General features: G+C 37.9%; 6 protein-coding genes and 1 pseudogene across 10 annotated transcripts; 4 read left to right on the top strand and 3 right to left on the bottom strand.

The window, feature by feature from the left end:
• Positions 1-28,504: 28,504 nt before the first annotated feature.
• Positions 28,505-92,812, top strand: LOC149830425 (brefeldin A-inhibited guanine nucleotide-exchange protein 1-like). Its single transcript, XM_090016509.1, has 11 exons — positions 28,505-29,749; positions 59,979-60,296; positions 60,425-60,761; positions 60,892-61,314; positions 61,434-61,723; positions 61,806-62,079; positions 78,983-79,488; positions 79,576-79,897; positions 80,402-80,753; positions 80,884-81,554; positions 92,194-92,812. Exons 1-11 carry the CDS (start codon positions 28,776-28,778, stop codon positions 92,800-92,802), a joined length of 5,076 nt encoding a protein of 1,691 aa, XP_089872635.1. The 5' UTR covers positions 28,505-28,775; the 3' UTR covers positions 92,803-92,812.
• Positions 92,813-95,237: 2,425 nt separating this feature from the next.
• LOC149830424 (uncharacterized) lies at positions 95,238-110,676 on the bottom strand. Its single transcript, XM_090016508.1, has 8 exons — positions 110,077-110,676; positions 109,788-109,911; positions 105,908-106,037; positions 105,762-105,804; positions 105,407-105,644; positions 105,165-105,285; positions 104,962-105,060; positions 95,238-95,697 (listed from the first exon to the last, which is right to left on the bottom strand). Exons 1-6 carry the CDS (start codon positions 110,302-110,304, stop codon positions 105,197-105,199), a joined length of 852 nt encoding a protein of 283 aa, XP_089872634.1. The 5' UTR covers positions 110,305-110,676; the 3' UTR covers positions 95,238-95,697; positions 104,962-105,060; positions 105,165-105,196.
• Positions 110,677-124,081: 13,405 nt separating this feature from the next.
• LOC149830423 (SNARE-interacting protein KEULE-like) lies at positions 124,082-226,639 on the top strand. 2 transcript variants are annotated; one of them, XM_090016506.1, is made up of 22 exons: positions 124,082-124,312; positions 136,008-136,327; positions 146,147-146,205; positions 149,484-149,565; positions 153,064-153,142; positions 169,753-169,803; positions 169,887-169,983; positions 170,219-170,251; positions 171,018-171,146; positions 178,010-178,204; positions 178,323-178,406; positions 178,512-178,607; positions 178,682-178,758; positions 181,408-181,504; positions 222,227-222,352; positions 222,460-222,555; positions 224,053-224,169; positions 224,585-224,659; positions 225,078-225,295; positions 225,516-225,606; positions 225,727-225,816; positions 226,179-226,639. In XM_090016506.1, exons 2-22 carry the CDS (start codon positions 136,264-136,266, stop codon positions 226,230-226,232), a joined length of 2,010 nt encoding a protein of 669 aa, XP_089872632.1. In that variant the 5' UTR covers positions 124,082-124,312; positions 136,008-136,263; the 3' UTR covers positions 226,233-226,639. The 2 variants fall into 2 exon arrangements, with proteins under 2 accessions (XP_089872632.1, XP_089872633.1); XM_090016507.1 differs by lacking the exons at positions 124,082-124,312; positions 149,484-149,565 and having other exon boundaries at positions 136,283-136,327.
• Positions 226,640-232,684: 6,045 nt separating this feature from the next.
• Positions 232,685-238,879, top strand: LOC149830422 (uncharacterized). The gene is made up of 5 exons (XM_090015458.1): positions 232,685-232,764; positions 233,911-233,987; positions 236,404-237,249; positions 237,350-237,614; positions 237,889-238,879. The coding sequence occupies exons 1-5, from the start codon at positions 232,685-232,687 to the stop codon at positions 238,877-238,879; spliced, it is 2,259 nt and encodes a 752-aa protein (XP_089871584.1).
• A 3,846-nt stretch (positions 238,880-242,725) lies between these two features.
• Positions 242,726-248,212, bottom strand: LOC149830421 (SWI/SNF complex subunit SWI3B-like). 3 transcript variants are annotated; one of them, XM_090015807.1, is made up of 6 exons: positions 247,976-248,212; positions 247,392-247,888; positions 243,990-244,394; positions 243,603-243,723; positions 243,246-243,394; positions 242,726-243,150 (listed from the first exon to the last, which is right to left on the bottom strand). In XM_090015807.1, exons 1-6 carry the CDS (start codon positions 248,157-248,159, stop codon positions 242,956-242,958), a joined length of 1,551 nt encoding a protein of 516 aa, XP_089871933.1. In that variant the 5' UTR covers positions 248,160-248,212; the 3' UTR covers positions 242,726-242,955. The 3 variants fall into 3 exon arrangements, with proteins under 3 accessions (XP_089871933.1, XP_089871934.1, XP_089871935.1); XM_090015808.1 differs by having other exon boundaries at positions 243,246-243,382; XM_090015809.1 differs by having other exon boundaries at positions 243,246-243,376.
• A 1,399-nt stretch (positions 248,213-249,611) lies between these two features.
• LOC149830420 (uncharacterized) lies at positions 249,612-259,082 on the bottom strand. The gene is made up of 5 exons (XM_090016500.1): positions 258,852-259,082; positions 258,089-258,431; positions 252,835-253,103; positions 250,712-250,908; positions 249,612-250,190 (listed from the first exon to the last, which is right to left on the bottom strand). The coding sequence occupies exons 1-5, from the start codon at positions 259,039-259,041 to the stop codon at positions 249,714-249,716; spliced, it is 1,476 nt and encodes a 491-aa protein (XP_089872626.1). The 5' UTR covers positions 259,042-259,082; the 3' UTR covers positions 249,612-249,713.
• A 15,288-nt stretch (positions 259,083-274,370) lies between these two features.
• LOC149830419 (expansin-A20 pseudogene) lies at positions 274,371-276,746 on the top strand (annotated as a pseudogene). The gene is made up of 3 exons (XR_016433545.1): positions 274,371-274,509; positions 274,765-275,083; positions 275,717-276,746. The product of XR_016433545.1 is annotated as an expansin-A20 pseudogene (transcript).
• The last annotated feature ends 11,612 nt before the right edge of the window (positions 276,747-288,358 follow it).

The raw sequence follows: 288,358 nt of genomic DNA, 5'->3' as shown, positions 1-288,358 counted from the left end.
GATGTCTCTTGGCAGCCCAACATTCCGTACCATATAGTAAAGCGGGTCTAATAGTCGTCCTATAAAACTTTCCCTTCAACCGCAATGGCATTCTACGATCGCACAGCACTCCAGTAGCACTTTTCCATTTCATCCACCCAACCTTTATCCTATGATTTACATCTCCATCAATTTCTCCATACTTTTGAATGATGGATCCCAAATATTTGAAATAATCATTCACCGGTATATTTATATGTATGATACACTAATATATTCATACATATAAATATAAATAAATGAATGAATATATATATATATATATATATATGTGTGTGTGTGTGTGAACATGTAATAAATAAATACATAAGCATATAAAGATAAATATATTCATTATATACATAAATTTGCATAATATTTACACAATATATATATATATATATATATATATATATATATATATATATATAAACATAGATACATCAATACCTTAAATTATAAATATATAAATAAAAGTCTAAATATATACATATTTAATATATGTTTTATTAAAAGATTTATTAATATGTATTTTTTAAAGCAAATGAGTATTAGTGATGGCTGATGTCGTCGCTGCTACTCAACCTTTTTTTTGGAGAGAGAATGGCCTTTAGTGATGGCCATAGCCGTCACTACAGGTCTTTTCTTGTGACAGCTATAGCTGTCACTATAAGTCCTCTCTTGCAACACACAAAGCAGTTGCTAGATCTTTTAGTCACCCTATCTCTTGTGACGGTCACTGGAACTACTAGTGATGGTCTCTGGCCTTTAGCGACGGAACTGACCGCTGCTAAATATCTAATTTGCTATTGTATTGCCTCATTATTTTGAGCCCCCACTCGTAATCGAGCTGAAAGAATCAAGCTTGAAGTGTTTAAACTTTGCTCATTCTTGTGGCATGCCAAGCCTAGTTCGAGCTCGTGATGAGTCCGAGTTCAACAAGCCAAGTTCGAGCTGGCTTGTTTATAAAAAATACATTGTTTTAGGGCTGGGAGAAATAGGATTACAAAAAAACAAGCTCTTTACGGGCGGAACATGAGCTGAGCTATGAGCCGCTGGGCTTGTTTCTCAGCCCTATCCATGAACCAGTGAAGACTGATATGGCCGACCTGACTCAAACCCGAATTATTGGGTATGAGCATAAAAAGTGTTGATCCGAATAATATTTGAGTTGACTCGAAGCCGAACTGAGCAATATGTGAGCCGGGTTTGGGTTATGATTTTTTATTGGATACCTGCCCCTACTTTTTTGCAATGTGCAGGACCAGACCTGAGTGTTTTATATGTATTTTAAGTTTTACTCCTGAAATTATACAGATCCGGGTTTGGGGTTTCATTTTCTTGACTCGAGAAAACCCAAACCTGACACTTTGTTGTTTAGGTGGGTTCAGGTACACTTTGATGGGTTGGGTACCCAACCCGTTGACCGCCCTAACTATGACAGACAGGAAACCGAGCCAGGTTAGGGTATTTATGAACCCGGTCCAAAACCAAGTTGCAGCCCTGTTGCGTTCAGGTAACTACATGGCCGTGGGTAGACACTTCAAACTTGTGCATTTGTGAACGATGGTAAGTGGGCAAGAACCAACTCTGAGTCAGTGCCTTCTCAAGCTCCATGTGGGGTTGTTCGTTTTTGTCTTAAGAAAACCCTATCCGCATAGGCTTGGTCCGAGAGAGATATGGGTCACGTATGGAAAGTTAGGACTAGGCCCTAACCTATGAGAGACTATGAACTGGGTCAAGATAAGGGTGTAAATGGGTCGGGTTTGACCGGGACCCAACCTGTACCAAACCATATAGGGTCAGGGTTTGATGAAAAATAAGAAGGCCTGATTAGAATCCGGGTCGGACCCGAAGGGTTTGATTAATATATGGAGCCGGGTATGGTTTGTACCAGACCCGGTCCCAATCCAAGTTCTTATTAAGATCCACAATTTTTCAATGTAAAAATGACAAAAAAATTATAGGACCAGGTTTGGTTCAAGTAATGCTTATAGGACCAGGGTATGGTTTCTCTTATGGTGGGTCTGATTAGACCTGGGGTCTAGATCTGGTATCATAATCTCAAATCAGGTTTAGGTCTGGTTTCACCTGGGTCCGAACCAAACCCGAGCCATTGATACCCCTAGGTCTATATATGGTCAAACGCCTTAAGGGTGACCTAGGACAAGAGTGCATCTCAGTCCCCTCCTATCTCCAAAACTATCTTAAACAACTTGTAAATAAGCAATGGTAAACACACCCATAAGCTTAGATTAAGCAAAAAAAACCCTGCATCTGTGTGTTTTTAAAAGTGCTGATGACTTTTAGGACATAAAAGTGTTATTCAAGGCACTGAGTTATTGAGTTAAATCACCTTTTCATAACTTTTTAGAAAAAAAAAATTATAAAATGGACCTTACGGATATGAAGAACAAGGTTCGTTTAGCAGAAAAAGAGTTGTGAATCATGTGATTTTGAGATGTAAGCAGGTTTTTTAAGAGCTTCAAAATCAACCGCCTACAATGCACTAAAATTTTATGATTCTAAAAATTAATATTTTAAAGTCAAACTAGTACAATAAAAGGTTTGATCCTTGGCTTATAAAAGAAGGTTTTGATCCTTGGCAAACAAACCATGCTGAGAACATTTATGTGGTCAGATTGAGTCGATAAATCTTAAACATATGATTTTCAGCTCAACAATTACATGTGTTATAGCACCTAATATTAACCAACGTGTGTGTGCACACGAGCCAAGCTCGAGCTGAGCTTGGCATGTTCAAGCTCGGGTCGCTCAAGTGAACTGGTACAAGCTTGGCTCGAGCCTTAACCGGGCTGAATCAAGCTGGGATCACTCAGTGTTTGGCACTTCTGAGTACAACGGACCAAGCCTGGGCTCGGCTCAGCCTCATCAAAGAGAGAGAGAGAGAGAGAGAGAGAGAGAGAGGTGGTGGCGAATGGTGATCCTTAATGAAAGGGATGCTGGTGGCAATCCTCGGCGAAAGAGTTTGTATGTGTGAGAGACCAAAGAGGGGAGAGAGAGTGGTGGCAATCCTCGAAGGAAGGCACAATACTGTTGTGGTGGTGATCCTCGGTGGCACGGGTCAGATGCCCTAGCCCCTAGCATGATATAGAGATGAGAGAGATATGGAGAGAGAGAGAGAGATGGGGTGTGGGTGTGGGGGTCAAGATGGGGCAGGAGGGTCGAGACGAGGCAAAAGGTTTGCAGGGGTCAAGACAAGGTGCGAGGCTCGAGGATGGGTGAGGGCTCAAGGAAGAGGGCGATATTGTTTTTTACTATATATATATAAGTTGAGCCTTATCAAGCCTACCAAACCTTATCGAGCTCGGTAGGCCAATCAAGCTTGGCTTGTTTGCTTGGCCAAGCCCTAGAGCTCAATTGAAGCTCGACTCATTTATGGGATGAGCTAAGCTCGAGCCTAGCTTTACGGATCAAGCATAGCCTTGCATTCCTATGTGTGTGTGTGTGTGAGGGAGGGGGAGGGTGCACTTAACTGTCATATATTGTCTAGTGTTGTGTTCTAGTGGGCACGGGGTGAGTTTGGGTTTGAACCTAGGTGTGAGTTAGGTTGGGTAGGTCAACATGTACTGGTTTTAGAATGATTTTGTTTAGGAGATCGACTAGTTTTCATAGAAAAATCAGTATGCCCAAATGGGTGCACTAAAATCATGAGACTCTATGGAGGTCTTTTAGAGATGTCTAAAAAGACTATGTCTATTGGGGCAGGGTCAAAATCATTTTGAGCTAAAAGAACTGGTCTAGGGAACAAGGGGTCGGAATAGAGACAGGCCTCAAACAAGTTTTGTTTAGGACAGACAGGTTTTAGGAAAAAGATAAATTCTCTTAAATGGCTGATTTTTTAGGTGGGGCTTCTAGACTGATGGATGCAAACTTTGTGAAAATTGCAGAGTCTAACTCATTTTGGTTTGGGAGAAATGAGCTCAGGAATAGGTGAGACGGAACAGGGGACATGATTAGACTAAGTTTTGGGTACGAGAGAGTTCATAGAAAATTAATATCTCTCTACTATGATTTGATAAAATTATGATTTTTTAGGGGTAGTCTTAGGACAAGTCAGAAAAGTTATAGTTAAAATCTTAGTCAAAATGAGTTCAAGGTAGGGAGATATGAAGTCTACCAGTCGGGTCAAAATTCTACAATTTACAGTAAGGTTGAATCTAGGCTAGTTGTTGAGTCTAACACTTTGAGGAGTGGGCTAAGATAGGTTTTAGGCTTAGGACAAGGCTGGGATGACTCATCGAAGTTGGTCTAGGTGTGAACCACTTGGCTAGGGGTTGGAACACATCAGATCATTGGGCTCGCTCGAAAGGATGCAAGATTGCCGGTTGTCTTGTTTGCACCACATGAGCAATGGACTAAGCTGCAGCCTAGTCCTAGATTGGTCAACCTACAAGAGGTCAAGGCCGATTCTTGGCAAAAAAGCCTTGAGCAGAAGAGTGGCGCCTAGGAGCCAAGGAAAAAGGTGGAAAAGGAGAAAGAGTGGGACACGCCCAAAGAGAGAAGGAATTTTATTTTTTTTATTTCATGTTTTCAACTACAACAAGTGAGTCCCTTTTATAGCCCAAGAGGAGCTTATATATAATTACAGAAATTAAAAGTAAATACCCACCACTCTAAGCACTAAGTAGCCACTAGTGAGAATCACTAATTCTAAGAGACTCTTGAGTTCTAAGGCCATACAGAATGGCAGCCCAAGGGTCACACCATTTTTAAGAGTCTTCAAGGACTCGTGGGTGGGGCCATTTTGGTGGGGGCCACTAGCTACTAGGGGTGGCAATTTCTGACACGACCCGCCAACCCGCCTCTTAGGCGGGTTCGGGTTGGGCTTAAGCCAACCTGTTTAATAAACGGGTTGACCCGCGTAACCCGTTTATTAAACAGGTCGGGTTCGGGTTGGGGGTATGCCAACCCGCCAACCCGGCTGACCCGTTTAATAAACGGGTTAGGCGGGTGGGTCAACCCGCCAACCCGTCTGCCTGACCCGCCAACCCGACCCGTCAACCCGACCCGCCAACCTGCCTACCTGCCAACCCGATCCGTCAACCCACCAACCCGACTTGCCAACCTGACCCGTGAACCTGAAAACCCATTTACCCGACCCAACCCATTTATTAAATGGGTTGGCGGGTCGGGTCGGGTTACCCGTTTATTAAACGGGTCGGGTTCGTGTTTGCCACAGCCGACCCGTTTAATAAACTGGTCGGGTTCGGGTTGAGGTATGCTGACACGCCAACCCGACCCGATTGCCACCCCTACTAGCTACTAGTGGCTTCTAGAGGGAACACCTCATGTAGGTCTCACTTGGATGATGAGGTGGATACATGGCTGAGGTGGATTGGATCTTAGCTTGGTGGATCCAATCCACTTAGGTTCGCTTCCTGAAATGGATTACAATTGGGGTGAATTTAGATATGAGTCCAGATCATGAGAAGTTTGAGTACAGTTCCAAAATAAAATCACATGTGGATCAGGTTCTAAGTCCATAGAAATTAGGACTGCATCATCTAGTGACCTATTTATACATATTGCACTGCACAGCAAAGATGTCAAATATATAGACCCAAGGGGTTTGCTGTAGTGGGATGAGGCCTAGGCTGTTTGACGGGCAGCCTAGGTTCAAATCCCATGGGTGTCACCCACTTGCATAAGTCCATGCATGGCAACTCCCTGGAGTCAAGGGGTTAGCCCTCAAAGTTTTATGCTGACAGGAGAGCGACCATAAGTACAACAGCCCTCAAAGTTTTATGGTTTCTTCAAGTAAAAACAAAAGATGGCAAATATGTATACATCATAATGAATAGAAATTATTAATTTTTTTCATAATTTTTGGTTTTTTTGGCAGATCAAACCTAATAAATATGATTTATAAGGTTTGTTTAATAGAAAATGGGTTTTGGATGGTGTGGTCACGATGTATAAGCAGGTCTTTTGGCAACATGAATCAATAGCCCACAATGTCGGACATTTTCATGACTCAAAAGGACATGTTTTTACATGAAAAACCAAGTTCCAATATGTGCTCCCTAGCAAACAGGCCACATTGAATGCATCCATTGTGCAGTGTCGAACTGAGTCAATCTGTGACAACTAACGATCAAGTTACTGTGACATTAGTGTGTGTGTGTTTGTGTGTGTGCGTGAGAGAGAGAGAGAGAGAGCACATATGGTGGTACACATTCTTCTATGGATCAAGCCACTGAATAGTATATCTAATCATGTAGAAGAAGGTCTATTTACTATGTTGGAAAGTTTTATCATATTTAATACACCACAAGTAGTCAATTTTGAGATAAAAAATCAACGGGTCACAATTCATAAAAATAAGGGTGATTTAAAAATAATATAAAACATTGTATTTGAGTTAACTTTAACACATGAAAATAATAAATAGTACATGATAAACATGATCTAAATGTTAGATTTTGTTTTTGGAGCTTAGATCTATATAACTCAAGTGTATGGAGGACCACCATAGATGCGCCTATATATATATATATATATATATATATATATATATATATATATATATATATATATATATATATATATATATATATATATATATATATATATATATATATATATACACACACTTATGGTGGTATACATTTGATTTTCATAAATCTAAGTTTTAAATGCAAAATCTAATCTTTATAGTTTATAACTTTTATAGACATAATGAGTTGGAAGAACTGGACTAGTGCTGGATCCAACTCCAATAATTAAGCTTAATTGACTCCAACTCATATCAAGTTTCTACAGTATCCAAGGCCCTTATTGTTTTCCAATTGGGGGCAAAAATCCGGGAAAAGTGTAGGGAGTTGAAACTTGGAAAAGAAAAACTCTCTTCTTTTTTTTTTTTACTTTTATGCCCAAAAAAGTGGTAGACTAATGAATTGGACCTCGAAGTTTCCAGGCTGGTGCACATTGTGCGCACCTCACTTACCCCACAATTAATTTAAACAAAAAATAATCCAAAGATAATGGGTTTTTTTCTTTCTAAGGAAAAAGTCTTAACCTAGGAAAATATATAGAAATAATGCAAAGGAAAAAGTTGGTTCATGGCTTTGTTTTTCAATGTCTGTGGTTTGTTTGGTTGTGAGGAACCAAAAAGGCTTTGACCTTCCAACTCTTTCCTCCTCTTTTCATGTGATCCTCCCCTTTGTTTAAATTTTCCAACCCCCTTTTCCTCTCTACTTTCCTATTCATCTTCATTTTTGAGGTCAAGCTGGCACAGGCACGATACCGGTGTGCATTAATGGATTTAACAACTCCAAACCCTTTAATTAGTTATGTCCTTATGTTTCTCAACCTGTCGCCAAAAATATGGGCAATGTTGATGCCTTCTTTTTTTGCAAAAAATTGCATAATGGAGAAGTTTTTGGGCAAGGGCACATATTGTATGGCTCATAGCAAGCTAGTAGAGGTTGCCGGTATGAATGGCAGTGGACCCGGGCGGGGCGGGGGACAAGGTCTCCACCCCCTCCCTATCTCGAAATCCCCGCCTCCATCTCCACACGGGTTTTGATTTTAACCTCTATCCCCATCTTTGTCCCTGTTTCACACCCCCGTTTCATGTCCTCCATCCACGGTCCAAACGGGGTGAGGTGGGGCCCCGTTTCCCCCCGGTCCACTGCCATCCCTAGTAGCTGGCCTAGCCTGGCCTGACCCAACATGGGTCTGTATTTTTTTACCATACCCAAACCCGAACCAAAATAGGTCTACTAGATACCTGACCCAATTATACTGAACCCAATACCTACCCAAACCCCGTTAACCTATACAGATCCACAACTTGCAACCGTAATCGGACCTGAACCCAGAGACGAATTACATTGGGTCGGGTTTGGGTCAAAATTTTATACTCCATTCGGAGTTAGGTCTAATAAGACACGACCCAAACCAGAACCTTGTTACACCCCTAACGGAGACCTAGGGTCACATTTAAAAAGCATAAAGGAAAGCAAGAAACAACAATGAAAAGTGAACGTGTAGGGGACACAAAAGTGTAGCTAAATCTTTTTTTCCTTTAAAATGAAATTTAAAGTTTTTATAAAAAATATTATAGATTCTATAATGAAAACATCCATTAAAAAAACAATTGTTTTAACATTAAAAAGATATTTCCTATATCAAGGAAGTTGATTTATATCAAGAGATGCAAGTTCCTCATCAAGCTTCAAAAGCATGAAAAAAGCATGTAATTTTACAATTCCGAAGCCAACATTAGAGCATGCTACTAAAGTTTCGAGAAGCTTCTAATAACTATGGTATAACCAATGTCTTCAGCCATTTACCTCACATATATCTCAAGAATGGCTCTCATTTGACAACATGCAGCAGCTGCCAAAAAAGAAAAAAAAAAGACAAATAAATTAATTTAAAACTTATCTATGATTCCGGTTAATCAGCCGATACCGATTCTCAAGTGAATCGTTCTGAATCGGCTAAAAATAATTAAGAAATATTCCCTGTCAATGGAACATGACACGTTAAAACCATCAAAATAATATTAAATTTTAATTTTAATTTTAATTTTAAGCATTTGTTACATTTATTACAAAAATAGCTGATTCAGGATAGTATCGTATCAATTTTCTGCCGATCTCACCGATACTGACAACATTAATGTTATGAATAGGGTGGGAGTTAACTTCCATATTAAATACAGTTTTTACTTGGTGGATAAAAAAAATTTAATGACTTGCAAATTATTGATTATGTAGTATCAAAATCTCATATTGTATGGACCCACAAGGTTGGTAGTGGGATGGGGGATAAGATTGGATTGCGCACCCACCAAGGACCCAGTAGGACACGGACCTCGCCTGTTCTGATCGATATTTGGTCGTTCTCAATCTTGCCATCGCCTACCAAGACAACTCAAAGTGGTTGGACTGTGCATGAGCTTACACACTGTTCTAACCACTACACCTTTGGTTGGGTTGCCCACCAATCAAAAGTTTTTTATTTTATTTTTCAAGGAACCAATGAAATCCAAGCCATATGTATCTTTTCTACCCTTTGTTATTTTCTTCATGCCGTACAAATGGCTATGGTACAATATTTTGTCCTCTCTTTCTATATAGAGAGACTTTTGGTGTCATGATTCCACACATTCAATATGTATATATATATATTATGAAAAGGTATCATCGGAACCCCTTCTCGTCTGACATTCATCGGAAGCGCAATGATTTTTTCTGCTTTTGGAGGCTTCAGCGGCGCGTGCCTGATGATTTTTTTCTGTTTATGGAGGCTTTAGCGGCGGTCATGACCCCTTCTCCTCTTGGACTGTCGCTAAAGCCTCCAAAAAGCAGAATAAAATGTGTGGTGTTGATCATGCTGCGACCAACAACACCCGTTGCGTACAATTATCGTCACACTTCGTGTGTTTGAGGATACCCCGTTTCATATTATTCTTATTTTTTATGCTTAGGCCATGGAAAACACCTTCATCACTAACTGCACATTGTTAGGCCTCCGATCAGAAAAAACTTTGAGATTCCCCTCTATTCAGAGAGTACACTTAGCTTCGACCTTGACGCAAGGGGCACACCCAATAAGTGTCCAATTGTGGTTGGACCATGTCAGGTGACAAACCATGATGGATAGCCGGAGGGGTTAGGATCAGGTGATATTGAAAATCAGTGTTAAAAACAACAAAATCCATGAAATTATGGAGATTATGAGATGGGCATCTGTACATCATGAAAACTATCAAGCAGAAGGCCTCTCTCTCTCTCTCTCTCTCTCTCTCTCTCTCTCTCTCTCTCTCTCTCTCTCTCTCTCTCTCTCCACAAACAATAAATCCATATACATTTACAAAAACCAATATTTTTTTCACACCTCTTAAGGTCCTTAACTGTACATATTTCATATTTCATAGATGGACACACCTTCAAGAATATATAAGAGAAAACACATACCACTTCCGTGGATTCCACAAACGCCTCTCCTTGATTGCCATGAATCTCACCAGTTCTATTGTGCCAATCTCGCCGGCTTATCAGACTCGTCTTGCAACGATGACCTCTTGATGAACTCCAAGCAATCGGCAATGGCTTCTGTGTAGAACGCGTTCGATTCCCACCTTCTTAGACACCTTTGCCTGGCATGAACATCTTCTTTCGGTTCCTTCTTCAGTGACTCCATAGCTCGCTCCCACATGGACTTCATCTTCTTCAAAATTCTCAAGAAATCCATGAATTTTACGTGCACCCGGTGCACCGGAAGCCGGCCGGGGTTTAATCGGAAACCCTTTATCCGGGGCCTTCTCCCGTGAATCCTTATCATACCCGTATGTTCAAATGAAGTTGGTGATCTTAGACTTTTGTAGGTCACTCTTTTTAGGAGAGAAGGTGCTAAGAAAGAGAGACTTTTGTATTTGGGTTGCTCTCTCCTTAGAGGGGTGGAGGCAATAGAGAGTTGAGTTTTGAGTGCTTGACAACGCCCTTTGTTCCCTTATCATGGCCACTATTTATAAGAGAAGACGTCAGAGGTTGAAAATAAAATAATAATAATAATAATAATAAAAGTTTGAAGAAGGTGTAAGTATGAAGACCAATGTTGTCAATATCGTATCAGACCTTGGATAGTTTTGAAAAAGATTCGAGTGAATTGGGAGCTGAATTAACCAACAAGCGATACTTGTCACAAAAAATATCAAATTAATATTTTGAAATATTAAAAAGTAGTTTTAGTCATTTTTTAAACTTTAAAAAAAAACTTTTAGCCATTTTTTTAAACTTTTAAAAGAATAAGCCGAATTAGCACTGTACCGTATCAATTTATAGCCAATACGATAAGAATCGGCCGATTCGCACTGATACTGACAACATTGATGGAGACTGCATCAGATGATCTGCCAAATCACCGTAGATGAAAATGCGTGACAAATATGGCCTTTTTGCCAAAAAAAAAAGCCAAAAAATACGATATTTTACAAGCCGCTAAAAACGCAAATATCAGCAGAAATTGTTTTGAGAAATCTTTATTTTTCCTTTGTAAAAGTTAATTATTTTTCAATTAATTTTTTTGGCAATGTTTTGTGATAAAACTGCAAGAAAAAGAAAGAATTTCAATTTCTCATGACAAAATTGTTGGCGAAGTTTTCCTGTTTGAAATCTCTCTCTCTCTCTCTCTCTCTCTCTCTCTCTCTCTCTCTCTCTCTCTCTCTCTCTCTCTCTCTCTTTTTGGGCCTGTTGTTGCAGTTCAAAGTTTACTGTTAATTTTGGTGTTTTTGGTTAATTATAGGCATGGCCACTTATTCAGGAAGAAGCATAATAGTGACTTCAATGCTTTGTGGGACCCACCTTGCGGACCCTCATTTATCAATTGTTGGTGGTGGACCCAGTAATGGCCGTGTTCTATGGTTTCATCCTATGTCACATGGACACGTCAAAAATGACTCTTGTACGAGTAGTTCAGGTATGATTCGGCAGCATGTTGAGATGGATATGTCGTTTTTGTATATTTTTCATTACAGAGCAATATAGGATCAGATCGGGGCGGAGCCACATTCTGGGTGGGGTGGGCACGTGCCCACGCACCCTGACCCAGAAAAAAACCCCAAGGGGTAAACCTGGACCGTGACCCGGACTGCAGGCAGTGGCCTCCCTTACCTGGACTACCTGTGGGTAGTGATCGAGGTCAGGGTGGGCACCACTCTTGCCCAACCCCCGAACCAAGTGGTGAGTGCATACCCGCTCCACTCTCGCTCTATATATTCCTTTGATTTTGGTTAGACAAATAAGTTGTTTTTTTGTTTTCAGTTAGCATAAATTTATGATTTTTTTTAGAAATTAAGTTATTGATTTGGACTTTTTCAAATGACATAAATATTTAATTAAGGATTTAAGTTTTTTCTGTGTTCTTTTCCTTAGGATTTATCTTATAATAGCATGAATGTTCTAATTTTAGGGGTTTTATTTGTTTTTTTATCATAATATATGATAGGTTTTTTATTTTTGATTTAGTTTATTTTTAAATAACATAATTGTTTAATTAGATTTTTGAGGTTTTTTTGTATGTTTGTTAATTACGATTAGGCATGTAATGAGTGTTTGATTTTAGTTAGAATATTAGTGGGTTTTTTTAAATGAATGTAAATCCATGGTAAATGATGCAAACATTTAATTGCAAATTTTGAGTTTTTTTGTGTCATTTTTTATTTTTATATATCATTAAGCAATATTTCATTAATGAATGCTTGATTTTTGTTATTACTTTTCAAACCCCTAAATCTTTTATTTTCGTTAGAATTTAAGTTTTTTATTTGGTTTCTTAAATGCCACGGATATTTAATTAGGCATTTTTATTTTTTTTCAATCAACATTAAACATGATTCCATGAATGCATGATTTTGGTTAGAATTTTAGAGGTTTTGTATCTCTTCTTCAATTAACATATCTATGAATCATGTTGTTAGAATTTACCATTTTGATTTTTTTACTGCCCAACCTACTTTAGATTCCTCAAACTATATTAGGCTCCATGTACTAATTGAACTTTTGAGTCCGGACCCGGGCCTTAATTGGGTCTTCTTATTTATCACCATACCCGAATCCTATAAGGTTTGGTACTGGTCGGGTCTGAGTAAATCCAACCCGTTGACATCCCTATGGGGCAACAACTTAAAGGGAAATTTTACAACTCATAAAGTTGATGGCATCGTTCGGGATATTTGGATGTACAAGAAAACAAAGTCATCATGTCCCATTACAAATGGAGGGAGGATCAGGAGCAATCACACTCAATGTTGTTGGTATCGGATCATGTATCGTTTGGTCATAGATTCAGGTGAATCAGCCAATAGTGAATCGTTCTGAATTGGCCAAAAAATATTACATGTTAGTGTCAATCAGAACATGACATGTGTTAAAAACATTAAAATAATATTACAAAATTAATTTTAAGCTAAATTTACATTTATTAAAAATAACCGATTCAAGTCATTATCGGATTGATATTCTTGTGATAAGATAAGTATCGGCCGATTCAGGCTGATACGCACTGATACTGACAACACTGAATCACACTTTTGGTGTGCAGCTTCATCTTTGAGATACCACCTCTCAGCTGTGGGACCCAACAGCAGATGGCAGGTGATGAGGTGCAGCAGCACACTTAAGTGTGCAATCACATTGCAGCTGATCTCAATTCCTATAAATGAAAGTCCTTAATTATGATCGTGTGGATTAGATGAGTTATTTTTTTAATGACAGGGAAATTAAACTACTTTACTTACTCCAGAGCCCATTGGTGTAACAACCACAGGTCTCTTGCACACCATTGACTGCCCACAGTCTCAGTCTTGCAATAAAAGGTGTGTTTGATTGCTTGTCCAAGATTGAACAAAACAGCAGTACATAACAGACCGAATACCAGAGAATAAACTCTTATGGATTTCGCCGATGATGCTTACAAGTTGCCCTATCAGATGAGCAGAGCTTTTGAGGGCAAGTGTTCTAAGTTATCAACGCGCGCGCACACACACACACACAGAGTGAGAGAGTCCATCACACTTCCATGTTCAAAACATCATGGACAAAATTCATGGTTAAGCAGGGGAAATCTCACAACCAAAGGAGACATATAGCCATTGGCAAGCATGGTGCATCATGTCCATTTCACTTGTGAAGGTGGTACAAGTTTCAGTAGTCAAATTATGCATTTTCTGGAGACTCCCCAACTGTTAACAACAGCCACACAAGGGAAACTTAAGCACTGTAGTGAATCTAGATGACCTGGACATGCCAACCATCTTATTGATTAATTAGGTTCATGTCTATTTTCAATCCTCAATTTTTTTTCTCTTGTGCAGACCTAGGGACAACACCCTACATGGTTTTTCTTCTGTTTGTCTTATCATTATCATGTAAGAGTTAAGCAAACCCCTCATCAACTAAAATTAAGAGTATCTCATAAGATAAAAGGTGTGTTTTTTATTCGATGGTTATGATCTAATGAATGAAATATACAATGGGCTGAGACAGTGACTAGAAAACCGCATGCACATGCTTAATATTGTTAGCAAAATCTAGAGAAATCTAGGGACGATCTATTTTTTCATTTTTTAGACCAAAAAATTATAACCAAGGACCTGGTTGCAGGCTTGTCCTATTTACGATCGCCATCCTGGTGCCATAAAACTGTGGGTACCCTCATCGACTATTAGTGTACGTTTTGTTCGATCACATGAGATTCACTTCCTAATACATTTTATAAAGTGAATCTCATTTGGAAAGTACTCAAAAAGCAATCAAACACAAAACTTTTGTAGCAGAGAACCAACAGTGAGATTTATAAAGTGAATGAGGTCTCATGAGATTTTGAAAATACCTATCACCTAACCAACAGTGAGATTTGAGATTTATAAAGTGAATCCCATTTGTGTGAGATTCACTTTTTCACAGAGGTCTCATGAGATTTTGAAAATAAATCTCTTTTAAACAAGAATTTCACTTTTTGAAAACCAAACTTACCCTTAAAGAGCCTCCTGCTTCACCTTGTAGGAGGGAATTGCCAGTAAACTTGGAACCACTGAGCTACTAATAAAGTCATGGAACCATTGAGCTAAGAATCATTGGTTTAAGTTTTATCGACTCATTCGGAATACAAAGATATGTTCAGAATGGATTGTCTACGAAAAACAGACCTTGGATTGTACGTTTCTAATATAAGAACATGATTTTTTTAACCATGAAATTTTGTTTTTTTTTTATGACGAGCCAAGAACTAGGTCACTTAATAGGCACCCTGTTAGGTGTAAGAAGGGAGGGGAGAGAGAATTCAAAAGAAGAAACATGGGCGGTTTTAGAGAATGTTTGGTTTTGATGACGTGGAATAGTCCCATATTGATTGTGTTTGAGTGTGTTGTGGGCTTTATAACCCACATGTAAACTCTTACATTTGTTCATGAGAATGAGAACAGGAGGTTGGGATGACTTTCACACACACACACGCATGCGCGCCCGCCTGTCAAGCCGGGTTCGGGTAATTGGCCCTTTAGGGCCATATCCAATCAAGATCAAAGTATCTTTTTGCTCAAAGTTTATGTGGATATTTGGATTCTTTAACGGGTTATGAGAAAGATTCTGTTAACAGATCTCGACTCTTCGATTTTCGTTAACGGGTCACGTCTCCTCGGATTCTGTAACGGGTTCCTTCCACTTTTTGTAACCGTTCGTGGGTTATAAAAGCGTGGTTAGGGTTGGGGTTACGACAGATCCTAGATGCACTGATTTTGAAGAAGAGCTCTGTGGTTTTCTTTTTCCTGTTGCTTTCTCTCTCTCTCGAGTTTTCCTGAAGGGATTTTTCTGCAACTTCGGTTCGTGAAGGTTGTTTTCGAAAGACGATCCGTCGGAGTGCATCAGTCTGATCGTCGAGGCTATTGTATCCTGGGGAAGGACGTCGGACCATGTTTGCACTGTATGTGGGGGCGAATCTTCTCTAAGGGGAGTACTTTTGTACGCCTTAGCCTTTTACATAATCTAAAAATGTCTTTAGTGTTTATATTATGTTTCTTGCATCTGTTTGTCTATTTGCTTGTGTCTGGATTTTGGTGTTATGCGAAACCTGACATGCCTGCTCCTTGTTTCTGTTTCAAATTGCTGAACATCATGATTTGTATTCTGCTGCATATTATGATTAATATCATGTTTTATATCATGATGATGATTGTGAAACTGTGTGATCCGAAAATCGATCCATCACACCCCTGCATGGTAAGCCTTGGGTAGGGTTGCTGACGCAGATTTGCTTTTGGTCTAAAATGACACTTTTAATCATAGTTGCCAAAGACGGGTACAAGTATGAGATACTTGTACAGGTTCACGAGAGCTGAAAAAGTTTTTGGTAGGGATGGCAGCTGACGGGAAAATGGGTTTCCGCCCTGTCTGAACCGAAGATAGAGGATATGAAACAGGGATGTAGGCGGGGATGAAGGTTAAAATCAAAACTCAGGGATGGAGGTGAGGATGAACTTATGCTTTCCCCCGCTCCACCCCACTCCATCTTCGATCTCCGTTAGTAAAATTACTAAAATGCTTTTAAGGATGGCAATGGACCGGAGAGAAACATGGTCCTGCCCCGCCTTGTCCTGTTTGGACTGGGGATGGAGGACATGAAACGGGGATGGAGGTTAAAATGAAAACCCATGCAAGGATGGAGGGCAAAATTTTGAGACGGGGTAGGGGTGGAGACCTTGTCCCCCGCCCCGGTCCACTGCCATCCCTAGTTTTTGGTATGTTTTTATTTGAAACCCATATTGATACTATTCCAAAAATAATAATATTATGGGTTTCTAACATACATTAATACAATCTCTAAAAGAAAAAGTTGATACGAAGTATATATTTTTACAAAGATACCTATAAATTAAAATAGTTAGACATAATATATAAATCAATTCATTATTGTATAAATAATTATTTTATGAACTGTAATATTAAAATTCTTAATAAAATAATGTCTCTATAAAATGAAATTGTTGCTTGTATGCAAAAATTCTAATAGAAATGAACTTATTACTCATTTATGATGTTATAGAAACGAGTTTTTATGTAAATTGGTACTTGTTTATAAATTAATTGAGATCAGTTTATTAAACATTTGATACAATTTTTATGGTTTCAGAAACAGAGTTTCATACCAGTATCTGGTACTGGTATACATGATACCCTAGATGTACCGAGTACTAATGCAACTATGCCATTAAACCTTTTTTCTTTCTTTGAATTGTCGAATATCACTTTTATAGCTCATTATTTTTGGTGAAAAGATCAGGTGCAAAATGATTGCACAAAAATTTGTGAATTAAGTACCTGATCACCCTCCATCTTGGGGATAGGGCCTGTCAGGTGTGGGTCTCAAGACCTGATGGACGGCGATCCGGTGCTTAATGCACAATTTTTGTGCAATCATATTGCACCTTATCCAGACTCTTGTTTTTTTTGTGGCTAAAGTTGAGGGGAAATAAGTAATTATTTTATAGGGTAAAAAAAGTAATATGTGAACTACCTTTTTGTTAATTCTAAATAAGCCTCAACGGTGCACAATTATCCGCTAGAGGTGAGAATTGATCCGTGTCAGATCATGCCTGACCTGATTCTGAATTTACATTATGTATAACAGACCAGGGTCTGAATCTAGATCCAAGTAAGATAATGTTTTGTATCCGAATCTTTTATATATGAAATCAAAACCTTCACATGTAAAAACACGAATATTGGGTCAGATTAGATACGAATTTGAACACAGATTCAATTTAAAATACTGATCCGAATCTTACCAGAGTCCGAAAGTAATACAAATAGGCATACCCGAATCCAATCCAATACACTTTTAAATCATATTTTAAGAATTCAAAGTAATAAATAGTCCCTTCTGTTTCCTAATCCATCCTAAACAGTTTCAAAGGGTACAGTTTTGCGTGTTTGCTTATTTTAAACTTACATAAGCATGGGCTCTGTAGCTTGCTTAGCAAAAAAATATATATTAGATTAAGCAATTTTCATGTTTAGCTATACTTTTAAAGCGATAAAAAACCAATGGCTCATATTGCACTAAAAACTTGATGAAATAAAATTCCAATTTTCTTGTCCAATTGATTCAATTCAAAGCACAATTTTATTAAATAAAACACATCTACAGGTTTGGGTTAAGTTAAAAATCACCTGCAACTATATTTTCAAAAGTATTTAGAACGCTTAAGACATAAAACTATTTAGGAACTACTAATTTTCCTAATTGGATGTTGGATAAAAGAAGTGAGATTTGGATGGTGAAAAGCTCATACCAAATCCTATCTTTTACATGTAATTATATTCTATATCGGATTTGATAACCAAAAAAGCAAAAATCACATTTGCATCTGTTTATAGCTATTTATTTTTATGTTTGTATCATGGAAGATGGGGACTGGTGCCAGTGGAACACGTTGAACACATGATTATTCATACCTAACATTGTGGTGTATCTTCAGCAGGCTGTGTAAGGAATTCTTGTGCAAATACATCTATGATTGTCCCATGAATTTTGCCTCAGTGGTACCCTACTTTAAAAAGTGTAAGCTTCCAAAAAGGTGGATTGGCTGATGCAGTAGTTCACAGCTTGCTGTTTATCTGAGTACAGAAATTTGCTGATTTATTGTATGAAAAGATCAGATATAGTGTAGGCTGATTTATTATTTACCAAATTCTTTGCTTTTTTTTTACCCTCTTCAATTTTCATTAACAGAAAAAGTTGTTATCAATGACAGAAAATTTCTTAAAGTAATAACAAAAATATTATTTTAAAATTTCATTAAAGTAGCTCTTGAAATTCTTTTTACATGGAATCGATGTGTGAGTAGAAACTTGGTCTAACATGATGGCCACCTAGTTGTACTAGTTGTAGATTTACATGGTGAAATTACGTTGGCCCTTTGTAGATGTCAATTTGTTTATTGAGCTGATTCATGGAGATGACCAGAGCCTAAATACGTCGAGTGGTTAAGCTAAACGTTACTGCTATAATAAAGATTTTCAATATCATATCTGATAACATTAAAATTGCCCTTGATGATAATTATCTCATAACTTGAGCCAAGTTAATAGTTATCATCTGGTGAATATTTTTGTTTCTTAGCATTTTCAATTGGGACATCTCCATTCCCTGGGCTATTCTTTATTATTATTATTTTTCTTTTTCTTTTTATTTTTCTTTTTTAGAATATGGGGATGGGTGCATTAAATGATCGAGGCAGGTTGGGGCTAGGGTGATGTACCAAGCCTGACCTGAAAACCCCCAAAATGGAGGTTTAGGCCAGGGTGGCCAGTGCCCACCCCACCCTGGCACAAAAGTGTGCCACCTCCCCATGCCGGAAGTGCCCAAAACTGTGCCTTAGGGAGAGACACTTGAAAAACAAGTGATTTTCTTTTTTCGGATTGAGAGAAAAAAATTATTATTGTTTTCTCATCTTTGCAACAAAGTGACACCTATAAGGAAAAAAGCAAACCAAATATTTTTCTCATAATATTTTTCAATGGAGATGGAATGGTAAAAGATTTCCCAGCTTTTGCTGGCTTCAGTAGCAATAAGTGTCCAAGCCAGAATGGCTGACTGTAAAAAAAAGGGTGGCTGACTGTAAAAAAAGGGGTTCCCTTTATAATAGCTTAGAATCACAATTTGGAGAAAAGTAGAAAAACCTTCAATAAAGTTTAAAATGATAATGACCGTAAGTTTCAAAGATAAAAACATCACCACTTCAAATGTCTCAAATGCTAGGACTTCTAAGTGTGTAAACTAAAGTACAACCACCAAATGTCTTGTTATTTTTCATGTAAATGTTTTTAGAGGTCTATTAATGCTGAAAGAAAAACGTCACAATTGATTAATTAAATATATATCTTTGGGATATTATTGCTTATGTTTTTATAAAACTTGTTTTTCAATAAAAAAAATGTTTGCATTTACTTCAAATGTTTATTTAAAGAAAAATGACCATATTGTAGTGATAATTTTGTCCGATTCTCTAAAAACCCTACAAATTCTCTCGATGTTCAAAACTGCAAATATTCGACATCGTTAGGACCCTTTTATCCTTCACAACTGCGAATTGAAGGCTTATTACGATAAAATTGTACCATCCGTCGGCTAGGTCCAACTCTCACTTAGATTTAAAATTGTAAATTTTTTTATGTGGACCTTACAAACTCTTATAAATTTATTTGAGAGTTTTTGGTGAAACTAAAACCATCAAAATAGCAAATATCCTACATTTTTTCATATACGTCAATATTTCACATAAATATATTTACTAAACTCTACTTAAACTTAAACCACCAAAATTGCATATATCATATATTTTTGCATATAATTCATGGTTTTGCATAAATATATTTGCGACAATCCTACAAGTTTGTAAAAATTCTTTTGTTTCGCAAATGAATTGGGTTGCGATTTTAATTGTTTCAACGACTATGCGAAATAATAGGTTTTTTACTAAAGAGTTGGTCTTTTGCAAATCAGTAGGATTTTGGCAAATATATATATATATATATATATATATATATATATATATATATATATATATATATATATGCAAATTTGTAAATTATATGTGAAAAAAGTATGATATATGTAATTTTAGTAGTTTCAGTTTAAGTGGTCATATGTTTAAACAAATTTATGAAATATTTGCAATTTTAGTGATTTTGGTTTTTTAAGTGAAGTTTTGCATATAACAACCCAAATAACATTAAATGTAAGCAAATAAACATTCAAATCATTTAAACATTCAACAATTTTTTTAGTTTAAACATTAAATTCATTTAATGACATTCAAATGACTTTATATAAAAAATCATTCATAGAAACATTAAATCAATAACATTATATACAAATCAATAACATTCAAATGAATTTATATATAAATTTATTTATAGAAACATTCAAATGATATTATATACAAATCAATGACATTCAAATGACTTTATATAATAATTCATTCATAGAAACATTTAAATGGCATTATATACAAATCAATAAGTTACAATGTTGATCTTTAAATACATACAAAAAATATAAAATAATCAAAGGAATTTTTACAATTGAGGATGTGATTGTCGTGATTGTAGTTCCTCGATGACCTTATTTGTGTTCTCCAAAAGGTTTGCTTGAATATGAATCATATCTTCTTTAGTATGTATCATATTCTTCAGCATGCAGATTTATTTAAGTGCAAGAGAGTCAACTCTCTCTCCGATCCACTTATGATATTTTTGTGCTTCTCTCCAACTTTCTTCTCTTGAAAAACTATCTTTGCTATTGAAAAACATGCAACTTGTTGGGTGGCTACAAAATCATCATTGATTAGTTTAATGTTACTATTATCTATAAATGCAATTGACTAGTTTGTCATGTGTGAAACATGTAAAAATTTATTGAAATTGACTGATTTCATTGATTTTATATATATATATTGTTATTATCCATGAATGCAATTGAAATTGAAATTGCTACTATACATACATTTAATAATTAAAATTTATTGATTTTAGTAAAATTAATTTGGATTACAGGATTCTGAGCCAACTGATTTAAAGGAGCCAACATCATGCATGCATCAACCAATTAAATTATGATATAGTAGCAATTTCAATTTCAATTGCATTCATGTATAGTAGCAATATATATCCTAATTTAATTAAGAAAATTAGTCAAATTCAATGAATGTCTACATGTTTTACACATACATTGCAAACTAATCAATTGTATTCATTGATATTAGCAACATTAAACTAATCAGTAATTGAATGTATATATAGTAGCAATCTCAATTTCAATTGCATTCATTGATAGTAGCAATACAGATATACATACATATATATATATATATATATCTTAATTTAATCAATAAAATCAGTCAATTTTAATGAATTTCTACATGCTTCACACATACATGACAAACTAATCAATTGTGTTCATGGATAGTAGAAACATCAAACAAATTAATGATTGATTGTATATATCTATAATAGCAATTTCAATTGCATTCATGGATAGTAGCAATACCTATCCACAAGCACCAGACCTTCTTTCTCGATGTGACCTCCTCGTTGGAGCTTACACTTTCTCCTTTGCATGGATAACAACATTGAACTCCTGAATGATGTTTGCATCCGATCCAACTATATGATCCGCACTTACATCTAATTCCTGAGGAGGGACCCTATTAACCTTAGCCCTTGGTCAGGTACCTCCTCCACCCTCTCATTGTTGCCACTACAAGTGGCCACATCTTTAACTTTATTTATCTAGGCATTGAGGTCAGCAACAACCTCAAAGCAAGCCAATAAATCACCCTCCCCCTCCTTAGATGCGCCTGGGATAGGATACAAGATTGTGCCAATAAACTGCTCAACTTTTTCTTCATATTCTGCTCTAGATACAAGCTACTTTAAAAATTATAGTTTTTTACTATACAACAATTCAAGTTTTTCTTTCAGCTCACTGTTTGTGCGCAATTGTATGTGAATATCTATAGTGCATTTTTTTTATAAAAAATTCCACACCTACATTTTTAGCTTTGGATGTAACTCCCTCTCTACCCACTTTTGCACACTAAGTCGTGCTTTTAAATTATCAGGATGACCCAGTTCATAGTTTTTTGTTGGTTTTTATTGTTTTCGCAAAATAATTCACGATTTTGCATAAATATATTTGCAATAATCTTATTGGTTTGTGGAAATCCTTTTGTTTTATAAATGAATTGGTATTTGTGGTTTTAGTTGTTTCAATAGTTATGTGAAATAATAGGATTTTTGTGAAACAATTGGATTTTTGCAAATCAGTAGGATTTTCTCAAATATATTTATATGGATTTGTCAATTACATGCAAAAAAGTATAATATATGTGATTCTAATAGTTTTTGTTTAAGTGGACATATTTTTAATCGAATTTATGAAATATTTGTGATTTTAGTAGTTTCAATTTTTTAAGTGGAGTTTCGCATATAACAACTCAATTAACAATGAATATAAGCAAATAGACATTCAAATCATTTAAACATTCAACATTACTTTTAGTTTCAACATTTAAATCATTTAATAACATTCAAATGACTTTATATAAAATTTCATTCATAAAAATATTCAATCAATAACATTATATACAAATCAATGACATTCAAATGACTTTATATAAAAATTCATTCATAGAAACATTCAAATGACATTATATACAAATCGATGAGTTACAATGTTGATCTTCGAATACATACAAAAAAATAAAAAACAATCAAATGAATTTCTATAGTTGACGATGTTGTGATTGTCGTAATCGTAGCTCCTCGATGACCTTATTTGTGTTCTCCAGAAGGCTAGTTTGAGTATGTATCATATCTTTTTTAGTATGTATCATATTCTTCAGCATGCAGATTTCTTCAAGTGCACGAGCCAATCCTCTCTCTGATCTACTTATGGTCTTTTTGTGTTTCTCTCTAACTTTCTCCTCTCCCTAAAAGGCCCTCTTTGCTATTAAAGAACATGCAATTTGTCGGGCGGTTGCAAAATCATCATTGGTGGTATGTTCCATAGACGACAAGCCGATGTCTTCATCATACTCGTGCTAGTCTTGAAGTTCGACGATGAATATCGTAGGACAATCCTTCATCTAATCCTTCATGGCATGCAATAGAAATTTGTTAACTGCGCGAAGGCGATTAATTGGTTGCTAAACAAACACAAACTATCGAATAACTCGGTTGGCTATTTGGCATTCAACTTCATTGTACAACCAAATATCCTTTCTTACAATGTCCTTCTCCCCTACAACCACAACAACATTCTCGTCCTCCTCCAACACACCTTCATAGGGGCACCAATTTACCTATATTTCTTTTATAATTAAGCTTACAGACGTGCATTTATTAAAAAAACATACAAAATATCAACAATAGTACTTATGTTTGCCCTAGTCGACATGCAAAGCGATGCAATACATTCGGCACGTGACATGCGAGGACCCATTAATCTTCAATCATGACCCTCTTTGTTGCATGACCGTCTCTACATTCTGACACGTAGAAATTCATAAGCAATGTCATGCATTTGGGGCCTTTTAATGAATATGTGTTCTCATATCCAAACCTACATAACAATGATGAACACGGATTAATACACAATAAGTAAGTATATGAATAACTACAAAATCAAAAGTTTAGGTATAATGAATGAATAAATACCTCCAACAACACCAACATCCTGACAAGGTTTTTTCTTCTGCATATTGTGCTACTCAAACTTGCATACATGTGTGTAAGTGTGGTTGATCATCATGTGTATTGATCGACACGATCTAAGTCTTTCAATAGTTCGATGTACGATGCATTGACCGACTTCTCAACAGTGTCGATGAATAAGCTTGAGCCAAAGAAGTATAGCAAGAATGCTTTCACCATCTTGCTCACCCTACTACTGCCCTTCCCTCCAATACACGGTAGTTTCGCCTTCATTTTTCTCGCCTTACTAGGGTTATAGTAGCTTGTAAGCCATGAAAACTTGATCTTATTGTTTTTTAATGCAGCATCATTTTCTTGCAAATAAATATCACACAATTACTTAAAATCTCTCCACCGATGTTCACTAATAGGCTTTCCATGATATTTTGGTCTGGTGATTCATGTCGCATCCTTCAACATGATGGTCATCTCAAGATCTTTGAATTGGAATGTGTTGGTTGTCAAATTTCAAAGCTGCACAACGACCTCTAAGAAGGGGTGATTGATATTCTATGGTGTGATCTTCAAGAATTTACAAAAATCCATCTGTTCAAACAAATCATTTACTTCATTCATTAGTGTTAAAAATAATTAGTATGATTGGTTATAGTAGAACAGGTGCATGCATGATGCCGACTCTTTTGAATCAATTGGTTGAGAATCATGCAATCTAAATTAATTTTACTAAAATTAGTAATTTTAATTATTAAATGTATATATATATATATATAATAGCAATTCCAATTTCAATTGCATTCATGGATAGTAGCAATATATACAGATATATATCATAATTTAATTAATGAAATCAATCAATTTTAATGAATTTCTATATGTTTTATACATACATGACAAACTAATCAATTGCATTCATACATAGTAGTAGCATTAAACTAATCAATGATTGAATGTATATATAGTAGCAATCTCAATTTCAATTGCATTCGTTGATAGTAGCAATATATATATATATATATATATATATATATATATATATATATATATATATATATATCCCAATTTAATCAATAAAATCAATCAATTTCAATAAATCTCTACATGTTTCACACCTACACGACAAACTAATCAATTGAATTCATGGATAATAGCAACATTAAACTAATCAATGATTGAATTTATATATGTATAATTTCAATTTCAATTTCAATTGCATTAATGGATAGTAGCAATACCTATTCATGATTAGAAATACTTATTCATGAGCATTAGACCTTCTTCCCTGTTGCGATCTTTTCTTTGGAGTTTGCACTTTCTCCTTCGCATGGAGAGCAACATCAGACACCTGAACGATGTTAGCATCTGATCCAATCACATGATCCTCACTTAAATCTAGTTCCTAAGGAGGGTCCATATTAACCTCAACCCCTTTGTCAGGTACCTCCTCCGTCCTCTCATCGTTGCCACTACAGGTGACCACTTCTCCAGCTTCGTTTATCTGGGCATTGGGGTTAGCAACAACCTTAGTCCCAGCCAATAGATTACCCACCCTCTCCCCTCCCTCTTATTAGATGCTTCTGTGATAGGAGACAAGATTGTGCCTACAAACTGCTCAACTTTTTCTGCATAGTCTGCCTTAGATACGAGCCACTTAAAGATTTGTAATTGTTTACTGTACAACAATCCAAGTTTTTCCTTTCAGCTCATTGTTTGAGTGCCATTATATGTGATTATCGAGGGTGTATTTTTTATAAAAAAATGTTAGACACCCATATTTTTGGCTTTGCATGTGACTCTCTCTAGCTACTTTTGCACACTAAACTGTGCTTTCATATTATCAGGATGGCCTAGTTCACAATTCTTCATTGGCTTTTGCTATTGTGCTACAACAATAGAAAATGATGTGGGTGTGAACCCCTTCGTTGTCTTATTATTATTGACTATATTGTATTACTAAACAAATTCAAAATTTTCTACAATAACAAGACAAAAAATATTGAACAAGCATTACAAAAAACAAACAAACTATTTGCTTTTAAAAAAACATTTAAAAAAAGAAACATGGTGCTTACTGAAAATATTGAAAAAGCATTTCACTTAAAAAACAACAAAAGGGAACACTAATTGATTCAATAGTTAAACAAAAGAAAACTGTGTTTGATTCAATCGTTAAATAAAAGAGAACAATGTGCTTACTGAAAAAATATGTCGATGATGGTTTAACAATGATGAAGTACCTCCTATGAATAGTTGTAAAAAATAATTAACGAAAATAGTTGATGGAAGAGAAAGATGTTGGGGACCACTGGCTGAGAACAAAAGACAAAAAAAAAACCTAGATTATTCGAAAATAATCAGGTTGGAGACCATAGCGGGTTTATATATGATTCGAGAAAATATTTCATAAAAAATAAAAAATATCACATATTTTTCATAATTATGTAAATATTTAAGTATGATATTTGTGATAAAGGGCAATTCACAAATTACTTTATGCGAGATCGTGCAATATATGTGAATAAGATATTTGTGAATTTAATGGTATGTGGTAAGTGGAGTTTTGAAGATAAATTTATGTGATTTTTAGAAATATATGTGGGGAAGTAGGATATTTGCAAATTTAGTCGTAAGTTTCGCAAATAAATTCATGTGATTTTAGAAAGTATATGCAAAACAATTAGATATTTGAGAATTTAGTGATAAGTGAAGTTTTACACATGAATTTATGTAATTTTGTAAAAGATATTTGAAAGCGTACGAGATTTGTGATTTTTGTGGTTTCAGTTTCACTGAAAATTCGTAAATAAATTTATGTGAGTTCGTGAGGTCTGTATAAAAAACCTGTGATTCTGGATTTAAGTGAGAGTTGGACCTAGTCAACGGGCAATATAATTTTATCACAATAAGGCTTAAATTCACTCTTGTGAAGGGTAAAAGGGTTCTAACGATGTCGGATATTTGAGATTTTGGATATCAGAAGAATATAAAAAATTGTATGTTTTAGAGAATCAAAGTGAATCAAATTATTCATATAGTATGATCATTTTCTGTTTATTTAAAGAAGTGAAAAAATTTTGCTAACAAATTTCTTTAAATTATCATTAAACTAGCTGCCTCCTACACCTCTTGTATTTGCTCACATAAGAAACAGGTAGAGTTGGAAAACTGAAAAGTAGGCCTAGGAAAAGAGATGAGCTGCTAGTTGATGGGATAATGTTTGGCTGATGTTTTTTTTATTGTTTTTTCATGGTTTCGACCCCATAAATTGTGCTGAACATGGTTCATTTACTAAAAATCCATACCAGGATCATGGGTTTTGGATGAAGAAAATGATATTTGAAGCCCTTGAAAATTTACAAAGATTTTGGACCATTGATTTTTTGAACCATATAAAAAACCCACCCGTGTCAGAATCAAATACTTTGTCAGAATCAAATACTTTAAGAGTTAATTTCTATAAAATCAAGTACATAGATCACATTTGTACATCAAAAATTAAAAACAAAATGAAAACAAACCCAAAAAACCTATTTAGCATGTTTAATTTAGAACATATGGATTACCCTATATATGTATGTAGAGAAATGGTAGTAGCTGCATATTACCTTCTGAGCCAGATAGTGGTGCACCACATGCGATCTCACGGTCGCATGTTAAATAGTCATAAAAATGACATTTAGCGTGGTTGTGATTGCCGCTAAAGCTCTTTTGGGCAGGGAAAAAATGTAGAGCAAACAGGCGTTGGCTCAGGTGTCGTTGAGAAGGTGGTAGGCAGCTACCGCTTTACATATATAAGGAAACTTAAATATGTTTACCAACCAAATATGTTTGCTGGTATGATTTGACATTTTCATAAGTTTTTTTGTAAATCTAACCCTGCACATGCATTGGACGTGAACTATTTGCTAGGAATTGACTGTTGGATCATGGTAATCTGATCAAGAAATGTAATATTTTATGCTTGAATATTTATGAAAATTCTAAGGCTTTTTATTTTCAACCATTAAAAGATCCTTCTTATACATCCTAATTGGATGATCCAATATAAAACCAAACGTGCAGATATGGTGAAATTTAAAAAAAAATAAAAAGAAAAAATCTTGATTCAGTAAACATATTTCAGTTACCATATATATATATATATATATATTGAAAAATGGCTCTGTTGTAAACTCATTTGGTGCTAGACCGCGTGCTAAATGGGTTTTTCGAGCTTCTCCCATGCTATTTATGCATTTCCAGCCCCATAAATGTGTTGGGCATGGTTGATTTATTAAGAATCCCCACCTGGATCATATGTTTTCAATAAAAAAAATGATGTTTGGAGCCTAAAAAATTTACAAAGATTTTGGATGGTTGATTTTTCAAACTTTATAAAACCCACCCATGTGTTGGAATTTCATGAGCTGATCCCTATAAAATCAAGTACATAAATCACATCTGTATGGTCAGAATTTAGAAATAAAATGACAAAGCTCAAAAAATTCATTTAGCATGCTGTTTAACTCAAATGGGTTTAGCAAGGACCTCTCTCTCTCTCTCTCTCTCTCTCTCTCTCTCTCTCTCTATATATATATATATATATATATATATATATATATATATATATATATATATATATGACACAGAATAGGTTCCAAGACTTGTTTTTGAAATACATTCTTTGTCAAGCTACCAATTTTGTATACTACCACATTGTAACCCAGTGTTATAAATTATAATTAATGCCAACGGAAAATAAATTAAGAAAAAAAAACTGTAAAAAACAAAAGAAAAGAAAAGAAGAACACGAAGAATAGAAATCGATCCTTCGCTGCATACAATCTGACGTAGAACCGCCAACGCCAGCCAGAGAGATCTGAATTTTCATTCTCTCTCTTTCTCTCTCTGCTTAAGAAGCCAATCCCACAAAGATCAATTAGTTCCTTCCATCGATGGCTGCCAGATCTCTCACTGGTTGAGATCTCGCATCCTCTCTCTGGGATCACTCAGAGAGAGAGAGAGAGAGAGATGGCGTCGTCGTCGTCGTCGTCTCAAGGGCTTGGGGGGCCGTCGAAGGCGGGGCGGGTGTTGGGTTCGTCGCTGGACAAGATCATCAAGAACGTGGCGTGGCGGAAGCAGTCGCAGCTGGTCCAGGCCTGCAAGTCCTCCCTCGACCGCCTCCAGAACCTCGCCGCCTCCCCGGACTTCCCCGACTCCTCCATCCCGGGCTTCCCCCCAACCGACGCCGACCTCTTCCTCTCCGCCCTCTCCCTCGCCCTCGACTCTGCCGCTTCCAAGGTCATCGAGCCCGCCCTCGACTGCGTCCTTCGCCTCGTCTCCACCGCCCTCCTCCGCTGCCACGCCGACCAGATCGACGACGATCCCGCCTCCCCCGCCCCCGCCCTCCTCCTCAATTCTGTCTGCAGGTGCACCGCCGTCGCCGACAACGCCGTCGAGCTCGCCGTGCTCCGAACCCTCCTCGCCTCCGTCAGATCGAGCTCTCTGGGGTTCCACGGCGATGCGTTGATTCACATCGTGAAGACGTTCTACAATGTCTACCTCGGCAGCACCAGCAACGAGAACAGGATCTGCGCCAAGGCGGCCTTGGTGCAGACGGTGGCCATCGTGTTCGCCCGCGCGGAGGCAGACCGCGTGGACGTGGGCGTCGATCCGGTGTCGGTGCCGGCGATGCTGGAGATGTCGGACAAGAATCTGAACGAATCGGGGCTGGTTCAATCCGTTCAGGGCTTCCTGAGTGATGTGTTGGAGGGATGGGAGTCCGATAGCGGCAATTCGACGAGGAGGGACGAAACGGGGGAGGGGGAAAGCAGGATCAGGGAGGACGCCTTTAATCTCTTCAAGAACCTGTGCAAGTTCTCGATGAAATTCTCGACCCAGGAGAGCCCGGAGGACGTGCTTCTCCTGAGGGGGAAGGTATTGTCTCTCGAGCTGATAAAGGTTGTAATTGAGAATGCTGGACCGGTTCTGCGGGCAAACGAGAGGTCGGTTGTTGATGCATACTTGTTTCCCTTTCCTTGATCGATGAATTCTCGTGATTGCTTTCAATTATCGTCTTTCTAGGTAGCTTCATTTTATGTGGGATCTTGTTAAATTATCAAAGTATGAGTTTTGTTTCTTTCATCCTACATCAATTTATGTGTGAAACTTGTTTTCCTGGTAGTAGATCGTTACTCAGGAATGCAAAATTAGTTCAAAATTAGCATGAAATGAAATTTATATTGTTTCTTTCTCACTTTTCTTCCCTGAATTCTTGGAGTATTTTTGAGATCCTCTAGCTATACTCCCTTATGCTAAGCATGAAGTGCTTTATAGGATTATTGTGATGCTGGTAATACTGGAATTTTCTTCACACATCTTGAACATTTGTTTCATAAATCAGTGCTTAAGAGTCTGGATGTAGTTCGGTATTGGAAACTTATAAGCATTTAACTGATGCAAACTTGTTCCCTGCACAGGGGAACGTGGAATTCAAAAGTTTCTTACTTGATATGAGATGCCTCATACAGTAATCTCCTGAATCCAAACTGTTGATGTGATTACTGTTAAAAAGTGTGTATATATATATTTATATAATATATTTTTTCTTTATTTATTTTTCATTTTAGTATCTAGTTCCATTTGAATTAGACTTAAAGTAGTCGACATATTGTTGACTAGTTTTAGAGCCATTGGAACTAGTCCAATGGCTACAAATAGAGCCGTTGGACTAGCTTCAACGACTCTCTTGTGCTTCTCTTAGCTCTATTCCAAGAGCTCATTCATGTGTATAAATAGGGGTCATCCGCCTCCAATTGTATTAATGCTTTTTAAGCATTACATATTTTCAGAGCTTGGAAGCTCTTGGAGTTTTTTGAAAGTTGCTGCCTCGTTTTCCATGCCTTTGAAGCAAGAAGAAGACTCTTCTTCCATTCGTGATTCAAGTGTTCTTATGCTTGCATAGCTGGAGAAAAGAGTGGTTCGTTGGCTCGTGTGATCATTGACTCCTCTCAAAAATCGTGAAACCGTGATTGTGCTATTGTTCTTTCTCTCTCATTTCTTTTTTTTCCTCTGTCTCTCACCTTATTTTTTCTCTTTTTTCACCCTTGTAAGAATGAATAACAATGATAAAGTCACCATCATGCCTATAAAATTAAATGATACCAATTATATAATATGAGCTTCAATTATGAAGCATCACATTTGGAAAAAGGGGTTGTGGGGGTTAGTAGATAGTTCTAATTCGGAATCAAAACTAATCCTCACCAAAATAAAAAATGAGAAAGAAGTATCTCTCACGGAAGGAGAAAAGACTAAGGCCTTCTTCACATATGAGAAAAAATGGAAAGAATGGATAATGGGGCATACCAAGATCATGTCTTGGCTAATTAATAGTGTAGATATAAAAAAATGCTCAAGTCTTGTAAAATCTGAGCATGCCGATAAAGCTTGAGAATATCTTAAACATATGTATTCCCTTAAAGATATTGAACATCTGTGCAATTTGCAAGACAAGGTACGAACTATGACCCAAGGCGACAAGAGTATTAGAGAATGCTATAACAAGTTGTCCGAACTTTGAGAAGAGTTGGCTCTTCTTGAGCTAAAATGGCATTGCTCCGAAGATATTGAGCTTCACCAAAAGTAACTTGATATGGAGCACTTTTACCAATTTGTGAATAGTTTGAGGCTAGAATTCGAAACCACCAAATCAACTCTTCTACATAGAGGAAAAGTTTTCTCTATTGTTGATACTATTGAGGAATTAACTACGAAGGAGAATAGGCTAAAGAAGAAACATAATTAAAAAAATGAAGATGATTCCATTTTAGCTGTATCTAGACAGGGGAATTACATGCATACCTATAGACCACCTCATTTTGGAAGACAAGACAATGATTATGACAAAAAGAAAGTCATTTGCCACCATTGTCATGAACCAGGACATTATAGGCCTCAATGCTCTAAATTAAGAAGGGATGAAAAAAAAGTGGCTTTGGTTGGCTCATCACAAGAGTCAAAAGATCTAGGCAATCAAGATGCTCTTGTATCTATGGCACAACTAATGAAAATACTTCAACCTCTTCTCAAAGGAGCATCTTCATCAATTATAGCCTCAACCGAAGCCGCAATTTCATCATTCTCCGATCTCAGTAAATCTCCTTGGCTTCTTGACTCTGGTGCTTCTTTTCGTATAACCCCAAATAGTGATATTTTGACCAAATGTCATAATAACTCAAGTGCGCTAAATGTTTTCACAACTGATGGTACATCTGTTGAAATAAAAAGAATATGTAATTTCGAAAATTTTCAAAACATCAAAAAAAATCTTATTCCAAAAGTTAGATATATTTTCAAGTTAAATTTAAATCTTTTATCTATTTCTCAAATATCTGATCATGAATGTAATATCTCTTTCTCTTTTGATGGTTGTTGGGTATATGATCATCAGTCAAGGAAGTTGATTGGGGAAGGCCATAGAGAAGGAAGTCTCTACTATATTGATTTTTTGGAATTACCCAATGATACTTTTTTTTTGATAGAGAAAGCTGGGGTTAGGCTCGGCGTCGATGGCTCCCTTAGGCTCCTCCACTCGGCCCACTCCACCGCGGCAGTCGGCACCACCACCAGTTTCGTTGTGTATCCGGCATCCCTACCTGCAGTCAGAACCACGGCAGGCTTCCGCCACTCCACCACCACCGAGGGTTCCTGATCAGCCAACCACTATCTTGTGAGGCCATTCCACACTCCTTCCTTACCTTTCTCACGAGTGGAACCAGGGGGGGTTGAGATTTTCGTGAATCGGCATTCGTAGGCGTAGTGGATTTGGGGATTTCATGGATTTCTAAAAGGCTCAGGGATTCTCATTCAATTTTTTGGTGTAAATCAAGGGGGGTCGCCTGAACCAGAGCAGGGCGCAATCTGAAACCCTCGACTACAAGATACTCTCTCTCTCTCTCTTTGGGTCGCCAGAACCTGGGTCGCCGACTAACAGTGAAGCAAAACCCTCGACTAACGGTTACTCTCTCTCTCTCTTTTTGGGGTCGCCTAAACCAAAGCAGGGACACAATCTGAAACCCTCGACTACCAGATACTCTCTCTCTCTCTCTTTGGGTCGCCGGAACCTGGGTCGTCGGAGGCAGACGAAGCTCGTCGGTGCCTTCCCCGAACCCTCAAACCCGATTAACTGCTCTCTCTCTCTCTCTCTCTCTCTCTCTCTCCCTCCCACAGGAAGCTCGTCGGAACCTGGGTCGTCAGTTGTAGACGAAGCTCCCACCGCACATCTCTCTCTCTCTCTCAGCGGCACGGAGGGGGTTTTCACGCTTTGGGAGATCCGACACGGGCGACGGAGGAAGCCCTCATCGATGAACGACGATTCAAGGTATTTTTTTACGTACTTCCGCCAAATTCTCCTTTTGTTGGCATTTTCATGTCGTTTTTTTTCAAAAAAAAAAAACTTGTTTTTTATACATTGTTAGGCCGTGTTTTTTTTATTTTGTGCATAACTATTTAGTTATACACTGTCTGTCCCAAGCCCGGATAACGGAGGAGGGTTGCGGTAGGCCAGTGACAGCCAACGTAAAAACTTAGTCACACCCTATGAATATGAACCAATATGCGAATTTCATTGGGGTGTTCCCTACTAAGTGACGCTCTGTACTCTATAGGCTCGGAGGCAGTGATAAGTGGGCAAGGGTAGCTAGGACATTGCTCAGAAGCGATGCGTCAAACCGACGCCCGGGGGTGGGGTCAAATAGGCAAGGGTTCCTGCACTTTGTTGGACGGGTGAGGGTAAAAAAGATAGTTCAAGACCATACAATTAGGTTAGCCACTTGGAACATAGGGTCTTTAACTGGTAAGTTGGTAGAGTTAGCAGATGTTATGTGTAGGAGAAAGATTGATATTTTATGTTTACAAGAGACCAAATGGGTAGGTGAGAAAGCAAAAGTGATACAACCTTGGGGATATAAGATTTGGTATACAGGAATACATAGGAATATGAATGGAGTTGGGATTGTTATTAGTCGTGAGTTTATAGATAATGTAGTTGAGGTCTGTAGGAAAGGGGATAGGATTATACTTATTAGATTAGTAGTAGGTATGGATATTATTAATTTTATTAGTGTTTATGCACCTCAAGTCGATTTAGACGATTCCATTGAGCCTCAATTTTGAGAAGATTTAGACGAAGTAGTACAAGGGATATCTCATAGAGAAAAGATTTTCATCAGCGGAGACCTTAATGGACATGTAGGCATTAGTAGAGATGGATTTGAGAGTATCCATGGAGGTTATGGTATAGGAGAAAGAAACGAAAGTGGAGAAAGGATTTTAGATTTTGGTTTGTCCTATGATTTGATCTTAGCCAACACGTAGTTTAGGAAGAGGGAGTCTCACTTAGTAACATTTAAAAGTGGGGTTAATGAGAGTCAGATAGATTTTTTCCTACTCAGAAAGAGAGATAGGGGTTGTTGCATCGATTGTAAGGTTATACCGGGAGAAAGTATAGCTACACTGTTAAAATACATGTATTATATATATATATATATATGTTTGTATATATATGTAGGGTATTTTAGTCATTTCACAAGTACTCGATAGGGGTACTTGTTTCTTTTCATTTATTTTTTGTAAATTCTTTTTTTCATTTTTATTTTTTTCTTTTTGTATTTTTTGCTCACTTAAAAGGGGCCCCACCATGGAGTCGATGGGGCCCCCAACGGTCATATTTGTGACCGTTGGGGGCTCCCAACAACTCCATGGGGAGCCCCTAGGTGGCTCTTCTTTTAAGGCCATAAGGTCACCCCTCCTCTCCTTCTTTTGTGTATAAATAGGGGTGAACCCCTCTTGTATTTTTTACTCTTGAGAGCTCTCTCTCTTTTCAATAAGAGACATTTATATTTTTATGTTGTGTTGTCTCTTGTGGGTTTGGGTGTTAGCCCTTTTGTTTGTTCATTAGTGGATATTGTAAGTGCTTAACGCACTCTTTGTTTTTCCGCATATTTCATTACATGGTATCAGAGCCTTGTGTATGCTCTTCTTAATATAGCTAGTTGTGTAGCTATATTTTTTTCTTGTTGTATCTCTCTTCGTTTGTCCTCTTGTGGGTGATTAAAATGGAAGGAGAACAAAATATTGATCTCTCATTCAAGCTCAATGGCTCCAACTACATGATGTGGGCTGCCGCCATGGAGAACAACCTCAAAGGTAAAAAACTTTGGGGATACGTTATGGGCACCATTCCAGAACCACAACTCCAACTAACTAAGATGTGAAATGAAATGGGGATCTTCGAAACACGAGCTTTGATTAACAAGAGCAAGTGTCAAGAATGACACTAAAGCATAACCCTTAAAAAGGGTATAACTGGAAACAAAATAAAAATAAAAATGTATTCTTTATTGATATGAAAAACCAATTGCTTAAGAAGCATTGGAGTGAAATACAAGAGGGGCTGCACCCCTTTATATACACAGCTGAAAGAGGACTCAATAGAGCTGTTGGGCACAGTCCAACAACTCTATTTAGAGCTGTTGGAATGTGTCAGTCCAACAGCTCTATTAAGAGCTGTTGGACTGTGTCAGTCCAACAGCTCTATTGCTAGTCAAGTCTGGACAGGACTTGACTAGCAACAGTCATTTTAGTTCAAACTGAACTAGATGACATAAAGACAAAAAATAAAAATAAAGGAAAAAAATACAGAAAAGAAAGAAATTAAAAATGTATTTATAAATATATATAATAATATAATATTATTATATATACATATATGTACAGTTTTACATTTTAACACTCCCCCTCAAACTTCCGGTACAATGAGCGAAAGTTTGTCTAAGAGAAAGTGAAATCGGGGAGCAGCGAAAGGCTTTGTAAAGAGGTCTGCTAACTGATATTCTGAAGTGACATATGGCAGATCAATTATCCCGTGTAGATATTCCTCTCTGACGTAGTGACAATCCATTTCGATGTGTTTGGTGCGTTCGTGGAATGTTCTGTTACTGGCAATGTAGATCGCACTTTTGTTGTCACAACACATTTGTGAAGCCTTTGTTGCTTCAACTCCCATGTCAGCAAGCAGTCGTCGGAGCCAAACTACTTCCATGGTCGTGGTTGCCATGGCTCTGTATTCAGCTTCGGTGGATGAGAGAGATACCTTCTGCTGCTTTTTACACCTCCACGAGATTAATGATTCCCCTAAAAAGACACAAAAGCCAGTGGTTGAGTGTCTGTTATTGGGATCACCTCCCCAATCAGCATCAGTATATGCAATTAAATCAAGAGAAGAGGAGGAAGATAAGAAAAGTCCTCGTGAAAGAGAGGACTTGATGTATCTGATAATACGCATGACTGCTCCCATATGAACAGAAGTAGGAGCATGTTGAAATTGACTTGCTGTATGAACAGCATGTGCTATATCTGGTCTGGTAATGGATAGATAGGAAAGTGCCCCGACAAGCTGTCTGTAAGGAGTAGGGTCTGCAAGAAGTTCTCCATCATCAATCTTCATTTTAACATTAACAACTTCTGGAGTGTCAACTTTCTTATCATCAGTAATACCAGACCTGAAAACAATATCAAAAGCAAATTTAGTCTGAGATAATAAATATCCTCTAGGAGAATAAGCAACTTCAATGCCTAAAAAATATCTCAACAAGCCCAAATCAGTCATTTCAAAATGAGATTTAAGAAGTGTTTTGATTGTTTCAACTCCCTGTTTATCGCTTCCGGTGATGATCATATCATCCACATAGAGAAGAAGCACAATGATCCCTACATCAGAATTCTTAATAAACAAAGCAGTGTCAGTTAAACAGAATTGAAAACCAATATCAATCATAACACGACTAAACCTATCATACCAAGCTTTTGGTGCTTGTTTAAGTCCATAAAGAGCTTTTTCTAAGCGAAGGACTTTACCCTTAGGAATACTTAGACCAGGAGGGGGTTCCATATATACTTCTTCAACTAGCTTTCCATTTAAAAAAGCATTTTTGACATCCATTTGAAAAATAGACCATTTTTTGATAGAAGCTAAGGCAATTAAGGTTCGGACAGTAGTCATACGAGCCACCGGAGCAAAGGTTTCTTCATAATCAATCCCATATTCTTGGGCATAACCTTTGGCTACTAAACGGGCTTTATATCTTTCAAGAGTACCATCACTCTTGGTTTTAATTTTATAAACCCATCGACATCCTATAGTTTTCTTCCCTGGAGGAAGATCTTGAATATTCCATGTAGAAGCCTTTTCAAGTGCATCTAATTCAACTTTCATGGCTTCTATCCATTTGATATCATTTTTTGCTTGAAAATATGTGGATGGTTCTTCATATGAGTGAATTAATGCAATAACTGCCCTATATGTGGGTGAGAAAGACTCGTATGATACAAACTTTTCTGGAGGCCTCGAGATTCAGGATGATTGTCTAGTTGGAATGTTAGAATATTTCTCAAGTGCACATGGAGTATTAGACTCTTGTCGCCTGGAATATTGAATACTAGTATCTCTATGAACTTCTTCATTTTCAACATTAAGATCAATAATTCTTGGATCATCATCAAAGTTACAATCAAGGTCATATTCATCAGATGTTGATGTTAGATCTAGCAAAAAGGAGTACTCAGTGAAGTCTTTTAATTTTCTAAAATCAAAGAAGCTCTCCTTTTCAAGAAAGGAAACATTTCTAGACACATATAGTTTATTATTTTTGAAGTCAAAACATCTATAACCTTTCTGGTTTTCAGCATATCCTAAAAAGGCACAGGGAATCGCACGAGGGGAAAGTTTATCATTTTTGTCAGTAAATATGAAACATTTGCACCCAAATATTCTTAATCTAGAGTAGTCTGGAGAAATGTTCATAAGTTTTTCAATGGGAGTGATATTTTGTAACGAAGAAGATGGCATCCTATTAATGAGATAGGTGGCAGTTAAGGCAGCTTCTGCCCAAAAGTCTTTAGGGACTTGATTTGCTATTAATAAAGTTCTAGTGGTTTCTATAATATGGCGATGTTTTCGTTCTGCCAGTCCATTTTGTTGAGGTGTATAAGGACAAGATCTTTGATGTGTGATGCCATGCAATTTAAGATAATTTTGAAAATCTGTGGATAAAAACTCTCTCCCTGAATCTATGCGAAAAATAGTAATATCATTTTGAAATTTGTTTTTAACCATATTATGAAAAGTTTGAAAGTATGAAAATACTTCAGACTTATGTTTGAGAAAGTACATCCACGTATGTCGGGAGAAATCATCGACAAAAATAACATAGTAAACAAATCCTCCTTTAGAAATTACTGGTGCAGGACCCCAAACATCCGAGTGTATTAATTCAAGTGGTCTTGAAGAGAAAAAGGTTCTGTTCTGAAATGGTAATCTTTTCATTTTTCCGAGAATACAATCTTTACAATCAAATGATTCAGAGTTACAAAATTTCCCTAGATTTGGAAAATGTTGGATTTTGGCTATATGTGGGTGACCAAGTCTCTTATGCCACAGTTCCAACTCTATTTTTTGAATATTATAACAAAAAACTTTCTTCGGCATTTCCAAAAAATTCATGTAATAGAGTCCTCCTTCTCTATGGCCTTCCCCAATCAGCTTGCCTGACTGGCGATCCTGTACCCAACAACCATGAGAAGAAAAAGAAATATTACACCCATAATCAGAAATTTGAGATACAGATAAAAGATTTAAATTTAATTTGGGAACATGTCTAATTTCTGGAATAAAAAATTTTTTTGTTTTATAAATTTTTTCAAAATCTCCTATTCCTTCTATTTCAAGAGAAGTCCCATCAGCAGTAAAGACCTTTGACACACTTGTTTTATTTTTAACACATTTGGATAGACTTTGATTATTTGGGGTCATATGAAAAGATGCACCAGAGTCAAGAAGCCAAGAAATTTTACCTAAATCAGAAAAAGATGAGGCTGCTGCGCCGGTTGAAGCTTCAGATGAGGAAGAGGCACCTTTGATGAGAGGCTGAAGGATCTCCATTAGTTGGGCCAGGGAAACTGGTGCATCCTGATCTTTAGGCTCCGATCCAGCAATTGCAGCTCTTTTTTCTCTCAACTCCTTAAGTTTGGGACATTATGGCCTGTAGTGTCCCGGTTCATGACAATGATGACAAATAACTTTCTTCTTATCATAGTCACCATTTTGTCGGTTAAAGTGAGGAGGCCTATATGATCGAACATGATTCCCTGGTCTAGACACGGCTAAAACGGAATCATCTTCAATTTTTAAAGAACCTTTCCGGAGACGATTTTCTTCCATTGTTAACTCTTCAATAGTTTCAACAATAGAAGGAATTTTTCCTCGGTGAAGTAGGGCCGATTTAGTGGTTTCAAATTCCGGCCTTAATCCAGTGATAAACTGGTAAAAATGTTCAACATCGAGTTGTTTCTGACGAAGCTCGATGTCTTCGACACAATGCCACTTTGGTTCTAAAAGGGAAAGTTCTTCCCAAAGTTCGGACAACCCATTGTAATATTCACGAATAGTTTTGTCTCCTTGTGTCATCATTCGAACTTTTTCTTGGAGGTTGCACACGTGTGCAATATCTTTAAGGGAATACATATTCTTAAGGTATTCCCATGCCTTATCGGCATGATCAAATTTGGCAAGACTTGAGCATTTTTTAATGTCAACGCTATTGATAAGCCATGACATTATCTTCGCATGAGATATTCTCCATTCTTTCAATTTCTTCTCGTATGAGGCAATAGCCTTGATTTTTTCTTCTTCCGATAGAGGGACGTCTTTATCTCCCTCCTTTTTAGTAAGAGATAGCTTAGGTTCCGAATCGGAACCATCCACAATCCCCCATAAGCCTTTTCCCCATATATGGTGCTTCATGATTGAAGCCCATGTTACATAGTTCGTATCGCTTAGTTTCATAGGCATGATGGTGACTTTATCATTGTCATCCATCGATTACAAGGAGAGAAAGAATAGGGATAGAAGAGAAACAAGAAGGAAAATGAGAAAGAAAGAAAAAAAAAAAAACAATACAACAAGATGTGAAATCTTCTCCAATGAAGTGATAAAACACTTCTCTTCAAGTGGCGAACACTTTTGCAAACGGGCACGGAAACCGAGGCAGCTTTTCCTCAAGATTTAGTACTTCCGCGGCTTTGATACCATGAAATGAAATGGGGATCTTCGAAACACGAGCTTTGATTAACAAGAGCAAGTGTCAAGAATGACACTAAAGCATAACCCTTAAAAAGGGTATAACTAGAAACAAAATAAAAATAAAAATGTATTCTTTATTGATATGAAAAACCAATTGCTTAAGAAGCATTAGAGTGAAATACAAGAGGGGCTGCACCCCTTTATATACACAGCTGAAAGAGGACTCAATAGAGCTGTTGGGCACAGTCCAACAGCTCTATTAAGAGCTGTTGGACTGTGTCAGTCCAACAGCTCTATTGCTAGTCAAGTCTGGACAGGACTTGACTAGCAACAGTCATTTTAGTTCAAACTGAACTAGATGACATAAAGACAAAAAATAAAAATAAAGGAAAAAAAATACAGAAAAGAAAGAAATTAAAAATGTATTTATATATATATAATAATATAATATTATTATATATACATATATGTACAGTTTTACATTTTAACAAGATGGATGGTGATCAAGAAAAAGCTTTTGAAGGAAATGCCCGCATGAAGGCCATTGAAGATCACCAATTTAAAGTGGAAGATTGGGAAAGTAAGCATGCCATGATTCTTGCTTGGTTCATGAACAATGTGGAGCTCAAGATTTGCGCCAACATTGCTAAGTTTCAGATGGCTAATGAAGCATGGTTCTTCATGAAAGGTATGTTTACTCAAAAAGACCTTGCTCGTCAATTCTTTCTTCAAGAAAAAATCCGGACTATCAAGCAAGGGGAAATGAGTGTAAGGGATTGCTTTCGCACTCTTGGACCCTTATGGGATGAACTATCTTTACTAGAACCAAAATGGGTTTCTAGTATGGATGTGGAATTAAGGAGAGAACAAATGGAAAAAGAGCACTTTTTCCAATTTTTACATGGGCTTAGGCCCGAATATGAACAAGTTAAATCTTCCCTTCTTCATAGATCTAAGCCTCTTCCCTTGGAAGATGCCATAGCCGAAATATGCCAAGAAGAAACTCGCCTTGGCATGATTAAAAGGGGAGATGATGTTTTGGCCGTATCAAAAGCCGATAACCATATGAAAGCTTACAAACCTCCACATTTTGGAAGGCAAAATAATTATAATGGCAACTATAGAAAAGTCATTTGCCATGATTGCCAAGAACCGGGTCATATAAGACCTAATTGCCCTAAGTTGAATGAAGCACCTAAAAATAAGGTTGTTTCTGTTGAAGAAGTTACTCAAAAGAAAGAGGAAACCATCAAAGGGAAAAAATCTTTTTCTCTTGCTCAACTATCGGAAGCACTACAAACTCTACTCAAGATACCATCAACCTCGTGTGCCGCCATAGCTTCTTCCTCTCCTCCAGGTATGTCTTGTTGGATCCTTGACTCTGGAGCTTCCTTTCATATGACCCCACTTGAAAATGAGCTTTCCGATTTGTGTAAAAACTATAAAAACTCTTATGTTTCAACTGCCGATGGTACATCTTTACAAGTAAAAAGTTTTGAAACTTTAAATTTTTTCAAAGATTTCTTTGTGCCAAACGTAAGAGTTAGTACCTCAACTTAATTTAAATCTCCTCTCTGTTGCTCAAATATGTGATCATGGATGTGAAATCTCCTTCTCAACTAAGGATTGCTCTATACAGGATCTCCGGTTCAGGAAGCAGATTAGGCAAGGCCATAGGAGGGGAGATCTCTATTATATGAGCAACTTGAAACTCCCTACTAACTCTTTTTGTAACCATGTCCAAGATAAAAATATTGAAATTTGGCATCAAAGACTTGGACATCCAAGTTTCTAAAAAATGTACTCCTTTCCATTTGAAAAGAAATTTTGTAATGAGAAACATTTTGTTTGCAAGAGTTGTATTTTTGGCAAAATGAAATCCACTTTTTTTCTAAACCGAACCTTTGTGTCCAAAAGACCTTTTGAGTTAGTCCATTCGGACGTTTGGGGTCCTTCCCCGGTCATGTCTAAAGGAGGGTACTCCTATTACGTTACTTTCATTGATGATTACACTAGGTATGTGTGGATCTACTTTCTCAATTTAAAATCCGAAGTCTTTGACTTCTTCAAAAAATTTCATATGATAGTTAAAAATCAATTATCAAGTAATATCTCTACTCTTAGATCCGATTCGAGGGGAGAATATTTATCAAATGAATTTCAAAATTATTTAGAAGTGAATGAAATTTGTCATCAAAGATCGTGTCCTAGGACTCCCCAACAAAACGGCTTGGCCGAAAGAAAGCATAGACACATCATGGAAACCACTAGTACACTCTTTATTTCCAAAGAAATTCCAAAGAGTTTTTGGGCCGAAGCGGCCTTAACCTCAACTTACTTAATAAATAGAATGATATATTCATCCTTACAAAATACATCTCCATATGAAAAACTATTTGAAAGAACATCTGATTTCAATAGATTAAGAATTTTTTGGTGTAAATGTTTTGTCCTTACACATAAAAGGGACAAATTATCTCCTAAAGCTATTGAATGTGTTTTCTTGGGATATGGAGAAAATCAAAAGGGTTTTAGATGTTTTAACTTGAAAAATAACAAACTCTATGTATCCAAAGATGTAACCTTTTTGGAAAATGAAAATGGTTTTGTGAAAACTAAAGATATTGACGAAAGTGAATTTGCTTTTTTATTTGATCTTCTATCTCAAGAAGATGAGACTCCTCAAGAAGAGGAAATCTCTAATGAGTCTTTGAATGACTTAGAGGATATTCCTCTTGACAATGTTGTAGATGAAAGTGATAGACCAATCCAAACCTATGTTAGGCGTGGTCAACAAGCTCAAATGAGCGCCTTAGAAAAATACTCTCAAGGATCCAATATAGAAGAAACCTCTTTAAGGAGATCCGGTCGAATCTCCAATCCTCCTAATAGGTTTATTTCCTATGAGTCCCTAACTCCAAGGTATAGAGCATGTCTAATTGTGTTGCACTCATTTCATGAACCTTCACACTATAATGAGGCAAAAAACATTCCCCAATGGGTTGAAGCCATGAACTTAGAGCTTAGTGCCCTTGAAAAGGCAAAAACTTGGGAAATAACTTCGTTACCCACTGAAAAGAAATCGATTGGATGTAGATGGGTCTTCAAAATTAAAACTAAAAGTGATGGTTCATTAGAACGTTATAAAGCCCGGTTAGTAGCTAAAGGATATGCTCAAGAATATGATATAGATTATGAAGAAACCTTCGCACCTGTTGCTAGGATGACTAGTGTTAGGACTCTTATCGCCATTGCGTCAGTCAAAAAATGACCTATCTATCAACTAAATGTTAAGAATGCTTTCCTAAATGGCGAATTAAATGAAGAAGTTTACATGGATCCCCCACCAGGAGTATGTATTGGTAAAAATAAAATTCTCAAACTTAAAAAGGCATTATATGGTTTAAAACAAGCCTCAAAGGCTTGGCATGATAGATTTAGTAATGTAATGACGAGTTTGAATTTTCGTTCATGTTATACTGACACTGCTTTGTTTGTGAAAAGTGCAGGGTCTTCAGTAGTTATTTTACTACTTTATGTTGATGATATGATCATCACTGGAAGTGGTGAGCAAGGAATTTATGATATTAAGAAAGTTTTAAAAGAACATTTTGACATGTCTGACCTTGGTTTCTTAAGATATTTTTTAGGGATTGAAGTGGCGTACTCTCCTCGAGGGTACATTCTCTCTCAGATGAAACTGGCTGCTGACATTTGTTCCAAATCTGGTATCTCCGATGATAAGAAGACAAAAACCCCTGAAGTCATCAATGCAAAATTAAGGTTGGAAGATGAAACACCTCTCGAGGATCCTACTCCCTACCGGCAACTTGTTGGGTCTCTAACCTACTTATCCATCACTCGGTCAGACATAGCTCATGCCGTCCACTCTGTCAGTCAGTTTCAACATGCATCTACAACCGTGCACATGAGTGCAGTCTTAAGGATCGTCAGATATATCAAAAACACCATAACTAAGGGAGTTTTTCTTTCCTCCTCCTCATCACTTGATTTAATTGCTTATACTGATGCTGATTGGGGAGGAAATCCCAATGACCGAGTCTCAACTATGGGATTTTGTGTTTTCTTAGGTGACTCTATGATTTCTTGGAGATGCAAGAAGCAACACAAAGTATCCTTGTCCTCAACGGAAATGGAATATCGTGTTATGGCCACTACAACCATGGAACTTGTATGGCTAAGAAGTCTCCTCAGTGATATGGGCATTGTCATCTCAACTCCTTCGAAGATGTGTTGTGACAACAAAAGCGCAATTTATATTGCAAGCAATCACACCTTCCATGAGTGTACTAAGCATATTGAGATGGACTGCCATTACGTACGTGAATGAATACCTAAGAGGAACCATAGCACTACCTTACGTCACATCTGAGTACCAGTTGACGGACTTCTTCACTAAGGCCCTTGCTGCTCCTCGTTTTTTGTTTCTCCTTAACAAGCTTTCGGTTATATCCCCATAAAGCTTGGGGGAGGGTGTTAAAATACATGTATTTCATATATATATATATATATATGTTTTTATATATATATGTATTGTCTAGGGGTATTTTAGTCATTTCACAAGTACCCGATAGGGGTACTTGTTTCTTTTCATTTATTTTTTGTAAATTCTTTTTTCATTTTCATTTTTTTCTTTTTGTATTTTTTGCTCACTTAAAAGGGGCCCCACCATGGAGTCAATGGGCCCCCCAACGGTCACATTTGTGACCATTGGGGGCTCCCAACGACTCCATGGGGAGCCCCTAGGTGGCTCTTCTTTTAAGGCCATAAGGCCACCCCTCCTCTCCTTCTTTTGTGTATAAATAGGGGTGAACCCCTCTTGTATTTTTTACTCTTGAGAGCTCTCTTTCTTTTCAATAAGAGACATTTATATTTTTATGTTGTGTTGTATCTTGTGGGTTTGGGTGTTAGCCCTTTTGTTTGTTCATTAGTGGATATTATAAGTGCTTAACGCACTCTTTGTTTTTTCGCATATTTCATTACATACACAACATAGAGTCTTAATTTTAGATCTTAAAATTAGAAAATGCCACAAAAGGGATAGACATAGGATAAATCATAGAATTAAGTGGTGGGCACTGAAAGGAGCTAAACAAGGAATGTTTGTAGAACAGGTAGCTAAGGAAGCTAATTGGTGTCTCGAGGAGGATGCATAATCAAATGTAAAATAAGATAGCGGGTTGCATGCAAAAAGTGGCGAAGGAGGTTTTGGGTGAGTCTAAAGGCGGTGCACCGCTAGGTAAGGATACATCATGGTGGAACGAAGATGTCAAATTAGCTATTAAGGTTAAAAGAGAGTGTTATAGAAATCTAAGAGTCGTGATAATGAGAATTTGGAGAAGTATATGGTAACAAAGAATGAAGCTAAAAAGTAGTTCGAAATGCGAGAGATAAGGTATATAAGGAGGTCTATGACGAGTTGGATACCAAGGAGGGCGAAAATGATATTTATAGGCTTGCAAAGATGAGAGATATGAAATCAAGGGATCTGGGTATGGTTAGATGTATCAAAGATGAAACGCAAAGGGTTTTAGTTAAAGATGAGGAGATTAAGGAGAGATGGAAAGATTATTTTGATAAGCTATTTAATGGAAGGCATGCCCAGGATCTTGGAGACTTCTCCATTCCTTTTCATGAGATGAATCGTGACTTCATGCGCAAGATTCAAAAGAAAGAAATTACAGAGGCTTTGAAGAAAATGCAATCCAGAAAGACAGTTGGCTCGGATGGTATACCTATTGAGGCTTGAAAATGCTTGGGGGAGAAAGGTTTAGTATGGTTGGCAAATCTTTTTAACAAGATTTGGCGGACAAATAAGATGCCTAATGAGTGGAGGAAGAGTACTTTGGTGCTTCTCTATAAGAATAAGGGTGATATACAAGATTGCACAAACTATCGTGGTATAAAACTCATGAGTCATGCTATGAAACTTTGGGAGAGGGTGATTGAGTATAGGTTGAGGAAGGTTGCCATGATATCGGAGAATCAATTTGGTTTTATGCCTGAAAGATCAACTATGGAAGCTATACATCTCCTTAGACAACTTATTGAGAGATATAGAGAGGGGAACAAAGATTTGCATATGGTTTTTATTGATTTGGAGAAGGCATACGATAGAGTACCTAGGGATGTTCTCTGGTGGACAATGATGAAGAAAGGTATCTCTCTCAAGTACATTAGTATAATTAAAGATATGTACGAAGGAGTAGTAACCAATGTCCGCACTTGTGGAGGAGTGACAAACAATTTTCCTATAACGGTTGGGTTACATCAAGGATCTGTATTAAGCCCTTTCCTTTTTGCTATAGTGATAGATGAACTTACGAGATAAATTCAAGAAAATGTGTCGTGGTGTATGTTGTTTGCTGATGATATTGTTTTGATTAATGAGTCTAGAGTTGGGGTTAATGCTAAGTTAGAATTATGGAGACAGACTTTGGAAGCAAGAGGTTTTACGTTGAGTAAGAGTAAGACAGAATATATGGAATGTCGGTTTAGTAAGCAATGAAGTAGTGATGCGAGTGTAGTGAAGCTTGGTGAGCAACAAATAGCGGTGGATGACTGTTTCAAATATTTGGGATCTATCATTCAAAAGAATAGAGAAATTGATGGAGATGTAAATCATAGGATGAAGGTTGGGTGGATGAAATAGAAAAGTGCAACCGGAGTGTTGTGCGATCGTAGAATGCCATTGCGGTTGAAGGGAAAGTTTTATAGGACGACAATTAGACCCGCTTTACTATATGGTACGGAATGTTGGGCTGCCAAGAGACATCATTTTCAAAAAATGAGTGTAACTGAGATGCGTATGTTTCGATGGATGTGTGGAAATACACTAAAAGATAAGATTCAGAACGAGAAAATACGTAAGAAGGTAGGCATTGCATCTATTGAAAATAAGATGAGTGAGAATCATTTACGATGGTTTTGGCATATTCGGCGAAGGCCTAATGATGCTTCGGTTAGAAGGATGGAGAAATGGGAAAATCTATTAGCTAAAAGAGGTCGGGGTAGGCCTAAGAAGACTTGGATGGAGATAATAAGAAAGGATATGAATGCTTTGAACCTTGTAATAAAATGGTGGTCTTCAACAAATGCACAAATAACTCACAAACAAGTGTCTATTGGAGACACTACAAGCATGACCCTTGAAAGGGTATAAAGGGAAGAACACTTGAAAAATAAATAATACTTTATTCATGAACAAAATGCTTAAGAAGCATAGTTCTTTACATTGAAGGGGTTCACCCCTATATATACAAAAAAATGGGAGAGAGAGGAGAGCTCATTTTGAGCTCTCCAAAAAGAGACATTGGATTCCAACGTCTCTTAATATAGCTGTTGGACTATAGTCCAACAACATTTATTATTATAGCTGTTGGACTATAGTCCAACAGCATTTATTATAGCTGTTGGACTACAGTCCAACAGCTACTTGCACAGTCAAGTTCCAACAGGAACTTGACTGGATCAAAATATCTAGTTTCTATTGAACAAGATGCTAAAAAAGAAAATAAAAAAATAGAAAAATAAAATAATAAAAGAAAATATAATAATATTAAATTATATATATATATATATATTGCAGTTTACATTTTAACACTCCCCTTCAAACTTACGGTACAATGAGCGAAAGTTTGTCTAAGAGAAAGTGAAATCTGGGAGCAGCGAGAGGCTTGGTGAAGAAGTCTGCTAATTGATATTCTGATGTAACATATGGCAGATCAATGGTTCCATGTAAGTATTCCTCTCTGACATAGTGACAGTCCATCTCAATGTGTTTAGTGCGCTCATGGAATGTCCGGTTGCTTGCAATGTAGATCGCACTTTTGTTGTCACAACACATCTTTGAAGCTTGCGTTGCTTTAGCTCCCATATCCGCTAGCAATCGTCTGAGCCAAACAACCTCCATAGTGGTGGTTGCCATGGCTCTGTATTCAGCTTCGGTGGAGGAAAGAGAGACTTTCTGCTGCTTCTTGCACCTCCACGAAATTAAGGTTTCACCTAAGAACACACAAAAACCAGTAGTTGAGTGTCTATTATTGGGATCACCTCCCCAGTCAGCATCAGTATATGCAATTAAATTTAATGAAGATGAAACAGACAAGAAGAGTCCTCGTGAAAGAGAGGATTTTAAGTATCTAATAATACGCAAAATCGCTCCCATGTGCACGGAGGTGGGAGCATGCTGAAACTGACTGACTGTATGAACCGCATGAGTTATATCTGGCCTAGTAATGGAAAGATAAGAAAGAGCTCCAACAAGTTGTCTATAAGGAGTAGGATCATCAAGAAGTTCTCCATCATCAATTTTCATTTTAACATTGACAACTTCTGGAGTGTCTACTTTCTTATCATCTGTAATTCCAGACCTGGAAATGATATCAAGAGCAAATTTAGATTGAGATATCAAATACCCCCGAGGGGAATAAGCAACTTCAATGCCTAAAAAATATCTTAATAAACCTAAGTCAGTCATTTCAAAGTGAGTTTTAAGAAGAGATTTGATATTTGCAACTCCCTGTTTGTCGCCTCCGGTGATGATCATATCGTCCACATAGAGAAGAAGAATAATGATGCCTGCATCAGATTTCTTAACAAACAAAGCAGTGTCAATTAAACAAGGTTGAAAACCAATATCAAGCATAACATGACTAAATCGGTCATACAAGGCTTTTGGAGCCTGTTTAAGACCATAAAGAGCTTTTTCTAGACGAAGAGCTTTACCCTTAAGGATACTAATACCAGGTGGGGCTTCCATGTATACTTCTTCAACGAGATTTTCATTCAGGAAAGCATTTTTGACATCTAATTGAAAGATAGGCCATGTTCTAATGGAGGCCAAGGCTATTAAAGTTCTAACAGTGGTCATACGGGCCACAGGAGCAAATGTTTCTTCATAATCGATGCCATACTCTTGGGCATATCCTTTTGCTACTAAACGGGCCTTATATCTTTCCAGGGTCCCATCACTTTTGGTTTTGACTTTGTATACCCACCTACAACCTATAGGTTTCTTACCTGGAGGAATATCTTGTATCGTCCAAGTATTGGCCTTTTCTAGTGCATCCAATTCTATTTTCATGGCTTCTATCCATTCTATATGATTTTTTGCTTGAGAATAGGATGATGGTTCAACATATGATTGTATTAATGTAATGGCGGCCCTATACGTGGGTGAAAAAGATTCATAAGACACAAATTTTTCTGGAGGTTTAGAGATTCTAGACGTTCTTCTAGGTGAGACTTCAGAGTATTTTTGTAATGCACATGGAAGATTTTGCTCTCTACGTCTTGAATATTGTAGACTAACATCCCTATGGATTTGCTCTTCATTATCATCATTTTCAACAACAATAGGACTTTGATCATTGTCAAGGTCACATCCAACATTACATTCATTGGATTTTGAAGTTGGATCAATTAAAAACGAGTATTCAGTGACATCCTTGGATTTTTCAAATTCAAAGAAGCTTTCTTTTTCCAAAAAAGATACATTTCTTGACACATATAATTTGTCATTTTGAAAATCGAAACACCTGTAGCCTTTTTGATTATCAGCATATCCTAAAAAGGCACATGGGATTGCACGAGGAGAGAGTTTGTCATTTCTGTTGGTGAAAACAAAACATTTACATGCAAAGACTCTTAATCTAGAATAATCTGGAGTTAAATTAACAAGCTTTTCTATTGGAGTTGTATTCTTTAATGAGGAAGATGACATCCTATTAATGAAGTAGGTGGCAGTTAGGACCGCTTCAGCCCAAAAACTTTTTGGAACTTGATTTGCAATTAGCAATGTCCTAGTAGTTTCCATAATGTGCCGATGTTTGCGTTCGACTAGGCCATTCTGTTGTGGAGTGTGTGGACATGATCTTTGATGTGTAATACCATGTAAATTGAGATAGTCTTTGAATTCGTTGGACATAAATTCTCCCCTTGAATCAGTGCGAAAAACAGAAATATCATTTTGAAACTTATTTTTAACCATTTTATGAAATATTTGGAAGTTAGCAAAGACATCAGATTTATGTTTAAGAAAATAAATCCAAGTATGTCTAGAAAAGTCATCAACAAAAATGACATAATATGTATAACCACCTTTGGAAATAACTGGTGCGGGGCCCCAAACATCCGAATGTATTAACTCAAGTGGTCGTGAGGAAACAAAAGTTCTACTAAGAAATGGTAACCTTTTCATTTTGCCAAAAATGCAGTCTTTACAAGAAAAATTTTCAGAATTACAAAATTTTTCCAAACTTGGAAAATATTGAATTTTAGACATATGAGGATGGCCAAGCCTTTTGTGCCATAAATCCAATTCTAATTTCTGAATATTATAACAAAATGCATTCTTGGGTAATTCCAAAAAGTCCATGTAATAAAGTCCTCCTTCTCTATGGCCTTCCCCAATCAACTTCCCTGACTGGCGATCCTGTACCCAACAACCATGAGAAGAGAAGGAGATATTACATCCATAATCAGATATTTGCAAGACAGATAAGAGATTCAAATTAAGTTTAGGGATATATCTAACTTCTGGGATAAAAAATCTTTTGGATTTTTGAAGATTTTCAAAACATCCTATTCCTTTTACTTCGAGAGATGTGCCATCGGCTGTAAAAACCTTTGACACTTGAGTTATTTTTAAGACATTCGGATAGACTATTAACATTTGGGGTCATATGAAAAGAAGCACCAGAATCTAAAAGCCAAGGAAAGTTACCTGGACCGGAGAAAGATGCAACTGCCGCTCCAGTTGAGGCTTCGGTTGAGGAGGATACCCCTTTGAGAAGAGGTTGAAGGATTTCCATCAGTTGAGCCATAGACACAGGTGCATCTTGATCTTTTGACTCAGATTCAACAGATGCAACTCTTTTTTCTTCTCTTCTTTTTAACTTTGGACATTGAGGCCTATAGTGCCTCGGTTCATGACAATGATGACAAATAACTTTTCTTTTATCAAAGTCGCCGTTTTGCCTTCCAAAATGAGGCGGCTTGTAAGTACGAGTATGATTCTCCGGTTTAGATACAGCTAAAACGGAGTCATCATCAACTTTTGGAGTACTTTTTCTAAGTCTATTTTCCTCCATAGTGAGCTCTTCTATAGTATCAACAATAGAAGGAATTTTTCCACGATATAAAAGGGCTGATTTGGTGGATTCAAACTCCGGCCTTAGACCATTCACAAATTGATAGAAATGTTCCATATCGAGTTGCTTTTGGCGAAGCTCGATGTCTTCGGCACAATGCCATTTGGGCTCAAGAAGAGCCAACTCTTCCCAAAGTTCGGACAACTCATTATAATATTCTCGAATAGTTTTATCTTTTTGAGTCATTGTCCGAACTTTATCTTGTAAATTGCATACATGTGCAATATCTTTAAGGGAATACATGTTTTTGAGGTATTCCCAAGCCTTATCGGCATGCTCAAACTTAGCTAGACTAGAGCATTTTTTAATGTCAATGCTATTGATGAGCCATGACATAATTTTTGCATGCCCTATCCTCCATTCTTTTCATTTCTTTTCATAAGTGGCTAACGCCTTACTCTTCTCTTCTTCTGTTAGAGGAACCTCTTTATCACCCTCTTTCTTGGTAAGAGATAGTTTAGGTTCCAAATCGGAACCATCCACTATACCCCATAAACCTTTTCCCCAAATGTGGTGCTTCATAATCGAAGCCCACATTACATAGTTAGTATCATTTAGCTTCATAGGAATGATGGTGATCTTATCATTGTCATCCATCTTTTACAAGGGTAAGAGAGGAATAAATAGGAGGAGAGAGAGAGAAAAATAAAAAGAAAAGAAAAATAGTAGACAAAGGAATAAGAGAGGATACAAAACCAAATTTTTTGTAGCACAAGTTCGCCTTTCTTCAAACAAATCTTCTTGAGCCAAGAACAAGGTGATGAAACACCTTTTGTAAATGTGGCACGGAAATCGAGGCGGAAGCACTTCAAGATCTAAGGATTTCGTAGCTCTGATACCATGTAATAAAATGGTGGTCTTCAACAAATGCACAAATAACTCACAAACAAGTGTCTATTGGAGACACTACAAGCATGACCCTTGAAAGGGTATAAAGGGAAGAACACTTGAAAAATAAATAATACTTTATTCATGAACAAAATGCTTAAGAAGCATAGTTCTTTACATTGAAGGGGTTCACCCCTATATATACAAAAAAATGGGAGAGAGAGGAGAGCTCATTTTGAGCTCTCCAAAAAGAGACGTTGGATTCCAACGTCTCTTAATATAGCTGTTGGACTACAGTCCAACAACATTTATTATTATAGCTGTTGGACTATAGTCCAACAGCATTTATTATAGCTGATGGACTACAGTCCAACAGCTACTTGCACAGTCAAGTTCCAACAGGAACTTGACTGGATCAAAATATCTAGTTTCTATTGAACTAGATGCTAAAAAAGAAAATAAAAAAATAGAAAAATAAAATAATAAAAGAAAATATAATAATATTAAATAATATATATATATATATATTGCAGTTTACATTTTAACAAACCTCACCGAGGACATGACATTGGATAGAAATGATTGGAGGAAAAGGATTCATGTGGAGGACCCAAAATGATTTTCTTTTTGGTTCATATCGCCGACCCCAATTGTTTGGGATGAAGGCGTTGTTGTTGTTGTTGACCCAATGATACTTTTTATTATAATGTTCAGAAATTGGATTTGGATTTGTGGCACAAAGGATTTGGTGATCCTCGTATATCCAAAATCCAATATTTTTCAAGTTTAGAAAAATTTTGTAATTCTGAAAATTTTGCTTGTAAAGATTGTATTTTTGGTAAAATGAAGAGATTACCATTTCATGACAAAACTTTTGTTTCCTGTAGGTCACTTGAGTTAATACATTTTGACGTTTGGGGTCCTGTGCCAGTAATATCAAAAGGTGGATACACATATTATGTGATTTTTGTTGATGATGATTTCTCTAGGTATACTTGGATTTACTTAAATATAAATATAAAGTTTTCTTACACTTTAAAGCATTTCACAAAATGGTCAAAAACAAATTTCAAAATGATATTTTCATTTTTCATACCGATTCTGGGAGAAAATTTTTATCAAAAGAATTTAAGGATTATCTCAATTTACATGGCATCACACACCAAAGATCTCGTCCTTACACACCACAACAAAATGGTTTGGCCGAACGAAAATACAAACACATTATAGAAACTACTAAGACCTTATTAATAGCAAACCAAGTTCCAAAAGAATTTTGGACTAAATCAGCCTTAACTGTCATCCATCTTATTAATAGAATGTCATCTTCATTAAAAAACATAACTCCAATAAAAAAACTTGTTAAATTATCTCCTGATTACTCCAAATTAAGAGTTTTTGGATGCAAATGTTTGTTTTTCACTAACAGAAATGATAAACTTTCTCTCTGTGCTATCCATTTGCCTTTTTAGGATATACAAATAATAAAAAGGGATATAAATGTTTTGACCCTCAAAATAAAAAATGTATGTTTCAAGAAATGTGTCATTTTTGGAAAAGAAAAGTTTTTTTTATTTTAAAAATGTTAAGAAAGTAACTGAGTATTCCTTTCTATTAGATTTAACTTCGAAGCATGATACTTGTGATTATGAATGTAACCCAAATGATGGTCAAGATATGGCAGATTCAGAACAAAACCTTGACAATGTATTTGTTGAAGAGCAAACCCAGAAGGACACCAATTATTTACAATACTGCAGGCGTAAGGATCCCAATCTTTTATGTGCACTAGAAAAATATTATGAAGCGCAAATCTGAAAGTCATCTAGAATTTCTAAACCTTTCCCTAAATTTGTATCCTACAAATATTTTTTTCAAAACTATAGGGCATTCATTGCATTAATACACTTATACATAGAACCTTCAATCTATGCTCAAGCCAAAGAACATTCTGAATGGGTAGAAGCCATGAGAGTATAATTAAAAGCCTTAGAAAAAGCTAACACTTGGGTTGTTCAAATCATTCTACATGGAAAGAAACCCATAGGATATAGGTGGTATACAAGGTTAAAACCAAGACTGGTGAATCTTTTGAAAGATATAAAGCCAGATTAGTTGTCAAGGGATACTCTCAAGAGTATGGCATAGATTAGAAAAAAACTTTTGCTCCAGTTGTCAGGATGACAATAGTTAGGACTTTAGTAGCTTTAGCCTCTATTAGAAAATGACCTATATTTCAAATTGATGTCAAAAATGATTTTCTTAATAAAAACCTAGTTGAGGAAATCTATATAAAAGCAGCACTTGGTATAAGTATTCCTAAGAGTAAAACTCTTTGTTTAAATAAAGCTCTTTATGGTCTTAAACAGGCATAAAAAGCCTGGTATGACAGATTTAGTCATGTTATGATCGATATTGGATTCAAATCTTGTTTGACTGACAATGTTTTGTTTGTTAAGATTTTTGAAGCATGTATTATTATTTTCTTTCTTTATATAGATTACATGATCATTACTGGAGGAGACAAATAGGGAGTTAAAAACATTAAAAGGATTTTTAAAAATCATTTTGAAATGACTGATCTGGGTTTATTGAGATATTTTTTAGGAATTGAAGTTGCTTATTCCCCTAGAGGGTGTCTGTTATCTCAATCTAAATTTGCTTGTGATATTGTTTCTAGGACTGGAATCACAAATGATGAGAGAGTTGATACTTCTGAGGTTGTCACCACCAAAATGCGAATTGATGATGGAGAACCTTTTGAAAATCTCACTCCTTATAGACAACTTATTGGAGCACTTTCCTACCTCTCAATCACTCGACCTGATATAACACACAGTGTACACATAGTTAGTTAATTTCAGCATGCTCTCACTTCTGTTCACTTGGGCGAAATTTTGCGTAATATTAGATACATTAAATCTTCTATTTCTCGAGGCCTTTTCTTGTTTGCTTCATCTTTATTAGATTTAATTGCTTATATTGATCTTGACTGGGGAGTTGATCCAAATAACAAATACTCAACCATTGCTTGTTGTGTTTTCTTAGGAGGTAGTCTGGCTCAAAAGACTGTTGGCTGATATGAGAGTTGAAGTGACAAAAGTATCATGCATGTGCTATGACAACACGATTGCGATATACATAGCCAACAACTGGACATTTCATGAACGCACTAAACATATTAAAAAGGATTGTCATTACGTGAAAGAGGAGTATTTACATGAGACTATTGATCTGCCTTATGTTACGATTTTTCACCAAACCTCCCGCCACTCCTAGATTTCATTTCCTCTTAGACAAACTTTCGGTCATTGTACCGTAAGTTTGAGGGAGAGTGTTAAAAGGTGTATATATATAAATATGTATATGATATATATATATATATATATATATATATATATATATAAATATGTATATGATATATATATTATGTGTACATATCAATGTATATACACGTAATATATTTTTTCTTTATTAATTTTTCATTTATTTAATTTTCTTTTTAGTATTTAGTTTCATTTGAATTAGACTTAAACTAGTCAACATATTGTTGACTAGTTTGAGAGCCGTTGGAGCTAGTCCAACGGCCACAAATAGAGCCGTTGGACTAGCTCCAACAACTCTCTTGTGCTTCTCTTATCTCTATTCCGAGAGCTCATTCATGTGTATATTGTATTAATGCTTTTTAAGCATTTTATGTGAAGTTAAATAAAGATTATTAATTTTATTCTTGTGCCTTCTTATTTGTGCCCTTTTGTAGGTTTTGATTAATTTGTCTTTTGTGGACACTTGTTGTCAACATTTGTGTTCTTGTTGAAGTCTGGTATTTCATTACAGTTACTAACTTACTACCAGCTGTTAGGAGATAATTGTGGATATGCTAGCAAATTAGTTAAATGTTTCAATTGTACCTTGTCAATTGGCTCAATTTTGTAGGAGTTCAATATATAAAGTTATGACACTAAGTTCCTCTGAATGCGGAAAGAATATTTTCAGAATGGTACGAAAGAGGGAATTGGAGTATGTTGCGAACATGTTTATTGAGTGAGAAGAACTTTTGATATCAGACCCATTTTTAAGTTATTCCTAAATGTGCTGAAGTTGCCTGGAAATTTACAATATGTAAATTCATAACTGGTAGTTCTGATGCCTAGAGCACTTTCAGTCTCGAATCAATGCACATGTTTAGTCCTTCATCAAGGTTCTTTTGGATTGCATGTATAGGAGGATAACAAGTTGAAGCACATGGTCCTTTTTGTAGGGGAAGAGCAATTTATTGCAGTGGATGGAGAAAGCTGTGATGCTCTTAGTTCCTTTTATGGTCAATTTCTATCTCCTTGGAGTTGGGTCAGCCCATATGATAGGATATTCATAAAAGAAAAACAGAAGCGTGAATGCACACATAGGAGATTATAATGAAACATAACGAGAATAAAATATAAAACAAAATAGCAAATGAGAATGACAAATGATAAAATCCATTGTGAAAGACTTGCAAAGACTTTTTTTTTTAATTCTTTTTAGTACATAGCCTTCTTTCTAGTCCTATTTTTTTTCTGACCTTGAAAGGGTCATCATCATCATCATAAGACCTTCTATGTTGTCTTGTCTAAGGTTCCTAGTTCTCAATCATTCTTGTTTGAGGCCAAAACCTCAGTCATGCCACAATCTTTCATGCCTTACCATCTCCTTGAAGTCTTTGATGATCTACTTCTTGCTATTAAATCTTTTGAACACATATCAGATCACCCTTTCATATAAATATTGTTCTGGGTCCCCATACAATATGCCTAACCATCACCAAGATACTCCTCAGTTTGCTCTTCTATTGATACAGGCTTCCCCTACCATGCTCATTATCTCCATCTTTTCTTGCTGCTTTTAGAATATGTCTTAGCATATGCATCTAATCTATATGCATTCTCTCTTTTTATAAATTCTTCATTGCATCTACGCTATATGCATTCTCTCTTTTTTATTGATTGTTCATTGCATCAAAGTGCAGGTATTACCATCATGAAATTGTGCATCGTTTATAAATGTAGCTATTTAGCATATACATGCCAGTAGCTTGGTTCTAATTCATTCATCTTGTCCTTATCAAACACAAGATTTTGTTGTGTAATTAATTAAGTTGATTGTAGATAGAAAAGGAGAATTCAATTCCTTGCAAACCAAATGAGCCACCTCTATTTTGAGTCATTCCCAGAACAAGGTGCAATTAGGATTAAGTGCCACCCACAATTGGAAAATCCAAACAAAATGCTGTGATTCAGTGGAGTTGGATTCCAGTGTTAAATTTATGTATATTATATGTATGCTAGAATGTATTTTAGGGTTTTTTTGTATTATTTTTCTTTTTCTTTTAATTTTATTTTTCATATTTTAAATGCCCTTGTGAAGGGCATTCTTGTCTTTTTAGCTAGCCTGACGGCTAACTAGCCATTTGGACTAGACCAACAGCTAGTGTTCTCTCTCTTTGGTTGTATATATATAAGGGTTTAAACCCTTTGTTTCTTTATGCTTCTCTTGAGCATTTGTGGATAAATAAAATAATTGGATAAATAAAATAATTAGTTTTTATATTGTTTCCTTTGCTCATTAGTGGCTTGTGTTTGTGAATGCTCTTGAGGTCTTATATTGCTCTTGGTGGCTTATATGTATTGCCCTTAGTGACCTTGTGATTGTGCACATCTTTGTTATTGTATTGGCCTTAATGGCTTTTGTATTGTGCACTTGTCTTTATTGTTTCATAATTTCATTACATCCAGTTCCATAAAGTTCCTTGAAACTAATCATGCACATGACTTCCTTTCATGCCACCACACTCTATTAAAAATGTGATACTGATTATCTACGTCACATAGTGATGCACTCTCATGGTATGAGTTTGCAGTATTTGCGAACTGCAAGACTTATTCCTACAAAGCTGTCAATTTATTAAATTGAACCTGCTCCTAAATGTTTCAAGGTGCACCATTGTTTTCTCAAATTCAATCTCTTTATGCTTAACATTAAAAATCATCTTTTTTCCTCTAAATTCAAATTTTGTTCTCCAAGATTTGCTATGCCCTTTTTCTCAGTCTCGTTCCTAGTCTTATTTCTTCTTGAGGTTGAATCATATATGTGTTTTTGTTAGAATGAAAGCTAACAATCAAGAATAGTATCACCCTTAGTTGTCATAGGCGCTAGGCGGAGCCTAGGTGGTAAGCCCCTAAAAAGGCCTAGACGTGCCTAGGTGGTACCCCAAATAATTTTTTTTAAAAAAACATCCAAAATATGTAAACAAACTACTAAAATTAATAAGAAACATGTATACAACATAAAATCAATCAACAATAAGCAATAGACCAATAATAACATGTCGTCGAACACTGCAAAGCAATTATATTACATAACCTGCTAAAAAAATTAAGAATAAATTAACAATTGAATAAACAAACCATACAACTAGCAATGCGAATGAACAAAATGCAAAAAATAAAATCATGCATACAAAAAAATTAACAACAACAATAGACATAATACAAGCAATAGACAAATAAGAAAAAATGAATAATTAAATAAACAAACCATGATGCAACTGATAACTTGCTCAAAAAAATTAAGAATAAATGAGCAATTGAATAACCAAACCATACAACTAACAATGTGAATAAAGTTCAATAAAGAATATATAAAAAATAAAATCATGTATACAAAAAAATTAACAAGAAGAAACCATGCAACTGATAACTTGCTCAATGCAAATAAAAGGCAAGTAGGCAACTACATAATTTAAACACAATTAAAGCCTTAACAATATTAAATTCACATCCAAGTCATACTAAAATGTCATAAGTCATAACTAAACTACTAAGAGTTCATGATAACTAAAAAGCTTGCTTCTAGAGCCTATTTGTCAAATATCAGGACAATATTTTCTCAATTTTGCATCCAACTGTTATTCGATGATCTCTTCATTTTTTTGGTAAGTGGGTCATCACCATCATCATCTTCAGAATCTGGAACAATGGTTGAAAGTTCTTCTTTGCATTGTTGCAATATTTTTCTTCTTCAAATTGCTTCTAGTTCAACAATAACATTAGCATGAAAAGTGGGACGAATGGATGAAGAATCACATGGACGTACATTTGGTGAGGGATGAAAGCCCCTTTTTGTTCCTCCCTCTTGGCCCAACCCACCTCCTCTTTATTTTTTTTATAATCAATCATCTTTTTTAGTTTTTAAAGAAAATTTCATTCCCCCCTCCTTTCTTTTCAAAAATTGCAGTCAACACCCTTAGAATACTTTTTTTTTTAAAATTTTGGTATGGACCTTAATGTAGATCCACACTTGATCCAGACCCAAATTCTCTCTATATATATATAATTATATATGTAGCCATGTCCCCATACCCTCATTTTTTGAAATTGCTGTGTCGTACCCTCCGTACCCGTGCCTATGTGACATAGTTTAATACCCACCAATTGCTGAGTTGAATATTATTTGTAAAATTGGGTTAACCTAAATGCCTTAATATGGATTGCATTTTCATTTTAACATGCTTTTTAGCTTCAGCCGATTGCATTGGTGGATTTAACACTACACCAGTGGTAGATTTATATTTTATTTGAACATAGTGGTTAAATAAACTAAATATCTTAATAAAAAGGATAGCATTTTTTTAATCTGCTTTTTAAAATTTTCCTACTTGCGTTGGTCATTCCTTTTGCTTTTGCTATTCTACTGGTAATTCAAGTAGGCTACGTTGTCTGAAAGCAATGCATAAAGGGGTACTCTTTTCTTATTTTTGTGGTCTTCTTATTGATAGCCATGCTGTGGCATAGCCCTAGGTGAATCAACTTGTATCTTGTGAAAAATTTTGTTGTCCCATTCACCTGTTTCTCTCCAATCTCTTGTTTCATACTCTTGTATAGGACTTGATTTCCATTATTCATGTTCTGCTCACATAAGATTTTACAAGGGCTCCTTTCTAGCTGCATAGTAGCTGTTTATTTTTTTGTGTTTATTACTTTTTCATTTCTAATTGTGTTGCACCTTGTAGAGATGTGTATAGATGCTTATGCTTGTTTAAATCTTTGAATGCAGGTTTCTTGATGCTACCAGACAATATCTCTGCTTATCCTTGTTAAAGAATAGTGCCTTGTCAGTGATGAGTGTTTTCCAACTCTTATGCTCTATTTTCATGAGTTCATTATCAAGGTTAAGGTCTGGATTGAAGGCTGAAATTGGCATTTTTTTTCCGATGCTTGTCCTCCGAGTTCTAGAAAATGTGCTTCAACCAAGTTTCCTGCAGAAAATGACCGTTCTAAACTTGTTGGAAAAGATGTGTGAAGATCCACAGATAGTCATTGACATCTTTGTGAACTATGACTGTGATGTTGAGTCACCAAATATTTTTGAAAGGTTTGTTCATGCTCAATATGCTGAGACTACATCTTTTCTCTGCAATTATCTTCAGAAAATTGTTATTTCTTTAGTACTGGACTAGGTAAATGATTTAAAATGCATTTAATTCCTTCAGATGTTCACAGGATCGTCAATGGCCTATTAAAAACTGCATTGGGTGTGCCTCCTGGTTCAGTGACGACCTTGTCTCCAGCTCAGGACATTTCCTTCAGGCATGAATCTGTCAGATGTTTGGTTGCTATTGTTAAATCAATGGGGATGTGGATGGATCAACAGCTACTTATTGTTGATACGCGCCCATCAAAAGATTCTGAATTAGATAGCTTGGGTGTTGAAAATCATGCTGCACTAAATGGTGAAGAAGGATCTGCAATAGACTATGAGCTACATTCTGAAGCATATGCTGAATTATCTGAAGCTGCAACACTTGAGCAGCGACGTGCATATAAGATAGAACTGCAGGTAAGATTATCCAATTATTGTGATTGTCAGTAAACTTCTATGGAGTTTGTCGTTTTCATATGGTAAAAAGTAAAAAGACCATTGTGCAGGGATTATGATTGATCCTTGTGTCTGATCTTGTCAAATGCAGAAGGGCATTTCACTATTTAATCGAAAACCAAGCAAGGGTATTGAATTCCTAATAAATAAAAAAAAAATTGGCGGGTCTCCAGAAGCAGTGGTTTCTTTTCTGAAGAATACCGCTGGCTTGAATGGGACAATGATAGGAGACTATCTGGGGGAGAGGGAAGAGTTTGCTTTGAAAGTTATGCATGCGTATGTGGACTCCATGAATTTTGAGGGAATGGATTTTGGTGAAGCAATTAGATATTTTCTTCAAGGCTTCCGTTTGCCAGGAGAAGCTCAGAAGATTGATCGTATAATGGAAAAATTTGCAGAGCACTATTGCAAATGCTACCCAAATTCCTTTAGCAGTGCTGATACTGCTTATGTTCTTGCCTACTCTGTGATAATGCTCAACACCGATGCACACAATAACATGGTTAAAGATAAGGTTGCTTTGATAACTTTGTTCCCTTCTTTTATTTTAAATCTTCCATTAGTGTCTTAGTGAGAAACTGATGCATACTTCTTGTAAATAATCTCTGATAAGATATTTTGTGCTCTTTGTAGATGTCAAAGTCGGATTTTCTTTGCAATAATAGAGGAATTGATAATGGCAAGGACTTACCAGATGATTATCTGGGATCCTTGTATGATCAAATTGTGAAAAATGAAATAAAGATGAATGCTGAATCCTCAGCTCCACAAAAACAAGCAAACAGCATCAATAAGCTACTTGGCCTAGATAGTATACTTAATTTAGTCACTTGGAAGCAGCCAGAAGAAAAAGCATTAGGTGCAAGTGATGTCCTTTTGAGGCACATCCAGGAGAAATTCAAAGCTAAGACAAACAAATCAGAGTAAGCTAATGTGCTTCATCCTTGCAATCCATTCGTCAGCACATCTCTTCTTATGAACAGTTTATTTTCTTTGATATCACAGGTCTATTTTTTACATGATCACTGATGTGGCAATTCTACGATTCATGGTGGAGGTCTGCTGGGCACCAATGCTTGCTGCGTTTAGCGTAAACCTTGACCAGAGTGATGAAAAGGTTATCACATTTCAGTGCTTGCAAGGCTTCCGTCAAGCAGTACATGTCACTTCAGTTATGTATATGCAGACTCAAAGAGATGCTTTTGTGACATCTGTTGCGAAGTTTACTTTTCTTCATTGTGCCGCTGACATGAAGCAGAAAAATGTTGAAGCTGTCAAGGTAACTATGTGTAAAGTTTAACTAATGTTGATGGTGTTACGCTCCAAAATTTCAAACTTGCGACCCTTTTAGAAAACAGGCAAGAGACTAGAAGAAAATCTCTTTCCTTTCAGAGTTTGTTTATGTAATCAACGGAAGATAATTCTTTTGTTGAATTTAGAAAGGCAAGCTGACAACTTTGAGCACGTTAGCTAAAAGAATCAAAACTCACTACACATGATACTTGGAAAAGTCACTTTCATTTAAGAAGTTCCCAAATAGTACAAAATTCGGATATCCCAAGGAAAATCCGTTACAAAACCCCAAAACATCCAGGACGCGAGCTAAGAGCAGAAAAAAGAAGCCTTGAAGCCATCTTGCAATCGCGTCATCGCCCGTGGTGTACCTAATCATCACCTGTACCAATAGAATGAGTTAGTTTCACAAAAAACTAGTAGGTGCACAAGAGAGACTATAGGAAACTGGATTAAGAGCATTTAATTCAGCATGCTAAGCTGTTTAAAGCAGATATGCAGTTAAACAGGTAAGCAGTTCAAAGCAAGTAAGCAGTGCAACTGTCAAACGCAGCATGACGATTCATTTGATCGTAAGCTGTGAACTATCACGCAACAAGCAAGTCTCATGACCCATCAACTAGTGTGAACAGACTTTATGTTTCGATATTACTGGCCTGCGTGTACACGCAGACAAATCGTATAAACAACTGAGACTAGTTCGGGCGTCTTTTATTCTATTATTTTCAATAACCCGAATAGCTAGTTGAGTCCACTCCTAAGGGGACAACTTTACCCAAGAGAGGATTCCCCAAAGGCAGGTACTTGGCAACAGATTCATCCAACTTCTGCAAAAGTCCATGGGATCTACCATCTAGGATAATGTCTGGTAGTCCATTCTCCTAACTCCAATGATTAGGGAGGCCGGATCTTTGCCCGTGGGGTGGTTGTTAACAAACTGTCCATTGGAGTTTTGTACTGATCCATCTTCTCCCTTAACAGACTACAAGAAGCGAATGAGTGCGTCAAGGGTAAATTAACTGACGACTCATTCTATATGCTTTGGTCTTTTGACCAAATGAGCGATCCCATTTTTGTGTGTTTACAACATTGTGCATTTAGCACTGTTCGAAGTCACACGACCGTCTCATCCGATCATCGCAGTACTAGCATGTAGTGCCCGACTACAAGTACTCTAGGATGAAAGGAGTATAGTTCCTCAATAGGAGCTTCAACAAAAGTGTTTTATAAAGATGTAATGTTTCTCAAACTTTACTTTTGACATTCTTTATCTTTTGAAACAACCAACAACTTGTACCAACATTTAGCATGCGATTTTCAAAAATCTCATTCGCTATCGTGGTATCTACATGCTTCGCATGACTCGATACCGGCCTCGATAGACGGGATACGGGTTTCTCAACAGAACCCCCACTAAGAAGTTCGCTCAAGCCCCAATTCGGGGTTACCTGAGATATGTCGAATAGACAAATAAAACCAGCCAATCACATCTTCCAAAATACTTCGATTTGGGCAGTCTTGATGCTTTTGCGCAGCTCCTTAAATTCTCAAGTCTACTTTGCAAGACTGCTAACTCGAAAAGCTTGGATCCCTGCTAGGGATCCCTCTCCTTAGACGATGATGTATCATTACGCTCCAGACTCACTCTTGTCGCAAGAGGAAGAGTGGTAAATGCTTCTTGCATCCTCCACAAGGATGCCTTTAATAGAACATGTAATGAGCGAAAACTTGAGCGTCATCTGCAATGGCAAGGCAATAACGAAACATTTGCAAAAGCAGGAGCCTGGGCGCAAAGCGCGACGACGAAGTAAAGCCATGAAAGAAAGTAAAGGACAAGTATTGCGAAACCGCGTCCTTGAGTTAAATGCGTACTCGTATAAATATATATATGCATATATATTTATTTAATTGTCCTTTTTAGTTAATTGAACTCAATTCAATTGTCCAAGTCCTTCGTGCAATCTTCTCCTACCTTGGGGAGTTGCGAGCTTGTTGGCGTCTGCGGGTGTAAGCGATTAACGGGTCGGGTCGCGAGACGCGAGCGAGATCCGTCGTACGAGCTGCAAAAGCAAGACGTCAATATACTATCTCAATCAGAAAGGTAGAGACGACAAGGACGTTGTCGTTGCCCTATCGTGAAAGAAGCAGAGAGCGTGCCCCTGCGAACCTATTGAACGCGAAAGAAGCAGGGGCAGGTACTGCGAGCCCCTGCTGACTTGCTGTCAACAACCACAGGGAGGTAGGGGGCTGCACCTCTGCCTGATGAAGGCAACGAGGGAGGTCGGGGCTTCACTTTGCCTGTCGGAAGAGCTAAGAGGCAGGAGTGAGGCCCTTGCCCGCTAGACATAAATGGGGAGGCAGGAGGCTTCACCCCTGCTTGTCGAATATGGCCCCTGCTTGTCGAACACGCAAATAGGCAGGGGGCAAATCCCCTGCCTGACGCCAGCGAAGAGGGAGCAGGGAGGGGGCTCGACCCCTCCCCTGAACAACGGCGGTGCAGGGAGGGGGGCTCGACCCCTCCCCTGCCGAAAAAAAGGGAGCAGGGAGGGGCTCGACCCCCTCCCCTGCTGTAAAAGGGAGCAGGGAGGGGCTTGACTGTTAAAATACATTTATATATTCAATCATACCCGATAGGGGTATTTTAGTTATTTCACATGTACCCAATAGGGGTACTTGTTTTTCTCCTCTTTTTATTTTTTGCATCTATTTTTTTATTTTCTTCCTTTTTACCCACTTAAGGGGGCCCCACCATTGAGTCGTTGGGGCCCCCAACGGTCACATTTGTGACCGTTGGGGGCTCTCAGCGACTCCATGGGAGCCCCCTTTGTGGCTCTTCTTTTGAGGCCATTTGGCCTCTCCCTTCTCTCATTTTATTTGTATAAATAGGGGTGAACCCCTTTATATATTTTCATTCTTGAGAGCTCCCTCTTTCTCAATAAAGAGGCATTTATATTTTATGTTGTGTTGTCCCTTTGTGAACTTGGCTATTATCTCTTTTGTTTGTCCGTTGGTGGACATTGTAAGTGCTTATAGCACTATTTGTACTTCCGCATATCTCATTACATGGTATCAGAGCCTTGTGTGCAGTGTTATTAAAAACGTGCCTCAAGGCGCAAAAAGCGCGCCTCGCCTCAAGGCAAGGGGCTTTATGCCTTGAGGCGCACATATAAAGCGCAAAAGGTTCAAGGTGTGCGCCTCATACGCCTTGAGGCGCACGCCTCGAGGCGAAATGTGCCTCAATGAGAGGCGTATGCGCCTCGTTTTGTTGATCAAATGGGGGTCAAAGCCCCCATTTGACCAAAACTTAATGTTATTAAATCAGCCCCTCGACCCTAAATAGGGTCGGGAGCCCTAATTTTTCATTTCGTCTCTCTCTCACCTCTCGCAGTCTCTCTTTCACGTCTCGGTCTCTCTCTCGTCTCTCACAGTTCCTCTCTCGTCTCTCGCTCATCTCTCTCTCGTAGTCCCTCACTCATCTCTCTCTCACAGTCCCTCACTCGTCTCCCACTTCTCGTCTCGGTCTCTCCCACCTCTCTTCGTCTCAGACTCTTTTGAGTATGTGCTTTTCGAGAGAGATCCTGACAACATGAGAACTGTTGTATCTACCTCAAACCACGCTAGCCCTTGGATTGATCCTGGAGTGTTAAAGCTCACCCACAGGATTGGGAGAGGTCCTCTTGGTGATGTCTGGATAGCAACACTTCATCAGTCTACAGAAGATTATGATAAGTATCATGAAGTGGCTGTGAAAATGTTGAATTCCATTAAAGAAGATCAAATGCAGGCTTTCATGCTTAGATTTGAAGACGTGTTCTCGAAATGCCAAGCACTAAAAGATGTTTGTTTTCTCTATGGTATCTCTGTCAAAAGTGGAAAGGTGAGTTTTGCTTGATGGAGTGCTAGTTCAGATAATTCCACAAATTGCAACGTTATCACTTTTTTCTACCACAAGTTTGACAAATTGGTGTTTGATATAAATACCTGTATGAGCAGATTTGCATTATTATGAAGTTTTATGATGGTTCACTAGCAGACAAAATGGCTCAATTTGAAGGGGACAAGCTTTCCGTGGCAGATGTCTTGAGGTGATAAGTTTTCTGAGTGCATGCAACTTATTTCTCGCAAGTAAAGAAGCATACTTGATGCTAATAGAACTTAAATTAGGAATAAAAACTATGACTATGCTTTTACTTTTTCACTTTCTATTTTGATGTGATTGCAGTGAAAAATTTATCGTTTACATGTGACTGTTTATATTGGCTAGAATTTAAACAAAAAAATTTGGGTGCATAAAGATCGAAATTCTTGATCAATGGAGGAACAATATCAGCATTTTTGTTTAATAAGATACCAAAGTGGATGATTGACTCACTCCATACTAGGAATAATCACAGGAAATTCTTTGATAACACCGATTCCTATTTTTATTTATTTGTATTTTTAAATATTTTTTATAATTTTTTAAAAGTTTTCAAAAAAAAATTGAGGCTTACGCTTTACGCCTCGAGTTTTATGCCTCGCCTCACCTCGGTTTTTGGTCGAGCGCCTCGCTACGCTTCAACGCTTTTCACAACACTACTTGTGTCTGCTCTTGGTTTTTTATATAACTAGTTGACTAGTTATATTTTTTATTTTGTATCTCTCTTTCTTGGTTTATCTTCTTGAGAGAGGTTTAAATGGAAGGAGAACAAAAGATTGATCTCTCTTTCAAACTTAATGGTTCCAACTACATGATGTGGGCCGTCACCATGAAGAACAACCTCAAGGGTAAAAAGCTTTGGGGATACGTTATGGGCACCATTCCGGAACTGCAACTCCAACTCACCAAGATGGATGGTGATCAAGAAAAAGCTTTTGAAGGAAATGCCCGCATGAAGGCCATTGAAGATCACCAATCTAAAGTGGAAGATTGGGAAAGCAAGCATGCAAAGATTCTTGCTTGGTTTATGAACAATGTGAAGCTTAAAATTTGCGCCAACATCGCTAAATTTCGGATGGCTAATGAAGCATGGTTCTTGATGAAAGGTATGTATACTCAAAAAGACCTTGCTCGTCAATTCTTTCTCCAAGAAAAAATCCGGACTGTTAAGCAAGGAGAAATGAGTGTAAGAGATTACTTTAGCACTCTTGGACCCTTATAGGATGAGCTATCTTTACTAGAACCAAAGTGGGTTTCTAGTGTAGATGTGGAATTAAGAAGAGAACAAATAGAAAAAGAACACTTTTTCCAATTTCTACATGGGCTTAGGCCCGAATATGAACAAGTTAGATCTTCCCTTCTTCATAGATCTAAGCTTTTTCCTTTGAAAGATGTCATAGTCGAAATATGCCAAGAAGAAACTCGTCTTGGCATGATTAAGGGAGGAGATGAAGTTTTGGCCGTGTCTAAACCCGACAATCATGTGAAAACCTATAAGCCTCTACACTTTGGGAGGCAAAATAACTATAATGGCAACTATAAAAAAGTCATTTGCTATCATTGCCAAGAACTGGGTCATATAAGACCTAATTGCCCTAAGCTAAATGAAGCACCAAAGAATAAGGTTGCCTCCGTTGAAGAAATTACTCAAAATATGGAGAAAACTATCAAAGGGAAGGAATCCTTCTCTCTTGCTCAACTATCAAAAGCACTTCAAATTCTACTCAAATCGCCATCAACCTCGGGTGCCGCCATAGCTTCTTCTTCTCTTCAAGGTATGTCTTCTTGGATTCTTGATTCTGAAGCTTCATTTCATATGACCTCTCTTGAAAATGGGCTTTCTGATTTGTGTAATAACTCTTATGTTTCAACCGCCGATGGTACATCTTTACAAGTAAAAAGTTTTGGAACTTTAAATTTTTTCAAAGATTTCTTTGTGCCAAACGTAAGAGTTGTACCTCAACTTAATTTAAATCTCCTCTCTGTTGCTCAAATATGTGATCATGGATGTGAAATCTCCTTCTCAACTAAGGATTGCTCTATACAGGATCTCCGGTTCAGGAAGCAGATTAGGCAAGGCCATAGGAGGGGAGATCTCTATTATATGAGCAACTTGAAACTTCCCACTAACTATTTTTATAATCATGTTCAAGATAAAAATATTGAAACTTGTCATCAAAGACTTGGACATCCAAGTTTCTCAAAAATGTACTCCTTTCCTTTTGGAAAGAAATTTTTTAATGAGAAACATTTTGTTTGCAAGAATTGTATTTTTGGAAAAATGAAATCCACTTGTTTTCCAAATCGAACTTTTGTGTCCAAAAGACCTTTTGAGTTAGTCCGTTCGGACGTTTGGGGCCCTTTTTCGGTTATATCGAAAGGAGGATACTCCTATTATGTTACTTTCATTGATGACTACACTAGATATGTATGGATCTATTTTCTCAAATTAAAATCCGAAGTCTTTGATTTTTTCAAGAAATTTCATATGATAGTCAAAAATCAATTTTCAAGTAATATCTCTACTCTTAGATTTGATTCGGGTGGACGGTATCTATTAAATGAATTTCAAAATTATTTGAAAACAAATGGAATTTGTCATCAAAGATCATGTCCTAGGACTCCTCAACAAAATGGTCTAGCTGAAAGAAAGCATATACACATTTTAGAAACCAGTAGGACACTTCTTATTTCCAAAGAAATTCCAAAAAGTTTTTGGGCCGAAGCCGCTTTAACTTCAACTTACTTGATAAATAGAATGATATCTTTATCCTTACAAAATACATCTCCATATGAAAAACTATTTGAAAGAACACCCGATTTTAATAGATTAAGAATTTTTGGGTGTAAATGTTTTGTCCTTAGACATAAAAGAGACAAATTATCTCTTAAAGCTATTGAATGTGTTTTCTTAGGATATGGAAAAAATCAAAAAGGTTTTAGATGTTTTGACCTTAAAAATAACAAACTCTATGTATCCAAAGATGTAACCTTTTTAGAAAATGAAAATGGTTTTGAAAAAATTAAAGATATTGACGAAAGCGAATATGCTTTCTTATTTGATCTTCTCTCTCAAGAAGATGGGACTCCTCAAGAAGAGAAAATCTCTAATGATTTGTTGAATGATCTAGAGGATATTCCTCTTAACAATGTTGAAAATGAAAATGATAGAACCATCCAAACCTATGTTAGGCGCGTGGTCAACAAGCTCCAATGAGTGCCTTAGAAAAATACTCTCAAGGTTCCAATATAGAATAAACCTCTTTAAGGAGATCCGACTGAATCTCCAATCCTCCTAATAGGTTTGTTACCTATGAGTCTCTAACCCCAAGGTATAGAGCGTGTCTAATTGCGTTACACTCTTTTCATGAACCTTCACATTATCATGAAGCCAAAAACATTCCCCAATGAGTTGAAGCCATGAACTTAGAACTTTAGTGCCCTTAAAAAGGTAAAAACTTGAGAAATATCTTTATTACCCACTGGAAAGAGATCTATTGGATGTAGATGGGTCTTCAAAATTAAAACTAAAAGTGATGGATCATTAGAACGCTATAAAGCCCGGTTGGTAGCAAAAGGATACGCTCAAGAATACAGTATAGACTATGAAGAAACCTTCGCGCCCATAGCTAGAATGACTAGTGTTAGGACTCTTATTGCGGTTGCGTCAGTTAAAAAATGACTTATTTATCAATTAGATGTTAATGCATTCTTAAATGGTGAATTAAATGAAGAAGTTTACATGGATCCTCCACCACAAGTATGTATTGGTGAAAATAAGATTCTCAAACTTAAAAAGGCATTATATGGTTTAAAGCAAGCTCCAAAGGCTTGGCATGATAGATTTAGCAATATAATGATAAGTTTGAATTTTCGTTCATGCTATACTGACACTGCTTTGTTTGTGAAAAGTGCAGGGTCTTCAGTAGTTATTCTACTACTTTATGTTAATGATATGATCATCACTGGAAGTGATGAGCAAGGAATCAATGATATTAAGAAAGTTTTAAAAGAAAACTTTGACATGTCTGACCTTGGTTTCTTAAGATATTTTTTAGGAATTGAAGTAACGTACTCTCCTCGAGGGTACATTCTCTCTCAGATGAAACTTGTTGCTGACATTTGTTCTAAGTCTGATATCTCCGATGATAAAAAGACAGAAACCCCTGCAGTTATCAATGCAAAGTTAAGGTTGGAAAATGGAACACTCCTCGAGGATCCTACTTCCTACCACCAACTTGTTGGGTCTCTGACCTACTTATCCATCACTCGGCCAGACATAGCTCATGTCGTCCACTCAGTCAGTCAGTTTCAACATGCACCTACAACTGTGCACATGAGTGCAGTCTTAAGAATAGTCAGATACATGAAAAACACCATAACTAAGGGAGTTTTTATTTCCTCTTCTTCATCACTTGATTTAATTGCTTATACTGATGCTGATTGAGGAGAAAATCCCAATGATAGAGTCTCAACTACTGGTTTTTGTGTTTTCTTAGGTGACTCTATGATTTCTTGGAGATGCAAGAAGCAGCACAAAGTATCATTGTCCTCAACATAAGCAGAATATTGTGCTATGGTCACTACAACCATGGAGCTTGTGTGGCTAAGAAGTCTCCTCAGTGATATGGGCATAGTCATTTCTACTCCTTCGAAGATGTGTTGTGACAACAAAAGTGCAATCTATATCGCAAACAATCACACCTTCCATGAGCGTACTAAACACATCGAGATGGACTGCCACTACGTTCGTGATGAATACCTAAGAGGAACCATAGCACTGCCTTACGTTACTTCCGAGTACCAGTTGGCAGACTTCTTCACTAAAGCCCTTGCAGCTCCTCGCTTTATGTTTCTTCTCAGCAAGCTTTCGGTTATATCCCCGTAAAGTTTGAGGAAAGGTGTTAAAATACATGTAATCTATATATATATATATATATATATATATATATATATATATATATTCAATCATACCCGATAGGGGTATTTTAGTCATTTCACATCTACCCAATAGGCGTACTTGTTTTTCTCCTCTTTTTATTTTTTGCATTTATTTTTTTATTTTCTTTTTTATTTTCTTCCTTTTTACCCACTTAAGGGGGCCACACCATTGAGTCGTTGGGGGTTCCCAACGACTCCATGGGAGCCTCCTTTGTGTCTCTTCTTTTAAGGCCATTTGGCCTCCCCCTTCTCTCATTTTATTTGTATAAATAAGGGTGAACCCCTTTGTATATTTTCATTCTTGAGAGCTCCCTCTCTTTCAATAAAGAGGCATTTATATTTTGTGTTGTGTTGTCCCTTTGTGGACTTGGCTATTATCTCTTTTGTTTGTCCATTGGTGGACATTGTAAGTGCTTATAGCACTATTTGTACTTCCGCATATCTCATTACATTGACCCCTCCCCTGCCGTAACAGGAACCAGGGAGGGGCTCGACCCCCTCCTCTGCCAAAAGGAGACGTAGGGAGGGGGACCGACCCCTCCCCTGCAAACAGAGGCATCGGGAGGGGGTTGGGCCCCTCCCTCGCAAAAGTGTTCGCCACTTGAAGAGAAGTGTTTTATCACTTCATTGGGGAAGATTTCACATCTTGTTGTATTGTTTTTTCTTCTTTCTTTTTCATTTTCCTTCTTGTTTATCTTCCATCCCTATTCTTTCTCTCCTTGTAATCGATGGATGACAATGATAAAGTCACCATCATGCCTATGAAACTAAGCGATACGAACTATGTAACATGGGCTTCAATCATGAAGCACCATATATGGGGAAAAGGCTTATGGGGGATTGTGGATGGTTCCGATTCGGAACCTAAGCTATCTCTTACTAAAAAGGAGGGAGATAAAGAGGTCCCTCTATCGAAAGAAGAGAAAATCAAGGCTATTGCCTCATACGAGAAGAAATGGAAAGAATGGAGAATATCTCATGTGAAGATAATGTCATGGCTTATCAATAGCATTGACATTAAAAAATGCTCAAGTCTTGCCAAATTTGATCATGCTGATAAGGCATGGGAATACCTTAAGAATATGTATTCCCTTAAAGATATTGCACACGTGTGCAACCTCCAAGAAAAAGTTTGAATGATGACACAAGGAGACAAAACTATTCGTGAATATTACAATGGGTTGTCCGAACTTTGGGAAGAACTTTCCCTTTTAGAACCAAAGTGGCATTGTGCTGAAGACATCGAGCTTCGTCAGAAACAACTCGATGTTGAACATTTTTACCAGTTTATCACTGGATTAAGGCCGGAATTTGAAACTACTAAATCGACCCTACTTCACTGGGGAAAAATTCCTTCTATTGTTGAAACTATTGAAGAGTTAACAATGAAAGAAAATCGTCTCCGGAAAGGTTCTTTAAAAATTGAAGATGATTCTGTTTTAGCCGTGTCTAGACCAGGGAATCATGTTCGATCATATAGGCCTCCTCACTTTAACCGACAAAATGGTGACTATGATAAAAGAAAGTTATTTGTCATCACTGTCATGAACCGGGACACTACAGACCACAATGTTTCAAACTTAAGGAGCTGAGAGAAAAAAGAGTTGCAATTGCTGGATCAGAGCCTAAAGATCAGGATGCACCAGTTTCCCTGGCCCAACTAATGGAGATTCTTTAGCCTCTCATCAAAGGTGTCTTTTCCTCATCTGAAGCTTCAATCGGCGCAGCAACCTCATCTTTTTCTTATCCAGGTAAAATTTTTTGGCTCCTTGACTCTGGTGCATTTTTTCATATGACCCCAAATAATCAAAGTCTATCCAAATGTGTAAAAAATAAAACAAGTATGTCAAAGGTATTTACTGTTGATGGGACTTTTCTTGAAATAGAAGGAATAGAAAATTTTGAAATAATTTATAAAACAAAGAAATTTTCTATTCCAGAAATTAGACATGTTCTCAAATTGAATTTAAATCTTGTATCTGTATCTCAAATTTTTTATTATGGGTGTAATATTTCCTTGTCTTCTCATGGTTGTTGGGTACAAGATCGCCAGTCAGGCAAACTGATTGGGGAAGGCCATAGAGAAGAACTCTATTACATGGATTTTTTGGAAATACCGAAGAAAGCTTTTTGTTATAATATTCAAAAAATAGAGTTGGAACTGTGTCATAAGAGACTTGGTCACCCACATATAGCCAAAATCCAACATTTTTCAAATCTAGGAAAATTTTGTAACTCTGAATCATTTGATTGTAAAGATTGTATTCTCGGTAAAATGAAAAGATTACCATTTCAGAACAGAACCTTTTTCTCTTCAAGACCACTTGAATTAATACACTCGGATGTTTGGGGTCCTGCACCAGTAATTTCTAAAGGAGGATTTGTTTACTATGTTAGTTTTGTTGATGATTTCTCCCGACATACGTGGATTTACTTTCTCAAACACAAGTCTGAAGTATTTTCATACTTTCAAACTTTTCATAATATGGTTAAAAACAAGTTTCAAAATGATATTACTATTTTTCGCACATATTCAGGGGGAGAGTTTTTATCCACATATTTTCAAAATTATCTTAAATTGCATGGCATCACACATCAAAGATCTTATCCTTATACACCTTAACAAAATGGACTGGCAGAACGAAAACATTGCCATATTATAGAAACCACTAGGACGTTATTAATAGCAAATCAAGTCCCGAAAGACTTTTGGGCAAAAGTTGCATTAACTGCCACCTATCTCGTTAATAGGATGCCATCTTCTTCGTTACAAAATATCACTCCCATTGAAAAACTTATGAACATTTCTCCAGACTACTCTACACTAAGAATATTTGGGTGCAAATGTTTCATATTTACTGACAAAAATGATAAACTTTTTCCTCGTGCGATTCCCTGTGCTTTTTTAGGATATGCTAAAAAACAGAAAGGTTATAGATGTTTTGACTTCAAAAATAATAGACTATATGTGTCTAGAAATGTTTCCTTTCTTGAAAAGGAGAGCTTCTTTGATTTTAGAAAATTAAAAGATGTCACTAAGTACTCCTTTTTGCTAGATCTAACATCAACATCTAATGAATATGACCTTGACTGTACCTTTGATGATGATCAAAGAATTATTGATCTTAATGTTGAAAATAAAGAAGTTCGTAGAGATACTAGTATTCAATATTTCAGGCGACAAGAGTCTAATCCTCCATGTGCACTTGAAAAATATTCTAACATTCCAACTAGACAATCATCCCGAGTCTCGAGGCCTCCAGGAAAGTTTGTATCATACGAGTCTTTCTCACCCACATATAGGGCAGTTATTGCATTAATTCACTCATATGAAGAACCATCCATATATTTTCAAGCAAAAAATGATATCAAATGGATAGAAGCCATGAAAGCTGAATTAGATGCACTTGAAAAGGCTTCTACATGGAATATTCAAGATCTTCCTCTAGGGAATAAAACTATAGGATGTCGATGGGTTTATAAAATTAAAACCAAGAGTGATAGTACTCTTGAAAGATATAAAGTCCGTTTAGTAGCCAAAGGTTATGCCCAAGAATATGGGATTGATTACGAAGAAACCTTTGCTCCGGTGGTTCGTATGACAACTGTCTGAACCTTAATTGCCTTAGCTTCTATCAAAAAATGGTTTGTTTTTCAAATGAATGTCAAAAATATTTTTTTAAATGGAAAGCTAATTGAAGAAGTATACATGGAACCCCCTCTTGGTCTAAGTATTCCTAAGGGTAAAGTCCTTCGCTTAGAAAAAACTCTTTATGGACTTAAACAAGCACCAAAAGATTGGTATGATAGGTTTAGTCGTGTTATGATTGATATTGGTTTTCAATTCTGTTTAACTGACATTACTTTGTTTATTAAGAATTCTGATGCAGGGATCGTTGTGCTTCTTCTCTATGTGGATGATATGATCATCACCGGAAGCGATAAACAGGGAGTTGAAACAATCAAAACACTTCTTAAATCTCATTTTGAAATGACTGATTTGGGCTTGTTGAGATATTTTTTAGGCATTGAAGTTGCTTATTCTCCTAGAGGATATTTATTATCTTAGACTAAATTTGCTTTTGATATTGTTTTCAGGTCTGGTATTACTGATAATAAGAAAGTTGACACTCCAGAAGTTGTTAATATTAAAATGAAGATTGACGATAGAGAACTTCTTGCAGACCCTACTTCTTATAGACAGCTTGTCGGAGCACTTTCCTATCTATCCATTACCAGACCAGATATAGCACATGTTGTTCACACAGCAAGTCAATTTCAACATGCTCCTACTTTTGTTCATACGGAAGCAGTCATGCGTATTATCAAATAGATCAATTCCTCTCTTTCACGAGGACTTTTCTTATCTTTCTCATTTTCTCTTGATTTAATTACATATACTGATGTTGATTGGGGAGGTGATCCCAATAACAGACACTCAACCACTGGCTTTTGTGTCCTTTTAGGGGAATCATTGATCTCGTGGAGGCGTAAAAAGCAGCATAAGGTATCTCTTTCATCCACCGAAGCTGAATACCGAGCCATGGCAACCACGACCATAGAAGTAGTTTGGCTCCGACGACTGCTTATTGACATGGGAGCTGAAGCAACAAAGGCTTCACAAATGTGTTGCGACAACAAAAGTGTGATCTACATTGTCAGTAACAGAACATTCCACGAACGCACCGAACACATCGAAATGGATTGTCACTACGTTAAAGAGGAATATCTACACGGGATAATTGATCTGCCATATGTCACTTTAGAATATCAGTTAACAGACTTCTTTACAAAGCCTCTCGTTGCTCCCTGATTTCACTTTCTCTTAGACAAACTTTCACTCATTATACAGTAAGTTTGAGGGGGAGTGTTAAAATGTAAAATTGTACGTATATATATATAATAATATTATTATATTATTATATATATATAAATATATTTTTCATTTCTTTCTTTTCTATAATTTGGACAATGATGAAGAAAGGTGTTTCTCTCAAGTACATTAAAATAATTAAAGATATGTATGAAGGAGTAGTAACCAATGTCCGCACTTGTGGAGGGGTGACAATCAATTTTCCTATAACGGTTGGGTTACATCAAGGATCTGCTTTATGCCCTTTCCTATTTGCAATAGTGATGGATGAGCTTACGAGATCAATTCAAGAAAACGTGTCGTGGTGTATGTTGTTTGATGATGATATTGTTTTGATTGATGAGTCTAGAACTGGGGTTAATGCTAAGTTAGAATTATGGAGACAGACATTGGAAGCAAGAGGTTTTAAGTTGAGTAAGATTAAGATAAAATACATGGAATGTCGGTTTAGTAAGCAACGAAGTAGTGATGGGAGTGTAGTGAAGCTTGGTGAGCAAGAAATACCGGTGGATGATTGTTTCAAATATTTGGGATTTATCATTCAAAAGTATGGAGAAATTGATGGAGATGTAAATCATAGGATAAAGGTTGGGTGGATGAAATGGAAAAGTGCAACTGGAGTGTTGTGCGATCGTAGAATGCCATTGCGGTTGAAGGGAAAGTTTTATAGGACGACTATTAGGCCTGCTTTACTATATGGTACGGAATGTTGGGCTGCCAAGAGACATCATATTCAAAAAATGAGTGTTGCTGAGATGGATGTGTGGAAATACAATAAAAGATAAGATTCAGAACGAGGAGATACGTAAGAAGGTAGGCGTTGCACCCATTGAAAATAAGATGAGAGAGAATCGTTTACGGTGGTTTGGACATATTCGGCGAAGGCCTAATGATGCTCCAGTTAGAAGGATGGAGAAATGGGAAAATATATTAATTAATAGAGGTCGGGGTAGGCCTAGGAAGACATGGATGGAGGTGATAGGAATGGATATGAATGCTTTGAACCTCACCAAGGACATGACATTGGATAGAAATGATTGGAGGAGAAGGATTCATGTGGAAGACCCATAATGATTTTCTTTTTTGGTTCATATCGCCGACCCCAATTATTTTGGAATGAAGGCGTAGTAGTAGTTGTTGTTGTTGTTGTTGTTGTTTCTTTTCTATAATTTTTTTCTTTTATTTTTATTTTTTGTCTCTATGTCATCTAGTTCAATTTGAACAAGAATGACTGTTGCTAGTCAAGTCCTGTCCAGACTTGACTAGCAATAGAGCTGTTGGACTGACACAGTCCAACAGCTCTATTGAGTCCTCTTTCAGCTGTGTATATAAAGGGGTGCAGCCCCTCTTGTATTTCATTCCAATGCTTCTTAAGCAATTGGTTTTTTATATCAATAAAGAATACATTTTTATTTTTATTTTGTTTCCAGTTATACCCTTTTTAAGGGTTATGCTTTAGTGTCATTCTTAACACTTGCCCTTGTGAATCTAAGCTCATGTTTCAAAGATCCCCATTTCATTTCAGTGGTGTCTTGGATGATGATGAGGATTGGAGGCAACTGGAGGCTAAGTGGATGATGACAATGATTATGTTGGCCCAAAGATGAATGTGAATGAAGGAAGAAAATAAGACAACTCAGAAGAAGAAGATCCATCATTTGAGTATCGTTTTCGTTATGATTGATAGATTAGGATGGTTCTTCTTTTGTTTTGTTATGTAATATATAACTTTGATATCAAACATTCATGCTTGTGACTTGTGACTTTTGTTAAATGTTTGTTAGGAGTGTTATCAGTATCATATCCAATGTTTTACTAGTGCATGTTTATGTTAAGTTACTCCTAATGCATATATTCTTTTCTATTACATTCTATAATTTTTCTGATTTTTTTGAAATTTTTGGAGATTTTTCTCTATTTTTGTAAATTTCATATTTTTTGTGGTTTTTAATTCAAGTTTTTTCTTGTATCGTATGATATGATACAGTACGATATACCCATATCTGAGGCTCATGCGATACGGGTTCCAATACACTATTTACAACATTGCTCACAATTGTTGGACACGTGACACTGTGTCCATTTTTTCTTGGACACTTCTATGTTAAAAAATGAAGTGTCTAGGAATGCTGGTGTTGGTGTCCAAGTGTCGGACACTGACACGTTGGCCCTCTAGAAGTGTCAAGGTAACATAGCCTATGACTCATCAAGGTCAACAGAATCTTGATATAATCCTGGTCAACGTATTCAGTTGAGCAGGTTAGATTCCAATTTGAGATTCCTATGGCGATTCACTATATTGGCATGCTGTAATGGGCTAAGCTATGCCCTACATAACACGGGTACTAAGGTGGTGATGAATAGCTGGTCTGAGGGGATAATCCACCAATTTGGGACTGAGGCATCAGGAATCATATACAAACTTGTCCAAGATTTGCCACGTCGTCTATTACACTTTTAAATCCCTTTACAAGGTGTCATATAATGTTTTGTATTTACGAAGTCACAGTTTGCCCCTACCGATTGGATTTCTTGATTTCCCTCAGGTTTTAAAACTGCTGGATAATTTTTTGTGTTGGTTTCATATAAACCCCTTAAGTTTTAACTTGCATTGAAAAACTTAAATGGGAAGATGAATGAGGTTTAGTTGTCTATTTTAGTATCATTTTTATCCTCGAAGGTATTTTAGTTATTTTATTGTGATTGGAAGGGTATTAAGTTATTTGAAAAAATAGGTCAGAATCTGTTGAAACCATACTGGGGCATGTGACATTTCTTCATGCTGAGGGGTGTTTAAGAAATTGGCCTAAAGGTAGGACGAAGTTTAAAGTCTCTTCATTTTTTTAATGGCATCACTATCAAGAAATGACTGATATGGATTCGAACTTTTATTGCTAACTGCTGAAGAATTACGGTTTTTTGTGGTTTTTGACAATAAAAACAGATAAGAATTTAAGGGAATAACTGTCTTGACAAATAAAACAAGTTCTCCTTTTAACATTATGACAATAGACTTGTAATCTTTGAATCTTTCATCAGACAAAGGCACGACTGGTTTTCCCTTTCTAGTTAATCATGTTTGCATGCGGAAATAGCTCTTCCATTTATTCTAGCTAGCAATTTTTTTTTCTTTTTTCTTTTGTTTTGCACATGCAGGCTATCATATCCATTGCAATTGAAGATGGAAACTACTTGCAAGAAGCCTGGGAGCACATCTTAACATGTCTTTCCCGATTTGAGAATCTACTGCTACTTGGAGAGGGTGCTCCACCTGATTCTTTGTTCCTTGCAGTACCTCAGGTAGAAGCAGAAGAAAAAGCACCCAAGTCTCCAGCACATCAATTGCTAAAGAAAAAAGGTGCTGCTCTGCAGCATCCAGCTATCATGGCTGTTCTTCGAGGGGGAACATATGATAGCATTGCCCCTGTAGTCAATGTCTCAGGTCCTATAACTCCAGACCAAATAAATAACTTAATTTTCAATTTGAACATGCTTGACCAGATTGGAAATTATGAATTGAATCACATATTTGTGCATAGTCAAAGGTTGAACAGTGAGGCCATTGTTGCTTTTGTGAAGGCTTTATGCAAAGTTTCTATGACAGAGTTGCAGTCTCCATCAGATCCTCGGGTCTTTAGCCTTATGAAAATTGTCGAAATTGCGTAAGATTTTTATCTCATGTTTCTGGATAAATTATCAGAAATGATAGTGTGGAAGTTTTCATTTTGTTGAGCTTGCTTCTTGTGCAGGCATTACAACATGAATCGCATTAGATTGGTCTGGTCTCGTATATGGCATGTTCTATCTGATTTTTTTGTGTCGGTTGGGCTATCAGAGAACCTCTCAGTTTCCATTTTTGTCATGGATTCCTTGAGGCAGCTGGCTATGAAGTTTCTGGAACGTGAAGAGTTGGCACATTACAATTTTCAGAGTGAATTTTTGAAGCCTTTTGTTATCGTTATGCAGAAGAGCAACTCTGCAGAAATTAGGGAATTGATCGTTCGATGTGTCTCTCAAATGGTCCTTGTTCGTGTCAGTAATGTGAAGTCTGGCTGGAAAAGTGTTTTTAAGGTAAGAACCATAAGATGCAGTTCGATGTAGTTTGGTGGTATTTCCAAAGTATCAAGATTCTTTATGCATCAGTCTAAAAAATTTTGCCTATTTTTACGGAATCTTCTGAAATTTGTCCTACATTTCCAATTTTCTACAATATAAATACAAATATATTTCTTGTTTTCTGCTCTTTGATAGCTTCTCTAACTTTTCTAATTTTACTTTTGGAAAAGCATTCCTTTGCAATTCCGAGTTTTTTTCATAAATGCCAAGATTTTCGCAGGAAAGCAATTATTTTTTAAGTCTCTTGAGAAGACTTACAAGAAATTGCTGATACAAATATCGTTCCTATGACTCGAACTTAGTTGTTTAAATCCCTTCAGTGTTTTCAAGTTTTCAACTGCTGCTTCTGATGAACTTAGTTGATTTAAAATGTGTTTTTACTCTTTAGTCCTTCATACTCACACCATTTTATTAATAAGCAAATCTTAAGACAGTTGAGTGAAACCCTTCTGTTTGCAGGTTTTCACTACTGCTGCTTCTGATGAACGTAAGAATATTGTCTTACTGGCTTTTGAGACCATAGAAAAAATTGTTCGAGATTATTTCCCCTACATAACAGAGACAGAGACAACAACTTTCACTGACTGTGTTAGATGCCTTATTGCCTTTACAACAAGCAAATTCAACAATGACGTTGGCTTCAATGCCATAGCATTTCTTCGGTTCTGTGCTGTCAAACTGGCAGAGGGAGGACTTATATGTTATGAGGGGAGCAAGGAAACTTCTGATCCAATGAATGGAGATGTTTCTGATAGGCTCACATTTAATGATAAACATGAACATGTGTACTACTGGGTTCCTTTACTGACTGGTAATTGCTTGCCTTCCTATGAGTAAGCCAATATTTTTTCAACAAATGAACTTTCTTTTTAATGATTTGATGGCCTCTGCTATTATAGAGTATATTTGAGGTGTTTAACTGAAAAAAACAATCTTTTCAGGTCTTTCAAAACTTACTTCTGATCCTAGACCAGCCATAAGGAAAAGCGCATTGGAGGTGCTCTTTAATACATTGCGGGATCATGGACATCTTTTTTCACTCTCCTTCTGGATCAGAGTATACAAGTCGGTTGTTTTCCCAATCTTTTATAATGTGGAGTATACAAAGGGAGTTTCATTAGATGGACAGTCAGCAGATTATAAAGAGGAACAAGTTGTTGAAAATGGTTGGAGTTCTGAAACTTGTGCACTGGCAGCACAATATCTTGTTGACTTATTTTCGGGTTTCTTTGTCATAGTGCGCTCACAGCTCAGAAATGTTGTGTCTATTGTAGTTAGTTTCATTAGAAATCCTAATTTTGCTAGTATTGGTGTATCTGCATTCCTGCGCCTAACCAGTACCGTGGGGAACATGGTCTCAGAAAGTGAATGGCAGGAGATACTATTGTCCTTAAAAGAAGCAGCTGCTTTGACACAGCCTAGCTTTTCACTCATCGTGAAGACAATGGATGGCATTGAGATACCTGACAGTGTGGAAGTCTATCCTGAAAATAAATTGTTTCCTGAGCAGGAGTTCCCTGTTGATGAACCAGAGGATGATAGTCTACAGGTGGCCTCATATTGTGTCTCAAGAATGAAGGGTCATATAGCTGTACAACTTCTCATAATTCAGGTACTTTGTGTATATCTACTTTTTTTATTTCCTATTTTTGTTATGCTTTTATTTGATATTCTTTAAAACCAGCACACATTAAGGAGTCACATAACCCCCATGTCTGTCTGGTTGTATCCAGAAAAGTCACAGTAGGGCTAGACTTTTGCTCCCAAGCATAGTTACAGACATCGGTGATATTTCCAAAAGGTCACGATATTATCATTGTATTTTCGGCAAACGATATCACAGGTAAAATATTGCAATATTTTTGAAAAAATTACCAATTTGATAATATCGCAATATTATCAATTATTCTTAGTGTTTTAATTTATTTTTTACATCTTAAATGTGTTTTTCTTCTTTTTTATTTTTTACTTATTTCTTTTATTATCTAATCATGATACGTTCTTACCTATTTTTGTTATTTTTATATATTTTTTAAGCCTCGAGGTTTTTTTCGAGATTTATCATGAAACCTATAATATCGCAAGAAATAGCGTCACCGAGATATAGCCGATACCGATATTTGTGACTATGCTTCCAACATGAAAGGTACAAAAATCAAGGATCTTGAAGTATGTTTATTTAAATATTTACATGACAATGAAAGCCTAGGACTGAACCCCATCTTTACATATCAGGTTTGAAAGTCACCTTGGTGTGCCCTGAAAAGTAGATAGAAGGGAAGCTTATGGGATCTAAGAGCTTCAAACTCCTGATTTTTTTAGATCATTGGCAAGAACTTGAATGATAATTCTATTCTCATGTTGAATATCTTTGGATTATTTGAGCTTTCTTTCCTGGTACTGGGATGAAGATCAGTCTTGCACTTACCAATAGGGCTGCACAACGAGCCGAGCTAGCTCGAGCTCGGCTCAGGCTTGACTCTTTTAAACCCGAATACTCGACATACCGAAGACCATCCACCATGTGCTTTAGAAAGATATTCTCAAAATCAAGATATAGATTCCTTTAGTGTTAGAAAATTCATGAGAATTTCAAAAGCTCCTAATAAATTTATATCCTATGATTTTTTTAAACCTAAATATAGAGCTTGTCTAATGGTTATACATGATGCTAAAAACCATCAATAATGGATTAAGGCAATGAATGATGAATTAGAAGCTTTAGAAAATGCAAAAACTTGGAAAATTCAAACATTACCTAAAAGAAAGAAAACTATAGGATAGAGATGGGTCTATAAAATAAAAACTAAAACGGATCGGACATTGGAAATATATAAAGCTAGGTTAGTAGCCAAAGGATATGGTCAAGAATACGGAATAGACTATAACGAGACATTTGCTTCAGTCGCTTGAATAACCACTATTAGAACCCTTATTTCTATTGTATTAATTAAAAAATGGTCAATCTTTTAAATGGATGTAAAAAATGTCTTCTTGAATGGTAATCTCAATAAGAAAGTTTACATAGATCCCTAACCAGGTTTAAGTTTAGCACATGAAAATTCTTCAATTACGAAAAACATTCTATGGTCTAAAGCAAGCCCCCAAGGCTTGGTATGATCGATTTTGTAGTCAGATGATACAACTTCACTTTAAATCTTGTTATACTGACATTGCATTGTTTGTTAAGTGAGTTAGTCACATCAAAGTTGTGTTCAAAGATAACTTTGATATGATAAATCTTTGTTTTTTACAGTATTTTTTTGCAATAGAAGTGACTTACCTCGTGATTATTTGTTGTCGCAAACTAAGTATGCAACAGAGATCTTTAAACGGAAAGGACTTTGAGATTAAAAATGAATTGATACTTCAGAGGCCATAAATGCAAAGATAAAGAAAGATGATGGAGAACCTCAGAAGGATCTAACTTCATATAGACAAATGATTGGAGTTTTGTCTTATCTCTCTATTACTCGTCTTGATATTTCTCATGCTATTTATTCTGTTAGTCAATTTGAGCATGCTCCAACTATAGTACATATGAGTGTTGTAATGAGAATTATTAGATATATCAGAAATTCTATTAATTATGGGTTATTTTTTTCATCCTCTTTCTCGTTAGAATTTATTGCATATTCTGATTCTGACTGGGGAGGGGATGTAAATGATAAACGTTCAGCCACTGGTTCATGTGTTTTTGTAGGTGATTATCTAATTTCATGGAGATGTAAGAAGCAGCAGAAAGTGTCCCTCGCTTCTACTAAAGCAGAGTACCGTGCCATAACTATAACTACGTCTGAGTTAATATGGTTGAGACAGTTATTAGAAGATTTGGGAGTTCACATTGTAAAACCCTCAAGATTATGTTGTGACAACAAGAGCGTAATATACATTGCAAACAATCATACATTCCATGAAAGGACCCAACACATTGAAATTGATTGCTACTACGTTCGTGAAGAATTTTTGAAGAAGACCATCACGTTGTCTTCTGTTCCATCAGAGAATCAACAGACGGATTTTTTTCACTAAAATGCTCTCATCACATAGATTTCACTTCCTACTTGGCAAACTCTCGGTTGTTGAGGAAGGGTGTTAAGATAAGCTTCTAATATATATATATATATATATATATATATATATATATATATATATATATATATATATATATATATATATATAACCGGAATACCCATCAAGGGTATTCTAGTCATTTTACCTTGTAATAGTAGTCAGCCCATTAGAGGCTGACTTTTTATTATTATTTTTTTACCTTTTTGTAATGTTTACTTTTTGTAAACTTTGATTGGGACACCTCCAACAACTAGCTGTTGGAGCTGCTCCCAACGGTGTTATAAATAGGGCTTCAAGCCCTTGTAAACCTCAATGCCTTTTGAGCATTTTATGTAAATACAAAAACCTTTATTTGACCCTTACGTCGGTGGTGTTGATTGTGTTAAAATTTGATGTATATTTATATATATATATATATATATATAGATTACGACACATATACATATATATATATAATATATATATGTCTATGTGTCTATCTATATATATAAATATATATATATATATATATTTATATATATATATTTTTTTATTTTGTAAAACCCGATAGGGGTATTTCTGTCATTTCACCTGTACACGCATATCATTGATATGCTTTCTTTTCTTTCTTTTTCCTTTATTCTTTTTCCTTTTTTTGCTTTTTCAGTTTCCCTTTTTTATTCATTTGAGAGGGGTCCACATAGAGTCGTTGGACCCCTCCAACGGTCATAAATATGACCGTTGGAGGGGCTCCAACGACTCTATGGGAGCCCCTCCTTGGGTCCCTTGCTGTGTATAAATAAGGGGCACAGCCCCATGTATTTCTTAAGCTTCTTGTGAAGCATTCTATGAAGTGAAATATATTTTTTTACCTCTTTTTGTGCTTGACCACTTTTGTGGTTTATTTTGCCCTTTTGTGGCCTCTTGTGTATGTGCGTGCTTCCGTGCTTTCGCTTGGAGACTTTGTCCTTTTCATTTGGCACTTCATTACATGGTATCAAAGCCGTGGTTAAGAAGGCTTCATCGGATCCTCCCTTGACAAGTAATACCTCTCCTCTCTCTTGTCTTATAAATTCTTTTTCTATAAATGGCCAACAAAGATGCAAAAATCGATCTCTCATTCAAATTGGATGGGACCAATTACCGCATGTGGGCGGCCGCTATGGAGAATAATCTCAAAGGTAAAAAGCTTTGGGGTTACGTATGTGGAACCATTCCGGAACCACAATTGAAGTTAACTAAATTTGAAGGAAGTGAGGAAAAAACTTTAAATGAAGAAGAAAAGGAAAAGGCTATTCTTGATTATTCTTCTAAAATGGAAGATTGGGAAAGTGAACATGCTAAAATCTTAGCATGGTTCATGAATAATGTCGAATTGAAGATTTGTGCAAACCTTGCAAAATTCAAAAAGGCTAATGAAGCATGTTTTTTTATGAAAGGCATGTACACCCAAAGAGACCTTGCTAGGCATTTTTTTCTACAAGAGAAGGTAAGAGCTGCCAAGCAAGGTGATATGAGCATTAGGGACTACTATAGTGCCCTATCCTCTTTGTGGGATGAACTTGTCCTTCTCGAACCGCAATGGGAAGGAAGTGCTATTGCTATGAGACAAGAGCAAATGGAAAAAGAGAGGTTCTTTCAATTTATTCATGGGCTTTGTCCCGAATTTGAACAACTTAGAGGATCTCTACTTCATAGGGCCTCTACCCCTCTAAGCGATATTTTGGCCGATTTATGTCAAGAAGAAACCCGTTTGGCCTTGAAAAGAGATGTTGATGAAGTGCATGCCGTGTCTAGACCCGGCAACAATGTAAGATCATATAAACCACCACATTTTTGGAAGAATAATGGTGGTGGAGGAAGAAAAAACATTTGTCATAATTGTAATGAACCGGGCCATATTCGTCCCGATTGCCCTAGATTCAAAAAGAAGGTGGCTTACGTGGGGGAAACTCCTCCAATCATCAATGAAGATTCAAAGAAAGATGGTGACATAAAGGAGTCCATCGCTCATCTAAACGAAACTCTTCAACAATTTATAAAGATGAACGCCTCTACATCATCCTCTTCACCTTCCACTTCCGGTGCCGCCATCTCCTCTTTTCCAGGTATGACCTCTTGGATTCTTGACTCGGGTGCCTCTTTCCATATGACTCAAAATGCATCACTTTTATCAAAACCAAGTCTCAATAAATTTAAATCATATGTATCCACCGCCGATGGAACATCTTTAAATATTGAAGGCATTAGAAACCTTGAGAAAACTTATGACCAAAACAAAGAATTTTTTGTTCCCAAAATCCGAATTATTCCAAAACTTAATCTAAATCTTTTTTTCGTCTCTCAAATTACCGATTTTGAATGTAATGTCTCGTTTTCACCAACCCATTGCTATGTGCAGGATCTCCGGTCCAGGAAGCGGATTGGGCAAGGCCATAGAAGAGGGGACCTTTACTATATGGATTTTTTGTCTTTGCCATCCAAATCATTTTGTAATCATGTTCAATCCAAAGATATTGAGACTTGGCATAAGAGACTTGGACACCCTAGTATTTTCAAGTTGTACCTTTTTCCGTTTTTGGAAAAAATTTATAATACAAATACATTTACATGCAATGATTGTATTCTTGGGAAAATTCACTCTCTTCCATATTCTCATAGCAATTTTGTGTCAAAAAGGGCTTTTGAACTTGTGCATTCCGATGTATGGGGACCGGCACCCGTTATGTCCAAAGGGGGCTTCTCTTACTATGTTTCTTTTATTGATGATTTTACTAGATACACATGGGTTTACATTATCAAGAATAAATCCGATGTCTTCACTAATTTTAAAGAGTTTCACGCTCTTGTTCAAAATCAATTCCAACACAATATAGCCACCTTTAGATCCGACTCAGGAGGAGAGTACATGTCTAAAGATTTTCAAAATTATTTTAAAACAAATGGAATTTTGCACCAACGATCTTGTCCTAAAACTCCGCAACAAAATGGTCTTGCGGAAAGGAAACATAGACATTTAATCGAAACCACAAGAACTCTTCTTGTGTCTAAAAATGTTCCTAAAAACTTTTGGGCCGAAGTTCTTCTTACCGCAACATATCTTGTGAATCGTATGCCTCTTCTTCTTTAAAAAATGTTTCGCCCTTTGAAAAATTATTTAAAATTACTCCAGATTTTAATAGACTAAGAATCTTTGGATGCAAATGTTTTGTACTTAGTCTAGGACAAGATAAGTTGTCACCTAAAGCTATTGAATGTGTGTTCATTGGCTATGGTGAGAATCAAAAAGGCTATAGATGCTATGATATTCGAAACAATAAATTATATGTGTCGAGAAATGTAAACTTTATTGAAGAACAAAATGGTTTCGATATCCACACATCTAAGGAAGACATCGATTATTCTTTTCTATTCGACTTAGCTCCTAGGATTGAGTCCCCTGAGGCAATTACTTGTGATACTAGTTGTGACGGAATTTTACATTATAATGATACACCACAACATGATAATACTTCCCAAAATGAAAACTTTAATGATATAAATGTATATACCCGGCGGATAGGAAATGAACATCAACCTGCTATTGACAGATACTCTCAAGACTTCTCTTTAGAAGAATCTATTGATAACAATCCACCTAGGAGATCTTCTCGTACTAGTAGGCCACCACAAACATTTGTGTCTTATGAATCTTTTTCTCCGAATTATAGGGTCTGTCTTATGTTAATACATTCGTATCATGAGCCTACCTCATTCAAGGAAGCTAAAGATCACCCACATTGGATTTAAGCTATGAAAATCGAATTAGAGGCTCTTAACAAGGCCCAAACCTGGAGCATTATTCCTCAAACTTTAGGAAAAAAAGCAATTGGGTGTAGATGGGTATATAAAGTCAAAACCAAATGTGATGGGTCCCTTGAAAGATACAAAGCTCGTTTAGTTGCAAAAGGCTACGCTCAAGAATATGGGATTGATTATGAAGAAACCTTTGCTCCTGTAGCCAGAATGACTAGTGTACGAACCCTAATTGCTTTAGCATCCATCAAACAATGGCCGATATATCAACTTGATGTTAAAAATGCGTTTTTAAATGGAACTCTGTGTGAAGAAGTTCTTATGGACCGTCCGTCGGGTCTTGAAATTGGGAAAGGTAATATTCTAAAATTAAACAAAGCTCTCTATGGTTTAAAACAAGCACCAAAAGCTTGGTATGATCTTTTTAGCAAAGTAGTTCTTGATAATGGTTTCTCCTCATGTTACACAGATACTGCTTTGTTTGTTAAATCTTCTAATGAATACATAACCATTTTGTTATTATATGTTGATGACATGATTATCACAGGTAATGATAAGAAAGGTATTGATCTTATTAAAAATATTCTTAAGAAAAATTTTGATATGTCTGATCTGGGTTTTCTAAGGTATTTCTTAGGAATTGAAGTTGCATACTCCCCCAAGGGGTATGTCCTATCTCAGATGAAGCTTGCCTTTGACATTATTGCTAGGTCTGGGCTGACAGATGACAAAAGGGTGGAGACTCCAGAAGTGATCAATGCCAAGATGAGAGCCAATGATGGCACTCCTTTAGCAGACCCCACGCCTTATCGTCAATTGATTAGATCCTTAACATATTTATCTATCACCAGGCCTGACATTTCACATGCAGTTCATAGTGCAAGCCAATTTCAGACTGCTCCTACCACTACTCACATGGCAGCAGTAATGAGGATTATCAGATACTTGAAAAATTTCATAACTAAGGGAGTATTCTTATCCTCTTCTTCACCTCTTACTTTACTTGCGTATACTGACTCTGATTGGGGGGGTAACCCCGATGATCGTATTTCTACCACAGGTTATTGTGTGTTTCTTGGGGAGTCGCTTATCTCCTGGAGGTGTAAGAAACAGCGTAAAGTTTCTCTCTCGTCTACCGAAGCAGAATATCGTGCGATGGCCACTACCACAACTGAGATTATATGGTTAAGAAGCTTACTTAAAGATATGGGTGTCTCATTCTCAACTCCTTCAAAACTGTGTTGTGACAACAAGAGCTTCATTTATATTGCTAGCAATCACACTTTTCATGAACGAACGAAGCATATTGAGATGGACTGTCATTATGTTCGAGATGAGTTCTTACGAGGCACCATTCAACTCCCATATGTTCCTACCGAATATCAGTTGGCGGACTTCTTCACCAAAGCTTTGCCTTCGCCTCGCTTCTACTTCCTCCTTAGCAAACTCTCGGTGATTCCACCACGTGTTTGAGGGGGGGTGTTAAAATTTGATGTATATATATATATATATATATATATATATATATATATATATATATATATAGATAGATTACGACACATATACATATATATAATATATATATGTCTATGTGTCTATCTATATATATAAATATATATATATATATATATATTTATTTTGTAAAACCCGATAGGGGTATTTCTGTCATTTCACCTGTACACGCATATCATTGATATGCTTTCTTTTCTTTCTTTTCCCTTTATTCTTTTTCCTTTTTTTGCTTTTTCAGTTTTCCTTTTTTATTCATTTGAGAGGGGTCCACATAGAGTCGTTGGACCCCTCCAACGGTCATAAATATGACCGTTGGAGGGGCTCCAACGACTCTATGGGAGCCCCTCCTTGGGTCCCTTGCTGTGTATAAATAAGGGGCACAGCCCCATGTATTTCTTAAGCTTCTTGTGAAGCATTCTATGAAGTGAAATATATTTTTTTACCTTTTTTTGTGCTTGACCACTTTTGTGGTTTATTTTGCCCTTTTGTGGCCTCTTGTGTATGTGCGTGCTTCCGTGCTTTCGCTTGGAGACTTTGTCCTTTTCATTTGGCACTTCATTACAGATTGATCAATCAAGTATTCTTGGTTGGTTGTGTTCTTGTAAGTCCATAAGAGACACTTATTTGTTTTTGTTTTCATTTCATTACAGATTTGAGCTGAGCTTTTTGAGCATGTGCACCCCTACCTACCAATTCCTTGGTTCAATTTACTGGTTCAATGTATACTCCTTGACTTTCTGACCCAGATTGCAACTCCAAAATGCCTGTAACCTGAACATAACCTAGATCCTTCTTCTTTTTTTGATATTTAAATGCAGAAACCACTCCCAAGAACGGAGACCTAGCTGGTGGTGGCTTTGCTTGTCGTACTTACGGTCGTCCTGGCAGCGTAAAACTTTGTGGGCTTATCCCTCACCCCCAGGGAGTCATGTACTCCCCTCAAGCCAATTTTGATTTAAATCAGTTCTGCTTTGTCATTAATGTGCAATTGAAAGTGATATGTCTCAAAAATTGCAAATTGTTAGGTTTGGGTTATTTTTGTATACTACATGCTAGGACAAGAAAGAACACAATTCCTTCCTAAATTTGGGCATAAGCATTTCCCACAGTGAATCTCCAGTATGTGCAGAAATATTTTTCAATGTACTATGATTCATTTTGCATGTTTGACCCATTTAAGATAATTATGGTTTGACTATCCCCCTCAAGTGTAACTAGGGGTTCTAGTTCACTAAGTGTGATATGACCAGGTGCATTGTTAAAAGTTCTACAATCCTGGTTCATAGGGCCAACACCCTTAATCAATGTTGTTCGTATACGATACGTATCGTTACTTTTTAGAAAATCGATACAATACACTTGTATTGCAATACGAGTGTGTATCGTATCTGTATCGTACAGTAATGTATTGTACTGTATCATATGGTACGGGGTGTATAATACTATACACCTTCAACGCACTTTAAAAAAACCTGAATCATAATTTTTTCTTTTTAGGGTTTAAATACCTCTTGAGGGCCGATTCCCTCATTTGTGTATCTACGCATCTTAGGAGCCGTGAGAGCTATTTAGGGGCCGATCTGTGCACAAGGGAAAGAGATTTTGTGATTTCATCCAGAGTGCATTTTCACGATTTTTCCACTAAAGGAAGTGGGTTAAGGTAAAAAAAACTTATTATTTGCTTATTGAGTTTTTTGGGGGGAGATGGCAACAAATGATCCGTCATGGAAATGAGGCACTCTAGTAATAAGTGAAAACCCATTTTATGGTTGCATTTTTTGCATTTCATCATTATTTCATGTGTTATGATTTCTTAGAATTTTTTATTTTATTTTTTCAAAATTTATAATTTTTTACGATATGTATCTTATTTTGTGCCCGACCGATATGGGTTAGGATATGACACTTACAACCTTGCCCTAATTGCTTTCTTGGTGTACAGCTTTGTATCATAGATGACATACCTTCTGATTTCCATTTCTTCTTCACAGACGGACCTGGCTAATCTCTTGTCAGGACTGCTCACACACATGCACATCATTATTTATTTGTTTGTGCATGCAGGTGAGGGTGTGTATGTGGAGAGAGAGAGAGAGAGAGGCCTCCTGCAGATATGCACGCTAAAATTTCATATACCATGGTTCATTTATTTTTTAACATACTATAAATGTAAATATTAAACTATACTTTAGAGAAGGATAAAAATGAATGATTTAGATGCACCAAATATGTAACTTTAAAAAGAGAAAGGCTTTTGACATCCAAATTATTAGATGGAAAATATTACCAAATGGACCGTCGTATATGTATCTGCATGGTCTGATCTACTGAAAATGCTTGAATAGGGGATATTCTATTTGTTGATACTTTATAGACATACACTAGATTTTTCTATATACATGTCTGTGTTTGTTGTCTGTATTGGTTAAACCTTATCTAATGAAATGTTATTCATGATGAATCTTAACTTCATATATGTTTGTGCACATGGTCATTGGTTTCTGTATCAACAAATATCAGCATAGCAGTTTTTTAGAACCTGAAAAAGGTTGCTTATCTCAAAATCTCTGCAGAATCCCAGCAGACACGAAGAAACAGAAAATTTGGAAATATCGTCAAAGTTAAAAAAAAAATAGAAAAGAAAAACTTGCACAAATATGGTAACAAACTGCTGTCTTTGTTTCACATCTTTATCTGCTCTCCAGCTTTCCATCTCCCTAGGATAAATAAATCCTTCTCTTCTTTATTGAGCAGAACAAACCAACAGAATTGAACAAAATATGCCAGGTGAATATCTTTGTTCTGGATCTGTTGTTTTGCTTATAATCATGTTATTTCTTTCTTCCAGTTTTTGATGTTATGCTTATAATCATGTTATTTCTTTCTTTCAGGCTTTGATGGAACTGTACAAGGTGCATGGACGTTCTATTACGGCTTCAAATATTCTGATCCTCTTGGAGATATTTTCTTATGTTTGCCAGCATGCTCATGAAATGAATTCCCATATCGTCCTACAGGAGAAATTGCACAAAGTATGTTTGATCTTAGAGGTCCCTGATCCACCCTCTCTTCACCTTGAGAATGATTCATACCAAAACTATCTCAAGTTTCTGCAGACCCTAATAACCGACAACCCGTCTCTATCAGAAGAAAGAGGCATAGAACTGCAGCTCATTTCAGCATGTGAGAAGATAATGGAGATATACCTCGATTGTGCAGGCTGCGAAATCAATCAGAAACTTACAAGAGACCAGCTGAAACTAAACTGGGTGATTCCATTAGGCACAGCAAAGAAGGAAGAAATGGCTGCTCGCACATCTTTAGTTGTGTCAACTCTGCAAGTGTTGTGTAATTTAGAGAAGGATACTTTCAAGAAATACATCTCACGGTTTCTCCCGCTATTAGTAAATTTAATTCGCTGTGAGCACAGCTCAGGTGAAGTGCAGCGTGTATTGAGGGATTTGTTCCAATTTTGTATAGGCCCAATAATAATATTGTGATTTTTTGCTCTCTCTCTCTCTCTCTCTCTCTCTCTCTCTCTCTCTCTCTCTCTGCACATTTAATTAGGCTTGGAATTTGTAGGTTTAAGCTGGCTGAATATGTGACCCCATCACAGGTGGGTGCCCCTTGTTGAAAGGTTGAATCTGGGCGCACTCTCGGGTGAGCAGGGGCGACCTCAAAGGTTGGTTAGGTGATCGGGCCCAAGTACTTGGACCACACAAAACACAGAAAATCAGTAATGTGTAGTGAATTTCTGTGTAAAACACGAGCACAGAAAATCGCTACATGTGCAGTGATTTAGTGTAAAACACAGAAAATCGCTGTATGCGTAGCGATTTTCTGTGGCCCGAAAGTACTCAGGCACGCTCATTAGATTTTCTCTGAATGTGCAGTGAGTGATGCTGGTTCGCTTCTCGATCAATGAGGTTTTTTCCACAATCAAAACCTAATTCACTTGAAAGAAACTGTAGTTTCTCGCCTATTTCACTTCACTAAAAAAAAAAAGAATATGTGACCTAAGACCATATATACTCGGGTCAGAATCCAGGAATCTTATCTTGAGACCCATTTTGCGTGGGTCAAATACGGCATAGGGTCAAGCATGACCTGACCCATTAACCGTTTGCATCTGTATAAGCATATTGCATCATATAAAAAAATTCACCATCTTAGTGTCAATTAGTAAATCCGCAAACTATAAAAATTTTAAAGACGAGCCAATATCACAATTTAACAAGATTCCCCTACAAAAAATCAGTGTTATTCTGCATTACCATCTTTTTCTTTCCTTTTAATGAAGCTTTTAATTATGCATTAGCCTTTGCACGTGAAAAATAGCCTTTACTCTATTCCCTTGCAAAATACAGAGATGAAATGTTATTGTTTTCAACTTTCAAGTGATGAAATTTTAAAATTTATTAGGTATTTTAGTTAGGTTTTTTATATTAAGCATTTAAAATAATAAAAAATTATTATCAAAATGAAAATGCATTTCCAACATAAAAATTTAATTGTTGCAAACTTTCCTGAAAAACAGGTTATAACCGCAACTTATAGCAAAAAACTGTGATAATTTAACTATTTTATTCTTTTATAAAAAACAGCTATATTTTCACTGAACCACTTTTGTTTCAACTTTAATGAATAATGTATCGTTGTTGTTACTGTTACTGTTACTGTTTTGGGATGAAGGCGCTGTTGTTGTTTGTATTGTTACTGTTACTACTACTACTACTAGTAGTAGTAGTAGTAGAAGTAGAACTTCTTGATCCAGCTGTAGTTGATGCTGGCATGTCAGGTTGTCACCGACCTATTTCATCCCTAAGAATGCCTGGATCAGACTTTAGTTGGACCCATGTCAGGTGTGGACCTGGACCAAATATTGGACCACCCTTGCAATGTTCAATCAGACTTGGTTTAAGTTGGTACAGGGCTGGATTCAATTAGAATAGGTAGAACAAACTGAACTAATCAACCCCAATAAAACACACCCACACAATTTTCTCAAACCAAAAAGGTAAAAACTTATTTAAGCAGGAAAAAAAACTTGATATCACCAGCTAAAATGGTGGTTTCTCAAACTTTTTTTTTAATACCAGTTTAAGACGAGTAGTAGTAGCAGCAGCCGTAGACAACGGTCATAAGGTGACAAGAGAATCTGTATGTCATTTCTCCATCATTTCATCATTTTGTGCATTTCGGTTTCTATGCAAGCTCATGAATCTTCCAACGAGCCAAAACAAGTAGAATATATTACAACAAAAACGTACATAACGTGAAAATCACAAGAAATTCAAAACATCACGTTTTTAAATATGTAACAAATTTATTTATCATGTTTTTTATATATTTTTACATGTTTTTCATTTTTTTATGTATTGATCAAGATTGGGTCAAATCTGGACTTAAGATGCAGATTGGTATTCAAGCAATTAAACCAGTCAATGACTGTCCATGAATCATCTAAGAAACTAGATAGGGCTGGTAAATGAGCCGAATGAACAATGATCAGCTGTCTTGTGTCAAGCTGAGCCAAGCTCGAGCCAATGGTGAGCCAGAGTTAAACTTGATGAGCTCAAGTTGGCTTGTCAACCAAAAAAATACATTTTTTAAATTTAAAAATGATAGAAATTAGACTCTAAACCTACTGAGTCAAACTCAAACTGCTTAATTTACAAAATAAATAAATTGTTTTAAGCAATAGGATTTGAACCCTAAACTCATCGCTTGCAAACCAAACACTTTAGCCATCTAAACTCTATGCTGAGCCTATTTTCACAAGTTCAAATGAGCTCTTATGAGCCAAACATGAGCACCCCTCATCTTTGTTTCCCAGCCCTGTAGTTGGAGAACCAAGAAATGCTACAATTGCACATTTTGACCCAGTAGATTCCCAAAACGGCAAGCGAATCTACACCATGCACCACTACTTTACTTATTAGAACAGTTGGATTTAACATTAATGACAACAAAATTACCCCACACAACAAACCAAAAGGTGACGGACAATTATTAGACTACACTTCTATCAACAATTACCTACCATGAGATGAATATACAGCAGCATCTCACGGCAATGACAGAGAAACCTGCTGAGAAACTCCACTGACTGTACAAACAATCTAGAGTTACAAGATAAAAATAAGGTTTATTTTCTGTATATATGACTGTAGTTATGGTATTCCTTTAAGATGACCAACTTGAAATTGACAGAGGCCACCCCCTTCAACTCGACACTGGATCTAGAGCACCGTGGGTCAGGATTACAGACACTAACAGCATGCTAACATGTTTGATTCTGTGCATTGACTCAGCCCCGACAATCAAAGTGAATGTGACAGACAGCAGCCAAACTGGACTCTTAATCTCCTGGTGACCTGACAACTATGGATGACCTGCAGTGAAAATTGAAAACAAATGTAAATTTTCAGTTACTGAGAGTAGCTAACATGACATATTGACTTTCTACATTTCTTGGCCTACGTGATATTGTATATGAAAAAACCTAGACCTTAAGTCTACTTAAAATTTGCCACCTCCCTGAAATAATACCTGCATTTTATGAAATTCCTTGGGGACAAAAAGCTGTCATGATTTGCAGAATAGATAGCAGCAGCCAAAGAACATCATGGAATTGTGAATTGAGAGAGAGGGCTTTTAGAAAAAAAGAAGTTGATAGAAGCATAGTGACAAAAGTCAGAATGGCGATTTGTAAGCTCAAGAGGTATTTAGAATAGGCAAAAAATAACAAGTTTAAAATTCAAAATAAGAATAAAAACAAAAACTATGTAAAAAATCAAACAAGTTTTTTGAGACTTTGCTAATAAAACAGATATAACATGATAGAATCACTATATATTCAATTAAATATTAAAAGCACCATGTTTTTTTAAATAGGATAAAATCACCATATTTTAAAAATATCATGATTTAATCAGCATTTTTAACTTCTGCCAAAATAATGTTTTTATCATGAAATTGTTACAAATATTGTAATGTATGTCACTATGAATATAAGATGAATGAAACATAAAGGACATCTGATCTCCAAGGCTAAAATATAGTAGACTGGAAGAAGCATACTTGAAGCTTGGAGGAATGTGAATCCTGACATTTAACATATGAGGTCCAATTTGTTAAAGAGAGCAGAACAAACCAACTTTTCCCTCCTTGTGCATTCGCTACAATGCAAACCAAAATTATCTAGTTGAATGGTGTCTGTTTAGGGAGCTAACCCCAGCTCCAAGCAAGGGGTGTTTCAACATTGATTTGTTGCAGCCTATTATGGTTCTCGGCTCACTGTGCCATCCTAGGATAATAGCAAGTTCTAGCACCAAGAAAAATCTTCTCACTAGACATCGCTTATCATAACTTTGAGAACTCCAGGCAAAACTTATAAGCTAATAAGGAATATGTAAAATACATTGTCCAACACAACATAATTACCAACATCTTCATCTCATCGCTTTTGCTGATTTCACTTCAAATCTGACAAAAAGTTCCAAATTTTGGACATCATTGGCACAAAAGCCCTTTATCATCTTTTACCTCCAATTAATCATTCAAAAATGCTAATCCATTTGATATAATGGAATGGAATGCAAAATCCATCAGTTTCATGCACAAGTCAATGAGGGACTTGAAAAGCAACACCACCAGCATTCTTGGGTTTATCCATATGCATCAGAAAGTAGGGCATGAAGTGCTTTCTCTTTCTCAGCTTCTTTTATTTGTTTGGTTTTCCCCCCAACTAAACAGTTTCCATATACAATTTACAATAGGAACCATAACCCCCACATAACCAACCCATCTAACTCGAGTCAGGGCTCAAAATCCATTCCTAGTATTTCGCTAGTCAAAAAACAATTGCCTGGACCAGTATGGGCTAGATTCTTTTTATGGTGACTGGAAGTTAAGAACATGCCAGATATCATGTGCCATCAATCTTATAATCAAAATTCAAACAATGATTTCAAAAACAAAGACAAAAATTTCAATGCAAGCTGAGACAAGTGAAAAGAACATATAGAAACATGAGGTTGAACCAAAGGGCTTCCACATGGAAAAAAGTACACTTGAAAAGTTTCTTAGAAGTTATCTTTTACCTGAAAACAATGAAATAGGTGAGAGACATTAACAAAAATATCTCCAGATATCATGCCACTAGCAAATGCTCAGTAAAACTATATAATGAAAAGGTAAGAGAAGAGCATGGCTTCACCCTACAGGTGCTCTATAAAGAACATAGGATAAAATAGAAAAACCACTAACCAATTGCTCTAACTAGATTGAATGTCAAAGCTACTCTTGGACAAAATTTATTAACCTGATTCTTAGACTCACAGGTTTTAAATGAGAGCAAATCATGAGGATACTACTAGCATGAAAATTTATATGATGTGACACCAAACAACAATCTTCAGAAAACTGCATACCTGCTATTTGATACAAACAACAAACAACAACAACAACAACTACACCTTCATCGCAAAACAATTGGGGTCGGCGATATGAACCAAAAAATAAAATCATTCTGGGTCTTCCGCATGAAACCTTCTCCTCCAATCATTTCTATCCAATGCCATGTCCTCGGTGAGGTTCAAAGCATTCATTGTTAAATTATGTATATATATAATATATATATTATATACGTATTCCTTTTTTCTTCTTTTCTCTCCAAATACCCAATAGGGGTATTTTGGTAAATCTCCATGTAAACTCCCCCATCTTCTTTTTCTTTTTCTTTTTACTTTTCTTTTTTCTTTTTTATTTTACTTTTTGTAAGACCACAAGGGGCCCCACCCTTCTTGTCGTTGGGGCCCCAACGGTCATATTTATGACCGTTGGGGCTCCCAACGACTAGAAAGGAGCCCCCTTGTGGTCCCTTCCTCTAGGCCTCCTCCTCTATAAATAGAGGAGGCTTTCCCTTGTAATGGTATTGGGTTTTTTACCCTCTTCTCTCTTTCTTCAACAATATCCAACTTATGACTTTAAGTCATTTTTCCTTTAGTGTGTTCTTTTGTATACACTTTTAGTGTTTGTGTTCTTGGCCCTTGTGATCACTCTCAAGGAGTGGCTTGCGTTATTGGTGCTTCCGCCCCTTTTCATTTCATGGTATCAGAGCAAGGTTGGCGATCGGGCTTCTCTTTTTTATCTTGGGATGTGTGCCTCTCAAGCTTTTGAAGAAAGGAATAACTATTCGGTACCTATGAAACGTGATTCTAAAGTTGAGCTTTCTTTTAAGCTCAATGGATCCAATTACCTCATGTGGGCATCCGCTATGGAAAATCATCTAAGAGGTAAGAAACTTTGGGGTTTTGTCATGGGAACTACTCCCGAACCCTCTCTTGTTCTCACTAAAATTGAAAATGGGGTTGAAAAAGCTTTAGATGGCGATGAGCGCATCAAAGCTATCAATGATCATCAATCCAAAATTGAGGATTGGGAAAGTAACCATGCTAAAATTTTGGCATGGTTTAAGAATAATGTGGACCTCAAAAATTGTGCCAACATTGCTAAATTTAGAAGAGCCAATGAGGCATGGTTCTTTCTTAAGGGTATGTATACCCAAAAGGATCTTGCTAGACAATTTTTTTGTCAAGAAAAAATTCGTTCCTCTAGACAAGCGGATATGAGTGTCCTTAACTATTTTAGCTCTTTAACCCCTCTTTGGGATGAGCTTGCTCTTCTTGAGCCCAAATGGGTGGCTCCGGAAGATATTGAGTTAAGAAGAGAACAAATTGAAAAGGAGCATTTCTTCCAATTTCTCTATGGTCTTCGACCGGAATTTGAACAAGTTAGGGCATCCCTTCTCCATAGAAGTAAAGTCTTACCCATTGAGGATGCCCTTGCCGAAGTTTGCCAAGAGGAAACTCGACTTGGCCTAAGTATTAAAAGTGATGAAGTTTTGGCCGTTACTAGGCCCGGATCAAATGTAAAAGCAAATAGACCTCCCCACTTTAACAAAAATAATAGAAAGGGAGTGATTTGTCACTATTGTAATGAACCAGGACACATTAGACCGGTTTGCCCAAAGCTTAAGGGAAAAGTGGCCGCGGTTGGAGAAAATTTTTCAAAGAAGGAAGAAGAAAGTGCCAAAGAAGGAGATATCAAAGAAACTCTTAATCATATCTCCGAAGTTCTCCAACATCTTCTCAAGTCTTTTTCGTCTTCAACATTCGGAGTCGCGATCTCCTACTCATCATCACCTCCAGGTATGTGGATACTAGACTTCAGTGCTTCTTTTCATATGACATCTAATAAAACCTCTCTTTCTAATGTTTTTTTCGAACTCATATCTTCTTATGTTTCAACGGCCGATGGGACGTCTTTAAAAATTGAAAGTATTGGAACACTTGATTTTAAAAATTCTCAAAACTTTTTCGTTCCTAAAATGAGTCGTTCCAAAAATCAATCTAAATCTTTTTTCCGTTTCCCAAATCACCGATCATGGATGCTAAGTCTCCTTCTCACCTAAAGATTGCACCGTGCAGGATCTTCAGTCAGGGAAGTTGATTGGGCAAGGCCATAGAAGGGGTGATCTTTATTTCATGGACTTTTTGACTCTTCCATCAAACTCATTTTGCAATCTTATAAATGACAAAAGTATTGAAATTTGGCATGAGAGACTTGGTCATCCAAATTTTGTAAAGATGTCGTTTTTTCCTTTTTTGAACAATACTTGTAAAGATCAACACATGACTTGTAAAGATTGCATTTTTGGGAAGTCTAAAGTTATTCCATTTCCTCAAAGAAATTATTTTACCACTCGACCCTTTGAACTTGTGCATTCCGATGTATGGGGACCTTCCCCTATTTTATCCAAAGGAGGATTTTCGTACTATGTGGTCTTTATTGATGACTTCACTCGATTTACATGGGTTTACTTCTTAAGTCGCAAATCCGAAGTTTTCTCCTTTTTTAAAGAATTCCATGGAATGGTTAAAAATCAATTTTTAGGAAATCTATCAATTCTTAGATCTGATTCGGGAGGCGAATACATGTCCAATGAATTTCAAACATATTTGAAAGAAAATGGAATTTGCCATCAACGTTTTTGCCCAAACACTCCGCAACAAAATGGTCTTGCGGAAAGAAAGCATAGACACATAATAGAAACCACAAGAACTTTATTAATTTCAAAGAATATTCCAAAATCCTTTTAAGCCGAAGTGGTTCTAACCTCCACATATCTTATCAATAGAATCCCTTCATCTTCTTTGAGAAATCTTTCTCCATTTGAAAAACTTACCAATATGTCTCCCGATTACAAAAGACTAAGAATTTTCGGATGTAAATGCTTTGTTCTAACTCATAAAAATGATAAACTATCTCCTAGGGCAATTGAATGTATTTTCTTAGGATATGGCGAAAAACAAAAAGGTTATCAATGTTTTGACATACTCAAAAACAAACTTTATATCTCAAAAGATGTCATATTCTTAGAAGAAGAAAGTGGTTTTTGGCATAATCCAAATGAAGATATTGATTATTCCTTTTTATTTGACTTGTTACCTCAAGAAAACATCATAGATAGTCATGTTGAATCTAGTGAATCTCTCGTAGAGGATCATTTAGAACCTTCAAATGATGACCAAAGTTTAGAAGAAAATGTACCAAGACAAACACAAGTCTATTCTAGAAAGAAATGAAAGTAATCCACCTTGTGCCCTTGAAAGATTTTCTCAAAATGAGTCGATTGAAGAATCCTCCCTAAGAAGATCAAACCGTATTTCTAAAATACCAAATAGATTTGTATCTTATGATTCTTTTTCTCCAAATTTTTGGGCATGTCTTCTAGCTCTTCACTCATTTCATGAACCATCTCATTTTAATGATGCTAAACAATATGCTCATTGGAATGAAGCAATGGAACTGGAACTTAATGCACTTAAAAAGGCACAAACTTAGGAGATCATTGATCCACCCAATGACAAGAAACCCATTGGATGTAGATGGGTTTTCAAAGTAAAAACTAAGAGTGATGGCTCATTAGAAAGATATAAGGTTAGGCTTGTGGCCAAAGGATATGCCCAAGAGTATGGGGTAGATTATGATGAAACGTTTGCCCCAGTTGCTCGAATGACTAGTGTTCGAGCTCTTATTGCAATAGCCTCTATTAAAAAATGGCTAATTTTTCAACTTGATGTCAAAAATGCCTTTTTAAATGAAAATTTAAATGAAGAAGTCTATATGGAACCACCTCCGGGTATGAATTTAAATGGTACAACAACAACAACAACTACGCCTTCATCCCAAAACAATTGGGGTCGGCGATATGAACCAAAAAAGAAAATCATTCTGGGTCTTCCACATGAATCCTTCTCTTCCAATCATTTTTATCCAATGCCATGTCCTCGGTGAGGTTCAAAGCATTCATATCCTTTCATATCACCTCCATCCATGTCTTCCTAGGCCTACCCCGACCTCTTTTAACTAATATATTTTCCCATTTCTCTATCCTTCTAACTGGAGCATCATTAGGCCTTCGCCGAATATGTCCAAACTACCGTAAACGATTCTCTCTCATCTTATTTTCAATGGGTGCAACTCCTACCTTCTTACGTATCTCATCGTTTTGAATCTTATCTTTTATTGTATTTCCACACATCCATCTCAGCATACGCAGCTCAGCTACACTCATTTTTTGAATATGATGTCTCTTGGCAGCCCAACATTCTGTACCATATAGTAAAGCGGGCCTAATAGTCGTCCTATAAAACTTTCCCTTCAACCGCAATGGCATTCTACGATCGCACAATACTCCAGTTGCACTTTTCCATTTCATCCGCCCAACCATTATCCTATGATTTACATCTCCATCAATTTCTCCATAATTTTGAATGATAGATCTCAAATATTTGAAACAATCATCCACCGGTATTTCTTGCTCACCAAGCTTCACTACACTCCCATCACTACTTCGTTGCTTACTAAACCGACATTCCATGTATTTTATCTTAATCTTACTCATCTTAAAACCTCTTGCTTCCAATGTCTGTCTCCATAATTCTAACTTAGCATTAACCCCAGCTCTAGACTGATCAATCAAAACAATATCATCAGCAATCAACATACACCACGGCACATTTTCTTGAATTGATCTTGTAAGCTCATCCATCACTATAGCAAATAGGAAATGGCTTAAAGCAGATCCTTGATGTAACCCAACCGTTATAGGAAAATTGGTTGTCATCCCTCCACAAGTGCGGACATTGGTTACTACTCCTTCATACATATCCTTAATTATACTAATGTACTTGAGAGAAACACCTTTCTTCATCATTGTCCACCAGAGAACGTCCCTAGGTACTCTATCGTATGCTTTCTCCAAATCAATAAAAACCATATGCAAATCTTTGTTCCTCTCTCTATTTCTCTCAATAAGTTGTCTAAGAAGATGTATAGCTTCCATAGTTCATCTTCCAGGCATAAAACCAAATTGATTTTCCGATATCATGACAACCTTCCTCAACCTAGACTCAATCACCCTCTCCCAAAGTTTCATAGTATGACTCATGAGTTTTCTTGTATATCACCCTTATTCTTATATAGAGGCACTAAAGTACTCTTCCTCCACTCATTAGGCATCTTATTTGTCCGCCAAATCTTGTTAAAAAGATTTGTCAACCATTCTAAACCTTTCTCTCCCAAGCATTTTCAAGCCTCGATATGAATTTAAATGGTAAAATTTTAAAATTGAAAAAAGCCTTATATGGATTTAAGCAAGCTCCTAAATCTTGGTATGATAAGTTTAGTAATGTTTTGATCATTTTAGGATTTACTTCTTGCTATGATGACACTGCGCTTTTTGTTAAGAAGACAGGTGACTCCATCGTTATTCTTTTGTTGTATGTTGATGATATGATCATTACTGGGAGTGACAAAAAGGGGATAAATGATGTGAAGTCTATGTTAAAAGAAACTTTTGATATGTCTGACCTTCGATTTTTGAGATATTTTTTAGGAATTTAAGTGGCTTACTCCTCGCGAGGATACATCCTATCTCAAATGAAATTAGCTGCAGACATTTGTACCAAGTCAGGAATATCCGATGAAAAGAAAGTTGAGACTCCCGAAGTCATCAATGCAAAACTAAGACTTGAGGATGGTGTTCTTCTTGAGGATCCAACTCCCTACCGTCAATTAATTGGATCTCTCACCTATTTATCCATCACCCGTCCAGATATAGCTCATGTGGTTCATGCTGCAAGCCAGTTTCAGCATACACCTACTACAGTTCATATGGCGGCTTGTAATGAGAATTGTGCGATACATCAAAAATACCATTTCCAAGGGACTCTTCTTATCCTCTTCCTCATCTCTTGAATTAACTGCTTTTGCTGATGCTGACTGGGAAGGAAATCCCAATGATCGTATCTCAACTACTGGTCTTTGCATTTTTTTAGGTGAATCTCTCATTTCGTGGAGATGCAAGAAGCAACAGAAGGTCTCACTATCATCCACTGAAGCTGAATATCGGGTCATGGCAATGACAACTATGAAAATCGTATGGCTCAGAAGTCTCATTGGTGACATGGGCGTCCTCATTTCCTCTCCCACTAAACTCTACTGTGATAACAAAAGTGCGATATACATTGCAAGCAATCATACTTTTCACGAGAGGACCAAGCATATTGAAATGGATTGCCATTATGTTCGAGACGAATACCTCAGAGGAACTATCACATTATCATATGTCACTTCAGAATAACAATTGGCTGACTTCTTCACCAAAGCGCTCCCGACTCCACGATTTATGTTTCTTCTTAGCAAGCTTTCGGTTTTCTCCCCGTAAAGTTTGAGGGGGCATGTTAAATTATGTATCTATAATATATATATATATATACATATACTTATATATATACATACGTATATATATAAGTATATATATATATACGTATATATATTATATACGTATTTCTTTTTTCTTCTTTTCTCTCCAAATACCCAATAGGGGTATTTTGGTAAATCCCCATGTAAACTCCCCCATCTTCTTTTTCTTTTTCTTTTTACTTTTCTTTTTCTTTTTACTTTTCTTTTTTATTTTACTTTTTGTAAGACCACAAGGGGCCCGACCCTTCTTGTCGTTGGGGCCCCAACGGTCATATTCATGACCGTTGGGGCTCCCAACGACTAGAAGGGAGCCCCCTTGTGGTCCCTTCCTCTAGGCCTCCTCCTCTATAAATAGAGGAGGCTTTCCCTTGTAATGGTATTGGGTTTTTTACCCTCTTCTCTCTTTCTTCAATAATATCCAACTTATGACTTTAAGTCATTTTTCCTTTAGTGTGTTCTTTTGTATACACTTTTAGTGTTTGTGTTCTTAGCTCTTGTGATCACTCTCAAGGAGTGGCTTGCGTTATTGGTGCTTCCGCCCCTCTTCATTTCATTCATATCCTTTCCTATCATCTTCATCCAAGTCTTCTTAGGCTATTTGATACAGTTTAATGATAAACATCAAGAATGTTGGATTCTCCAATACTTTTAAAGTTCATGATAATTGATCATTTAAAGTTAAACCATGACTTCTTGAGTTTAAAGAATTCACTAAGTCAAGAATACCTGGCTTAGTGGTATAAGGATGAAAATGTACATGAACATGTTATAGCCTAGAAATACTACATTGCAATTATTACAAGAACACAGATAGCTTTACTCACCTTTAGAATGCAAAGATGATAACTTGCAAGGCTAGATTTGAAGCCCGCCACTCAAGTAGCAGTACTGCTGTTCTTAGTCCTGCTGCAATCCAAGGAAATCTGCGATAATTATGTCCAATGATTATGTTCAGACTCTAGACATAATCCTACAACTAGGTGTCCAGAGATTCTTAAGCAAAAAAAAGATCATCTTGTATAGCTACCTCAATATGTTGAGTTCATCTCCATAGCCCTTTCAACCTGCTGTCTGATCTGAACCACTGGTACCTTGAGTAAATTGGGGAGAATGTGCGGGAATAAAAAATTGTGGCTGTGCCGCTACACCTGGAACTCAAAGATGTCAGGTTCCACTGATTTGACCTCTTCATCTGACAGAATATCCATAATAGAAAAAACAAGATGCTATGGAACAAATAAAAACAATACAACTGATAAAATCACATACCTGCAGGAAATGGTGCTGGAATTGCTGGTACAGGTGACGTAGTTACTCCATTGACATTTGGAGCACTCAGTTGTATGATTTGATGGCTGGGAACTGCATATCCTTGAACTGTAGCATAACCATGTCCGCCAGGGACTGGTTGAGCCAACTGTGTGAAGGGGTAAACAGGTGCATTAAATGTGCCAGGCGTCCCATATATCTGAACATATGGATGCCCCACATAAGGACCATAAACATTCTGCAAATTGATCATGAAAAGATAGTTTTTTGTCATACAAGCTAGTTCAGAAAACTACTATGTTCACACTATTCTTCAAACAAGCCAAGTTGTAACATTTAAATAGGAGTTTTCAACCTGTCCATAAACATATTCGGGACCGGGTCCATATGACGTGTACCTGCACAGAAACCCCATTGCATGCTGAGACTATTATATACAAATTGTTATAGTGAGAGAATGACAACGCTAATCAAACTCGGTTTTAATGGGGGCAAACCCACCCATAGGAAGGATATGTGTATCCCTGTTGATACCCATAAGAAACTGGTTGGTGATATGTTGGACTACGAACAAATGCAACCCGAGCACCTTGGACAGTTCCAGGATAAGGACCACCTGACCGCAAACGTCCTATGAGAGGGCAAACACGGGCACCTTTATGTTATATAGATCTCCTGGAATTAGATTTAGTAATAATATAATAATAATTATAATATCAATATTAACATTAATATCAACACCAACATTAACATTACATGGATAATAGTAACTAGAACAGCAAGACATCCATAACAACATAATAATATTAAAGGTACAATGGAGATAACACAAACTGACACTAACACGAAGCTATGTTTAAATATTTGCTACTGGAATTTAGAATTCTCAATACTGGAATCTAGAAATTTCACCTGTATCCACTTATACTGCCTTGATGCAAGGTTTGGTGTGTGTATATGTTCACATGCATGTGTGTGTGTGGCGTTGACCCCACAAAGTTGGATATAAGGCTTATGATGATGATGATGTATATGTGTTGTGTGTGTGTGTGTGTGTGCATGCATGCGGTCACCAGTATCAGTCACAGAATATCTAGGCAAGGCAATTTCTCATGATATTATAAGGTTTTCCATCAATCTTGAGAAAGTATAAGGAAAATTCCCAGAAAAGGGAAATTTAGTCAAAAATCAAGTAAATTAACTTTTATTAGTTTTTTCCAGGAAACAACAATGAGAAGAAGGGTATCAATATTATAAAAGAAATCTGTGAATGAATTAAATAAATCATTCAAATTAGAATTAGAAAAATATCACAATGACTTCCTGACTTATTCCCAAGACTTTTCCTATATTTTTTATATTATTGCAATATCTTTGGTGTGTCAATATATTTAGGTGTTATTTCTAATACTTGTGAAGGGGGAAAAAATGATTGATGAACCTGTCATCCTCCAATGAAATGAATGGATTTAACATCTTTCTCACACAGAAACAGAAATACACAACACACATCATCAGCTTTTAAATTTTCAATAAGTCAAGCTTCTTTCGGAAACATCCAGTGAACAGTAGTATGTCTCTCAATGGCATCAAGAACATCTATGTCAAAATCTCACAATGTCAATACTGTAGATATGAGTAACAAACATCATGATGTCAGAGTGAGCATGTGACAAACGTTTTAACTCAAAACTCCACAAGCTTTCAGCAAAACCACAGCAACATATCTCCATTGAAGCAGTACCACAAGCAAGGGACATAGAAAAGGAACAGTGGAGATAAAATATTGAAAGAATGCCAAGTTTTGAGTTAAAACATGTTATAACTCAAAGCTCTGCAAGCTTTCAGCAAAACGACAGCAACATATCTCCATTGAAGCAATCCTACAAGAAAGGGACAGAGAATAAGGATAGTGGCAAGATCAAAAGAATGTGTTTTTTTTATTTTATAGCATTAACGAGGAACATAAAATTGACTTCTACAAAGATAGAAGCAGTTGAACTATTTACACAAATCATAATCTAATGTTACCACTGCTCATCTTGAAAAAAGATTCTCGTTTCCTTGAGAAAACTTGCATTCCTCATTCAACAGCCCTCCCTGAATCTCCTTTTTTCAGATGAATAAACCAGAAAACTATGTGAATTGTGAAGTCTAGAAAAGGACAAAGCCTAGTTCAGGACTGGTTTCCAGTTTGTCTCTTCAAGGCATTGGGATGTTTGCAAATAATACATCTTATCAATACTTCATGAGTCTCATTCCCACAGGGCAATGTCATTGGAGTGTGACAGAATTCTTATTCTTGATCCCAAGGATTGGTTTCCACTAGTATTCAAAGTTTTAGGCTAATTTCTCTCCTGGATAGCAAATATAATGGAGCACTGCAGCCAAAGTCCCCCATCTTCCCAGAGGTTCCAATATCAATCAAGATACTTCATGACTGAATTCTAGAGGATAAGGTCGGTTATCATGAAGCTGTTCATTCACTAAGAGAAGATAAAAGCACTATAAATTGAAATTCAGCCTGGAGACTATGTCACACAGACATGGATACACGTACAGGACACATCTGGTACTACACAGAGTTTTAAAACTAGGACACAAGGATACATGTGTGCATTATTGTAATATGCATACATGCATCCATATATACATATATATAGGTTAATGTGCATACAATCATGTATACATTCTTAATCTAAAGCAATAAAGCATGAATATCATCCTAAGTGCAAATTCTTGAACAATTTTAAATCACTATGATCAATAGCATTAAATAATAAATCTAAGATGAAAATATATGTAATCACTGACAGATTTGAAAAGAAAAACACAACTATAAAATAAATAATCAATATCATAAAAAGAAACTGATGTAGTTAGGGACATGGTGTTGATCATGTCAGAGATCCTATAGCTCTCAACGCTTGCATATCAACCCTATGGTTACTGCCTGTCTGATCTCAGATTCCTTGAACAAATAGACTGGTCAGAGCTCTGATCCAAGCAAATGATGGTTCAGTTGAAACATACAGAATACTTTGACTCTATTTGCCTCCATTTCTTGGTTATAGACTGAAGATACATCCCTAAAGAAATCTTAAAATAATTTAAAACTATTAACATTCTAACCCTCTCATTCTTTGTTCCAAGAGTGATTGATAAGAGATTTTTAGGCATGGAAATGATAAAGTGAGATTTGCACCTTAGATGACCCTCATCGAATGTCAACCACTTTTACTTCTCAATGTTCTCATCTAACATGCAGTCAATTTTGTCACTGCATTTGAAACCGGACACCCCTCATATAAAAACATGAAATTCGTACCTGTTGTTATTTGATACCAAGAACAATCAAGCACACTGCCTAGAAATTAAAGGAACTGACCTCAGTTACAACATGAGATGATTTGCATAGAAATTGTTCTAGATTTTCATCATAAAAGCATAATCCTCACCACTTTTACACGTTACATACACCTCCAGGTGATGTACTTCATGGATACTTACTCCCAGCACACATCAGATCCATACCACACAGCCTGCAAATTCTTCAAGTCGAAGTTGAGAATGTCAGTTGAAAACTGCAACATGACAACCGTATCCAGCACATTATATCTGGAATCATTAGTGACCTCTTTGACCCCCTTCCCAATAAGTTTTTCTTTTTCTTATGGCAGAGTAAGCCTCTTATTGACACATACATGAAGAAGTTAAATTAATATGATATATCTAAAAAAAATCATTTCCTGTCCCCCTTAAAAATCAGATTTCCAACAGAATTAGTAATAATGGAAGGTGCTTAAAGCTTCTTCAGTATGCCAACCGCTAATATCAATAGCAACAACAAACACATCATTTCTAATTAGCCCACTATAATGGACATCACCAATACAAGTCTTTTCCGAGGACCAATTTCTCGTTGGAAACAACTCTTTCTGATAGAAAGAAGTGCTTGTACCCTTTGGTGAAATATACTCAAATAAACAGATCTCTATGCACCGTACATGTGTATCTGCTCATGTTTCTCTTCCATTTAGCCCCAACTAACAAGATTCCTAGGATAAGGTGAAACATGAAACCAACTATAACAAATCAAAATTTTGCGCCAATGCATATAAACCATAATGTGATATGTGCAATAAAGTGAACATTACATATGATCATGCAAATCGTCAAATCCCAAGAGGACAAAATTAATGTATACTTTAACTCATAAAACGATCACCAAAATTTTCCTACAACAGCCAGGCATAGAAAACAAGAAGAATAGCATGAATCCTGCAAACACTAAGAGTTGCTTCCTCATCTAACACAAAGTTCTGAATAACAAAACCAAAAAACAGAATGACATCTTCCTCTAGAAGGCATATCAACTCACCATAAGGTGGAGCCGGCCGAGGACGGCCAAGGGATGCCAAGTTACAATTGGCCCTCCTACCATCAATAACAGGGCTCGGATCAATGCACGCCTTTCTTGCAGATTCAGGATCTCGGAAAGTCACCTAAACCCTCCATAGAAAATAACCCACAAAGTCGAAACAAGAGAAGCCCAAATCAGGAATCGAGTTAAACCCATCAAAGAAGAGCTCCAGCAGTCCAACCTACGATCAACAATTCAAAAAAGGGAACAAGAAGATCAAAGCTAGGAAAGAAACAGAGCAACTCACGAAACCGTAGCCTTTCGATCGGCCGGTGTTCTTATCGGTGATCACGACGGCTTCGAGGATCTCTCCGTACTGCTCGAAGTGCATGCCCAAAGCCTCGCTCTGCGTCTCCCACGCCAGGCCGCCGACGAACACCTTGGTGTAGGTGGTGTCCCCAAACGGGGAATTAACGAATTGGGGAGCGGGGCTCGAGCCGGAGAACGAGCCCGTGAATTGCTGGTGACCAGCCATGGATGGGGATCCCTCTCAGAACCGAGTAAAAACGAACGAATTCAATAAAGAGATGGATGTTTGGTTGGTGATTTCTTTATAGCAAGAGCACCGGAGGGGTGGCCATCAATGATTGAAGAAACCCTAGAAAAAAATAGGGCTTGGTTGGAAATGGCTGGAATCTAACATGGGTAGCAAAAAGTGATCATGGGGAGGAGGTGTAGGAATCTTTGGGTGGTGTATTTTGTTTATGTACAATAATTTATGAGGAGAAGGTTTTGGGTCTTTGTTGTTGAGCTGAGAAGAAGTAAAAAGGAAGAGAGATTTTGTGGGCAAAAGGGAGAGGAATGATCTGCGTGCAAGAGGGGGGGAAAGAGGGTGGCAACTGGCAAGAGAGAGAGAGGGTGGTGGTGTGAATGAAACCAAATTGTAGAGAGAGAAGCAAGGGAGGGTGGGGTCGGAGCGTGGGTGGCAGTCCGACTCTGGTCACCTAAAGCCCTAAACCCTACAATGCGACAACGCGTTTTGACAGTGAGTTTGACTCTCCATTTATAGATGCAGCAGACATACACCGTAATTTGATCCAAGTTCCGATCTCTCTCTCTCATATATAGATGTTGGAGAGGGTAAATTTATGAACTTTGATCTCCTCTCTCTCACACACGCATACATATGGATGTTGCAGGGAAATGGTAAATTTATGAACTTTGATCCTCTCGCTCTCCCAGGATGTTGGAGAGAAATGGTAAATTTATGAACTGTAATCCTCTCTCTCGTATACATGTTGGAGAGCAATGGTAAATTTACGAATCTCTCTCTCTCTCTCTGATGTTGGAGATAAATGGCAAGTTTATAATTTTGATCCTCTCTCTCTCTCTCTTTTGATGTCGGAGATAAATGGTAAATTTTGATTCTCTCTCTCTGTCTTGCTTGACTCGTGTGGCACTCTTGACGAACTCTTATCGTCATTTCTGCCTTTTTCTTGAGTTAATAAAAAAAAAAAAAAAAAAAATCTCTATCTCTCTCTTTGCCATTTTTTTGTGATCATAGATTGTCACTACATAGAAATAAGACAATGACTTTCTAATAATTTTATTTAGGAGTAGAATTAAGCAAAGGATAAATCACATTCGTATAATTAGCAAATTAAAAGTGAGCACGATAAATGATGCACGAAGCTAAAAAGGAATATTTAAAAAATACCTTAATGTGTGAAGCGTGAAGCTTTCAAGAAGCATAAGAAAAAGTGTTCAGTAAGTGGTAATGAATGTGAGTAGGAAATGGCATAGAAAAATTAAATAAAATATGTATTCTAAGTTTTTTACCAAATTTATTTATTATGTGCAAGGTTTATAATGAAAATATAGCTTTATCATGAAATATATGTATTACATTTGTACAAATTTTAAATCAAAATTGCTTGCACGTATGGGTGGACAACGGGCCGGCCAGCGGGATGTACCAAGCTGACCGAGCTCACCATGGGCCGGGTTTGGGCTAAGGTTTTAAGCCCAAGCCCATTAAGTACCATGCCGAAACCGGGCCCGTTATATACATGGGCTGAGTCTGGGCCAACCCGATAAGCCTAAGTTATTTATTAATTTTTTAATAATAAAAAAAAATTAAAAATTAACTATTGCATAGTAACTTGGTAACTATTACTATTTACCCAATTAGTTGCATTAATTTTATGAAAACTTGAAAAGTAATTAGTTAGGTACATGGAAAGTTGAAAACTTGTTAATTATTACTATTCATAAATGGATTTGGGTCCACCTGACCCGCTTCACATTAGGCCAATGGGCCAGGCCATGGGCTGCTCTTCAAACTTGAGCCCGTTAAGAACCGGGACGGCCCCATGCCTACCTCTACTTGCATGTTTATAAATGTAATCAACATCTCTCTCTCAAGTATAGCTATACTATTACTATAATGGGCGCTTCTATGGTATTTATTATTTTTCATGTGTTAAAGTTTACTTAAACAATAATGTTTTATACCATTTTTAAACCACCCTAATTCTTATTAATTGTAAGCCATTGATTTTCACTGTCTAAAAAAAAATATGGTGTAGTAGATATGATAAAGCCTTTTGATATATTAAATAAACCATACTATACACGTGCATGATTAGATTACCATTTGGTAGCTAGATCTATACAAATAAAAGTATGCACCACTGCCACCATATATTTTTCTTATTATAATATACCTACAACAACGAATTGCCCTAGATTAAGAGTTGACCTATACTTTTAAGAATAAATTTGCAAAAAACAGTTTTTGTAATTCAGTTATCTCTTTTTTAATAACCAGGGAAAGCCAGTTCACTCACGATTTGAGACCAGGTGCAACCTGATTGCACACTTTAATTGTACTACTGCACCTAATCACCCACCATTTGCTGTAGGACAGCTGACAGGCTGTTTTCCAAAGATGGGCGGTTGTCAGGTACAGCAGCATACTTAAAGTGTGCAATCACATTGCACCAGATCCTTCCTCCACTCGATGAGCTCATTTGGCATAAAAACCTCAAGCCCCCTTGACTTGACTACTAGGGACTACACTTAGCTCCAGCCTCGGGACAAGAGATACGCATCTATGTGTATCGAATTTGTGACATCTCTTCAGCTTAGTGACGATGAGTCGCCCTAATTTGCACTTAACTAGAGGTGGACAACGGGCTGGGCAGCCCACGGGTAGCCCATAGCCCAGCCCGAACGGATCAGGCTTGGGCCTAGTTTTTAAAAGAAAGCCTGACCCGAACCAGGCTTAAACCCAACCTAACAACATATCGGGTTGGGCCAAGCCAATCTGCGGGCTAACGAGCTGGTCTGTGGGCTTCTTATGTGTGTTAAAAATTGGATTTATCTTGAGTTCTATTTTTTGTATTTTTTAAATTATTACTAAAAAAAACCTATACATTGAAGGAAATGAATGCAGAATATGTGAATACAAGACAACTTGTAACCCAGTCTGTCCTGACCAGAATTAGGCCCATGGGACAAATGGGTGGTGGGTCATGTCGATTCGGGTCTACATTAGAATAGAAAAAGAGCTTGCTAATGGATGGTTGCAAATAATTTGAACGATTCATATGTGCTTATCTATGGTGTCTTGCAAGTTGTACGAAACAATGGTGCCATGTGTGCGCATGAGTTAGAGAGAGAGAGAGGTGTGACGTATGTCTCACATGTGTAACAACTCAAACAGGTTCCTCGAGCTCAAGTTTGTGTACGTTAGTTCCCAGGAGGAAATTACCAAAACAAACTAAAAAATCATGCCATTTTTTTTTATAACAATAGGGTTCATTCATCCATCAATTGCAATGATGATCTCCCAATTGAAAGTATTCAAATTATATAATCTGAATAAAAATAAAATACATAAATGACATAAAATACTCCTAGTATTTTGATGTCTGATAGTAGTCGAGTCTGAGTCTAAGGTCAAGTCATTCGATCAACAGCAATCTCAGAACCTACAGTTGTAACCAAGCGGGGGTGAGTCTACAACTCATTAAGTTCACAACTATAAATAAAACATGACTGTTACAACTATAGTGAGCTTTAAACGCCTAATCTTAGTTTAATTTGCTAACTAATCGTCTGATCCTTAAGTTTTGCAGGTTTCGTCTTGTAAGCTCTGTAACAAATATCGTGAGATTTATAAAAATCTCACGATAATATTGTGAGAAATTGCCTAAAAGTTTAAAAGGGTTGTTTCTCGCGAGATTTTCAAACTGTGACAAATATCATGATATTTACCATTTTAGTAGACATTTATTGCAAGATTTTTATTTTTAAATGTGTTTTATTTATATTTCTTATAAAAAAATATTTTTTATACATTTTTTAAATTTTTTATTGCCAAGATTTTGCCAAAAATGTGAGATTCATGAAAATTTTCAAAATCTTCTAAGTTTTTTACTCCCAAAATTTTTTCATTTTTAACTTTTATGACTGTGACTGTAAGGTGCAATGGAGATGGGTACTAAGTCGATCTGTAACTCGACTTTCCTATCTGGTGGAAGTCCTGGTAGTTCTTCAAAGAAAACATCCATGAATTCCTCTACAATAACTATCACAGTGAGCGTAAGGTTAACATTAATTTTTGTCTTCCTATAAGCCAAATACCCAAGGCAATCCTTTTGTAAGTAACGGTTGGCCAAAAGATATGAAATAATTATTGATTGCACTAGTTCTCTAACACCCTTAAAGGTAAATATCAGGGCTTTAGGGTATTGAAAACTGACATTTTTTCTCCTATAGTTGATAGTCTCATGATGGTTAGATAATCAATTCAAGCTTAAGATAATGTTCACTCCATTAAATTTCAATATTAGTAGGTCTACCGACAATAGATGTTCTTTAATTTGCACCATGCATCCTTTGGTAACCTTATTCACATAAATGGTTTTCCCCACTGGTGTTTCTACATGATAATTTATGTCTAGAACATGTAACAATGTCTTAAAAGTAGCAGTAGTAAAGCTATGTGTTGCTCACGAGTCAAAAACAATATAAGCATAAACACCAGAGATAAGAAGTGTAGCTTCCATAACGTTCAGACTAGCCAGAGCTTACTACAGAGTTGTCGCATAAACTCAGCTTGGAGCAACTGGTTTGTCTTTGGGTCTTACTTCATTTTCTCGCACTGGCTAGGGATACTTCCTGGCGATGTGTCTCGTCTGTCCGCAATTATAGCACTTGATATTTTTCTCATCACAATGACCTTCATACTTGAGGCCGCAAGTTTTACAATTGTCGTTGTTATTAGAAGGTGGTCGTTGGTACCCGAGCTTCTTTGCTTCCCTCTGTGTAGGCTTCTTTCCCCACTACTTATTGTTACTTCCTCCATTGTTTTCTTCTTGCAATTTCAAAAATCTTTTGTTGTTTTTCCTCTTCTTGAAGAAACCTCTCGACAGTGAACTACACTGTCACTGCTATACTTGCTTCAGCTTCTCCTCTGCCATTGACTTTGATATTTGGGCATCCCAAAACTCATAACAAGATGCCATTTCTACCAGTTTGGCAAACTTTTGAATTTAAAGTGGTCGTACCATCCTCAAAATCTTCAGCTTTAGTCCATGCTCATAAAGTTTGCATTTCTACTTCTCAATAGAGACTAAAGCCTTCGTTAATCTAGACAACAAGTTAGTGGTGTAAGCCACCACACTCATATTCCCTTGCTTCAATTTTATGAATTCTTCTTTTTTCATTCTCTAGATCTTGAAAAAAAAACAATCGGTAGAACTTGTTACTAAAAGTGGTCCAAGGAACAAATTCTCCATTATCAAGGATATTTATAATGGATTGCCACTAGTACTCTGCATCTCCTATCAGGTTCGATGTTGTCACCCAAGCTTTCTAGTCCTATAAGCAATGTATAGCATCTAGTGTCTTTTTTGTCAGCATCGTCTATTTTTCTATTCCCTCTCCCCCGGGAGTTCCATCAAAAGTTGGCACATTCATATTCTTGAACTTCTTAGCCCAAGAACTACTTCAGATGCAACTTTGTTTTGGCTTTGTTGTAGTAAATTTTGCAATAATTCATATAATTTTTTTTCTGTGATATAGTCAAGAGGCACAACACTTCCAACAATAGCATGATCTTGTATGTGTAAAACTGGTGCACACTACAAGAATGTGGACTTCTTGATGCTTGTAGAGATACATGATCATTGGGTTTGCAGTACTTCTTCTTGTTGAACCCTCATATGCATGAAGGTGCAACTCGACTCTTGCTTACTTGGGAGATCCTAGATTGACAAGATATACATTGGTGAGTCCTCATACTGCAATTAAGAGTAGAATAAGCTAGTAAAAAAATACACATATGTATATTAAGCATTCAATATAATATGCAAGTACATGCATCTATCACACATAAACTAATGTTTTATTAAGTGACATCTTTATAAAGTTATCGAGTATTTTCATGAGTTCGTCTGTAATACGATCTGTGAATCCCTAATAACAACTAGGCCATAAAAGACCTTTATTACACGACTTACGTAAAAAAAATCCTATTTTATAAACATCATAAAACTCACTCGCCTACTAAGGGGTACTTGGGGTGTATGTAGGTTTCTCCTCGTCCTTAGAATATGAAGGAACACTTACTAGTGATGGTGTTACTGTGTTGCAGAAGACACAAAGATATATGTGTATGTTCATGTGTCCTCTACCTCTCTTAGGTAGAGACATGCCCAATAGAAATTGTGTCAGTTCTCTTGCTTGCTTTTCTTCTTGGATGACCGTTATTCCATCGTGTTGCACCATTGTCCACCTAACATCCTTGTGACTAGATGCCTTTTGTTGTTCCTGACTCCTCTCACTGCTACTGGTAGGTGCAATGGTGCTCGGCCCTCCCCCACAGTGGCCGTAGCGAGGTGCATCAACTATTCCTTATTGGTCCTCTTCTAACATGACTATGAGGAGGATGTTCTCTTGATACTATCATTTCCTTAACGGGTGGTTGGGGTGGTGCCACTACATCAGCTTTATACCCTTGACTCTCGTAACTCTTGTCATTGATTACCATAATGACTGGTGTCTAGGGAGGAGTGAGAGGTGTCATGTTTCTGATTGCCCTAGATATATCCATTAGGACTGTCATGAATGATAGGATGACAACCATCTGATCTGTGTGAATGATCTATAGATGCTCCCAGTTTTCTGCATCCATATCATTCCTATTGTTGTTCATGTTGTTGTTATTAGCATTCATACTTACTAACATTAATAAATAATAAGTTTGGGATCTAACCAACTATGTGGACTTTCTTATGACTCAATACTACTGATCTAAACTTTGATGATATAAATTCTATTTATTGCAGGACCTTGTTATCTTGATAATCCTCAATTCATAATATTTTTTTTTTCATAACCTGGATCTCATAGCAATTATAATGACACAAACCAGGCCTTCTTGAGCCCGAGTTCGTGGATGCTAGTTCTTAAAGAAAAATTACCAAAACAACTTCAAAAATTATGCCAGATTTTTTTTTTATATAACAAGGTTCATCCATCCATTAATTGCAATGATGACCATCCCAACTAAAAGTATTCAAATCACATAATTCGAATAAAAAGAAAATGTAGAGATAAAATACAATACTTCAAGTACTTTGATATTTGATAGTAGCAGAGTTTAAGTCTAAGGCCAAGTCTTCAAACAACAGCAATCCATAAACCTACAGTTAAAACAAAGCATAGGTGAGACTACAACTTAGTAAGTTCACACTATAAATAAGACATGACCGTTATAACTATAATGAGCTCTAAGATTATATTCTTAGTTTACTTTGCTAACTAAGTACACATGTTATTTATAGATTTTATCCTCCTTTACTGATTTTCTATCTTTATTTTTAAAGTAGACATTTGCATTCTACTCTAATCAGCTATTCTGAAAATAGCCTCATTGAGCGTAATAACCCATGTAGACAACTTAGAGTCTATGATGTTTGCGAGACATATGAACCACTCACAATAACATATTTCAAACCAGCACAGATTATGGGCTCACAATCGCTACAACTTTGCTCATGGTTGCAATATGATAGCCTCAAAATGCTCATCGGTAGCTAGTCGAATAGCCCAAGAGATTATACCTAACCCCAAAGTATTCGAGGAGTTATACCTGCCTCTAGAGTGTCCAAAGAGCTAGACATGCCCCCAAGGTTTGTGGTTCATGCTACATTCTAAATGTGTTTATTGGACAATGTTTTTAACTCTTAAGGGTTACCTATGAATTTCTGAGTAAATCTCGAGGTATGAGGGATATACATGTACCCCCAAACAATGCCTTATACCATGTCTCTCATAGTAGAGATTCTTATTATATTTTTTATTGTTATCCTATTTGCATTATTCTTTCAGCTTTCATTTTTTAGTGCTAGTGCATTACGCAATAACCAATGTATATTCACTAACTACTCTTAACATATAATAATATACACATGTCATATTTCTAAGGATAACGACCCACCACCGAGTTAGCTCATCACATCACTACACTTACAATGGTCCTCTCAAGGCATAAACATGACATTCTCAAGACAAATCCTATATTGATAACTCTTGAATTTTATTCTTATTTCTTAAAGCCAATCATTCATATTTTACATGCATTAATGTCATGATTATCTCCACACATGATACATTCATAATGTAAATCATGTCATAAGACAAAGAACATATAATATGTGTTAACATTTTTAAGTATCGTACTAAACATGAAAAATATTGATTTTTAAGCATGCTACTCAGTTGTTTTACTCAAAACAAGAAAATACTAGCATATTATAATATATGAAATCATATTGCACGACGCCTAAACTAACAAGCATGTATTTTATTTAGCTAGAGAGGAATTTGCAAATGTTCACTTACATTAAACACTTAAATTTTAAATATAAGGAATAGCCTTGGCCTTCTCGCAAATTCTAATATGAAATAAACAAAAAATCCCAAAATATCTTTTAAGGTCTCATCTGATATGAAATTATAAAAATGTCCCTAAGCTTTTGTGCCAAACTCTTATTCCTTATTTTCAAAGTTTGTCATCATGTTCACAACCAATAGATCCTTCTCGAGAAGAGAAATCCAAGGATCCACAAATCACTTAGATTCGATATCGGGGTGTAGTGTTATGCTTATTCTGCGTAACAAGGGCAGAATAGTCTTTTTACTTGTTGACCCTCTCTGGACTCATGAATCTTAACCCATACTCATCCTAGCTGAGTTCAGTACTGCCTTTACACAAAACATAGCCCACACTCATTCTGGTCCAGGTTTAGTTCAACTGGATTTTCTTGATTGAATTTTGAATCCAGATCCAATCTTATTCTAATGGGGATCTTTTCAAATTTTAAAACTGAGGTCCAACCCATAGTTCTCACCCTGGATCTTGGATTTGGCATAATAGATCCAACCCTTGTTCATATAGGGTTTGGTATAATATGCTACCAATGATAAAAATGGGTTTGTTTTGAACTGGATCCAATTAGATTTTTTGTTTCATCAAATCCAATCTTGCTTGATTATTGGATCCAAATCCAATTTAATGTGATTGGGTTCACCAGATCCAAACCAGAGTTGTTTGGTTCACCAAATATGAGATTCGACATGAGCTTGGATCCAAACTCAGGTTCAACTCACATTGGGAAACCAAAACAGTTATCGTCTTGGTTTTCACGGTATCCAATACATGTATATTTTTATATGTATATATACATATATATGTGCATATATACATACATTATATATTTATTTTATTATTTATTTATTTATTTATATTGTTATTTTTTTAAACCTTGACTGACTCGATCCGGACTGAGTGGGTCTATGACTGACATACCTGACTTGGTTTGGATCCAGTTGGTCTGGACTGAGTCGATTTGTCAAAGACACACATGGCTTGGTCTAGAGTGCACCCAGACTGAGTAGGTCTGGTTCAGACCTTTTTGACTTAGTCTGGGTCACACCCAAACCGAGTTGGCTGGTTGACTCAATTCAGTTTGCCTCCCAAATCAAGTTGGTTAGCCAAAAACAGTCTAACTCAATCTAGAGCAAGCCAGACCGAGTTGCCATAGGTTAAGACTGACATGACCTAGTCTGGATCATTGATAAACTAAGCAGGCTGGTCGACTCAATCTTATGCAACTCTTAGATCGAGTCAGTTCATCTTCTTGAAAACAAAAACCAAGACCCATGTGGTATCTTTTTCTTTTTCTTTTCACTTAAGACCCAGCTCGGTCTGGGTAACCAGACTAGGTTGGTCTGAAACTGAGTCGGGATAGAGAGTTTTACTCTTTGTCTTTTTCCTGCTTTCCTTAAAACCCAACTTGGTCCGACCTATTCAGGCCGAGCTAGTCTAGCTGAGACTGGGATAGACCAGACCGAGTCAGTCCCTCCTTTTATCGACATAAGTCATTGGCAACCCCCTTTCAGTTGCCTTTTTTTTAACCAGGTTGATGTTAGGAAAAACCCTACCAGTAATGAAGCCTTATCATTTGGCTTGCAACTACCGACACCGACAATCGCCACGGTTGTCAGTGCCCTCTACCTGAACCAAAATATAACTAAAACAAAAGAAAGCCCTTACCTCTCATCAATATGTGTTCCTCTTCCTCCTCCTTCCCATATTCTCCCTTTTTATTTTTCTCACTCAAAATGAGGTTGAGAGAGGGAGGGTGAGGGGTGTTTCCCCTCTCCCATTACCACTTCTCATTAAGATGAGTTTCTCCCTCTCCCCACTACCCATTAAATGGGAAAAAGGGGGGTCCTACACCACTAAGCCTAGTCGAACTAGGTGGGTTTGAGCCCACCTAATTTGGCGTTACAACATAAAACCCAGTTAAACAATTGTTTGAGACCAATAAAAAACAACATCACTTTCACATTAAAGGGGGCTAGAAAAACATGCCCCTTAAGGGCTTGTTTGTTTCATGCATCTTTTATGGAGAACTGACTATGAATGTATCACCTTTCGCTTTTCATGTGCGAATTATTTCATACCTCTCTCACTAATTCAAGTAAAAGAATTCTCATTTTAAGGATGAGTTGGCAGGATTTTTTAAACATCCATGATTTTTTTTTATGAAAACCCTTTCCCTTTCATGAGAATGAAACAAACAAGCCCTAAGAGAAAGAAAAATTAAGGATTACTCTGCGTTCCTACTCTCATCATCCGTTGATGTCATGAGCAAGAAGCACCTTTTCACTATCAGTACGAAGACTTGTGATTCATCATTTCCTTTTTAATGATAAAATTAGATGACTTGCATTTTGTAGTTGCACTTTTTTCAACAAATATGTGGCACAATCATTTGTATGCATGATGTAGTTGGAATCTAATGATGAAAATTGGTTTGATTCAATCTGATGTCGTGGATGTGTTATAACATGCTTTAATTATTGAGAATCAACCTTTGAATCATGTTTCTTTAATAGAAAACATGATTTTTTAAGTGAATAAAAATTTATTGCATTTATTTCTTAATTACAGGAAATCTTGGTTTGGTATCAGAATTTGCTGATTCCTAGTAAATGGACCATGTAAATCACATACGTGAATTAGGTTACTAAAAAAATGCTAGGTCTAAACGATTGTAGAAAATATTTACCCCTTTGTAGCTAAAGTTTTTATCAGACTTTGGTTTATGCTGCCCACTTAGGATTAGTAAAGAGCAATTAAATTGGGTGCTAACAAGTAAAAAGGTCCCATTATAAGACATGTAATTTGCATTTTTACTCGACGATGCATAATCACAACATGTCTCAACTTTTGAATAGTTCTTTCTGCATATGAAAAAGGATAAAAAACACATATCATATCCATTGACCATGGACCATAGTGCAACAATTGACAAATAGCAACATTGTATACTATATATGTGTTTTACTACAACAACATGTTCGTATATTTGTATGGCATGAGTTTTCACAAATTAACTGCAATTAAAACTCAAGTAAAAAATAATCATATATATAAAGGTTTAAGATACATTATGTGTCAAGATCTCTCTTGAATCCAAGTCATACATCGATTATGATTTTTTTACAAAGTACAAATTCAAAAAAAACTCCTAAGACCCAAATATGCAAGATACTAAGAAAATTTTCTTAGTTCTGATACCATGTAATGAAACCAAGTGAAAAAACAAACTACAATAAAAATAAGTAGTACAAGTCTTAAATGAGAAAATACTAATGCCAAAGATAATACAAAAGCAGTCAAGTGCATATAATAGCTAAAAAAGCCTAAATGTGCACAAGCATAAAGAGACAATGCATAAGCAAATCAATGTCAAATACATGAAATTACAAGTGACACCAAAGAGCATATGTAAAAGTACACAAAAAATATAAAAGTAATAATCTTCATGGATATAGAATGCTTAGGAAAAACATGAACACAAATGGGGACAAGTAGTCCCTATTTATACATAATAAGCCAAAGATTAAAGCCCATTGGGAGCTCCAACAGCTATAAACATGGTCATTGAGAATCTTAACCATTCTATGGTCAAATAACCATAGTGTCCCAATGAAATACAAAATGACAAAAATAGAGAAAAGATTAATGTTACAAAACTATCCTTATTGGATAGACTTAATTACAAAAGTATAAAATGCTAAAAATGCCCCTAACAGGCATTACCTATTACATGATGTACACAAATATATATATATATATATATATATATATATATATATATATATATATATATATATATATATATATATATATATATATATATATATATTAAGAGTGACTGTGCAGCCACCTTTGCCTATTCCATTATTTTTATTTGTTTTTTTCTAGGCTGGCAAAATGTTCAACACGTATATTGTTTGAATATGGGGAGAGTAACATGGCCGCACGACATTTAAAATGATACAAGCCTCCTTGAAGTCTATGATAACAAAAACTACCGATGTCCCTATTTGAAAATTAGATGGCTTGCAATATTGTTTATTGGTTCAATATTTGGGGCTATCAATAAATCTTAACACTACAAAACACAACCAGTCAATTATAAATACTAAAACAAAAATATTATACACGCATAATGTCATTGTAGTTCATAATTATATAAAATACTATAAGCTTTACAAAAGTTATAAAAGCTAATGAGGCCTCCGTCCTTAGAGTTTAGAAGCATACATACATGCACACATTAGGGTCAAAGGTTTTATAAAGTTAGTACTCATTGGATCTTTCCTTTTACTACAACCTTCAACTGACTGTGATGGTGATGAGTTATCTGCATTTTTCGAACCAGGGATGACTCCTGAAAAATGTTTTTTTCAATGAGTGCACTCATGCTTGTATATTTTTTCTAGCATCCTTCAATACGAGTATTGAACTTAGGTACATAATCATACACTAGAGTAGTTATAGAGTACAATGTGGCATCTAAATTTGAATGCTCCACATTGATTACACTTTGTTATTCCTTTCATACCATTTCTAGGTCAAATTGTTTGCAATGTTACCATGTTGGATCATTTAGATGTCCTCCATAATCCATCTGTGGAACTTCAAAACAATAGAAAAACCTTTCAATTAGTGTAGATCAGACCTCTTACCTTGCAATTTCGACTTAAAATAGTAGATCTTTATTAAAAACATCTCCTTACGGCTCGTGCCTTGATGAATCTCTCACAAATCACCTCTTTAGTGCTTTAGAGCCCTTTACTCACAGATGGTCTACACATCTCTTGAATGGACCTCTTAAGAGTGAGTTTTGAGGTTTAAAGACAAATAAACATGTGGCGAGCTCAAGAAGAATGTGGTGAAGACATATTCACATCCAGCCCGTAGGCCAAAATACTTATTTATGGTAGTTTTTGGGTAATTAATTTTTTTTTGAGAAAATAGGCTTTATTTTTAATTGAAAATTGTTCCTTAGGATTTAAGAATTATTTTTTATTTTAATTTGAAATAGGATTTTTTTATTTTTAATTAAATCATCGAATCCGAATTTAAGTCCAATAACCCGTTAGAATCTCTTTAAGGCTATTGGAGTGTATAGGATCTCGGATATATTTTTATTTTAATTTATTTTTTTTAAAAACCCAACCAAGCTGGTACCCCTTCAGGCGGATCCTGTCAAACGCTTAACCACAAACCCCACCACCACGTACTGAGCTACAGTAAAGAGGGTTGGGGTTTGTGGTTGTAAACGCTGGGTGAGATTTTGACAGGATCCGCTCTCAGCGGGCGGTGAGGTAGACCCTAAAAAGAAAAAGAACGTGAAGAGGGGAGGGGTCGTTTTTTTGCTGATTTGAGAAAGAAGAAGACGTCGCCCTCTCTTCCCATCGACCTAAGTCCTTGGAGCTGCCTCGTGTGTCGAGAAGCGGCCGGGCTGCTCAACCTCGCGAGCGTAGGTGGGACCCGCGTGCTGAGTTCGTGGGCTGTTGAAGTGGATTCCGTCGGCCAGCGTGTGACGCCAGTGTTGTCGCCTCCATCCCCCCTCGGCCGGGCCCCTTCCTTGCCTGAACCGATTACGGTTTGAGTCCCTCTACCCTCTTCCTGCCCTCAACGTGCTTGCTGTTCCGTTGGGTCGTGAGGCTGAGTTAGGGGATTTCGTAGTAGCTCTGTTTTATTTCCAGATTTGATCCATTGTTGTTGATTCTACGTTGAGAAATCTGTATGCATGGTTTTGCCTTCATGCCTGCGTTTAAAGAACTAATTGCTGAACTTTTTTTTGGAACCGCACGCCAAGTGTTTGTTGAAATTCTTCAAATAGAAATTTCGCCCAATGTGTGATGCGTTTTTCGATGGTTTCTTTATCGTTATTTTCTTGTTTGTTGAATTTATTTTTATGGTTAATTGTTTAACATTAATTTTGGCTGAATAAAAAAAATCGTGTATGTTAATGCTGATGAGGTGTTAAATCTGATTGATATTGATTTTGTAGAATGCGCTGTTAGAAACTGTTTAGGACAGCTTATTCTTAGTCGGAGTGTTTTGCGTTGTGTGTTTAGAATTTGCGTTCTTCGTGATCGTAAGTGTCACTGTGTTTGAATTCGTGGATTTACGTGCTGTTGTTTAGAAGGTATTGTTGGGACATGTTTATATGAAAGTTTCACTAATTTTTCTTGTTGAAAATTTAGAGAAAAATCTTGTCAAAATTCTTTTTTTGAGGCGCTCACCAAGTGTAAGGTGAAACACCTCAACGAGCTTGAATATCTCCGTTAATCCTGAATTTTTCGCTGCCTGTTTAGATTAGTTTTATATTATATTTGCACACGTTTGAATATTGTTTTTGGTTCATTTGAGTGCCCAAATTTACAATTTAAAATTTAGCCATAGTCAGTTATTTTGTTTTTGCCTAGGTTGCACGTGTGTGTGCACATTTGGGCATTTAAGCGTCGTTGGTTAGGGCGTGTACGCTAGTTTGCGTACGTTGGTGGTTGGGCACGCGAGGCGTCGCTGTCAGCGTACTTTCTAGAAACTCACTTAGAAAGTGCCATACTCGTTGCTTCCGAAACTTGATGGGAATCTTAATTCTCTCACGCTTCTATGGTTTTCACACATTGTGTCCATTCTTCTTATACATTTTCATGCACTTCTTTTCATGTTTTTTATGTGCTTTCTCTCACGCTTCCCACAAACTTCCCATAAGCTTCATCTAAATTGCTAATCATCAATTTTAAATTTTGATAACAATTTAATTTCTATACTAAAAAAATCATGAAATTTAAGAATAGTCATTTTTATTTGTGTTCCATTTCAATTCCCATTCAATTCTCATATCGTTTCTTTTTTTATTCCTCGTTTCTCGCACCCTATAAATTTTAAAATGCCTCGCTTCTCGCTTCCGCTTCTTGTATCATTTCCCGCTTATGCTTCTAGTTTGGCTACCTTATATTCTCAATTTTTAGGTGTTTTGATCAGAAACCGCAAGGGAGGACGTACAAATTGAGTTTGGAGAGTGAAAATGGCGTAAAAATGATCATTTTGCCTTAAAAATGGGTACCAAAAGTGGTTGGTTGCCACTTTTTCTATCATTGAAAAGTTGAAAAAAGAAAAAACATAATCAACTCGCAAGATACATGGTGTATCGTAAGATATGATATGAACACACATACGATGTGATATGATACATATCCATATCATATGGTATGGATTGATAAGACCCAAAAATCCCGATGCTTTAGCGGCCCTTAAATCGATGCTATGATACAATGTGTTGTATCCAGTGTTATAAAAAATGTGCCTTAAGGTGCAAAAGGCGTGCCTCGCCTTGAGGCGAGGCCCTCTGTGCCTCAAGGCGCCAACTTGAGGCGTGAAGAGCAAAAAAAAATGATGGTTGTTGCTTTATGGGACATTATAAATGGGCACTCTTTAAATTGTCAACATACAAAACTTTGTTTTAGAAAAGCTATTTTCAGAACAACAACAACAACAACAACACCTACTACTACTACTACTACTACTACTACTACTACTACTACTACTACAACAACAACTACTACTACGCCTTCATCCCAAAACAATTGGGGTCGGCGATATGAACAACAACAACAACAACTACGCCTTCATCCCAAAACAATTGGGGTCGGCGATATGAACCAAAAAAGAAAATCATTCTCCTCCAATCATTTCTATCCAATGCCATGTCCTCGGTGAGGTTCAAAGCATTCATATCCTTTCCTATCATCTCCATCCAAGTCTTCCTAGGCCTACCCCGACCTCTTTTAACTAATATATTTTCCCATTTCTCCATCTTTCTAATTGGAGCATCATTAGGCCTTCGCCGAATATGTCCAAATCACCGTAAACGATTCTCTCTCATCTTATTTTCAATGGGTGCAATGCCTAACTTCTTGCGTATCTCCTCGTTCTGAATCTTATCTTTTATTGTATTTTCACACATCCATCAAGCATACACATCTCAGCTACACTCATTTTTTGAATATGATGTCTCTTGGCAGCCTAACATTCCGTACCATATAGTAAAGCGGACCTAATAGTCGTCCTATAAAACTTTCCCTTCAATCGCAATGGCATTCTACGATCACACAACACTCCAGTTGCACTTTTCCATTTCATCCACCCAACCTTTATCCTATGATTTACATCTCCATCAATTTCTCCATACTTTTGAATGATAGATCCCAAATATTTGAAATAATCATCCACCGATATTTCTTGCTCACCAAGCTTCACTACACTCCCATCACTACTTCGTTGCTTACTAAACCGACATTCCATGTATTTTATCTTAATCTTACTCAACTTAAAACCTCTTGCTTCCAATGTCTGTCTCCATAATTCTAACTTAGCATTAACCCCAGCTCTAGACTCATCAATCAAAACAATATCATCAACAATCAACATACACCACGACACATTTTCTTGAATTGATCTCGTAAGCTCATCCATCACTATAGCAAATAGGAAAGGGCTTAAAGCAAATCCTTGATGTAACCCAACCGTTATAGGAAAATTGGTTGTCACCTCTCCACAAGTGCGGACATTGGTTACTACTCCTTCATACATATCTTTAATTATACTAATGTACTTGAGAGAAACACCTTTCTTCATCATTGTCCACCAGAGAACGTTGCTAGGTACTCTATCGTATGCCTTCTTTAAATCAATAAAAACCATATGCAAATCTTTGTTCCTCTCTCTATTTCTCTCTAAGAAGATGTATTGCTTCCATATGTTAAAACTGCTTTGGGTTGGCTGTTTTATCGTGAATACCGAGAAGGAGGAGGGGAGAAGAGAGGAGAGAGGAGAGAGGAGAGAGGAGAGAGGAGGAGGGATTTTCCTTGGAATTGACAACCACTTGTTTTCTGTGTTGCTGCACTAAACATCATTAGAATAAAATAGGTTTACAATCACTTTTTTTACAATGGCAAGATTGCCCCTGGTTAGTAATGTATAATACATTATAATGGTAGCATACACGTGCACATGTTCTATATGGATATGGATCTAGTACTGGATCTATATCCGATCTATATTCTAATACCCTCCCTCAAGTTGTGCATGGGATTGAACCATGTGCAACTTGTTCTTCAGATACCAAAAGCAATTACTTGTGAGACCTTTTGTGAACATATCAGCAACTTGGTCTTCTGAAGGCACATAGACCAGTTCAATCTCTTTGTCTGCTATCTTTTGTCTCATGAAATGTTGGTCAATCTCAATATGTTTGGTTCGACCGTGATGAACAAGATTGAACGCAATTTGTACAACACTTGTATTATCACACATGAGGATTGAACTTGAGATACTCTCTCCCATTTCTGTAAGGAGATGCCTAACCCAAGTTACTTCTGCTGTGGTAGCTGCCACAAATCTATATTTTGCCTCCGTGCTAGACCTTGCCACAACTTTCTGTTTTCTGCTACTCCATGAGATAAGATTGCTTCCAATGAAAACACATTATCCTGAAACCGACCTCCTTTCATCTGGGTTTCCTGCCTAGTCTGCATCTGTATAGGCCAATATGTCATGTTTCGGTGTTACCCTTGAAGATTGAGCATATTTGAGACCATCACCCACCATGCCTTTTAGATATCGGAGAATACGTTTGACGACATCCTTATGACCAGTCTTTGGTTCATGCATAAACTGAGATACTTGATTTACAGAATATACAATATCTGGTCTAGTAAAAGTAAGATACTGTAACATGCCCACTAAACTGCGATACTTGCTTGCATCAGGATACAACTCGCCATCACAAATGCTGAGTTTTTGATTGACAACACTGGGTGTAGGCACAGGTTTGCAATCTGTCATTCTTGCTTTGGCCAAAAGATCAAGAGTGTATTTGTGTTGAGTTAATGACATTTCTCCATCCTGTCTGTCCACCTCTACACCAAGAAAATATCTTAGCTTTCTAAGATCTTTCATCTTGAATCGCATACTTAGCAAAATTTTAATTTGTTGAATATGCTCTGGAGCATTACCAGTGACCACTATATCATCAACATATATAAGCAAGAAAACTACAGTGGTTCTATCCATGTATATGAATAAAGAATGGTCTAGTTGGGAATGAATAAAACCGTGGTTCTGAATCTCTGAGGAGAAGCTTTCAAACCGTGACCTGGAGGCTTGCTTTAAACCATACAATGCTCTGGTTAATTTACATACATATGCTTTTGGGTTTCCCTCTACATAACCTTGAGGTTGCTCCATATAGACTTCTTCTTTTAAGTCCCCATGAAGAAATGTATTTTTGACATCAAGTTGACTAAGGCTCCACCCATGTTCAATAGCCAGGCCGAGGATAATACGAATGGTTCCCAGTTTCACTACTGGGCTGAAGGTCTCATCATAATCTTCACCATATTCTTGGGTGAAACCTTTGGCAACAAGACGTGTCTTGTATCGTTCAATGCTCCCATCTGGTTTATATTTAATCTTATACACCCATTTTGAGCCAACAACATTTTTATCTGGGGGACGACCAACTATCTCCCATGTTCGACACTCATGAAGTGCCTCTATTTCCTCATTCATCGCCTCAATCCATTTGTTAGATTGAATAACTTGACAAAACCCAAGTGGTTCTTCATGTTTTTCAACCTTGGATAGGAAAATCTGAAAATCCATAGAGAAGTTATCGTAACTTACCCATTTTTCAATTGGATGCCTTATCCTGCTTGATCTTCTTGGTGCCTCTACGTTATTGGGGAATGTCATGTGTTCTCCAACAGGTGCATCTGTTTGCGCTCTGGGTCTTCTGGTGTAGACATTCCCTTTGTATCTTTGACATTCTGTTTCTGACACCTTATCTGAAACCGTCTCATCATGTATGTTTTCAGGAGCCAAAGTGGTACATTCAGCAGCATGTGAAATAAGTTCAGCACTGAGCCATGGATTATACCAATTATCAACCATATCACCATGTTCACGATCATAGTTGGCTTTATTTTCTGGAAAGCTATTTTCATCAAAGACAACATTTCTGGAAATTCTGATCTTCTTATTGATGTGGTCATAACACCTGTACCCCTTGTGTTCATCTGCATAACCTACAAACTGGCATATAGAGACTTTGTCTTGAAATTTGTTTCTCATGGATTTGTCAACATGTACATAACATGTGCATCCAAAAACTCGTAACTGATCATAATTAGGCTGTATACCAAAGAAAACATAATAGGGAGACTGATTTTCAAGGATAGGCATAGGAAGACGATTTATCACATGAGTGACAGTGTGAAAAGCTTCTGTCCAAAGGTTGATGGGAAAATTACAACCATGCATCATACTCATTGCACTTTCCACAATATGTCTGTGTTTATGTTCAGCAATTCCATTTTGTTGTGGAGTATACGGGCAAGAAACTCTACGATGTATCCCATTATCTTGGAGGAAATCTAAAAATTCTTTGGAGGAATACTCACCACCTTCATCACATTGGAGAATTTGAATATTTTGGGAGAATTGATTTTTAACATAGGCATGAAAGTGACGAAAAATAAGAAAAACCTCTGATTTGTGTTTCATGAAGAATATCCATGTAAAACGAGAGAAACTGTCAATAAAAGATACATAGTATCTACTTCCAGAAGAAGAAGGATTGGGAGCTGGACCCCAAACATCAGAACATTTTATCTCAAAAGGAATATAAGATCTTTTATTTATTTGATGAAAGGGAAATACATGACTCTTGCAAACTTGACAACTAGAACACATTTTATTCTTTAATGAAAGTGAAACAGACTCTGAAAGAAAACCATTGAACACTAACTTTTCAATAAAGACTTGACTACAATGACCAAGACGAGAATGCCAGAGATCTGACTTATTACATTTGTATAAACTTAGGACGTTTTCAGAGACGTGATCAGACTTGGGCTTCAAGACACTGGAGGCTGGATCTTCATTGAAGACATACATGTTTCCACGTCGTTCTCCTTTAACGAACATCTCCTTCGTTTGAAGATCCTTGACAAAGACAGAAGTAGGAGTAAATTCCACAGATGAATTGGTAGAGTCAACAAGTTTAGATACAGAGACAATGTTTTTCTTTATATTTGGTGCATGAACAACATCATATAAAGAAATAGATGACTCAGACAAAGGAATAAGGACATTGCCTATGTTTGAAATAGGGTGGTGAGTCCCATCTCCAGTTACAATATTAGATTTTCCAAAATAGGGAATCAAAGTAGAGAATTTACCTGCATTGCCAGTGACATGAGTCCCTGCCCCAGAGTCAACATACCATATTCCATCATCATTCTGTTTCAAGTTCAAGTTGGCCATCGCAGATAAGAGAAGATCCTTAGCATCATCACTGACCCGAAAAATACCTGTAGTTCCTGGTGTAGCAATATTTCTATTATTTTGCGCTCTGTTTCGATTCTGCGGGTTGAACCAACAATTGACTTTGATGTGGCCCCGTTTATTACACTGATAGCATGTAGGAATATTCCTTGATAAACTGGCTGTGGAATTTGGTGTAGGTAGTAGTCTACGTCCACCCTAGATGGCAGTTCCCCTGCCTCTACCACGTCCTCCTCGTGCTCGATCAACTATCATTCCTGCGGCAAGAACCTCATGTGTAGATGATTGTCCTGCTGAAGCATCAAACATGCTCTTCAGAGTCATTTCGTATTGAAGGAGTTTGACACGTAATTCCTCAAAACTGAGTAATGTAGGTAAGCATAATAAGTTGGTCACAAGGACATGATATTCTGATCCCAAGGCATTCAATGTTTGTTGCACCTTTTCTTTATCTCATACTGGATATCCAACCATGGCTAATTGGTCCGTAATGCTTTTAACTTGATTTAAGAATTCAATAATGCTCATTGCCCCCTTTCTTAACATCTGAAATTCGCGATTGAGAAACAACACTTTAGCGTCTGATATCTGAGAATATGTTTGAGCTAAAACCTCCCACAAAACTTTGGATGTGCAATCATTAGGAATGAAAATCAATATCTCTTGAGATAATGTGGAAGTGATGTATGCAACAAGTGCCTGATCGCGCTTCATCCAAGAAACGAATGCAGGATTGCGGATAGTACTCGACAATCCTCCATCTTCTTTGGTTTCAGTTATGATAAATTCTGGAGGTATTGGAGTAGATCCATCCAAGTGGCCTGAAAGGTCTTGACTACGAATAAAAGGTACAATTTGCCTTTTCCAAGTCAGGTAGTTGTTGGTAGTTAATTTCTCCGAAACTAGTTGTACAAGGAAGTTAGAAGAAAGACCCGAATTGCCTGAAGTATCCATTGGTAGCTGGTTGACAATGGGAAGACACAGCTTGCCTGAAGTATTAGTGACTGAAACTGAAATGAAAACACTTGTGGCTGAAGCAACAAGAAGAAAAGAAAAGAAAAGAAAAAAAAATGACAGAGTAATGCTAAGTAGAAGAGAATAAAGCAGTCTGACAAAACAGTTTTCAGACCAACAGTAACGTGATGTTCAGAACTGTAAGAGAAGGAAAACAGAAAATAACGACAGCGTGGGAAAGAAATAGTTGGAGTGATATGGGAATGAAACTGAAAAGAAATCTCAGTGAAAGAAAATAGAAGAAACAGAAGATGACGTTGACAGAAATGAAGTATTTCAGCAGTAGAAAGAACAAAAGGACTCGACTGCTGTTGGAGAACAAAGGGCTCGGCTGAAGGGGAGAAAGAGATAAAACAAACGTGACCTGTTTGTAAACTCGACTGAAGGTCGGCTGTCTAAAGAGGAGAAAGAGCAAGTACGGTAGGTCGTGGAGCAGGCCCTTTCACGATCCCTGATGAAGAAACAGGCTCGACTGAAATAGGCCCCTTTCACGTTCCCAATGAGGAGAAAGACTCAGCAGAAGGCTTGGCAGATCGTCACCAATGGGGCAAACTCTTTCACGTTCCCTGACGAAGGTACTTTTACGCCCAGATCAATCGCTTCTCTGATACCATGTTAAAACTGCTTTGGGTTGGCTGTTTTATTGTGAATACCGAGGAGGAGGGGAGAAGAGAGGAGAGAGGAGGGATTTTCCTTGGAATCAGCAACTACTTGTTTTCTGTGTTGCTGCGCTAAACATCATTAGAATAAAATAGGTTTACAATCACTTTTTTTACAATGGCAAGATTGCCCTTGGTTAGTAATGTATAATACATTATAATGGTAGCATACACGTGCACATGTTCTATATGGATATGGATCCATTACTGGATCCATATCCGATCTATATTCTAATACCCTCCCTCAAGTTGTGCATGGGATTGAACCATGTGCAACTTGTTCTTCATATACCAAAAGCGGTTACTTGTGAGACCTTTTGTGAACATATCAACAACTTGGTCTTCTGAAGGCACATAGATCGGTTCAATCTCTTTGTCTGCTATCTTTTGTCTGATGAAATGTTGGTCAATCTCATTATGTTTGGTCCGACCGTGATGAACAGGATTGAACGCAATTTGTACAACACTTGTATTATCACACATGAGGATTGAACTTGAGATACTCTCTCCCATTTCTGTAAGGAGATGCCTAACCCAAGTTACTTCTGCTGTGGTAGTTGCCATAGATCTATAGTTGATCTTCCAGGCATAAAACCAAATTGATTATCCGATATCATGACAACCTTCTTCAACCTAGACTCAATCACCCTCTCCCAAAGTTTCATACTATGACTCATGAGTTTTATACCACGATAGTTTGTGTAATCTTGTATATCGCCCTTATTCTTATATAGAGGCATCAAAGCACTCTTCCTCCACTCATTAGGTATCTTATTTGTCCGCCAAATCTTGTTAAAAAGATTTTTCAACCATTCTAAACCTTTCTCTCCCAAGCATTTTCAAGCCTTGATAGGTATACTATCTGGGTCAACTGCCCTTCTTGATTTCATTTTCTTCAAAGCCTCTGCAGTTTCTTTCATTTGAATCTTGCGCATGAAGTCACGATTCATCTCATGAAAAAGAACGAAGAAGTCTCCAAGATCCTGAGCATGACTTCCATTAAAAAGCTTATCAAAATAATCTTTCCATCTCTCCTTAATCTCCTCATATTTGACTAAAACCCTTTGCATTTCATGTTTGATACATCTAACTACACCCAGATCCCTCGATTTCCTATCTCTCATATTTGCAAGCCTATAAATATCCTTCTCGCCCTCTTTGGTGTCCAACTTGTCATAAACCTCCTTATATACCTTATCTTTTGCGTTTCGAACTACTTTTTTAGCTTCCTTCTTTGCTATCATATACTTCTCCAAATTCTCATTATCACGACTCTTAGATTTCTATAACACTCTCTTTTAACCTTAATAACTTATTTGACATCCTCGTTCCACCATGATGTATCCTTACCTAGCGGTGCACCGCCTTTAGACTCACCCAATACCTCCTTAGCCACCTTTCTCATGCCACTTGCTATCTTATTCCACATTGATTATGAATCCACTTTGAGACACCAATCAGCTTCCTTAACTACCTGCTCTACAAACATTCCTTGTTTAGCTCCTTTTAGTGCCCACCACTTAATTCTAGGATCTATCCTATGTCTATCCCTTTTGCGACATTGTCTAATTCTGTGCTGTGTAGCTCTACAAAAATTAAGACTCTATGCTGTGTAGCTACACTTTCTCCCAATATAACTTTACAATCGATGTAACAATCCCTATCTCTCTTTCTAAGTAAGAAAAAATCTATCTGACGCGTATTAACCCCACTTTTAAATGTTACTAGGTGAGACTCTCTCTTCCTAAACGAAGTGCTTGCTAAGATCATATCATATGACAAACCAAAATCTAAAATCCTTTCTCCACTTTTGTTTCTTTCTCCTATACCATAGCCTCCATGGATACTCTCAAATCCATTTTCAGTAAATTCATTTCTTAAAAATTAGATCACTAATATGGGGCCTTAGTTTTCTCTGAAGTATTGAAAATTTAGCTATTTTAGTCAAGTAGAAACTCTAAAGGTTCAATTTATGTCTAATGTTTTCCAGTAGTTCAGAACTGCCTTGTTTAATTTCTCCTTGAAAATTTGAAAGAATTATACGGTCTTGGAAAGACACTTTTCTTCTCTTTTCTTTTTTTGATAGTCCATGGTGAGACACTTACGGATCTCTAGATGGGAGATCCACTTGCGATTCGGTTATGACATGTAGTACTAATCCACAATTCCTCCGTCATCAAGCTCTTTTTTGAATCCTAGAGAAGAAAGGTGCATTTGGTTAACAATTTACTAAAAAAGTATTGAAACTTGGACTATGTAATCAAAAGCACTAGTCAATGCCTAGCCAGTAGACCCCTAAACGACCTAGTTAGCGCCTAGGGGGGACTAGTCGGCTTAGTCGGGACTCCAAAAAGGAAAAAAATCACAAATATTACAAATTATCACAGAAATATATTACCAGTTTATCACAAAAATGATATATAATATAGGTAATATATTATCACCAATATATATATTACCAGTCTCCGTCACTGTCTTATCCGAAGAATAAGAGGGTGCGGGGACGACTGGAGAAAGAGAGGGCAGGGGAGATGAGAGAGAGGTTAGGCATTTTATGCTCCCTTCTTTGTAAGAATCAAAAGTAAAACAAAAAGTTACCTTAGTCGGCATGTAGGTGTCCCAGACAAGACGCTGGCCTGGAGCCTAAGGCACCTAGGCCCGACATTAACTACATAGAACTTGGAAGATATGGATAGTGATTTGTGATGATATCTTCGATTTTGAAGTATTCATCTCATGATATTATATAAGTTAAAATAACATCCATGGAAATCTATCCATGTGTGTTAGGTACACTACGTCCTAAGTGGTTTGGAGTGGCATGCCACCTGAAGACAACCATCTGATTTCTAACTTTATATTTTCATACATTGGTGAATGCACTCATAGAATGCTGCCTATCCACATGATTTGTACAAATCAAACATCATATAAAAAATGGACTTCATTCTATATATTTTTTCATATGGTTGTGAACATTGTCTGTATTCCTTAATTTTGGATCTCACATCATATTGTAGTATACCTTATATTGCTTATGAGGGACTCAGCATGGTTTGATTGTTTTGAACTCCTGCTGAACTAGCCTATCATGAGCATTTTCTGTGGTTTTTAAGTTTACCATGGTTTCATATGTTTTGTTTCTCCTAGGCAAAATTAATAAAAGTTAAAAAATGATAGCAAATAAATTATGTTTTTTATGAGATATTAATTTGTTGCTGATACTTATTTTCCCTTTTGTTTTTCTTTCCTTTGCATATTGCTCAGAAACTTAATGAGAAGATCAGAGAATTTGGGCTTCAAGAAGTTGGACACTTGGAGGAGGATCTTGTTTTTGGTCAGGTTGGGACTAAGGAGGTGATCCAATTTCTCAGAGGATTTGGGCCTTGCATTCTCGTACACATATGCATCTTTTCTAATATTGAAGGGGAGGAACATAACAATTCTGAAAAGCCCGCTGGAGAAGGAAAAAAACAAGGAGGAAAGCTTTTTGTTGGGGCATACGGGTCGAGGCATCGGAATCATGTCGGACTCTGATTCATCCCATGGGGGAGAGTGCAATTCGTTCCGTCAAATGAGCAGAGACAGTATGTACTCTGTTGTTCCCCTCCCCCTTCTCACATATTATTTTGGTTTGAATAATTGTTTGTGCTAGTCGCTGTTATAGATGCATCTTTTCCTTTTCCGTTATTCTTCATTTTCCTCCCCTTGTCTGTCTTGTCTTCCTAAATTTGATGATATGTTTTTGGGCATCCACATCATTTTTTATTCTTTTCTGATCTACGCAAGCCGACACCTTCTTACATCGATCACTCCTCTTATTCCGTATCTCATTGATGTTATTGTTGTTGCTGCTGGTTCTCGTATGTATGCATCTATCTCTTCATGTTTTCATATTAGAACCAGTCATTTCCTGTCAACTGCTCTGGTGACCGGCCGACCTTGTTGCTAGTTCCTGTTGACATGTTGATACCTATGCATTAATCTACGAAAACTGAGACAGAACCATTTTATTGTTCATAGCAAGTGGTCATTTACCTCACAATGGAATAAAATAAAACACCAGGGAAAGGGTGAGGTTATGGGGCTCAGTATCCTCTTCAAACACCAAGCGCCAACCTTAAATGGAATTTCAGCGGAGCTGCAAGCATTGCGGTTGGTGCGTTACTGTATGCCTCCATGTTTTATGTTCTTGTTACAATGAGAATCCTGTTGTTCACGGTCTAGGACGAGTGTATAAGGCCAGTTGGGATGAGAGGGTTGATATCCCTCTCTAATACTGTTTGTGGAATATTTTGCTATTCCAATCAGACTCCTTTGATTGGTTGAAATAATGCGTGAGGAGGTGATCACAATTCTAAGCTATCAACCCACAAATGGTTAAACTTGCTGGCCCTACATAATCCTCACTTTTTTTGTCATCATCATCATCATCATAATTTATGGACTGCCATGGCCCACCAAGTCAGCATGATCCAGATTGCTGGGGCCAACTCAAATAGCTAACCTGCTTAACTGAAGTGATTCATGATCCATCTTCACCCACATATCATCCTCATTACTTGCCACCTTGTGATTTAGGACATTGTCTGCCCAAACTAGTTTTCTGTTGGTTTAGATATAAGGTTAGTATTATATCCGAGTTTGTGAACTCTGTGTAGACGGCAAATATTGGTTTGATGGACCATTTAAAGTAGAAAGTTAGACAGGGATTTTCTCTCTTATGTTGGACAAGGGCCCCTGGCCTGATGATTTTCTGGTCCTGTTTATTTTGGGACACAGGTAAATTGTGAAGCATAACATAATGGTATTGCTTGTGCAATTGTGTGTTAACCAGACTTTCTCTAAGAAAGTTTTGGGAATTGAGAAGTCCTGTAAATCTGCTCATGGCAAATTAAGGTTCTTTGTCACCAAGCATTATCCCATCTATGTGTAGTTGGCCTTATGGTTCATAATCATATCTCCCATTTATTCTCATGTAGTTCTGTACACTTACTCTCCTGTGTGCTCTTCAATGATTCAACCCTTCACCTGCATCTTTTAACTTTTCAGTCTAACGCCTCAAAATTTCAACTTGTGATTTAAAAAACATTGACGAAAAACCTTTCAAAGATTTAAGTTTTTACTTTTAAAATCGACAACAGAAGCAATTTAGAAAGGAGCACAAGTTACCAAATTCTGGGTACGTTAGCAGTAAAATTATAATTTCACATGAAACAACTACTCAAAGGAAGTGAGGAAATAAAATAATAGATTATTAATAAAATCTGCAGTTTATTACAAAATGAACATTTTTCCACCATCCAATAATCTAAAGAAAACTCAAAACTCAGAGCCAAGACGCCAGCAGAAAGAAGAATAATCTTGAACTATATTTCATCGCGCCATCGGCTGCCTGTGAAGTCTTACTCATCACCTGCCTCATGAAATGAGTCACTTTCATAACAAACTAGTAGGTGCACGAATAAACAATGTAGAATAAAATAAAACAAGTCATTCATGAGATAAACAATTTATTACATTAGAAGCAACAAGTACAATGTAATCTATTCTAGCAGGTACAACATATGCAAAAATCTATTGTCTTGAAACAGATATACCAACAACAACTCAAGTAGTATAAGTCTCAATCATCTACAACTATTATGAAAAGGATATTCCTTAAGTTCTGATATTAACTGGCCTGTGGGTATGCACAGACGCGAAACGTAGAAACAACCGAGACCGATCCGGGGGTTTATTATGTCAGGTGTTTTTCATTAACCCGAATGACTGACCAAGTCCGCTCCTAAGGGGACGGTCATTGACCGAGAGAGTAAATTCCCAAAGGTATTCGTGGCCTATGGATGCAACTAACTTCTGCATTATGGTAATCTCAATTTCCCTAACTTCGATGACTGGGGAAGCCGAGTCTTTTGCTTGTGGGGTGGTTGTTAACAACCTGTCCATCAGAGTTTTTATACCATCTATCCTCTCCCTTGATGAACCGTGAATGTTGAATGAGTACGACGGGGGTTTCTTAACCACCGCCCCATTCTACATACTCTAGTCTGTTAGACCCACTCGAGCATCTTGCCTGTGAAGGCGAGTTGTCACCGTTTATGTGATCTCAGCATTGTGATATATGCACGCTTTAAGGTTGCAACAACCTCATCATCCAAACATCGTAACACTCGTGTGACGCACTTGTCCAACAGTACGGTCGTACCTGCCTGAAGGTACGACTATGATGAGAGAGTCAACAATTAATATGTTGCAATTCATTTAGTTTGAACTTGACATGCATTGCTCTTTGAGCATTTGGCCTATGGAGGCGAACATTATTATTTTCACTTATTTCAACAACATGCTCATTGCACACTTCGAGGTACTCAACGACCTCACATACTACTTATCGTAATGTATATATATCGTACCTGACTCAAGGTATGACTACGATAGCAGGTTATGGGTTTTTTGAAGGATAACCCATCACAGTATTTCATAGAATCAGTAATATACTTGGCATGCTCAATCACTAAACAACAGAAAATTTCAGACAAGTCTTGGGATAACTATGGATCCCATCATTTCCTCCGAGTATTAGACTCAGGGTACTTTTAGTTGCATCTAGCAACACACAGATGCAATATTCATTTTAAAAGCAAGATTTTGTGCTCAAGAAGTCAACCTTGCACCAGGACGATCCTCTTCTCGAGATTTTAGCGCATGGACCCAATTTCGCACCTTTTCGAAAGACACAAAATATGGTACGCGCACCTGCACGCCCTATGAGGCTTACCTGAGGGCAGCAACAAGATCTAACATCTAATAACAAGCAAAGCATCTACAGTGCAATCACAACAATGAGTAAGTACAGAAACGAGTAATAGGAATCATTGTAGCAATGAGCCTACCCTTATAGCATGCATCAAGCATATAATTTCCGAGGAGTAGGAACAAGGAAACACAAATCAGGCAATCACAAGTTATATTGTTCTACCTGTAAGCATGTATGCAAAATAAATTATTCTATCTCAGAATCCTTATACTTTATTTCATTCATCCAAAATCCTCGTGCGACTTTCCCCTACCTCAGAATGTTGTATAGCTGCGTGCGCCTACGGGTAGATGATATGGGGCTCGGGCTGCGGAACCAGAGCGTGATTCGTCGTACGAACTGCAAACAAACAAAACGTGATTATCGACACATCGCAAACGTTGGCTGAGTTGGGGTCGATCTCTATCCGACATTGAACACCATAGGGTTTTGGACGTGGTTATGTGCTCTAACAACTTTTACCAAACAACACAAGCGGAAACCCATTTGGTTCCACTAAAAGGGGTGTCAGGCAGGGAGTGTCAGTTCCGCTTGATGGAATAGGAGGGCGGCAGGGGCGAGCCCCCTGCCAGCCGAAAACAGAGAGGCAACAGGGCTCTTGCCCTGTTTTCGGCAGCAGGGGTCTTGCCCGTGCCTGCAGGAATAGAAGGGCAACAGGGGCATCGCCCCTACCTGTAGGAACAAAGAGGCAGTAGGGGCCTTGCCCCTACCTGCCAGAAACAAAAGGGTGGCAGGGGTCGAAAACATCAAAGCGAGGGAGAGGGGGGGGAGCGGCAGAGGCCGCCAACCCCCTTGTCGGACCTCCAACGACCAACAGAGAGAGAGAGAGACCGGGGTGGCAGGAGCCACCAACCTCCTGCCGACCCCTTGGCAGGTCACAGAGGAGGGGCAAAGGCGGCAGGGGCCGCCGACCACCTGCCGACCCTCAGGCATGCCTCAAAGGAGAGGGGGAGGGGCGGCAGGGGCCACCTGTCGGACCCTTCCCGCACACAGAGAGAGGGAGGAAGGGCGCGACAGGGGGATTGCCGACTTCCCGTCGGCCCTCCGATAACCCATAGGAGAGGGAGGGTGCCTCAGTGGCCACTGGCCCCTTGTCGGCTCTTCGACAAACCTCAAGAGAGAGAGGGAGATGACATGGGGGGCTCGTCGGCCACCTGGCGACCCTCTGACAGACACAGAGGGAGCGGGACGGCGCGACGACGCGATAGGGGTTGCCGGCCTTCTGCCGTCCTCCCAACGAGACAACAGAGGGAGAGGGAGGACATGACAGGGGCTAAGGGCCTCCTGTCGGCCTCCCGGCGAGCCATCAGAGAGGAGAAAAAGGGAGGGCACGGCAGGGGCCGTGGGACTCCTGTCGGCCTCTCTGCGAGACAACAGAGAGAGGTAGGAGGATCAGAAGACGGGGGGGGGGGGGGGGGGTGAGGAGAAGGGGGAGGCACGACAGGTGCCCGACGACCTCCTGTCGGACTTCCGACAACAGAAGAAGAAGAGGAGAAGGGAAGGGCGTACCTGTGAGTGGATCGGCGGCGTCGGCGGTGCTGTCGCGCGCAGGGAACGAGAGTAGAAGAGAGGAGACTCGAGAGGGAGGGGAGGAGGAATGCAGGGATGTGAGGCGTCCCCCTCCCCTTGCGTGCTCTTAAAGGCACGGGGGAGGCGATAAATGGGGAAACCCTCAAGGGTTTCCCTTATCTGGTCGAGGGGGGAAGAGCAACATAGGCGGGGTGCGGCCCACAGGGGAGAGGGTTTTTCTAAAAAACCCTAGCCCTTGCGTCGGGTTTTACAACTCTAACAAGGACGAGTTCGGGTTGGGTCCAGATCCAACCCGATTCTGAATTAAATTTTTTTTACGTGGGTTTTACATCCAGTCCTGCTGTTTCCAGCCATCATATTACATTCCCAGTTTCCTGATTTATTTCTTTCTAAAGAAAATAATTTCTGAGATAAAAGTACCCAGGTGAAGAAACTAAGCCATTTCCTTTTCTCTTTTTTCTTGTCAAGCCACTAATGACAGTTTGTGTTGACATTTATTGTGGAATTCGACTAATTTTTGCTTCATTTTCCTGAAGGGACTTTGGTTTACTATACAACTATAACGACCTCAACTGACACTCGTAAAAATAGTATTTTTTTTAAACAATTGCGGAAACTAACCCAAGGATCCGAGGCATTATAGATTTAATATACCAAACCACAACCCAAACTGTGCATTGAATCAACTGAAGAATTATTCAAACTTAATAATTCAATAAAAATGTCAAATAGTCTAAGACATAAAAAAAACCCGTCTATCTCAATATGAGCCACCCTATCAGAAACGAGTAACCGGTCACACAATTAGCAGTCTGTAGCCAGCTAGTCAAGACATTACTGAGCATCCGTGTCTGTAAAACAATTTTAAGAAAACGGGTAAGAACTGCAATCCTTTGTACGATTTTTTCTAAAAATCAAAACAGTAAAAGAAATAGCATAAATAGATTCATGCATAAATTTTAGAGGAATATCACAAACAATTAACTTACCACAATCAACTTACCATTCAAGCATTTAACCAAATATCATACAGTAACAAATATTATGCAAAGCCAAATATGTATAAATGCATGAACATTAAATATGTGTGATTCAATGCCCATGCATGAATAACTTATTAAGTTATTTATCAGAGTTGCTTTTGCATGCACATCCCTATTAAATGCACACAAATTTAATTTTTACTTTTTCTTAAACCCGCGGATACTCAAAACGGACACAAATTCTCGAAGTCCAAGTTAGGTTCTCAGTTGTAGTTTAATACACAATTTGTATTTTATTACTAAGTCTCACTCTTTCCTCGACCGATATCAGGAATCAACACCATCCATCAAAACATTAGAAATCAACATCTAATGCCAGAGCATTAGGGAAATCAACATTCACTAACACTACTTTCTTGGTATACCAATAAATACAACTTAGGCAACATTACCACCCAAAGACAAAGTGACTGAAACTTCCTACAACCGTGGTCGGGAGGTGAACTACCATATCGGGTTCAGGATCATAATCGCACACAGAGTTTTAGTATCCTCACAGTTTTTCAAGATCGCCATCCAAGATTTTCACACTATGAAAGGGATATCAAGGAAGAGATTAATTACACTGTTTGATATCTTTTACTTTTTTAAATAATTTCAAGTTCTTTACACAAGAATTGTTTTGCAAATCAGCATGCAAAACATATTTCGGGCCCTGTACCACACAATTTAAAAGTACAATTAATTTTGAAAAACCACTAAATTTTCAGAAATAACAATGCATAAATAAAATCAACAACTGGAGCAACACATGCTCCTGGCCTACACGGCCCGTAGTGGGTTACATCTAACCACCAACAAATCTCAAAAGTAATTTATGCATCTTTGTAAAATTTCAATGAACATACAACACACTCACGATTTCTGAAGATGTTCACAATGCACATTCAAAATACACAAAATGAATACACAATGAGCTAAGCATATATGCATGCAAATAGATGCTTGCATAATACGTTATCATGATCAATTCCATACATAAATAACCAAATATGCATATGATCACACTTATGCAAACATCAAATAAATTTTAGATTCATGCGTATGATATGCACAACTGCAAGTTGATCAAATCAAAATCATGTTTACGCATCATCTCACAAAGAATACATACATCAATCTTAAACATGTACATGACCAAACTCATGTACTCAAACAACTATGTAGAAATTTCTTTCGAGCCAACAACCGGGGCCGATACATGTACATGATCAAATTCATGTACATGGGCCAACTAATGCTGGAAAATACATATTTTCACCATGCTGGCTGATCTATGTACATGATCATAATCATGTACATAGGTCAGCTAGATCATAAGGAACCATGTACCAAATTGCTCGCTGATCAACCAAATCCAAAACTATGATCATAACAGTCAATCATGTACATGGGTTGGCCAGGCCATAAAGCATGTATATATCAGCCTGCACAACATGCTGATTGCATATATATATATATATCAATAAAACTAAAACCTATAATAATATGCAGATGCATGAACATGTAATTCAGCTAATATAAATCAAAACATTGCATTCAGATGCATGAGCATGTGGCTGGACAGATCAGAATCAGAATCAATTAAACATGTACTTGGCAGATCTGAGAAAAAAAGAGTAAACATTTGGTACAACAGATCCGAACCAGATTTGCATATGCATACACTCGACAGATCTGAACCAGTTATGCCTGAGCATGAACTTGGTAGTTCTGAACCAGATCTGCCCGAGCATGAACTCGACAGATCTGAACCAGGTCTGCTCGAGCATGACTCGACAAATCTGAACCAGGTCTGCCCGAGCATGACTTGGCAGATCTTAACTAGATCTGTCCGAGTACATATGCTCGGCAGATCTGAATAAAACATATATATATTTTTTCAGATGCATAATTCCACATGTATATGTATGCACACGTTATGTTTGAAACAGTAAAATAAATTCAGCTATATGCATGTCAAATAAAATTTAACATATACACACACACACACGGTATGCATGAGCAAAACGTGATTCAACAAATCTGCACTATATTGTATTTTTGGAGACAAACCAAACAAATATCATTGCACATGAACTGTACACACGTATTTAGATGCATGAATCAAGAAGGTCGACAGACCTGAATATATATATATATATATTCAACATGTATGGTCATAACAAAAATCAACAACATATATTCAATGGCGTGAACGAATAAAAATCAATAAATCTGAATGTATGTAGTCATATGCATATGCAACGAAAATTGAAAATCGACATGCCTATTCTTGAGTATAAAAATCATCAAATTTGAATATGTATAAGCATATACATATTCAGATGCATTAACCAAGAAATTAACATGTATATTTTTAACTTTTTTTGATGCATAAGAGAAATCGTCATTCATAAAAATAAATCTACATATTCATATATATATATATACATATAAATTCGACATTATATATATTTATATATATACACATGAAATCATATTTCCCTTTTCCCTCTAATACCTATACATAAATTGATTTATACGTATTTTTTGGCCCCGTAAGAATTTAGAGAAACCTGTACCTTGATCAAAAACCGGAAAGGCTAAAAAAAATTGATGGATGTACGAAAAATTATTATTTTTTTCTTCTCCTTCTTTTCTTTCTTCTTTTTGTTTTCTCTTTCTTTTTTCCCTCTCTCTCCTCAGAGGAGTTCTGCTTCTCTCTTTTTTCTCTATCTCACTTTCTCTCTCTAGAAGAACACGAGTTCTAGAGAGAGGGAGAGTAACCCCTTTTATATATTGTTTTTAGGATTTTATTTTATTTTAATTTAAGTTATCTTAATTTAGAAGGGGGGTGACGTCCCCTCTAGATAGCCTTAGAGAGTAGAGTTCTACTTAATGTAGAACTCTATGTCTTCCAGATATCTCATTAAAAATTTATTTAATTATTTTATTTAATATTTCAGAGGGTGTTGCCCCCTGTGGATACCTCTATGTGGTAGAGTTCTACCTCTACCTTATCCTCTTTTAATTTAAAGTTGATTTTAAAGTTTTAAATTGACCATGAATGGATTTCAGATCCAGATCTGGATTCAAGATCCAAATCTATATAGATCCTACTTAGACCATATCCTAGTCAATATAGATCCTGGATTGGGTCTAAATCCATATTAACTTGGATCAAACAGAGCGGATCCAGTATGATCCAATCCAGGAAAAGTAAAAAATAAATGTGGGTCAATTTTTAAAATTGTGATTTTCGGGCCAACCGTAATCCGATTTTAGAAAAACAGGCTGCCAACACGATTAGCATTTCGAGGCGGATCTAACAGTGTTCATACTTGAATTTTGCCTTCGAATTTTGCCTGAATTTAACCAGAATTTTGCTTGATTTTCACTTGAATTTAAAGGGTAAAAACAAAAAAATTCTCAAATTATAATTAACTCAACTAGGTCTTGTCAGCGGGCTTTGGGCCATGCCCAGTCCCAACTGACGTCACCTATAAAATTAACTATTTTTTCATGATTTTATCAATTTAATTAAATATATATAATTTAAAAATCATGGGAAAATACAAAATATTACACTGTTTGAGTCAGTTCAATGCTTACTCATTATGAATCTTATCCATTCCTTTTGAAAAATCTTAATTGCCATCTTGTATAGAGAAAACGTTTGTTGCAATAATAATTGTTTTAAAAATGTCGTAAAAAAAGAAGAGACAAAAATGATTGCATGGTTCTGGCAAAATCTTGTTGGAACACTTTGAATCAAAAGCTTGGAAATTCTGCCTACATGGTAAACACATCTTCCTAGTCATTGCATAGAATAGTACATCATCCTATTCATTGCCTTGAATAGAAGTTTGCTCTTAGTTGCTTATGTTCATATGAACAATTTTGCCTCAAGTTACTTTTTTTATTCTTATCTTTCGTTATTGTATGTCCATTTTTGCGGTACTTAGCTTTTGTAATACTTCTTTGCCGGTGCGGGTTCTTCATATTAACCATTTTCACCACAAAATTTATAGGATTGTTGAATGAGATGCTTGGTTCGATCAAAGCGGCAGGCTTGAAACCAACTTGGAAGGTATTTTAGCTTGTGCTCGGCTCAATCAAATTCAGAATCTTTCATTCTTAATCCTTTTTTTTGTGGTTGATATGATGCAAATTCTTAATCTTGGTTTTTCTTTTCCATCCTGTGCGGCAACCAAAAGAAAGTTGTAGGTAAAAGGATAACAAGTAAATATTGAACAAATGTGACCTAACAGATATAAAGAGGACCTTTAAAGCAATAAAGCATGATAGGGTGATATATTTAATCAAATGTGATGGATGGGGATTCCTTGTCCATTGACCACTTGGTTGACAGATTGGCTTGACCAGGTTGGCATACTACCACGGGCATATTCACAAAGATGTTTGTGCAGTTCTCTAAATTTATGTATGTGTTAGACAAATTAATACCTTTTATTTCAAAGGAAAAAGAGAAAAAACTTGGGCGTGTATGTCTTACCTCCAGATGCCTACTTTGAGAGTTTGAGGTCCATCTGTATGTTTTGATAATTTTGGAATTTTTTCAGAAATTCTTAAATTTCATCCTATGTAGTTAAAAGCACTAATCGCTAACCCCTGAAAAGACTTGTTGGAGACTAGGTGGGGCTAGTCGGTCTACTCGGAACCCTAAACAAATTGCTAAAATTAATAAAAGAACTTGTATGAAACATAAAATTAGTCAACAATAGCAGATATATATAATATATCAATATATATAGTTTATATAAATACAAAAAATAGAATATATTGACAGAAAAATTCCATGTGTATTAACAAATACGAAATATATTAACAAAAAGTTTCAGAATATATTAATAGAATATATTGATTGTTAAAAACATTCCAAATATTATTAATAGAAGATTCATAATGTACTATTCACAAAATATATTAAAAGAAAAATTCAGAAATATGATATATCATAGAATATATTAACAAAAAAATCACAACCACAAAACATATATAAAACCAGAATATATATTATCATCTTTTTCTCTCAGTTTCTGTCACTCAACCAAAAAAGAAGAAGAAAGAAAAACAAGAAGAAGAAGAGGAGGAGGAGGAGGAAGAAGAAAGGGTGAGAAGAAGGAGAAGAAGAGGAAGAGGAGGGGCAAGAAGAAGAAAGGGCGAGAAGGAGAAGAAGAAGAAGAAGGGAAAGAGGAAGAAGAAAGGGCGAGAAGAAGAAGAAGAAGAAGAAGAAGAAGAAGAAGAAGAAGAAGAAGAAGAAGAAGAAGAAGAAGAAGAAGAAGAAGAAGAAGGGGTGGAAAGAAAAAGAAGGGGCAAAAACTCGGTTAATAGTTATACAGTGGCTAGTTTTAGGATATGTATAATTTTTTTAGATAAAAGGCACTAAGGTTTCATCCAAGTGGGTAGTGTATTTGATGTTTGTGCGAGAGGTGGGTGTTTCGAATCCCACCCTTCACACTTTCATTGAAAAAGTTTCTTTTTTAAATCAACTTGGCTTGATCCAAGCCGTGCCAGACTCAAGTCGACCTTGAACACATATTTTTCTGAATGAGCCGCTTTTTGAGCCTAAGCTTGGCTCGAGCCTGGCTCGTGTGCACCCCTAGGTAAGATGCTGGACAATGTTTCAGCCTGGTATCTATTGCTTTGCATGGGAAATTATGGCTTTAACCTGGCATTGGTCACAACAACCTGATGGGTCCACTGACCCGATGCCCAACCCTAGTTGAAGACATTAGTGTCATCTTGTTCATCATATTCACAATCTGTGTTTCTTTCCTCTTCCATCGTAATTACAGATTTGCTGTATTAGTTGTATATAACTTGGATTTAAAAAAAAACACTAAACATGCTGATCGATGACAGTTGTGAAAGAACACTTCAAAGATTGATTCACCGAAACCCACAAGCAGTAGAGAAGAACAGACACAAATGGGTCTGAATTCTGCACAATTCCCAATGCGGGAGGTTGTGTGGTATTCTCCTTAATAACATATCAGTCCACCAATAGAGTGCCATGGTGGTTGGCGCCGAGTTGCAAGTTTGTCAATCAACCACTTGCACTTGATTGAGGATTGTATTAATGAACATATAAAACAAAATATAATGGAACAAATAAGATACAAAATAAAACACTTTATACATGTGGATTGAACCTGATATATGGATTAGACCCAGATCCACTCACGTCTCTATAGCTTCCCTCAAGTTGTACATGGTGATCACCATGGACAACTTGGATTTCAAATACCAACTATTTGATTCTTTGTCCCAACAAGCCTAGCTATTAATTAGTCATCTTTGATTTTTACTTCTGATTAAGTGCTCATCAACCTCTATGTGCTTAGTCCTTCCATGATGAACAAGATTCAATGAGATTCTAGTAGCACTTTGGTTATCATAAAACAACATGGACCTAGAGTCCATTCATTCAAATCATGTAATAGATTTCTTATCCATGCCAATGCTGAGGAGGCAGCCACCATAGCTCGTTACTCAACTTATGTACTCAAGTGAGCCACAACTCTTTGCTTACAAGTGTATCATGAAATGTTAACAAAAACACAATAACCTAATGTAATGAAGTCAATCTTGAAGAATCAAAGTCACAATGCCACTTATGGGCGAGAACAATTCTCTTAGGAACTCATAATAGCACTTGGGCACACACTCATAAAAAATACAATCTACTATATATATATATATAGCGAGATCTATTATGCAAGTGTTCAAAGAGAGAAAAAATAATGAGATCGACACCAAGGAATCAAGATGAGGAGACCTATTGATAATCCAACAATATAAAACAAGATGACTTTAGGGATTTTGACAAGAGAATGAGGAAAAGAGATACTAGAGAGATGCAAAGGCAGAAAAGATGAGAAAATAAGAACAAGGAGAAAAACCTTTCAAGATTTGTCTCGACACGATCGGTTAAGATCCTCGTGCTCTGATACCATGAAAGAACACTTCAAAGATTGATTCACCAAAACCCACAAGCAGTAGATAAGAAGAGCGGACACAAAAGGGGCTGAATTCTGCATGATTCCCAATGTGGGAGGTCGTGTGGTATAATACTCCTTAAACTGTTACACAATGATACAGTTACAAAAATCCCCCTGTACTAATGAACATATAAAGCAAAATATAAAGGGGTAATAATGGAACAAATAAGATACAAATATAAAACTCTTTGCACATGTGGATTTAATCTGAAATATGGATCAGACCCAGATCCAATCACTTTTCAATAAGTTGAGGACTTGTTTTTGCTTTTTCTTTTTTAAAATTTTTATATTCTAGTTAGAGGAACTGAACTTTAAAGCCAATGTTATCGACTGTTTGCAGGTGCTGATAATGGACAAAGTTACTGTCAAAATCATGTCTTATTCTTGCAAGATGGCAGATATCACAGATGCTGGCATTTCTTGTAAGAAGAAAATATGAAACCTTGGAAGTGATAGATAATAGTTTCTTTCTGGGATGATATAAGATGTTCATTCCTCTATGCGTGCCTTTCCTCTCTTGCATCCTGTGGGCTTCTATTACTTGACAGATGTCGTTTTTAGTAATTTTAGGAGTAGTTGTCATCTCCATGTACAAGATTTGCGCACGGTATGCATTCTGGTGTTAAAACAAGGAAACTGCAGATAATTTGACTGATAAATTGGAAGGCTTTTATGATGTTATCTTTTTATTAGGCTGCATTGGCGTCTTTGTGGTCAGCTGTTGCTTAGTTGATGCTTCTAGTTTGTGATGCCTTTGGATCAGTATGATTTTGATTAATCCACTACAAACCAGAGGATTTCCTACATGAATCTTTTTTGTATATGAAACATCATGAAAAAGTATTTGTTACAACACATGCTATAAATGTAATCAACTTCTTGTTGGACGAGTTAGAACAGGTAATGGATACAAAATTTTGGTGTTACTTTGAAGCAGCTATTTGGTCTTTCTATTTAAAACAAATAATTTATGAATCTGCTACCAAGCTGCATCCTATGGTTTTCACCCAAGTTGTCCATGGTGCAAGACCTGCTGCAGCTTGAATAAATCCTTAGTTATGTATCCAGGTATCCCTTGTTTAGGTGTCTTGTGCCTGGCAGACTTGTATAAGTATCTTGATCCTTGTATCATCTACTAATCTCTGCAGAATTTATTGGATCATGTGCCATTTTGATTTATGCATCTTCTTTCTTCTTATTTTATTCAACATCGGATCTGATCCTTTTTTCCCTCATATAAGTGTACTGTCTGTTTTGTCTGTGTTGCTATAGTTTTTCAATAATTAGGAATTCCAGTTTACTTGGACATCAAATCTTATATTTATAGTGCTTATAATTCGTGCATTAAACTGATGAGTCCTGATTTCATTTTTTAAAATTGGCATTATGATGAAAAAGTTTAATAATCATTGAGTTGTCTGGTCATCCTCATAATTGGGGCATTATTTTTAACTTATATATTGTCAGTTTCCCCTCTATAGATGGTGTTGGAAAAGTTGTCGTCAATCATCATTGTCATCATCAATGCTATGATTAGTCGTTGAACCTTCCAGAAAGGAAATAGAGTTATCTAAATAGTTCATCTGAAGCTTGTTTTTGTTTAGGTTAGCTTATGTTTGCAGCCAGGACTACAGATTGCAGGTGTTAATTAATTGATAGCTGGCAGACTTTGACATTTGAACTGGATCCATCAACACTACTTTATATTTTAGTATAGTGTTCAATGTGTTAAGACACTGAAGCCGTACATGATACTTCAAGTACAAGGTTTTGATGATGAGCAAGTGAAATCAAAGACATTGAAGAATTCGATGAAGAATCTTTGAAGACTAGTGTGCAAATGTTAAATTCATTAAAAGTCTTAGATTCTTGTAAGAGCCTTACTTAGAGTGCATATTTCGATTGCATTTTACCTAAAAAGTCTTTAGAAAAACTTTTCTAAAAGAACTCCTCATGAAAATCTTTTTAGAAAACTATTTTCTTAAATTTTCGTTTTTACTAGTCGACCAATAGACTCACCAATCGACTAATCCTTTCGCGCCATATTTTCTAAAAAGTCATTTTTGTCAAATTAGTCGACCGAAGGTTTTATCAATCGACTGGACAGAATGTCTGTTTTCTGGAAATTTTAGCAGCAGTCGACTAATGATTTTATCAGTCGACTGGACAGAACATGTGTTTTCTGAAAATTTAGCAGCAGTCGACTAATGCTTTTATCAGTCGACCGGACAGAATGTATGTTTTCAGAAGATTTTAGCACCAGTCGACTGAAAGGTTTTTCAGTCTACTGATGATATTATCAGTCGACTAACTTTTCTCTAGTCGATTAAGTTTCAAAAGTTCAGATTTTTAAACGGCTCGATAAACAGATCAGTCGACCGACGATAACTGTCAGTCTACTAATAACTAACTATTAGTCGACTAGCTACTGTTTCAGTCGACTAATTTTGCCGTTTTTCCTGAAACTTCAAAAAAGGCGTGTCTTTTCATTTTTCAAACGTTTTGATCGTTCAAAATGGACTGTTTTGACACATTTTCATACCCTCAACGTATGAAAACTTTCAATTATAAATATGAGTGCATTTTACACTAAAAAAAACTTCAATTCAATCAATTTGAATCAATTACTCTTTGCTTTTCACTGATATTCATTTTCTCACTCACGTGATATTTTTCACTTTAGTTTTTCACTCAAATTCCTTTGAGAGATAGTGAATTCGTGAGTAGAGTATTTCAACAACCTCAAAAGCCAATTGCATCTCATTTGCATTCAAAAGAAGAGCTCATAGGTTGTATTGTAAGTTGTTACTTATTTTCTGTAAAAGGAAGGACTCCTTGGTTTAAAGGAGTTGTTTGCTTTCAGTAGGTGTTACTGAAAGTGAGACCGGATTTGGTCAGTATGATCTTGTAGTTACACAAGGTTGATAGTGGAAATCTCAAGCGGGTTTTGCTTGGGGACTGAATGTTGGTCGAGAAAGACCAAACCATGATAAATTCTGTGTTATTTGTGTGTTTGCTTTTCAAATTGCAAAATCTGTCAATATTCCGCAAATAATTTTTAAAAGCACTATTCACCTCCCCTCTAGTGCTCGTTGCCTCGATCCTACTGCACTTTCACAATGTTCATGTAACAGAAGGAATGCTAGGCATATCTCTATAAATAGAAAAGTATTGTGACAAACCTATAATTTTGTCAACAATTTTGTGTGACCCCCTTGATGTTAGCAAAATAGTGTATGCTAGATAAGATATTATAGAATGTATTCACCTTTTTGAGGCATGTGTAGCATTAGTACTTTTTAGCCATTTGGATGGTGAGACACATTGCAAACATGAGTGTGTATCAGGCTGCATGAACTTGAAAGCTTGTTTCTTGCTTTGTATGTTTCTTTTTTCATGAGGAAGCACTTCTATGGAAGAGTTTTGTGATACTCTTGCAATTTGTAGCTCTTTTAAAGGTAAAGTTTTTCCAAAAGTCCTGTTCAAGTTTCATAGTCAGTTCAAAATTTTGATTAATTCTAGAGTGCAATTACAGTCAAGTTTTGGTCAAGAAATCTAAAGTGGTTGGTTTCATAAATTCAGGTCATTTGTGGTTGCTGGTGTAGGTGGTATACACCCAGAGCAGATCACAATTGATTAATTCAATATGCTAGTTAGTAACCTTTAATATTTAACCCCATTGTCTTTTTCCCCTTTTGCGAAGAGAAATAATGATCATCTTTCTGTTTTAGGAGTTATACTTTCAATATATTCGCTGTTGTGATTTTCATTATGACCTTTTCTTTCTTTAGATAATCTTTTTGGTAGGAAAGAAATATGTATGCTGCTTCATTTTAGGTTCTTGATGGTGTTCTATTTTTCTAGGCAAATTATGATGGTTTACAATCGAACTTCATTGTCTCCTGGTTTTATTTGTGCAGTGGTAGAAGACCTGTACAAGCGTAGGCAACCATTGCCATCTATGGATGCTGTGTACTTTATTCAGCCATTGAAAGAGAAGTATGTCTCTAGCTTTTCTCTGATTTGTGTGCCATACCTTTTTTCGTCTTTATGCTTCAGAATCATGACTGTGAGGATGCTGATGAGATGGCTGGATGGATAGAGTTGCATTATCATAATCTAGGGGTCTTAGATTCAAATACCACACGGGCCATCCTCCAGTTTGACTATTCAGGGAAAAAGTTCCTTGTACAAATTCTCTGTCCTCTACAATGCCCCAAAACTTGAAATCTTAAATGTAACTTTTTTTTAGAACATAGTTAGTGACATGGAAAATGGTGTTGTCTTTGCAAAATATCTTCCCATATTCATATTCCTTTTCATAATACAAAACTTTGATATCTAATACAGGCACCAACTTTTGGTCTCTCATATGCCAAGTTTCATAATCAGGGTTTTTCTTGAAGGAAACACTCAGTCTCTTTTTTCTTATCACGATCTTGGGATATAATAAATTCTTGGAGCATTGGATTAGTTCCATTAAAGCGACTTATTAAGTTATTTCCTTTTATAGAAGGCACAATCTGTTTAATCCAAGACAAAAATTGGAGTCTAGCTTTTCAAGAATGAGGTGGGATAAGGAGGAATTGAATGTAGAAGAAGCCATTACGGATTTTGAAATAGTTTGCTACTATTTCCGAAGTCCCAACTAGATTTGGAGTCCATTTAGATTTATAAGAGATGGTAAACATCCAGGAGAAGGAAACACTAAATTTGAGGTTGGTTCCTTGGACGAGGGAGTCCTGTCACCACGGGCAGTGATGAAGCAATATTGGGATCTACGAACATCAAATCATCACTTCTATTTAAGATTACTTTTTGGTGCTATTTTTGAGATCCAAAATGATCCAAATGGCTTAGATCTGAATAAGGGTATTTAAATGCAAGTCTAAGATCCAAAATAATCCAGATGTGTGGGATCTAGATGAGAACCTTTAGGTGTAGATCCGAGATCCCAGGTGACCCAAATGAATCAGATTTGGAGAAGGGCCTTTCAGTACAAATCCAAGATTTAAAGGGATTCATATGTTTGGAAATGAATTAGGCTTTTTGGAATGGATCTATTGCATATGTACATGCAGGAGCCTCTTAGTGGGCTGTTTTTGAGTTGAATTAAGTGATGATCCAAATGGGTTAGATTTGGCTGGTGCAGAGCAGGGATCTAGAGTAATCCAAGTGGGCCGAGTTCGGATAAGGACCTTTTAGTGCATATCTGATGTTGAGGAAATGCCTTATTACCATTCTTTGTAATACCCTAACATGTAGCTTTGTGTACATAATTTCCAGATTAAGGGTGTTACTGTACATTAGCCCTTCACAGTGCCCCACTAATCTTTGTCTTGTAGTGGGCTCTATGGGGGTCAACCCCTTTTATATGTTGTAACCCTTAGTTGCTAAACTAATGAAATCCTTTTGAGGCTTCTCTCATTCTTCTCTCTCTTGTTCTTGCATCTTCATCTTCTTGTTTCCACATGGTATCAGAGCCACTTTGGGAACAAGGGATTGTTGATTGAAGAAGCTGGTGAAGCAGGCGATTTCATTCTGGTTCACCTCGGTTTGCATGCTTGAGTGCTGACATTAGAATCAGCTGTGTGTTTTTTTACCGATTGAGGTGTGGATTTGTTAGCCCTCATTTTTAAAAGATTTTCTAAGCATAAATCTTGGCAATCGGTTGAGTGGCTTATTTTTTATTGATTTTTCTGTGATTTCTGGATATTGATGTATCACACGTCTAGGTTTGGGATTTCTGTTCATTGTGATTCAATCAGTGGGTGTTTGGGTCTTGGATGAGTCCTATTTTGGTCATTTTGATATATGCTAGCAGTCATATGTGATTTGGGTAGATATTATTCACATTTGCCTGAGTCTTTGTGTTGATTGTCAAGGGCTACTAGAGGCGGTAACCTGGATTTGGGTTGGTGCTGTTATCGACATTGAGAGATAAGTGCAACTCAGTTTATTGGTGGCCCGAATATCATTGTGTATGATATTTGTGGTAGTGTGATTCTGATATACACAATTTGGCTGTGAATCTCTTGACGGTAACTTGGATTTGGCTTGGTGCTTGTATCGACATTGAGAGATAAGTGCAACTTAGTGTATCGGTAGTGTGGTTGCGATATACACAGTTTGGCTATGAATTTGCTGCGTTTTTTGCTATGACAGTTGCTTACTTTTGATGCCGATAGTGAGTATTCATGCTTATGTGAAGCTGAGTGAAATTTTTTTGTTGGTGTTATCGTGTGCTGGGTTTTTGGATGTATTTTGCATATTTTCTCTAGTATTCTGTTTGTGTGCAGTGACATTAAGTATTGTGGTTTGGGGGTTGGGTTGAGATGGAGAAAGGAGATAGAGACACTATCCAGTTGACTACAGTTAAGTTGAATGGAACCAACTATTCCTTCTGGTATGATTTTATGATAGCCATCATTAATGACCAAGGACTAGGGGGTTTTCTTGATGGGATTTCATTTACGCCCAAACTTGGAGATGTGAATTATGAGAATGCGATCAAAGAATGGAAGATGAACAATGCGAAGGTCAAGGTATGGATTCTTGGATCTCTAGAGCCAAGAATTGCCATGAACTTCTCTAAGTTTGCTGAAGCCAAGGATGCTTGAGGCTATCTCAAGCAAGTGTACATGCAGGAAAACTGGGCAAATCAGTACCAGTTAATTCAGGAATTGAGATCATTAAGATCGGGAGGTAAGTCAGTTGAGGTGTATCATTCTGATATGCAATTGTTATGTGATTCATTGGCCTTGATTGACAACAAAAATAAGTGTGAGACGTGCACAGATTGCACGATTTGTATGGATACAAAAGTGCAATCAAGGGAAACAAGCTTAGTTGAGTTTCTTATGGGATTGCACTATGGGTTTGATAATGTCAGAAGTGCTGTTATTCATAGAATATTTCTTCCTCAAGTCACCCAGGCTCTGTAATGAAGAGGGGCGAAAGCACCAATAAAGCAAAAACACTCTTTAAGAGTGATCACAAGAGCCAAGAACACAAACACTAAAAGTGTACACAAAAACCCAAAAAAGGAGAAAATGACTTAAAGTCATAAGTTGGATATTATTGAAGAAAGAAAGAAGAGGGTGAAATCCCCATACCATTACATGTGTGAGCCTCCTCTATTTATAGAGGAGGAGAGCTAAAAGAGAGACCATAGAGGGGGCTCCCTTCTAGTCGTTGGGAGCCCCAACGGTCATAAATATGATCGTTGGGGCCCCAACGACTAGATGGGTGGGGCCCCTTATGGTCCTTGAAAAAGAAAAATAAGAAATAAAAAAAGGAAAAGAAAAAAGGGAAAAAGAAAGAAAAAAGAAAAAATACAAAAGGGAAAAGGTACATGGTAATTTACCAAAACACCCCTATCAGGTTTTTGGTTGTACAGAAAAAGAAAATGAAATAAATGAAATAAATTATGTATATATATACTTATATATATATACGTATGTATATATATATATATATAAGTATATGTATATATATATATATATTTATATATACATAATTTAACATCCCCCCTCAAACTTTACGGGGAGAAGACCAAAAGTTTGCTAAGAAGAAACATAAATCATGGAGTTGGGAGCACTTTAGTGAAGAAGTCAGCCAATGTATATTCTGAAGTAACATATGATAATGTGATAGTTCCTCTGAGATATTCGTCCCAAACATAATGGCAATCCATTTCGATATGCTTGGTCCGCTCGTGAAAAGTATGATTACTTGCAATGTATATCACACTTTTGTTATCACAGCAGAGCTTGGTGGGAGAGAAAATGAGGACGCCCATGTCACCAAGGAGACTTCTGAGCCATACGATTTTCATAGTTGTCATTGTCATGGCCCGATATTCAACTTCAGTGGATGATAGTGAGACCTTCTGCTGCTTCTTGCATCTCCACGAAATGAAAGATTCACATAAAAAAATGCAAAGACTAGTAGTTGAGATACGATCATTGAGATTTCCTTCCCAGTCAGCATCAGTAAAAGCAGTTAACTTAAGAGATGAGGAAGAGTCCCTTGGAGATGGTATTTTTGATGTATCACACAATTCTCATTACGGTTGCCATATGAACTGAAGTAGGTGCATGCTGAAACTGGCTTGCTGCATGAACCGCATGAGCTATATCTGGACAGGTGATGGATAGATAGGTGAGGGATCCAATTAATTGATGGTAGGGGGTTGGATCCTCAAGAAGAACACCATCCTCAAGTCTCAGTTTTGCATTGATAACTTTGGGAGTCTCAACTTTCTTTTCATCAGATATTCCTGACTTGGTACAAATGTCTGCAGCTAATTTCATTTGAGATAGGATGTATCATCGCGTGGAATAAGCTACTTCAATTCCTAAAAAATATCTCAAGTATCCAAGGTCAGACATATCAAAAGTTTCTTTTAACATAGACTTTACATCATTTACCCCCTTTTTTGTCACTCTTAGTGATGATCATATCATCAACATATAACAAAAGAATAACGATGGAGTCACCTGTCTTCTTAACAAAAAGAGCAGTGTCAGCATAACAATAAGTAAATCCTAAATTAATTAATACATTACTAAACTTGTCATACCAAGCTTTAGGAGCTTGCTTAAGTCCATATAAAGCCTTTTTTAATTTAAAAAAATTTCCATTTAGATTCATACCTGGAGGAGGTTCCATATAAACTTCTTCATTTAAATTTTCATTTAAAAAGGCATTCTTGACATCAAGTTGAAAAATTGGCCATTTTTTAATAGAGGCTATTGCAATAAGAGCTCGAACACTAGTCATTCGAGCAACTGGGGCAAAAGTTTCATCATAGTCTACCCTATACTCTTGGGCATATCCTTTGGCCACTAACCTAGCCTTATATCTTTCTAATGAACCATTACTCTTAGTTTTTACTTTAAAAACCCATCTACATCAAATGGGTTTCTTGCGATTGGGTGGATCAATGACTTCCCAAGTTTGTGCCCTTTTAAGTGCATTAAGTTCTAGTTCCATTGCTTCATTCCAATGAGCATATTGTTTAGCATCATTGTAATGAGATGGTTCATGAAATGAGTCAAGAGCTAGTAGACATGCTCGAAAGTTTGGAGAAAAAGAATCATAAGATACAAATCTATTTGGAACTTTAGAGATACGATTTGATCTTCTTTGAGAGGTTTCTTCAATCGACTCACTTTGAGAGAATTTTTCAAGGGCACAAAGTGGATTTCTTTCATTTCTTCTAGAGTAGACTTGTGTTTGTCTTTATACATTTTCTTATAAATTTTGATCATCATTTGGATGTTCAAAATGATCTTCTATGAGAGGTTCACTAGGATCAACATGATCATCTATGATGTTTTCTTGAGGTAACAAGTCAAATAAAAAAGAATAATCAATATTTTCATTTGGTTTATGCGAAAAACCATTTTCTTCTTCTAGGAATGTGACATCTTTTGAGATATAAAGTTTGTTTTTTAGTATGTCAAAACATCGATAACCTTTTTGTTTTTCGCCATATCTTAAGAAAATACATTCAATAGCCCTAGGAGAAAGTTTATCATTTTTGTAAGTTAGAACAAAGCATTTACATCCAAAAATTCTTAGTCTTTTATAATCGGGAGACATATCGTAAAGTTTTTCAAATGGAGAAAGATTTTTCAAAGAAGATGAAGGGGTTCTATTGATAAGGTATGTTGAGGTTAGAACCGCTTCGGCCCAAAAGGATTTTGGAATATTTTTTGAAATTAATAAAGTTCTTGTGGTTTCTATTATGTGTCTATGCTTTCTTTCCGCAAGACCATTTTGTTGCAGAGTGTTGGGACAAGAACGTTGATGGCAAATTCCATTTTCTTTTAAATAGCTTTGAAATTCATTGAACATGTATTCGCCTCCCGAATCAGACCTAAGAATTGATAGATTTCCTAAAAATTGATTTTTGACCATTGCATGGAAATCTTTAAAGAAGGAGAAAACTTCGGATTTGCGACTTAAAAAGTAAATCCAAGTAAATCGAGTGAAGTCATCAATAAAGAGCACATAGTACGAAAATCCTCCTTTGGATAAAATAGGGGAAGGTCCCCATACATCTGTATGAATACGTTCAAAAGGTCGAGTGGTGAAATAATTTCTTTGAGGGAATGTAATAGCTTTAGATTTCCCAAAAATGCAATCTTTACAAGTCATATGTTTGTCTTTACAAGTATTGTCCAAAAAAGGAAAAAGAGACATCTTTACAAAATTTGGATGACCAAGTCTCTCATGCCAAATTCCAATATTTTTGTCCTTTATAAGATTGCAAAAAGACTTTGGAGGTAGAGTCAAAAAGTCCATAAAATAAAGATCACCCCTTCTATGGCCTTGCCCAATCAGCTTTCCTGACTGGAGATCCTGCACGGTGCAATCTTTAGGTGAGAAAGAGACTTGGCATCCATGATCGGTGATTTGGGAAACAGAAAAAAGATTTAGATTAATCTTTGGAACGATTCTTACTTTAGGAATGAAAAAAGTTTTGAGAAGTTTTAAAATCAAGTGTTCCAATACTTTCAATTTTTAAAGATGTTTTATCGGCCGTTGAAACATAAGAAGATTTGGGTTCGGAAAAAACATTAGAAAGAGAGTTTTTATGAGATGTCATATGAAAAGAAGCACCAAAGTCTAGTATCCACATACCTGGAGGTGATGAAGAATAGGCGATGGCGACTTCGGATGTTGAAGTAGAAGTCTTGATCTTTGACAGTTTTTTCTTCTTTCTTTGGAGAATTTTCTCCAACCGCGGCCACTTTTCCCTTAAGCTTTGGACAAACCGGTCTAATGTATTACAATAGTGACATATCACTCCCTTTCTAGACCCATTATTTTTGTTAAAGTGGGGAGGTCTATATGCTTTTACATTTGATCCGGGCCTAGTAACGGCCAAAACTACATCACTCTTAATGCTTAGGCCAAGTCGAGTTTCTTCTTGGCATATTTTGGCAATGGCGTCTTCAATGGGTAAGGCTTTACTTCTATGTAGAAGGGATGCCCTAACTTGTTCAAATTTTGGTCGAAGACCATAGAGAAATTGGAAAAATGTTTCTTTTCAATTTGTTCCCTTCTCAACTCAATATCTTCCGGAGCTACCCATTTAGGCTCAAGAAGAACAAGCTCATCCCAAAGAGGGGTTAAAGAGCTAAAATAGTTACAGACACTCATATCCGCTTGTCTAGAGGAACGGATTTTTTCTTGACAAAAAAATTGTCTAGCAAGATCCTTTTGGGTATACATACCCTTAAGAAAGAACCATGTCTCATTGGCTCTTCTAAATTTAGCAATGTTGGCACAATTTTTAAGGTCCACATTATTCATAAACCATGCCAAAATTTTAGCATGGTTACTTTCCCAATCCTCAATTTTGGATTGATGGTCATTGATAGCTTTGATGCGCTCATCGCCATCTAAAGCTTTTTCAACCTCATTTTCGATTTTAGTGAGAACAAGAGAGGGTTCGGGAGTAGTTCCCATAACAAAACCCCAAAGCTTCTTACCTCTTAGATGATTTTCCATAGCGGAGGCCCACATAAGATAATTGGACCCAGTGAGCTTAAAAGAAAACTCAACTTTAGAATCGCGTTCCATAGTTACCGAATAGTCTTCCTTTCTTCAAAAGCTTGAGAGTCACACGTCCCAAGATAACAAAGAGAAGCCCGATGACCAACCTTGCTCTGATACCATATAATGAAGAGGGGCGGAAGCACCAATAAAGCAAAAACACTCTTTAAGAGTGATCACAAGAGCCAAAAACACAAACACTAAAAGTGCACACAAAAAACCCACAAAAGGAGAAAATGACTTAAAGTCATAAGTTGGATATTATTGAAGAAAGAAAGAAGAGGGTGAAAACCCCATACCATTACAAGTGTGAGCCTCCTCTATTTATAGAGGAGGAGAGCTAAAAGAGGGACCATAAAGGGGGCTCCCTTCTAGTCGTTGGGAGCCCCAACGGTCATAAATATGTTCGTTGGGGCCCCAACGACTAGATGGGTGGGGCCCCTTATGGTCCTTGAAAAAGAAAAATAAGAAATAAAAAAAGGAAAAGAAAAAAGGGAAAAATTAAGAAAAAAGAAAAAATACAAAAGGGAAAAGGTACATGGTAATTTACCAAAACACCCCTATCGGGTTTTTGGTTGTACAGAAAAAGAAAATGAAATAAATGAAATAAATTATGTATATATACATATATGTATATATATACTTATATATATACATATGTATATATAAGTATATGTATATATATATTTATATATACATAATTTAACAGGCTCTTTCTGAAATAATTGCTGAGGAGACTAAGATGAAATTTCTTCAGTCCTGTTCCTCATATGATTCTGATATGGTGGCAGCATTCATTCTAGTAGTTTTGGTGGGGCAAAGTTGGGATCCCTAAAATATGATATGAGTAATGTGCGTTGTCATTACTGTAAGGAGACAGGACATACGAAAAAGGCATGTCCTATATTGAAGAGGAAATGAATGAGGTTTGGAGGGAGTGATGCCGTATCTGGAGTTGCAGGAGGAGAAAAGAATGTGATGAAAGAAGAGAGTTATGTTCATACTGCGACTTTTACCTCCACTGTCACTCCTGATGCTCAGACCCTTGTCACTTCTAGACTTGATTAGTTAGCTCAGCAAGTCCAACACCTTCTCTTTTTGATTGCTTCCTCCAGTTCTTCTGGTTCCACTGGTACGTCCGGTTGGGTCTATGCAGGTATTCCTAGCTTGACTTCAGGATGGTTGATAGACTCAGGAGTGTCATGTCATATGACTGCAAATGAGACTGTTCTAACAAATTATAGACCATACAATGGTGCTTTTTGCACTGCAGATGGTTCCTTGATGTTTGTTTCAAAAGTTAGTTCTATTACTCTTAAGTCTAATCCTTGTGATAAACTTAATGTTCTTGAAGTGTTTTATGTCCCTTCTCTTGCCATGAACTTGCTCTCTGTTGTTAAAATTATCCAGTACTTAATGTAACCTTCACTCCCGATGGTTGTTATGTGCTCTGGAGTCTCTAATAATGTAAAGTGTTGTGAGAGCTATAGGTTGCCTAAGAGTCATGCTCTCTCGTTCAATCTTAAGGAAATTGAGTATGTAAGTCATTTTGAAATAGTTCACTATGATCTGTGAGGTCCTTCTCCAGTAGTGGCTAAAGGAGGATCCATGTATTTTGTAACATTTATAGATGATTTTACTAGATATACATGGGTTCATTTTATGAAAAATCAGAGTGAGTTGACTAATATTTTTAAAATATTTTATGTGTGTTGAGACTCAGTTTGCAGCGAAAATAAGAATCCTATGTTCTAAGGTACGAGAATTTATACTTGAGAAAGAGATTGTGCATCAAAGGTCCTGTCCTTATACTCCAGAACAAAATGGAGTGGTAGAGAGAAAGAATAAACATATATTGGAGACTACCAGAACATTATTATTTAACAGTGAAATGCCTAAGGAGTTCTGGGCAGAAGCTATGAAAACAGGTGCACATTTGATAATTCAAATGCCTATTAAAGCCATTGGGAAGCTCTCTCCTCATAAGAGGCTGTTTGGAAAAGAACCAGATTATGACATGCTAAGGGTATTTGGAAGTACATGTTTTGTTCTTGTTTCTCAAAAATTCAAAGATAAGTTGTCCCCCAAGGCAGTAAAGTGTTGTTTTATAGGATATCCTGAAGGACAAAAAGGATATAAATGCTTTGATCCTGGAAGTAGAAAAGTATCAACATCAAGACATGTCGAATTTTGGCAACATGTGCCATTCTACAGTCAAAATGAATTAAAGAAGATTATGTAATCTACTTTATTCTTTTTGTTGCCTTTGACAGAGACTTCAGATAGAAGCAATGACAAGGAATGTGTCACATGCAACAGAAGACCATAAGATGGATCTGTACAGTCCTTTTATGAAGCAACATGATTCAAGGAAAGGGTCATTGCTCGAACCAAGTCCCGATATCCTCTAAGTCAATCCTCGTGAGTCAGCACCTTTATCTCCTCTTGTTCCTCAGGTGTGTAAAAGTTCTAGACCTTCTGTCCCTCCTTATAGATTTGTTTCTTATGATTCCTTTTCTACTACTCATCAAGCATTTCTAGCTATGATTCAGTCCTATAGTGAATCGACATCCTATCCTAAGGTTGTGTTAGATCCAGAGTGGCAAAAGGTAATGGCAGAGGAGTTAGAGGCTTTGGAAAAAATGGAAACATGGGAGTTGGTTGAACTACCAGAAGAGAAGAATGTTGTTGGATACAGGTGGGTGTATGAAATCAAAACCAGTTGAAAGGTATAAGGCTCATCTTGTAGCAAAGGGATATAGTTAATAGTATGTGATAGACTTTGTTGAAACCTTTGCACCTGTAGCCCACATGACTACTATCAGGACCTTGCTAGCAGTGGCTGCAACAAGAGGATGAGAACTGTGGCAAATGGGTGGCAAATGGATGTGAAGAGTGCCTTTGTAAATGGAGACTTGGAGGAAGAAGTGTATATGGAGCTACCTCAACAAATTGTTGATAAGGAAGGCAGGGTGTGTAGGCTGAAAAGAGCATTGTATGGGTTGAAACAAGTCCTAAGAGCTTGGTTTGAGAATTTGAGTGCTGCAATGATGAGGTTGGGGTTCAAACAAAGTTACAATGAGCCAACCTTGTTTTGACATCTTCTGATAGAGCAATGATTGCCAGAGTAAATATTCAATTAGCCCAAAACTTTGAAATGAAATATTGAGGGAAATTGAAATATTTCCTTGGGTCATGAGATTGCATACTCTAAATGAGGTTTCTTATTGACTCAGCACAAATATGCAACATAATTAATTGGAAAGGCAAGACTTGCAAATGATACAAAACAAGTGAATACTCCTATGGAAGCTAACTGCAAATTAAAGCATACGGATGGTGAATCAGTGATCCTACAATCTATAGGAAGCTAGTTGAGAGCTTGATTTATTTGACCATTTCGCGGGCAAATATCACGTTTGCAGTTCATGTAATAAGTTAATTCATGAGTGCCACTAGGTCATCTCATTTGGCAGCAGTTATGAGGGTTATCAGATATGTTAGGGCTACCATGCATTATGGATTGTTCTTCTATGCTACATCATCGTTGAAATTGAAGGCATATTGTGATGCAGATTTTGGGGGAGCTTCTCTTGATAGGCATTTTACTTCAGGTTTCTGTGTGTTTCTAGGGGAATCACTAATTTCATGGAGTAAGAAGCAATAAAGAATTGCTTTGTCCACTACTGAAGCAGAATACCATCCTATGGCTCAAATGACTGCAAAAATCATTAAGTTGAGATGCTTGTTGCAGGACATGAGAGTAACCATAGTCACAACAACCACTTTGCATTATGACAATCAAAGTGCTATCCATATCTCCAAGAATCCATAATTTCATGAGAGGACTAAGCACATTGAGATAAATTGTGACATTACTCGACATACATATATGGATGGAGTTATATCCTTGGTGTACATTAGAACTCAAAACCAGATAGCTGATTGTTTTACAATTTTTTTTCTTTAAAGACTTTCCAAACATTCTTGTTCAATCTTGGGTTGATTGTGTTCTCATCACCTCAAGCGTGAGGGGGAGTGTTGAGGAAATGCCTTATTACCATTCTTTGTAATACCCTAACATGTACCCTTGTGTACATAATTTCCAGATTAAGGGTATTACTGTACATTAGCCCTTCACACTATCCCACTAATCTTTGTCTTGTAGTGGGCTCTATGGGGGTCAACCCCTTTTATATGTTGTAACCCTTAGTTGCTAAACTAATGAAATCCTTTTGAGGCTTCTCTCATTCTTGTCTTTCTCTTGTTCTTGCATCTTCATCTTCTTGTTTCCACATGGATAGAATCTAAATAAGTCTTTTCATTGTAAAACCATGATCCAAAGTCATCCAAATGGGTTAGATTTAAATAAAGACTTTTTAGTGCAAATACGAAATCCAAAAAATTCATATCCAAAGAATGCCAAATGATCTGTTTAAGAGATTTAGATCCAAAAAAGTCAAATGTTCTAGAGAGGGTCCAAGTGAATGAAATTGTCCAGAAGGAAAGGTTACTGAAAAGGATATCAGTGAGATAAGTGATTAAATGATTAGAGAAAACTACTAAGAAAAGTTAGTGAAAGGGATAACAATGAGGAGACAGGAGAGTTACTAAGAGATTAGGAGTTATTGAAAGGGATACAACAACAACAACAACAACAACAACTACGCCTTCATCCCAAAACAATTGGGGTCAGCGATATGAACCAAAAAAGAAATTCATTTTGGGTCTTCCACATGAATCCTTTTCCTCCAATCATTTCTATCCAACGCCATGTCCTCGGTGAGGTTCAAAGCATTCATATCCTTTCCTATCATCTCCATCCAAGTCTTCCTAGGCCTACCCCGACCTCTTTTAACTAATATATTTTCCCATTTCTCCAACCTTCTAACTGGAGCATCATTAGGCCTTCGCCGAATATGTCCAAACCACCGTAAACGATTCTCTCGCATCTTATTTTCAATGGGTGCAACACCTACCTTCTTACGTATCTCTTCGTTCCGAATCTTATCTTTTATTGTATTTCCACACATCCATCTAAGCATCCGCATCTCAGCTACACTCATTTTTTGAATATGATGTCTCTTGGCAGCCCAACATTCCGTACCATATAGTAAAGCGGGTCTAATAGTCGTCCTATAAAACTTTCCCTTCAACCGCAATGGCATTCTACGATCGCACAGCACTCCAGTAGCACTTTTCCATTTCATCCACCCAACCTTTATCCTATGATTTACATCTCCATCAATTTCTCCATACTTTTGAATGATGGATCCCAAATATTTGAAATAATCATTCACCGGTATATCTTGCTCACCAAGCTTCACTACACTCCCATCACTACTTCGTTGCTTACTAAACCGACATTCCATATATTCAGTCTTACTCTTACTCAACTTAAAACCTCTAGCTTCCAATGTCTGTCTCCATAATTCTAACTTAGCATTAACCCCAGCTCTAGACTCATCAATCAAAACAATATCATCAGCAAACAACATACACCACGGTACATTTTCTTGAATTGATCTCGTAAGCTCATCCATCACTATCGCAAATAGGAAAGGGCTTAAAGCAGATCCTTGATGTAACCCAACCGTTATCGGAAAATTGGTTGTCACCCCTCCACAAGTGCGGACATTGGTTACTACTCCTTCATACATATCTTTAATTATACTAATGTACTTGAGAGAAACACCTTTCTTCATCATTGTCCACCAGAGAACGTCCCTAGGTACTCTATCGTATGCCTTCTCTAAATCAATAAAAACCATATGCAAATCTTTGTTCCTCTCTCTATATCTTTCAATAAGTTGTCTAAGAAGATGTATAGCTTCCATAGTTGATCTTCCAGGCATAAAACCAAATTGATTCTCCGATATCATGACAACCTTCCTCAACCTAGACTCAATCACCCTCTCCCAAAGTTTCATAGTATGACTCATGAGTTTTATACCACGATAGTTTGTGCAATCTTGTATATCACCCTTATTCTTATATAAAGGCACCAAAGTACTCTTCCTCCACTCATTAGGCATCTTATTTGTTCGCCAAATCAAGTTAAAAAGATTTGTCAACCATTCTAAACCTTTCTCTCCCAAGCATTTCCAAGCCTCGATAGGTATACCATCTGGGCCAACTGCCCTTCTTGATTTCATTTTCTTCAAAGCCTCTGCAATTTCTTTCTTTTGAATCTTGCGCATGAAGTCACGATTTATCTCATGAAAAGGAATGGAGAAGTCTCCAAGATCTTGAGCATGACTATCATTAAATAGCTTATCAAAATAATCTTTCCATCTCTCCTTAATCTCCTCATCTTTGACTAAAACCCTTTGCGTTTCATCTTTGATACATCTAACCATACCCAAATCCTTCGATTTCCTATCTCTCATCTTTGCAAGCCTATAAATATCCTTCTCGCCTTCTTTGGTATCCAACTTGTCATAAACCTCCTTATATACCTTAGCCCTCGCGTTTCGAACAACTTTTTTAGCTTCCTTCTTTGCTATCATATACTTCTCCAAATTCTCATTATCACGACTCTTACTTAGATTTCTATAACACTCTCTTTTAACCTTAATAGCTAATTTGACATCCTCGTTCCACCATGATGTATCCTTACCTAGTGGTGCACCGCCTTTAGACTCACCCAATACCTCCTTAGCTACTTTTCTCATACCACCCGCTATCTTATTCCACATTGATTCTGAATCCTCCTCGAGACACCAATCAACTTCCTTAACTACCTGCTCTACAAACATTCCTTGTTTAGCTCATTTCAGTGCCCACCACTTAATTCTAGGATCTATCCTATGTCTATCCCTTTTGCGGCATTGTCTAATTCTAAGATCTAAAATTAAGACTCTATGTTGTGTAGCTACACTTTCTCCTGGTATAACCTTACAATCGATGCAACAACCCCTATCTCTCTTTCTAAGTAGGAAAAAATCTATCTGACTCGTATTAACCCCACTTTTAAATGTTACTAGGTGAGACTCCCTCTTCCTAAACCAAGTGTTTGCTAAGATCATATCATAGGACAAACAAAAATCTAAAATCCTTTCTCCACTTTCATTTCTTTCTCCTATACCATAGCCTCCATGGATATTCTCAAATCCATCCCTACTAATGCCTACATGTCCATTAAGGTCACCGCTGATGAAAAGCTTTTCTCCATAAGATGTCTCTTGTACTACTCCATGGATATTCTCAAAACCAAGTTATTGAAAGGGATAACGATGAGAAAAATTGCTGAAAGGGATAACAATAAGGAGAGTTACTAAGAGGCTTAAGATGATGACAATGAGTGTTTTTACTGAGAGATTAAAGAAAGTTGTTGGCAGGGATAAAAATGAGAACAATTCCTAAGATATTAACTAAGAGGCTTAAGATGATGACAATGAGGGTTTTTACTGAGAGATTAAAGAAAGTTGTTGAAAGGGATAAAAATGAGAACAATTCCTAAGAGATTAAGTTATTGAAGAGCATAACAATGAGAGTTATTTACAAATTTAAAAAAGTTACTGAAAGAGATAACTATGAGAAAGCAATAATGGAGGAAAGAAAGAAAAATGGAAGGGGAAAAGAAAAAAAGGAAAGAAAGAAGAAGAAAAGTAGGGAAAAACACAATATCTAATGGAAAATAAAAAGGAGAAGGGGAAGAAAAAAATCAGAGGAATATGAAAGTAACAAAAATAAAATGAGACTTTCTGGAGAAGTTTTTGAAGTTACAGCAGCTCTCTAAGATGATCTGGGATCTACAGCAGGTCAAGGAAGATAGAAGAGGAAGAAGAGATGAAAAAAGTAATGGGAGTGTGATTGCAGGTTCCAAACACAAGACTACTAAAAGGCCTTATGCTGCTGAGACCAACTATAATGTGAAAAAAAGTACGAATGTGTGTTCTTGTGCATCGTGTATGGATTTATTTAAGAAGCTTGAACTTTGTTGAGTGCAACTTGTTAGATTGTTATGCATGAAAGTTGGTCTGCAGTTTTGCTGTGGAGGCTTGCTTTCTGATTCAAAGAGTTGAATATGGGCTGCTTGCATGTGGCTCAGCTTGTTAGTTGGCCTTATATAGATCTTTGCTAGAGTTGGATATGTACTGTTGAAATCCTTATGGGCAACTTTCAAAAGTGAGAAAGTGATTCATTTTAATATAAGTGGCTGCTTTTTCATGTAACACTAAATCTAAAACAAGCATATGATACGTTTTCCCAAGTTAATGGGAAGCTAAACCCCGGTCAATGGGATTTGAAGTCACACCTCCCCGTGTATGGCTACGATTATGATGAAGGTTTCTCACCCACAATTTATGCCTTCTCTCTCTCTCAATGGCTTGTGCTGTAATTATTTTATGGCCAAACATCTTTTGAAAATGTAAATGGTCTGGATCTGTGTATTGGCCAAATTTATGTTGAAGGAAGTTGGGAACTGGTCTGGGATCAAATATTTATCCATCATACGGATTTTAGTTTGGACCTATTCCATTGGAATTTGGATGTCTTATTTGACTTTCACTGAGTTATTTTAGATCCAACCCATTTGGGTCTATGAAGTTAAATTTAATTTAAAGAACACTTGAATTTAGTTAAATTCCTTGGTTTTGATATTGTAAAGCAAACATAGAAAATTAGATTATGTCATTTTTATAGTGCAAGACAAGCATGATAAACTAATTCATGAGATTCTAAATAATATGATTCATTTTCATGTGAAAATAAATTCCTTTGTCCAAACATGCCCTATGGGATTCCGCTTGCAGTTTTATAGTGGCTGAACTCTTTGTGATTTTGATGCAATTTTTGTTTGAAATTTTGAACTTTTTAAATAGGTCATATTCTTAATTAGAAACAGAAATGTTTCATTTAACCATGTATTATTTTGTGCTTGCTTCTTAGCTGACTCGTGGAACGAATTATACTAGTAGTTCATACATGGAATCAATATCCTGTATGAATGTATAATTTGTACGTGTAGGAACATGCATGCTTGTAGGAGCATGGTATGGATGATTGCTGACATATGATTTTTTGTTGTGCAGTGTTGTTATGTTTCTTTCCGACATGTCAGGAAGAGTCCCGTTATATAAGAAGTATGTGGAGTATTTTAATTTAGCCTCTTTATCTCTTCTTTTGTCCCTTCAGGATTTAATGAAATTTTAAATTTCTATGTCAGGGCATATGTATTCTTTAGCTCACCCGTTTCGAAAGATTTGGTTGCTAACATAAAGAATGATACAAGCGTTTTACCTCGCATAGGTGCATTGAGAGAGGTGATTTTTGACCATTTATTTAGTCATTAAAGTGGGATTATATGGAGCCATGGAGGTTATTGTGATAAAATTATACATATGATTGTAGTTGTCAATTTTTTTTCTAAATTTATCAATCTACACTGGATCTGCTAAGCACTCTTATTTTCTGCTTTTTTATCACTTGATATTGTACCTTTGTTTTCACAGTATTATTCACGTGATGATAACATTTGGTTTGGTTGAAAAATTGCAGCTGAATTTGGAATACTTTGCTATTGATAATCAGGTAGATATCTTTTTCTTTTCTGAAAGTTATTTTGAAGTACAGTGACATGATGTTTCCCTTTCTAATGGAAAATGTGATTGTATAAAATTGCCAAGGGTTATAAGTTTAGCTTTTGTCTTAGTAACTGGGTATGGCTTTCATCTATTGTCATTTATGTAGAGTTTCAGCCATACTGGTTGATGTGGGCAGGTTGGACTCGTGTTGAATGTGGGAATCAGTGATCCTACATAATTGGATTAGCCTAGTTGGATTAGGTTCAGATTCAGACGTGGTTGAGAAAGCCTTTTGCCAAATCTGGATCTGATTAAATGTTTTTGTTAGTTGGGCACAACTGTACATCTATTTGAGTTGTGGATGGCAATTGGGTTCTATTTGGATTTGTGAATGTTTACATAAACCTGGATCTGATTAAATGTTTATGTTAGTTGGGCACAACTGTACACCTATTTGAGTTGTGGATGGCAATTGGGTTCTATTTGGATTTGTGAATGTTTACATTAGTTGGACATAATTGTACATGTATTTGAGTTATATATGGAAATTGGGTTCTATTTGGATTTGTGTGTGGAATGTGCAAACAGATCATCATTGATCCCATTCCGCTATTTGGACTCTGGAGGGTTCACAAAACCGAGCGAGTAGGATTTTCCCTGTTGGATATCTGAATAAACCCAATAGTCTGACATGCGTACCTAGCTGTTGTAAATAGGTGTTGTGGTTCTCCTGTATCTGTTAAGCTTTACTGTGACATTATTATCATTCACAGGGATACATTACTGACAGTGAGATGGCGCTTTCAATACTGTTTGAGGGAAATATGGATGGTTCTAATAAGTTTGACATCTGCCTGAATACAATGGCCAGCCGTGCTGCTACTGTTTTCGCTTCCATGAGGGTATGAGTTCAATTGTTATCACATACTAACTGCCAACCTGATTATTTGCTTTTTCTTATTTCTCTGGATGCATTTCTTTCTCTGGACATTATTAACTGTGATGGAAGAATGCATACTGTCAGCCTTGTTCCAAACATCAATGTATGAGTTTGTTTTATTGACCACGTTACTTCCTCTTCTTTTCCCCTTTTCCCAAATAAGGAAACTGATGCAATGTAGGCAGGCTTTGACTAGGTATTTGCAGGCTTTGCTTGATTTGCTTGCATGCCAAATCAACAAATGCTCAGCTCAATAGAAAAGATAGAGAATGCCAATTATGCTGCCCTGCAAGCCTATGTGAGATGCTTGACCAATCTGATGTGGATTGCTGGAGTTTGGGATTTGGGGTTCAGGGAAATAAAGGGCAGCAACATGTGAAAACGTGCACCACTGCACCTCACACAAATATTTACTTATGGATATCCGAGGACCCTATACTCTTTCAATGTTTTTTTCAAGAAATGCTTCACATGATGAAGAGAAAAGAAAAACATTGAAAGCTTTGAAGGGCTCAAACATATCTTAGTTTCATGCATGACTGTATTCATCACTTAATGATATTATAAGTTAAATTATTGTGGGTTGTGTATGATTAAAATAATGACCCCATGCCATCAGTGTTAAAATGTAAAACTGTACATATATATATATATATATAATAATATCATATTATTATATATATAAATATATTTTTCATTTTTTTCTTTTCTGTAATTTTTTTCCTTTATTTTTTATTTTTTTGTCTTTATGTCATCTAGTTCAGTTTGAACTAGAATGACTGTTACTAGTCAAGTCCTGTCCAGACTTGACTAGCAATAGAGCTGTTGTCATCTAGTTCAGTTTGAACTAGAATGACTGTTACTAGTCAAGTCCTGTCCAGACTTGACTAGCAATACAGCTCTATTGAGTCCTCTTTCAGCTGTGTATATAAAGGGGTGCAGCCCCTCTTGTATTTCATTCCAATGCTTCTTAAGCAATTGGTTTTTCATATCAATAAAGAATACATTTTTATTTTTATTTTGTTTCCAGTTATACCTTTTTAAGGGTTATGCTTTAGTGTCATTATTGACCATGGTTGCCAGTTGAGGAAGCGGGAGCGGGAAGCGATATGGGAAGCGATATGGGAAGCGGGAGTGAAGCGAGGCACTTTCAAAATTTTAGCAAGCGGAAAGCGTTGGACCACTTAGGAGCGAGTCGGGAATCGTCACGGAAGCGAACCGAAAGCGAACTGGAAGCGGCCTAGGAAACGAGGGGGAAGTGAAAATAAAATAAAATAAAATAAAAACTACAAAAAAATTGAAAAAAATTGGGGAAGCGCGCTTCCCATTTAAAAGGGGCGCTTCCCCGCATGCTTCGGAAGCGCGATGTTACGCGCTTCATCGCGCTTCCCCTTTTACCTAGGCGCTTCCTGTAACTCTGTTCTTGACACTTGCCCTTGTAAATCTAAGCTCGTGTTTTGAAGATCCCCATTTCATTTCATGCTATCAAAGCCGCAGAAGTACTAAATCTTGAGGAAAAGCTGCCTTGGTTTTTGTGCTCATTTGCAAAAGTGTTCGCCACTTGAAGAGAAGTGTTTTATCACTTCATTGGAGAAGATTTCACATCTTGTTGTATTGTTTTTTCTTCTTTCTTTTTTATTTTCCTTCTTGTTTCTCTTCTATCCCTATTCTTTCTCTCCTTGTAATCAATGGATGACAATGATAAAGTCACCATCATGCCTATGAAACTAAGCGATACGAACTATGTAACATGGCTTCAATCATGAAGCACCATATATGAGGAAAAGGCTTATGGGGGATTGTGGATGGTTCCGATTCGGAACCTAAGCTATCTCTTACTAAAAAGGAGGGAGATAAAGAGGTCTCTCTATCAGAAGAAGAGAAAATCAAGGCTATTTCCTCATACGAGAAAAAATGGAAAGAATGAGGAATATCTCATGCGAAGATAATGTCATGCCTTATCAATAACGTTGACATTAAAAAATGCTCAAGTCTTGCCAAATTTGATCATGCCGCTAAGACATGAGAATACCTTAAGAATATGTATTCCCTTAAAGATATTGCACACGCGTGCAACCTCCAAGAAAAAGTTTGAATGGTGACACAAGAAGACAAAACTATTCGTGAATATTACAATGGGTTATCCGAACTTTGGGAAGAACTTTCCCTTTTAGAACCAAAGTGGCATTGTGCTGAAGACATCGAGCTTCGTCAGAAACAACTCGATGCCGAACATTTTTACTAGTTTATCACTGGATTAAGGCCGAAATTTGAAACCACTAAATCGACCTCACCGGGGAAAAATTCCTTCTATTGTTGAAACTATTGAAGAGTTAACAATGAAAGAAAATCGTGTCCGGAAAGATTCTTTAAAAATTGAAGATGATTCCGTTTTAGCCATGTCTAGACCAGGGAATCATGTTCGATCATATAGGCCTCCTCACTTTAACCGACAAAATGGTGACTATGATAGAAGAAAGTTATTTGTCATCACTGTCATGAACCAGGACACTACAGACCACAATGTCCCAAACTTAAGGAGCTGAGAGAAAAAAGAGGTGCAATTGCTGGATCAGAGCCTAAAGATCAGGATGCACCAATTTCCCTGGCCCAACTAATGGAGATTCTTCAGCCTCTCATCAAAGGTGCCTCTTCCTCATCTGAAGCTTCAATCGACGCCACATCCTCATCTTTTTCTTATCCAGGTAAAATTTCTTGACTCCTTGACTCTGGTGCATTTTTTCATATGACCTCAAATAATCAAAGTCTATCCAAATGTGTTAAAAATAAAACAAGTATGTCAAAGATATTTACTACTGATGGGACTTCTCTTGAAATAGAAAGAATAGGAAATTTTGAAAAAATTTATAAAACAAAGAAATTTTCTATTCCAGAAATTAGACATGTTCTCAAATTGAATTTAAATCTTTTATCTGTATCTCAAATTTCTAATTATGGGTGTAATATTTCCTTGTCTTCTCATAGTTGTTGGGTACAGGATCGCCAGTCAGGCAAGCTGATTGGGGAAGGCCATAGAGAAGGAGGACTCTATTACATGTTTTTTTTGGAAATACCGAAGAAAGCTTTTTGTTATAATATTCAAAAAATAGAGTTGGAACTGTGGCATAAGTGACTTGGTCACCCACATATAGCCAAAATCCAACATTTTCCAAATCTAGGGAAATTTTGTAACTCTGAATCATTTGATTGTAAAGATTGTATTCTCGGTAAAATGAAAAGATTACCATTTCAGAACAAAACCTTTTTCTCTTCAAGACCACTTGAATTAATACACTCGAATGTTTGGGGTCCTGCACCAGTAATTTCTAAGGCAGGATTTATTTATTATGTTATTTTTGTCGACGATTTCTCCTGACATACGTGAATTTACTTTCTCAACCATAAGTCTGCAGTATTTTCGTACTTTCAAACTTTTCATAATATAGTTAAAAACAAGTTTCAAAATGATATTACTATTTTTCGCACATATTCAGGGGGAGAGTTTTTATCCATAGATTTTCAAAATTATCTTAAATTGCATGGCATCACACATCAAAGATCTTGTCTATTTATACCTCAACAAAGTGGACTGGCAGAACGAAAACATCGCCATATTATAGAAACTACTTGGACTTTATTAATAGCAAATCATGTCCCGAAGGACTTTTGGGCAGAAGCTGCCTTAAATGCTACCTATATTATTAATAGGATGCCATCTTTTTGTTACAAAATATCACTCCCATTGAAAAACTTATGAACATTTCTCCAGACTACTCTAGACTAAGAATATTTGGGTGCAAATGTTTCATATTTACTGACAAAAATGATAAACTTTCCCCTCGTGCGATTCCTTGTGCCTTTTTAGGTTATGCTGAAAACAGAAAGGTTATATATGTTTTGACTTCAAAAATAATAGACTATATGTGTATAAAAATGTTTCCTTTCTTGAAAAGGAGAGCTTCTTTGATTTTAGAAAATTAAAAGATGTCACTAAGTACTCATTTTTGCTAGATCTAACATCAACATTTGATGAATATGACCTTGACTGTAACTTTGATGATGATCAAAGAATTATTGATCTTAATGTTGAAAATGAAGAAGTTCATAGAGATACTAGTATTCAATTTTCCAGGCAATAAGAGTCTAATCCTCCATGTGCACTTGAAAAATATTCTAACATTCCAACTAGACAATCATCTCGAGTTTCGAGGCCTCCAGGAAAGTTTGTATCATACGAGTCTTTCTCACCCACATATAGGGCAGTTATTGCATTAATTCACTCATATGAAGAACCATCCACATATTTTCAAGCAAAAAATGATATCAAATGGATAGAAGCCATGAAAGTTGAATTAGATGCACTTGAAAAGGCTTCTACATGGAATATTCAAGATCTTCCTCCAGGGAAGAAAACTATATGATGTTGATGGGTTTATAAAATTAAAACAAAGAGTGATGGTACTCTTGAAAGATATAAAGCCTATTTAGTAGCCAAAGGTTATGCCCAAGAATATATGATTGATTATGAAGAAACCTTTGCTCCGGTGGCTCGTATGACAATTGTTCGAACATTAATTACCTTAGCTTCTATAAAAAATGGTCTATTTTTCAAATGGATGTCAAAAATGTTTTTTTAAATGGAAAGCTAGTTGAAGAAGTATACATGGAACCCCCTCCTGGTCTAAGTATTCCTAAGGGTAAAGTCCTTCGCTTAGAAAAAACTCTTTATGGACTTAAACAAGCACCAAAAGCTTGGTATGATAGGTTTAGTCGTGTTATGATTGATATTGGTTTTCAATTCTGTTTAACTGACACTGCTTTATTTATTAAGAATTCTGATGCAGGGATCATTGTGCTTCTTCTCTATGTGGATGATATGATCATCACCGGAAGCGATAAACACGGAGTTGAAACAATCAAAACACTTCTTAAATCTCATTTTGAAATGACTGATTTGGGCTTGTTGAGATATTTTTTAGGCATTGAAGTTGCTTATTCTCCTACAGGATATTTATTATCTCAGACTAAATTTGCTTTTGATATTGTTTTAAGGTCTGATATTACTGATGATAAGAAATTTGACACTCCAGAAGTTGTTAATGTTAAAATGAAGATTGATGTTGATGAACTTCTTGCAGACCCTACTCCTTATAGACAGCATGTTGGCGCACTTTCCTATCTATCCATTACCAGACCAGATATAGCACATGTTGTTTACACAGCAAGTCAATTTCAACATGCTCCTACTTGTGTTCATATGGGAGCAGTCATGCGTATTATCCAGGGTTACCGGAAGCGCCTAGCTAAAAGGGGAAGCGCGCTTTAGAAGCGCGAAAGGTCGCGCTTCCGAAGCGTGGGGGGAAGCGTCCCCCTTTTTTGGGAAGCGTGTTTCCCTTTAATGGGGGACGCGTTTCCCTTTAATGGGGGACGCGCTTCCCTTTAATGGGAAGCGCGCTTCCCATCACGCTTTCCCCACGCTTCCCCTGTTTTTTCAATTTTTTTGTGTTTTTTAATTTTTTATTTTTATTTTTTCGCTTCCCCCTCGCTTCCGAGACGCTTCCTAGGTCGCTTCCGAGACGCTTCCCGAATCGGTCCTAAGTGGTCCCCCGCTTCCCCGCTTCCTAAAATTTTGAAAGTTCCTCGCTTCCCGCTCCCGCTTCTCGTATCGCTTCCCGCTTCCTCAACTGGCAACCATGGTATTATCAGATACATCAAGTCCTCTCTTTCGCGAGGACTTTTTTTATCTTCCCCCTCTTCTCTTGATTTAATTGCATATACTGATGCTGATTGTGGAGGTGATCCCAATAACAGACACTCAATCACTGACTTTTGTGTCTTTTTAGGGGAATCATTGATCTCGTGGAGGTGTAAAAAGCAACAAAAGATATCTTTCTCATCCACCGAAGCTGAATACAGAGCCATGACAACAACGATTGGCTCCGACGACTGCCTGCTGACATGGGAGCTGAAACAACAAAGGCTTCACAAATGTATTGTGACAATTAAAGGGTGATCTACATTGCCAGTAACAAAACATTCCACGAACGCACCAAACACATCAAAATGGATTGTCACTACGTGAGCGAAGAATATCTACACGGGATAATTGATCTGCCATGTCACTTCAGAATATCAGTTAACAGACTTCTTTACAAAGCCTCTCGTTGCTCCCAGATTTCACTTTCTCTTAGACAAACTTTTGCTCATTGTACCGTAAGTTTGATGGGGAGTGTTAAAATGTAAAACTGTACATATATATAATAATAATAATATTATTATTATATTATATTATATATATATATATATATATATATATAAATATATTTTTCATTTCTGTAAATTTTTTCCTTTATTTTTAATTTTTGTCTCTATGTCATCTAGTTCAGTTTGAACTAGGATGACAGTTGCTAGTCAAGTCCTGTCCAGACTTGACTAGCAATAGCTGTTGGACTGTCACAATCCAACAACTCTATTGAGTCCTCTTTCAGCTGTGGATATAAAGGGGTGCAACCCCTCTTGTATTTCATTCCAATGCTTCTTAAGGAATTGGTTTTTCATATCAATAAAGACTACATTTTTATTTTTATTTTGTTTCTAGTTATACCCTTTTTAAGGGTTATGCTTTAGTGTCATTCTTGACACTTGCTCTTGTGAATCTAAGCTCGTGTTTCGAAGATCCCCATTTCATTTCTATCATTAGCATATTATAGTGCTGATTTAATCCTTATGCAAAGTGATTTCTTAGCAAGTACAGTTGAGATTTTAACTCTGTTTTTCCTTGTATGATTTATTTGGCATGCTAATTTTTCTTCTTTTCTTTCAAAGGAACTTCCTTATGTCAGGTATCGTGCTGCTAAGTCATCATTGGATGCATTAACTGAGACAGAACGTCGTGAATTAATTCCTACTAAGTTTGCTGCTGCTCTATGGAACTGCCTGGAGAAGTACAAGTCCACGATCCCACAGTTTCCCAAATCAGAAACATGCGAGTTGCTGATAGTTGACAGATCTGTAGATCAGGTTTAATTAATTGCCTTATGAAAACCCTAAAAATTGATTTCAGTGATGTGGCGAGTTAAAAAAAATTGAAACTATTTATTAAAATCTTACGTGTATTAAATGTTTTTGCACTTTTTAGATTGCACCTGTGATTCATGAATGGACATATGATGCCATGTGCCATGATCTGCTAAATATGGAAGGAAATAAATACGTATACGAGGTATATTCCTCCATCAAAGAAATATTTTTGGTATTGCTCTGTAAGTTTCAATTGAATTACTTTTCCTGACACTACATGAACAGTTCATCCATGATGCTTATGTAGGTTACCACACAGCAGGGTAAAACAGAGAAAAAGGAGGTTCTTTTGGAAGATCATGACCCTATATGGGTTGAGCTTCGGGACTTGCATTTTGCAGATGTATGATGTTTGATTAGGAGGATTTTGTTCTGGTAGACAATGTTAGAACTTCCTTGACTTTGCTTTCTTGTCAGGCTAGTGAACGATTGCATGTAAAGATGCAGAACTTTATTTCAAAGAATAAAGCTGCTCAAATTCGTCATAGCGCAAGGTCAGTGATAAGGAACTTGGGCATTAAATTGAATTTATTAAGTTTCCTGCATGTAATTGCATATTTTAGCACTTGGTTCTGGTTGGAAATTATTCAGTTTGGTTCTGGCCCAGGGACTGCTGGGGTTGCAACAACTTTGGGTTGCCAAATTCTGGATTACAGCATAAAAATGATCATAACATGATTACGTAGCTAATTTTCTTTTTATTTGACTACTATGTATGCCAGTCTTTTTAAGTTCTTATTCGCTTTTTTGATATTTCATATAGAATATGGTTGTCCTAGTTATTTATTTATTATGGAGATGTTAATCATTTTTTCATTCTTATGCTAATGTCTACATTAAATTTGTTCTTTGAGTGCATGCTCATGGGGATTACAGGCTTTTAACTCGAAGAGATTTTTCATTGAGTTATTTTAGATATCTCAATGCTGGGAGGCCTTAGAGAGAAATTTAACTTAGCATAAAGCAGGCAAATTGGTCTACAGATATCTGGTTGGAAGTTAGAGCTTGTTGTTTGACTAGAACTTGGGCATATTTGGTCTTTTATAATAAATTATTCTGATCTGGGAGAACAATCTCTTTGGATTATTGAGTTTCTTTAGTTCTGCCTGGTGGTGACTTGTTACTTGAGTAGTCATTCTTGATTTGGGAAGTCATTTTCTAATTGGGTGTGCATTTACTTTCCCATTGAGTGGTATAATGACTGTTAAGGTAGCTTATATTTAAGGGAAGAAGTTGTAGCCCTTTGAAAAGTCTTCCAGGATGGTGTGTGCCATCAAAGTATTCATCCGGCAGTCTGTTGCTTTTTACTTCTCAATGTCGTCTTTTGATTCCCTGATAGCTAGGGATGTGGCTTGTTTCTCTTCAAATGTCTGGATGAGTTCATATCATAGTCACAGATATCGGCGATATTTTCAAAATATCATTGTAAATTCAGCAAATGATAATATAGGTAAAATATCACGATATTTTGAAAATACCGCCATTTTGATAATATCATGATATTCTTGTGATATTTTCATGATATTATCAATTAGTTTTACTGTTTTTATTTATTTTTTACATTTTAAATGTTTTTCTTCTTTCTTTTACATTTTTTACTTATTTCTTTTATTATTTATGTATTTTTGTCTAAACATGATATTTTCTTATTTATTTTTCTTATTTTTTATATTTTTTAAGCCCAGAGATTTTCCTGAGATTTATCACCAAACCTATAATATCACGAGAAATAGCCTTGCCGAGATATAGCCGATACCGATATTTGTGACTATGGTTCATATTAGTTGAGTGTAGGCCTACATTGGTTTCTTTGTGAACTGCTGATGAATATTCTCAAGGCATGGAATTTATCATTACAACTTGCTCTGACTCTTTTGTTCGAATTTGTTTTTAAATGTTTATTTAATACCTAATTTACCTATATATATGTATTTCCCATTTCACACGAGTAAAAAAATTTTGTTTCCTGTTTCGATTTCCATTTCCCTTCCTGGAAACCTTGATGTTAATATATGCACTTTATTCCTTTGACTGGTGTACGATGAGTCTGATTTTATTGTGGTCTTCTGATGAACCAATTTTCCAGGTAAGTTTAATGCCTTTTCATCAATCCTGGAGGTTAGCATCACAGATAACAAGGATTCATGATCATTTATTAATTTTTCCTTGAGAAATTTCATGATTTTCCATAGTGAAGATGCATTTTATAGGTTCATGTCCATGATCACCCTTCTAGTCATTGGAAAATGTGAACTCAAAAAATATGATGCTTTCACTAAGGTAAGGCTGATTCCTTGGGTGGTTGAAGAGAAGCACTAAAGCAATATTTCTTTGTCTAAGAAAGAATCAGTCCTTTCCTCGTTCACTTTTTAAAATAATCTGCAACTCTGTAAAAGCAGAGTTGTCAACTGCTATTTAGGCCAACATATTCTACCTTGACAAGTCCAACATCTGTCAGTGAGGCAACCCAGCAACCCAGAATGATTCTTTTCTTATTGGCTATTTACTTTTCGTAGTTATGTTGCCTTATTTATTAGATGTTCCATGTTATGCAGTATTTGTAAATGATGAAATCAGTAAACAATTCATAACTGTAGTCACTTGATATTTTGTACATGCAATAAATATGACATAACTTTTATTGCATATAAAATTTGCAAGCTCACACCCATTACAAGGTTACCAACACTTTCAGAATCTTATTTCTCTTTGCAATTTCTTCTGTTATTGGTATGATTTATTTTGTATGAGTTCAGCTGCAATTTTCTTCTGAGATCTACTAAGGCCATTAACCTTCCTACATTATGGTCATAATTGGCCACATGATTTGCTCGAATTGGTATTGAGATTGCTCAGCTTCCTTCGCGCATGTTTTGTAATTGTACCTTGTTGACCATTAGTGTCATGAACTTATCTTGATGCCTTCCTTTTGATATGATATCTTTTGAGTGCCTGGTTCAATTGCATGATTGTCCCTATGTTTCTAGTCTTTTGGTTGTAGTCTGGTCTGAAGAAGCTGAATATTGGAATGCTTCATATCTTTCAGCACCACTTCTATGTTCAATTCTGGCTTCTATTATGAAATTGCATGTTCCCATGGTTATTTTTAAGGACACATATTGACTTCCAAAATTTATTTGCAGAGATGGAAATGATTTGTCAACAAGGGATCTGCAGAAGATGGTTCAAGCTTTGCCACAGTACAGTGAGCAGATGGACAAGCTTACTCTTCATGTTGATGTTAGTTTCTCAAAATGTAGATATATTACTGTAATGAAGTAACCTGAATTACAAGAACGAAGTACAAAGGCACATATACAAGCCCTAGAGTGGATAATGCAAAGGCACAACACAAACACGAGTGCAAAAGCACAAGTCCACTATGGGACAATATAAAGTGCCAACAAATGGCAACACAAACAAACAAGTAAAAGAATAAGAGAGAATAAGGGGGAGAGAACACCTGTTTATACACAAAAAAGGAGGAGAGAGATTGACCTTGGGGAGCTCCCAATTAGAGTTGTTGGGAGCTCCCAATGGTCACATTTGTGACCGGTGGGCGACTCTATGGTCTAAAAGACCATAGCGCTCCTCAAGGAACTCCCTAATTACAAAAAGGGTAAAAGTAAAAAGAAAATAAAATGAAGAAAAATATTGTTTTTAATAAACAATATTTATTACATATAAAAAGACAAAAATGCCCCTATAGGGCATTTAACTATTACAATACCAAAAAAATAAAAAATATATATGTATATATACATATACATATATATTTTAACACCCCCTCAAACTCACAGTGAAGTAACCGAAAGTTTGTGAAGGAGAAAAATAAACTGAGGAGCATGAAGAGCCTTGGTGAAAAAGTCAACAAACTGGTACTATCATTGGGATTTCCTTCCCAATCAGCGTAAGTTTAAGCATGTAAATCTAATGAAAAAGATGCTAAAAAAACTCCCTTTGTTATAGTACTCTAAATATATTTGACAATTCTTATTATAACACTCATGTATATAGTGGTTGGAGCATGCTGAAACTGACTGAGAGAGTAAACTGCATAAGCTATATTTGGTTGAGTGATATACAAGTAAGTGAGAGACCCAATAAATTGGCGGTAAGGTGTAGGATCTTCGAGCAGAGTCCCATCTTCTAGCCTTAATTTAGCATTAATTACTTCAGGGGTTTCTATCTTCTTGTCATTCGAAATACCAGACAATACAATTATCGACAAGTTTCATTTGAGAAAAAATATACCTTCTTGGAGAGTACGCAACTTCAATGCCTCAGAAATATCTTACAAACCCTACGTCATTTTCAGTGATTATCATATCATCTATATAAAGTAGAAGAATAACAACTTTAGAACCTGTACTTTTGACAAAAAGAGCAGTGTCAGTATAATAAGAATGAAAACTCATATGAGTCGTTACATTACTAAATTTATCATGCCAAACTTTGGGGTCTTATTTAAGACCATGCAAAACTTTCTTAACTTTAAGGATTTTTCCTTTTTCAATACAAAACCTCGACGGAGGATCTATGTAAACTTACTCATTTAATTCACCATTTAGAAAAACATTTTTAACATCTAGTTGGCATATGAGCTATTTTTTAATAGATTCAACGGCTATGAGTGTCCTAACAGTAGTCATTGTAGCTACTGGGGCCAAGGTTTCTTCATAGTCAATTGTATATTCTTAAGAGTACCCTTTGGACATTAACCTAGCTTTATATTTTTCTAAAGTCCCATCACTCTTTGTTTTAACCTTAAAAATTCATCTATATCCTGTAGATTTCTTCTCCATGGGTAATGAAGCTATTTCCCATGTTTTAGCCTTTTCAAGGGCTTTAAGTTCTAACATACAAACCTATTTGGTGGGTTAGAGACATGATTGGATCTTCTAAGAGAGGTTTCTTCTAAAGACGAATTTTGTGAATATTTTTCTAAAGCATTTAGAGCAATGTTGTGAAAAACGTTAAGGCGTAGCGAGGTGCTCCACCAAAAATTGTGGCGAGGCATAAAGCGTAAGCCTCATTTTTTTTTGAAAACTTAAAAAAAACTATAAAAATATCTAAAATTACAAATAAAAAAAATGCTTTATTGATGAAGCAACAACCAACAAGAAACAAAAAATCTCAAATAAATACAAAAAAATATGAGATTAACATGTAAAAGTAACATTAATGCAATAACTTGATCTACGCAAGTATCCATGAAATAAAATATGAGGATTCATTCAATAAAAAATTAACATTAACAACAAAATGCTTAAAAAATTAACATTATATAATCTAATGAATTGGATATGTTTAGAAAGCAGCCAAAAAAATCAATAGGGGTTTGACTTGTAAGTCACCTTGTGTTGGGGTGTTTCAAGTTAAAACCCAATGGTATAGTTGTATAACTGGTAGGGGTCTGACTAACTCCATCTTGCCTTTAAAAAAGCGCAGGAGTGCAGAGAGACGCAGAGAGAGAGAGAGAGAGAGAGAGAGAGAGAGAGAGAGAGAGAGAGAGAGGATTGGTACATACCTTTTTCTTCTTTGAGGGAGATAGCTCAATTTTTTTTAGGGCTATTTAGCCCCAAAATTGAGTCAAATGGGGGATTTGACCTCCATTTGACTCATAACTGTGAGGCGCACCTCACTCTAAGGTGCACGCCTCATAGCGCATGAGGTGTATGCCTCAGGGAAATTGTGCTTAAGGCTTGCACCTCAAGGCAAAAAGGCCCTCGCCTTGAGGCGATGCTCACGTTTTGCGTCTTGAGGCACGTTTTTAACAACACTGATTTAGAGGATTCCTTTGCTCAAGCCGGGTATATATTTGTATGGGTTTATAAACAATATCATTATTTCTTATAGATGATTCTGTGTTCTCATCATTTGAATGCACATTATCATCACCATTTTCATTATCATTCAAGGTATTATCACCGTTATCATTCAAAGACTCATCACAAGAAGTCAACTCTTCTTGTTGCGAGAGGTCAAATAGAAAAGTATAATCTACATTATTTTCTTTGGTTCTCTCAAAACCATTTTCATTTTCCAAAAATGTTACATCTTTAGAACCATATAGTTTGTTACTCTTAGAGTCAAAACATCTGTATCTTTTTTGTTTTCTCCATAACACATGAATACACATTCAATGGCTTTGGGAGACAATTTATCTCTTTTATGTGAGAGTACAAAACACTTACAACAAAAAATTCGCAATCGCTTGAAATCGAGTGTTCTTTCAAATAATTTTTTATAAAGAGATAAAAACTTTTAGGAATATCTTTAGAAATAAGTAGTGTTCTAGTGGTTTCTATAATATGCCTATGTTTTCTTTCGGCTAATCCATTTTGTTGGAGAGTTCTAGGACATGATTTTTGGTGAAAAATCCCATTTTGATCTAAATAATTTTGAAACTCATTTGATTAGTATTCACCACCTGAATTGGATCTAAGAATAAAAATGTTGCTTTAAAATTGATTTTTGACAATTATATGATTTTTTTTAAAGAAAGAGAATACATCGGATTTGAAGTTAAGGAAGTAGATCCACACATATCTAGTGAAATCGTCGATAAAAGTAACATAATATGAATATCCTCTTTTTGATATGACAAAAGAATGTTCCCAAACATCCGAATGCACTAATTCTAAATGTCTCTTAGAAACAAAAGTTCTATTAGGAAAATAGATAGATTTCATCCTTCTAAGATACAATCTTTGCAAATCAAATCTTTTTCATTACAATTTTTTCCCCTAAAAGTAAGAAGATACATCTTTGAGTAGCTAGGATGTCCAAGTCTTTTATGCCAAGTTTCATTATCCTTGTCTTGGACATAATTACAAAAAGAATTTAGAGGAATATTTATATAATTCATGAAGTAAAGATCTCCCCTCCTATGGCCTTGCCCAACCCTTAGAAGAGTAGGAGATTTCACATTCATAATAAAAAATTTGATAAACGGAAACGATATTTAAATTTAGTTGTTGAACAACCCTATCTTTTTTTACACAAAATTTTTGAAAAGAGTCTAAGGTTCCAATACTTTTAATTTGCAAAGATGTTCCATCAGCAGTGAAAACATAGGTAGTTTTTGAACTAGTGCATAAATTAGATATACCATTCTCATGAGGTGTCATGTGAAAGTTGGCTCCCGAATCAAGGATCCTATAAGACATACCTAAAGGAGAAGAAGATGCTATCACGACACCTGATATAGATGGAGATTTGAGTAGTTGTTGAAGTGCCTCCGATAGTTGAGTAAGTGAAAAAGAGTCTCTTCACTTGCTTGGTTCATGCTTCTTTGGTGTGGATTCTTCAACGAAAGCCACCTTGTTCTTTGGAGAGTCATTCAACTTGGGGCAATTAGGTCTTATGTGCCTCAGTTCATGGCAATAATGACAAATAGTTTTTTTATAACCATTATAGCTATTTTGTCTCCCAAAGTACGGAGGCTTGTAGGATTTCACATGATTGTCGGGTTTAAAAACGACCAATACTTCATCCCCTCCCTTAATCATACAAAGACGAGTTTCTTCTTAGTATATTTCGGCAACGGTGTCTTCCAAAGGAAAAGGTTTATATCGATGGTGGATAGAAGATCTTGTTCAAATTCGGGCTTAAGTCCATGTAAAAATTGAAAAAAGTGTTCTTTTTCCATTTGTTCCCTTCTTAGTTCAACATTCTCACTAGCAACCCATTTGGGTTTAAGAAGGGATAATTCGCCCCATAGAGGATCAAGAGTACTAAGGTAGTCACGGACATTCATGTCCCCTTGTTTGATGGTACATATTTTTTCTTGAAGAAAAAATCGCCTTGCAAGGTCTTTTTTGTACATACCCTTCATAATGAACTATGCCTCATTGGCTTTGCAAAACTTAGCAATGTTGACACATATTTTGAGCTCAACATTGTTCACGAACCATGCAAAACTGTTTGCATGTTTGCTTTCTCAATCCTCTACCTTGGATTGATGATCTTCAATGGTTTTGATTTAAGCATCTCCTTCCAACGCTTTTTTTTTAATTTGCTTCCAACTTAGTGAGTTTGAGTTGAGGCTCCAGAATAAAACCCATCACATATCCCCAAAGCTTCTTTCCTTTGAGGTTATTTTCCATAGTGGACGCCCGTATCATGTAGTTGGAAGCATTTAATTTGAAGAAGAGCTATTTTTTGTTCATTTTTCATTTTGACTTGATAGAAGAAGGAAGAGAAAATATGGAAGACCACAAAAAGAGCTCCTCCACCTTAAGTTCCGCAAGCACTACAAATCATAAACACTTTCCCAAAGGAGCAAGAGCACTATGACTCTTATGCCATGTAATGAAGTCAGCGTAATTACAAGAACAAAGTGCAAAGGCACATACAAGTCCAAGAGTGGACAATGCAAAGGCACAACACACAAACACATGAGTGCAAAAGCACAAGTCCACTATAGGACAATACAAAGTGCCAACAATGGGCAACACAAACAAGTAAAAGAATAAGATGTTTATTGATAATATGCTTAGAAAAGCATTGAGAGAATAAGGGGGAGAGAATCCCTTTTTATACACAAAAAGGAGAGGGAGTGACCTTGGGGAGCTCCCAATTAAAGTCATTGGGAGCTCCCAATGACTCTATGGCCCGAAAGACCATAGAGCCCCTCAAGGAACTCCCTAATTACAAAAAAGGGTAAAAGTAAAAAGAAAATAATAAAAGAAGAAAAATACTGTTTTTAATAAACAATATTTATTACATGTCAAAAGACAGAAATGCCCCTATAGGGAATTTAACTATTACAATACCAAATAAATAAATAAATATATGTATATATATAAGTTTATATATACATACACATATTTTAACAATTACTTCTATAGATGATTTTACTTTTGCCCTAGATTTTTCCTGTGTCTACTATAATATTATACTGTGAATGTATATGCCTATTTGTGGACAGTAATTATCATTGTTGTGGATCTTGTTGTTATTCATGTTTATCTTCTTAATGTGTATATTCTTTAATGTTTTCACAATCTTTTCTTATTATTTTCACTTCTCTTCTTATTTTGCAAAAGTCATAGTCCCAGTAATGTTGCTTTTACCTGTGTCATCCTTTCAAAAGCAGGTTTTTATGTTTTACATGGAATAAGAAGCTTAGAGGAGACATGCTCCGATTCTGTTCTGTTGTGTTACGTAGCTTATTTGTTTATGTTCTCCTTTTTTGTTAGACTGTATAGTTTTTTATGGTTTCAGTTGATTTAGTCCCATACTAATGGTTTCTTAATGAAAAGTCTCTTCTTTTTTCATATAAATAGGTGGACCTCTTAATATAACAACTCCCTTTCTAGAAATCACAAAAGAAGAATTAGAAATCAGAAACATTCTAGAAATCACAATTTTTTTTTAGAAAAATACATAGAATTAAAAAAAACATTAAATTTACTTAAACATAGATGTGCACTGCTAGAATATGCTAAATGACATATAACAACTAACAAAACAAAATATTTACTATTACCATCAACAAGTCTTAAGTTCATATTCTAAAGTTTGGCAGCTCATTACTTAATGTCATCAAAGTTCATTACATAAAGGTTCTATAATAACACACATTAAGGCTAGAGTCACTAGAAGTTTAGACTACTTTGTAATTTTGATTCTTTGAATCAGCGATTATGTTTGTCGAACATTCCATGTTCTGGAACAAAGATGATGTCTTGTGGTGACCGTAATGAAATCAAGAAGAAAGCAAACCACAATGTGCATAAGCACTAGTACAAGTCCTACAAGAAATGATATTTGCAAATCTTAACATTAGTTTGCTCACCACAAGCAATCACCTCTTTGACCTCCAACTCAACATACTCAAAATTCAAGTGTATCAACACATAAGATAAGAGATCAAACACAAATGTTAGCAATAACTAAACCAATGACCATGCACTTGCAATACCGGCTATCTAAACTGACAATAAATACCAGCTACAACCACGAGAGGTGCACATCCCTTACCTCACAAATGGTTGTTAAACTGCAATTAATACAATCAGCTACAACGGGTGCAAATAACTCACCACAACCATGGTTGTAAAACTGATGAACAAAATCTTTTATCCAAAGAAAAAAATCACTCAAATAAGAGGAAAGAGTGAAAAAACAAGATAAAAAAATATTGTAATGAAAACAATCTGATGTCAATAAGCAAGAAGATTTGAAAACAATATTCAAATGAAATCAATAAATTTTGCAATAATATAAAATTTAATCCGTAAGGACCAATATGGTCACAAGGAAATAACAATTGAGCCATGATAGATAAAGATCAATACGAGCATCCAATAAACAACAAGGGCCAAATAAGCAACTGAGTTATACAACTCACTCATAGAATCAGAGGTCAAATAATCGCCAGTTAGAGCCAAAACAAGCGCCAATACTGCGCTCATAAACCGACAATCTAAACTAACAAAAATAGAGGTGCACGCATAACTCACCCCAACAAACATCTCTGGCTCAACATCGAGGTGCTCATATCTCACCTCGAAAAAGCCAAATAAAATAATGGATGCATCGAATAACAAAAATGGACTAAGCCAAACAAAGGCAAACCTTGAAAATCATATTCCATGGAAACAAGAACTGATTTGACAAAAGTTTCAAATCAAGTGAAATAACAAGAGTTTGAATCCTCAAATAAGTTTAGTAAAATCATGCAATAAATGCAGCCGTATGCCAAGATAAAATATCCACCAATGAGAGTTTTCAACTATGAACAAGAATGTCCACCAATAGATATAAAATTAGGGGTGTCAATGGGTCGGGTTTGCTTCAGACCCATGTGGAACTAGACCCAAACCTGACTTGAGATGATGGTACGGGGTCCGGACCTAGGTTTGATCATACCTACCATAAGAGAAACCATATGTAACGCCCCAAAATCCAAGACTTGTAACTTTTTATGAAAAGTTCGAAAGCTTTTGAAATCATTCGTTTATCAGAGTTTTTAAATAACAATTTAGCGAAAAATGGTGTTTTGGTAACACAATTTTAATCAAAAGAGAGATTTTCAAAGTAACTTTATTCCAAATTTATCAAAATGTCCTCAAGAGCGAGACGTCAGGGAAAGAGTTTCATCTGGATCTCATCATGCCATCGCAAATCCAAAACACCATCTGCCCATCGGACAGGTCAGTTTCGCAAAAAACTAGTAGGAGTGCAAATGACAAGAAGGAACAAAGACTATGATAAGCAAGATAATTACTAAACTAAACAGGAGAAGCAAAACTAGCAGAACTAACCATACATGTTGCCGAGTATTGCAAGCTAAACTCAAATAAAGCAAGTAGCTAAATACGAGAGCAGTAAGCAGTTACATTCGTCATAAGAGAAATAAGCCAACAAGTGCTACATTACAACAATCACCAAGTAGTTCAACCAAGTCACATGCTAATATATTGCGAATAGCATAATGCTATTATCATACACATTTAACTAGTACGAGCAGCTAGTTATTACTAGCAAAGAATTGCGTAAGCAGTTCAACCAACTGGAGCAGCGCCACATCAGGAGTGCATAGTTCAACGAGTAGTACACTGAACTACAGAGCAAACAAGCAATTCACGTTACATCACACATATCTCATAATAATGTGAGTAGGTCATATTTTGTTCTGATTATTAGCTGGGCATTGTGGATACGCACAAAGCACGAAACGTAGAAACAATCGAGATCGATCCGGGAGTTTATTATGCTATGTATTTTATGATACTCCGAATGACTGACTGAGTCCGCTTCTAAGAGAACGACCAGTGACCAAAAGAGTAAATCCCAAAGGCATAAGTGGCCCGTGAATGCATCCATACTTTTGTAAAAGTGGCCTGAAAACTATCTTTGTAGCTCATATCCCCTAACTCTGATGACTGGGGAAGCTAAGTCTTTTGCCCGTAACACCCATTAATGGCCTGTCCATCAGAGTTTTGTACCATCCATCCTCTCTCTTGATGAACCGTTTCAAACGGGCACGACGAAGGTTTCTTAACCGCCGCCCCATTCTACATGCTCGGGTTCATTATACCCACTCGAGCATCTTGCCTACGAAGGCAAAACATCACCATTAGGTGATTAAACGTGACAGTGCACGTTCGTAGCAACCACACACCTCTCATCCTACTCACCGCAATACGCAACGTACCTGTTCAAAAGTACAACCACGATGAGAGGGATCAACTTATTGTGAGGGTGAAAACATCACCATTTGTGGTCTCAAAACACGTGCCATTGCACGTTCAAGGTAGACATAAACCTCTCATCCTACTCATCGTAGTACACAACGTACCTTTTCAAAAGTATAACTACGATGAGAGGGGTATGGATTTCTCAAAGAAAATCCCCACAACATTGCTTTGCCAAAGTACACAATGTAACCATTCAAGTTCAAACTTGCCATACTCTGGTCCTTTAGACCGTCACAAGCTTCTTGCCTGTTAGGGAATATCAAGGTTACATGATTACCATAAAGTACTAAAGCATATTTCGAGGTTACCACAAACCTCTCATCCTACTCCTCGTAGTCCAAACATATTGTATATGACTAAAAGTACAACTATGAGGAGAGGGGCATGGATTTCTCAAAGGAAACCCATCAACAATAAACTTACGAAAGAAGGAAATGCACCAACTATCTTAGTTTGGCCAGAAACCCAATAATTAGGTCTCGCATCAGAGGTAATGCAACAACGGTCTAGCAATGACGCAGGTTCCTCAGTAGAACCCTTGCCCAATCCATGTACATGCCCCTAAACAGGGTCATCCGAATTGCATCGAATACATGAACTAAAGTTGCTCCCGAATACATCGATTTGAGAGATCCAACCACTATCTTGCAAAATACTTTCGAAATTCGCTTTACAAAACTATACATTTCGAAAATAGGTTTGTGCCTAAAACTCATCCTTTTTGGAGAACCAAGGTGCATAAGTGTGCATCGTGTCTTTTAACACAAATGAACGAAAAAAAGAAATATGCTCAAAGTTGCACTTAAGTGCAAGTCAGCAGAAGCGGGCTCGTGCATAATACAGTGCGACGATAAAGTGTGATCGATCCCCAAAGTGCAAAACTGTGTATCGGGCGCAAAACCTCGTAGGCAATGCACAAGGTACAAAACAATACCTCAGCTAATCAACCAAGCAAGTAAGTAAATACTCAAGGCGATGCACGAGGTACAAAACCGCACCTCGGCCAAACAAACACCCAAGCAAGTGAATACACATGACAATACACGAGGTACGAAACCGTACCTCGGCTAACCAGACATACAAGAAAGTAATACACAAGGTAAAAGATCATCAACACCATAAAAACCAGAAAGGACAGAAAGAAAGAAAAGTCTTGGGGCATAAAGCGTGAGGCAACAGAAAGAAAAGTGCAGAAATTAAAAGAGACAGAAGTTAAAAGCAGAAAGTAAAAGACATGACACATAAAGCGTAGTGCAAAAAAAAGAAAAATACAGAAATTAAAAGCAGGAAGTAAAAGCCATGGCGCATAAAGCGCGGGGCAACAGGAAGGAAAGTACCGAAATTAAAAGCAAAAAGTAAATGCGAAACAAAAGCTTGGGCACATAAAGCGCGGTGACAACAGTAAGGACAAGAAAGTAAAAAGCCATGGCACATAAAGCGCGGGGCAACAAAAAGGAATGTACCGAAATAAAAAGCAGAAAGTAAAAGCCTAGGCATATATAGTGCGGCAACAACAAAAAGTAAAATGCAGGAAAAGTAAAGAGGACAAGGATCACGAAACCGCGTCCTTGAGTTAAAAGACATACGTTTATATTTTTATATGTATACATGTATAATTAACCCTTTCTTTCCATTTTCAATTATCTTTTCTTATTTTAGCATTTGTCTATTCATTGTCTTTTCACACAACATTCCCTTACCTTGAGGGGTTGCGGGTCCTTGTGCGCCTGTGGGCGTAAGTGCGAATGTGCAAGAGTGGGCTCCATCGTACAACCTGTGAGCGCAACGATGTTAGTAAGACATGATTAAAAAAAATAACAAGTGGGTTTGGTGAGATCCGCAATGTTTGCTAGATCAGACCCCGATAGACGAGTAGGAAGGGAGCTCAACTTCCTGCAGAAGAGCCTGCCTGCTGGAACAACAAAGGCCCTACTGCCTGGGCCTGGCTGGCTGCAGACTGCATGCAATGGCAGAGGCAGAGAGCAAGCTCCCTGCATGCCCGAACAACAGAGAGAGAGGAGAGGGGAACGGGGAGGGCTCGACCACTCCCCGCCAACAGGAACGCAGAGAGGGGCTCAACCCCTCCTTTGCAACAGAGGGAACAGGGAGACAGTGAGGTGGCCCGAACCCCTCCCTCGCAATACAAGCAACAGGGGGGGGGGGCTCAACCCCTCCCTTACGAAACAGGAAAAACGGGAGGGGGCTTGACCCCTTCCTGATGAAAAAGAAGTAACAGGTGGGGGCAAAGAATTTTTCCCAAACTGCTGAAAGCAACAAGGCGGCAGGGGCGTCGACCCCTGCCATCCTGTCGGAAAATTGGCAGGGGTTAGCCCCTGCCGAACGACCATGGCTGCCGAAAAGACAGACAAGCAGGGCTTTAACCCTTGTCGGTCGACAGAAAAGAAAAAGGAGAAGAAGAAGACAACGAGGAGGAGAGGTGCTCAACACCTCTTTCCTGGTAGACCCAGAGCCACCCACGATGGTGGCTCTGGTCCACCGCCAATAAACGAAAAAAAAGGGGGGAAAAGGGCGAGCAGGGGAGGTGCTCAACACCTCCCTCCCTGGCAGACCCAGAGCCACCCCGATGGTGGCTCTGGTCTACCGACCAGAGAATAGGAGGGTCGAGGGAAACAAATAAGAGAGAAGAAGACACACAAAGGGGGAAGAGGTTACCTGCAGAGGCGGCCGGCATCGCGGGTTACCCGACGAGGGTTGTCGACAAGAGCTCAAGAGGAAGGCAAGGAGGCAGCAGGCAGGGTTGCCTGCATCGGTCCCGGTAAACAGAAGAAGAGGACGAAGGAGCGGGAAAAGAGAGAGTGAAGGTCGGGAGTTGGTGTCGCCGGCGTGCGGCTCTGACGAGCTGAGGGAGCTCTGACGTCGGAGGATCCTTTGTCGAAGAGGCACGAGGGAGCGGGTAACGGGGTCGTCGGGGGTTTGCCAGGGAACCAACATCAGGCGGCCCCCGGCAAGCTGTGGGGGACCGAGAGGGGGGGTGTCGGCGGAGACCACCGGCGCGCGAGGTCGGACGGTAGAGGAGAGAGGAGGTGGCCAGCGAGGTGTAGCCGACGGCGGGGCAAGGGGAATCGCCGTTCTCGTCGCCGATGGGAAGGCCAACGGAGAGAGAGAAAGAGAGAGAGAGAGGGACGGTGACAGGGATGGGTGGCTCACCGGAGCTTCGTTGAGGGTCGCCCCAATGGTCGTCGGCGGTTTCGGTCGTCGGTGGCCGCAGAGGAAGGAGAGAAGACGGGAGGCGGAAAAGAGGAGAGAGCGAGAGAGTGGTGAGGGGTTTTGCTCCTCGTCGCTCTCGGCCTGCGTCTTTTAAAGACGCAGGCTTGAACGCTCGAGAATCCAAGCCCTGGGTCGGGCCTGGATCCGATTCGGGTCCGACACGGTGGACTGGCGTTGGCACGTGTCCGACACGATTTTTTTTCATGGGCTTTACACCATACCTGTGTTAAAATATATATATATATATACTGATATATATATACATCCGTATATATATAAGTATATATATATATATATATACATATATGTATATATATACTATTTCTCATTTAGATAAATACCCGATAGGGGTATTCTTGTAAAACCACATATGTATCTTTTTCTTTTTTCTTTTTTCTCTTTTTCCCTTTTTCCTTTTTCTTTTTTCTTTATTTTTCCTTTTTTGTAATGACCACAAGGGGGCCCCACACTTGTAGTCGTTGGGGCTCCAACGGTCAGATTTCTGACCGTTGGGGCTCCCAACAACTACAAGGGAGCCCCCCTTGTGGTTTCTTTTAGTGCTTCCCTCCTCTATAAATAGAGGAGGTCTTCCCCTCTTAAATGTATGGGTTTTTACACCCTTCTCTTCTTTTCTTCAATAAATCCAACTTATGACTTTTAGTCATTTTCTATATTTGAGAGTTTTGTGTGTGCACATTCGGTGTTTGTGTTCTTGACTCTAGTAGTCACTCTTAAGGAGTGACCCTTTTGCTCTATTGGTGCTTCCGCCTCTTTTCATTACATGGTATCAGAGCTCGGTTGGTTATTGGGGTATTCTTCTTGAAGATCCAACTCCCTACCGTCAATTAATTGGATTCCTCACTTATCTATCCATCACCCGTCCTGACATAGCTCATGCGGTTCATGCAGCAAGCCAGTTCCAGCACGCACCTACTACGGTTCATATGGCGGCCGTAATGAGAATTGTGCGATATATCAAAAATACCATCTCAAAGGGACTCTTCTTATCCTCTTCCTCATCTCTTGAATTGACTGCTTTTACTGATGCTGACTGGGGAGGCAATCCCAATGATCGTATCTCAATTACGGGTCTTTGTATCTTTTTAGGTGAATATCTCATCTCGTGGAGATGCAAGAAGCAGCAGAAAGTCTCCTTATCATCTACTGAAGCTGAGTATCGGGCTATGGCAATGACAACTATGGAAATCGTATGGCTCAGAAGTCTCCTTGCTGACATGGGCGTCCTCATTTTCACTCCTACCAAGCCCTGCTGTGATAACAAAAGTGCGATATACATTGCCAGCAATCACACCTTTCATGAACGGACAAAGCATATCGAGATGAATTGCCATTATGTTCGAGACGAATATCTCAGAGGGACTATCTCATTACCATATGTTACTTCAGAATATCAGCTAGCTGACTTCTTCACCAAAGCGCTTCCAACTCCACGATTTATGTTCCTCCTTAGCAAACTTTCGGTCTTCTCCCCGTAAAGTTTGAGGGGGCGTGTTAAAATATATATATATATATACTTATATATATATACATCCGTATATATATAAGTATATATATATATACATATATGTATATATATACTATTTCTCATTTAGATAAATACCCGATAGGGGTATTCTTGTAAAACCACATGTATTTTTTTCTTTTTTCTTTTTTCTCTTTTTCCCTTTTTCCTTTTTCTTTTTTCTTTATTTTTCCTTTTTTGTAATGACCACAAGGGGGCCCCACACTTGTAGTCGTTGGGGCTCCAACGGTCAGATTTCTGACCGTTGGGGCTCCCAACGACTACAAGGGAGCCCCCCTTGTGGTTTCTTTTAGTGCTTCCCTCCTCTATAAATAGAGGAGGTCTTCCCCTCTTAAATGTATGGGTTTTTGCACCCTTCTCTTCTTTTCTTCAATAAATCCAACTTATGACTTTTAGTCATTTTCTATATTTGAGAGTTTTGTGTGTGCACATTCGCTGTTTGTGTTCTTGACTCTAGTAGTCACTCTTAAGGAGTGACCCTTTTGCTCTATTGGTGCTTCCGCTTCTTTTCATTACATGGTATCAGAGCTCGGTTGGTTATTGGGGTATTCTTTTGTCATCTTGGAAAGCGTGCCTCTCAAAGTTTTGAAGAAAGGAAGAAAATTTGGTACCAATGGAACGTGACTCTAAAGTGGAGCTTTCTTTCAAGCTAAATGGGTCCAATTATCTCATGTGGGCCTCCGCTATGGAAAATCATCTAAGAGGTAAGAAACTTTGGGGCTTTGTTATGGGAACTACTCCCGAACCCTCTCTTGTTCTTACCAAAATTGAAAATGAAGTTGAAAAGGCTTTAGATGGCGATGAGCGCATCAAAGCCATTAATGAACATCAATCCAAAATCGAGGATTGGGAAAGTAACCATGCCAAAATTTTGGCATGGTTTATGAACAATGTAGATCTAAAAAATTGTGCTAATATTGCCAAGTTTAGAAGGGCCAATGAGGCTTGGTTTTTTCTTAAGGGTATGTATACCCAAAAGGATCTTGCTCGGCAATTCTTTTGTCAAGAAAAAATTCGTTCTACTAAACAAATGGATATGAGTGTTCGAGACTATTTTAGCTCTCTAACCCCTCTTTGGGATGAGCTTGCCCTTCTTGAGCCCAAATGGGTTGCTCCACAAGATATTGAACTAAGAAGGGAACAAATTGAAAAGGAGCACTTTTTTCAATTCCTTCATGGACTTCGCCCGGAATTTGAACAAGTTAGGGCATCTCTTCTCCATAGAAGCAAAGCCCTACCTATTGAAGATGCTCTTGCATAAGTATGTCAAGAAGAAACTCGACTTGGCTTGAGCATTAGGAATGATGAGGTTTTGGCCGTTAATAGGCCCGGATCAAATGTTAAAGCATATAGACCTCCCCACTTTAACAAAAATATCAATGGGCCTAGAAGGGGAATAATATGCCATTATTGTAATGAACCGGGTCACATTAGACCGACTTGTCCAAAACTCAAAGGAAAAGTTGCCGTGGTTGGGGAAACTTCTCCAAAGAAGGAAGAAAGTACCAAAGAAGGAGATATCAAAGAAACTCTAAATCACATCTCCGAAGTTCTCCAACATCTTCTCAAGACTTCTCCTTCAACATCCGGGGCCGCCATTGCCTACTCTTCATCTCCTCCAGGTATGTGGATACTAGACTCCGGTGCTTCTTTTCATATGACATCTCATAAAAATTCTCTTTCAAATATTTTTTCCGAACCTATATCTTCTTGTGTTTCAACGACCGATGGTACATCACTAAAAATTGAAAGTATTGGATCTCTTGATTTCAAAAACTTCTTTGTTCCTAAAGTAAGAATCGTTCCTAAAATAAATTTAAATATTTTTTCCGTATCTCAAATCACCGATCATGGATGCCAAGTCTCTTTCTCACCTAAGGATTGCACCGTGCAGGATCTCCAGTCAGGGAAGCTGATTGGGCAAGGCCATAGAAGGGGTGACCTCTACTTTATGGATTTTTTGACTCTCCCATCTAAGGCATCATGCAATCTTGTAAAAGACAAAAGTATTGGAATATGGCATGAGAGACTTGGCCATCCAAATTTTGTAAAAATGTCTCTTTTTCCGTTTTTGAACAATACTTGTAAAGACAATCACATGACTTGTAAAAATTGCATTTTTGGGAAATCTAAAGCTATTCCATTTCCACAAAGAAGTTACTTTACCACTCGGCCATTTGAACTTATTCATTCCGATGTGTGGGGACCTTCCCCTATTTTGTCTAAAGGAGGTTTTTCGTATTATGTGGTATTTATTGATGATTTTACTCGATTCACGTGGATTTACTTCCTAAGTCGCAAATCCGAAGTTTTCTCCTTCTTTAAAGAATTTCATGCAATGGTCAAAAACCAATTTTTGGGAAATTTATCTATTCTTAGATCCGATTCGGGAGGCGAATATATGTCCAATGATTTTCAAAACTTTTTAAAAGAAAATGGAATTTTCCACCAACGTTCTTGTCCCAACACTCCACAACAAAATGGACTTGCGGAAAGAAAGCATAAGCACATAATAGAGACTACAAGAACGTTATTAATCTCAAGAAACATTCCAAAATCCTTTTGGGCCGAAGCGGTTCTAACCTCTACATATCTTATCAATAGAACCCCTTCGTCCTCTTTAAAAAATCTTTCTCCATTTGAAAAACTTTACAATATGTCTCCCGATTACAAAAGACTAAGAATTTTTGGATGTAAATGTTTTGTTTTAACTCACAAGAATGATAAACTTTCCCCTAGGGCTATTGAATGTATTTTTTTGGGATATGGCGAAAAACAAAAAGGGTATAGATGTTTTGACATACTTAAAAATAAGCTTTATATCTCTAAAGATGTCACATTCCTTGAAGAGGAAAGTGGTTTTTCGCACCAACCGAATGAAAATATTGATTATTCATTCTTATTTGACTTATTGCCTAAAGAAAACATCATAGATGATCATATTGATTCTAATGAATCTCTTAGTGAAGATCTTGTTGAACATCCAAACGATGATCAAAACTTTGAAGAAAATGTTTCAAGACAAATTCAAGTCTACTCTAGAAGGAATGAAAGGAATCCTCCTTGTGCCCTTGAAAATTTTTCCCAAAATGAGTTCACCGAAGCGACTTCTCAAAGAAGATCAAATCGGATTTCCAAAATACCAAATAGATTTGTTTCTTATGATTCTTTTTCGCCTAACTTTCGAGCATGCCTTCTTGCTCTTCACTCTTTTCATGAACCATCTCATTACAATGATGCTAAGCAATATGCTCATTGGAATGAAGCTATGCAACTTGAACTTAATGCTCTTAAAAAGGCACAGACTTGGGAAATCATTGATCCTCCCAATGACAAGAAACCCATCGGATGTAGATGGGTTTTTAAAGTAAAAACTAAGAGTGATGGTTCATTGGAAAGGTATAAGGCTAGGTTGGTAGCCAAAGGATATGCCCAAGAGTATGGGGTAGATTATGATGAAACCTTTGCCCCCGTTGCTCGAATGACTAGTGTTCGAGCTCTTATTGCTATAGCCGCAGTTAAAAAATGGCAAATTTTTCAACTTGATGTCAAAAATGCCTTTTTGAATGGTAATTTAAATGAAGAAGTGTATATGGAACCACCTCCAGGTATGAATTTAAATGGAAAAATTTTGAAATTAAAAAAGGCTTTATATGGTCTTAAGCAAGCATCTAAAGCTTGGTATGATAGGTTTAGTAACGTATTAATAAATTTAGGATTTTCTTCTTGTTATACTGACACTGCTCTTTTTGTGAAAAGAACAGGTGACTTCATTATTATGCTTCTGCTGTATGTTGATGATATGATCATCACTGGGAATGACAAAAAGAGAGTAAATGATGTTAAGTCTATGCTAAAAGATACCTTTGATATGTCTGACCTTGGTTATTTGCGATATTTTTTAGGTATTGAAGTGGCTTATTCCGAACGTGGATACATCTTATCTCAGATGAAGTTAGCTGCTGAAATTTGTACCAAATCAGGAATATCTGATGAAAAGAAAGTTGAGACTCCCGAAGTTATCAATGCAAAACTTAGACTTGAAGATGGTGTTCTTCTTGAAGATCCAACTCCCTACCGTCAATTAATTGGATCCCTCACTTATCTATCCATCACCCGTCCTGACATAACTCATGCGGTTCATGCAGCAAGCCAGTTCCAGCACGCACCTACCACGGTTCATATGGCGGCCGTAATGAGAATTATGCGATATATCAAAAATACCATCTCAAAGGGACTCTTCTTATCCTCTTCCTAATCTCTTGAATTGACTGCTTTTACTGATGCTGACTGGGGAGGCAATCCCAATGATCGTATCTCAATTACGGGTCTTTGTATCTTTTTAGGTGAATCTCTCATCTCGTGGAGATGCAAGAAGCAGCAGAAAGTCTCCTTATCATCTACTGAAGCTGAGTATCGGGCTATGGCAATGACAACTATGGAAATCGTATGGCTCAGAAGTCTCCTTGCTGACATGGGCGTCCTCATTTCCACTCCTACCAAGCTCTGCTGTGATAACAAAAGTGCGATATACATTGCCAGCAATCACACCTTTCATGAACGGACAAAGCATATCGAGATGAATTGCCATTATGTTCGAAACGAATATCTCAGTGGGACTATCTCATTACCATATGTTACTTCAGAATATCAGCTAGCTGACTTCTTCACCAAAGCGCTTCCAACTCCACGATTTATGTTCCTCCTTAGCAAACTTTCGGTCTTCTCCCCGTAAAGTTTGAGGGGGCGTGTTAAAATATATATATATACTTATATATATACATCCGTATATATATAAGTATATATATATACATATATGTATATATATACTATTTCTCATTTAGATAAATACCCGATAGGGGTATTCTTGTAAAACCACATATGTATTTTTTTCTTTTTTCTTTTTTTTCTTTTTCCCTTTTTCCTTTTTCTTTTTTCTTTATTTTTCCTTTTTTGTAATGACCACAAGGGGGGCCCACACTTGTAGTCGTTGGGGCTCCAACGGTCAGATTTCTGACCGTTGGGGCTCCCAACGACTACAAGGGAGCCCCCCTTGTGGTTTCTTTTAGTGCTTCCCTCCTCTATAAATAGAGGAGGCCTTCCCCTCTTAAATGTATGGGTTTTTACACCCTTCTCTTCTTTTCTTCAATAAATCCAACTTATGACTTTTAGTCATTTTCTATATTTGAGAGTTTTGTGTGTGCACATTCGGTGTTTGTGTTCTTGACTCTAGTAGTCACTCTTAAGGAGTGACCCTTTTGCTCTATTGGTGCTTCCGCCTCTTTTCATTACAACCTGGATCCTGTAAGGAATACATGAACCAGACCTGGACCATACTTGGGTAAAATAATATTTTTTATCATTTTTACATTGAAAATTTGTGGATCTTAATCGAAACTCAGGTCGGGCCCAGGTCTCGTATGAAATTTCACAAGCCATACCCGGCTCCATGTATTAATCGGACCTTTCGGGTTCAGCCCAAATTCTTATTTATCACCTATAGGGTTTGATACGGGTCAGGTCCGGATCAAACCCGACCCATTGACACCCCTGTACAAAATGGACAGGCACAAAAAATGAACCACAAAGGGCACACACAAAGAAAGCTTTCATAATTAACAAATTAATACTTTATTAATACCAAAACAACATAATACTTAAATGTAAAACATGTAAGATAATATTCACTAAAGGGCCATGAGTCCATGGATAATATTCACTAAAGGGCCACGAGTCCATGGAATAACACAATCACAAGGCACAAATGCCGCTAAGGTTTTCAAAGGAAGACCTCACAAAAAAACCTTTTCAATAAATTCTTTTATTAATGATTATGGTGCACTAAGCTAGGAAGGCATAAATCATTCAAGTGGAATGAGTGCACTCACAATAAACACCTCCCAAGCGGAAAGAACAAAAGCCACAAATGGGCGCAATCATAAGGGCCACTAAAGGGCCAAGAGAACAAAAAACGTAATAATATCCAAAGAACAGTATGATCCTATAGATCTAATGCATGTCAAGATATAAGCAAAAGTGCTTAATACACAATACAAGAGCATGCATTACAAATCTAACCAAGGTAAGAATATGAACATGTCATGTATAAAGAGGGCATATCGAAATCTTATAAAGTGCTCACGCATGAAAATATCCTCATGCATATACAAAAAACTTATAATAATATATATTATCAAATAAGACTACTAAGAACTTTACACAAAAGATAATTTAAGAGTATGCAATATGCATCCATAGAAATTCCACAAGTTTCTAAGTCATGCTCTTAAGAATTAGCCTCAACAAAAGATCACAACCCTCAAAACCAATAGACATGAATTTGAAGTAATAGCTAAAGACATGTTTTGATATTCATAACCACAAAGTGCTCGAATAATGCATATAAGTGTCAAGAACACATAAACTCACGAATACTAGATCACATACGTACATATATGCATAAATATTATTTCACAAAATAATATAAACCTTATGAAAACATTTACATATATGCATAAATATTATTTCACAAAATAATATAAACCCCTATATCTCGTGAGTAGCACATCGGAGTGCACAAGGGTGCTCACGATTATGCAAATTCCCCATGGGCATCAATAAGCATGCACGGGGCCCGCTCTGGCCGCCCGCCTTGCCACCCAACCTCGCACCCTTGCGAGGGGCTCGACGAGTGCATGTCGAGTGATGATGATTCATTTGGTTAGGGAGCTTCACTATGTCAATTGGCTTAGACTGGAAGCCGAAAGGTCTTCTCCATCGTAGCGGGGGGTTCCCTGCGGGGCCCGTAGGTGCCAAATGCAATATACCCTTCGTTCGGTGCGTCTTTGAAACTCGATGCTCACTCTAAGTTTGTGATGCTTATTCGGACGCGTAGTTGGCTATAATGACCCTCGACTGCTTGTGCGCTCGTTATAGGAAGGCGACACATCCGTTCCTCGTAGGCTTGAAGAGTCTTCACACTGATAATTGGCATTGCCCCACTCTATTCTCATTCAACTGTCGCTTTTGATATTCTGCTGTGCTAAGCGTGCATGGGATATGCACGACTCTGATTTCAATTCCGCTAGACTTACGTAGCTCCTCGCCTAAGGCAAGCTGCGTGCCGCACGGCCCAGACAACCCGTCAATCTCCCTCTTTGCATGAGTCAGGAAGACGCAAAGAAAAAAGGCTGTGACAATTGACATCAGAGCAGAAAGATTCACAGAAACCTTGTTGTTCGTTGAGTGCGACACCGAAGAGGATAATGATGGTTTGTCCTGTTTACTCGAATTTACGGAGCTGAAGTGTGGTTGACCGAGTACAGAAGCAAGTTGCTGGCATGGTGGTATGGATCATCTTGTCGATGGTTAGCAAAAGTGTATGGTTGTTGTTTATCTGGATAAGGGAACATGGATAAGCCAAAGATTCCTACCAGTTGTGCGTCAGGCTCACATGTGGAGCGTGGCGTTTGCCTTGTGCATGCAGATAATGCACGTTAGATTTAGCTGGATGGATTTGCACCTTTGTGTATGAAAGACTTAATTGAATTTCTATGTTCTCTCCCATGATTGTGAGTTAGCGGAGTGCCCATCTTAAGTAGAGTACTCAAAGTTTTGGTCCCTGGAGATTGACAATTCCTCTGTAGATTGTGTGTGGAAAAAAGTCATCGTTCGTGGCTCGTTGGTTTGGGTCCTGCGGAAACATATTTTGCTGGCTTCGGATGAGAGTTGCAACATGCTGGCTCCAGCGTTGGGCCGTGAATTGCCCCTTGTGTGGACAAGTGACCGGGAAAATGCTATGAAGGACCGCTTTGGGGTGATATGCAAATAGGTGTTCCCCACTTGAGAACTAGGTTGGATCATTGGAAAACCGCAAGTTGGTGCTTTAAGGGAGTTGATATCCCTGTGGTACGCGTTGGTGGTCATTCTTCTCTGCGAAGACCACAAAGGGCTTGAAATTGCCCTTGCTGGAGTTGGAAGGCACCCCAGTCATGAGTGTGAAGATGGCAAGTTTGCCATGTGGGCAAGAGCCATGAGCGTGAAGATGGCAAGCTTGTCATGTGGATGAGGATGACCCGCTTGTATATGGGATTGCACTGGGGTCCCACAAGTGAAGAGTGCTCGATATTGATAGAGTGGAAGATCATTGTTTAAGTGATTTGAGGCGCGTTGAGGAATGAAACTTGACATGCTGATGGTTGCGGCAATGGCGGATGGAAACCAGAACTAGTTGAGTAGGATGAAGAAAAGAAGACCAAAGATAAGTGCAGAGGGAAACCGACATAAGTAAAGGTTGTGTTCTTACCTGTTTCGACATTGTCGAGGACGACAATGGTTTGGGTGGAGGAGAATGTCTCGAACCGAGCCTTTGGAACGAGGCATGTGCAGTGCGGAGCTCTACTGAGTGGAAAATGCATCGAGTGCAAGAACGTGCGGTATGCGTTGGCTTGATCGGTGACGTGCAGTGGTAGCGTGACATACGATAGACAACAATATCGTCGTTGGTGCGATAATGTGTGGCAGCAGAGACGTGGAGCGTTGTTTGGTTAAGTAGTGCCAGTGGATCAACGGATGCTGCCTTTGGGGATTTGGTTAATGATCTCTCGACTTGGATGAGTTTTCCATGCGTAGCGTTTGGACGCACGGGGGTTCATGTGGGTTAGGGCTAATTCCCTCAGGAATCACCTTAGGTGGTTCCAATCGAGTCTGGGTGGTGCTCTTTGCTATGGTATACAATCATCAGTTTGTCTTTGAACTGGAGGTCACCAGGACTTGTCCCTTTTATAGCGAGGTTATGCTTGGACGTGCCCATGGAGTTACAATACACTCCATGGCACGCAAGGCTAAGGCATCCATGCGCTTGTTAGTCGGTATGGGACGACTATGCGCATAAAAGTAGCATGGACTAGATAGAATACACATTTGGATATATGTTTGATCATATTCCGCTAGGCAGCCATGCATGAGGTGGTGTGCAGAGCCAATGAAATGATTTAGTACATAGAAAAGTGTTGATGAGCGACCGCCGTTACGCTGGCCAGGCTGGGCAGTCTGGCGCATCGCGGGTTTGCGAAAAATTCTATGCCCGTGACAAATTTATGAAAACATTTAATATTTTTTTTTTCAAATTAGTACAAATATGAATGCAATTAAATCCAACAATAAATTTGAAAAGCATTTAAAGATTTTAAGTTTAACAAATAACTCCATATACCAAAGGGAATTCAAGAGCTCAATCATTTGCTAATTAACAATCACAAAACAAAGAAATTTCAACAAAAAAGTTTAAAAAAATAACAAATAAATTTTCAAAGATAAAAAAACGAGTGTTTTCTTATGCATAATACATGAGATAGACAACTCAAGTATAAAGTAACCATATCTCACTTGAATCCAAGCCATATATCGATCATGATTTCTTCACGAAGCACAAATTCGAACCAAAGAGTCCCAAGACCCAAAGAGGCAAAATACCAAGAAAATTTTCGTGGCTATGATACCATGTAATGAAATCATGCAGAAAGCAAGCCAAGCCACAATGTGCATAAGCAGTACCAGTCTTAAAAATGGACAATACAAATGCCAAAGTCAATACAAAAGCACCCAAGTGCATACAATGGCTACAAAGAGCTTACTTGTGCATAAGCACAAGTCCACAAGGGGACAATACACAAGCCAATCATTGGCAGATACATGAGATCACCAGAGGCACCAAAGAGCATACACAAAAGAAGAATTCTGAAGAACCGATTTACGAAATAACGTAATATTACGGATCACTAGATGAGAGATCCACTTGCGATTCAATTATGACATGTAGTACTAATCTACTATCCCCCTCCGTCATGAAGCTCTTACTTGAATCCTAGAGAAGAAATGTGCATTTGGTTAACAATTTACTCAAAAAGTATTAGAACTTGGACTATGTAGTCAGAAGCACTAGTCGATGCCTAGGTAGTAGACCCCTAAAAGACCTAGTTAGCGCCTAGGGGGGACTAGCCAAGGCTCCAAAGAGAAAAAAAAAATCACAAATATTACAAATTATCACAAAAATATATTACCAATTTATCACATATATTATCACCAATATATATATATATGTTTATATTGGTCTCTCTCTCACTGTCTTATCCGAAGAAGGGGGTGCGAGGCCCACTGGAGAAGAAAGAGAGGGCAGGGGTGAGAGGTAGAAGAGAAAGAGAGAGAAAAGTTAGGCATTTTATGTTGCAACGCCCCCAAAGTTTCTAACTTGAAAATTTAGAATAATTTTTGTTTTCTTTGTAAATGATAAATGATCCTTTAAATCAAATCGATAGCACAACGAAAAATATTTGGTTGATCTAAGTTAGCCAGTTTTGGTCAGGTTACAGGAAAGCATGCAACTGTAACTGTTTGGATCACAAACTCATTGGACTTGGGGTCCAAACCCACGCACATCGAGTCTAACAGAGAATCTTGAATCCAAACATGACTCATTTCAAACCAAACTCAAAGCATGATTGAATTAAAATTGTTAAACATCAAAAGTTAGCATTCCCAAAACATTGAAAATAGTTTAGACATCAAAAGAAGACCAAGAATGAAAAACAAGGTAGAGTGTGGTTCCTGGACTCCGCCGCGCCATCTCGCTATCGCCTCTTGCCTCTAGTCATCTCCTAAAAATGGTAAAATAGAAGGGGTCGGACTCATCAAATTTGGTAAGTTAACTATTGCCCCACAATAGTTGCAGACGACTAAAACATACATAACATCTCAATTATTCAGAAGGATATTAATATCATGCAGTATTCGCAAGATGTGCAAATAACAAATATGAAGCTGTTGTATTTTAAGGCATGTTTTCAGTTTAGTAGAATTGAAACTGATATTTGTATAAGGTCTTTATTTCTCTTTATTACTCGTTCCATCAGGTACTCGTGAAACTACTCGAGAGGGACGAACATCGGGTGCTTATTATGCTAGATATTTTATTTTTCTCGAGTGTCTAACTGAATCAAAAACCAAATGGGGGCGGTCAGTGACCGAAAAAAATCCTTGCATAGGTATCATACCAACTAGAATGCATCCTATACTAACTGTAATAGTCATGAGAATCTACCACTTAGGACAAAATTCGGTAGTTCCAAGCCTCCTACCTCCCGAGGACTAGAGACTAAGTGAGCTGCGATTCAGCAATATTCTCACTTAACATTTTGATTACGTTGTCACTCGGGGCTGTACCACCTCTCCTCTCCTATGTAGACCATAGATTTGAGTGGGTTACTAGTATTTCTTTATTACAAGGTCTATATTTCACCCAATGTGCCTAATCTCAATAGGCCACACACATACTATCCCTTACAAATAGATACATTATTCATTAATTTGGCATGTTTTTAACCCATTCGATGTGCTCTGAAGTCTCTAACCATTCAAGCATTTCACCCATGAAGGTGAATCAATTAATTATGTGTGCATGTATCATAATGATGCATCATTCACATTTCTTGGGTCCTTGTCAACCCTAGCTCACTTAAGAGCAACGTGCATAATTAATTTACATGCCACACATTCATATTAACATTAAGGCACCGTACAAGCTCTAATGTGAGCCATCAAATAGTCCATACATTTCATGTCATCTAGTACTATGAATCAACATGTGATATCATGCAGTGTTTTAATATATCATGATAGCATATTAAGGGCATGCTCAATATTATAGACATGATTCAATTTTAAATCCGCATATAGTCAACATGTTTAACATACCTTCGTTACAAGCATGATACTAAAATTAGATATTCTATCATACACATGGTATAATATTACTTTCACATGTAAATTTTAGTGCACATGAATATGGCACAATAATTGTTAATCGAACCTGATTTTTTCTAAGTGTTCATACATAGTACATTACTTACAAAAAATCCAATTTTATAATATATCCTGATTTTCAAGAATTTTCTGAAAATTAACATAAGCATGTCTATAATCAGTATAGGAATATTTGAACAATCCGTATAGGCACATCTTGCACATTGACGTGCCCACAAGTATGCATATAATCATTTCAAATTTGAAATATCATACACATAGGCATTTGCAGATTTTACAAATCTATAGTCATTTCAGATTTGAAAGATCATAAGCATAGGCATTTCCAGATTTTACAAATCATAGGCATTCATATAGTTATTTCAGTTTTGAAAGATCATAAGTATAAGCATTCCCAAATTTTACAAATGATAGGCATGCATATAGTCATTTCATATATGAAAGATCATAAGCATAGACATTTTCAGATTTTACAAATCATAAGCATGCATAAAGTTATTTCAGTTTTGAAAGATTATAAGCATAGACATTCCCAGATTTTACAAATCATAGGCATGCATATAGTCATTTCAGTTTTGAAAGATCATAAGCATAGTCATTTCCAGATTTTACAAATCATACACATGCATATAGTCATTTCAGTTTTGAAAGATCATAAGCATAGACATTTCCAGATTTTACAATTCATAGGCATGTATATAGTCATTTCAGTTTTGAAAGATCATAAGCATAGGCATTTCCAGATTTTACAAATCATAGGCATGCATATAGTCATTTCAGTTTTGTAAGATCATAAGCATAGGCATTTCCAAATTTTACAAATCATAGGCATGCATATAGTCATTTCATATTTGAAAGATCATAAGCATAGACATTTTCAGATTTTACAAATCATAAGCATGCATAAAGTCATTTAAGTTTTGAAAGATCATAAGCATAGGCATTCCCAAATTTTACAAATCATAGACATGCATAGTCATTTCAGTTTTGAAAGTGTTAAAAAGAAGATCTCCACGTTCACATGTGTAGGAAAGAAGGAACGAGATATTGAAAGAAGAGGCTGCAGGGAAAACACGTTAAAAAGAATTCAGCGTGTATTCATTTGTATTAGGTTTTGAGTATATAACTAATACATAATTTTAGGGTACAAAAATACCCTCTAACAACAAGCTTAATTACAACACTTTTAACATTTGGATCTTGATTCGATCAGGTATAGAAGTCGGGTCTGGTCCTGTATATACCTGACTTGGGTCCAAGACCCAATAACGATTTCTTTTCTGCCTCCCTCAAGTTGTGCATGGTCTTGGACCATGAACAACTTGCCTTTCAGAAACCAAAATTTGTCCTTTGTTAGCCCTTTGATGAAAATATCCGCAACTTGCTCTTCAGTGCGCACAAATATGGGCTCAATCTCCTTTTCTTCAACCTTTTTTCTGACAAAATGCTGATCTATCTCAATATGCTTTGCTCGACTATGATAGATGGGATTGAAAGACATATTGATGGCACTTTGATTATCACACAACAAAAGTGATCGAGCAATCAGTTCTCACATCTCTGTTAGGAGATGTCTTATCCATGTAGCCTCAGCAGTGACAACAATCATCGATCTGTATTCAGCCTCAATACTCGACCTAGCAACCGCCTTTTGCTTTCTACTACTCTAAGAGACCATGTTCGATCCAATGAAGCTACAATAACTAGATACTAACCATCGTTCAACTGGGTCACCCACCCAATTAGCATCAACATAGATAATGATTTCATGGTCACCTTGATTTAATTTACTTTTCCTATACACCAGCCCATCACCAACTGTACCCTACTGCCTCCATGTGCGGTGTATGAGGTTCATGCATAAATTGAGATACCTGATTAACTGAATACACTATGTCGGGTCTAGTAAAGGTCAGGTATTGCAGCATGCCAACTATGTTGCGATACCTAGTGGGATTTCCATATAAATCCCCTTCTTTAAAACTCAATTTCTAATGGATGATACTTGGAGTTGCCAATGGCTTGCAATCTTTCATGCCTGCCCTACTAAGAATATCCATCATGTATTTGTGTTGAGTAAGAGTAAGTGTATCACACGTCTTATCAACTTCCACCCCAAGAAAATATCACAGTTCTCCCAGATCCTTTATTTTGAATCTCTGATTTAATAACTTCTTTACTTCCTCAATGTGATTTCTGCAGTTCCCTATGATAATGATATCATCTGCGTATATCAATAGAAGAGTGGTGACATCTCGTTCATTGTGGATGAATATTGAGTGATCTAGAAGAGATTGAGAGAAACCATGCTTCTGTATTTCTAGCGAAAAACTCTCGAACCAGGACCGAGAAGCTTGTTTCAATCCATAGAGTGCTCTTTTCAACTTTCATACATACTGATTGGCATCTTGTTCTGCATACCCTGGGGGTTGTTCCATATAGACTTCCTCTTTTAGGTTCCCATGTAAAAACACATTTTTTACATCTAACTAGCTCAACGTCCATCCAATGGCTAGACTCAACACAATACGAATGATCCCCATCTTAATGACATGACTGAAAGTTTCATCAAAGTCCTGTCCTTGTTCTTGTGTGAATCCTTTGGCTACAAGTCTAGCTTTATACCTTTCAATGCTCCCATCTGGTTTCTATTTTATCTTGTACACCCACTTCGACCCAACCATATTTCTATTTAGTGGTCTAGGCACAACTTCACATGTACCACATTCATGTAAGGCTTTCATTTCTTCATTCATTGCTTCGATCCATCTTTTAGAACTTGCAGCTTGATAAAATGTGAGAGGCTCATCCTTTTTATTTATGGACATTAGGAACAGTTGAAAATCTGCTGAAATGTTTTTATAGCTTACCCATCTGTCAAGAAGATGTCGGGTCCGGGTGGATCTTCTGATGTCCAACATCTGTGGAGCGGGAGTAGAAGGACCAATATCTGTGCAAGGAATGGATGAGGGCTCTTTCTCTCGCGGGTGTATACAACACCCTTATATCTTACTGGCTCCAAGTTCTGTGTGGTAACCTCTTCTGGTTGGGATGCATTTGTTGATTCCTCACATATCTCCTTCTGACTGCAATCTGTGGGACAATCTTCCCTAGCATTGGAGCAGAGTTCTGAATTTAACCATGGATAGTATATCTCAACACTGGGACTTGAAGCAGCAACATGAAGACTTAGATTAACAGGCTGATTGTCAAAATTCATCTCGTCAATATATCCCATTTTGTTGAAGTGTATGTGGGTAAGACACTCTTCTCTTTATCCCATTATGTTGAAGGAAACCAACAAAATCACTAGAAGAAAATTCACCTCCATCAAATTGGAAATTGAGAATGTTGGTAGAGAAATGATTTTGGACAAAGGAATGCAATTTTTGAAACAATCCCAAAACTTCTGATTTATGCTTCATGAAAAATATCCAAGTATAGCGTGAATAACTATAAATGAAAATAAGGTAATATTTACTACCAGAAACAGAAGCAATTGGGGCAAGACCCCAGACATCAGAACATATGACCTGAAAGGGCCTTGAAGCTCTCTTATTAATTGAATTGAAGGGCAAAACACAACTCTTACATAAATGACAACTAAGACACTTTATATCACTGGCTTATGAACTCAGACTGGACTTAGAAATGAAATTATTCGAGGCAAGTTTTTCAATAAAATGACGACCACAATGACCCAAACGACTATGCTAAAGAGTTGACTTATTACATTCAGAGATGACAAACACACATTCAGAAGAAACAAAAGGTGGATGCTGATGCGGCTTCAAGGATGAACAAGCAGAATGAACAGAGAAGGAGGGATCTTCTTGAAAGATGTACATGTTGCCTCATCTCTTTTCCTCAACGAATGTCTCCCTCGTGCTAAGATCCTTGATATAAACAGAAGAGGGAGTAAATTCAACTGAGGCATTAACATCATCAATAAGTTTTGAGACAGAAACAATGTTCTTCTGAATATTAGAAGCATGAATAACATTTGAAAGATTAAGAGAAAACTTGGACATGGGTATAATGGCATTTCCAATATGTGAGATGGAGTGATGAGAACCATCTCCTGTGACTATGCTATTCTTACCAACATAAGGAGTAAGATTCAAGAGTTTACCCGCATCACCCGAGACGTGGGTCACTGCTCCGGAGTCGACGTACCAAATATGTTTATCATTTTGTTTCATATTCAAGCCTGCCAAGGCTGCCAATAGTAACTCCTTTACTTCTCCATCCCTCTTAGCCTCTGTTTGTGGGGGTTTTCCCTTATTTTGAGGGTTGAACCAACAATTTGCTTTAATATGCCCTTTCTTATTGCATAGGAAGCAGGTAGGAATGGGCGTTTGTCCCTGTATACTGAGCGTTGGAAGTAGACTACGACCCCCAAAAACATTTTTCCCTTGTTCTCCTCTTCCTCGCAAGGAATTTCCTCCTCTACCTCTACCATAAGTCAGCCCCGTGGCCAGCACATCTTGAGTTCCTGAATGCATATAGGTGTCCTCCCAAAACCCTTTCAGGGTCATTTCATATTGCAGTAGCTTTGCACGAAGATCTTCAAATTTTGGAAGCTCTGGGAGACACAATAAAGACGTCGCCAGAATATGATAGTCTGATCACAATCCACTCAAGGTTTGTTGCACCTTGTCTTTATCACTGACGAGACATCCCACAATAGCCAGCTGATCTGTGATGCCTTTCATTTTATTTAGGTACTCCATAATAAACATCGGATCTTTCTTCAACATTTGAAATTCTTGCTTGAGAAACACGATTCTCGCTTCAGAGATTTGCGAATATGGCTGAACTAGCTTGTCCCATAGCTCTTTGGCTGAACATTTCAGATCATCTCTTGACTTGAAAAACTCAAATCATCTCCTTGGACATTCTTTCTGGAAAGCAATCTCAGGCCCAACTTTAACACTGCTCTGATACCATGTTAAAAAGAAGATCTCCACGTTCACTTGTGCAGGAAAGAAGGAACGAGATATTGAGAGAAGAGGCTGCAGGGAAAACACGTTAAAAAGAATTCAACGTGTATTCATTTGTATTAGGTTTTGAGTATATAACTAATACATGATTTTAGTGTACAAAAATACCCTCTAACAACAAGCTTAATTACAACACTTTTAACATTTGGATCTTGATCCGATCCAGTACAGAAGTCAGGTCTGGTCCTGCACAGACCCGACTTGGGTCCAAGACCCAATAACGACTTCTTTTCAGAAAGATCATAAGCATAGACATTCCTAGATTTTACAAATCATATGTATATAGTCATTTCAGTTTTGAAAGATTATAATTTTAGGCATTTTCAGATTTTACAAATAATAGGCATGCATATAGTCATTTCAGTTTTAAAAGATTACAAGCATAGGCATTCCCAGATTTTACAAATCATATGCATATAATCATTTCAGTTTTGAAATAGTATAACCATAGGCATTTCCAGATTTTACAAATCATATGCATAGTCATTTCAATTTTGAAAGATTATAAGCATAGGCATTTCCAGATTTCATAATCTTGCATTTAGGTATTTTAGTTTCAACACAATCATACTCTAAAATTTATATAAGCCACAATCCATATGTGCATAATCGAAAATCAATATACATAAGCATTGATATAGATTTTTCAATCCATAAGCATGCATATAGGCATTTTAAATTCAACACAATTCTACTCTAAAATTGACATAAGCCAAAATCGACATTTGCATAATCAATATACATAATCCTGCATATAGGTATTTTAAAATCAATACAATCATACTCTAAAATTGACATGAGTCAAAATCAACATGTGTATAATAAAAAATCAATATACATAAGCATGCATATAGATTTTTCAAACCATATGCATGCATATATGCATTCATGCATAATTTATAAGAAAAACTAGCATGCTTCTAGTTTCTACAACTATTATGGAGTAAAGTGTCTCCTACTTTGTTTGAAGATTATGAAAACCCCAAAAATGACAAACTTCTTCAACAGTGAGCTCCCACACTTGAGAGCTACTCCAATTTTGTGGATTTAGAGAGGGCCTAATTAAAGGCTACTCCAAAAATCGTGAAAAGAAGGGGCTCTTTTACTCAAAAAAAATCAACATCAAGGGGAAGAACGGAAACTTGGGAGAAAGAGGAAGAATCTTCTTCTCCAAAACTCGTGGAGAGAGAGAGAGAGAGAGAGAGAGAGAGAGAGAGAGAGAGAGAGAGAGGCTATTTATAGCCCCAAGCTAGTGGGCGAGGAATCTTCTAAAACTTTCTAGAAGATTCCTCCAAAAAATCATGTAAGGGGAGGGATCTCCTAATATGCCCAAAGCATATTCTTCTCATTTGGCCTCCCACTCGGACACTTTGCTTCCTCAACTTGGCGACTACCATGCCCACTTGGCCACTTGGCCCACTAACAAGAATATTTTTCATTGTTCTTTCTTTATTTTCTTTCCTTTTATACCTCGCCATGGTCGACCCCCACTTGGGTCCTTCATTGGATCCAACGAATTTCCATTTGGGCCAATTTTAACCTCAATTTAAATTTAATTTCTAATTATATTTAAATTACTATCTTAATTAATTGCATAATTATATGACAAAAATGCTTAACAATATAGTTAGCACTAAATGTCAATTAAATCAAATGAACAATTAAATGCCTAATTAAATATAATTAATAATTGTTAATTAATTAAAATTAACAATTAAATGCCAATTAACTCATAAATGCTAATTGAACTATAATTAACAACAAATGGTAAATTAAAAATATAATCTACACTTAATGCTAATTTAATTAAAATAATAATTGCCACATTATTCCTGAAATGCACTTTTTATTTATTTAAAAATCTTAGAAAATTTGCAGACATTACATATGCTCCCTTCTTTGTAACAGTCAAAAGTAAAACAAAAAGTTGCCTTAGTCGGTGTGTAGGTGTCCTGGACAAGATGCTGGCCTGGCGCCTAAGGCACCTAGGTCCGACTTTAACTACATAGAAGTTGGAAGATATGGAAACTGACTTGTGATGATATCTTCCATTTTTTCATGATATTATGTAAGTTAAAATAACATCCATGGGAATTTATCCATGTGTTAGGTATACTACGTCCTAATTGGTTTGGAGTGGCATGCCACCTGAAGACAAACATCTGATTTGTAACTTTATATTTTTCTACTTTGGTGAATGCACTCATTGAATGCTGTCTATCCACATGATGTGTACAAATCAAACATCAAATAGAAAAAATGGACCTCATTCTATATATTTTTTAGTATGGTTGTGAACATTGTCTGTATTCCTTAATTTTGGATAACTCATATGATGCAGTGGAGATCGGAGTTCCAATGCACCTTAACTTGTTTATTGAAGGTAATGAATTACAATGAAGAATAAAGAAAATGTTGGGAATGGAAATAACAACTGCAATGGAAACAAATGCTGACAGAAAGAGAGAAACAATAAAAGAAATAAACAAATCTTCAATCCCCCCTACGTAACCCTAAGGCAAGGTATTTATAGACTGCATAATGGATCTGGATCTCAGGTCCAGCTTCTGGACCCGAGGTTAAATCGATGCTGCTGATCACCCATGCGTTGGAATGCTGTCGACGTGTGGCGTGCTTTAGACCTTCGCTCGCATGGAATAAGTACGCAGGGGCACGTCTCTGCATCGTGGTACCATACTCATGATCGGATCCATCACCTGGGTTCGATCGTCCATCCCATTGGTGTCGGGTTCCATAGCCATGTCCTGTTCACGTTGTATAGGCTCAGCCATGGCCTGCTCTGCATCATTCTCTCCTTGTTGGGAAGAAGTCGTCTTTGACGACTTGTTGTCGCCACAGTAAGCATATAGATCAGACACATTGAAGATAGGTGAAATGAGTCAATCTTTCGGCAGTTCAAGGAGGTAGGCATTCAGACCCAATCGTCGGAGGATCTTGAAAGGGCCATATTTCTTAGGACTCAACTTACCATAAGTACCCACTGGGAAACACTCATGACGCAGGTAGACCCATACTAACTGACCTACTTGAAACTGGACATCACGACGACCTTGGTCTACGAAAGCTTTGTAAGCTTGGTAACTTTCAACAAGTTTGGCTCGGAGTTGTCTGTGAATATCATGCATGTATTCAACGGCATCAAATGTGTCTGGGGCTGGGTCTGGGAGACTAGACACAGGTGCTAGATCTACCACATGGGTTGGTGAACGCTCATAAACTACTTGAAAAGGAGACTTGCCTGTGGACCGGTTGATGGAACCGTTGTAGGCGAACTCGGCTTGCGGCAAGACTAGGTCCCATGTTTTGACATTCTCCCCAACTAGACTCCTTAGTAGGTTCCCTAAGGTGTGGTTTATGACTTCGGTTTGACCATCGGTCTGTGGGTGGTATGCACTGCTGAACTAAAGCTTGGTTTTCAATAAGGCCCATAACGATTTCCAAAAATGACTCATAAAGCGAGTCACGATTTGAGGTGATCGTGTGAGGCAATCCATGAAAGGGGCCACGTCCTTGAAGTAGTACGAGGCTACTAACGAGGCGTTAGTGGTTCGCTTACATGGGACAAGGATAACCATTTTGGAAAACCGGTCAACCACGACTAGGATGGAATCAAAACGATGCGAGGTTCTGGGAAGACCCCACAATAAAATCCATGAAAACGTTTTCCCAAGGTCGCTCAGGGATGGGCAAAGGAGTATACAAACCACTATGCTAACGTCGACCCTTGGACACTTGACATACTCGTCAACTTTGGACAAACTTGACAACATCTTTGCGCATTTTAGGCCAAAAGTATCGTTCATCTAACAGTGTGAGCGTCTTATCATGTCCAAAATGCTCAACTAGTCCCCCTTCGTGTAACTCAGAAGTCAATTGCAACCTAAGGGAGAATGCAGGCACACATAACTTATTACCTCGAAAGAGGTAACCGTTATTTATAGTGAACCGTGGGTCTGCCGTGCTGGTAGAGTAGAAGCACCTTTCCCAGATCTGCTGAAAATCAGGGTCCGTCGGGTACAACTCCTTGCACTGCTCAAACCCAATGACTTGCATGGGCATAGTCATTAAAAGACTATTTTTCCTGCCAAGTGCGTCAGCTACCTTGTTGAGAGTACTTGATTGATGGCGAATCGTAAAAGTGTATTCTTGCAAGAAACTGACCCACTTGGCATGCCTCACACTCAACTTCTTCTGCCTGTTTAGATACTTTAACGCCTCATGATCCGTGTACAAGACGAACTCCTTATAAATGAGATAGTGTCTCCAATAACGAGGGGCTTGTACAACGGCATAAAACTCGTCATCATAAGTAGAATATTGGCATCTCGACCGAGTCAGCTTTTCACTAAAGAATGCAATAGGCTTGCGGTTCTGACTCAGGACGACACCAATTCCCACTTTAGAGGCGTCGCACTCAACCTCAAAATCTGCGCTAAAATCAGGAAGGGCGAGGACGGGGGCACTAGTCATTTTTTCTTTGATGAGTATGAAAGCTTTGCCCGTGGCTAAAGTCCAATGAAAACTAGTACCCTTTAGGCATTCCGTGATAGGGGCCATGAGGGTGCTAAAGTTTCACAAAACGACAGTAGAAAGTAGCTAGCCCGTGGAAACTACGGATCTCTCCTATAATCCTTGGGATAGGCCATTCTACAATTGCACGGACTTTGGCAGGATCCGCTTTAACTCCATCAAACTACACAATACAACAACAACTACTACAACTACGCCTTCATCCCAAAACAATTGGAGTTGGCGATATGAACCAAAAAACGAAATCATTCTGGGTCTTCCACATGAATCCTTCTCCTCCAATCAATTCTATCTAATGCCATGTCCTCGGTGAGGTTCAATGCATTCATATCCTTTCCTATCATCTCCATCCAAGTCTTCCTAGGCCTACCCCAACCTCTTTTAACTAACATATTTTCCCATTTCTCCATCCTTCTAACTGGAGCATCATTAGGCCTTCGCCGAATATGTCCAAACCACCGTAAACGATTCTCTCTTATCTTATTTTCAATGGGTGCAACGCCTACCTTCTTACGTATCTCCTCATTTCGAATCTTATCTTTTATTATATTTCCACACATCCATCTAAGCATATGCATCTCAGCTACACTCATTTTTTGAATATGATGTCTCTTGGCAGCCCCACATTCTGTACCATATAGTAAAGCGAGCCTAATAGTCGCCCTATAAAACTTTTCCTTCAACCGCAATGGCATTTTACGATCGCACAACACTCCAGTTGCACTTTTCCATTTCATCCACCTAAATATTTGAAACAATCATCCACCGATATTTCTTGCTCACCAAGCTTCACTACACTGCCATCACTACTTCGTTGCTTACTAAACCGACATTCCATATATTCTGTCTTACTTTTACTCAACTTAAAACCTCTTGCTTCCAATGTCTGTTTCCATAATTCTAACTTAGCATTAACCTCAGCTCTAGACTCATCAATCAAAACAATATCATCAGCAAACAACATACACCATGACACATTTTCTTGAATTGATCTCGTAAGCTCATCCATCACTATAGCAAATAGGAAAGGGCTTAAAGCAGATCCTTGATGTAACCCAACCGTTATAGGAAAATTGGTTGTCACCCCTCCACAAGTGTGAACAATGGTTACTATTCCTTCATACATATCTGTAATTATACTAATGTACTTGAGAGAAACACTTTTAAAACCCCAAAATACCACACTTGATGTTAGAAACTCACACCTTTTGGCATTGACATACAACTTCTCTTTCCTTAAAATCTCTAGGACTTGACGCAAATGATTCAAATGATCAGACAATGAAGAACTATAAACCAAAATGTCATCAAAATATACAACGACAAACCGTCCTATACAAGGACGCAACACTTGAGTCATCATGTTCATGAAAGTACTCTGGGCATTTGATAACCGAAATGGCATGACTAACCACTCATACAATCCATCACGTGTCTTGAATGCTGTTTTCCACTCATCCCCCTCTCGGATACAGATTTGGTTTTAAATCGATTTTGGAGAAAATAGAGACATCGGCCAACGTATCAAACATGTCATCCAACCGAGGAATGGGGAAACAATACTTGACAGTGATGCGATTGATCGCTTTATTGTCGACACACATGCGCATGGACCCATCTTTCTTAGGAGTGAGAAGGGCGGGCACTGCGCAAGGGCTCACACTCTCACGAATAAAACGCTTTTGCAGTAACTTTTGAACCTGTCTCAACAACTCGGCATGCTCGGATGTGTTCATGCGATACACGGGGAGGTTAGGTAGATTCGACTCTGAGACAAAATCGATGGCATGTTGCACCACCCTCATCGAAGGTAGGCCATCGGAAAGGTCGTCTGGCATAATATCGCGAAACTCCTCGACAAGGAGCGCGATGCCCGCGGGAACGGGCAATGACATACTCATAGACGGTTTGGCCACCAGGGCATAACAATAACCGTCCTCGTTGCAATGGCTTAAAAAAGTCCGGTATGATAGGCCCGCGAGCCGGGAAACTCGCTCTGGCTTATCCACAGTGGGAAAACCGGTTTCCTTTATAGGGAAGAGGATTATTTTATGACCCTTAAAAATAAAGGAGTTCGTGTTCCTACGTCTATCGTGGATGGTCTTGCGATCAAATTGCCAAGGACGTCCCAAAAGGGTATGACACACACTCATAGGGGCTACATCACACCACACCTCATCGTGGTAATGCTCCCCCATAGAGAACCGAACTAGACAACGTTGGGTAATGGGAACCTCGTTCTCTCTTCTGAACCATGCTATCTTGTATGGTTGGGACAATTTTTCCGTTTTCAGATTCAGGGTGGTCACGACACTCTCGGAAACCATGTTCTCACAAGCCCCAGTGTCAATGATAACATCGCACACATGCCCCTCGCAGTTGCATCCAGTTCTAAAAATGTTGTCCCGCAACCATTTTGCAGGGGCCGACTCTCGAGGTGCGGTCAAAACATAATGGATGGACAACAAATTTTCGACGTTACCGTCGAACTCTATGACTTTCCTCTTATTCTCTCCCTCAACCGACGACTCACCTTCAGTCTCACTATCGGATGCTGACTCAACAATACCCTCGATGAAATGGGTGTTATTGTTCACGGTGGGGCACTTGGACGCTATGTGTCCTAACTCCTGACACCTAAAACAACGGATGGTAGACTCACTAGGCTTGGCCTTGGATCTGGTATGGTATGCTGGTCAGGCTTGCTAGGGTTGACTCTTGGGGTGAGCCTTGAGTCTTCCTTCCTAGGGGAGCTCGTTCCCCTGGTTGGGAAACTCGACTTGGGTCGACTGGACTGGTCATTCCGGGGGACTATATTCCTGCCTCATTTTCAACTTTTCCTCTACATTCATGGCGTAACTGTTGGCCTGATCCAATTACTCGATTGTGACAACTGAAATCATCAGAAATAGCAGGACGGAGACCAGAAATATACCTTGTGACTTGTTGGCGGGCGGTCTCCTCGATCTGCACTCACAAGGATAGTCGATGGAACTCAGCAGTGTATTCCGCCACGGTACGGGTGCCTTGACGCAGGGTCAGGTACTCCTTGTAGGCTCTCTCGGCATGGTCTGAAGGCGCAAACTTGTACTTTATCAACCTCTGCATCTCTTCCCATGTTTGTACATGCTCTTGCCCCTGCCGTTTCCTCGACCTTTGTAGCTCAGCCCACCATGTCTGCGCTAGGCCCCTCAATCGAGTGGACGCTAGAGAGACACGGCGATGCTCAGCTACAACGTGGTAATCGAAGAAAAACTGCATGACATAGGCCCAGTCGAAGAACTGCTCGACGTCGAATCGTCCTGCAAACTCTGGAAGGTCCAGCTTCACCCCGTAGGTGGAGGGGTGCTCTGGCGCTCTTTGCTGACGAGGTTCTACCATTCCTGCAGGGTTCTTGTTCCAGAAGGCTTCATCGTCCATCATGGCAGCGTCATCTTTGTCACGGTACTACTTTACTCGAGGTTGGTGTTGGCGAACTCCCATGACGTGTGGTCGGTGCTCAAGCCGCATCGGTCCCTGCTGAATCTGCATGGCGGCTGCTGGAAACTGCCTCGGTCTGGCCCGCCCGTGAGTGGGAACCATCTGCGGTCGGTGTTGAGGCACCGATATGACAGGAGGGCCTACTAAAGGTGGGAGGGCTGCTCGGTTTATGGGTTCTGGGTTGGTGGGAATGAGGTAATGTGGGTTTGTATTATGGGTCGGGTTAGGATAGGGGTAATGTGTTGGGTATGGTACCGAGTTTTGGATCGGGGATGGGTTAACGGATTGGGTCTGGTTGGTGTAGTACTGGGATGATTCACCCGATTGGATCTGGATCGGGTCAAGACTTAAGTTAATCGTCGGACCCAGAATGGGATAGGTAGGATCATGGATCGAGTTGTGGTAGGAAAAGGTCTGGTTAGAATTTGATCCTTGATCCATAACAGGATGGGTCTGGTTTTGACCCAGCTCAAATTCAAACTGGAGCTCCGTTCGACTCTGATATAAGTGTGGGTCGGTATTGGATTTGAACTGGGGTTCAAAATTAGTTGGTTGGATTTGGTTCGGGGCAACCCGCGAACCGGACCCAATTGGGTAGGTCGGGTAATGGGGTTCGAGGCTCGGACCCGGTCCCTGGGACCCAAAGGATGGTTCTGAGATCCGGGTCTGGGCCCCGCTACCAATGGCTCGGGTTCGGCTTAATCCACAGGGGTCCACCTATTCTCGCTCGCTGGTGTGCTGCAACAGAGCCCCCACGCGTAGGCTCAGGAAGGAAGGGGAGGTCCTGCCCGGGCTGGGTTGACGAGCCCACTCCCGCGGCAGGGCCCAGCGTGACGTTGGGGTCCTACAGGCCAGGCCCGGCCTGCGACACAACCACCATGGATTGAGGTCAGGTCTGTAGCGCACCCGAGTTGACGTGGGGGGGTCCCATCGTGACCCCTTGGTTTGGTTGGAAGGTACCGGCTGTTTGATTCACGGCCGCTACAGAGTCCGGGTGGAGAGAAGGTACCATGTGCGAAAAGGGGGCGCGGCCAGGATGAGGGTACGTCGGTTGGACTGATTCAGCTACTATTGCATCTACGTGATTGGTTGCACCTTCACCCATCTCCGCTCCCGTCTTTTTCATTGCCGTCGTGTGCGGCTCCACCGGCGACTCAAGGACGACGATCCAACCTTCAATCCCATCCAAACGTTTTGACATGCCGACTACGTCCTTGCTTACACGTAGCATATTTTCCTTGATCTTCGTCATCATATCGATTATCCGCATCATGGGGTCTTCGTTGACGGTACCCGATCCCTCACGCTCCTTACCGCTCGTAGGATTGTCCCTCGCTTCTTGCGCCATACCATCGACCAAGGAGGAGGGGCTGTGCTCTGATACCACTTTGATGCAGTGGAGATCGGAGTTCCGATGCACCTTAACTTGTTTATTGAAGGTAACGAATTACAATGAAAAATAAAGGAAATCTTGGGAATGGAAATAACGACTGCAGTGGAAACAAATGCTGACAGAAAGAGAGAAACAATAAAAGAAATAAACAAATCTTCAATATCATCCCCCCCCCCCCTTACGTAACCCTAAGGCAGGGTATTTATAGACTGCATAATGGATCTGGATCTCGAGTCCAGCCCCTGGACCCGAGGTTAAATCGATGCTGCTGATCACCCATGCGTTGGAATGTTGTCGACGTGCAGCGTGCTTTAGACCTTCGCTCGCCTGGATAATTACACACGTCCCTACATCGTGGTACCAGACTCGCGATCGGATCCATCAGCTGGGTCTGATCGTCCATCCCATTGGTGCCGGGTTCCATGGCCATGTCTGGTTCACGCTGTATAGGCTCAGCCCTGGCCTGCTCTGCATCATCATACCATATTGTAGTACACCTTATCTTGCATATGTGAGACTCATAGCATGGTGTGATTGTTTTGAACTCCTGCAGAACTAGTCTATCATGAGCATTTTCTGTGGTTTTTTAAGTTTACCATGGTTTCATATGTTTTGTTTCTCCTAGTCAAAATTAAGAAAAGTTAAAAAATGATAGCAAATAAATTATGTTTTTATGAGATATTAATTTGTTGCTGACGCTTATTTTCCCTTTTGTTTTTCTCTCCTTTGTAGATTGCTCAGAAACTTAATGAGAAGATCAGAGAATTTGGGCTTCAAGAAGTTGGACACTTGGAGGAGGATCTTGTCTTTGGTCAGGCTGGGACTAAGGAGGTGATCCAATTTCTCAGAATGAAGCAGGTCCCGTACTCAGATTTGTGAAGTTAGGAATTCCTCATGTTTATTTTCTTGTATGGTTTAATTCAGCTGCTAATAGTTTTCACTTGTGGATAGCAATGTCTGTACAGGATGCTGCTCCAGAAATCAAATTGCGCTTACTGATGATTTATGCTGCTATATATCCAGAGAAGTTTGAAGGAGAAAAGGGTCTTAAATTGATGCAGGTACTTATCCTGCATTTCTGAAGTGCAGAATAATTTATGTTCCTCCAAGATCACAATATTTCTCTATTACCAGTCATAGATTCTAATTGCTTTAATATTGTATCCCTATTGTTTGCACATTTTAGTATAACTGAGTGGTGTTTGATTTTGTTCAACTTGATGGTGACAGCAAATGTTATTAGAAATATTTCTGAGGTCTTCTTTGTTTTGTGAAATTAAGGATAAGTGCGACTAATTTTAGAGTATCATATGGGAATGCTGAGAATTACATGATGGTAGTTCCTGAATGAAAAACTTTTTTACTTGGTGAGATTCCTCGCCACACACACACACACACACACACACACACACACACACACACACACACACCGTCAATATGGGGTTCAGGGTTTTCATAAACTTTTCTAACACCGGGGAACATTTTGGTTATTGTTATGTTCTGAAAGTTTGTGACCATATTGTGGAAGTATGCTCAGCAGCAACTCTAGAGCCTATAGGCTAGATTCTGGGCACCATACCTCTGCTCTTGGATCTTGATCTCATAGTTTGGGAGCTGATTCATGCTTCCAACTAAATGGTATTATGCTTTCATAATGCATTTGTTTATATCTTTCAACCATTTAATAATCTGCGTCCATGTATCATTGGCCTGTAATTCTAACAAGTTATGTCCATATTCATGAATTTTTTATCTGCATCTACATACAAGATATACCTTCATATTTATTGATGTTGCATAGACAAAGGGATAGGCATATCCCTGTTTCATAACAATGCACAAGGGAAAAAAAAGTATCTATACTCAAATATGTATGTATATAAATGTCGAGAAAGAAATTCTGAAGTTTTATACAAGAGTTTGGATTTGCATATGAAGCTGTTGTTGTTGTTGGATTTTCATATGAAGCCTTTTCTTGTTGCTTGATGTTGATTCTATTATAACAATTGGCATTTTTTAGCATTGTCACATAGGGTCATGGATTTGCTACCATCCATATCACCTTTCTGTATATTTGCCTCCACTGACATCTGTCTTTCTATGGTTTTTTGCAATATGAGAATGTCTCTATGAACTTTCTTTTTTAAATTTCCACTTGTTTATTTGTTTATTGCATGTTTTTTAGCTTGACTTTACTTAATACCATTCTTCTTTTATCCTATTCTTTGATATATTTGTATGTAAGACTTTTTAGTGTCATGAATTGTTTTTTCTGTGGCTTCTCCAGCTGTTTTAATCTTGAGTGATAATCTGGCACACCAAAGTTACTGCCTTCAAATGTTGATCATACCCTAGTTGTCGCTTCATGCACATAGTTCGTATTCCTACAGCAAATGGTTTTTTGTGTGAAAGAAGCTAATAAATAATTTTTTGCTGGAGCTATCCCTGTGGACGTGTTTTATGATTTTGTTAATGTGAAAATTTGATTAGCGTGATCTTAGTTACTATTATTATTTTCTTTGTAAGCTGTAAAAGTGTTTTTTTACTTTCTTTGAAAGCTAGCACACCTTTCAAGTGATGATATGAAGGCGGTAACAAACTTGAGATTCCTGGGAGGTCCAGATGCAAAGAAGACCTCAGGAGGAAGATTCTCTCTTAAGTTCGATGTTAATAAGGTAAACATACATAGTTATGTAGTTGAAGCCATTTTTACAAACCCTAGTCCTTGGGATATTTTTGGTGAGGGAATTCCTTGGGAGATTTTGAAGTAATGGTTTTTTGGAGAAAACTTTTGCTAAAGCTTATAAAGAAAAAATACAGGAAAAAGGAAATTGAGAAGAAAAAACTGAAATCTTTATGTTAAATTATCATGAAAATAGCATCACATGAGATTTTGTTGTCCTTGAGGGCGTTCACTTTGTTGCTACTATATTTACACTATTTCATCAGTTTTGCAAAATACAATCTTTTTGGCAAAATCTGTGATGTAGGTGGAAACCACTTCTGCATTTGCGTGATCAATTTGATTGACTTCTTATCTTTGATTCCCTACTGATCGGTGTCTGATGCTGATATTCTGTTCTTTGTAAGAAACATGCTGCTAGGAAGGAGAAAACAAATGAGCAAGAAACATGGCAATTATCAAAGTTCTATCCCATGATTGAGGTACAATAAGCAACAATCTCTTTTTCCTTTTCTGGACTTAAATTGTCAGACTGTCATGATGAATGACCTGAAGGTTCACCGGTGTGTGTGTGTGTGTGTGTGTGTGTGTGTGTGTGTGTGTGTGTGTGTGTGTGTGTGTGTGTGTGTGTGTGTGTGTGTCATGTTGTGGGTCTACACACACACACAGACATGTATAAAGATAAGTGAAATAAGATACAAAGCCATCAATCAGATATGATTTCCCTTGATAAATAAATGTTTGAAGTTCTAGATCACCACTTGGGGATCCTGTGTTCAAAGCAATGATAAACTACTGTGATGTCATTTCCTTAAAGTTGCATTCTTTTATTGATCTCACAACATAATGGTATCCATATGAAGGATATCCCTTGATCATCCTCTTCTTTCTGTCTTCCAGGAGTTGATTAGACAACTTAGCAAAGGTGAACTGCCAAAGAATGAATACCCATGCATGAACGACCCTAGCCCCACTTGTCATGGGCCTCAGAGTGCACCTCAGAGTGCGCCTCAGAGTGTATCTGTGCGGACTACCCAAGGTCAGCCTGCTCATTCCATGAGGTCAAGGCGGCCTGCAACTTGGGCAAGGCCTCGTCAGTCTGATGACGGTTATTCGAGGTAATCTAGATGCACATCTATATATATTTTATTTGGTTGTGAGCTAGTTCCATATGCCCTTTGTGTGTGTGTGTGTGCATGTGTTTGTGTGTGTCCATGTGTGCATTTGTGTGTGTGTGTGTCCATGTGACTGTACCTAAGGTTGTACTGTGTTCCTTTGATCCAGTTATATGAAAAATCAAATTTTGCTTTCTAATAACTTATACCCTGGTTTTCACAGTGATTCCATTCTGAGGCATGCATCAAGTGATTTTAAGAGGATGGGACAGCGCATTTTTGTATTCATCATTGGGGGAGCTACTCGCTCAGAAGTATGCAAATTGTCGAGTACTTGTTTCCTTTTCTTTTCCTTTTTTTCCAGGGAGAGAAGAGGCGAGGAGAGGTCATGTAGTGTTTACTCTAAAATTGATGCTTTGTGATATTTTGATCAGCTACGCACTGCCCACAAGCTCACAAATGAGCTCAATCGGGAGATTGTCCTTGGTTCATCCAGCATTGATGATCCTCCCCAGTTTATCACGGTAAAGGTCACAGACCCAGTTTTTGATTCTTAAGTTGAACTGCACTGTATATCAGTTGACAGCATTAGCCTTTCCTATCCAAATAAAATCTGGTTCACCTGGCTAGATTGGACCATCCAAAAAGGATAATTACGCATATAGAAATACGTAAAATTTATAGTTCTGCCGCAAATATGTCATGCTGCTGTGCTTTGCTTTTCCACCAGATATTTGGTCCATTTTGCTCCGTGGTGTCAAGTTTCATTTCACCCCTATCATCTAGTTCCTTGGAGTTGACACTTGTGCTGCATATGGATCTTTGAATGCTTTATCTTGCTTCCCTCTGATGGATGGCTTTTATTTTTCCTTTTTTATTTCTGCAGAAAATGAAGCTGCTGTCTGCTCAAGAGCTTTCATTGGATGATCTTCGAATTTAGTTCAGCTGATCATTACTGGAAATTATCTTTTTGATATTTGGTGGACGGAATGCATATCTTCTGATAGATGAAAATAAAGTTTGTGTTCCTAAAAAATTTCCAATTGGTACTCCACTCAGAATGATGTAGATGTTAAAGGCGAGCAGGATGCTGCGTGGAAGGCAACCGTTGTTCAATGATGGATCACATGGCACCACCCAAGATACCCTGTTGTATTTACTTTTGCAGGTTTTATAACGATTATGGCAGTTAAAAGTGTAGCTTGTTCCTACTAAATTTATTGTATTGTATATAATTGGAAAATTGTGGTGCTAGTCTCTCCTCTTACCTGTCAAAAAATTAAATAGAAATTAACTTCTGAAACACAAACATTATATGCAATTCTTTCAACTTTTAAGGGCTTGCAAGAAGAATGCTGTCTTTCATGTCTAAGAACGTGGAAGCAATGGAGTTTCACGGTTACAATCGTACCATGAAGAGTAGAAGTGCTTGAACCACAATGTGAACTAAAGGGAAGGTTTCTCCGTCATTAGAATCGGTCATTGAGTTCCAATGGTTTACCAAGAACTTTGCGTTTCACTCTGTTGGGCGATGGTGGCAATGATCGGTGCACTAAGAATGTTCAACAGTTGATCATTTATATTTTGGATCAGAACCGAATTATTAAGATGGTGGCCAGCATTTCCAGCACTTTAGGCAAAATTCAGGACTGGGAAACTTGTTCTCACGATAAAAAGGGAAGGTAAGTAATGATGAGGAAATTCTTGTATTATTTGGCAATAAATTTGGTGAAATATCCTCTTTTTAAACGGCAAGGCTCATGCTGCCAACAAATGAGTTCATAATTGTTGAGGAAACTGCACCCCTGCACACTAGTACTGCCGGATTGTGGGTGGCTATTGATGCATATGAGGCAGCTTTTGATGGTGTGATGTCGTAAAGTCGTTGTGGGTTCACTAGGTGAGAAGAATGATAGGTACTGAAGGCCACAAAGAATGTGAACAAATGCTGCACTTCAAGTTTCTTCAAGCATCAGGAGGCGTCAATATCCATTTTCATCCAAGATCTTAGTTGTCATAACCAAGTTACAGGGCTCTTAGTTGCAAATATCTGCTATGTGCTTTTATTTTTCGACAGAGAAAGCAGGGGTTAGGCAGACTCCTACCAGTTATACAACCATACCATTTGGGGTTCGAACTTGCAACGTCCCAACACAAGGTTTCGTGCACTAACCATTACAGGGCTCTTAGTTGTAAATATCTGCTATGTGCTTCATTATGAACATTGTATTGACATTGAGATGGTACTAATCATCTATAACAACCTAGTCTTTTGAGCTAGCATGCGAGGAAGTGTCAGATCAAAGTGGACAAATTCTGGTGGGTTAGATTAGACCCAAGCGGGATGAATGTTGGAGTCTCTGATTAGGAGGAGAAAGAGTAACATGGTTGGCTGGCCCTACAAGGGACAGATTTTGGGTGATTGGAACTGAACCCTAGACAAGTCCGAGCAAGCACGCTTGGGCTTGGGCAATCAAATCGCTGCAGTTTATAAGCTGTTGGTGAACGTTGTGGTGGAACCTCCGAAGCTAACAACTGCCACCGGGCATATGTAAGTTGGGGACGTTAGTTCCAGACCAAAGCACAGTAACTCAAATTCACAAAATCTTACCCACATGATTCACTTGGGTAGTATAACCATCTAGGAATTTATTTTTCTATTTGAATGGCTGAAGAAAAGCTTAACTCTGCAAAAGCTTACCAAACTTCAAGCTAAGCTATGCTGGTAGACACGCTTCCATAGAGCTCTTTCCCCCACATCTTTCTCCCATTAACTTCTCCATTAAAATGGTAAGTTTCCTCTATTTGTCTCTTTGCAAGGGACAACAGTCCTCCATGATACAGTGAAATAATGTGGCAAGAGAGTATGGATATCGGTAAAATCCCACGGGTATCGGCTATGACTTCCCAAATCCCACCTCCGGCTTAGAGGTTTGCTGGAACTTCGTGAGACAGATACTCACAGAAACACATTCAGACCCTGGCAATAATATTCCTTCCGGTCTACTCAAAGTGGTGCGTCTGCTCGGGAAGTTGCAGTGGCATGTGTGCCTGCCTTTGCAAGTCACGTCGATTCGGATCTGCATTAGAAGAGAAGAGGAGCTTGCTAATGGATGGCTGCAGCTAATTTGAAAGATTCATATGTGCTTATATGTAGTGTCTTGCAAGTTGAATGAAACAATAGAGCCATGTGTGTTAGAGAGAGAGAGAGAGAGAGAGAGAGAGAGAGAGAGAGAGAGAGAGAGAGAGACGCGGGTTTCACACGAAACCCTGTTGAACATTTGTTTGAGCTCAGTGAGAAACAACACAGCTTTCACATGAAAGGGGGCAGAAAAAAAAATGCCCCTTAAGGGCCTGTTTGTTTCATGTTATGGGAAACTGACTATGAATGAAATAAACATCAAATCACTATGGTAGGAAACAGAGCACCAGTGTTTTATGGGGCCTGAGGCGGAGGGAAAAAATGGGCTCCTTATTAATAGTAGGAGTTCGGGAGCAGCGCCTCCGATTTTTTTTTAAGAATCAAAATAACAATAAAATGGCCTCCTAAAATTTTTATGGGGAGCTCGGGCCTTAAAAATGGGCCCCTAAATTTTTTTTGAACTCAGGGGCCCTGAAGCCCAAGCCTCACTGGCCTCTTTACAGGTCCGGCTCTGGTAGGAAAGCGCTATGCCCACGCATGTGGGCCTCAGTTTTTGCCATCACCTTCCACTTTTCATCTGCATATTCTTTTATATCTCTCCCGCTCATTCCAGTGAAAGAAATCTCATGGAAAGGCTGAGCTGGCAGGATTTTTTTTAAATTCATGACTTTTTACATGAAAACCCTTTCCCTCTCATGGGAATGAAACAAACATGCCCTAAGAGAAAGAAAAATTAAGGATTACTCTGCGTTCCTACTCTCATCATTAGTTGATGTCATGAGCAAGAAGCCCTTTTTCTCCATCGGTATCAAGAACTGTGATTCATATTTTCCTTTTTAATGATAAAATGGGATGATTCATGCATTTTGTAGTTGCATTTTTTCCAACATATATATGGCACAATAGTTTGTATGCTTGATGTAGTTAGAATCAAATTATGAAAATTGGTTTGACTCAATCTGATGTCGTAGTTCAACATGCTCTAATTATTGGGAATCAACCTTTGAACATGTTCCTTCAATAGCAAAACATGATTTTTCTGAGTGAGGAAAATTTCATTGCATTTATTTTTCAATTACTGGAAATCCTGATCTAGTATCAGAATTTGCCGATCCCTAGTAAATGGAGCATGCAAATCACATACATGAATCAGTTTACTGAAAAAACGACATGTCTAAACGATTGTGTGAAATATTTACCCTTTTCTAGCTAAAGTTCTTATGAGACTATTTCAAACTTTGGTTTAGGCTGTTCACTTTGGATTAATAAAGAGAAATTAAATTGGGTGCTAAAAAGTAAAAAAAGTCCCATTATAGGATAAGTATGAAACTTGCATTTTTACTCGGGATGCATAATCACCTGTCTCAACTTTGGATAGTTCTCTGTGCATATGGAAAAAGCATAAAGACCGCAAACAGTAACCATAGGCCATAGCGCAGCAGTTGACAAATAGGAACATTGATCCGCAGCCAATAACTCCCGTTATTTTAATCAATGAATCATGGCATCCCCCATTCTTCCTGGAAGAAAGTCGGTTGGTTGGCAAGGTTATGGAAATTTTACTTTCTAGCAACTGGGCTCAGGTAGTGGCCGGGCTACACGGTGCGTGGGTGGGCTTGACTCGAGAAAAGGACAACGGTTAGGTCGGTTCATGAATTGGCGGACACATTTCTCCGTCGCCCGAGAGCAGAACAGGTCAAACGCTGGGTGACATTAGCAATGTCACCCAGAGTTCAGAACCACAACGTTGGGTGACATTGCGTTTCATACGATCTGCATTCCCATTCACCCACTGACCGCACCACCTAAATCCTGTGCGTAAGGGAGACACAAGTCAGATGATTCTCGAAGTCTCCAACCTCCTCTAGTAAATGCTTCTCGATCGTTATTCCATTTCTATTAGGCTTTGTTTGGGAGCATGTTACAATCCACGGTTATCTGAAGCAGGTTATATGTTCCCCCTGAAGACGCAAGTGCGTGTTCGGGGGTCCGGATGATCACCACGTATATAAGCACGTGGGGCTCGTATCCCCGTGTGTGTCTGCATCACTTAGCGTTGGAGTCCGGTGCAGTTGCAAAGACTTAAATTACCCTTTTCCTCCATCAAACGATGGTTTGAGAAAAAGGACAAAAATGTCTTCTATGCAGAAAAGTGAAACGCCGGTTTAAAAAAAAAAAAAGACAAAAATGTTCTTCATCCAGAAAAGAGAGGATGATATTAACTCTTCAAAGTCCAAACATTTCGTTTTTGCCCTAAGCAGTAAACGTTTGCACCATCTGTTGTAACAAGAGCTCCTTCTGACGATACACCTTTTGCCATCGTCTGCTGCTGCCGGAACACCCTTTGTCGTCGTCTGCTCCCGCTGGAGCACCCTTTGCCGTCGTCTACTGCCGCCAGAGCAACCTTTGTCGTCGTTTGTTGTCGTCAGAGCATCCTTTACTATCGTCTGCGCAGTGGGAGCATCGTTGTCACCATCGGCTGCATCTACCTTCTGGGTGTTTCTCCTCCACTTTCAGATTACCAAAACTCATGTCGTTTCAGTGAGTTTCGTTTAAGGCTTTGTTATGTAAACAAATCGATTTGTAAATCTAAATGCTAAATCTTACAAGTGGTTGTACTATTCATGCTAAATAACACTTATTTTCATACTGAAATAAATCGATTTGTACATATCTACCTTCTGGGCATCGAAAAATAGTTAACACGATTTGTTCTTATGAAGGCCAAACATTACAACGATATGTACTTATGAAGGCTAAATTTCTACAATGATTTGTACGTTGGAATGCAACAATGATTTATACATTTAATGCGTAGCGATTTGTACGTTCGATGCAGCAACGATTTATATGTTTGAAGCAGTAGTGATGTGTATTTATGATTGATGAAGTTACCATGATTTGTACTTAAGTTTGCTAAATCGTACAATAATATTTACTTATAAAACCCAAATGTTACAATGATATATACTTATGAAGGTTACGATTTCTACAACGATTTGTAAGTTTAAAGCATCAACGATGTATACATTTAAAGCAGTAGCAATGTGTATTTATGAAGTTACCTCGATTTGTACTTAAGTTTGCTAAATCTTACAATGATGTTTACTTATGAAGCCAAATATTATGACGATTTGTAATGTTGGTGATTATTTAACGAATGAGATAACTTGTAATATTATATACTTGGGGAGGCAATTGTAACATATAATGATGCGGTTAAATTTATGTATTGTGCATGCTAGCAATGACTAAAGCTTGTAAGACAAGAAAGCCCCCGCCGTTTGATGGATGGCTATTGGAAAAATTATCCACCAGTCCCATATATATGAGCGTTATGAAAAGTACCAAAATATAATGAAGATTAAGAATGATAAAGACAGAGACAAAGCGTTATAATTGTATAATGCAGAGCATTATCCATCAGATATTGAGGCTGAAGAGCAAAGGAAGAAGGATGAGGAAGAACTAAAGATGAAGAAAAATAAGAATGACGAAGAGAAGGAAAAACAAAGGAAGAAAGAGGAGAAGAATGAAAAGTAAAGAAAGAAAAGACAAATGAAGAAGGAGAAGGAAGAGGAAGAGGAGGAGAGAGAAAGGCAAAGGAAGAAGGATAAGGAGAATAAAAAGTAAAGAAAGAAAATGCAAATGAAGGGAGAGAGTGAAAGACAAAGAAAGAATAAGGAGAAGGAGGAAGAGAAGAAAAGGCAATTGAATAAGGAGGAAGAAAAGAAAAGGTAAATGATGAAGATGAAAGAGAAAAGGCAAAGGAAGAAGCATCATGATGAGGAATAGAAGGAAAGGCAAAGGAAGGCGAATGAAAAGGAGAACATAGAAGAAAATGAAAGGCAAAGGAAGGAAAAGGAGGACAAAGAAGAGAAGGGAAGGCAAAGGAAGAAGAATGAGGACGAGGAAAAGAAGAAAAGGCAAAGGAAAGAGAATGAGGACGAGGAAGAGAATGCAAAACAAAGAAAAAAGAAAAAGAACGAGAAAGAGAACGAAAGGCAAATGAAGGAGAAGGAGGACGAGGAAGATAAGGAAAAAGAAAGAAAGAAACATGAAGAGGAAGATAAGGAAAGAGAAAGGAAAACGCAAGAGGACGAAGATAAAGAAAGGAAAAGGAAAAGAAAAAGAAAAAGGAAAGAAAAAGTAAAAAAGCAGAGGAGGGACGCGAATGAGCGAAGGAAGGAAGAAGTAGAAAAGCAGAGGAGGGAGGCGACGGAGCGAAGTAACAACAAGAAAGGTAGAGGATGGAGAAAGGGGATGAAGATGAGAAAAGTGTGACCAAAGTACGTAAAATGCTTCTATCTGTCATAATTTACTGTGATAGGTATTATTATGTATAGCGATTACTATGTATAGCAATTAATGTGATAGCGATTACTATGTATAGCAATTAATGTGATAACGATTACTATGTATAACAATTAATGTTATAGTGATTACTGTGAACGATTTACTATAATAAGTATTATTATGTATAGCGATTACTGTGATAGTGATTACTATGTATAGCGATTACTATGATAAGTATTATTATGTATAACGATTACTGTGATAGCGATTACTATGTATAGCGATTATTGTGATAGCGAGTGTGCAACAATTATTATATATAGCAATTACTATGTACAACGACGTGTAGAAGTATAAATGAGACTAATTTTGATTCGATACGAATAATATGTTATTTTGTGTTACAGGGAGGCCAGATAAGAAGTAGAGCATCAGGTGAAAAGCTCAGAGGGCGGTGTTAGTGGCCTATAGTTTTGTCGTGATATAGACAACTAAGTGAATATCTGAAGGATCGATTATGAAATATGCACTTTGGCGACCTTTTAGACTAGTATTATTTTGAAACATGTTGGAACACTATGACCCACCAGGTAAATAAGTGGAATAATAAGACGAATATATTCCAGTTTGATTCTTTTGATATCACCATGACCCTAGAAGATGTGACGCGGATTACAGGTCTTAAATGCCATGAAAGTGCTATCCTAGCACGAGATTCAAACTATAACGCAAGGGACAAGTGCATGACCCTTATAGGAATATCGATGGAGGACTGAAGTCAATGTATTTTTGGTGAAAGCAATTCTACATTGATGAAAGTTTCTTCTTTCTGTAATAAATGGGAAGGTCGGTCTGCTACATGTGCATCTGAAAGAGCTGACCAAGAGTTGCGCGACTTCCTTCTTTATTTTTTTGGACTTACTTTATTTTCGGATTTGTCTAGTTCGAGGTTAAGTTACCTGTTGCTGTAGGTCTTGAAAGACTTAGATAAAGTCAACAACTATGCATGGGGTGCTGCTATGCTCGCACATTTGTACAATCAACTTTATTATGCGAGTAAGGGTACACAAACTGTCAGAGGGTTTTGGCCATTTGTTCAAGTAATTGTTTATTATATATTTGGTAATTATATACTAAGATCGTTGAATGTTATAGTCTTACTAATATATTGATTTTGTAGGTCTGGGCGTGAAAGCATATTGTCGCCTTACGTCCTCAGTGTGACCCTGCGATTTGTGGTTTTTCCAAGATCAGCCGGTGGGATAGAATAAATGTCAAGGAGGATAATGCTAAGTTCATTTTAGATGGTATGCAATTAAATGAGGTAAATTATTTAAAATTGTTTATAATTGTTTCAGCATTTATCATTCATTAGTATAAATCATTGAAATATTTAGCATTCTTAAGTAATCATCGTTGCAGGATTTTGTCTTCGTTAGTACAAATCGTTATAGCATTAGCATTCGATAGTATAAATTGTTCTAATGTTTAACATTCTTAAGTAATGATCATTGCAAGATTTTGTATTCTTTAGTACAAATCGTTATCGCTTTAGCATTTAACTTTCATTAGTGTAAATCGTTATAATCTTTAGCATTCTTAAGTAATGACCGTTGCAGAATTTTGTCTTCGTTAGTACAAAGCATTATCATTTTAGCATTTAGCATTCATTATTGTAAATCGTTGTAATATGTATCATTTATTAGTGTAAATCATCTTAATACAAAGCACTCATTAGTAACAATTGTTGTAATATATTTAACACTTATTATTATAAATCATTTTAATATTTAGCATTCATTAGCATGAATAATTATGTCTATACCTAAACCATAATCTTCAATGTACATGTTGTGTGGAGACCGTATGGAGATGGTGAGGATGAGGACCAAGAGGTTGTTGCTAAGGCTGCGAGAGTGTCTAGCTACGATATTTGGCTGTTTAGCAAATCTGAAGCCGAGTTATAACGTGGTAGTCGAGTTCTCCTACAAGCTAGCTTGGGACAGTCTACCCCAAAGCAACCTATGAAAGTGAAAATGAAGATGAATAGTGGTGGAGTCAGGAACGTGAATTGACACAAACGCTTAAGGAAATAATTGGATAGTTGGTACAAAGGAGGTGTTCATGCCATAGCATATAATTATAAAGAACGACAATATGACCCCAATTATTTCAAAAAATATTAGAAACCCATGCATCAAAAACTGAAGATTGAGAAGAAGCAACGTGGAAATATTGGGAACCCATGTGTCCCTCCTGTCCCCCATCATGTCGTCTTCCAACATAGAAAAAATGTTCATCGTGTCCCTCCAGCTACAACAACGATTCCCTCAGTTGCAGTACACGATGAGGAGTGGACACAACTCACAAAAAAGAAGGTAGTCTCTGTCACATGATTAGAGATGTTGGAGAGGGAGAATAAGGAGTTACAGAAGCATGTGAGGAATTTGGGAAGACAAATATAGTCACAATATGGTACACTGTTAGAGATGATTACTAGTGGTTTTAATAAGATCGACCAAGAGGCCACCGAGGAAAGCGAGTCCACCAAGGAAAAGAAAGAGACGATTTGTATGTCATAGTCCATCTGAGTCGTCAAGTGCCACTGAATAAATTTTATGTAATTTTTTTATCCCAATAATTATTTGTTGTAATTCTATAATTCTTTGTTGTAATTTTATAATTCTTTTTTATAACGTGACATTCTATAAATGTATAATTTTTTTTTATTAATTGTAACACACAAGTGCCACTGAACAAATCATTGTAATGTTCGGCCTTCATAAAAAAAAATTGAAGAAGCATTTAGCGTTGTGTACTGCAAAAATTATGATTTGCTTTTATGCGTTGTCTTCCTATCGAGATTTATACAATGATTTATAAAAGGCTGAAACGATTTATACATATAAAAGCTACATGCTATCGTGATTTGCTTGATACCGAATGACTTGCAACCGGTTATAATTCTTTATTGTAATATAACATTCAATAATTATAAAGTTCTTTCTATAAGAGATCGTGACTTTTTTTTATAGAAGTGTTTTATCACGATCTATAAAGCCACAAACATAAAGTAGAAATGATTTGTCCTATCGCGATTTACGTTTATGAGCTTTATCTATGTGAACGATATATTCTATCGCGATTTACAGAATGACTAATTCATAAAAGACAGAAAAGAAAAATAATGAACAAATCGACACGATGTTTAAACTTACTAAAATAAAAATCGATTTCACTATTTCGTTCACAATAGGATTTACAACTTGATATTGATTTAAGTAACAGTTGCAAATCGATTTCACTGTTTTATTCACAATATTTTAGTAACAGTTGCAAACCAATATGAGCTTTGTCTATGTAAACGATATGTACTATCATGATTTACAAAATGACTGATTCATAAAAGGCGGAAAAGAAAAACAATAAACAAATCGATACGATATTTAGACTCAGTAAAGTACAAATCGAGGTAACAAAAAATAAATCAACACAATGATTAATAAAAGGCTGAAATGATTTATACGTATCGCGATTTACACAATGACCGATTCATAAAAGACAAAAGAAAAACAATAAACAAATGGATACGATGTTTAGAGTTAATAATGTACAAATCGAGGTAAGTCAAATGTGTGAATTCTATTAAGCTTTGAGTTTTAACTCTTTGCAGGATGTGTTTGCAGCCTCACTGATTCGGAGTATCTGGACTATGCTGTTGCTGAGGGAAAGAGACACCAGGATTCATATGAAATTATAGGCCTATTGAGAAAATCTCATGATCTATTTGATAAAGCTCAAAGGATGGCCTCTTACTCTAGCTATCAAATGGGTAGAGAATTTTTTGCTTCAGGGGATTTTAATAATGCTAAAAAGATTTTTTATGGCATCACGAGCCTTTACAGACAGGAAGGTTGGCGGACTCTGCTTTGGGAAATCTTGGGTTATTTGCGGGACTGCTCTAGAAAACTTGGGCTCGTCAAAGATTATGTTGAGTATTCACTTGAAATGGATTCACTTCCCATAATGGCTGGAAGCCGTACGGAGGCTCTTGACCCAAAGGGTCAATATGGCCCAGCTGGTCCAGGTAGCTTCTTGCAGAGGGAGGCCATACAGGAGGAAATATTCAGAATTTTAAAAGGAGAGTCCATGGTGAATCCGAGTTATGATGATGGTAGTATTAGTATATCTGAAGATTGGCCCCTTCGTTTTGAGATTGATCTTCTTAGCCCATTGAGTATAGTATTCCTGGCATCTGTAGCTTTTCATGATCAAGCTGTTAAGCCTGGTGCACCCACTTTGTTGACATTGTCACTTGTATCACATTTACCTCATCCTGTTGAAGTTGACCAATTAGAAATTCAATTCAACCAGCCTGCGTGTAACTTCATCATTAGCAATGTGCATAGACAATCATTAGCAACAACTACTCAAGAACAGGCCATTCGAGTTGTGGATGCTCCAGATGTAATTCTTATTTCAAATAAATGGACGCGAGTGACATATGATGTCATACCAGGTAATAAATATGTCATGATTATTCTTCACTCTCCTCTTTAATTTCTTGTACTACGGGAATCTGACTTTTGTTTCTTTGTTTTCTATTTTGTTTATTGCAGATCATAGTGGGAAGCTTGAGTGCTTATTTGTACTAGCAAGGATAGGACAACAATTTACCATCTGCTTTCGTGCTGAAAGTTCTGCTTCAGTGGATGGTCTACCTCTTTGGAAGTTTGAAGATAGAGTAGAGTCCCTCCCAACCAAAGATCCTAGTCTTGTATTCACTGGCCAGAAGGTGGTTGTCCAGGTGGAAGAGCCAGAGCCTCTTGTTGATCTCATTTTAAGCTCTTCTGGGCCTGCATTTGTTGGTGAAATTTTCCGTCTGTGTTAGTGACTGCTAAAAGACATATGGTCTGCTCTGGGTAGCTGAAGATAAACCTTGTAGACACCGAAGGGGGCGTACTTGCAACCAGAGACATTGAATCTTTCTCTTTAGAAAACCATTATGTGCAGCTTCTTAGTGTTTCAACATCAATTGAAGAAAATGGTTCCCAACCAAATGCCGAAAATATCTGACCGAAAATATCAGAAAAATTCAGGAGTCTTTTGGATTTCTTTCTGTGCCATTCTTGAATGTGGGTGAATCATGGTCCTGCAGGTTAGACATCAAGTGGCAGAGACCAAAATTGGTGATGCTGTATGTTTCACTGGGGTACTCCCCTAATAGCTGGGAAACCATGGCTCAAAAAGTTCACATACAGAAGAACTTGCAAATTGAGGGAAAGACTGCCATTGTAGTCAATCGCCAGTTTACGCTTCCATTCAGGAGGGACTCACTACTGATTCCCAGAATCAGACAAGCCTTGTCATCTTCTGAACAATCAACAGCATTTGCTTTGCATGAAAAAAACATCCTTCTTGTGACTGCCAAGAATTGTAGTGAGATGCCTTTGAGACTGATTTCCACCTCTATTGAAAGAGATGACAACGGCAGGGAGGCATGCATTGTAAGTCATGCTTCTGCAACTGATCCTGGTCTTCTGTCGGGTCACAGTAGGCCTACCTCACCTGAGCTTGTTCTTATGCCGAGCGAAGAATTTAAGCAGATTTTTTCCATCATTCCTCTTAAAGAATCCCCAAATATAGGCATGGGAACAGTATGCATCAGATGGAGAAGGAAGTCAGAGTTGATTGAGTCAACAGGAGTTGTTACAAAACAGAAGCTCCCAGACGTTAAGGTAGAGAAGGCACTGCTAGTTGTGTGTGTGGATTGTCCACCCTATGTGATACTTGGTGTTCCCTTTTTATTCTCTGTGAGAATTCAGAACATGACACCATTGGTTCAGGAAATCCATTATTCCTTGGCGGAATCCCAGAGTTTCTTGATATCAGGAGCACACAGCAATGCAGTGTTTGTACTACCAAATTCTGAGCATGTTCTAGCATATACACTGATCCCATTGTTGTCAGGGACACAACAATTGCCGCTGATTACAGTTACCTCAGAAAGATATTCAGCTGAACTTCAAACATCTGCTTCAGCTGCCAAAATCTTTGTCTTCCCCTCGGATCCTCACATGCAGCTGGGTCCTTTGTGTAAGAAAGAGGAAAATGCTGGTTTTGGGTCAGGACTCACTACCGTTAACTGAAGCCATCTTGCCCCTCGCTTTTGGGGTCATCCTGTTGATATCTTGGAAAAAGCATGCTCCATCTGCTAAAGTTTTGCAGTGATTGGAGGAGCGGATAGATAGATTTACGGGGTTCTACAATCCCAATCATCCATTTCTTAAACACTTAGGTTTGAATTATTTCCAAGAAAATCGGGCTAAATTTTTTAATCAGTCAATAGGTTGGAATGAATGCATCGTAGACAGAAATGAGGATCTGATGCCCAGGAATATACTGATTCATATTGATCACATGATCATATGTATTCTCCTTTCCATCCATGCTCCAAAAATTTTGCCTTCAAGAGTTGAGAGTTTAATCTTATTCATTCATTCTTTGTGGATATTACAAGGCCATTCATCTGAAATCTATTGATTATACAGATGGTGTGGCGACACAAACCTGCCAGATTTAGCTATGTTTGAGCAATGTCGATTGTGCTCATTTACATCAGTTGTTTTTTCTTTTTGAAAGGCAAGCTGAGGTTAGGCAGACCCCTACCAGTTATACAACGATACCATTGGGATTTGAACTTGCAACATCCCAACACAAGGTGACGTGCTCCTACCAGACAAGCCTGTCGATTGGGCTCATTTACATCAGTTGTTTGATGGCATAGAATCAGGTACAGGGGTGCCAAGGACTAGAGGTCGCAATTTACTGAGCTTGAAGATGTCAGTCCACACTTTTTTCCAAGTGCCTGGCGAAAGCGGGTAACCATATTTGCTTGTAGTTTACCGTGTTTTCAGTCTAAGGTTGGCTCTACCATGTGGCCTCCGAACCCATTGAATTATGGGTGCATGTGAACCTGGTACTATGTTTTGGCTGTGTATCATCTGAAGATCTAATCGTGGTGAGATGTACATTATATTCAATCTATTTAAAAAAACAGTTACATAAATTTCCCAGATTTTCCTTTTCTTTTTATACCATTGTTTTTCTACTGATGGCAGCATTGCATCCATTGGAGATCTTTATGGGGCACTTTTTTGGCACTCAAACACTGCTTTGGGAGCCCATTTTTCACTTAGCACAGATTTGAAGGTGTTTGGTTAACAAACATCCTAAAATGTCTTTTCCATCCCGAAATCTTTTAAAATTTTGGGGAAAATAGCATGAAGCTCCCTCTCTCTCTCTCTCAAATCTATCATTGGACCTCTCCTTTTTCCTTCCTTTCTATCGTCTTGTGCCTTCCTCATGCTGTGCATATGGGCCGGAACCCAGGGGTGCCATCACCACTACCAACCAGGCAGCATGTTTCCTTCCTTTCTATCTTCTTGTGTCTTCCTTTTGCCACGCATATGGGCCGGAACCAGGGATGCCATCACCACTATCAACCAGGCAGGATGGAAGATGAAGGCCTGGCTGGGGCTCCCAACCCCATCCTCCCCCTAATCATCCAACCCTGCCTCTGCCTCCTGCCCCGCCTACTGACCTCACTGGCTATCATCATGAGGAAGATCATCATCGGGTCGTCAATGGCATCATGTTGTTCCATCCTCTGGAGTCGAGGTTGGATGATTGCTGGAGGACAGGTAGCATGCTGCAGAAGGCATTGGAGATTGTCCCCAGGTCTGTAGATGGCCTGCCAATTGATGGGCTTGATCATGAAGGGTGCTTGGCCACCATGGATGAGTAGATCCTGGAGGAGATTGCGAGGCCCTTCCTGATCAAGGGGAAGGGGATGTGGATACAATGTGCATAGAGGGATGGATTGAGTCGTTGCCCAGCAGTGAGATTGGTATCCGCAAGTCGCTGCTGAGCTCAAATTGTTGCTTGATAATCCCTTGAAGATTGATCACAATCATAGGTGGTAGTGTTGAGAGAGAGAAAGATAAAGAGATTAAAATCATTGTGGAATTATATTAGAAAGCATGTGATCAACATCTCATGGTTGATCTTTGGAGACAAGAAAAGAGTATTCACAAATGGGCAAGCATGCAAAACGGAAAGTGCCAACACTCGATTCACTAGGAATAATTAGCGTGAGAACAATCATGTTGGTTCTAAGGTTAGTCAAGCTTACGGATCCAATAAATTAGGTGGCTCTATTGTTTTACAGACCCCCCAACTTACTATGCTAACTCATCCTTTTAATCACAATGTATTAGTAGTTAATTTCCAAGATTTAAAAATGTAGACTAAGTTGAAGGAATGCCAATACATAGTAGAGAAAGGTTGGAAGATCGAGGTTGCAAGACCACCTATCATGAGCGCTTTGAAACTCTTTGAAGTTGAAGAGAATCTTAAAGCATGTAATGTAATAAAATTACATCATTTATTTCTTGTATAAGAAGATAATTATGATCGTACTACAATTTTGTTAATTAGAAGATTTATGATCAGGCCTCAGATTGTTGAGTTTACTCTTTAATCATGCATATGAAAACTTTAAAATAGAGGGTTTCAGATACAGCGTTAGAGTAGTTCGGATCTCAGCACTGGGCGCACACCACATCAGATCCCAGCTATCAAACAGACTAAATGAGGTATTTTGAAGGAAGATCTGTAAAAGGCATAGTGATGCTTAAAGTAGATTTTCTTGCGTTAATGGCATTCTGTGTGATATACTTAGACAAGAAAACCCTATCTCTTTTATTTTTGTTAGTCACAAAAAGACTTATACGTAGAGTGCATAAAGTGATTCAAGTTCATTCCCCTAAAGACATTTTCTTATCGTTAGGCCTGGTAAAGGAACCAAGCTGCTCACAGCTCGGCTCATCAAATGAGCTCAGTGGGCACGCCATGAGCAGCTCCTGCAGCATAAACAAGCTGAGCATGAAGAATGGGCATTTATGTATTACTGATATCACAAATAGCATGATAGATCAATTAATTGGACCATATGCTTGTAAACTCCAAGTTATTGGTCTCATTCGCAGGGTGAAACATATTAAAATGTATGTATACTTTTTATATTAATGAGACAGATTGACCTTGGCTCCTCGGCTTGGGTCAGAGAAGATTGAGCTCGACTAAGCTCACCTGAGCCAGACAAGAGAAGCCCGAACAGGGTATGAATGTAAATGAGCCAAAACCCAACACCCATTGTTCGGTTCATTCGGCTCGTTTGCCTGCCCTACTTACTGCATTCATACTATGCTGATGATGCCTCATTTTTTATGTTGGATACTTCCAAAAATATATGCAACTTCTCATCAATTTTGTCTGATTTTGAGTACGCCTCAAGTCTTTAACTAGTAAAGAAAAATCAAAATTCACTTTCAATCTTTCAAGAAGATTGAGTAAAGTAAAATAACTCCTTGCAACTATTTACAGAACAACTCAAAGTCATTTATGTACCCCTCGAGAGAAACCTATCTCACTTGATCTCTTGGCAAGGCAAACTTTTATTTCAAGTTGGTAGTATTGATCAAAATCAGATTCACCAAGTATTCCAATCTCTCGTGGTTGGTAGGAGCTGTCAGTGCACGTCTCCTTGTGGTGGGGCGTTGCAGGTTCAAAACCCAGTGGTACGTTGAATAATAACTGGTGGGGGTCTGCCTAACCCCAGCGTGCCTTTCAAAAAATATATATATATTCCAATCTCTCACTTCAGTCATTTCTTCCTACATCCATTTGTCAGGAAATTTCTTGTGGAAGACTATAAAAACAAAAAACCATTTGCTAAAGTGGGAAATAGTATGCATAACACAAAAATGAAGGCAGGTTTTGTAAGGTTCGAGAAGGGTAAAAAAAAAGAGGGATTTTCCATGGGCAAAACAGATTCAATATCCATATCATGTACCTCATGCTACCTTTACCATTAGGACTAATATTATATGATAAACTTGGGCAGGAGGGAGTACTTGTGGAGTTTTATCATATGATAACAAAAGAAATTTAATAATGCTTGTAAACTACAATCTCAACGCATCACAATCAAACAATGGCAAAATTTGGTAGTTTCACTCTATAACAACAGTGCAGAAAGCATTATTCTAGCTATTGATCTTTTAATAATTACAGATTAGATGCACACCTGATGCCTTCTTGTGTTAGCAAAGGGCGGGGTGTATTGAAAAGGAGTAGATTACACTGTACATGCAGGCCAGAATCATGTGACATCAGCAGCAGCTTTAGCAGTGTCAGCTTTCAAGCTGTCAGTCGATCTAGTGTGCGAATTTCGTTGCAGAAAGTTCAACTGATCAGCAAATAGAAGCCCTTTCATGTAGTCCAGTTGCATCCGCTCTTTCTCCATCTGCAATTCTTGCTCCTCAAAATGCAAGATTTTGTCCTGAATTCTCTTCAGCTTTTTTTTTTAAATATAATATCAGCAACAATATTTTCAAGTAATATAAGAACTTCTGGGAAATTAAATTTGATAAATTTTGTAAATATAAGCACCTTAACTTCAATAATATTTGTGATGGATTGCTCCACATCCCTCTCTTCTTGATCCAGCTGAGCATGTGCCTGCACAGAAATTGCCTCTAGAGCTGCTGACATTCCATGATTTCCATCATCTCTTTCAGCAGCTGCTTCTGCAACAGAAACTAAGAATCATATTGCCCAATACATAACATGTTGACTTAATCAAGGTGATACTATTGAAAAGCAGCAAAATTCTATCTAAATACAACCATGAAGCTTAAATCTGTCATCATATATTGCAGGACAACCATGCCTAGCACTGCCTAAATTCTCCATTTATTGCCAATGAACTTTCAAAGGAATTTCAGATTGCAAGATTAGCAACTGCACCTTGCAGTGGGGAAGCTTCTCCACATTGATAATTAGCTCTCTCATCATATATGGCTGCAACAGCAGCACGAGCTGCAGCAGCTGCTACATCAGATCCCACCAAGGCCGACAAGAAGGCAGCCTAACAGAAAAAAGAAAAATGTTAACAGCATTTTATATGAATCAGTCACAGTGGTAAAAAAAAACAGAATTTAATTAAATAATATTTTCTCATAGGAAAAAATACAATTCCATGCCTGCTTTTTTCTTTTCCTGATACAAATATGGAAGTGTCTAGAGAATAAAAGTCTTTAATCTATTTTTAAAGGCAGAATTACATAATTTCTCTAATTATTAGACACTCTAGTTAAATCTCATTCATGATTTTAAAATACCAAATATTCACACCTGGGCCATTATTGGATTGCTTGCATCTGCGAGAGGTGTAAGATGCCTTTTTTTTGTTGGAGATGTGGTTTCTCCTCTGTTTTTGGCTTCAGACTGAACCCCTGTTATAGCAACCTTATCGTCATCCTGAAGGTCTAAAGGATCCATATACTGCTCACCTATTGGCAACTTGATAAACCGAGCAATGCATTCTTTCTCAGTTCTGCTACCAACATAATCAGACACCATCTTCCAGTCATCACTATACTGCAAAATGGCTTCTAGAAGTCGCAATGTCTCCCCATCAGTCCAATCTGTCTTAGCCTCTTCAGTAAGAGTAAGATCAATTCGCTTGAAATCTGCAGCAGAAAGACCAACCTGATAGTTGCCACGGACAAAGCATCTTGCGCAAAGAACAACGTCAGCCTGTTAGAACACATAAAATCAGTATTCTATACATCATTACTTCCAGATAACTGTGTAGTAATAGATATTTGGTTTAGTAAGTATTAAAAGTTTTTCACAAAAAAGTTAAAAAATGAATAAAAGAAGTGAGAGAATGAGAAAGAAAGTAAAATGACTTTGGTGCTTGCTTGAGACATTCCTAAAGTTAATACACAAAGCAAACAAAACATCCTAAAATAAACAATCTAATTACTTCCACCGGCATTGCAAAGTAGGTTGCAATCTACTATAATTGACATTTTTCTTCTTTTCTCTCATTTCTAAATGTAACCTTAGTAGTGCTTTATAGAAAGATAAAAAACTACAACAGCAATTTAGGACCTGATCGGCACCCATCCAGCATGCAGCAAGATGCATACACCTCTCCAGAAGCTATTTGTTAGTAGGATCTATCTACCAATGCAGGCATGATACACGGCACTGCACATGGAAAGAAGCCTAATGCATCAACCCTTATGGTGGACAGCATTAACACGGCCATGGTAGGACCTGATCGTATGTTCTACTGAGGCAGACTACATGGTTTTTTTTTCCAATTTGATAATGATAAATCACCATATGGTTCAGACATCCTGTTATGGGCTTGTGCCATGTTTGCCATGGCCCTTTTTCAGTGTCTGCAGTGTAAAACTCCATGAGTCCAGCTGGCCATCGAGGATAGCTTCCTGTTGGCTTCTACCGCGCAGCAAGGGATGCACACCCCAAATATCAAACTCACTACATCCTTCAACTTGAATGCCTTAAGCCGACCCACCTAGCTAGGTGTGTGGGGTTCTTGTGGACTACTCAGGCAGGCTAGATTACCTATAGAACATAGATATAAACTAAGCATTTCAAGTCACAACGTTAGCAAATTCACTAGGGCACACGATCAATTTATTGTGCAGTATGCTATTTGCAGCAGGAGATCACCCACAGCCAAAAACATCATCATTATTCACTCGAAGATAAACAAAAAGAAAAAAACTTACAGTTTCATATAAAAGAAGAGCTCACAATTTCATAATATCCACTAACAAATACACTGATAAATACCAATTAGTCTACAAAGAACATTCATATATTTTTGTACATCCAAAGAAGCAAATCCTGCCTTGATCATTTTCCTGGCATGTCAATTTTCACAGGATCTATTTCACAAAAAACACAAAGTCCATAAACACCTTCAAACATTTTGCAACCATGTAAAATTCTTAAAGACAAATAACTGGTTTATACTTACACAACCATGGAAGCCTTTCATGTAGTCCATAACCATGTTATGTGTCATAATGTGAAGAGATAAATTCCATTAGACCTAGATGGTCATATGCAGATCAATAGGTTCCTCCTAAGGTTGGTTGGCTAAAAGTCAACATCTAGAGCTAGTGTTGACAGATGGGTAGATGGTTTCACTAATTGAGACTATAGCGAAGATTCCAGCTACTAAAATAGATACTCCTGCAGAGAAATATTAGTTTGAAGGAGTGGGTATTCAAATAAGGATTTCAATGTATTAGTGGACACTTCCTGAAGAGATGTGGCTCATATTCTTAACCACTATTATTGAATGATGACTGGTTGAGATGAAATGGATGACATGAAGCCAGATGCAACCTTTCAATTTGATCAACTTCCTAGATTATGCAGATTAGAATCAGAACGGATTTGGAAGGACAAAACAAGATTACTGGACATTACCTGAACTTGGATGCATGGTTCAATGCATGAAATGTAGAGTTTTGAAGCATAAGGAAAGCATTTTCCGAAGTACACGATAACTGAACTTTGGACTAAGTGTATGGGAAGCATACTTACTGTACCATGGGAAGTTTCCTTTCATCAAAGCCATGCTTCCCATTGGGAAGCAGGGACACTTATCTACAATAAAACAGTTCTAAATCATACATACTACAGTTCATATTGATATTTTCGTTATTTATGTGAAAATGCATATCCATTATGATAAAGACAAGTTAAGAAACATCATCTACGGTACATAATATTGTTTTTTGAGCATTTCAACATTTGAAATTTCTAAAAAATTAATTTCTGTTTTCCAAATACTAACCAATCCTTCCACTTTTGCTTTCTACATTTTTATTAGCCATAGTTTGGAAATATTGATTTTATTGTGATGTTTTCAAAGGCCAATGTAATCCAAACAAATGATATTTTCGAAATATGACCTATTTGTGTGTGTATGGGTGAGCTTGTGTGTGTGTGATGATATTTTCCAAGATCTTCCCCAGAATACAATTTTTTTTAAATTACCACAATATTTTCCTCACCAAGATTTTCCCGAGAACAAGATTTGTACAGTTTGCCTCACATGAGCCTGAAAGATAGTCTTTTGCCCCTTTCACTTCCTGTGCTGCTTCCCATTCTCCCTTCTTGGCAACCTTGGATAAACCTCTAAAAAGTTGCCAATTATACTCATTTTAAATAGTTATGAACAGGTAGGGTTCTGCCAAAACCCCAGCTTGACCACCAAAAGCAATGAAAAATGACAAACAAAACGCCGATCAGCAAAACTCATTCTTAGACTATGTTCATCATAACATAGAATCGACTCCGAGACTGGTTTAAAGCCAAAGAATCATTCGAACTTCAGATTTCAAAGATTAGTTCAAGTCTAATGAATTGGACTCTAATCCCCCATTGATTTTAAGACGTGATCAAGAATTCATAACCTACAGTGGTGCAACTTGTGGAATTGCACATCCCATCTTGGTTTGACTCTTATTTGTTCAAATTTCTCCAAAGGGCCCAAAACCATCAGTGAGAAATTCCCATGTGATAGTTTATAATCAGCTATTGATGATCAAATTTTCAAAATTTCAGTAATCGTTTTGCGATATTCCGTCAAAGATACGACCTTCTACTGAATTATGCAACATTTTTTTTTCTTCTAAACCGAAAAAGAATTTCATAAAACAAAGGAAAACTCGGACAATAACTAGTGGAGAGCACTCTAACCTTTCGGCAATCGAAGCACGTACTGTTACAGGCGGACCTGCAACTACTACACAATTTCTTCACACCATCCCTCAGATTCCTCGTCGGATCCATTGAAATTTCTCCAGAAACGATAGGATTGAAGAACCGGGACAATCGAGCCGACTCCGACATCATGGACGCCGAAGAAGAAGCTACCGGAGACGCCAATGAAGCCAGCCCCGTCCCGGGCTTCTCCTTCTCCTCCGACCGCAGACTCTGCTTCGGCGGAGTGTAATTGATCAATCCCCAACTCTCCAGGAAATCGAAGACCCTCCGGACGGACCCGACGTCCGCGACGAGCATCCTACGGACCTCGGTGAAGGTGATCTTCCTCGACGGATTCTCCCTGAACTTATTCACGATGAAGTCCCTCAGGTACGTGTAAACCCTAGGGTTTTTGGCCGTCGACCGCCCGTTGAAGAACTCGGCGAGCATCCGGAGCTCGGTGTCGTGGATCCGGTCGAACGAGAACCACCCTGCGATCGACGGAGAGAGGAAGAATAAGAACGGAGAGAGGAGTTAAGTTTTCCGAGAGAGTTAGGGTTTCCAGAGGGTTGATATACTTCCGTAGCTCGGGACGGTGACGTGGTCGACGCTGGAAACCGGCTGCTCCGGAGGGCGAGGAGTGCGTGGCGCTGGATGTTCCTTATGCGACGGTGGCTGAGGTTCTGGTTTACCGGCAGGATCCGCCGGTGGAGCGGAATCCGGCGGTGGCGGGGGGTTCTCCGGCGCCGATGCGACGTCCATTCTGAGAGAAGACACCGCGTTCTGTTCGGAAGCAGATCAGGTCATGCTGTTGCTTCGCTTGTGTCCGAACTTAGAGTAGGCTCGGCAATCCGAATAAATCATACAGATTGTATAGAAAACTTTTTTTATTTTTGAAAGGCAAGCTGGAGTTAGTCAGACCCTCTGCAACAAATATCACGAGATTTATAAAAATGTTGCGATAATATGGCGAGAAATTACCTGAAAGTTTAAAACGGCAATTTCTCCCGAGATTTTCAATACATGACAAATATAGTGATATTTACCATTTTAGCAGATATTTATCACTAGATTTTCATTTTTAAATGTGTTTTATTTATATTTTTCTATACAAATTATTTTTTATAATTTTAATTTATTTTCTATTCCCAAGATTTTGCCAAAAAATACGAGATTTATGAAAATTTTCAAAATCTCCCAAGGTTTTTACTCCCCAGATTTTGCAGTTTTTAACTTTTGTTACTATGGGCAGACCCACCAGTTATTATTCACGTAGCATTGGGTTTTGAATAGGGGTGGCAATTTCTGACACGACCCGCCAACCTGCCTACCCGATCCGTCAACCCGCCAACCTGACCCGCGAACCTGAAAACCTGTTTACCCGACCCAACCCATTTATTAAATGGGTTGGCGGGTCGTGTCGGGTTACTCGTTTATTAAACGGGTCGGGTTCGTGTTTGCCACAGCCGAACCGTTTAATAAACGGGTCGGGTTCGGGTTGAGGTATGCTGACACACCAACCCGCCAACCCGACCCGATTGCCACCCCTAGTTTTGAACCTGCAACCTTCCACCACAAGGAGACGTACCAACCATTCGGAGACCCGTATATAGACTCGTAAACTAGTAACAAGTATTTTTATAGCTTTAAAACAATGTATTTGTTTTCTAAATGAACTAGTTTGAGCTTAGTGTAATAGGTTTGGAGTTTAAATCTTGTTATTTTCAATTTTGAAAAATATAGATCCTTAATAGATGCAAGATTTTTTTTTTTCACGAATCAAAACATCAAAACAAAGCTATCTAAAGAAGAATATCTGTAAGAAACAGGACAAATGATGAATTCACAGTTAAGTTACATCAATACAAGCCCATTGTTATGCAGCATAAGAATGAATAGGAATTGATAAATATGCTTCAGAAGGACCTTATCTGAAAAATCTCAGCAAAGGAAAATCTCACAATATTCTCAGAAATTTGGTTTTTATTCAAAAGCTCCGGCGGTAGGCAATAGAATAGCGAAATTGACAAACTAATGATGTCAGTTATTATTAATGCCTTTTATATATGAATATACCCTCAAGAATTGGTAAAGATACCTTGAAAAAAACATAAAACTTTTTAAGTTAAAACGATTAGCCAACACCCTCTCAACCCCCCCCCCCCCCATAAAAAGCCAGAACCGCACAAAAGAAAAGAAAAAAAAACTCTGTAATTTAGAGGCCAGCAACCCAGTCTTCTTGGGGTATGTTATTCATGGAAAAGAAATCCTTCATTACACCTAATGATAATAGATTACATCCTTTCTTGCATTCAATTACTTTCTTGCAAAATCAGACAACGGCTCTCTTTCAGCTCCTTTGCGCTTTTTCAACAGAAACCTCAAGGAAAAAATGCCAAGAGCAAAGGTCTGCCAAAACCAGCATTTTGCGTTGGTGGGATCCACCCTCTTAGCCAGGTACCACGCATATACAGCTTCTATGACATGTAAAGCTGATGCCACAACTGCAACCAACCGAACCATCCACAGAGATCGGAAGACAAAGAGATTAAGAGTCCTCGCACATTCAAAAGGACCAAGATATGGATATGGCACAACAGCTGAACAGATAACCAAAGCCATGCCGATTATGCTAAAAAGCCATATGCAAATAGTCGGTCCATCTACCATCCTCCTCTTCCTCTCCTTCCAGTATGCAATTGTCTCCGCCATCCCCTCTCGTGGACTAATCAGAGGCTCATAACCAAGCTCCTGCTTCGCCTTTAGTATGGAGAAGTAATGAGTCACACCAACCTGTCAAAGTAGAGAATAAATTGAATGCCTTGATATATTCCCATGGGATGTGTATTTTATTTTAACTGCACCTCATGCTGCACAACTGTATAGCTCATCCTTTTCTGGCCAAAAAATTGCACCATTTACTGGATTTTGAGCTTCAAATGCATCTTTAATTTTCAAAATGTAAACAAGGAAAACATTTTATTAGCGGCAATGAAAACGAAAATGCAGCGCAGCGCACAACTGGAGAGAGTTGTTACCAGGTGTCATCAAAAGGTTTCATCTATCTCAACTAGAACTAATACATTACCTCCACTCTCACAGGAAATACGTGTAGGCAATTCCTATAATAATTTTCAACAATTCTTGTTTTTAAATGGAGTCATGAGATGATACAGTACATAAAAGAATCATAACTTTATGGTGTTCCAATATGAAATATTTTTTATGATAACAACTGTATGTGCAACCCAAATCAAATCCATTCACAAAGACGGGCAACACTTAATCAGAGCAACACAAAAATAAGCACTGACCTTATGTACTTCTGAAGGAAGAAGCATTGGCTGAGGAAGCCACGAATGGTTCAACCATGGATATAGAAGTGTATAGATAGTCCAGAAAAAATGTGCCAGAATAAGAGCATGGGAAACCTTTATCGTATGACTTGGGAAATCATAATCCAAACTTAAGATCAATGGTCGAAGAAACTCAAAAGTATTCACTGGTGCTCCTGTAAAGAAGTTTATCTATCCATAATGACATAATCATCACATAAAACAAAAGAACATGCAAGCATCTGCTTCCGAAAGATATGAAGACACGAGTAATGGAAAGATGGTAAAATAAAGCTAATCTAAGAGACGAGATGCATAACTGAAAGAATTTATGATCATCTTTAATTTTTATGTAGCTTCTTGGTCTAGACTCTAGACATTGTACCTTTTAACAAGACAACTAGCTAAAATTAAGCTGTCATCGCAGACTTGAATCAGCATTACCAATAACCTACATGGGTGACGCAAAGTTGCAAGGTACAAAGATACAACAAAAACAAGAGACACAGCATCATTAGTGTTTCACCAAAATCAAGATATGTATCAGGACAAAATTTCACAGTAACAGCAACCCCACTTGCAAATTAAGCCAGCCCCAACCTCACGCCAAAGTCCGGTCAAGAATCTATTCATAATGATAATAAAAAAATACTTGAAATAGACTATTGTTCACAAAAATTGCTTGTTGGATATGCTTCAACCTCTTATATGCAGCTCACAATTTGCATACACAGATCAAATTAGTAAAGCTACAAATGTGTCAACTCTGATACAAACTGAATGACAATTGGTAGGCAGAATTTTATGTCCAGCAAAAGCAACATAGGACTAACTCTTTCTTGTAGTTGATAAGTTGTACCACTTGTTAAATAATCACTTTTAGACATAACTTCCTAGAATTCACCAGGTGCAACAGATTAGTTTTTGTTCATAGTTCAAGGCATAAAATTTAGAGCCCCCTTTAATATCAGCCAAAGGGTATTAAGCCAATCCAAGGGACAAATTCATGCGATGTGCAGATTTTTCTCGTAGCTAGCACATGGAAATTTCTCTTTTTCATGTGCATGCCTCTACTATGAAATATTTGAATAACTGACTTGCAGAAACTTCCATTTTACTTATAAAGGAGAAGAAAAGAAAAGTATGGCATGATAATTATTGATTGTGTCAATGACAGTAAAAAGTATATCGAGCTGTAGAGATTAATGAGTCTGTTCATGAAAACTCTCTCATAGCAGGTTACCTTACTCTAAATTTAAGCACGAAAATGGACAAGAAGTGTGAAAAACTATTTATAAATTCTCATAACAATGCATCTGCTGCAGCTTCAGGCAGCATATCAAAGCCCAAAAAATAAAGCAACACAAAGCTAAGTCTTCACCTATTTGCTGACTCCCATAATCATGTCAATAATACAAAGTGCACACTGAAATGCAAGTATCAACAAAATGAAGGAATGCATCATGGCACTGTAATGAAATCCAAGTGAACAAGGAGGATGCAACAAGAGGGTATAGAGAGCGCACAACCACACAAGTAAGAAGCCACTAATGGGCAAGATACAAAGAGCCACAAAGGGCTAAGCACAATGTTCACAAACAAGAACACATAAAAAATATAAACAATGTATTAATAATATGCTTAAAAAGCATTAAAGAAGAAGGGCTAACAGCCCCTATTTATACATCAAAGGGGACCAAGAGGGGCGCTCTCATAGAGTCGTTGGGAGCTCCCCAACGGTCATATTTATGACCATTGGGATGAGTCCCAACGATTATGGCAAAAGCCAAAATTCCCTTGGTCAATTAATAAAAAGAAAAGAAAAAAATAAAAGGAGAAAAAAGTACAAGTCCCTAGTGGACTATTCTAATTACATAGGATAAAAAGACAAAAAATACCCCTGAGGATCATGACAAATTACAAAAGTATACATTTTAACAGGCACCTTAGTGAGTTTTCAGACAGGTGAAAGCTAAGGAACACAAGACAAAAACAAAACAATCTGCAATGACGTTCAGATATAAATTTGAAACCATCGTAGTTGTGATTAAATAGTTGTCTTCCATGGCCAGATGATTCAAGAAAGTACACTTGGACATTACCATCAGATATGAAATATGGCTGTCCAGAAGCTATAGGATGCCCCCTTCTACCAGGAATATCATCCAAAAGTCCCATGCTTGCCAGTAAAAGTGCAATTACAAGATTATCCACATAAACCCAGTCTGTACGAACTGTCTCGTCACCTATTCTGAATTTGAAAAGTCCCAACTTCACTAATGATAAAATTCTTGGGAGGTGCCTTTCCTCACCAGGTCCATAAATAGCAGCAGCACGGATTGCACAAGTATAAAGAGTTGACTGCCCCTTTCTGCCATCAAACAAGGTAATATCATCAATCTTAAGAATGCACAAACATGAAAATAAATTAAAGAACAAAAATGATAACAACAATAAATGTACACAGAAAATAGACAGCAAGAAAAACTAACTGCATATTCACACCGGATTTTGGAAGCTTGTAGCATTGGTTCTAATGAACCCCAATCTATTGTTTGCTAATAAAGCATATCCCTTGAACTTGTTCTGAAAAAATGGGATCGTGCATAAACATTGGAAAACTCGCATTAAGAAGTGCTTGAAAATTAGTTTAGTTTTTACCAAAACGTGGACATTTGTGGCAAGAATCTTAAATATAATCTAAGAACCTGGCAGGTTGACTGACCCAGTGATTGTTCCAAGTCATCTGAGTAGCCCCATCCTACTGGGTCAACCCAACTGGTTGATCCAGTCCTCACATATCCACACTCATATTTTCAATTTTTTAAGTTTTAATCACAAGTTAGTAAAACCCAACCAATCATTGGGTTGACCAAGCCATATCTCAAGTCTAAGATTGAACGGGTCAGGTCGTGAGTCACAAGATTTTCAAGCCATGGCCTCAAATACTGCAAGATTCAGCTTCCAGTTCCAGGTTTTTCAACATTCAGATGCTGAAACTCCATTCCTTGTCATCAACTTTCATGGTGCCCTTCTCAAAGAATTCTCTACGAACAACACTATTGTACTACTAAACCCAGTTTTACTTTTAAGGTTCTCCTAGAAACCAAGTTCTAGAATGTATTTCCTATCTCGATAGTAAATGAACATAAAGAAATGTGAAAATTAACAAAATAAAATACATATTTAAAATGTTTTCACACATTAACAAGTAATGGCCATTGATATGCAAAACATGCTGTCAATGGAATACCATAAAAAAGACCACGGTAGAAAACTATGTCATAGGGACTCGGCCAACTGGGTGCTGCACCCGCTTCGACGCGACGCGACATGGGTGCGGGTGCGGCACCCGGTAAGGTCAACCTGACCCTGGGTGTGTTGACCGCACTCAGGGTCATTTATGTCCAACTTTTGGACTTTATATATATATATATATATATATATTATATATTTTTATATTTATATTTTTGCCGCACCTTCACACCCAAGTTTTTTTAAAGTGCTGCACCCGCACTCATGTGACATAGGTAGAAAACATACATTTGCACACATTGATATCCTTTCTATTCTATCGGTGATATAAATATTGATGAAAGACAAAAAATTATAATGTTTCAATATACTGATCTTGTTCCTTAAAAATATGCCATTAATTAAACATTACAAAATAAGTCTACCGATCTCGTTACACAAAGATTAGAATGTCATGAACCAAATTTTTCTCAAAATATATATTTTTAAAATATCTTTTTCTTTTCTTTTATGAAACACAGCAGAAGACTTTAATCGTAAACTTTGAGACAAACCTATAATCAAATTGAAAACGTTGGATAGCAAATACTACTCGAGTTTGGGCAAAATACGTATATCATTTGTGAAAGTTTACAAAATTTGGAAGTACAAATATCATCCAATAAAAGTTTACAAATTCATTACAAAAACATTATCAGAGTACAAATCATCAAAAAAACCTTAGAAGCAGTCCAATCCAGATCCTCAGGGTCCTCGAATCCCCGTGTACTGCGCCATCCGACCGTCTACTGAGCACCTGAAAAACATTTAAGGAGGAACGAGATAACTCGATGTCTCAATATGACCCCGTAGACTCTTACCTAATTTCTAGCTAGTACCATATGTAAGGCAAAAACGTGAAAAGTTTTCAAAACACTCAAAATTATAAGCAAAAAGAGTCAACCCTCAAGTCGCTTAATACGAGAAGTACACATGCAAATGTCATATCTTACCTTCATGAGTGAGTGTCTTTTAACTCGTTTCATTTAGTTTCTTTTGAGATAAATGACATGCTTACACAAATCATATTATTAGATTACGATCCTGATTAACCATCAGGGTACCACTCCCCTAGCTATTTTGGGTGCTTCGGCCCTCTCATAGGGTTTTATTCAACCATTTCTTTATTCATTTTAACCCCTGAAGGATATCGAGACACTTGCACAAGGGTCTGGGATCCTTCGTCAAGATATCTCTCCCGAAGACCCAGAGTTTGAGATACCTCGTCACTCTCTCTACGGTCAATGTAGTGCACTACTAGGCATACGACCACAACTTTACCTTCGCCTTCAATATTGAAATCCCTTGTCCCCTAAGCATTGTGGTAGGGGACGGGTCAACATTTGACCTAGGACTAAGTCAACCACCCATGACGAAAAACCACCAAACAACTTTGACGAGTTCGTTATAAACTCTTTCTCATGACGAGTAACATCACCTTATCTTATAGAAAATGACAAAAATGATATAGTAACTTATTATTAATTATTAATGTCATTTCTCAATCACATGCATCATGCCACACCTGACACCATACTCTCAAGGTACAATTGGGTCAATACCAGTGTTATTAAAAATGTGCCTCAAGGCGCAAAAAGCACGCCTCGCCTCAAGGCGAGGGCCTTTGTGCCTTGAGGCACAGGCTTGAGGCGCAAATGCACAAAGGCGTACACCTCGAGGCGAGGCGCGCCTCAGGGTGAGGCGTGCATGTTGCCTTGATTTTTTTCTCTCGAGATATCCATGTTGCCTTGATTTCCTCCAGTTGATGTCTCTCCCATTGATGTTTTGCTTCAGTTTTTTCTCTCAACATTGCAAATATTCTGTGAAGTATGATTAGTTATTGTTGATATAAAATTCTGTGTAGAATTCTGTCTCCTAGTTCTGTTTCCCGTGGATTAATGTACCCCAGAAAAGATACTAATATAAGCTAAGGTTTTGTCTAAATTTTTCTTTCTATAAAAAAAAATCTAGACATTATTTTTCTTTATACTAATTATCTCATATTTTTTCCGTATTTATTTGAGATTTTTTATTTCGTGTTGGTTGGTGCTTCATCAATAAGGCATTTCTTATTTATTTATAATTTTAGATAATTTTTATAGTTTTTTTAAGTTTTAAAAAAAAAATTGAGGCTTACGCTTTGCGCCTCGAGGCTTATGCTTCGCCTCAGATTTTGGTGGAGCGCCTCGCTACGCCTCAACGCTTTTCACAACACTGGTCAATACCTTAAACAAAACTGGCCCTCAAGTTACACACAGGTCAATACTCATCCATACACAACATGCAATACAACACTTATGCACAAACATAGATTCAAATTCTCCAGAAAAAAATGGTTCAGCATGTATGTTTATATATATATATATATATATATATATATATATTGAGATTTCTGCAGAAACACATAGGATAACATGTATATATATAAACTGAATTACACTTATCCTAAACATGATTTTCTAACTACATGCATAAAAAAATTACACTTACATGCTACATACCAACTAAAAAATAATAGAGTTGGGGATCATACATCTAAAAAGCTAAAAACCAAGAAAACTAGAACTCCAAACAGCTAGCAACTGAATGTCCTATGCACCAAAAAAAAAACTCCTCCAACAAGCAGAAAAAATGCCACCACCAGCCGTACTCCACACCCTACAACCTCTTCTCACAAGAGGGAGAAAAAAATAGTAAGGGAAGAGGGAGGGAGTGAAAAGTAGTAAGAGAGAGAGAGAGAGGAAATAGGTTAAAGAGAGATGGAAAGAAAAAAAATAAAAAGAAGAATCCTAATGATGAGAAAGGGTGTGAGTTTTCAAACTATGAACAAAATTTGAGAGGAGATGAGGCCATGTGGCAACCCCACAAGTCCTACATCCAAAGTACCTAAAACGCCCTCTATGCAAAAAATGCCAAAAGCATCTCTTCTATACCTAAAAAGCACTTGGCTGCAAAAAAATATCACATGCCCTTACCAAAAATGTCCAACGCTTATTCAAAAATTACGATCACGTCTCTTGCCCAAAATGCCTTATACCTTTCTCAAGAATGGCCAATACACCCCTTGGATTGGATGCAAATCCAAATCCAACAAAACAATCATATCTGGTCTCCTCTATAGGACCAAAACTCAAGGGTTTGGGATCGGCCTTAGATCCAATGAACCCATATACTACAAACCCCATGTAAAAAAAAATGCAGGTAAAGCAGGGTTAGAAAATAGAGGGTGTTACATAGAAAGAATCAAAGATGTCATGTTAGTTTAGGTATCAATGTCTGAAACTATGTCAAACACATCCGGCATAACAATCACATGAATCCATAGAACAAGCGAGTACATTATGGGAAACTTGATCTGTAAAAAACGTAGTTATATGAATACAAAGTGAAGAGTTGTATCAACAAAATACGATAAGAAAAAAGCATTTTCCCCTCCATTCAATCACTCTAAATGATCAATAACCAGCTTGAATTTTAAAAAGCCAGATGATGAGAGTCAGGGCAACTTTCTACAGGTGGAACATCTGTTCACGATTCACATTCTTGCATAAAAGGAAATTAAACAGAGGAATTCAGTGATGAGTTATGGAGCCTGATTCACTGTTTTTGACCCTGCACGAAGGGGGTCCGCGGCTCCCCCCGGCGCGGGTCCCGCTGCGCGGTTCAGTGGGCGGGGGTCCAAGGGGGGCTGCCCCTGGCGGGAGGGTATATGGGGGCAGCGCCCCCCAGAAGAAATTTTTCTGGGGCTTATGTTTGGGACCCGGTTTACAGTGGATCCGACCCGATTTGGTTAGGGTTAGGGTTGTCGCCCTTGCCTTGTTTATATTCTCGCTTTTCTTTCCTGAGCTTGTAACTGTCTGTTAAGAGCAATAATATTTCTCTCTGGGCGGCCGTGGTTTTTTACTCTCTCTCGGATTTGAGGAGAGGTTTTTCCACGTAAATCTGTGTTCTTTTTGTGTTTTGTTTGATCGTTCTTGTTCTTTGTTTCCTTTTGATTGTCTCTTGCTCGTGGTTTTTCCTAACATTCAAGTAGAAAGAACACAAGAACACATCAACACCTACTTGGAAGGCCGGCCGCTGCTCTTCAGAACCAACTGTTCGGCGAGCGATTTGCTCCGACCGTACGGATCAACATGCGCATGGGTCGGGAAGTAATTCACCGACTCGTTCCCGTTCACGATCTCCTTCCCACCAAACACCACATTATAAGTGCTCACATACACCAGCCTCCTGACCCCGAACCGGAAGCAAGCATCCAAGACATGGCAGGTCCCGTTTATATTGACTTCATCAGCACGAGAAGCTTGGAGCATTTCCTTGCCGGACATGCCATAAGAAGCAAGGTGGAAGACGCAATTGGCGCCCCGCACCGCTTTCTCGACGTCCTTCTTCTTGCACACATCCCCTAAAACAATCCAAAAAATCAAAATTCGTCGCCTGGGCCTGTCAATCTCACAAATTAAGTTAACAAAATAAAAAATTTTGCGAAAATTGCATCAAATAAATACAGCCAAACCCCTAAATTTTCAACATTAATTGACGAGATCAATTACGCTAGTTGAACAGAAGCATTCAGAACTAAGAACATTCAAGGTAAGAAGATAAAAAAGAACTTCATATTGACGAAGAAATCAGATCATCCGCATTTGGTATTGAATTTGGTTAGAGAGACGATGGTTTTTACGGAACGACGGATCAATGGAACCCAATTCGGACTGATCGATTCAGAGGTGAATGGTGGTGAAGTATCACGGGAAACGTGGTGGGTGATCGAGTAAAACGGCTGAATGGTCGGATTGAGTGAGATGGGGAGTTTGTGGGTTACCGATTATGCAGATGACGCCCTTGTCTTTGATGAGAGGGGTCCAGGGGGAGTTGGGGCGGAGGTCGAGGGATCGAACCTCACGGGCTCCCCTCCTGACGAGCTCCAGACAGAGGGCGGATCCCACGAAACCAGCGCCTCCCGTCACCACGAAGGTGTTCCCTTCGATGCCTTCGTTCTCGCTCAGATGCATTCTCTCTCTCTCTCTCTCTCTCTCTCTCTCTCACACACACACACACACACACAGTGGCCCCAAGGATATAGGTCAAATAAATTTTTTTTGCAAAGTTGTGAAGTTTGAAGCATGGCACGAGGGAGGGATCCAATTGGCTGATTGAAGCCACTGGATGTAAACGGGTCGGATCTAGGCATTACCGAGACCGACCTAATCGAGTTTAAACCAATCAGATTCTGATGAACAGATAAAAGCCAACCCAAATCAGACTAGCTTAAGATCCGAGGTCCAGGTTTGAGTGCAAATCGGATTCAGATTTAGCAATAGAACAAGACTAATCGGATTCTGATTTGGGTTGGATGTTGGGTTACATCTGAGCCGTTGACATCCCTAGATTGTTACCAGTGGTTCGGACTTGGATCTGACTAAGACGGTGTTTGATTGCGCATCGCAAGGGACGTTCGGCTTGTTTACTAGTCCTGTATCAAATGCATGTGCATTCTTTTGTTGGTCCCCAAGTGATGAAAACGAAACGATGTGACATTTTGAGTTTTAGTGTTTTAGAAACTAGGATCTTGGATTCTATAATTTCAAACCCCATTTAAATTCAGTTATTTGATAATAAATTAATAATGATCATGAGAGAGATTAAATTATTTTTAAAAAAAGGCGCGAGAGAGAGAGAGAGAGTCATGTATCTTTGGCTCGACGATTGCCATCTATTGGTTTAGGATTATAAAAAACTGATTATTAAAAAAAAAAAATCTATTGGATTTCAAAATTTAGAACCTATTTTGCTTGTAGTATGGTTTGTGCTAAACCCATTTGATGATAGGGGTGGCAATTTCTGACACGACCCGCCAACCCGACCGGCCAACCCGACTCTTAGGCGGGTTCGGGTTGGGCTTAAGCCAACCCGTTTAATAAACGGGCCGACCCGTGTAACCCGTTTATTAAACAGGTCGGGTTTGGGTTGGGGGTATGCCAACCCGCCAACCAGGCTGACCTGTTTAATAAACGGGTTAGGCGGGTGGGTCAACCCGTCAACCCGACCCGCCAACCCGTCAACCTGACCCACCTACCTGCCAACCCGATCCGTCAACCCGCCAACCTGAAAACCCGTTTACCCGACCCAACCCATTTATTAAATGGGTTGGCGGGTCGTGTCGGGTTACCCGTTTATTAAACGGGTCGGGTTCGTGTTTGCCACAGCCGACCCGTTTAATAAACGGGTCGGGTTCGGGTTGAGGTATGCTGACACGCCAACCCGACCCGATTGCCACCCCTATTTGATGATAAAGAGGAGTTAAAGTATGCTGATCATCCATTGTGTGTGTTGATAGACCGTCAGCACAAACAAAAATTGTGTCCAAAACCCTTTATCGGCGCACTAAAAGTGCTAAGAAATATCTCGCTAAAGGTCTAAGGCCTTTAGCGGCGTGTTTAGTCTGCTACTAAAGACACTTTTCAAAATTGAGTTTGGCTTTTAGTGGGATACTAAAATCTGACCTTTAGCAAGGCCAGTGCTTTTAGTGCGCCACTAAAGGTTTTTTTTTTAAAAAATCGTGTTTTAAAGATATTTTTGCATTTTTGTGTGCCCTGACAATCTTAATGGATGATCATTGCGCTTTAGCTCCAATTTAACTCATTACTCTTTGTTTGCAATAACTAAATCCAATATTAGAGTCTATTTTGTTTGCAACAAATGAACTTGGTGAGCAAATCAGTTTTTTCCTAATTTTTACAAAAGAAAAAGGACATGGATATAAAATGAGTCTCATGCTAGAATGGGATCAAAGATCAATGATCTGACAATCAAATGCATTCTGTGGGAAGCACAAATTTTAAAAAAAAAAAATCATACTCAAATATCATGGATTCTAGCCCGAGGGCTTAGTGGGGTGGGGCCTTAGCTGCTAAACGGGTAGTTAAGGTTCGATTTCTATGGTAGCATATGCCCCGGGGGCACGGGTCCTAGCCTCGGAGTTTTATGTTGTGAGCACGGCACGGCGACTGTAGGTATGGCGGGTTGTCTTCCTGTGGGTTCTAATTTTTTCCGGTTATAAATTCAAAAATATTATGGATTTCTCCTCAAACTTTAAACCCAAATCCGGATATGGCGTGCTTTGTTATCTGTCCAATCATATTCATTTTCAAATGTATGGACCATAATATTGAGATCTATGTAATAAACGGTTTGATGTAATTCTGAGGTTGACTGATGAACCGTGCAGATGTAGATGTAGCTTTGAAGTAGTGGGGCCAGATTCAAATCCAAGTATTGTATCTCTTTTTTTTTTTAGTTTTTTTTTTTTTGGCTAGGTCAATAAAAAATCTCCATCGATGGTACATTCAGTTGATAAAACCCTTGAGGTCCCCCTGCCCACCGGAGAGTAAATCGCTTCGACTTGGCAAAGGACACTCTATGTGAGTTTTGAACTTGTGACATCTCCTCAACTTGGTAACATTCACAAGGAGAACCTACTAGATTAGCAGAGCCCATATAGGTTTATTATTTTGATAGTTAAACCTAGGGGTGGCAAAACCTGACCCGACCCGCCAACCCGCCTATTAGGCGGGTTCGGGTTTGGAAAAAATGAACCCATTTAATAAACGGGTTGACCCACCTAACCCGTTTATTAAATGGGTCGGGTTCATGTTAGGGGTATGCGAACCCGCCAACCCGGCTGACCCATTTAATAAACGGGTTAGGCGGGTGGGTCAACCCGCCAACCCGACCCACCAACCCGTCTGCCAACCCACCTGTAAAACCCCATTTAAAAAAAAATTTGTTTGGACCCGGTCCGGGTCGGGTCCGGACCCGACCCGGGCCCCTTTTTATTTTAGGGTTTTCAAAAAACCTGAGCAGTCGAGCGCCGCAACCCCCCTTCTCCCCCTTTTGCTTCCGGGCTGGATAGGGAAACCCATCGAGGGTTTCCCCATTCGGGTGCCCCCCTGCGCCTTTAAGAGAGAGGTTGGAGGGCGAGGGGAGTCTCGCCTCCCTCTCGCAGCCCTCGCCCCTCCCCCTCCCCCTCCGCGCCGGTCTCCTCCTTGCTGCGCACGTCGCCGACGCCGGCCCCCGCTCCCAGGTACGCTCATCCTCCCTCTTCTCTTTTCCTCCCTCTTCTCTTTTCCTCCCTCTTCTTTTCCTCACCCCCCTCGTTGTCACCTCGCCGGGAGGCCGGCAGGCGGCGCACAGCCCTGTCGTGCCCTCCTGCCTCTCCGGTATTCACCGGAGGGCCAACAGGTGGCCTGCAAGGCCCCTGTCGTCCCTTCTTCCCTCTGGGGGGTGCGCCGGAGTGCCGGCAGGGGACCAATGGCCCCTGCGACACTCCCTCTCTTCGGTGGGTGATAGGGAACCGACGGGAGGTCGGTTGCCCTCCCTGTCACCCCCGCCCCAAGCCCTCACTCTCTCTGGCAGGGGTTAGTCCCCCTGCCACCCCTCGATCATAGGTAGGCAGGGGCAGTGCCCCTGCCGCTTCATGGTTCCCGGCAGGCAAGGGCTAGCCCCGCTGCCTCTAAAGTTTTGGCGCGCAGGGGTAGTGCCCCTACCGCCTTCCTGTTTCGGCTGGAAGGGGCAATGCCCCTGTCACCCTTTGTCTTGTTCGGCTGGCAGGGGCAATGCCCCTGTCACTCTTTGTCTTGCTCGGCTGGCAGGGGCAATGCCCCTGTCGCCCTTGATTTTACTCGGCTAGCAGGGGCAATGCCCTTGTTGCCCTTAGTTTTGCTAGGCTGGCAGGGGCTCATCCCCTGCCGCCTCTTGGCTTCTGGGAGGGCAGGGGATACTCCCCTGCTGCCCCTTGATTCTCGGCACGCAGGGGCTTGTCCCCCTGTCACCCCCCCCCCCCCCCCCCCCCCGTCTCGAGCTTTCTCCCTCACTCTATCGGCAGGGGCTAGCCCTGTCGTCTTTTGGTTGTCGGCAGGGGCTCAACCCCTGCCGCTTCTTGGTTGTCAGCAGGGGCTGCCCCCCCTGCCGCATCGATGCTGCCGACAGGGGCTGGTACCCTGCCGTCTCGTGCTGGCCCCCTGTCGCCTCGCTGTTTTTTTTTATAGGGGCTCTTTCCCAGTCCCCCACTGTTGTCGGCAGGCAGGGGTTCGCCCCCTGTCGCTTTCCTGATTTCAGCCAGTAGGGGCACACCCCTATTGCCTCTCTCTTTTCCTGTAGGCAGGTTTGTTTCTTCTATTTTCCGCATGATAATTAACGTAGCACTGTTGCAGACCTCGCATCGGACCCCTCGCTCTGGCTCCGCGGCCCGAGCCTCGTATCATCTACACGCGTAGACGCACGTAGCTGCACGACATCCCGAGGTAGGGGAAAGTCGCACGAATAGTATGTATGAACAAAATAAAATAAGACTTCTAAGATAGAATAGTTATTTTGCATACTTGTGTATCTGAAGAAATACTGACTGGTCAAAGTTTACTTTTTGTGATTCTTTTGAAATTGCATAATGTAAATTCTTTGGGTAGACTCATCAAGTAGTTTAATTGGCATGCCTGTTTACGTGTAAGATTACTTAACTGATAATTGTCTATTTTGCATGATTACTCATTTGAAACTGCATACTTAAGGTAGACTTTGTGAATAGACTCGGAATGCACTGCGATTGCTATTGTAATCGAACCTTAAGGCAGGTACGGTATGAATTTTATGTAAGATCATGGAGTGTATTGAAGTGTGAAATTTACACTTTATTGATTTTGATGTGATAATATCGGCCTCCACAGGCCAATTGCTCAAAAAAGCAAAACATGTCATGTAGGAACCAAAGAAATCATAAAACATTATCGTAGTTGTACCTCTAGGAAGGTATGATCGTACTTTTGGACAAGTACGTCCCATGTGGGTTACGATGGTGGGTTGATGAGGTTGTAGCAACCTCGATGAGTGCAATTAGCACATTGCTGAGATCACATAAATGGTGACCATTTCGCCTTCACAGGCAAGCTGCTCGAGTGGGTCTAATGGACCAGAGCATATAGGATGGAGCAGCGGTTAAGAAACCCCCGTCGTACCCATCCGATCTTCACGGTTCATCAAGGAAGAGGATGGATGGTACAAAGACTCTGATGGACAGGTTGTTAACAACCACCCCACGAGCAAAAGACTCGGTTTTCCCCAGTCATCAGAGTTAGGGGAATTGGGATTACCATAAATTATCCTAGGTGGTAATTTCCAGGCACTTCTGCAGAAGTTGGATGCATCCATGGGCCACGAATGCCTTTGGGGATTTACTCTCTTGGTCACTGACCGTCCCCTTAGGAGCGGACTCAGTCAGCCATCCGGGTTAATGAAAATACCTGACATAATAAACCCCTGGATCGGTCTCGGCTGTTTCTACGTTTCGCGTCTGTACGTACCCACAGGCTAGTTAATATCAGAACTTAAAGAATATATTCATGAATAGTTGTAGATGACTAAGACTTACACTGCTTCAACTAACATCTCTTTGCACTTATTACATTTGTTAGAATAGACTATAATTGTTTTAATTGCTTAAATATCATAACTGCTTAACTCATGAATGCCCTATTTTGTTTTATTCTACTTATCTGTTTCGTGCACCTACTGGTTTGTTATGAAACTGACCCATTTCATGGGCAAGTGAGGAGTAGGACTTTACTGGCAGCCGATGGCGTGGTACAACATGGATCAAGATTCATCTTCTTTCTGCTGACGGCTTAGCTCTGGGACTTTTTTGGAGTTTTCCTTGGATTTATTGAACTTTGGAATAAAATGCTCATTTTGTAATAAACTGCAGATTTTAATCGATTGCCTTATTTCTTAAATTCCTTTAAGATGTTGTACATATGAATGATGGCTTTTCAGCTAACGTACCCATGATTGTTGACTTGTGTTCCTTTCTAAATGTCTTCCGCTGTTGTTTTTTAAATATTAAACTTTAAATATTTGAAAGGTTTTTCGATAAGGTTTTCGAAATCACAAGTCGAAATTTTGGGGCGTTACACCACCAACCCGCCAACCTGACCTGCGAACATGAGAACCCGTTTACCAGACCCAACCCATTTATTAAATGGGTTGGCGGGTCGTGTCTGGTTACCTGTTTATTAAACGGGCCGGGTTCGTGTTTGCCACAGCCGACCCGTTTAATAAACGGGTCGGGTTCGGGTTGAGGTATGTTGACCCGCCAACCCGACACAATTGCCACCCCTAGTTAAACCCCTTCATAACTGCGATTCATCGCGCAAATAATCATTGTCCCCATTGGCGCAAATAATCATTGTCCCCATTGACACTTAGATGACATCATTATCAGTGTGACAAATATCAAGAGCTTTAAACAACATTTTTTTTGTGATAATTTCAAAATATTATGATTTTTCACTAAAACATAAATATCACAATTTAAACATAATATTTATGTTTTTAATGGCTATTTATCATGAAAAAGTGTATTCTTATTTTTTAATATTTTTATTTTTTTAATATTTTTATTTGTATTTTTCATAATTTTAAAATTGTTTGTTGTTGTTGATATTTTTGTTGGAAAAAAAACACGAGTTTTCTCAAAAAAAATCTATTTCTTGTAAATTTTTGGCATATTTTTGCCGTTTTAAACTCTTGTCACTAGGATGATCATCAGCCACCCCAAGGGGGTGTCTAGATCTCCACAGAGGTCCAAGGACATGTGGATCAAGGTGTGGGCTCCACTCCACGCCTCGATCCGACTCTCTTTCAAATGAGGGATCTCAAATATGAGGATATAAAATCCTTGTTTTTAGTCTAAAAAGTTTTCAAATCTGTGGATTTCTAGTAAGATAGGGAAGGGTTGGATTAGAGATCTTGGGCCTCACATGTGGGCATCTCTAGTCTGAGATGAGACCCAAGAGATCCAATCCAACACCCCCCTCCCCTCCCTAATGGCAGCTGTTGATCTCTTGAATCAATGGTGAAGATTGCCAAAACACCAAATGTGGGTGATTTGGCATATCATCTTAGTTACCGAGTTCTAAAGGTTGAAAAGATTTAGGCAGCTTCTTCTTTAATTTTCATTGGGTAACATGTACTTCGCTTATGAAGAGTAATTGATTTTGATATATAATTTTGACTATGTAACTTCATAAAATAAGGCTTATGTATATTTTTTATCAGGGTAGAATGTTGGAGCATTAACCGGTTTGACTTCATATAACTAGGGATGTCAACGGGTTTGGTTCGGACCCAGGTGGAACCTGGCCCCTATTTTCGGCTACAGTATCGGTTCAGACTCAGGTCTAATCGGAACCACCATAAGAAAAACCATATATGTGTTACACGAACCAGACCTAGGTAAAACAATAATTTTTATCATTTTTACATTGGAAATTGTGGGTCTTTATTGGAACTCGAATCAGGCCCAGGTATGGTATAAAATTTCACAAACCATACCCGGGTCCATGTATTAATCGGACCTTCGGGTCCCAACCTGGGTCTTAATCATGTTTGCTTATTTACACCATACCTGAACTCTATAGGGTTTGGTACGGGTTGGGTCCAGGTAAACCCGACCCGTTGACACCCTTACATACAACGCTGAGGTTACCTTATGTCAAGTTGAAGGCCCAGGATCGAATCCTGCTGGTGCATGGGGGCTACCATTGCTTTATCACGGTTGGGTCATGTGAAGCTAAGCACTCGTGTCCTCAACTTGGAGTTTTACCTCACTGAGAGGCAGGCCTATTAAATGACCCGATTGTCGATGAGGATTTTTCTTTGTCATAAAAAACAAAAAACCAACAGTATAAGGAAGCAATTAGGCTAGGTAAACAAATAAGCGGTCTGTAAATTGATTCTGGCACAAAGTAGGTTAGGTCAAGGTTGATTTGGGTACACATTTTAAAGAACCAACTGGGTCAGGTACAAGTGAGAGTAGGTGGTTCATTTTAGGTTCAGACTGACCTTACTGGAACCATCCACACCATGAGTGTGTGTGTTTGAAACGCGAATTATCCGTAGACAAAACATCCACGGAGAGGGAGGATTAGGTGCAATGTAATTGTACACTTTAGGTGTGCTGCTTTTACGTGATCACCCTCAATCATTACCTGGGCCCACAGCGGACAGGCTGTATCTTATGGAGGGTGATTAGGTGCAGCAGTACACTGAATGTGAGATCACATTTTATAGGACGATCTCATGCACGGATTGGTCCAACTTTTCCTCCGCATCTCAAAAATTCAACCTCCATCCCCTTGGGCCCCGTCTCAAACAAATTATCCTCATCCCTGCCCCAACCCCGTTCAGTTCTGTCCCTGCCATGGATCTCACCACCACCTAAAATCCTCAACTTCTCCATCAAGCTCCTCGTCATAGAAATCACGATCGTCTTCGTCATCTGGCTGCCACTAGTCCTCTTCATCCTATGCAAGAAGTTCACCGTGGTCGCGCTCTGCTTCTTCCACGTCAACTCCGTCTTCTCCCTTCTACCAGGATTCATCACCCCCTTCAAAGCGGTCGTCATCGTCGTTGTTGTGACACTCCGACTGGGTTTCATGACCTGCGGTTGAGACACAGAGAGGGCGTTGCGCTTTCTGCTGACCACGAACGGGGGGACGAGGTTCTCTGGCTTTGAGTGCTGCGAACCAGAGACAACCAATTTGGCACCGACGATGATGATCGCCGATGGTGGACAGAGAAAGAGAGGGTTGAGGGCCGACTAACCTCATCAAATGATTTAAGGTAAGTAAGTTAGTATATATTATCATGATTTTTTTGTAATTTTATAGTTAGGTTTAGAGATTTTAGTAATTTTATTAATGAGGATGTGACGAGGTCGAGGTGGGTGTGGGGTAGGGCGGAGGAAAGTGTGAGTCCATCCCCGCACGGGGATGAAGTTTGACTTTCATCCCCGCCTCTATCCCTGTTTCACGCTCTTCGTCCCCGGTCCAAACGGGGCAAGGTGGGGCGGGGCTCCGCTTTTCCCCGGTCCACTGCCATCCCTAGCGATAAATGAAGAAAGGAAGAGGAAGTCACATCCACATGAATGTTTTTTTGACAAGGCAAAATATCCACATGAATGTTAAAATATTTATGTAATACAAAATAATATATATATATATATATATATATATATATAAAATCTGCCGGCAATGTTGTCAGTATCGGTGCACATAAGACTGTATCGGCCTATAAGTTTTGTATAGGCAGAAAATCGATACGATACTGACTTGAATTGGTTATTTTTTAATAAATATAAAAATACATCAAATTAATTTTAATATTATTTTAATAGTTTAACATATGTCACGTTCTGATTGACACAAATTTTGTTTTTAATTATTTTTTAGCAGATTCAGAATGATTCACTTGAGAATCGGTATAGGCAAGGCCAATACTGACAAGATTGGTCAAGGACATTAATATTTATGCAAATGAATGAACTGTATCATTTTACCCACTCTTAGATAAAATCATAAGGTGTAAGGAAGTGCATCAAACATTTATTAGTGGGATGGTGGTAACGAAGAAAAAGAAAAAGAAAAAGAAAAATCTAGATAAAACCAAGCTTAAAAAATAACGCAAAATACATATTGACTTGCATTATAATGCTTTAACTCGTTATAAAAGGTGAGATTTTCATAAAAGCCTTATGCTAAAGGTCGAAGATGGCACCAAAGGGGGTTGGCTTAGTGGGGGTGGGGGCTTTGGCTGCTAGACGGGCAGTTAAGGTTCGGTTCAGTAGGTGTCGCCCCTCTGCGCAAGCCAACCCTTAATATAGGCCTCAGAGGTGGGGGTGGCAATCAGGTCGGGTTGGCGGGTCAGAATACCTCAAGACGAGCACGACCCGTTTATTAAACCGGTTGGATGTGGCAAACACGAACACAACCTATTTATTAAATGGGTAACCCGACACGACACGGTTAATTACCCGTTTAATAAATGGGTTGGGTCGACACGACACGATTACACGACATGGCGATTCATTTATTAAACGGGTCGACCCGATAATATAGACATTTTTGTTTACGATTTGGTTTGGTTCGGACTATTGGTCAAACAGGAGTTAGGGTTATATATATATATATATATATATATATATATATATATATATATATATATATATATATATATATATATATATAAACAGGTTGCTAGGGTTCGTGTAAACGGGTTGACCAGCCCGCCTAACCCGTTTATTAAATGGGTCAAACGGGTTGGCATACCCCTAACACAAACACGACCCCTTTAATAAATGGGTTAGGTGGGTCGACCCATTTACGACATGAACCCGTTTAAACCAAACCCTAACCCGGCTAAGAAGTCGGTTGGGTCAGATTTTGCCACCTCTACTCAGAGGCAGGGGTCTTAGACTTGAAGTTTTAAGTTGTTGGCACCACGACGGTAAGCTTGGCGGGCTGAGCCAGCGCGGCCAGGTCTTGGTGATGAGTGTCTTTTGTTGGGGTTATAAATCCAAAAAAAAGGTGGAAGAAGAGTGTCACACTCATAGTGACAAACATTAAAAACTACAAAATCACTTTTTTTAAAAACTAGTGAGACTTTGAAAATTGTTCATAAATCTCACATTTTTTTGGCAAAATCTCTTCAATAAAAAAAATTAAAAAACAAAATAAAAATGTATAAGAAAATATTAATAAAATTATTTAAAAATAAAAATACATGTTTTTTCATGAAAAATAGCCATTTAAAATGTAAATATCACATTTAAATCATGATATTTATGTTTTTTCATAAATCTCACGATATTTTAAAAATGTCATGAGAAATTTCCGTTTTAAACTTTCAAGCAATTTCTTGGGATATTATCGAGAGATTTTCATAAAATCTTGCGATATTTGTCACTGGCAAAACTTAGAGATGTTTATAGTATTAAAAAAAACACCTGTAAAAGCAAATAATTATCCTCCAGCCTGCTAATCTTGACATTGACAAAATGCAAAATTAATAAATAAGACAAATATTAATTGCCATTCTCAATGAGACCAACTAATTTTGTTTGTTATATTAAAAAAAAATGAAATTGCTCCACAGTCCACATCCTTTTAAATACAGAACATAAATAAGAAACCATAAGATATTAGTTGCTGCAACAACCGCTTTAATGAGGAGGTTGAGAGTGAAAGAGAGAAAAACAGAAAACCATCACATACTCTAGTTGAGGCTAATAATGAATTCATGTTGTAAACGAGTCATGTAGATGCAGTAAATATTGGGCTTGCTTGAGCCAATGTTGTCAGTATCGGTGTCGGCTCTGAATCGTTTGGTCACAGATTCAGCTGTATAGGCCATACCGATACTCAAGTGAATTGTTCTCTATCGGCCAAAAAATAATAAAAAAAATATTAGGTGTCAATCATAATGTAACACGTGTTAAAACATTAAAATAATATTAATATTTTTTGTATTTATGTAAAAATAGCCGATTCAGGATGTAGCTATCGATTTTATGTCGATACGATGTGTATCAGCCGATACAGGCCTATATGCACCAAGAATGATAACATTGGGTTCAGCTCATATCAACTCATATAGATGTAATATAGTTCTTTTTGAATTGACATTAAAAGGGAGAGACCACCTCCAGGATCAAAAACCTAGTCGCACTGGCTCTGTCTGCTGTACTTATGGTCGTTGTTTCGATAGTGTAAAGCTTCGCGGGCGTAACCCTTGCCCGCAATATTAACAAAATATATATTTGTTATAAAACAAACTTATACAGTCAGAGTACATGGCTTTGCTAGAAGGGGTTTCATTGTTCTAAGCCCTAACTAGGTGGCCCAAGCCGAAACTGTTAGGTGTAAGAAGGGAGGGGAGGGAGAATTCAAATATGAAACGTGGGTTGTTTTCCTTCTTTTGGAGAAGGTTGGTTTTGATGACGTGGAATAGTCCCATATTGATTGTGTTTGAGTTTGTTGTGGGTTTTATAAGCTACATGTAAACTCTTACACTTGTTCCTGAGAACAAGAGATTGGGATGACTACCACACACGCGCGCCCGCCCGCCGTGCCGAGCGGGTTCCTTTAGGGTCATATCCAATCAAAACCAAAGTACCTTTTTACCCAAAGTTTCTGTGGATATTTGGATTTTTCAACGAGATGAGAGACGCTCTAATTTTTGAAGAAGAGTCTGTGATTTTCTATTTCCTTGTTGCTCTCTCTCTTCTGAGTTATCCCGAAAGGGTTTTTTTGCAACTTAGGTTCGTGGAGGTTGTTTTCGAAGGACGATCCGTCGGAGTGCACCGGTCTGATCGTCGAGGCTATTGTATCCTGGGGGACGGACGCCGGACCCTGTTTGCACTGTATGTGGGGGCGAATCTTCTCTAAGGAAAGTACTTTCGTACGCCTTAGCCTTTTACATAATTTTAACATGCTTCTGTTGTTTATATTATGTTCTTTGCATATGTTTGTTCATATGCTGCTGTCTGGATTTTGGTATATGGTGAAACCCGACATGTTTGCTCTCTGTTATTGTTTCGATCGTCTGTTGATCATGATATCTATACTGTTATATTTCCTGAATTATACCATGTTTTATATCATGATAATGATTGTGAAACTGTGTGATCCTAAATCGATCCAACAGAAACAACCAGTGTTTGATTTGTTCAACTTCTTCAACAATCCTTTCTTTTAGGTGGTGGGACTAGTAGGAAGAGAAAATCATATGAAAGAAAGTGTGTTTCAGGTTTATAACAGAAGTTTACCCAGGATAGTTGTCATGTATTGCAATGGAAATATAAGGTCAATGCAGACCGATCTAGTCGAATAAACCTTTTATTTTCAACAATATCAACAACAAAAAACAAAAAAATAAGATAGTTTTACTTCGCAGCGAGGCGGGCCCATTAAGTGACCCAGTTCTTGGTGAGGGTTTTCCTTCTTCATTAAAAAAATAAAAAAAATTTCCAGTGGTAATGAAGGAAAAAATGTAAATGATACAGATTTTAGGGTTCTAATCCTTTATAAACATACTTCAATCAACAAAGTTCCTATTTTGGAAAAGACTTACTTGATGGTTAATAACAGAGTCATTCATAACGTAACAGTCACCTTAGAAACCATGCATTCTCAGCAAGCTCAAACATTATATTAGGATATTTTAAAATTGGGAAAATTCCATTTAGAGGCAAACCGTTTGTCCCTAGTTTAAAAGAATAGAATAATGTTTCTGAATTTCCTGATACGGGCCTCTATTTTCGCAAAAACTGCGAAACAGAGGCCTGCCATTATTATTTGGTGTTAACCACATTTAATCATAAGTCAAATTACAATAATAACATTTATAATCAAATGTTTAAAATATTTACCTTTTTTTTAGAATGAATGAGTATGTTTTAAATTCAAAGGACAATCAGCTGAAAGAGAGTGATTTTTTTTAAAGATGATGGATGTTGACCTGATGTCTATTTGGCAGTTTCTCGAAAACCTATGACCATTTTTGAAATTTCACAAAAGTGTGGGCCATTTCTGAAATTAGGGGCAAACGGTCGGACCTATGTGAAATCTCCATTTAATTTTTTGTTGCATTTCCTTTTAAAAATCTCAGCAAAATAAATAAATACTGTGAAAGAATAAGAAGAAGAACAAAAATACTTGTCTGGTAGGAGCAGCTAGTGCACGTCACCTTGTGTAGGGACGTTGCAGGTTCAAAACCTAATGGTATATTGGTAGGAGTCTGCCTAACCCCACTAGCCTTTAAAAAAAGAAGAAGAACAATAATAGTAATTGATGTGCAAACTGCAAACAAATAAAACAATTGATATTCTTACCTACATTATGCCGATGCGAACTTAAAAACCATGATATTTTAGTTCAATGTTAATATTATATATATATATATATATATATATATATATATATATATATATTTTCAAAATATCACGATATATTGACCATTTTAAATGACAACCAAAATATTATCGCTTTTTTCTGTGGTATTTTATGAACACCTTCAATAGAATAAATCTTGCGCCCGGGCTTGCACTCATGCCTGATTGACCAGGGGCGTAGCTAGGATTCATGCGAGGGGGGGCAAACAAGGGTGTAGAAAAAAAATTGTGTGATAGTCGGGGGTTCGGGGGCAGCGCCCCGGAAATTTTTTTTTGAGATAAAATAAAAAATGGCTACAATTATTAATAAAAATCTATTTCATATGGACAAATCAAACTATTTGCTGCAGTCAGGGCTGGGCTAAAAAATGGATAAAAATCTATTTCATATGGAATCAGGGCTGGGCTAGGACTGGGCTTTAAAAAAAAAATTTAACTGTTTTGGGAGGCAGGACTGGGCTACATGCCCCCCCTAGCTAGGCTTCTGTGATTGACCTTGACTTCAATTTCCTGTTCAAAGAAAGGTGACCACACCATAATAGTAGGGATGGCTGTGGACACGGGGAAAGGGGGGCCCCGCCCCGCCTTGCCCCGTTTGGACCGGGGATGAAGGGTATGAAACGAGAATGGAGGCGGGGACGAAGGTTAAAATCCATCCCCATTCGGGGATGGAGGCGGGGATGAACGTACCCTTTTCCCCGCTCCGCCCCACCTCATCCCCGTTTGAACCGGGGATGGAGGACATGAAACGGGGATGAAGGCAGGGGTGGAGGTTAAAATCCATCCCCCGCCGGGGATGGAGGTTTTAATCTTGAGGCGGGGCGGGGGTGGAGACCTTGTCCCCCGCCCGGCCCCGCCCCGCCCCGCCCCGCCCCACTGCCATCCCTACATAGTAGTCTTGCCATTATAGCTGCCCGCCCACAAAGCATCTATTGACATAATGGGATTAGGCCATTAGGGTCACTGCCTTGGGGATTAGGCCATCAGGGAAGCCTTTTGATGAATAGTATACAGGATTCACTTGGTCTTCACTGCCCCTTTCCTTTTCACAACTCAGGTTTTATTGCTATATGAAAAGAAGAGCCCAGGTTAACGTCTCACGGCTGCTTCCCTAATCTTCGAAAACCATGTCTGCCACCAATAGAAAAAACCCTTTACTTCTGCCTCGAAACAAATGCAGGAAAAGTTGAATATCCCCACATATTTAAATGACTAATCTGTCCCCAAAGTTAACCCTGGAGCTTATTTGCCATCCCCAAAATTCCAATAAAAAGTAGAAGCTTTGTCTCACTCCTATGATATCACCAACATATTTGTTAAACGGAACTACTTGAATCACGCCAGTTGTACTTATGCTTTTAATTAATAAGGGACATTTGGGTCAATATGGCAATGAACATGTACCTAACACTAACAGAGGAGTCGTCCTAAGGCACAGAGTCTCTTTTCACGACATAAATGGAGGTCTAAATCATGTACAAGTCCACAGAAGCCTTCCTTTCAACTTGGTTACTTTTCCCGCTTCAGAAAATCTAGTTTCAAGAGAGAAAATCAGAAGAAATGGGTCTTCCCTGTACTGCATTAGCATGCTTGTGCTTGATGCTGGTATCAAACTTGAGCAAAACAGTGGCTGCAGATGAAGAATGGAGGTTGGCTACTGCTTCATTCTCCAAAGATTCAGATGGGTCCATAACTATTGGTATTTCTGTTCTTTGTCTCGAGTACTCATCTTTCTTTTGGTGTTGCAGTCTTCCTTTGCTTGCTCCCCTGATTTATATGTGCCGTTTGTTTTAGCATCTCTCTCTCTCTCCTTGTTTTTGTTCCATTTACTCTTTCACATACTAAACAATGTAAAACTTCTTTATACAGAAAGAAAACATGCTAGTTTTTGACATGTTCAAAATATGGTGTGTTGGTTTCCAACTCTTGGCTTGCTTTGGTTTCCAATTTTTAGGTGGGGCATGTGGTTTTGGAGTGGTTTACCAGAAAGGTTATGGGGAGCACACAACTGCACTCAGTAGTAGTCTGTTTAACAATGGAGGGAGCTGTGGTGCCTGCTATGAAGTCAGGTGTGTGGATCACATCCTGTGGTGTCTGGTGGGGAGCCCCTCTGTGATCATGACTGCAACCGATTTCTGTCCTCCAAACTACGGGCTACCCAGTGATTATGGTGGCTGGTGCAACCCTCCAAGAGAGCATTTTGATATGTCTTATTCTGCTTTCATGAAAATTGCAGAGACGAAGGCCGATATCGTGCCGATTCAATACAGAAGGTAAGCCATGGTGAAGTCTTGAATGTCCTGGGACTCAACCTGCTAAGCCTTGACATAGGTTGCCATGTTGCTAAGCGACTCGACCTTATGAAAATTTTGGCTAGAACCTAGTCGGCTTGAGCATGCTCAAACATCTCCAAGTCTACAGAGACTTGAGCTTATGGGGAGTTTAAGTTTGCAAGTTCATTGGTCCTCAAACATTGGTTTTCTGCATTCTGGGTTAGAGAGACCTCTTTTTTCAGCTTGTAAGTTGTAAACCATCTGTGGTGCAGATCAAGTCCAAGTAAGCCATGTCCAATGCCCCCCCTGGACCTGGTTCATCTTTGGGATAAATGGCATTCAATGCACCATGATATAAACAGCCCAATCCCTGCAATGTCTCCAGAACTTGATTTGCGTTTTTGCAAATACCACTGCAGCTTGATTGGTGGATTAGTAGTATGATTTGCTTGTTTATGTATTCTAGTTATGTTAGGATGCTTGTGCATAAGGAATTACCGAGAAACTCTACTTCAACTAAATAAGCAAGCATGAGTTCCATAACCATGATGTGAATTTAGTATCATCTCAATCTTCAGAAATGTCATTTTCAATCTCATGAACCATGTGAACATCACTGAATGCTTTTTCCAGGGTCAATTGTGACAGGAGGGGTGGAATGAGATTCGCACTGAGTGGGAGTTTTTGCTACCATCAGGTTCTCATCACAAATGTTGGTTTGGATGGAGAAGTTGCTGAAGTCAAAGTGAAGGGCTCCAAGACAGGATGGATACAAATGGGTAGGAACTGGGGTCAGAATTGGCAATGCAATGCAAATTTGATAGGCCAGCCTCTTTCTTTTGAGGTCAGCAGCAGTTCTGGAAGAAGGGTCACATCCTATAACGTTGCTCCTGCAGATTGGCAGTTTGGCCAGACATTTGAAGGCAAACAATTTGTAATAGAATTCCCTTAATTCCCCATCGTGGAGATGCAATGGAGAAGTGCTACTGTTCTTCAGAAACACCAAAAAAACTTCTGTCAAAAGGAAAGAAGGAAAACACACAAGACATGCTGCTGCTGTTCAGAAAAGTATCTAATCCAAGTATAGATATGAAAGGAATCAAGCTTGCCAATCAAAAGTGTTCTCATTTGTGATTAAATTCGATATTCTCACGACTTTGTCTGGAGTTCTTTCATAAAAAGTTGCTTATATAATATTTTCGAAGCATTCACAAATCACAAAAAAGCAGACCATGATCATTTCAACAGTGTCAACAGGGCCCCACATGTGCACTTTGAAGACGGCAAGGTGCCCTACCTCTAAACTTCCCACAATTGCATTAGATTTTCAGAATTGTTTCCTCTGCAACAGGTTGCAGGAAAGCTGAACATAGAATTGTGATGTTAGCAACTCTTCGGCACCAAATGTACCATTGTTGTTGGATGTCTAAAGCAGCAGCTACGTTACAGGGATACTTCAATTTATGCTGGTGTCCTGTCCCATTATATACTATTCTTAATGGAAACTGCATGTAAATGGCGTTCCTCATGTCCTTTTGAGCGTTAGAGCAGTAATGGCATGCTTCATCTAGTCCAACCACACTTTCATAAATCATCTCGAGTTTCCATGTCTGTTCTTTGTTTCAAGCTACTTCATTAATGCATGTTCTTTGTAGGTTTTTTTGTAACGATTGGATGCTTTTGCCTACATGGAAGCCGATCCTCACTCATTTACGAGACAGATGGTGCGTTGCATCATGCAAAAAGTGGTATTTTTTTGTAAAGAAAGCATCGCCTTGCATAGATCCCATATAGGAAACACAAATGCAGATGGCTTGTGCAAATTTCACTCTCATGGGCCCTGTGGAGATGTGGCTTTCCTTGTGAAATCATTGCCCATAATTGGTTAAATTATATAGTTAATGGCACATTTTCCTTAAAGTAATACACTGGTATGAGATCTGCTTGCCTAATTTCAATTTGTAGAAAAAGAACAAGAAACGCAATGCACATTAAGGGCACGTTTGGAAGAGAAAAACTCTCATAGGGAAAGAAAGTTTTGCCTAAGAGGGTTTTTGATATGAGAACTTTTTCAAAAGAAAGATTTTTGCTTGTTTTTTTATAGCATGAGAAAAACAGAGTGGGAAAATGTGAGAAAAATGAGAGGGTGGTGGTGAGATGGATGGTGGTGGTGATGGTGAGATGGGTGGTGGGGAGTGTAAAAATAAAATTTCTCTTGGTAGGAAACATTCCTCCACCCACATGGAGGAATGTTTCCTATTAAAAAGTATACTTTTTAGAAAAATTCTCTAAGCAAAAAAGTCTAGTTTGGAAGTGTCAAAAAATCCATATGGATTTTCTATTTTGCATTACTTTTCTCACATCTTTCTCGATTTCAAACTTGCCCTATGTTGGAGAACCAGTAGTTGGTTTAGGAATTACAAATTTGGTTGAAGTGTCGAGACTCTTCTGGCAATGGTTGTCCGAGAGAATGGTGTTGGAAAGGTAGATTTTACAAGAGCAGAATTGTAATTTCAATAACTAGAGGGCTTTTACTTTTCCAGTTTCCCCTCTTCAATTGCTTAGCTCTCAAGCAAAAGGCCTTGGGGAATTCCGTTTCTTTTTTCATTCAAACTCTGTTAGAGAGGAGTGAAAGTGTGGAGTCCATTGCATGAGGTTTCGATTGGGAGCATGGGAAATGGTTTTTGAATGCGTTGGCATAAGAGAACTCCAACAACAACAACAACTACGCCTTCATCCCAAAACAATTGGGGTCAGCGATATGAACCAAAAAAGAAATTCATTTTGGGTCTTCCACATGAATCCTTTCCCTCCAATCATTTCTATCCAACGCCATGTCCTCGGTGAGGTTCAAAGCATTCATATCCTTTCCTATCATCTCCATCCAAGTCTTCCTAGGCCTACCCCGACCTCTTTTAACTAATATATTTTCCCATTTCTCCAACCTTCTAACTGGAGCATCATTAGGCCTTCGCCGAATATGTCCAAACCACCGTAAACGATTCTCTCGCATCTTATTTTCAATGGGTGCAACACCTACCTTCTTACGTATCTCTTCGTTCCAAATCTTATCTTTTATTGTATTTCCACACATCCATCTAAGCATCCGCATCTCAGCTACACTCATTTTTTGAATATGATGTCTCTTGGCAGCCCAACATTCCGTACCATATAGTAAAGCGGGTCTAATAGTCGTCCTATAAAACTTTCCCTTCAACCGCAATGGCATTCTACGATCGCACAGCACTCCAGTAGCACTTTTCTATTTCATCCACCCAACCTTTATCCTATGATTTACATCTCCATCAATTTCTCCATACTTTTGAATGATAGATCCCAAATATTTGAAACAATCATCCACCGGTATATCTTGCTCACCAAGCTTCACTACACTCCCATCACTACTTCGTTGCTTACTAAACCGACATTCCATATATTCAGTGTTACTCTCACTCAACTTAAAACCTCTAGCTTCCAATGTCTGTCTCCATAATTCTAACTTAGCATTAACCCCAGCTCTAGACTCATCAATCAAAACAATATCATCAGCAAACAACATACACCACGGTACATTTTCTTGAATTGATCTCGTAAGCTCATCCATCACTATCGCAAATAAGAAAGGGCTTAAAGCAGATCCTTGATGTAACCCAACCGTTATCGGAAAATTGGTTGTCACCCCTCCACAAGTGCGAACATTGGTTACTACTCCTTCATACATATCTTTAATTATACTAATGTACTTGAGAGAAACACCTTTCTTCATCATTGTCCACCAGAGAACGTCCCTAGGTACTCTATCGTATGCCTTCTCTAAATCAATAAAAACCATATGTAAATCTTTGTTCCTCTCTCTATATCTTTCAATAAGTTGTCTAAGAAGATGTATAGCTTCCATGGTTGATCTTCCAGGCATAAAACCAAATTGATTCTCCGATATCATGACAACCTTCCTCAACCTAGACTCAATCACCCTCTCCCAAAGTTTCATAGTATGACTTATGAGTTTTATACCACGATAGTTTGTGCAATCTTGTATATCACCCTTATTCTTATATAAAGGCACCAAAGTACTCTTCCTCCACTCATTAGGCATCTTATTTGTTCGCCAAATCAAGTTAAAAAGATTTGTCAACCATTCTAAACCTTTCTCTCCCAAGCATTTCCAAGCCTCGATAGGTATACCATCTGGGCCAACTGCCCTTCTTGATTTCATTTTCTTTAAAGCCTCTGCAATTTCTTTCTTTTGAATCTTGCGCATGAAGTCACGATTTATCTCATGAAAAGGAATGGAGAAGTCTCCAAGATCTTGAGCATGACTATCATTAAATAGCTTATCAAAATAATCTTTCCATCTCTCCTTAATCTCCTCATCTTTGACTAAAACCCTTTGCGTTTCATCTTTGATACATCTAACCATACCCAAATCCTTCGATTTCCTATCTCTCATCTTTGCAAGCCTATAAATATCCTTCTCGCCTTCTTTGGTATCCAACTTGTCATAAACCTCCTTATATACCTTAGCCCTCGCGTTTCGAACAACTTTTTTAGCTTCCTTCTTTGCTATCATATACTTCTCCAAATTCTCATTATCACGACTCTTACTTAGATTTCTATAACACTCTCTTTTAACCTTAATAGCTAATTTGACATCCTCGTTCCACCATGATGTATCCTTACCTAGTGGTGCACCGCCTTTAGACTCACCCAATACCTCCTTAGCTACTTTTCTCATACCACCCGCTATCTTATTCCACATTGATTCTGAATCCTCCTCGAGACACCAATCAACTTCCTTAACTACCTGCTCTACAAACATTCCTTGTTTAGCTCCTTTCAGTGCCCACCACTTAATTCTAGGATCTATCCTATGTCTATCCCTTTTGCGGCATTGTCTAATTCTAAGATCTAAAATTAAGACTCTATGTTGTGTAGCTACACTTTCTCCTGGTATAACCTTACAATCGATGCAACAACCCCTATCTCTCTTTCTAAGTAGGAAAAAATCTATCTGACTCGTATTAACCCCACTTTTAAATGTTACTAGGTGAGACTCCCTCTTCCTAAACCAAGTGTTTGCTAAGATCATATCATAGGACAAACAAAAATCTAAAATCCTTTCTCCACTTTCATTTCTTTCTCCTATACCATAGCCTCCATGGATATTCTCAAATCCATCCCTACTAATGCCTACATGTCCATTAAGGTCACCGCCAATGAAAAGCTTTTCTCCATAAGATGTCTCTTGTACTACTCCATCTAAATCTTCCCAAAATTGATGCTTAATGGAATCATCTAAACCTACTTGAGGTGCATAAACACTAATAATATTAATAATATCCGTACCTAATACTAATTTAATAAGTAAAATTCTATCACCCTTCCTACGGACCTCAACTACATTATCTATAAACTGACGACTCATAACAATCCCTACTCCATTCCTATTCCTATTTATTCCTGTATACCAAATCTTATATCCCCAAGGTTCTATCACTTTAGCTTTCTCACCTACCCATTTGGTCTCTTGAAGACATAAAATATCAATCTTTCTCCTACACATAACATCTACTAACTCTACCAACTTACCAGTTAAAGACCCTATGTTCCAAGTGGCTAACCTAATTTTATGGTCTTGGACTAACTTCTTTACCCCCACCCGTCCAACAAAGTGAGAACTCCAACTCCTCAAATTAACTACCACCATGGAGGTGGTAGTTTGCAAATTCATCACCGACACCAGCCCCCCCCCAGGCATCTACTCAGATGGTGCTTTCAACTACCATCTAGTTCAATTTTGCAGGTGTATTGGGTGGTCCTTCCCAAACACCTTTCAGTGCAAATGGGAAAGGAACTATTGAACTATCCCAAACTAGTGCTACAGGAAGTCCCAAATCCATGTTTTTGGCTTTACATGCGGAATCCATCACTACAACCCCAACAATTATGATGCGAAAAAGAAGAGCATGAGGACAACATGGAGCTTCAGCTGCATCACAATGCTGTTGTTGGACCGGCAGTGTCATCAATCACTGTGCTCCAATTAGAAAGAGACGCATCTGCATGCAACCCACTATACTATAAGATGGGTGACAACCCTGATAAACAGCTATGTAGCAAAAAGTGTGTTGGCAGTGAAGCTAGGAGTCACCTCAAACCAACGCCACTTGGTCAAGATGGTGTCTCTGACTGGTCCATCTATCTTATATGAACACGACAACAGGTTACAAACCGAACCATTCAGTTTAGCAGTACAAGGACAAAGGCCATGTGCAATTCAATGTTTCAACAAACATCGGTACATGAACTGGATTAGTTTGAAGCTGATGCAACTCTTCATTATCATCTTCAACCATCATCACCATATTACTGTTGCTATTTTAAGATGGTAGTACTTTGCCCTTAATTAGACCAATTAGTAGAGCTAAGAAAAGTCCACGGTAGCTGTAAGTCTAATCTCCCTAACTACCATGTTTCCATAATCTGATAAGTCCGATGCATGTCCACATCTTTTAGCTCAGAGAATGAGGAAGAACCACCACATTCTAGTCTTTCAGCATGGCAGATGTACTATGCAGTTTGGCTTCACTGTACACCAGAAAATTTTTATGGCTTCCAAACTCTCTCAACAATCCACAATTGTAACATGCCCGCTGCTCAAACTCTTTTTGTTAAGAACATGAATAAGACCAAACAATGCTTGATCTCAAGAGAACAGAAGCATCGAAATCCATGGAGGATACCAAGTTCAGCAGCCATGACTATTATCTCAGATACACAGGCCTTCTCTATGGTTGCACAACTGCAGATACTTCATGCCGTCTGAATCTTGTCATACACCAAAAATTATGGAAGTCATGGGGATGCCCGGCTTTCTTCTTTTTCAATAAGGAACTCCAAAGGCATACAAAACTGCTTCTCTGCTTCATGCCCAAGGCTAGCAGAAAGACCGAATTCTCCTTTTGAATCCATACCATTTATAAGTACTCTAAATGTTGACTCATCTGGTTCAGAACCCACCTTCTTCATCAAGTCAAAACATTCCATGGCCAGGCATGTTGAACTCCATTAAGGTTTTCACAAGCAAATTGAAACCTTCATCGTCAGCCTCACAAATCTCAAACTTCATATCTGAGAAAAGAAGTCCAACCTTTTCAATCATTCCATTACTTGAAAATACTGTAATTGATTCAGCATACAATGATACTTGAGGTTTGTACCAGTACTCCTTTCGAACATTATCAAATGCCTAGACATGTAAAACAAAATTCAGTAATTGGCACATCAATCAATTTCCATATTGCACAGGAATCGGGAAAATTAAAGTTGCAACCCAACTGGGTTGACTCGATATCTTATGAGGCCGGGACCATGTTTGAGCCTGCTGTCATACAGGCATACTGTGAGCCTGCCCACACTGCCAGATCAATCAGCAGGTTCAGTTTAGCATTGTGATCTGTTTAGGTTGATTTAGACATGTTTGCTGATTACCATGGGCTAGCATGTCTTGCTATTAAAATCTCTCCTCTACCCAGTGCATTTGCTGATCTTAGGCACACTAACCTGTATACAACTACTAGTGAACTCTGTGTGTGTGTGTGTGCGCGCACATGTGCACACATGTTTGTGCATCTAGGCATATGCATGCAGTTAATATCCACAGCCTTTTGTGGATGTCAACAGGTTCAATAAACTAATCTGCCACTAACAAATTCTTAAATATCAAGCTGGCACCTAGTATTTATTGCCACTGCAAGTAGTTGTAACAGTAGTACTATTAGTAGCATTGTAACTTGTAAGCAGGGGCGGAGCTCCCCCCCAACCTGAAACTGTGCCCCCACCCCTCCACCCGGACTCCCCCAGCCCCGATTTCTCTCTCTCCCTCTCTGGGCCACCCTAGCGTGCTATGAGGCCATAGAGAGACCACCAGCTTGACTTTTAGTGTGGCCAACCAAGAAGTCCCCAGCAGAGTGGTTGTGTTGGAGAAAGAGGGTTCATAACCCTCTAGAAATCTTCTTATACCCATTCTCTTTTTAATTTTCTGAAATTTGCATACAAAGGGCTTTTTCCCTTGACAATTGTATACAAGCTGTTCTCAGTTGCTATGGCTGGTAAATTTTTATAGGTTGTTCTGACAATTAAGAATCAACACCTATAGTTTAACGGCTTAACTTGTTTTCCTTTAGTTTGCATGTTCAAGTTAGCACCTTTGAAAATTGGAAATCATCATTGGTCATTGGCATTTTGCAAGCATGTGGTCCTCACATACCAGGACCTGGATTTGAAGGCTCATATTATGATAATTACAGATTAATCTTTTGATAAATTTGAAATTATACAATACCATTACAAAGTTATAGAAAGGTTTCTTTTGCTTCCAATTTACTTGTCACTTCCATTTTTTTGCTTGCAGTGTTTTCCCCTTTGTTTCCCAGTTGCTTTTGTGTCACCTCCTATGTTTCATGCTTCATGCATTTTTAAATTGTTGGCTTTCGTTCTTTTGTTTCACCAAAATCGATCTGTATCGGTCTATTCAGATCAAATCGGCCCAATGATGATTCAAAAGGGGCTGATTTACAATCTATTCAGTTCATTTTTTTAATATTTTTAAGGGGGTTAAAATAGTTTTGCCATTTTTTAGTATTTTTATTGTTTAATGACATCTCATCTGATGGTAAAAAGTTGTCGATGCACAAACGATTCGATTCAATTCTTAGGTCCTTTTAAGAAATTGATTTACCTAGTGAACTGATTTTAACATTGCTTCTCATATCCATTTCATATCTTGTTGGACCCTATCGATCTATCAACACTGAAATGTTTTTGGACTATTCTTCGTATAATGAACTTTTCACGTGGGCAAGCAGCATTGTGAAATCCAACCCTCGGGTCAACAAAAGCAAAAGGGAAAAAAGCAAGCAACAAGAGAACGAGTTGCTTCACCATTTTCTATAGAAAGCAAAGTCTTTCTGCTCTCAATGAGGACTAGCTAGGATTCGATGGGTAATCCAACAAACCACAAACCTATTATAGAGAGGAGGTAAGGTGGTGTGAGCTTGCTATGAACTGGTGTGGTGGGTGGTTTGTGCTCACTTTTGAACGAACACTTTTTTCCTTTTACTATGCATTTGTTTTCACCCTAGTTTAGATTCCTAGCTCTGCCCCTGCTTGTAAGCATAAATATTAGAAACTAAAATATCTTTTCCATTACAAGTAGAGGACTAAAATAATTTGGCGAGAGAAGTAAACCAAATTTATACCAAGAAACCTTTATGAACATTAAGTTACCTATAACTTAACAAGTTCTTTGCAAAGCCTGCTATATATATATATATATATATATATATATATATATATATATATATATATATATATATATATATATCGGACCCGGGTTGGATCCAAATCCAACCCGAATCCGAAACCAGGTCACCCCTTCCTCGCATGCCTTTTTAAAGGCATGCGGGGAGGGTTTCCTCTTTTGTAAAAGAGGAAACCCTCCCCTCTACTACCGCTCGCCTCCATACCTCGTCCTCTTCTGTTCGGCAGACCCCCCCCCCCCCACACACACACACACCGACATTCTCACCCGACACTGTCACTCTCCTCGAACCCTCTCTCGAGCTCCCTTAGTCACTGCATACCCGACCCTATCTCTGTCCCCCCGCTCGTTCCCCCCACCCTCGCTCGACCTCAGCCCACCGGCATGGCAGGACCCTCGCCGAAGCCCACCCTGTGTCGGCAATGCCTCCCTCACCCGATCCCACCGCCGACAACCTTCAACATCAGGTAACCTCCTATCCCCTCTCCCTCTCTGGGTTTTTCGGTTGGCGGGCAGGGGTGACGCCCTGCCCCTCCCTCTCTTTCAAACAATGCTGCAGACAAAGGTTGTGCCCCTGCCCCTTCCTCTTCTGTTGGACCTGCGCAACCCCTGCCCCTTTTTCTCTGTTGATCGGTGGGCAGGGATACAACCATGCCCTCTTTTGGGGTCTTGACCCTTTCTTTTTTAAAAGCTTATATGATTCTCACTTTTTAATTTGTTGCAGCTTGCGCAACGGATCCTGCTTGTGCCCCGCGGCCCGAGACGTTCATTACTCACGCTCGAAGGCATTCACAACACCACGATTCCCCAAGGTAGGAGAAAGTTGTGCAAAGGACAATAGACGAACTAAAATAAAGCAATTAAAAATTAAAATAGAAAAGAAATGACAATGAACGAACTAAAATAAAGCAATTAAAATTAAAATGAAAAAGAAAGGACAATGAACCATATATATATATATATATATATATATATATATACACACGTATGCGTTTAACTTAAGGACGTGGTTTCACGATCCTTGTTTTTTATATTTTCCTGTCTTTACTGCTTTCTTTCGTCACTGCACTTTATGTGCACAGGCTTTTACTTTTGCATTTACTTTTTTGTCTTTACTATTTTCTATTGCCGTCGTGCTTGATGTGCACAGACTTTTACTTTCGTATTTACTTTCCTATCTTCACTGCTTTCTGTCTTTATTGTTTCTGTCTTTACTTTGCTGTTGCGCTTTATGTGTACAGGCTTTTGCTTTTACAGTTATTTTTTATTCTCTACTGCTTATTGCCTTTACTTTGCCGTCGCGCTTCAATGCATAGACTTACTTTTGCATTTATTATTTATGTATTTGCCTTGTCGTTGCGTTTTAGTGCGCAGGCTATTGCTTTTGTATTATTACTCTTTGTCTTTTCTTGTCGTCGCACTTAGCGCGCAAACTTACATTTTTGGCACTTGTGATTCCTTAAATGCAAGTCTTGCAGGGTGCATAGGAGCACGTAGCATTTGCGCTATTTTCGAATAAACACAAATTTGCATACAAATGTTATAGTCTCGAAAAGAGGATTTCTTGCACGGATCCTGGCTTCTCGAGTATGCAGTCTTGCAAAGCAAAACTAGATAATGTTGTGGGTTGCGAATGCGCAATTAGCTTTCCCCCAAGTCGGTACACTTGGGAGAAGCATTTCAGATCCATGAAGATTCTAAACCATGCAAGTTGTTTTGCAAGACTAAGCATGTCTAATTTTGAATTACTTACATCATGTACTTGTGAAACTCTGTGTTGGGTTATCCTTTGAGAAACTCATGCCCCTATCATCGTAGTCGTACTTTTAGACAGATACGATATGTTTGTATTATGATGAGTAGGATGAGAGGTCTCTGGTAGCCTCAAAGCGTGCGAATGGTACATTGTGAAAATAATTTACAAAGTGATATTTCGCCTTCACAGGCAAGATGTTCACGTTGGTTTAAAGAACCAAAGCATGTCAAATGTAAATTAAAATGATTATATTGTTTCTTTCATAACACATTAAAGCTGAGGTTTCTTTTGAGAAACTTGTACCCCTCTCATTGTAGCCATACTTTTAGACATGTACAATATGTTTGTACTACGATGATTGGATAAGAAGTTTATGGTAACCTTGCAACGTGCAAAGACACAATAATGAAATGAAAATCACATAAATGGTGATGATTTGCCTTCACAGACAAGATGCTCGAGTGGGTTGAAAGACCAGAGCATATAGAATGAGTCTTCAGTTAAATAACACCTGACACACTCATTTGACCTGTCGTTTTTCATCAAGAGAGAGGATGAGATGAAACAAAAACTTTGATGAACAAGTTGTTAACAACCACCCCTCAAGCAAATGACTCGGCGTCTCCAGTCATCAGAGTTAGGAGACGGGACTACCGAAAATTATCCTACATGACTGATGACAATTTGTTTAAAATAAAATCTAAGACTATTTTTTGATTTTTTAATGTTAAAAAGTGCAGTTTGTTTAAAATAAAACTGGGTGACATAAAGCTTCTTCCTTTTTTTTTTTTTTTGTTTTTTTTTTTTTTGTGTGTGTGTGTGTGTGTGTGGGGGGGGGCTGCGCTGCGCTTGCCTGGGTTTACAGCTGACCTAAGACTTCTAAAGTTTGAAGCTGTGTTATTATATCTAAGCCATGGCTCATTATACTTGTTTATATGAAACCAATTCAAGCCTTGCTTTGGTTCGAGGCCTACCTGGCTGGGCTTTGCGATCAGGCTGTAAGATATTGAGCATTTTTGACAAAATAGGTCTGTCAATCTTGTTCATGACATAAAACAAGCGGGTCAAAATGTGCTTGGGCAAAACTTCTAGTGCCTTTTTTGTGTGACGGTGAGGGGATACGCCCAAGAGTTTCAAACTTGAGACATCTCGCATATTATAGTGCAACCTAACCATCCAGGCGTCTCATTTGACCAATGTTTGAAAGTGAAAAAAATCTCATAGAAAAAGAACATTTTACATATGAGAAGTTTCCATATGAAAACTTCTCTAAAAAAAAAATTCTCCTTTGTTTTAACATGAGAAAATCATGAGGAAAGAAGAAGGTGACATCCTGAGGAGGAAAAGGGCAACGTTAACAAAGAGGAAGGGGCCATAAGGAATAGGAGGCAGCGCCATGGGATGAGATTTTTCATTAGGGTGAGGGCTACCCTATAATGAAAGCTTTTGATAGAAACAAATTCTTAACATTTTTCATATCAAAACCAATGATTCTTTAGAAAAAAATTTATATAAAAAAATTCTTTTATTTGAAGCAGATGGAAAAGTTGCCATTTTTCCTTTCCATTTTGCATTTTTCTTACCATTTTCCTGCTTGTTGGGAAGTATTTTGTTTCAAATATCTTGGTAAATCAGGCAGTACAATATTTAGTGTCCAATAGGACATACAAGAAAGTGTGCTAGTTAAGTAACTAGTTGAATTTGAAGTTGAAACAGGTGTAGGCAATTTGGATTCTATGATCAATTTTCTTTTCTTTGGCAATTCCTTGGTGGATTCAAAGGCATCTTACTGGCAATCCGGAAATTAATGAAAAGGTTGCAGGTGACATTACAAAATTCTGGCAACTTTTTCTTTCAACCTGATTCAATTCTCCAGCAATTGTTTTCCTAAGGGCCTGTTGGCTTCATTCCCATGAAAGAAAAGGGTCTTTCATGGGGAAAAGGCACAGATTTCCAAAAACAATTGGCAGCTCAGCCTCCCATGGGAATGGGTTTATATGGTGGGAGGCATGAAAGAATTTGCACATGAAAAGTGACAGGTTGAAGGAAGAACTGGGGCACAAATTGTAGCATCATGGCACTTTCCCACTATGATTTGATGGTTGTTTACTCATGGTAGAAAAGGGAGAGAAAGAGATGCCAGCTCAGCAAATTCCCATGAAAATTGAAAACAGACCCTATGATCCTGTAAGAATGC

The sequence above is a fragment of the Nuphar pumila genome, chromosome 8, assembly GCF_984573655.1.
Source record: "Nuphar pumila chromosome 8, dmNupPumi1.hap1.1, whole genome shotgun sequence".
Lineage (NCBI taxonomy): Eukaryota > Viridiplantae > Streptophyta > Magnoliopsida > Nymphaeales > Nymphaeaceae > Nuphar > Nuphar pumila.
This window is presented reverse-complemented; position numbering and strand designations above follow the sequence as displayed.

What these genes read in the sequence shown, in the direction of transcription:
- LOC149830424 (XM_090016508.1), bottom strand. Translation starts at nt 110,304, where the DNA reads ATGGCTGGTCACCAGCAATTCACGGGCTCGTTCTCCGGCTCGAGCCCC. An exon ending in TACACATATCCTTCCTATGG is followed by an intron (nt 105,805 to 105,907) that starts GTGGGTTTGCCC and finishes GTTTCTGTGCAG; the next exon opens with GTACACGTCATATGGACCCG. An exon ending in CCGAATATGTTTATGGACAG is followed by an intron (nt 105,645 to 105,761) that starts GTTGAAAACTCC and finishes ATCAATTTGCAG; the next exon opens with AATGTTTATGGTCCTTATGT.
- LOC149830420 (XM_090016500.1), bottom strand. Translation starts at nt 259,041, where the DNA reads ATGCATCTGAGCGAGAACGAAGGCATCGAAGGGAACACCTTCGTGGTG. An exon ending in AGCAGCGGCCGGCCTTCCAA is followed by an intron (nt 253,104 to 258,088) that starts GTAGGTGTTGAT and finishes GTTTGATGGCAG; the next exon opens with AAAGGGGCAGTCAACTCTTT. An exon ending in GCCATATTTCATATCTGATG is followed by an intron (nt 250,909 to 252,834) that starts GTAATGTCCAAG and finishes ACTTCTTTACAG; the next exon opens with GAGCACCAGTGAATACTTTT.
- LOC149830425 (XM_090016509.1), top strand. Translation starts at nt 28,776, where the DNA reads ATGGCGTCGTCGTCGTCGTCGTCTCAAGGGCTTGGGGGGCCGTCGAAG. An exon ending in GTTCTGCGGGCAAACGAGAG is followed by an intron (nt 29,750 to 59,978) that starts GTCGGTTGTTGA and finishes CTTTGAATGCAG; the next exon opens with GTTTCTTGATGCTACCAGAC. An exon ending in CTGGGTTCCTTTACTGACTG is followed by an intron (nt 80,754 to 80,883) that starts GTAATTGCTTGC and finishes CAATCTTTTCAG; the next exon opens with GTCTTTCAAAACTTACTTCT.
- LOC149830423 (XM_090016506.1), top strand. Translation starts at nt 136,264, where the DNA reads ATGTCGGACTCTGATTCATCCCATGGGGGAGAGTGCAATTCGTTCCGT. An exon ending in AGGGTCTTAAATTGATGCAG is followed by an intron (nt 222,556 to 224,052) that starts GTACTTATCCTG and finishes TTTCTTTGAAAG; the next exon opens with CTAGCACACCTTTCAAGTGA. An exon ending in AGTTCTATCCCATGATTGAG is followed by an intron (nt 224,660 to 225,077) that starts GTACAATAAGCA and finishes TCTGTCTTCCAG; the next exon opens with GAGTTGATTAGACAACTTAG.
- LOC149830422 (XM_090015458.1), top strand. Translation starts at nt 232,685, where the DNA reads ATGGAGAAAGGGGATGAAGATGAGAAAAGTGTGACCAAAGTACGTAAA. An exon ending in GTCATAATTTACTGTGATAG is followed by an intron (nt 232,765 to 233,910) that starts GTATTATTATGT and finishes TTGATTTTGTAG; the next exon opens with GTCTGGGCGTGAAAGCATAT. An exon ending in GGTTTTTCCAAGATCAGCCG is followed by an intron (nt 233,988 to 236,403) that starts GTGGGATAGAAT and finishes AACTCTTTGCAG; the next exon opens with GATGTGTTTGCAGCCTCACT.
- LOC149830421 (XM_090015807.1), bottom strand. Translation starts at nt 248,159, where the DNA reads ATGGACGTCGCATCGGCGCCGGAGAACCCCCCGCCACCGCCGGATTCC. An exon ending in AGAAGCTTCCCCACTGCAAG is followed by an intron (nt 243,395 to 243,602) that starts GTGCAGTTGCTA and finishes TATGATTCTTAG; the next exon opens with TTTCTGTTGCAGAAGCAGCT. An exon ending in CAAATATTATTGAAGTTAAG is followed by an intron (nt 243,151 to 243,245) that starts GTGCTTATATTT and finishes TAAAAAAAAAAG; the next exon opens with CTGAAGAGAATTCAGGACAA.